The sequence below is a fragment of the Lactuca virosa genome, chromosome 2, assembly GCF_052849685.1.
Source record: "Lactuca virosa cultivar CGN04683 chromosome 2, Lactuca_virosa_CGN04683_v6, whole genome shotgun sequence".
NCBI lineage: Eukaryota > Viridiplantae > Streptophyta > Magnoliopsida > Asterales > Asteraceae > Lactuca > Lactuca virosa.
The window spans coordinates 16,655,119-16,943,476 of record NC_136427.1 but is presented as its reverse complement, the minus strand read 5'-3'; the positions used below and the strand labels follow the sequence as shown (position 1 = coordinate 16,943,476).

The 288,358-nt window shown below is 40.0% G+C and overlaps 1 protein-coding gene across 1 annotated transcript; it reads left to right on the top strand.

Annotated features, from left to right (window-relative positions):
- The first annotated feature begins 36,882 nt into the window (after positions 1–36,882).
- Positions 36,883–41,617, top strand: LOC145158931 (mechanosensitive ion channel protein 8-like). The gene is made up of 5 exons (XM_079077792.1): positions 36,883–38,570; positions 39,465–39,588; positions 39,684–39,977; positions 40,620–40,822; positions 41,077–41,617. The coding sequence occupies exons 1-5, from the start codon at positions 36,964–36,966 to the stop codon at positions 41,363–41,365; spliced, it is 2,517 nt and encodes an 838-aa protein (XP_078933918.1). The 5' UTR covers positions 36,883–36,963; the 3' UTR covers positions 41,366–41,617.
- The last annotated feature ends 246,741 nt before the right edge of the window (positions 41,618–288,358 follow it).

The window sequence follows — 288,358 nt, the reverse complement described above, 5'->3', positions numbered from 1 at the left end:
GAGCTTAGGGTTGCCACCCTCAGAGCTAAAAGGGTCCCATAAGCAGTAAAGTCTCCATCTTGAATGTCTTAATGGGTTCATGCAAGAGATCTAGCCCTTTTCATGAAAGTAGAACATCATTTTTGGAGTTTGGGCTTGTTTGGGCCAAGTAAAGTCACCAAGTCAGTGACTTTATGGATTAAGACGCGGAAAAGGACCAGGATATGTGATTGTAGCTTCTGAAGTGAAGTATTAAACACTTAATGAGAAATGGACTTAACAGGGGGTTTACGTTGAGAGTACGTGAAGGTACACCCAGCGTACGCACCACTTAGTCAGTACGCTTAGCGTATGTGGATGTACGCCCCGCGTACCCTGTCAGTTGGGCCTTGTGCTATTGGGCCACAGTTTGGGCCATGCTTTGGGTCTTTGGGCCTTAGTGGGCCATCAGAAGTCAGATAATTAAGGTAAGGCCCATTAGAGGCATTGGGCCCAATTGAGGAAATTAGGCCATTAGTGGGCCACTAGTGGGCTTGGAAAGCCTACCTAGTGTTGGGCTTTTGGTTTTGGGTTTGGGCCTAGGTTTGGATCGTATTGGGACAGGGGTATAATGGTCATTTTACCCCATGCATGGATTAAGGATTATGGTATGGGACCCAATTGCTAATTGGGTATATTGATTGATAGTGGTAGCTCAGGAAGCTGGCAGGACAACAACTAAGGAATTCATGCGGGAAGCTTCTGCAGTGCGAGGTGAGTCTCCTCACCATAACAATGGGTCTAAGGCACCAAGTCCGGCCCCCTTAATGATATGTAGTATCGTAGCTGAAATTGTATTATGTGACTTGTTAGTTGGTATGAGCTAGGAAGTATGTTAGTGGTATATGTGGTATGTTTGTATGGAAGACCATGGGGGAGCTCATGACACCTGGATGTAAGACCATGTGGAGAGCCCATGGCTTTCCTATTATAGACCATGGGAGAGCCCATGGCACTTAGGTGTAAGACCATGTGGGGAGCCTATGGCATCCTGGAGTAAGACCTTGGGGACGAGCCCACGACATTCGTATATGTTGATATGCATGGATGTGTGATTGATATGGTTTATGTAGCTTTTATAGCTAATATGGATTATGTGATTATATGGATTGTATGTGGGGTATGCTTTGGGGAACTCACTAAGCTTCGTGCTTACAGTTTTGTTTATTGTTTCAGGTATCATCAGTTTGGAAAGAAAGGGTCGGCTTGATCGCAATGCACACACCCATGTTTTCCGCAATGAATGATTTTGGGATGAACTCTGATAAATGTTTTAACTAACAATGTTTTGGAATGTTTGGAATAAATGATATCTATGTTTTGGCTATATTGAAAATGAAATTTTTACCCTTGATTTTTGGGTCGTTACAAGTTGGTATCATAGCCTTGGTTTGAGGGATTCGGGGATACCTTCGGGTGTGTCTGAACTCAAACTGAGGATCTGCAAAGTTTTCAAAAATTTTCAAAAGAAAATGCTTTAAGTAAAGAATTTCTAAGACAAGAAAGGGTGTGGTGCATGCAATCAACCGAGCTCAAGTAAGTTTCCCCAGAATACCCAGATTTGTTGTCTGAATCTGTAAATCGCATGCTAGTTAGGGCTAGGGGAGATGCATGTATATGTTGTATGAGCTGATAGACTTGCATGCTAGTGTTGAGTAGTCGGCAATAGGTTGGCCTGATATGTGGTGCTTGTAGCCATGAGGATATTGGATGTCATGCTGGAATGAGAATGATAATTGGTATTTGTAACTGCAATGTGTATGTTTTTAAAATTGTATACGGTTAGGATCTTATAGCCTTAGAATAGCTAATTTGGCCTTATTTCCTGTGGTTTTAGGGTAGAGTCTATTATTCAATAGTCTATTAGATCCTGTTCTGTGTATAATTTGCATGCATAAGGCAGCCGACAGCAAGGGTGGATGTGGACAACATGGGTTGTGGTATATGGGCCGAATGTTCTATGATAGTTTGTGGGTCAGAGATTACCCTAGGGTAAGCCCAGGATGAGATTAGTGTCATGAGTCATCTTATTGTGAATTGTATGTATAGATATAATTATGTGTTTGGAATATGTTGGTTAGCTTTCCGTTGTCCGAATGTTGCTTGCTTTGTGCTTCGTGGGACTTATGGCAATGTGAGCTAGCTACTAAGCGAATATGCTAGGTCACATGTGGAACAGGTTGGATAATCTCAGAGTGATGGATTTGGCCCTATTGCGCAACTCTCGTCTGAGTCTAATCGTTATAGGATTGAGTCTTTTACTTGAAGGATTATTTGATCTATGCTACATGTGGCTATATTCATAAGGTAGCTAGTTGACATTACTGGGAATCTTTCAGCAGCTGAGGACTAGGTGGGTTGGGAACCTAGGGGGAGCCTAGGAGGTGCTTCGGTGGATATTGTGCTGCTGTTTAGCATACATTTGGTACATCACGGGAGTAGGTGACTTAGAGGATTCGGGATGATTCCAGAGGAAAGTATGGATAGGTGTGGTGTAACATCCATAAAATTCGAGCCAATTTAAAACTTTTTCAAACATTTAAAACCATTCAATTATTACAATTTGTTTTCAAAATAGTTTAAACATCAGAGTTCCCAGAAATCATAATCATCAATCGAGGAAGTGTACGCTCACGCCTTCGCCTTCCCGCGGTCATCCGCTATACCTGAAACAATAATCGATAAATGTAAGCTCGAAGGCTTAGTGAGTTACCCCCAAAATACCAACCTCATATAACCATAATCATATCATATCAACAAATATAGAACAGCCATGCATCTCGAGTCTACAGTGTGACTGGTCCGCCCGCACCGGGCCTTCAGTCCACCTGCACCACTCTCTGAGTCTACAGTCTGACTGGACCGCCCGCGACAGGCCTTCAGTCTATCTGGCCCACTTTTCGAGCCTCGACACGTCTGGACCGCCCTCTTGGGGCCTTCATCCTATCCGGACCGCTCGTCGGGCCTTCAGCCTGACTAGGTGCCCTCCTGGGCCTGCAGTCTATCCGGTCCGCCCTGGGTATGTTGGCCTACAGCACGAAGCAGGACCCGCCTCAACCCAACCCCCATACCAATCAAACAATCATGTGCACATATAACAGATAATCACATAACAGTCAAACAAACCGATCTAATAGATCATATAGCATAACAACATCTTATATACCAGGATACCGACCTAACCAGGTCACTAAACATAGCATCATCCTATATACCAGGACACCGACCTAAATCAGGTAGCTGACATAATACCGTCCTAATTACCAGGACGCCGGTCTAGCAGATCAATAGCATAACATTTCCAACAAACCAGTATACAAACCGAGAAAGGGCTGGCCTTGGTGCCTTAGACCTTATTGATATAGTGAGGATAACCCACCTCACAATACCGGTCTGGACTGAAGTATCAACTCCCGAAGTGCTGTCTCACTGAAAACCCCGAACTATCCAAAATAACGAATGATGGGTCAACATATGGGCTATCAATCTTGACTGAGGGGTCCATATAGTCCATTTTGTCTTTTCTCTAATTTGGGCCAAGGCCCAATACCAAAACAAAGCCCAACACTAGGCAGGCTTTCCAAGCCAACTAGTGGCCCACTAATGGCCCAATTTGCTGAATTGGGCCCAATCCCCTAACGGACCTTAACCTAAGCCCAAAAATCTTCTTGGCCCACATTATCTGACTCCTGATGGCTCACTAAGGCCTAAAGAACCAAAATCCCCTTCATGGACCAAACCGAGGCCCAAAACTCGCAAGGCCCATATCTGATGAGTACGATGGGCGTACTCCTATGAACGAGGGGCGTACTAGCTAAATGGTGAGTACGCTGGGCGTATCTGCATGTACGCTCAGCGTACTCCCCTATTAAGTCACTTCCCCCATTAAGTGCTTAATACTCAAATCCAGAAGCTACAATCACAGATCCAAGTCCTTTTTAACGTCTTAATCCATAAAGTCACTGACTTGGTGACTTTGCATGACCCTACTAAGCCCAAACTCCAAAATAACATTCCATACTCATAGATATGATCTTAACTCATGCATGAATCCAATAAGACATTCAAGATGGCAACTTTCTGCCTTAGGGACTCATTTTGAACTGAGAGTGGCAATTCTAAGTCCAACAATCGGATTTACACCATAAAGTTCTATACTTGGGACCAAAATGACTTCAAAATTACACTACACTAGATCTAAGCATTCTTGAGGAAATCTATGAACTTTATACCTCCAAAGAGTCTCAAATGATGAGGTTATTCCAGATCTATAAGCTCCAATTCCAAAGTTCCTCCTTGACAACTTCTTCTTTCCTCTTCCAAGCTTAAAACCACCAAGATGAGCTTCCCAAGGTCAAGATCTCAAAAGAATGAAGGGATGAGGCGTTCTAGGGTTTCTCTAAGGTTGGGGAGGCTGATAAGGAGGCTAGGGTTTGAGCCATTATGTTCTTTATATAGTGGCTCACCCTAAAATTAGGGTTTCTGGACACTGGACGTACGCTGGGCGTACGCCTAAGGCACCCGCGACCATTTCCCTTTGTACGATGGGCGTAACCTAACCTTACGCTGGGCGTACCCAGCTAAACACACGCGTGCACTTCATACGTGCAAGGGACTGCCTTGCCAACTTTTCCATTTAGGGACCATAAATGTTAACAACTTCAAAATGCTATAACTCCTTCATCCTAAGTCCGTTTCCGACGAACTTTATATCCACGAAAAGATGGTGAGAATCCCTACGCTCCTTAAACCTTCCGCCCAAGACTTAAACCTTCCGAATAATTCCCAGGACCCTAAAAGACCGAATTACTTATACCCTGGGCCTCCGAGACCGCCACAAAGTGCTTTTTAAAACGGGGTGTTACAACTCTCCCCCACTTAAATTAGACTTCGTCCTCGAAGTCCGCTACGGCCAACTACCTCGCAACCTATCACGATGCTTTGTTACGATTGGAAATCATTAGTGCTGACAGGAAATCCTTGATGCTTTGTTACCCCAAAATATCATACATAATTAATCGACTAAATAAACACGGACACTCATGACTGGCCCAATCAGCCTCGGGCTCGAATACCAGGCATACCTACGACGGGTCCAATCATCCCTAGGATGGAATACCCTCAATTGGAATACCACTATATACATAAATCGGGTCTAAACTATAACTTGAAATCCAAGGACCTATCCTTGCATCTCATCCAAAATCCTCTGATTCGTCACAACCGAGTAATACTCATCTGAACCTTAACAATGTGCCCATTCCGAAAGCAATCCAACAGAAGAAGTGAACTACTAAGATCACTAGGCCCACAGCCTATGACTGGAATACCCCTGCAAGGTCCTCAGCATAGGTCTGTATTGCCTCTGAGCCCGCAGCACGAGTCTGGTATGCCCTAACTGGCCCTCAGCTCATGACTGGAATGCTCCTGATGAACTATCAACATTGTTCAAAAGAAAAGGCCTAACCAACGTCCTTCACAACACCAACCAACGCCACAATGCTGAAATCCTACTATGCCCGATTCACTTATAGAATAAGTTGCTATCCAAGCTAACTCCTTCAAATCATGGTCGCACATGCCCCTAGAATAAGATGATAGTCGAATTCTAGATCCAATTTGCAGACTGAAACCCAAACCTGATCAAGCACGTAATCCAAAACAACTCTATTGCCGCCTTGAATACTTACCGATACACATGGATAATCACTACCATATACATATTTGGGAATTCCTAACTCCACATTCACTCGCCACAAAGCCCATACTGGATCGAGACTGATCTGATTCTACTAATACGAAAAACTAGTCCAAGAAAACTTCCATAATTGTTCCTAAGGTTACCGAAATCCGAGTTCGATATGAATCAAAAGTCTATTCCACTATTGAGGGGAAACATACTCCAAAGACTTAGGAAATGTAAGCACACTGCACAAGGAAATTGGTGGCGCGTTCATAGCTTCTCAACTGTCGCCACTTGAATTTCTTGGAGAATTCCCGCTCCTTGAGAGATTCACCGATTAACGCATGTCCGTCCATTCTGGAAACCATAATCTGATCAACAACAAACAAAACCTTCCACGGTTGACGCTCAACCTGAGAATTCCCAATTCTCCCCTACTTAGAACACTAATCACCACCCACTGGTGTGAAATCGTAACATAAATTAGCCGGCAATCCCTGATGCGTGAATGATCCCACACTCAAATCTTAAGGGCCAAAAGATAGATGCTCTACTAATACTTCAACAATAAGCTATTTCCCTCGGCGCTCTCATACGCCAATTAATAACGATTACTAAAACCACTGAATCCTGACAATGCTGAATAACCATCCTCCGGGACCCTGTCCGCAGACCTCCCATATAATACCCTTCTTCCCAAAGTACTCCAACCAATCTCCCGCTCTCGGTTCTAGAAATCATATCATTCAGGGTCACGCACCCTGACTCACTCACCAGCTCGATCATCCACATCTGAACTGCAATAGTTGAAACAACCTCTGCCCTAAACCGGGCTACAACTACTTCCACGACATAGTCTACAATCCCAAAAGTGCAATAGATCGCACAATCAATCCTTACCACTTGATACAAGAGATCAAAGGCGATACGAACCTCACATAATACTTCTGCCATATCGACCCACCTGCGCTCACCAGCGCTGAACTACTGTCGCCAATCCCGATGACTAACTGACCCCGAGCCGGAATACAACCTGATCCTGGGGTCAGAGGCCTGCTCAATGCTTTGAGCTCGTAAACCGAAAGGGCACAATCCTTGCCCTAGAAACGACATTCCAATTCTATCTATTAACCATTCTACTTTCAGCTGCATAACTCCAGCTGAACATAATCATTACTCCTTTCGGAGTCCCCGCAACTCACCTTCCGACCTCGAGCAAAACCCCCGAAACCTCAAATCTAGAGACTCATGTGCTAGACTCTCCCGCTCAACCTGCGGAATGTAACGAGTACAGAAAAATCTCCCTGATCCCAAGTAAATGTAGCCCTCTGCTCATCAGAATATGGCCCAGTAACAAGTCCCGGTACTGGAAAGCTCGACAACTCCTTCCCCTGCCATCGTTACAGCTACTATAGCTACCGCGGCAACCGTCTCCATAATGGCTGCATAGCGCTCGCCGAAATACTCAACCATGGCCGTCTTAATAGACCCAAACATCTCCGGAAACCGTTCCCGGACAAACTCGATCACCTCCTCCCGGGTGATCTCCCTGACACGATCCTCTAACAATACTGGCCTATCCTGGCTGCCAGCTCCCGATCCTAACCTGGATCCGATCTCAAATCGTTTTGCCATCACCATATTGAACGTATACCAGGAAGATATCAGATATTCCACATAAACGATGGGAAGCTTACTCATAACATAAACCCTAGGGGTTGTGACTTCTTTGACACGCGTATGGGTCCTGTGCTTTAAGTAGTACGAGCCCATACTACCTTCCACACCTACCCATATTTGTCTCAAGGATCACCACAACGCCCTAACAATATACATGAACATAGCGAGCGCTTAATACTCACTCCTAGAGGAATGCTAAATATCTCATAATTAGCCTCTCGGCCTCTCACTACTCACCCATCCATGAAACTTCCACCAACCCTGCAGCACTAGTGTATGCTAGCCATACATAAAGCTGGACCCTATAGACTTTCGAATATTCAATCCTACCCTAAGCTCCCAATCAAACAAGAACAGAACATAAGGCCAAATCAAACATTCTCGGGCTATAAGATCTTAATTATGTATAACCGTGATGCATACACTAAACAACTACATTAATGATGTCAATCTCATATAAAGGAAACCCTAGGCTAGCAGGCATCATGTAATCAGGCAATTCTATCATGCAATTCCTGAAGATCCCTAGCCTAGCACTAGCATGCTGTTCTAACATATCACAATATCAAATAACTGTATGGTATTTTGGAGTCTACTTACTGGCTCCGGCTGATTGTACACTTCGCATCCTCTTTTACTTATTTTGAAAACCATTTAAAAAAACCATTTTGAAAATCTTTCCTTGATTTGAGACTGGATTCACACGAATGTTCCTCCAATTCACTCAAACCAAGGCTCTGATACCAACTTGTAACATCCATAAAATTCGAGCCAATTTAAAACTTTTTCAAACATTTAAAACCATTCAATTATTTTGTTTTCAAAATAGTTTAAACATCAGAGTTCCCAGAAATCATAATCATCAATCAAGGAAGTGCACGGTCACGCCTTCTCCTTCCCGCGGTCATCCGCTGTACCTGAAACAATAATCGATAAATGTAAGCTCGAAGGCTTAGTGAGTTACCCCCAAAATACCAACCTCATATAACCATAATCATATCATATCAACAAATACAGAACAACCATGCATCTCGAGTCTATAGTGTGACTGGTCCGCCCGCACCGGGCCTTCAGTCCACCTGGTCCACTCTCTGAGTCTACAGCCTGACTGGACCGCCCGCGCCGGGCCTTCAGTCTATCTGGCCCACTCTCCGAGCCTCGGCACATCTGGACCGCCCTCTCGGAGCCTTCAGCCTATCCGAACTGCTCGTCGGGCCTTCGGACTGACTAGGTGCCCTCTTGGGCCTGCAGTCTATCCGGTCCGCCCTGGGTATGTTGGCCTACAGCATGAAGCATGACCTGCCTCAACCCAACCCCCATACCAATCAAACAATCATGTGCACATATAATAGATAATCACATAACAGTCAAACAAACCGATCTAACATATCATATAGCATAACAACATCCTATATACCAGGATACCGACCTAACCAGGTCACTAAACAGAACATCATCCTATATACCAGGACACTGACCTAAACCAGGTCGCTGACATAATACCGTCCTAATTACCAGGACGCCGATCTAAGAGATCAATAACATAACATTTCCAACAAGCCAGTATACAAACCGAGAAAGGGCCGGCCTTGGTGCCTTAGACCCTGTTGATATAGTGAGGATAACTCACCTCACAATGCCGGTCTGGACTGAAGTATCAACTCCCGAAGTGCTGTCTCACTGAAAATCCAGAACTATCCAAAATAACGAATGTTGGGTCAGCATATGGGCTATCAATCTTGACTGAGGGGTCCATATAGTCCATTTTGTCTTTTCTCTAATTTGGGCCAAGGTCCAATACAAAAACAAAGCCTAACACTTGGCAGGCTTTCCAAGCCAACTAGTGGCCCACTAATGGCCCAATTTGCTGAATTGGACCCAATCCCCTAACGGTCCTTACCCTAAGCCCAAACATCTTATTAGCCCACATTATCTGACTCCTGATGGCCCACTAAGGCGTAAAGAACCAAAATCCCCTGCATGGACCAGACCGAGGCCCAAAACTCGCAAGACCCATATCTGATGAGTACGCTGGGCGTACTCCTATGAACGCGGGGCGTACTAGCTAAATGGTGAGTACGCTGGGCATACCTGCATGTATGCTCAGCGTACTCCCCTGTTAAGTCACTTCCCCCATTAAGTTCTTAATACTCAAATCCAGAAGCTACAATCACAGATCCAAGTCGTTTTCAACGTCTTAATCCATAAAGTCACTGACTTGGTGACTTTGCATGACCCTACTAAGCCCAAAATCTAAAATAACATTCCATACTCATAGATATGATCTTAACTCATGCATGAATCCAATAAGATATTCAAGATGGCAACTTTCTGCCTTAGGGACTCATTTTGAACTGAGAGTGGCAATTCTAAGTCCAACAATCGGATTTGCACCATAAAGTTGTATACTTGGGACCAAAATGACTTCAAAATTACACTACACTAGATCTAAGAATTCTTGAGGAAAGTTATGAACTTTATACCTCCAAAGAGTCTCAAATGATGAGGTTATTCCAGATCTATAAGCTCCAACTTCCAAAGTTCCTCCTTGAAAACTTCTTCTTTCCTCTTCCAAGCTTAAAACCACCAAGATGAGCTTCCCAAGGTCAAGATCTCACAAGAATGAAGGGATGAGGCATTCTAGGGTTTCTCTGAGGCTGGGGAGGCTGATAAGGAGGCTAGGGTTTGAGCCATTATGTTCTTTATATAGTGGCTCACCCTAAAATTAGGGTTTCTGGACACTGGACGTACGCTGGGCGTACGCCTAAGGCACCAGCGACCATTTCCCGTTTGTACGCTGGGCATAACCCAACCTTACATTGGGCGTACCCAGCTAAACACACGCGTTCACTTCATGCGTGCAAGGGACTGCCTTGCCAACTTTTCCATTTGGGGACCATAAATGTTAACAACTTCAAAATGCTATAACTCCTTCATCCTAAGTCCGTTTCCGACGAAATTTATATCCACGAAAAGGTGGCGAGAAGCCCTACGCTCCTGACCACACACCCAAGCCTTAAACCTTCCGAATAATTTTCGGGACCCTAAAAGACCGAATTACTTATACCTTGGACCTCCGAGACCGCCACAAAGTGCTTTTCAAAACGAGGTGTTACATGTGGAAGGTAGTATTGGGCTCGTACTACTGAAAGTACGGGATCCATACTCGAATCAGGGAAAGTCTTGGAGAATCTAAGAATCCTGGGAAGCAAAATTCTTGGTTTTGATTGGACCGTGGGGATAGCTACTATGCAAAATGTGAATGAGCACGCAAGGGGGAGGACCAGGGTTTGGTCCCGGCTCCGGTAGTGAGCCAGTTAGCAGAAGGACTGCCAAAATATTGAGTTCGCCTTGGATATCTTGTATCAGGAGGCAAGGGTTGATTGTGTGATTTATTGCGCTTTGGGATTTGAAACTATGTCTTGGGAATTGTTTATAGTCGGTTTATAGCAGAGGTTGCTCCAACTATTGTAGTTCAGCCGTTGGCGATGGAGCTGGTGAGGGTGTCACGGTGCGAGACCCTGAATCACATGGATCTCAGAGCCGAGAATGGAAGATTGATTAGGAGCACCTCCATGAGAGAGGTTCAGGTCAGGTGAATTTATTGGAAGGTCTCGGGCGGAGACCCATGAGTTTGGATCAACTTGTGAGAGGCCAGCAGGGTCGGATCCAGTGCAACGCTTGCAGAAACTACGCAATGAAGTTTCGTTCGAAGAGTTTGGATTGTTATTGGGATCAGAATGAGGTGTTACATTATGTTCTCAGGGTGGTCGAGGTATCACAGGAGGAGGTGGTCAGGATTCCTTCAGATGCTTGCGGATATGCTATCTTCGGCCATTTCCGGTTGTTATCGGGTATTTGCATCGCTTGGGAATTGTGATAAGTTGGATCTCGGGTCAGTTTTCTGCTATTTTCTGGGTTAGCAAGGGTTATCACATGCCATTCAGCAGGTCGAGGAAATCCTTGATAGATCTTCAGACGGATGTATTTTGTGGAGCGGATTCCGCATGTACCGTGATTGCTCTGAGTCGTTGTCGGGATCTGTCTAGTGATCTGGGTTGCTATGGGTGTAGCAGGTTTGGCCACGTCTTCAGGGATTGCCCATAGGGAGTGAGCCCGTTATATTTTCATTGTGTTCAGCTGCACGACAAGGAGGTCGACTGTCTGACGGTCAGGGAGGAGCAGTGAGTGCACCTGCACCAGTCATTTTCAGGGGTGGTCCAAGGGCTCGAACGAGGGAGTTATGACTAGCTTTCAATAGCCTTAGTAATGGTGTTTGGAAGAGCCATCGGGATTGCAGAGGGAAGAGAGAGTTGTCGCTGAGATTTTGGTTAGACTATCTGTTGGCTGGACTCCGAGATCTGAGTGTGATATCGCTTTTAAGCGATTGAAGTTATTGATGTAGTTGGGATGCAAGAAGTGTTAGCTGGTTTTCAGGAGGTGTATTGTTTGGACAAGGGTATTTTTGGTGTTCTAGCTTTGGTAAGCACCGGTTGTCAGCAAGGTGAGCATTGGAACGTAATGAGGATTGGGAATCCTTTAGTTTTCATGTGTCGAGCGGACTTAGTTGAATCTAAGTGGGGGAGAACCATCCAGGTATGTAGGACAGAAGCAAGGGTGGAAGTGATGTAAGACTACGGGGGAGCCATAGCATTCACTAATGGTCAGTTAGGGTATAGTGTTGTAAGACTGCGGGGGAGCCATAGCATTCACTAGCAGTAAAGAGTGTTGTAACACTTTGGGGGTGTTGTAGCGTGAACGAATTCATTCAGGTGATTTGGATTAGGTTAGGCTAGTTCGTAGGGTTATGGGGAGCCACAGATTAGTTAGGATCAAGACCAGAGGTGATTGATCGATCAGTTATCCGGGGGCGAGCCCGGACGATTATGGGAATTCAGGTCGGAACCGGTAGAGACTAGAGACAAGGGTTGGATCTTGATATACAGGATCTGTGGATGAGTAGTGCATGTCTCAGTAGGGCTACGGCTGGGTAGCCCTGATATTGGACCTCGTAAGAACTTGGTGGTTGGACTAGGTGCGAGACTGGTAGTCTCGGGGAATCAGCTAAGGGTATTTATAAATCGGTCAAGTACAGGATGACGGGGGGAGGGGGAGCGGGGGGGGGGGGGGGGATCGTGGTGCATTATGCAAATGTCGCTTTGAGGATCTCTGGATAGGAGCGGAGTAACAATTCAGATTGGGATAGGAACCCGAATCGGAATTCGTGCAGGATTTTGTTTTAGTGTAATGGGATGTGGGGCATTTATATGCCAAGGGCATCGGGGGCAAAATTCCAGGGTGATGTACGGGTCGGTTTGATGGTAGTTTAAGCCATTGTGATGTGTATCTGGTATCTATATCCGTAATAGAGCCACGACATGTGGGAATCAGGAAACGGTAGGTCGAAGGAGACCGGGTATGATGTAAGACCACAACTATTCTGGTGGTATTCCCCTTTTGCGTCGGATTCGGTGGCGACATGTTGTCATCCTATCTCGATCAGATGGATCAATGGATTGAAGGAGATAGGGCAGTTATAGTTAGGCAAGGTATCCTTCAGGGGTCGCAGGGGACTGTCGTGTGTGTTTTTGGCTCAGCAATCGGGTAGGTGTCCAATGCCCCGGACAGTTGGCAGAGAGGTTGGGACCAGGGAGGTACCCAGTTGTTCTTTAGGAAAGCAGCCATGTGGCAGCAAGAGGAGTAGGAGCAACTTCAGTTATTTGGGGTCTGTGTGTGGAATTGTTGTTATTTGGTAGTCGCAGTCGATCGATGATTTTGTTCTTTAGGAAGCTTCAAGGTATTACGAGTAGGAGTATTCTATCTAGGCAGGTCTCTGGTGGAATCAGTTCAAGGAGGATTCGATGTGGGCTGTCTGTTAGGGAGACAGACCATCTCGAGACTTTAGGTTTCAGATGGAGCGGTTGTGACCAGGTTATAAGGAAATCGTTCATCTTCCGATTCTAGAACCCTGCGAGGGTTGGTTTTGATTGTCTTGGGAAGACTGGGGTATTCTCGGGTTTGTGGCCGTGATGCCCAGGCAGCCTGGTATGTCGGGGATGGTGATGCATAACTTCGAGGACGAAGTCTAGTTTAAGTGGGGGAGAGTTGTAACACCCTGTTTGAAAGTACTCGGTTGGGGTCTCGGAAATCAAAGGGTAGGGGCGATTCGGTCTTTTATGGGTCATAGGTTTCATCCGGAAGGTTTTGGACTTGGAGGTGTCAATGGGAGCGTAGGGCTTCCCGCCACCTTTTCGTGGATATAAAGTTCGTCGGAAACGGACTTAGAATGAAGGATTTTTGACTCTTTGAAGTTATTGGCGAAAATGGCCCCTAATGTAAATACATGACAAGGAAGGACCATGTATGCAAAGTGGAAGGCGCGTGGGTACGCCCAACGTAAGCTGGGTTACGCCCAACGTATAAGAGGAAATGATCGCGGTTGTTTTTGGCATACGCCCAACGTACAGGATGTATGCCCAGCGTACGTCCAGTGTCCAGAAACCCTAATTCTAGGGCCAACCACTATATAAAGAACTTAATTGCTCAAACCCTAGCCTCCTTATCTGTCCCCTAACCTCAGAGATACCCTAGAACGCCTCATCCCCATATTCTTGTGATGTTTTAACCATAAGAAGCTCATTTTGGTGGTGTAAGCTTGGAAGAGGAAAAGAAGAAGTTGGCAAGGAAGAACTTGGGAAGTTGGAGCTCATAGATCTGGGATAGCATCATCCTTTGGGACTCTTTGGAGGTATAAAGTTCATAACTTTACCTAAGAATGATTAGATCTAGTGTAGTTTGGTTTTGGAGTCATTTTGGTCCCAAGAATGGACCTTTATGGTGGAATCTCGTTTGTGAGCTTAGGGTTGCCACCCTCAGAGCTAAAAGGGTCCCATAAGCAGTAAAGTCTCCATCTTGAATGTCTTAATGGGTTCATGCAAGAGATCTAGCCCTTTTCATGAAAGTAGAACATCATTTTTGGAGTTTGGGCTTGTTTGGGCCAAGTAAAGTCACCAAGTCAGTGACTTTATGGATTAAGACGTGGAAAAGGACCAGGATATGTGATTGTAGCTTCTGAAGTGAAGTATTAAACACTTAATGAGAAATGGACTTAACAGGGGGTTTACGTTGAGAGTACGTGAAGGTACACCCAGCGTACGCACCACTTAGTCAGTACGCTTAGCGTATGTGGATGTACGCCCCGCGTACCCTGTCAGTTGGGCCTTGTGCTATTGGGCCACAGTTTGGGCCATGCTTTGGGTCTTTGGGCCTTAGTGGGCCATCAGAAGTCAGATAATTTAGGAAAAGAATATGTTTGGGCTTATGGTAAGGCCAATTAGAGGGATTGGGCCCAATTGAGCAAATTAGGCCATTAGTGGGCCACTAGTGGGCTTGGAAAGCCTACCTAGTGTTGGGCTTTTGGTTTTGGGTTTGGGCCTAAGTTTGGATCGTACTGGGCCAGGGGTAGAATGGTCATTTTACCCCATGCATGGATTAAGGATTATGGTATGGGACCCAATTGCTAATTGGGTATATTGATTGATAGTGGCAGCTCGGTAAGATGGCAGGGCAGCAGCTAAGGAATTTATGCGGGAAGCTTCTTCAGTGCGAGGTGAGTCTCCTCACCATACCAATGGGTCTAAGGCACCAAGGCCGGCCCATTTTATGAGATGTAGTATCCTAGCTGAGATTGTATTATGTGACTTGTTAGTTAGTATGAGCTAGGAAGTATGCTAGTGGTATATGTGGTGTGTTTGTATGGAAGACCATGGGAGAGCCCATGGCACCTGGATGTAAGACCATGTGGAGAGCCCATGGCTTTCCTATTATGTAGTAGTGTTTATTGTACATTCGCTACTAATATATCTGGTATGCATGTATAGGTGGTATGCTAGTGAGTATGTGGTATGCTAGTTGTCTTTGTGATACTTGCATGGAAGACCATGGGGGACCCCATGGCACCTGGATGTAAGACCATGTGGAGAGCCCATGGCTTTCCTACTAAAGACCATGGGAGAGACCATGGCACTTAGGTGTAAGACCATGTGGGGAGCCCATGGCATCCTGGAGTAAGACCCTGGGGACGAGCCCACGACATCCGTATATGTTGATATGCATGGATGTGTGATTGATATGGTTTATGTAGCTTTTATAGCTAATATGGATTATGTAATTATGTGGATTGTGTGTGGGGTATTCTCTGGGGAACTCGCTAAGCTTCGTGCTTACAGTTTTGTTTATTGTTTTAGGTATCATCAGTTTGGAAAGAAAGGGTCGGCTTGATCGCAATGCACACACCCATGTTTTCCGCAATGAATGATTTTGAGATGAACTCTGATAAATGTTTTAACTAACGTTGTTTTAGAATGTTTGTAATAAATGATATCTATGTTTTGGCTATATTGAAAATGAAATTTTTATCCTTGATTTTTGGGTCGTTACATGTAACATCTGCAAAATTAGGCTAGACATTTAAGACATAGTAGATAACTGATATTGCCATAATTATACACATTTTTAGGCAATATTTTAGTGCATTTTGATTAATATTTTGGTTATTTGCAAACATATATGGTACTTATGAGATTAAATTATATTTTGCAGCCAAAAGGAACAATTTTGAAGAATAAGGACCAAAATTGATAATATATGGAACTTTGGGGAGTTGAAGAATTAAAAGAAGAAAATTCCCTGCGAAATGCCCAAATCACGACGTGGCCATGACTTACACGACGTGGAGTGAGTATTCTAGAAGATAAGTGCACGGGAAGTCAGAGTCCTTGCCCGATAAGGATTCATCTTACATCATGACGTGAAATCCTTGTTCACGTCATGACTTACAATAATTCCCAAAACTATATATATTCATTCACTTTCACGATGGGGGGAGGCTGAGAGGATTTTAGAGAGAATTCTGGAGGAAAAGAGTTTAGAGAAATCGAATTAAAACCATTCCTTGGAGAATATTTAATTGAAGATCGAGAGATTGAAGATTATATACATCATCCTAGTTTAGTACATTATGATTATGTCTTTTCTTATTGAAGTTGTGTTTGTTTTATCAGCCATGAGTAGCTGAATCTAGTAGCTTCCGTTTAGCTACATGAAGCTTTAATTTTATGGTTTAGTTAATTAATTTATGGATTTTAATTGTTGGTTATGAGCTTGTGTTTGATTATCTCTAACTAACATGTTAATAATTGATACTTTAATTGCTTGAAATCAGGTTCTGTGTAGCTTAGTGAAGATTGGATTACATGAACTTGTTACCTAGTAGTTTAGTAACCATTAAATTGCTAGAGTTAGGATCGACCCAATCTTAGATAAGTAATAAAGTAGCTAATTTATTTGTGATGGAGAACATAAATTGTGACCACAATTGTGTTTACTTTGATTAATCTTACATAGATGATCTACATCTTATAATTGATTCTGTGTTTGCTACTATATGACCATACATAATTTTACATGAATTAATGAAACATTAGTAAATTTGGACTTGAATTGCTAATAACATAAAATTAGATAACCAACATTAATAAATCCATAATTAAAAGCTAACCATAAAGGAGAAATGGATTTGACTAAACGAAAGTGTTTTTAGTAATTGATTACATTTTTTAGTTAAGTGATTAAGTTTGTCTGAACTTGCAAAATCAGATAAAAACCAATAAAAAATTTCCTTAATTTTAGGTTAATTTTTAGTGGTTAAATTAGTTAATTAAATCCATTCCCTGTGTTCGACCCCAACTTACTTTACTATGCTATACACTGACTAAGTACATTGCCTATAGGTGCAATAATAGATAAGTAATTAGGTTATAAATTTAAGCTAGATAAGGTGATATCTTTTGCACACATAAATAATCTTAGCTAACTATTTAGTAGTTGTAATTACTATCTCGTGGATATAAGGAGGGCTTAAATTCGACTTCGTATGAAGAAGTTATGCTACTTCGAAGTTTCGCGATTAAACCGAGACAACTATTTATGTCGTAAATAATGAATCAAAGATAGGTTTCTTATTAGCCTTAGTAATCTAAACAAAAGTATTAGTAATCATAAATGTGAGAGCATGCATGTAAAGAACGCCTAAATTTGAATTCGTATAAGAAGGTTATGATTTTTTGTTGTTTCGGCGCAGCAATGTGGACACAAAAATCGCAATTTGAATCGGCTGAGTGTTAGCCAAAACAATGTAAACGAGAATTGAAGATCTCATAAATATCAACCCATCGATATAAAGATAGTCGAGAACGAAGTTCGTATGAAAGAGTTATGGTTTTCGCACGGACTTTAGCAGTGTAATCTCAATGAAAATATGAATTTAAAATGGAGTGAGAATTAGCTACTTAGACCTTAATGAAAGTGGTAGATCTCGTCGAGAGGATTCTGGTGAAACAAATAACGTAAAAACGGAGCTCATATGCGAAAGTTAAGGTCGTTTGAAGATTTTAGGAAATTACCTATTGTGATGACATGGCATCACCAGGAGACGCCACGTGCTGACGCCGGATGACCCCTCTCTCGCAAAGACCAAGTTACGTGGTACCGTAGGAGAGTGACATGTGGCTCCAAGAACGCTTGACACGTGGTATTGTCGGGCGAATGAGTCTTCCACCGGACCGGGCGACATGGCCCAATGACAAGGCGACACGTGGCACGACCAATGCAAAGACACGTCATATAGGCATGACGTGCCTAATATAGGGTGCACGATGTGCCCTCTAATACTCCCTATGGACTAATTCTATGTGGGAGTCCATGAAGAGTTAGTCCAAAGGGCTTATCATATGGATTATTGGATTAAAGGCCCAAGGAAGTGAATTAGGGTTCACAAGTTAGACCCTAGGAATTCCAAACTATAAAAGTAACCCTAGACTCCAAAAATTGGCACTTGTGATCATAGATGAAACCCTAGCCGAATTTGGAGCTTCATAACCTCTCTCTCATTATCCTCCATTTGTTCATGGTGTTTTGTGAACCATTTGAGGCATCACACTTGCAGTGCTAAGCTCCTGAAAGGCCAAAACTCTACAAGCTACAACAAAGAGGTAATAACTTAACTTGTTTTTATGTTGCAATATTAAATTTGTATGCTAGTTATAGGTTTCATGCTTTGGAGAATTTTGTTTCATGTATAACTAGAGAAAACTTAGATCCAAAGCTGTAACGACCCGAAAAACATGGGTAAAAATTTCATTCTTAATATAGCTAAAACATTAACACCATTTATTTCAAACATTTCAAATCATCGTTAAGTAAAACATTTATCAGAGTTCATCCCAAAATCATTCATTGCGGAAATCGTAGGTGTGTGCACTGCTTTCAATCCGAGCTCTTCTTTTCCAAAACGTTGATACCTGAAACCAAAACTGTAAACCGTAAGCACAAAGCTTAGTGAGTCCCGCAGAGCATACCCCACACACAAACCACAAAACACATATCATATTATCTATAAAAGCTATCTCTACCGCATACCACACATCAATTAGCTATAAAAGCTACCTCTACCACATAATACATAACAATTAGCTACAAAGGCTACCTCTACCGCATATCACATATCCATTAGCTATAAAAGCCACCTCTACCACGTATCACATATTAATTAGCTATCGAGCTATCTCTACCATTAGCCACAAGGCTACCTCTAGCCATAGCCCCAAAGGCTATCTCTACCGTTAGCCACAAAGGCTATCTCTACCGTTAACCCCAAAGGCTATCTCTACCGTTAGCCCCAAAGGCTATCTCTACCCTTAGCCCCAAAGGTTATCTCTACCGTTAGCTGTAAAGCTATCTCTACCACATATCAATGCATAACAATGCCACACACCTCTACACAGTAAGTATACCAACTATCATAAAATGGGCCGACCTTGGTGCCTTAGACCCATTGGTATGGTGAGGAGACTCACCTCACACTGCAGAAGCTTCCCGCATGAAATCCTTAGCTGCTGTCCCGCCAACTTCCCGAGCTGTCACTACCAAACAATATACTTAATTAAGAATTGGGTCCCATACTATAATCCTTAATCCATGCATTGGGGGTAAAATGACTATTTTACCCCTAGCCCAGTATGATCCAAAACTAAGGCCGAAACCCAAAACAAAGTCCAACACTCTAATGTCCATAAGTCCTTTAATCGCCCAATTCCAAATTGGGCTCAAAACCACAATGGGCCTCCACAAATAAATATCAATCCCAAACTGATGGCCCAACAGGACCCCAAAACACAAAGTCCATTTCTTGGCCCAACCCGAGGCCCAAAACACGCCAAACCCATAACTGATGAGTACGCGGGGCGTACTCTTCTGTACGCTAAGCGTACTGGCTGAATGAACTGTACGTTGTGCGTACCTGCATGTACGCCCAACGTACTCCTCTGTTAAGACACTTTTCTATTAAGTGCTTAATACTCTACTCCAGAAGCTACAAATACAGATCCAAGTCCTCTTCAACGTCTTAAACCATAAAGTTGCTTACTTGATGGCTTTGCATGACCCACATAAGCTCAAACTCAAAAATGATAATCTACTTACATGGAAATGGTCTTAACTCATGCATGAACCCATTAAGACCTCCAAGATGGCAACTTTCTGCCTTAGGGACTCATTTAACACAGAGAGTGGCAACTCTAAGCCTAAGGATCAGATTTCAACCATAAAGTTCCATCCTTGGGACCAAAATGAACTAAAACTCACAATGGTAGATCTAAGAGATGAATGATCAAGATCAAAGCTTTATACCTTTATCAAGCTGAGAATGAGTCCCAAATGCCATATCCACAAGCTCATCCTTGATTCCCATCTTTGCAACAAGTTCCATCTTCTTGAAATGCACCAAAAACCACCCAAAATGCACCCACAAAGCTCACAACACTGTTGGATGAAGCCACCACTCGAATTTAGGGTTTAAGGCACTGAGAATGAAAGGGAGGCGCACCCCCCTCGGACTTAAAGTGCTTTAAATAGTGAGCCAACCCTAAAAATTAGGGTTTAGGGACTCTGAGCGTACGCTGGGCGTACGTCCCCATCACTCGCGACCACTTATCCCCTCTACGTTGGGCGTACCCCAGCTTACGTTGGGCGTACTCTCGAGCTGGCCAGCTTGCATGCATGGGATCTCCTTGCCACTCTTCTCTACTAAGGACCTATAATGCCAATATCTTTAAAGTACTATAACTTATTTATTCTAAGTCCGTTTCCTACGAACTTCATATCCACAAAAAGGTGATGAGAAACGCTACGCTCCCAGCTCCACACCCGAGCCCTACAACCTTCCGAATAAGACCCGAGACCCTTAAAAGACCGAATCGCCAGATTACGCTTATACCCTTGGCCTCCGAAGACACAATCGAACACTTTCAAAACCGGGTGTTACAACTCTCCCCCGCTTAAACTAGACTTCATCCTGGAAGTCATGCATCGCCATTCCCGACATACCAGACTACCTCGGTGCCATGGCCACAAACCCGAGAATACCCTCGTCTTCCCAAGGCAATCAAATCCAACCCTTGCAGGGTTCTAGAATCCGAAGATGAACGGTTTCCTTGCAACCTGATCACATCCGTTTTATCTGAAATCTGAAGTTTCGAGATGGTCTGTCTCCTTGACAGACTGCCCACATCGAATCATCATCGAACTGATTTCACAAGAAACCAACCTAGATAGAATACTTCCCACTCGTAATACCTTGAGGCTTCCTAAAGAACAAAATCACCGATAAACTACGACTACCGAATAACAAGCAATTCCACACACAGACCCCAAATCAATGAAGTCGCTCCTGCTCCTATTGCTCCCACATGGCTGCTTTCCTGAAGAACAATCGGGGACCTTCCTGGTCCCAACCTGTCTTCCAACTGAATCCAATGCAAAAATGTGAATACTACCAGCATAGCTATAGTCTTACATTGTACCCAGCCTCCTTCAACCTACCGCTTCCTGATTTCAGCATGTCGTGGCTCTATTACGGATAGAGCCACCCGTGACACACCACAATGGCTTAAGCTACCATCAACCAACCCGTGCATCACCCTGGAATCCTGCCCTCGATGTCCTTGGCATATAAATACCCTACATCCCATCATACTAAAACAAAATCCTGCACGAATTACGATTCGGGTTACTAGCCAAATCCGAATTGTGTTGGGTCAAAAATATGGTTTATACTTTGCTTTTCTAAGCATTTATTGTTTTTATTATTTGGGCCAAAAATAGTATAGGATTAACTGTAGCTTGGACCGAGCATTGGATTATTTGTATTTTGGGCTTGGCCTTAGGTCCATATATATATATATATATATATATATATATATATATATATATATATATATATATATATATATAGGGTGAGGAGTGCATGTGAAGGATGAACACTAGAGGAGCTTAAGTGTGTGCATATGAAGGTGTTCTAGAGAGAGAAACTAGAGAGAAGAACAAGTGTGTGTTAGTGTGTGTGAATCTCATGTAAATGATCATCATTCTATTCATTAATACATTGAGATTCATATTATTCTTCTTCTCCTTCTCTTCTGTTTGATCTGACATCATCCGTTTGATTGGGATTCCGCACCATCAAACGGATCTGATTGATACACAATCAGATTAGGGACTTACAATTGGTATCAGAGCTTGGATTGTATCACTCATCTTTGTCAGATCTGGAGCCGATTTGATCTTATTTTGGAAAGATTCTTGCTTTTTTGGATAGATCTCTGAAAATTAGGGGGGGTTTGTTCTTCGCGTTTTTGATAAAAACGAGTTTTTGATCGAGTTTTGGAGCAAAAAGAGGTGAAAAACGCTGTTTTTCACGTAATCTGCGAAGAGTTTACGGTCTTTGAAGGGTTTACGGTCGGCGGCGGCTGCGGCTAGAGTTTCCCGGAGTTTACGGCCGTAAACGTGTTTACGGTCGCCGGAGTTTACGGCCGTAAACGTGTTTACGGTCCGGAGTTTACGGCCGTAAACGTGTTTACGGTCGCCAGAGTTTATGGTCGGCGGCTTGCGGCTCGGAGTATACGGCTCGACGGTTTACGGCAGCGGTGTGCGGCCTCGGCTCGGCAGACAGCTTGGTGGATTCGCGGCTCGGTGAACGGCTAGGGAAGTCGGCTAAGCAGCAGCCTTCGTCTTCGCACATTAAAAAGGGTAGGCGGATTTGGGGGTGCCGGGGATCGAACCCTGGACCTCTGGTTCATACACTCAGCGCTTTACCAACTCAGCTAGCGGACTCCTTGGTTCATCACTTCCGATTTTAATTCAAATACATTGCCATTCGCACCAACTTTCAGATTTTTGTCAATTTCAGCCCAAAATTCAATTTCTTTTCATTTTAAATTCCAATTTCAACCAAAAATTTTAGATTTTAATTTTTAAGTTTTTACTTAAAATTTTGACTTTGACTTTTAAAGTTTGACCTTTGACTTTAAACTTTGACTTTCTCGTTTAACTTTTAAATTTTCAAATTTAGCTTTTCGGTTTGACTTTTAAGTTTGACTTTTCAAGTTTGACTTTTGAGTTTGACTTTTTAAATTTGACTTTTGAGGTTGACTTTTGAGTCTTTTTAGTCAAAGGGCATTTTTAAATTTAAGTTTGACTTCTAGTTGTGCTTTTAATGGTTTTTGAGGACATGAAAGAGAGTCGTCAGGATATGTTAAGACAAAATTTCAACATGTTCGATTATATCCCTGGAGAAACCCTGGAAGCCCAGTTGAAGCGATTTACTACACTTACTACTGAGATGAATATAGCTGGGATTTTCTTGATTAAATCTGAGATAAACAAAAAGCTGTTGAATTCACTTCCGAAATCATGGGATAAGAACGTGGCTATCATCAAGAAGACAAAAGATCTCAATCGTCTTAGTCTTGCTGATATAATTAAAGAAATTGACGCTTTGAAGTGTGGAAAAACAATGTGTTCCGCAAACCTTCCGGTCAATGAAGTTTCATGTTCTCAATCATGTGAAGTTTCATGTTCTCAATCATGTGAAGCTACGATTAAACTTCTTCGTGAACATAATGATTTATTAAAAAGAGAAGTTGAGGACCTAAGATATGGAGGTTATCAACTCAGGAAAGGACAGAAACCCCTAAAGGCCCAGTTAGAAACAAAAATAAAGGACTTTAGGAAGCTTCAGGAAGAATTCAGCAACAAGTGTGAAAATTATGACTATATTAAGAGACAACTTGATGCTGTAACTGAAGAACTTGACGCTTTGAAAATTAAGTGTGGAAAAACAGATGTTAGCTTCAAAAATTATACTGCGTCAAGTAAGACAGTCGAGTCCTTATTTGAAACCCAATTAAAATTCAAAGATAATCAAAACAAGGGTCTAGGGTATGATAGTGTTCCTCCACCTTTCAATCATAACTACACATCCATCCCTACGACACAGGAAGAAATTGACAGGGTGGTACATCTTCAATATGGCAAACCAGCTGGTTTTGTTTCAGGAGGTATTCAGGTTGAAAATTCTAAGGCTTCTACTTCATGTGCAGGTAAAGTAACAAAAGATGAGAACAAGGAGAACACTACTGAACAAACCAACATCTCCTTGAGATCTGAATCTGTTGCTTCGAACTCAGTTGCTTCTGATCAACCCGCTGTTGAGAAATACAGGCCACCAATTCCATTGAAACAGAGTGCATGTTGTAATTGTGCATGTGGGAACAACCAACGACAAGGCAAAGATACGCCACCAGGGGCAGGAAGAAACAACTTCACAGTGAAGAAAAAGACATGTTTTCACTGTGGAACACCTGGACACATTGCCAGAAATTGTCCTAATCGCGCATACGTTCCCTACTATACACAAGGGTGGCAGAACGCACCAAGAGGGAGATACTCCAAAAGAAACCCCTCAAGGTCACGTTCAGACAATGGCGACTGGAACGCACAGAAGGCAAAGAATCAATCCCACAAGGCCAAGAATCCGAATCCCAAGGGCAAGAAGGGAATGTCGGCCAAGAAGCCAAATCCAAGAGATGCTCCCGTGAAGCCAAAATCAAAGTCATCTCAACGGCCGACATCAAGTTCAAAATCAAGTACCGAGCCACCCATCAGATCGAAAAAGAAATGGGTTAAACCCAACTACAAATGGGTTCCAAAGGCTCACTCTCCCAAATCAACTAATGACTTTTCTTCATCTTCTGTTTGTGATAAACAGGATATGTCATGGGAGAGAGTACCGTGCAAGGATGACAAAGGCCGACCCAGTTTCAAAATGGACTAGGTTCCAAAGACCAACTGATCCCGCTCTGTGTCGGAGCAGCTATGGAGGCATATCATCAGACTTCGGTTTGTTGGTAGTGGTTGTTCCAGGCACATGATAGGGGACATCTCTCAACTATACAACACTCAGAACATTGTTTGAGAGTATGTGCCCTTTGCGGGAAGGGAAGAAAGGAAGAGATCACAAACGGGGTTAATGCTTAATGACATGAAGAATTTTCGGATCTGTTCTGAGATTACGCGTGCTGTTCTCAGACCTTCTGGATGCAAATTCAATCGGTGACTTACGGTTTGAGTTTTCCTCTCTATACTCCTGAGTTTTTCTTAAGCTGATTCGCTTTAAAGACTAATTTTTGTTTTAGGATAGTTTAAATTTGTGCATTTACTTTCGTTTCTCTCCTATGCACAAATTTAGGGGGAGAAATAAAAACAAAACAAAAATTAGAAAATTTTAAAAAATCCAAAAACATTAGAAAATCAAAAAATCGAAAAAAAATATGTTGGTTATGGAATGTGCTTGAGGGAGATGTTTAGGGAAGTGATATTATCAAGTGATAACAGGCAATCTGAGTCTGCGTAACGTACCCAAAATTGAATTGTCTATGCTCTGGGTTTGATGCGTTGGTAGGCACGAAAGATTCTAAATGGACATGACTAGGCAGAGTTGAACTTAAGGAATTCATAGACTTGACAAATCTTGACCTAGTTAGATCCGTTTAGCCTGACAATACGACGCTTGGATAGGTTGAGCAGGGAGGTATATATGGGAATCTACTGGTCACATTAAAGAACCTGTACTTGGAACCGTGGATTAACTTTTCCTCGATGTGCGGATTTTGTCCTTAATCCGGTATTGATGGGGCGACTGGTGAATTACGATAAATTAGGTCTGTAGAAGGTTATATTCTTTCTTTCTATCTGTTAGTCATATATTGCCTCCTCTGCGTGATTGAAATATCCGACCTGGAACATATGCAACTCTATTTCTCTGCATCCTCTATCTATGCAATTCTTTCTATCTGTTAACCATATACTGTCTCCTTTGCGTGACTCACAATCCGACCTGGTACACAGTATATGCACCATTCTACTTCTCAATCCCTCTAAAACTTCAGTTAGTCATATGTTTCACCCTCTGCGAGATTGGAAGAGATCCGACCTGGGTGTATAGCATATGCATTCTAAATATATCTTCTCTCTTAACAATTGTCTGCTCACCCGGTGTAAGGAGTATTCTGGAAGTCCTTGATTACCGGAGCATATCAGGAAGCGGGAAACATGTTCTAGTACAATTAAAAATTGAACACTTACAGACTGTCTGTAGATCTCGCTGCTCAATTTAGGTGGACAACAATATCTTTGGTCGTCGTCAGCTGAATGGTCCTTAAGAAATATTATCTAGGAACTTAGGATCACTTTGTCTTGTCACGTATAGTATGTCCTAATTTTGTCACAATCTCTCGTGTTTAAGTGGACCACAATACCGGCGATTGACCAGATCTATTCATGAAGGGAGAGGTACTGATAAACGGATAAAGGTTGTCTAAAAACTTTGATCCCAAATCACTCTTAAAGTTAGATATCATTTTTATTTTTGTTAAATTTGTTCATATTTTTCTTCTAATTTAAATATTAGGGAAGAATTAAAAATTTTAAAAACCAAACAAAATCCAGAAAATAAAAAATCCAAAAATAGTGTTATTTCTGTTTTATTTCTTTTTCAGAAAATATGAAAATTCCAAAATATTGTGTGCTAAAATTTTCTTTTAGTTTTGTTTTGTTTTGAAAAGTGAATTCAGGTGAAGATGAAACTCATGGAGTTTGTGTCGAAGATTTCTGAGCCAAGGCTTCATCCGTGATCATCGAAGAATTCTCATTCGAAGGATCAAGAAATGAAGAATATTCTTTCGACATTCAATCTTTCAACCCCAGAAGCAAGGTGAAGCTGAAATTGAAGATTATGTGACGGATTGCATTGAAGCCTCCTCAATCAGTCTGCCGCTGTATTTGTACCTGCTGAAGTGATTCAGAAGATTAGTTCTCTTTAATGTTCTCTCTGAAGATTCTCAAGCTGAAAGCGCTATCTTTCAAGAATCAGTACGTCAAGCCTCCTCACCCAATGTGTGTTCAATGTCAAATTCTGAAGAAAAGCCCAACTGCTCAAGATGAAGTCATTCATTGAAGATTCATCAAGTTCATCTTGAAGTTGTGAAGAATTTGAAGATTAAAGTTGAAACCAAAGCTCCCAATGAAGATTAACAAGAAAAGCCAGCTACTTTTTAGGGGGAGCTTGTTGGGTCATTTAAGAAAAGAAAAGAAAGCTATAAACCAAGGGGGAGATTGTTGGGTCAAAAATATGGTTTATACTTTGCTTTTCTAAGCATTTATTGTTTTTATTATTTGGGCCAAAAATAGTATAAGATTAATTGTAGCTTGGACCGAGCATTGGATTATTTGTATTTTGGGCTTGGCCTTAGGTCCATATATATATATAGGGTGAGGAGTGCATGTGAAGGATGAACACTAGAGGAGCTTAAGTGTGTGCATATGAAGGTGTTCTAGAGAGAGAAACTAGAGAGAAGAACAAGTGTGTGTTAGTGTGTGTGAATCTCATGTAAAGGATCATCATTCTATTCATTAATACATTGAGATTCATATTATTCTTCTTCTCCTTCTCTTCTATTTGATCTGACATCATCCGTTTGATTGGGATTCCGCACCATCAAACGGATCTGATTGATATACAAGCAGATTAGGGACTTACAATGTTACTCCGCTCCTATCCAGAGATCCTCGAATTGGCACTTGCATAATGCACCATGACTTCCCATCACCCCTTACTCGACCGATTAATAAATACCCTTAGCCGATTCCCTGAGACTTCTAGTCTCGCACCCGGTCCAACCACCAGGTTCTTATGAGATCCAATAACAGGGCTACCCAGCCGTAGCCCTACAGAAACATGCACTACTTGACCACCAGATCATGTATCACAAGGTCCAACCCTTAGCTCAGCAGTCTCTACCGGTTCCATCTTAAATTCCCATAACCATCCGGGCTCACCCCCGAATAATTGCTCAATCAATCCCCTCTGGTCCTGATCCTAACTAAGTTCTGGCTCCCCCACAACCCTGTGAACTAGCCTGCCCTAGTCCAAATCACCGGAAAGAATCTGTGAACGCTACGGCACCCCCGCAGTCTTACAGCACTCTCTACTGCTAGTGAATGTTATGGCTCCCCCGCAGTCTTACAACACTATACCCTAACTTACCATTAGTGAATGCTACGGCCTTCCCGTAGTCTTACATCACTTTCACCCTTGCTTCTGCCCTGGATACCTGGACGTTTCTCCCCCACTTAAATTCAACTAAGTCCGCTCGAAACACGAAAATTGAAGGATTCCCAATCCTCATTACGTTCCCATGCTCACGTTGCTGACGGCCGGTGCTTACCAAAGCTAGCATACCAAAAATATCCATGCCCAAACAGCACACTTCCTGAAATCCATCTAACACTTCTTGTATCCCAGCAACATCAATGACTTCAAACGCTAAAATAACGTTATCACGCTTAGATCTCGGAGTCCAACGAACGGATAGTCTAACCAAACCTCAGCAACAACTTTCTTTCTTCCCTCGGCAATCCCGATGGCTCTTCCAAACATAAAAACTAAGGCTACTGAAAACTAGACATAACTCCCTCGTCCAAGCCCTTGAACCAACCTCGAAGATGACTGGAGCAGGTGCACTCACCCGTAACAACCCAGCTCGCTGAACAGATTCCGACAACGACTTGGAGCAATCACGGTACACGCGGAATCCGCCCCGCGAGATACATCCGTCTAAAGATCTCTCAAAGATTCCTTGAAATGCAGAATGACATCTGACAACCCTTGCTAACCCAGACGATAGCAAAAAACCGACCCGAGATCCAACTTATCACAATTCCCAAGCGATACAAATACTCGATATCCACTGGCAATGTCCGAAGATAGCATATCCGCAAACATCTGAAGGAATCCTGACCACCTCCTCCTGTGATACCTCGACCACCCTGAGAACATGATGTAACACCTCATCCCGATCCCAATGACAATCCAAACCCTTGGAACGAAACTTCATTGCACAGTCCTTCCGCTAACTGGCTCACCATCGAATCTGGGACCAAACCCTGGTCCTATCCATGCGTGCTCATCCTCATTCTGCAAAGCAGCTATTCCCATGATCAAGGCATAACCAAGAATTCTCCTTCCCATAAGCTTCTCAGATTCTCCAAGACTCTCACCGATTCGAGTGTGGATCCTGTGATTTTAGTAGTACGGGCCCAATACTACCTTCCACACCTATCCATACTTTCCTCAGCAATCCTACTGAATCCTCTGAGTCACTTACTCCATAGATATACTAAATGTTTGCTAAACAGCAAAACAATCTCTACTGTAGCACCTCCTAGGTTCCCAACTTCATCGAACCGCCCCACTGAGCTCACTGGAGCATATCCTAGGCTTTCCTAGGTTCCCAACCTCACCCTGCCCTCAGCTGCTAAAAGATTCCCATTAATGTCAACTAGCTACCTCTCGAATATAGCCACATGTAACAGAGATCAGATAATCCTTCAAGTAAAAGACTCATCCCTAGAACGGTTAGACTCAGACGAGAGCTGCACAATAGGGTCAAGTCCATCACTCTGAGATTATCCAGTATGTGCTACATATGACTTAGCATATTCACTTAATAACTAACTCACATTAATAAAAGTCCTACAAAGCACAAAGCAAGCAGCATTCAGGTAATCGGTAAATCTAACCAGCATACACTAGACAAATCAGTCCATCCACACATACATCCCGCAAGCAGGTAACACCTGTCGCTAACCTCATCCTAGGCTTACCCTACGGTAATCTTCGACCCACAAACTATCATAGAACATTCAGCCCATCTACCACAACCCATGCTGTCCACATCCACCCTCGCTGCCGGCTGCCTTATGCATGCAAATTATACACAGAACAGGATCTAATAGACTGTCGAATAATAGACTCTACCCTAAGACCACAAGAAATAAGGTCAAATCAGCTATTCTAAGGCTATAAGATCCTAACCGTATACAATTGTCAAAACATACACATTGTAGTTACAAATACCAATTATCATTCTCATTCCAGCATGACATCCAATATCCTCATGGCTACGAGCACCACATAACAGCCAACCTATTGCTGACTACTCAGCACTAGCATGCAAGTCTACCAGCTCATACAACATATATAGTCATCTCCCCTAGCCCTAACTAGCATGCGATTCACAGATTCATAATCAAATCATAACAGATAACAAATGTGGGTATTCTGGGGAAACTTACTCGAGCTCGGCTGATTGCATGCACCACACCCTTTCTTGTCTTAGAAATTTTTTACTTAAAACATTTTTTTTCTTTGAAAGCTTTACAGATCCTCAGTGTGAGTTCAGACACACCTGAAAGTATGTTCGAATCCCTCAAACCAAGGCTCTGATACCAACTTATAACACCCCGAAAATCATGGGTAAAAATTTCATTTTTAATATAGCTAAAACATTAACACCATTTATTTCAAACATTTCAAATCATCGTTAAGTAAAACATTTATCAGAGTTCATCCCAAAATCATTCATTGCGGAAATCGTAGGTGTGTGCACTGCGATCAATCTAAGCTCTTCTTTTCCAAAACGTTGATACCTGAAACCAAAACTGTAAACCGTAAGTACAAAGCTTAGTGAATCCCCCAGAGCATACCCCACACACAAACCACAAAACACATATCATATTAGCTATAAAAGCTATCTCTACCGCATACCACACATCAATTAGCTATAAAAGCTACCTCTACCACATAATACAGAACAATTAGCTACAAAGGCTACCTCTACTGCATATCACATATCTATTAGCTATAAAAGCCACCTCTACCACGTATCACATATTAATTAGCTATCGAGCTATCTCTACCATTAGCCACAAGGCTACCTCAACCCTTAGCCCTAAAGGTTATCTCTACCGTTAGCAACAAAGGCTATCTCTACCGTTAGCCCCAAAGGCTATCTCTACCGTTAGCCCCAAAGGCTATCTCTACCGTTAGCTGTAAAGCTATCTCTACCACATATCAATGCATAACAATGCCACAAACCTCTACACAGTAAGTATACCAACTATCATAAAATGGGCCGGCCTTGGTGCCTTAGACCTATTGGTATGGTGAGGAGACTCACCTCGCACTGCAAAATCTTCCCGCATGAAATCCTTAGCTGCTGTCCCGCCAACTTCCCGAGCTGTTACTACCATACAATATACCCAATTAACAATTGGGTCCCATACCATAATCCTTAATCCATGCATGGGGGGTAAAATGACTATTCTACCCCTGGCCCAGTATGATCCAAAACTAAGGCCCAACCCCAAAACAAAGTCCAACACTCTAATGTCCATAAGTCCTTTAATGGCCCAATTCCAAATTGGGCTCAAAATCACAATGGGTCTCCACAAATAAATATCAATCCCAAACCTGATGGCCCAACAGGGCCCCAAAACACAAAGTCCATTGCTTGGCCCAACCCGAGGCCCAAAACACGCCAAACCCATAACTGATGAGTACGCGAGGCGTACTCTTCTGTACGCTAAGCGTACTCGCTGAATGGAGTGTATGTTGTGCGTACCTGCATGTACGCCCAACGTACTCCTCTGTTAAGACACTTTTCTATTAAGTGCTTAATACTCTACTCCAGAAGCTACAAATACAGATCTAAGTCCTCTTCAACGTCTTAAACCATAAAGTTGCTTACTTGATGGCTTTGCATGACCCACATAAGCTCAAACTCAAAAATGATAATCTACTTACATGGAAATGGTCTTAACTCATGCATGAACCCACTAAGACCTCCAAGATGGCAACTTTCTGCCTTAGGGACTCATTTAACACAGAGAGTGGCAACTCTAAGCCTAAGGATCGGATTTCAACCATAAAGTTCCATACTTGGGACCAAAAATGAACTAAAACTCAGAATGGTAGATCTAAGAGATGAATGATCAAGATCAAAGCTTTATACCTTTATCAAGCTGAGAATGAGTCCCAAATGCCAGATCCACAAGCTCCTCCTTGATTCCCATCTTTGCAACAAGTTCCATCTTCTTGAAATGTACCAAAAACCACCCAAAATGCACCCACAAAGCTCACAACACTGTTGGATGAAGCCACCACTCGAATTTAGGGTTTAAGGCACTGATAATGAAGGGTAGGCGCACCCCCCTCGGACTTAAAGTGCTTTAACTAGTGAACCAACCCTAAGAATTAGGGTTTAGCGACTCTGAGCGTACGCTGGGCGTACGTCCCCAACACCCACGACCACTTATCCCCTCTACGCTGGGCGTACTCTCGAGCTGGCCACCTTGCATGCATGGGATCTCCTTCCCACTCTTCTCTACTAAGGACCAATAATGCCAATATCTTTAAAGTACTATAACTTCTTTATTCTAAGTCTGTTTCCTACAAACTTCATATCCACAAAAAGGTGATGAGAAACGCTACGCTCCCAGCTCCGCACCCGAGCCCTACAACCTTCCGAATAAGACCCGAGACCTTTAAAAGACCGAATCGCCATATTATGCTTATACCCTTAGCCTCCGAATACACAATCGAACACTTTCAAAATCGGGTGTTACAATAGCATTAGAGTTGTATGTACACCATAGGAGTGTTATAGTACATAAAACCCAACAATAACAACATGCATACGTGAGCCTTCATCCTGACTGGACCGCTTCTTAAGTCCTGCAGCCTATCTGGACCGCCCTCAGAGCCTTCAACATGACTGGACCGCCTCATTAGGCCTACAACCTATCTGGACCACTCTCCGGGCCTTCGGCTTGACTGGACCGCATTGCAGACCTTCAGTCTATCTAGACCGCCCCGCGTGTCTTGACCTTCAGCACAAAGCTAGACCGCCTCAACCCAAAAAACCATAACATGTCGACATATACAATAACAATCAATAACCAGCAACACAGATACTCATATAGATCTACCAGTTTAACACATACTCAGTGAACTCAGGTAATCATACAGATCTATCAATCTAATGCATACTCAACATAACATCAATACAATATACCAAGATACCTAATCCAGTGGGTCGACATTAGCGCCTTCGACCTATAAGTACAGTGAGGAAAACTCACCTCACAGACTGACGAAATAGCTGAACAACACGTTGCTCTGAATACGAACCCTATCGATCACCTTAACAATAAACAATGACCAAATCGCAGTCTACAACTCAAAATACCGAAAATACCTCTAGGTCAACTTGGTCAAAATCCTGGTCAAAGTCAAAAGTCAAAGGGGGCCAACTGAGTCAACTCATCTCAATACGTCGAACGTACTCAGCTTGTACGTATAGTGTAATACGCATTTGACCAGATTACAGGGATTTGACCATGTACTTGCAACATACCATAAGGTACGCCCAACGTACGCGTCTGCTAGCTTCCCTTCTAATAAGTGCTTAATCCATTCTGACACTTCGTTCAAAACCCTAACCTAGTCCCAAATGATGTTCTTAATCATAATGTAACGCTCGATATGTCAGATAAATGTTAATTAACTACACTCGTTCATTTGGACTCTTGGACCCGAGTACGCCTGGCGTACATATGGTACGTCGGGCATACTCCAATGCATGCATGAGGCGGGGTGTCTCCCTGGTATGCTGGGCGTGCCCATGCATACGCAGGGCATACGTCAGTCAGGGGAAAACCCTAATTTTTAGGGTTCACTCTATTTAAATACATTAAGTTCCCCAATCCCTCACCTTATCAGCCTCCATTTCCTCTTTGAGCTATACCTCGAAACCCTAATCCATTTTCCAAAGAGATTGACCTTTGAGTGTGTGTTTTGGTGTGTATGGTGCATATTGAAGAAGAAGAAGACTTGTAGAGAAGCATTGGACAAGAGGGAGCTTGTAGATCCATAGACTAATCACTCTTTCCAACTTGTTGGAGGTATAAAGCTCCTACCTTGATGACTCTATGTGTTAGATTTAGTCTAGGGCTTTCTTTTATTATATTAGGGTCCTTTGAGTCATTATTGTGAGTATGAGCTACCCCAGGATCTTAGAATGTCAGATCTTATCATTTTTTATGGTGTTGATGCATAAAAATATCATCTTGATGGATCATGATGAACCATGCAAAGGTTGGTGTCCATTATTTGAGGATAAAGTGTTTAAGTTGGCTTTGGAACCTTTTGAGGCATGCAAAAGCATAAAGTTTGCAACTTTATGGCTTAATACGTTTTATTAAGCTTAGATCTGAAGTTGGACGTTAGGCCTTAATGAATTAAGACCTTAAAAGTAAGCTATGGCCAACTGGGGCGTACGTAGGTGTACCCTGAGCGTACGCACCTTGGGTCCCAACCTTGCGAAGCACTCGAGTACGCCGGGTGTACTGATAGTATGCTTAACGTACTCACCCGAGAGTTTTTTTTGGGCTTTTAGTTTCGGGTCACCTTGGGCTTAGGGATTTGGGCCCTTATTGGGCCGCAAGCCTTCCTGTGTTGGGCCTTTATGAACTTAGGGACCGTTCTGGGCATGGGATGTCTTTTGGACTTTGGGCTAATTTGGATTTGGGCCTTGGTATGTTAGGCCCAATAAGGGAAGGGTTAATCAACCTTTTACCCTTAAACCCGGAGTTTAGGATTTAGACTCTCAGGTAGGGTAAATGACCTAATTGCTAATTAGGGTTCTATTATTTTTGATTTAGTAAGAGGACTTCACGATTCGGCAGTCCGAGTGTGATTTGTTATCTTCAGACTTAGGTGAGTTTCCTTCACTGTACTCGTGGGTCGAAGGAACCAATGACATCCCACTGAATTATGTTTAGTTGATTATAGACAATGTCCTTCTATGCTTGTATGTGCTTGTTGTCTCTGTGACTCTTGTTGTTATGATTGTATGCTAGCTGTAGGGGTAAAATAGACCCGTTAACGGTTGAAAGAGACCGAAGGGGGTGAAATATACCCAGTACCGGTTGAAAGAGACCAAAGAGGGTGAAATAGACCCAATACCAGTTGAAAGAGACCGAAGGGGGTGAAATAAACGCAATTATGTTTTGACTGTTATGTATGTATGGTATGGTGTATTATGGGGGAACTCACTAAGATTTGTTCTTACGATTTTCAGTTTATGTTTCAGGTACTTCCAACTCGAAGGGGAAGGGCCTGCCTTGATCGCACTGCATCTGCGCATCTTTTTCGGATTATGTGATTTTGGGATTTGTATTATGATGTTATTTCACTATGATACACTCTTGGTTGTTTTGACATGATTATTGGATATTTTAGAATAAGCTAAAAAGAAACTTTTTATTTGAAATTTTGGGATGTTACACATAAAGTTTCCAACTTTATGATCTTGCATGGCTATTAAGTGCCCAATACCAAATCCCTAAATTAACACAAAGTCAAAACCACTAAAGAGCATGCATGGAGGGATATGGACAATCAAGATTCCATTTTTATCACTCTAGACACCCTAAAACATGCAGAAGGACAAATCATTTGCTATTGCGTAGCTCATACTCAAATGGACCAAGACTATGGGACTAGTAAGCACAAAACTCCACCTCTAACTAGATCTAAAGGAATAACCAACAAGTTCAGAGCTTTATACCTTCAAATGAAGCTTGAAGGAAAGATACTTCTAGATCCAAAGTGCTTCACTCTTCTAAGATGGATTCCTCTCCTTCTCCTTCCTCCAAGGACACCACAAAGCACACTTTCAAGCTAGAAATGCACACACAAGGAATTAGGGTTGCTTAGGACGAAAATGTGGATGGAGGCTGATGAATGGAGGGGGTCTTGGGAGTTAACTATAATCAAATAGGGTCCAAACCCTAAAAATTAGGGTTTGAGTCTTCGTCACGTATGCCCATCGTACATAGAGTACACCCCACGTAAGCAAGCAACCCACATTTTTCTCATTTAAGTGCCAAGGGACCATTTTGAAAACAATTAACATAATAAGGGTCAAATGTAAAATTACCTAAATAATGGAATGTTACACTATAAAACAGTGTGTGTGCTCTGTAGCCCAACAAAAGAGAATATGCCAGCCCACACAGCTTCTTCAATTGTCTACGTGTATCACCTCTCCCTTTTTTCTTTTCTTGTTGTGACTTTGTGTGCGCTCCGACGAAAACAAGAACCAAACAAGAAGGGTACTCCCATTCTCTTTCAAACTCGATCTCCAAGCGTCCGAACAACAAAAAGAATCGATCACATGCTCCTTCTCTTTCTTGTTCTCACTGCAATCGACACCTACCCTCTTTGATTTTGATTGCAACCTCCTCTCCCATTGTGTTGGTTCAAAGGATAATGTATCGACGAGCTTGTACATTGTGTTGCATAGTTTGTACTTTGTTGACTTTTAACCATCAGAGCAAAACGAATGGGAATCGTCTAAAGTGAAGGACTCGTCAACGAAGTTTGATTGGAGGTTGTCGGAGATAGCTTGAGACGGGATTTGGGTTTGTGGTGGTGAAGGTCTTGGTTTTAATGGTGACTTGAAGCTTGTACATTAAACGATTTTAATGGTGGCTTGGGTTGCTTGGATAAACAAACCCAGAAAACGTAACTGAGTTGTTAATAGAGAGATGAGGGAGGAGGAAGAAGGGCTTGGTGGTAGTGGTGGCTGATAAGAACGACGATCAAGAAGTGAGGTGTGTGTGTTTGTGTTTTTTATTTGAAAATCGAAATTTGGTGTGATGTGTGTGTTCTTGAGTTGTTAATCTAAAAAATCAAAACCTTACTTGTGTGTGTTACAACTTGCCGGAAAAATAATATTGGCCGGAGACTCGCCGGAGAAGATGACCGGAGTCTCGCCGGAAATACAAAAACCGCCGGAAACCGGCTAAACCCACACCAACCGGTCATAAGGGTAAGATATGGACAAACAAAATTAAGTTTAATGTAAAAATATGGACAAAAAAAATTTATGTGTACAAAACGAAAAATACATTACCCTTTTAAGTCATTATCTCAAAATAAAACTCAAGGGTTCTATCTGAAACAATGTTTTGGTGGGTGTTAAACGTGCAAACTGACATAAAGTTGAGGGGTTTTCTTTGGTTTTCCCTCGTAAAAGAAAAAAAAAAAAACCGCGTTGTTCTTTTTGAAAATCAGTAGCTGCTTCTCTTTTAATGATTCATCATCTGCTTTGGTGCACAGTGTCTGTCTTAAACTTCTTATTTAAATTCGCCAAATCCCTTTACATTTCATCTACAAATACACAAAATCTCTCGACAAATCATCAGAATACGAACCACAGATGGACCCTGAAGAAAAGAAAATCCCAGTTCACCAAAACGATTACACCATTGCTGGTACCAGCATGTTTCCATCTGCGTCGCTTCCGGATTCCGGTGAACACCGGACAGACATCCGAAAGGGTACAAACACCAATATTCCTTTCACTAAAGAAGCACAGCTGGCGTCATACAGTTTCAGCTCTGTTATAGACCAGCAATACCCCAACACAGTTTGGAGAGATTCGAGTTACGATTTCTCGAAAGATGTTGATGATTTGGTTTTCTTAACATCTGCAACGACGTCGCCGCAAGAATCTGGAGCCTTATCGAGGATAGCCGAGAGTCCAAATAACTACGGCATACTTACGCCCAAGGAAGTTAGAGTCTCGTTTCATGAAGAGGTGATTGAGCCACAACCAGCACGGCAGCGATCCAATGGTAGTGGTCGTAGTGGTGGTGGTGGAGAAGAAGTGGTGTTTTGCTCCGGGAATGCTTCATTCAAGAGAAAATCGACCTTGCTGCGGACTAGAACAAATTCTAGGTTAATCGATCAGCCGGAGATAGATCAGAGGTCCAGTACACCATCAAAATTAGGGAAAGTTGGTAGTGAAATCGATGAAGATGATCCATTTTTGGACGATGATCTGCCAGATGGGTATAAGCAAATGAGGTATAGCAAATGGACTTTACTCCAATTATTTAGCTTAATCGGGATTCTTGGTGTTTTGCTTTGTACACTCACAATTCCTTACCTAAAGCATCAGAAACTCTACGATCTTGTATTATGGAAATGGGAGGTTATGATATCGGTTTTGATATGTGGAAGATTAGTTTCTGGTTGGGTGATTAGGGTTCTTGTAATCTTGATAGAACGAAATTTCTTACTGCGTAAAAGGGTTTTGTATTTTGTATACGGTTTGAGAAAAGCTGTTCAAAATTGCATTTGGTTAGGGTTAGTTTTGATTGCTTGGGAATCTATATTCGACCAGAGAGTCGAACACATGATGAAGGGAAAAGTTTTGCCTTATGTGACCAAGATTTGGGTATGTCTCTTGGTGGGTACGATTGTTTGGCTGTTGAAAACGTTGTTAGTCAAAGTTCTTGCTTCCTCTTTCCATGTGAGCACGTTTTTTGATCGGATTCATGAATCTCTATTTAATCAATATGTAATCGAAACCCTTTCCGGTCCACCGTTGGTTGAGATTCAACAAGAAAGGGAAGAGGAAGATCGGATAATAGCGGAGGTTCAAAAGCTTCAGAACGCGGGTGCTACTTTGCCACCCGATCTTAAGGCCAATATATTCAAGAAAAGCGGAAGGTCTATTGGAACTCCAAGAACCAATACTCCCATGGCTGGTAAAAGTGGTAAATTTTCCGAAGTTAACATGCCTAAGAAGGTTGAAGACGGGATCACGATTGATCACTTACATAGGCTAAATCAGAAGAATATATCGGCTTGGAACATGAAAAGGTTGATGAATATTGTTAGAACAGGAGTGTTATCTACTTTAGATGAGCAACTGGGCTCGGCATGTGAGGATGAGTCTATGTTGCAGATCACGAATGAAAAGCAAGCTAAGGTTGCAGCCAAGAAAATATTCTGTAATGTCGCTAAGAGAGGCTCCAAGTAAGTTCTATATTCAATATTCATGTTGTGATTACCAGTTTCGTGTTCAAATTTGTCGGAAAACTTAGCAGATTTGTAGTCTGTTTTTATTTGTGGAGAACATGAACATAAATTTGGGATCGGTCGATCCATAGGTATCACATGTTAGGATCTCTGGAGATAAGTTAACCATTTCTCTTTAAGGTCCGTTTGTTGGACATGTCAGGAGAAAACATGTTGAACTATGTTTGGCATGTATTGGATTGGGAGTGGCAATGAGAACGATGTGAATATATAGGACAAAAATTGAAAGTTTTTATTACAACCAAAAAAGATAGGACGTGGACTTGCTCTCGATCTTTCGTTTGTGCAAAAGACGTGAATGCCCTCGTCTTCCATCGTAGATACTAGCCCTGGAAACTTTGTCCTCTGGTCCCATATAAAAACACAACCTAGATCAATTACCTTAAAGATTGTAGTGCCTAGAGCTCACTTGTGATTTTAAAATCCTTTTTCATTACCATGATGGCTAAATACAAAAAGTAGCAACATAGTTTCTTTTATTCATGTATTATAATATCCTACTTTCACTTATGTTACAACGTTGTACATCCAAATAATTTCCTACCATTGTATTTTGAAAAATCTACCCAATCGTAGCATTATAGTTTCAATTTTTTTTTCTTATTAGGACATTAAATTTTGAAATTTTGTCCAATAATAGTAGTGAAAATAGCGTTTTATTTGTATGACATTGCTATAACCGGGTACAACGCTGTAATAGGAACAAACGAAAGTAAGATGTTATAATAAACTAATCAAGGAAAATAAACTGCTAATTCTTGCACTTAATCATTACGTAATTTTTAGTTTACGGATTATCTTTTCACTATAACTTGTTCTTTGCCTGCACAGACGCATTTATCTGGCGGATTTAATGCGTTTTCTAAGAGGTGATGAAGCCTTGAAGGCAATCCGACTCTTTGATTGCGAAAGTGAAACCAAGGGAATCAGTAAGGCAATTCTAAAGAACTGGGTGGTACGACCATTTTTCTTCTTTATGATCAACTTTTTTTTCATACTCAACGATGATTTAGCTCAACGGAATTCTTAAAACCTCGTTTTGTTTTTTAGGTTAATGTATTTCGAGAAAGAAGAGCTCTTGCATTGTCTCTGAATGACACAAAGACAGCCGTAAATAAACTCCATCAAATGTTGAATATGGCTGTTGGGCTCATAATAATTGTGATCTGGCTTCTTATACTTAAAGTTGCAACTACACATTTTCTTATATTCCTAAGTTCTCAGTTGCTTTTGGTTGTGTTTGTGTTTGGTAACACATGCAAGACGACATTCGAAGCCATTATTTTCTTGTTTGTAATGCATCCGTTTGATGTGGGTGATCGTTGTGAAATCGACGGTGTTCAGGTAAACATAAGAAATAACAACTTAATTCCATTTATTTATCCATTTGTAGTATTCCCCATTCATTTCTTCCTATTAAAATTTTGTAATTAAGAAAATCTAATCAATTTTTATAGCATTGTACTTTCAATTATATATTTTTAGGATGTCATATTTTGAAAAATCTATCCAATAATAACAGTGAGAATCGGTTTGTGTATTAAGAACATTGCTAAAATTGGTTAGATTTTCAAAGTACAACTTTGTAACAGGAATAAATTAACGTAGGATGCTATAATATGCAAAAGTACGTTATTGAGCTAAATGCAAGAGATAATGGCATACTTTCATTTATCACTGTATGTATAGGATCTTACTTTCATTTCTTTTCTATAACAGACTTGTACCTTCCATTTTTTTTTTTCTAATAAGGACATTTTATGTTGAAAAATATCTAATTATAGTCGTGAAATTATCTACTTTATATTTTAATATCATTTCTTTAATCGGTTATAGATGTTTCAAGTACAATAATGTAATAAGAAGAAATGAAAGTAGGATGTTATACTGCCAAAATCTTTTTGGCATTTAAACCTTAAATTTTCACATTGCCATTATAGATTTTGTTTTTGTTATGGTTGTAATTTTTAACCTTATGGATTGCAGATGGTGGTCGAGGAAATGAATATATTGACAACGGTTTTCTTGAGGTACGATAACCTGAAAATTATATATCCGAACAGTGTATTGGCCACAAAGTTCATTGCCAATTACTACCGAAGTCCTGATATGGGAGATGCTGTGGAATTTTGTGTACATGTATCAACCCCTGTTGAAAAGATTTCTCTAATGAAAGAGAGGATAACAAGGTATACCTCCATACTAATCTTTTTTCTGAAGTGGTTAATGAATAAATGATGTCTATATAGAGTAAATGCCCACTATACATAATGATAGTTTCTTTTTTGGACTACATAAAGTATTTGAATGTGAGTAACTGGCCATTTTTCCTTTTAGTTTAGAAGTGATGCTGAATAACAAATGATTGTCTATTTAGATAATTTGAAATTATAAATAGCTATTTTTCTGAGAAATCTTCAATAACGGTTTGTGGTGATTGCAGCTATATTGAGAAGAAAAGTGACCATTGGTACCCTGCACCTATGATTGTCTTGAGAGATGTAGAGGACATGAATCGGTTGAAGATATCGATATGGCTTTCACACCGTATAAACTTCCAAGACATGGGTGAAAGATGGCAACGAAGAGCTCTTTTAGTTGAGGAAATGATTAAAGTCTTCCGAGACCTTGATATCGAATACCGCATGCTGCCTGTTGACGTTAATGTTCGTAACATGCCGAACGTGACCTCAAATCGGCTTCCATCTACATGGACTAATTCTGCAAACTGATCATAGCATATGTGAGATACTGGCCCTGTTTCCTGAAGAACACGTTCTCATTAGGTGATTAGGTATATGTTGGGTTGCATTCTACACTTTGATCTTATGGTTAGATTGTACGATACTTTATGCATATACAAATACCATAAAAGTTTCTTCGACGCCATTCACAGAATTTATATGTAAATATTAAAGGAAATCCTTATCTTAGTAGATAGTCATTATCTTATCAGATTAGATTGATATTTAAGTTGATGTTTATCTCGTTTATCTAGGTCCATATTTTGTTTTAGTTCCTAATTTATTTGTGATTTCCCCTGTATTTAACTTCACGTATTAAATGAAAGATTACAAGTTTACAAAACATCAAATTCTTTATGGTATTGTAAACCTGCGATAGAAACTTGCCTGAGATGGCAGGAGACAAACCGGAATCATAAACTGATGGAGAAGGAGGAGCCATCGACTCCAACTATCCTTACTACATTCACTCCACTCCTCAGAATATCCAAGACAAATGCATGTGAATGACGTCCTGACAAATGGAAACTACAACAATTTGGTACAAGAGATAAATTTTTTTTTGTTCGCAAAGAACAAAATCGGCTTCATCGATGGAACCAACAAAAAACAGAAGAAAAATCATAAAACCACATGATGTGGATGCTTTGTGATGCTATAATAAAGGGTAGCTAACCACTACAATGGAGAAGGATATTCGATCGAACGTCAAGTTTGCATATGCCAACACCGCTAGGGACATCTGGAATAATCTTGAAGAAAGGTTTGGAAAGGAAAGTGCACCCCGGTCATATGAGCTAAAACAACCGCTCACAACAACACAACATGATGGAACATTGTGTCCGGTTACTACACCAAATTGCATGCTATCGGGATGGCATTCAATCGGCATCACCCATACCTCATCCGCTTACTACACCAAATTGCATGCTATTGGAATGACATTCAATCAACATCACCCATACCTCATTGCACATGTACCAACTGCACCCGTAACATTGGGAGAAGATTAAATGAAGCCAAAGACAAGGAAAGGTTATATGAATTCCTCATGGGTTTGGACATCGAATACTCCACCATCAAAACCCAAATCCTTTCCATGAAACCAACACCCAGTTTAAAAGTTACATACCACCTCATTATTGAAGATGAACAACAAAGAGCCATCTCTACTGTTAAAAGATCAACAACTGAAGTTGTAGCCTTCCAGACCTTCATCCCAAATCGTATGGTTGTCGATCAAGAGCAAACTAATAAGAAACCAACACAAAGGGATGGTAAACATGGAGGCCATGAGGAACCTGATCAATGCAGTTTCTGTAGGAGAAAATGTCACATCAAAGATGGTTGTTTCAAGAAAATCGGGTAACCCTAGTGGTGGCCAAGCAAAGGAAAACAAGAAAGGGCAAGGCAAGGGCTTCTTACGTGAATACGGAGCCTAGTCCAATGTAACACCCCATTTATAAAATAAATAAATAAAGGTATAGAAGCCCTAAAATCAATAATAATTGAGCAAGGCGTTAGTTTTGAGGAGTTAAAAGTCATAATTATAGAAGTTGGGGGTTAAAAGGTAATTTTCGGATTAAATTGTATAGAAGTTTGAAGGTTGATGTCCGTTTGGTAATTATTAGGACGTAATATGTAAGGGATTTCGAAAGCAGGGACTAAATGGGAATTTATGGGACTTCATTTGAAGAGATTATAGGGATGGGGGGGGGGAGGCTGTTTGGTAAATTTCGTACTTAAGTTGTAATGAATTTTAATATTAAGGGTTTAAATAGTAAATATTGGATTTACTTTGAAAGAAAAAGAGAAAGGGGAGGGATGATCTTGGCATTATGGCTAAAGGTTTGAGGAGGTCGGGTATATAGCTTCTGATAAACCCTAACCCTAAGGATTCATTCAGCCGCCACCACCTTGTGACTCCCCAGCCGCCACCTCCCTTCCACTCACGTTTCCGATGCGGACCAGGTCGCCATCTGCTGCCGGTGACACCGTGAGCGACGAGGACCAAGCGAGACCGGACTTCGAGCTGTACATGATGAAGTGTGGGCTGCTAACGAACGAAATATCGCCGGAGAAACGAACTGGGGAGGAGCCCCGACCGTTGAAGAACGAAGCCACCGCCCTTCGCCATCTGTTAAGGCGTTAGTGCCACTCTGAGTCCGATAACCGCCATTCCCGCTTGCTACCTTGTCGACTTATGCCACTGTTACATCCCCGCTGCTGCTATTGACGTTGAGAACGGTCGGTTGGTCGCTGAGACTGACGGGAGGAGCCGTGAACGAGGAAGCTCCGGCCGTGAACGAATGGAAGATCCCCGGTGAGGCTAACCGTGAGCCATTTCCTCCAGACTTTCGTTCCTTTTGATTATACCGAGTCATCACCGCCGTTTGCTGTCGCCAATCTGCCACCTGCCGTCTGCTGCCATCCTCCGCCGCCACCAGCCACCGTGGAAGGTGGTTGTGTGCATGTATTACTATGTGTTTTAGGTATGTGTGGTTGTATTTCTATTAGTTATGTGTGTTTGGGTGTTTTGGTTAGCCGGAGTTCATGGAAAAACCACCACCACCACCGTGAGGCGGTGGCTGCCACCACTTACCACCACCGGCCACCACAAGGGTGGCTGTGTGTGTGCGTGTGTGCTATTATTAGTGTGTGTGTGTATTATCGAGTTGTACATTGTAATGGTGCCAAAATAATAATAGAAATCTCAAACCACCACCGTAGGGTGGTGGCTGCCGCCATCGGCCGCCGTGTCGGGTGGCGGTGTGCTTGCCTAGTTGAGTTCGATTCGTTCAGGGTGCTTGAAACCCTAATGGGCCTTGTAAGCCCTAATGGACCCTATTTGACCCAATAAAACCCTAATGGGCTTAATGATATTCTAGTGGGCCTAATAGGCCCAATAAAGCCCTAATTGACCTAAAAGCCCAACAGATTGATAAATGGGCTAGTATTTGGGTTGGAAACCCTAATTTGGGGAATTAACCGGGACACACGGAAATTATTTAATAACTTGAGATATTAAATAATAATCATTGGCAAAGATTAATCTAAGCAATATTGGACTTAATGGATTAAGTCCTTAGTGGATTAAGTCCTTAATGGGTTAAGTAGGAAACTTAACCCTAATCATCATTTTATGTGAAACCCTAATTTCACTTGGGTTTATTGTTGGCCCTTTCTATTGGGCCTTGATGATTGGATTATTAATGGACCATCCAATATCAAGCAAATGGACTAGAATAATTAATGGGCTTTGAGGTAAGGCCTATATGAGGAGTTGGGCCCAATTTGGAAAATTGGGCCATAGTTTGGGCCTTTATGATTATGTGATATTGGGCCATTAGAATGTTGAATGTTAGACTGGACTAAATGGTTGGGCCTTATGGTAAGACCTTGTAAAGGTTTGGGCCCAATTTGGAAAATTGGGCCATATGTTGGGCTTTGAGCTATAGTTGGACTTTTGGGCCTTTGGATTAGGCCTCGGGCTTGAATCAAGCCAAGTTAGGGGTAGAGTAGCCTTTTACCCCCAAGCATGGATATTGGTTATGTATTAGAACCCAATTGTGAATTGGGTGTTATTTTGGTGTGATAGTTCGGGAATCTGTTATCCAGCAGCTGGGGTTGAGTCTGCGGGACTTCAGCAGTGTGGGATTGTGTCTACGGGACTTCAAAAGTGTGAGGTGAGTTACCTTCCAGTAGAGGTGGGTCTACGGCCACAATGCCGGCCTACCAGCAGGGATTGTCGTTAGATGATTGTCTGTGTGATAATTATCTAGGTTGCTATTATTAGATGTGCTTTATGTGCCAGTATGATATGCTGTATGTGATAGCGGTAGTAGGAGGGAATAGTCCCCCACCTCGGTCGTTAGGACCGAAGGGTAGGTCAGTACTCCAGGAATGCTTGATAGTATGATTATGACAGTATGATTATGACAACAGGATTATGATAGTATGATTATGAGTTGCTAGTAGTAGGGGGGTGAAATAGTCCCCGTTGCCGGTTGAGATAGACCGGAGGGTAGGTCAGTTCCCCAAAACTGCTTGACAAGGGTTGGTCAGCATCCCAGAACTGCTTGACATGGGTAGGTCGGGCACCCCAGAATTGCCCGACAGTATGTATGTTGTGTGGTATGTGGTATGATGGGGGAACTCACTAAGCTTTGTGCTTACGGTTTACAGTTTTTGTTTCAGGTACTCGTTTTTAAAGGAAAGGAGTCGGCTTGATCGCAGCGCATCACACTATGTTTTCCGCACATGAGATCTTTGGGATTACACTCTGATATGGTTTTATGATAATATCTTTTAATTATTAACACTTTGGTTTTGACATGAGATATCAATATAAATGTTTTTATACTGATGGTTTTATATAATTACCTAATTAAAACGAAATTTTTGGTCTTGAATTTTGGGATGTGACAAGTTGGTATCAGAGCCTTGGTTTGAGGGATTCGGGCACACTCTCGGGTGTATCTGAACTCAAACTAAGGACTTGGTATGAAAATTTTCAAAAGAAAATCATTTATTAAAAGAGTTTGAAAAGAATTTGGAAGGAGAAAAGAACTTTGAAAAGAACTTTGAAAAGAACAAGGTGTGTGATGCGTGCAATCAGCCGAGCTCAAGTAAGTTTTCCCCAAGATACCCATACATGTTATCTTATGTTATTCTAGGATATGATATGATTATGAGAACTGCATGCTAGATTTGGGCTGAGGATCTAGGAAGGATGCCTTATATGCCTATTATATGTGCTTGTAGACTTGCATGCTAGTATTGATAAGTCAGTAATAGGATAGCTTGTGTAGGTTATGCCTGATTGTATGAGCCTTTGAATTGCATGTACAGATCCCTGAGTAGAGGATAGAAAGGTTTGATTGGAGTATGATGGTTAGATTTTCCGTTGTCTGAATGTTGCTTGCTTTGTGCTTTGTGGGACTCATAGTAATGTGAGCTAGCTATATTCATGAGGTAGCTAGTTGACATTACTAGGAATCTTTCAGCAGCTGAGGACTGGGTGAGTTCGGGAACCTAGGAAAGCCTAGGATACGTTTCAATGGGTTAGTAGTGAGGTTCAGTGAGACTTGGGTGTACCAGTTTGAGGAAGTGACTTGGAGGATTCGGGAGGATTGTTGAGGAAAGTATGGATAGGTGTGGAAGGTAGTATTGGGCCCGTACTACTGAAATCACATGATCCATACTCGAATCGGTGAGAGTCTTGGAGAATCTGAGAAGCTTCAGGGAAGAGTTAGTGACCCGTTTGGGGACAGAGGATGTTCCAGTGTTGCAGCTTAGCCATTGGCAAGTGAGCTAGTGAGCGTGACAGGGTGTCAAACCCGGAAGGATATGACTTCCAAGAGTTTGTGGATACGAGATCGATTTGGAGCACTTTGAGAAGAGAGGTTTGTGCTAGGTGAGTATAGTAGAGGGTCACAGGAAGAGACCCATGACTTCTGATCATCGGGTGAAGGGCCAGCAGGACCAGAGTCAATGCAGCACGTACAGGAAAGTGCACAAGAGAGTTTGTCGCTCCAAGGGTTTAGGCTACTACAGGGTAGAGGGGTTGGTCATGTCAGCAGAAGGTGATCAGTATTCCTCCAGATGTTGCGGGTATGTCATCTTCTATTGCTACTAGATGGATGTCGGGGATACGTATCACCTTGGGATTATGAGTGAGTTTGGATAAGTCAGATCTCGGGGCGGTTTTCTGCTAGTGTCTGGGTTATCAAGGATCATATATGCCATCCTACATGTCGAAAAGTCCTTGATGAACCCAAAGAGGGACGCATCTTGCAGAGTGGGTTCCGCGCGTGCCGTTATCATTCCGGATCTTTGTCGGGATCTATGCAGGAGTATTATTTAGAGGATACTCGGTCAGGTTGGAGTGATAATTCTCCAGTGGAGTCAGCGTTCAGGGGTTCTATCATTGTTCAGGTATGGTCGGTAATTGTCTATGGATGAACTTTGGAGTTCAAGGCACTACCGTTGCTCGGAAAGAGCTGGTGACATGAAGAGGGTAGTGTCAGTCGCGGATGTTAGATGCATAAGTGGTTGGTCATCGCATGTTCAAGAGGATTGTATTTTCGCATGGGCTGTGTTCGGTTAGAGTTCAGTAGTACTGCAAGATTGGAAGTGGGAACGAGGATTCGTCGGCCAGAGTGAAGATTAAGGCCTTCAGTTGACAACATGGTAGATGGACTAAGGTGTCAGACTGGACAAGATTTCAAGAGTACTCTTCACGCTTTCAAAGGATGGACGATCTTAAGGTTTGAATGGTAATTGATCGTTAGCATTGGTAAGCACAGGTTGTCATCAGTGGGATACTAGAGAGCGAGAAGGATTGGGAATCCTTCAATTCTCGCGTACAGTAAAGACTTAGTCGAATCTAAGTGGGGGAGAGACTCTTTGTAAAGTTCTCCAAATGTGAGTTCTGGTTGCGCGAGGTGCAATCTCTTGGGCACCTTGTCAACCAGAAGGGTATTCTGGTCGATCCGGCCAAGATAGATGCCTTGATGCAGTGGGAGATTCTGAGGTCTCCAACCGAGATTTGGAGTTTCCTGAGTCTATCGGGTTATTATCGGAGATTTATATGGGATTTCTCCGTGATTGCAGTCCCTTTGACCCGACTGACCAAGAAATCGGTGGCCTTTGGCTGGGGACCTGAGCAACAGGCAACCTTCGAGACTCTCAGACAGCGGTTGTGCGAGGCACCGATTCTTACCCTGCCAGAGGGTGTAGATGATTTCGTGGTTTTCTGTGACGCTTCGATCACGGGCATGGGTGCGGTACTGATACAGTGAGGTCACGTGATAGCGGGTTTCGGGAACCAGGTTAGAGCTCCAGTTAGGATTCAAGTTTAGTTGTGTGTTAGGTCGAGTGCATGTTCGACCCAGTATGGAGAGTGTTGTAAGACTACGGGGGTAGCCGTAGTATTCACTAGCAGCCAGATAGTGTTAGAGTGTTGTAAGACTACGGGGGTAGCCGTAGCATTCACTAGCAGCCAAATAGTGTTACAGTTTTGTAAGACTACGGGGGTAGCCGTAGCATTCACTAGCAGCCAGATAGTGTTAGAGTGTTGTAAGACTACGGGGGTAGCCGTAGCATTCACTAGCAGCCAGATAGTGTTAGAGTGTTGTAAGACTGCGGGTGTAGCTGTAGCATTCACTAGCAGCCAGATAGTGATAGAGTGTTGTAAGTATGCGGGTGTAGCCGTAGCATTCACTAGCAGCCAGATAGTGTTAGAGTGTTGTAAGTCTGCGGGTGTAGTCGTAGCATTCACTAGCAGCCAGATAGTGCTAGAGTGTTGTAAGACTGCGGGTGTAGCCGTAGCATTCACTAGGTTAGTAGATGGCATGAGCGTGCTGTTAGAACGCGGAAGGAAAAATAGTACTCACCAGTTCGGGTGTAGCAGTAAGGATATGGAAATCCACGGATTGGATTTCGGAATTATCTGGATGGATTAGATCTAGTTGTGCCAGTGATAAGACTGTAGGAACGCCACTGCAGTTTGAGATCGAGGAAGCAATGGATTGCTTCAGGTTGCTTGTTATATAAGGCTACAATTGGTCATGTAGCAACCGCGTTTAGCCGTGGTTTGGTAACATCAGGATTCGACTCACGGACCCGATCGGTTGGATCAGGAGGTTGTTAGAGCCTCAGTGACATGATAACTAGTGGCAACTACTTCCAGAGAAGGATTTTGTTCAGAAGTCATGTGAGGCGACTAAATAGGGAGTCCTTTGTGTCACACCCCAAAACCAGAACGGCGGAAACGTTCGGGGGTGGAGGACGTCATGTATAGTATCACAACAATGAATAGTAGTAAACAAGCAACAACATCACCCATTGCATTAATAATATAATTTAATACAAGTGTGTTCTGTGAAGTGTATAAGACACTAAAATGTAAATCAAAATAAAAGATGAGTCTTGAACGAGCTCCATCTTCTCAAAACCTGGCACCGGTACCTGTCTACTGGTGACCTGAGAATACAAGTTATTTTGAAAGAGTTTATCAGCTTTAAAGCTGGTGAGATCATAAGTATTTTAGTGTCATTGTTTGTATGAAAGTGTTTGTAAGTACTTGATGTATAAGTTTGTAAATGTTTGTGTCTCCTAGAAAACCCTATGTTTTCTACTAAAAGTAGCCTTCTACTAAGGCATCAAATGTTTGAATGAAAATGTTTGTATGTGTATCTCTTGTAAGAGTATGTATGTTCCCAATTCTGACTATCATTAACCAAAAATATAGTTTTTACATTACAGATCATTGTGAGAAGACCACAAGGTGAATGCAATGGGGAAATAAAATAGTACTGTAGTGTTGTATTAAGTAACTACTGCTGTACTAACTACCTTAAACCAATTGTTATTTAAAGTACCATGTGATATGCTTGTACCGTACTACCGACTATAACACGACGATGAAAGACGTCGGAAGAAATGACATTTGGCACCCGTAGACTTGCAAGTCCCACTGTAGCTAGCAGCAAGGTGTAGGATAGTCAATCCAGTATAGATCTATACACAAATTCAACGCTCTCCAATTAAGGAGACTCTGGATACAAAACGAGCCATGACAGGTGATGCCATGCCCCGTTAACTGTTGTAATGTTCTTGTATATGTATTGTATGTACTAGCTGTATTGTATGTTCTCTCTCTGTCTAGTATGTATGTATGTTCTCTCTGTTTCTTATAATAGTATGTTCTCTTGTATAATGTATAGTGTGTACTAGCTGTATTGTGTGTTCTCTCTCTGTCTAGTATGTATGTTTGTTTCTCATCACTACATGTTATGTTTGTTTCTCATCACTACATGTTATGTTTGTTTCTCATCACTATATGTTATGACTCATGAATGAACTGACTCATTGTATGTTTCATTGTTCTAGTAATAGTATTTGTAACTTCCTAAACTATACCTATTATAGTTTACTAGCAATGTTGTTTGTATAAATGAACATGTTTGTATACCTTTGCTACCCAAAGGAATTGAACTGAAAGAAGGAACTTTTGTATCTATATACATATACATAATATGTAACTAAGATTCAAACGACATTCGGACAAACAACCGATACCCTAAGACCACAACCAAACAAGGAACAGGAGGTAGGGTGAGTTATCAATCCTAAGTCCTTTGAATCCTACTTATATAACTATATCTACATAGATACACATTTAACAAAATATATCAGTTTAAAAGACAAAGAAGTTTTGTAAAACCTTTTGAAGAGTTTAAATAAACATTGATGACTTGTTGTCATTTCATAGAACGATTTCAAAGCAGTTTGGCATAAAGAAACAAGTTTGATAAAGAGTTTAACATGTAAAGGAGTTTGATAAGCATTTGAAGTAGTTTGTTTGATAACACTGTTTGAAAAGTAAGAAAATCCATATGTTTGATAGTCATTAATCACATGTGATTGATATAATAACTATAATAGTTCAACTTGTATTCCCCCCCATAAAAGCATTTAAAATCATTTAAAAGGTTGATTAAGGGGTATGAACTCACCTGTAGTGAGTAACTCGAATGAAAGATCGATATAGGATTGTTGGGTGTCAATTGGAGTCTTGAGCACAAACGAATCCTATTTAACATATAATTACACATATATGAATACATTTAATGTATATAACCACTAAAAGTGATAGGGACACGCCTTAGGGACATCAAAACACTTAGAATTAAGTGTTACCAACACCTATGGTTGCACATAAGGGGTGTATGGCCCTATATTTGAGTGTAAGGCCACAAAATCATCGGTTTTATGTGTGTGCGGCCAGAGTGTGCGGCCAGAGTGTGTGTGCGGCCGCACACTCACTATGAAGTGTGCCAAAACGTGTTTCCAAGCCTTAGGAATGTTGTAGGGAAGGTGTTTTGACCCTTGCTTAGCCGGAAAGGGAGTTTGATGCTATTTTGGGACCTTAAAAGGGTGTGTATGGCTACACATGGTGTGTGCAGCCGTACACATGGTGTGTGCGGCCGTACACACTTGAAGATCATATGAAATGGCGTTTTTCATGCATAAATTCAAGGGTCCTTAGCTTATAATAAGCTATTGCAAGTGTATACCCGATTTAGAGGCTTAAAAGTGTAGTTAAAAGCCCCAAAAGTAGTGTGTGTTCTTGGTGTTCTTGGAGATCTAACACCAAATAGGTGTTTTCATGGATCAAATCAAAGGGAAAGGCTAGTTAAGGTCACGTATTAGCTAATCAAAGGATGAATCACTTACTCGATTGAAGATTGAAGAGAAAAGTTGGATGATACTTGAGAGAAAAAGAGCTCTAGCCTTGAAGAAGTGGAAAAAGTGTTCAAAATGACTAAGTGTTGAATATATAGGTGGGAGTGTGCGGCTGGGATGGGTGTGTGGCTGCACACTCGGGTGTGCGGCCGCACACACCTTGTGTTGGTGTGTTTGGCTCATTTGCAAGGTGTTACACTCACAATACTCATCCCTCGACTCATACCTTGATTATACTTGGTTTTAAACACTCTAATTGACTCTAAACAGTGCTAGAAGATAGCAAAAATGAGTCTGACCTTCATTGAATTAAATAAGTGTACAAGATAAAAATTTCGGATTGTCACATCATCCCCCCGTTAGAGAGAATTTCGTCCCGAAATTAGAGTTTAAGCAATTAAGTAGTTACAAATAACTAAGCGAAGAGGCGAGGATATTTCAGTTTCATTTGATCCTCACGCTCCCAAGTGAATTCAGGTCCTCGCTTGGCAATAAAGCGAACCTTCACTATTGGGATACGGCTTTGTTTCGTTTGCTTGACCTCTCGGTCCATGATCTCTACAGGTTCTTCCACGCAGTTGAGGCTCTCGTTGATCTCGATCTCGTCGAGTGGGATAACAAGAGTCTCGTCGGACAGACACTTTTTCAAGTTCGAGACGTGGAAAGTAGAATGTACGTTACTAAGTTTGTGGGGGTAGGTTAAGTCTGTAAGCTACAAGGCCGATTCTGGAGAGAATCTCGGAAAGCCCTACGTAACTTTTCTGTCGGTCTCTAGAGGCTTTCAATCGTCCATTAATCTGAACGATCCTCTCTATCGATTCCCTCTAACTCTAGATCGTGTATTTCATAGCTGGCTTCGAGTGTCTCAAACTGACGGGAGGCTTAGGTAATGACCTTACCTCGTTGCATCGAAATGCAATTGAGCCCTGGATTTGGACGCATCGCAATAGACTACAAAGTCTTCTATTCCTTTTTGGGAGGGATAGTATTGTCGCGGTGCACAAGGCTCGTTTTAGCGTTTGGAACGCTCTTTCCTGCTTCTCTTCCCAGTCAAAGGCCACGCCCTTCTGGGTCAAAGTTGTAAGGGGCTTCGCGAATCGTGAGAAGTTCTGAAAGAACCTACTATCGTAGTCTGCGAGACCTAGAAATTTAAAAATTGTTGTAGGTGTCTTCGGATCTGACCATTCTTAATGGCCTGGATTTTGGAAGTGTCTACATGAATTCCCTCTTCACTAACAACGTGACACAGGAATTTGACCCTTCGAATCCAAACTCGCATTTAAGAGAATTTCGCGTAGAGCTTCTCTGATCGAAATGTTTCCAAGACCTGCTGAAGATGTTGACTATGATCCTCCTTACTACGAGAGTAGATAAGTATGTCATCGATGAAGACGATGACGAACTGATCCAAGTAAGGACGACACACCCTATTCATTAAATCTATGAATACTGCGGGCGCGTTTGTTAATCCGAACGACATTACTACGAATTCGTAGTGTCCATAACGAGTTCGGAAGGCTGTCTTCGGAACATCCTCCCTTAATACTTGTAGTTGGTGATACCCGGATCTTGGATCGACTTTTGAAAAGAAGTTCACCCCTTGCAGTTGATCAACTAAATCGTCTATGAGAGGCAAAGGATAACGATTTTTTTTTGACGGTTAGTTTGTTGAGCTCCCTGCAGTCGATGCACATGCGAAACGATCCGTCTTTCTTCTTAACGAACAAGACCGGAGCTCCCCAGGGTGAGAAGCTTGGTCTTATAAAGCCCTTGCTGAGCAGTTCGTTAAGTTTATTGGACAGTTCTTGCATCTATGCAGGTGCTAGACGATAGGGCGATTTGGATACTGGGGTAGCCCCTGGAACTAAGTCGATCCTGAACTCGACTTGACGTTGCGAAGGTAATCCTGGGAGTTTTCTGTTCTATCTGAATCTCTTGTCTCGATCGGTGGGAAAGGCATTTGATTGGCCCCTAAGTTTATTCGCATGGCAGTGCGATCACTCGTATTCTGGAGCAGTCTTCGTCCTGAAATTCTTTTCTGGCAGTCATATTTGCTTCATAAATCACGGCTTCACGTACACGATTCGTATATAATTAAGATCGAAAAGGCCGTCGAATAAATGTTTCTTCTCTAGCTTACATCCAAACAAGGAAAAGAAGTTAAAGCGGAACCACCAATTCTAAACTTGTAGAACCTTGATTATATACCACCCTTGCGTATACATTCCTCAGCGATGGATTAACCATATGGGTTTTCGGATGGAACTTGACGTACTGTACGAGTGGTATTCCGGGGAGGTTTCTTCGGGAAGGATACGAAACATAAGATACCCCTCGCATGAGTATCTCTGAGTTCTGGAATGATAGTTTCGCTAGAAATTAGACTATGGGGAAAAGGATTTTCGCACGAGACTGGCATTGTGAGGATCGAATTGACTCATGTTTCATGAAAATGTCGGACTACTAGAAATAAGAGGCGTTAGATTAGATTATAAAGGTGCTACAGAAACATAATGGTGCAACCTGACAGAGTTTCAGCACTTTAGCTTATCTTACAAGACTGCTGCTGCGAACAAGGTATACTACAAAAGCAAGTACACGCAGCACGAGAGTCCCTTGACTGACGGGATCTCGTAAAAGATATGACTCGAGTTGCACTAGTTTTTAACAGTTTATAAGTCTAATATAACGAGAACGCCTTAGAATTTCAACGTGGGTCCGGAGTTGTAACGCCCCGTTCCTGGTACGTATTTAATTTATTAAATGTCTTTATTGAAGAGCTACTCGGCGAGTAGTATCCCTAACTTGTCGAGTAGATGCCGGGATGGACGCGGGTTTTAAGTGATCTACTCGGCGAGTCCGCGCCTGGACTCGACGAGTAGGCCAGTCTGGAGGAAACCCTAATCCTTAGGGTTTGCACCCTATTTAAACGTCCTTATAGCACCCATCCCATCCTCCAGCACCCTTAGAGCATTCCCCCTCGAAACCCTAGCCTCCATTGGTGAGCTTGAGTGATTCTTTCTTGATTTTTGAGTGTTTGGTGTATTCTTGGAAGTGTAGAAGAGAAGGAAAAAGAGAAGGTGCAAAGGAGAAGAAGGAGATTCAGAGACTAGCCCCCATCAGCTTCATATTCTGGTAATAAAGTTATTACCTTGATTATTATCCATTAAACCCTCTTTATGCTTGTTTATGCCTCTTTTGAAGCTTTTTGCAATATAAACTCGAGATTTGAACTTTCCTTGTGATGGAGACTATAGATCTGGTTATCACTGAGCTCCAGGAGCTCAAAGTAGCTACCTTTATGCAATTTTGGCCTTGTTCCAAACTCTAAGTGCTTGCATTTGATGAGTTTGGGTATTTTAGCCTCATACCCTTGTGCATGCACGTAAAGTTGGAAACTTTACGTGTAAAACCAGTCCTAGAAGCTTAGATCTATGTTTTGGAAGCACTAAAATCGATTAGAATCGACTGTGTAGTAATAGCATGCTTGGGACTCAGCGAGTTGTTCTTAAAATCGACGAGTTGTTCTTCAGACTCGATGAGTTGTTCATACAACTCGGCGAGTCAGATGAAGTTAGACTCGATGAATGTGTCGAAGAAGAACTCATCGAGTCTTCGCCAGACTCGACGAGTAGAAGATAGTAGAGGTCTAGAACGGATGGAAGGGACTCGGCGAGTTGGCGGCCCAACTCGACGAGTCCGGTCAACTGGAAGTTGACTTTGACCAGGAAGTTGACTTTAACCAGGAAGATTGACTTTGACCAGGGGTGAAATAGTCATTTTACCCTGAGAGTAGTTATCAGTATTTGATTAAGTGTTTATGGGATTTGTAGCCGGGGAGTTCCGGAGCAGCAATCAGACAGTCTCAGGTTTAGCACCTCAGCAGCCAGTGTTACGAGGTGAGTTTCCTTCTAGTAGGAACGGGTCTACGGCCACAATGCCGGCCCGTTTAGTTAGCAGTAGTTCCGGACTTCGGTCTGATGCAGTAGTTCAGTGCCCTTGATGTCTTTGTGATTCAAGCATGCCTTTGTGTTATGTGTTCCGGACTTCGTTCCGATGCAGTATGCAGTATATGTGTTTATGCTAGTAGTTATGATTATGCTATGCTATGTTCAGTCAGTTCCGGACTTCGGTCCGATACAGAGGGCAAGGCCCTGGTTAGTTCCGGACTTCGGTCCGATGCAGAGGGCAAGGCCCTGGTTAGTTCCGGACTTCGGTCCGATGCAGTTTCCGGACTTCAGTCCGATGCAGAGGGCAAGGCCCTGGTTAGTTCCGGACTTCTGTCCGATTCAGTTTCCGGACTTCGGTCCGATGCAGAGGGCAAGGCCCTGGTTAGTTCCGAACTTCGGTCCGATGCAGTTTCCGGACTTCGGTCCGATGCAGTGGTCAAGGCCCAGTAGTTGTTTACATGTTATTGTATGGTATGTGGTAGTTTGGGGGAGCTCACTAAGCTTTGTGCTTACAGTTTCAGTTTTTGGTTTCAGGTACTTCCGCAAGTAAGGGGAAGAGCTCGGGATGATGACATGGCATACACACCACAGCTTCAGTTTTATCCTGGGAGTTTTATTCAGATATCTTGATATGATTGATACAGTATTTGTTTTGACACAGTTACTTGACTTTTGAGTTACACATCTTATGGTTTTTAGTATGTATGACATTCGATGATGTGATTTTTAGTAATATTAAAACAAAATTTTCGGATCGTGTTTTTGGGATGTTTCAAGTTGGTATCAGAGCCTTGGTTTGAGGGATTCAGGCACACCCTCGGGTGTGACTGGACTCAAACTAAGGAAATGGTAAAAAGATTTTCAAAAGAAAAATGTTTTCAAGAGGATTTTGGAAAAAGAAACTTAAAAAAAAAGTTTTGGGAAAAGGAAAAGGGTGTGGTGCATGCGATCAGCCGAGCTCAAGTAAGTACTCCCAAATTACCCATATAAGATTTATGTTATGTATATCAGTTCCAGTTTCAGTAGAACAGCATGCTAGAATAGGACTAAGGATCTAGGAGGATGCCTTATGTGCCTGCTATATGTGTTTTAACTTTATGAGAATTGCATGCTAGTATTGAGTAGACAGCAGTAGGATAGCCTGTTTAGGTTATGCCTGATAGTATGAGCTTAGCATTGTATGTTAGTACAGTTTCTTGTTATGAGTACAGAATTGCTTGAGTAGTCTCTTGTGTCTGAATGCTGCTTGCTTTGTGCTTTGTGGGACTCGGAGTGATGGGAGTTAGCCATTAGGTGAATACGTCACGTCACATGTGATCAGGGTTGAATAATCTCAGAGTGCTAGATTTAGCCCTATTGCGCAGCTCTTGTTTGAGTCTAACCGTTGTAGGGACGAGTCTTTTACTCGAAGGATTATCTGAGCCTCGCCACATGTGATGGTATTCAGGTGGTGGCTAACTGGCATTACAAGGAGGCCTTCAGCAGCTGAGGACTGGATTGGGTGGAGTCAGAGATTTCCCTAGGGCAAGCCTAGGATGAGAGTAGCAGAGATCAGTAGCAGTAGAAGTGACTTGGTGGAGTCGAGGCAGTACTTGGGGAAAGTACGGATAGATGTGGAAGGTAGTATGGGCCCGTACTACTGAAAGCAGAGGATCCGTACTTGAACCAAGGAAAGCTGAGATGAGACCAGGAAACTTGTAGTAGTGGTGATCCCTCGAGATATATCAGTGTTCCTGACGTTTATTATGATGTGTTTTCAGAATGGTGGTTTTACGCCCTAGACCAGCAGTCGGCAGTTCAGGTGCCGGAGAGGGATCAGGATCAGGCCCGGAGGCCGGGCAGTTGGACGAGCAGACTAGGGAGTTTCTCTCTTCAGAGATTACTCGCACCATACTTGAGCATAATCCTGTGATCTTCGGTTCGAACAAGGAGGGTATCTTAGAGTTGATGGACGAGAGGTTGAGCACCTTCCGTGCTGAGGTGGCGGCCATGATGGGGTCACGCACACTCACTTTCAGGGAGTTTCGGGCTTGTGGAGCTCCAGATTATCATGGGGCGCGGGACCCCATAGCGAGTACCAGATGGTTGGCTGATGTTGCCAACGCCTTCCGCATCATCAGATGTCCCGAGGGGGACAAGGTCAGACTAGCATCCTGTCTTCTGAAGGACAGGGCACGAGATTGGTGGGAGGAGGTCGGGCATGTCATCGGGGATGACGCAGCGCTTGATGCCATGACTTGGGCTGATTTTACTACCAGATTCAGAGCCGAGTTTGCACCGGTTATTGAGGTGCAGCAGTTAGCCAGGGAGTTCCAGGATATCACCCAGACTTCAGAGACAGTGGCGAAGATTACCACCAAGTTCAGGGAGAGGGATCTTCTTGTTCCTCAGTACGCAGCTGATGAGGAAATGAAGAAGGCCCGTTATCATGAGATGTTGCGGAGTGATATCCGCCAGTTTGTGAGCCGGTCCAGCTGTAAAACGCTGGATGATATAATTGCGAGGGCTCGTGAGAGAGAGATAGATCTGGAGATGGAGAAGAAGAGGAAGCCAGAGGTGGTATCTGGCACAGGGAGTTCGGGCAAAAAGCCCAAGGTATCGGATCACAGATCTAGAGGACAGCAGAGCCACAGTCGGTGTGGCAAGTGTGGGAGATTGCACGATGGGGCGTGCAAGGCAGGTAGTGCCGGTTGCTATAAGTGCGGCCGGACGGGACATATGAGTAGAGATTGTACAGCTACTACCACCACCACCACAGCAGCTGATCTGATTTGCTTCCATTGCAATTAGAGGGGACATAAAAAGTCCCAGTGCCCGAGTTTAGCAGCAGCAGGGAAGGTGGCAGCACCTGCCCCTGCTACCTTGAGGATTACAGACGGCCGTCAGGGCCGGGGAGAGACGCCGGTGGCGAAGAGTAGAGCTTTTCAGATGACAGCAGAGGAGGCGCGAGCGACTCCTGATGTGGTGACGGGTATGTATTTTCCTCTCACCTCTTTTTTGATATTGATCGTTTCTCATGGTCATATGTTTTGTATAGGGTCGTTCTTAGTGAACGACATTTCAGCTACAGTATTGTTTGACTCGGGGGCTACCCGATCATTTGTGTCTCTTGCACTTAGCAAGAGGTTTAGCAGAGCTCCAGGGGAGTTGTATTTCCCACTAGAGGTTGAGATAGCTGATGACAGGACCGTCTGGGTCGCGAGAGTTCATAGGGCGTGTTCGCTGCAGTTATTTGATGAGCAGTTTTTAGTGGACTTGGTTCCCATTCCCCTGCGAGGGAATAAGGTTATAGTGGGTATGGATTGGCTGAGCCCCAATGGGTCCGTGATTGATTGTGAGCTGCAGTTAGTGAGGGTTCGCACTCCCAGTGGGGGAGAGTTAGTGATTCAGGGCGAGAGGCCACAGCGCGAGAGCGAGGCGCTATGTTCAGCAGGGTTGCGCAGGGTACGTCGCCTATGTCATAGATGCCCGGGAAAAGGGTAAGGCGACGGTTGACGATGTGCCAGTAGTACGAGAGTACCCAGACGTATTTCCAAAGGATTTGCGTGGAATACCTCCGGAGAGACAGGTCGAGTTTCGGATTGACCTGGTTCCGGGTGCGGCTCCAATAGCCAAGACACCGTATCGGTTGGCTCCTCCAGAGATGCAGGAGTTGTCTACGCAGCTCCAGGAGCTGCTAGACAAGGGTTTCATCAGGCCGAGTAGTTCACCATGGGGAGCCCCAATCCTTTTCGTGAGGAAGAAGGATGGGTCGCACCGTATGTGCATAGATTACCGGGAGTTGAACAAGGTAACGGTGAAGAACCGTTACCCACTCCCGAGGATAAATGATTTGTTCGATCAGCTTCAGGGAGCATCTTGGTTTTCCAAGATTGATCTGCGCTCCGGTTATCACCAGATGCGGGTCAGGGATGAGGATGTGAAGAAGACCGCTTTTAGGACCCGCTATGGTCATTATGAGTTTGTGGTGATGCCGTTCGGGCTCACCAACGCCCCAGCTGCGTTCATGGACCTCATGAACCGCGTATGCAGACCGATGCTGGATCGGTCTGTGATAGTTTTCATTGATGACATCTTGGTCTATTCCAAGACTCAGGAGCAGCACGAGGAGCACCTGAGAGAGGTGCTAGAGACGCTGAGGAGGGAGAGACTTTACGCGAAGTTCTCCAAGTGCGAGTTCTGGTTGCGCGAGGTGCAGTTCCTTGGTCACCTCGTCAACCAGAAGGGTATACTAGTGGATCCGGCCAAGATAGAGGCCGTGATGCAGTGGGAGGTCCCGAGATCTCCAACTGAGATTCGGAGCTTCCTAGGATTAGCAGGGTACTACAGGAGATTAATTCAGGATTTCTCCAAGATAGCAGTTCCGCTCACCCGACTGACAAAGAAGTCGGTGGTGTTCCGCTGGGGGCCTGAGCAGCAGGTAGCATTTGAGACCCACAGACAGAGATTGTGCGAGGCGCCGATTCTTACCCTACTAGAAGGAGTAGAGGATTTTGTAGTCTACTCTGATGCTTCGATCACAGGTATGGGAGCAATGTTGATGCAACGATGGCATGTGATAGCTTACGCATCTAGACAGTTGAAACCTCACGAGGATAACTATCCGGCACATGACTTAGAGTTGGGGGCAATAGTGTTTGCCCTCAAGATTTGGAGACATTACCTCTATGGGGTCCGCTGTATCATTTACACGGATCACAAGAGTTTGAGGTACCTCATGGATCAGCCGAATCTGAACATGAGGCAGCGCCGATGGTTAGATGTGGTAAATGAATACGATTGTGAGATCCTTTATCATCCGGGCAAGCCCAACGTTGTGGCCGACGCCCTGAGCCGCAAGGCGGTAGCTGCCCCGATCAGGGATATTTGTCTGAGGATGACGGTGATTACTCTATTGTTGGAGCAGATAAGAGAGGCACAGGTTGAGGGCCTGAAGGAGGAGAGACAGAAGTGTGAGAGGATTGTGGGTCGAGTAGCTTCCTTTGACTATGACAGTCGAGGATTGTTGACCCTTCATGGGAGAGTTTGGGTACCGTACCGGGAAGGGGTATGGAAGGTACTGATGGATGAGGCCCACAAGTATCGGTTTTCCATCCACCCAGCGGCGACGAAGATGTACTGAGATCTTCGACCCGACTATTGGTGGCCCTGCATGAAGCGGGACGTAGCTTGGTATGTGGAGAGATGCCTGACCTGCAGGAAGGTTAAGGCAGAGCATCAGAGACCCCACGGCAAGTTGCAGCCGTTAGACATTCCCGTGTGGAAATGGGAGGATATTACCATGGATTTCATCACTAAGCTTCTTAGGACCACACGTAGAGTTGATTCGATTTGGGTCATAGTGGATCGGCTGACCAAGAGCGCGCATTTTATACCGATTCAGGAGAGTATATCGGCCGAGAAGCTAGCTGATATTTATGTATGTGAGGTAGTGGCACGACATGGAGTGCCTGTCTCGGTGGTGTCAGACCGAGATGTCCGTTTTACATCCAGATTTTGGAAGAGATTTCATGACGAGATGGGTACTCGTCTCCATTTCAGCATCGCTTTCCACCCTCAGACGGATGGACAGAGCGAGAGGACGATTCAGACTCTCGAGGACATGCTTCGGGCATGTGTGCTAGATTTCGGTGGCAGTTGGGATACGTATCTTCCGTTAGCGGAATTTTCATATAACAACAACTATCATGCCAGTATTGACCGCCCTCCTTTCGAGATGCTCTACGGAAGGAAGTGTAGGACCCCGATTTGTTGGGGTGAGGTCGGTCAGCGAGTCATGGGGAGTACAGATGTGGTACTAAAGACCACATAGTTGATCCAGCAGGTCCGTAGCAGACTGCAGACTGCGCAGAGTCGGCAGAAGAGTTACGCCGACAGGAGGCGTTCGGACTTGGAGTTTCAGGTGGGTGATATGGTCCTCCTGAAGGTATCACCCTGGAAGGGTGTTATCAGGTTCCGAAAGAGGGGCAAGCTGGGCCCCAGGTTCATTGGTCCTTTTAGGGTTTTGGCCCGGGTGGGTCGGGTTGCTTATCGGTTGGATCTTCCAGCAAAGCTTAGCCAGATCCACCACACTTTCCACGTTTCTCAGTTGCGAAGGTGTTTGGTGGACGAGTCAGCAGTAGTACCATTGGAGGATATTCAGGTTGATAGCAGCCTGAATTACATCGAGAGACCAGTCGCGATCCTTGATAAGAAGACGAAGACCTTGAGGAACAAGGTGGTTCAGTTGGTAAAGGTGCAGTGGCAGCACCGGAAGGGTTCAGAGTGGACGTGGGAGACCGAGGAGGAGATGAGGGAGCACTACCCGGAGTTATTTTCAGAATCAGTAGCAGCAGACTTCGAGGACGAAGTCTAAGATAAGTGGGGGAGAATTATAACGCCCCGTTCCTGGTACGTATTTAATTTATTAAATGTCTTTATTGAAGAGCTACTCCGCGAGTAGTATCCCTAACTCGTCGAGTAGATGCCGGGATGGACGCAGGTTTTAAGTGATCTACTCGACGAGTCCGCGCCTGGACTCGACGAGTAGGCCAGTCTGGAGGAAACCCTAATCCTTAGGGTTTGCACCTTATTTAAACGTCCTTATAGCCCCCATCCCAGCCTCCAGCACCCTTAGAGCATTCCTCCTCGAAACCCTAGCCTCCATTGGTGAGCTTGAGTGATTATTTCTTGATTTTTGAGTGTTTGGTGTATTCTTGGAAGTGTAGAAGAGAAGGAAAAAGAGAAGGTGCAAAGGAGAAGAAGGAGATTCAGAAACTAGCCCCCATCAGCTTCATATTCTGGTAATAAAGTTATTACCTTGATTATTATCCATTAAACCCTCTTTATGCTTGTTTATGCCTCTTTTGAAGCTTTTTGCAATATAAACTCGAGATTTGAACTTTCCTTGTGATGGAGACTATAGATCTGGTTATCACTGAGCTCCAGGAGCTCAAAGTAGCTACCTTTATGCAATTTTGGCCTTGTTCCAAACCCTAAGTGCTTGTATTAGATGAGTTTGGGTATTTTAGCCTCATACCCTTGTGCATGCACGTAAAGTTGGAAACTTTACGTGTAAAACCAGTCCTAGAAGCTCAGATCTATGTTTTGGAAGCACTGAAATCGATTAGAATCGACTGTGTAGTAATAGCATGCTTGGGACTCGACGAGTTGTTCTTAAACTCGGCGAGTTGTTCTTCAGACTCGACGAGTTGTTCATACAACTCGGCGAATCGGATGAAGTTAGACTCGATGAATGTGTCGAAGAAAGTAGAGGTCTAGAACGGATGGAAGGGACTCGGCGAGTTGGCGGCCCAACTCGGCGAGTCCGGTCAACTGGAAGTTGACTTTGACCAGGAAGTTGACTTTGACCAGGAAGATTGACTTTGACCAGGGGTGAAATAGTCATTTTACCCTGAGAGTAGTTATCAGTATTTGATTCAGTGTTTATGGGATTTGTAGCCGGGGAGTTCCGGAGCAGCAATCAGACAGTCTCAGGTTTAGCACCTCAGCAGCCAGTGTTACGAGGTGAGCTTCCTTCCAGTAGGAACGGGTCTACGGCCACAATGCCGGCCCGTTTAGTTAGCAGTAGTTCCGGACTTCGGTCTGATGCAGTAGTTCAGTGTGCTTGATGTCTTTGTGATTCAAGCATGCCTTTGTGTTATGTGTTCCGGACTTCGTTCCGATGCAGTATGCAATATATGTCTTTATGCTAGTAGTTATGATTATGCTATGCTATGTTCAGTCAGTTCCAGACTTCGGTCCGATGCAGAGGGCAAGGCCCTGGTTAGTTCCGGACTTCGGTCTGATGCTGTTTCCGGATTTCGGTCTGATGCAGAGGGCAAGGACCTGGTTAGTTCCGGACTTCGGTCCGATGCAGTTTCCGGACTTCGGTCCGATGCAGTGGGCAAGTCCTAGTAGTTGTTTACATGTTATTGTATGGTATGTGGTAGTTTGGGGGAGCTCACTAAGCTTTGTGCTTACAGTTTCAGTTTTTGGTTTCAGGTACTTCCGCAAGTAAGGGGAAAAGCTCGGGATGATGGCATGGCATACACACCACAGCTTCAGTTTTATCCTGGGAGTTTTATTCAGATATCTTGATATGATTGATACAGTATTTGTTTTGACACAGTTACTTGACTTTTGAGTTACACATCTTATGGTTTTTAGTATGTATGACATTCGATGATGTGATTTTTAGTAATATTAAAACAAAATTTTCGGGTCGTGTTTTTGGGATGTTTCAGGAGTAGTCTCTCCTTCAGCAGTGATCCTTAGTATCTTCCCGTCTGCGCCAGAGTTCTTTGTTATGGGACAATCCTTCTTGAGATGTCCTATCTTACCGCATAAATGACAAATCTGGCTTGCCCCAGCATCGGTGGTGGAAGTGAAGTGTCGAGTCGGATTTATGTGGAAACGAGCGCTTGCGTTATTCTTCTCTTTTGGACAATTCCTTTTATAGTGTCCGGTCTCACCACAACGATAACAAGCCGGGCTGACCCCGATGTTAGTGATTTGGAAGGCGGTTTGTGTCGACGCCCTGCAGACACCAATGGTGTGCCCCATTTGATTGCAATTTATACATTGCGGATCACGGAAAACTCCTGTATGATGAAAAGTACACTTTATACACTTCGGGAGTTTTCCCTCATATGGTCTGAATGGTGTTGAAGTGGTAGGGGTTGCCACTTGTTGCTGTTGCTTGGCAACTTTTTGAGATCGTTTGCGCTCCTTGTAGGCTTGACGCCTTCGTTTCTTACCCTCTGCTTTGCGGCTTTGGGTGCTCGTAACAGTTATCATTTGTTGATTTCCCGGGTGGTTACAACAATTTGAACTGTCAACACCTTTTACAGCCTTGCTTTTGTTACCAGTGTTGATGTGTGCAAGGACAGCTGTCACGGTAGCTGTTACCGCTGCTTGGAAGGTGGCAGCGTCTATATGAAGGATCGGGGTTTTGTCGTTCGGCTGATTACCTCTAGATGACGATATGATTCTGCTATTTGACAAGAAAAGGAGTTTGAGAGTGATTATGGTCGGCCCTAGATGTATTCTACTCATTCATGTAAATGTAAAGTTTTTGTTTTGTTAAACTGTTCTCGATGGTTGACCTACATCCCTATGATGTAGTACTGGAAAAGAGTTGAAGTAGGTTCGTAGAATGTTCACTAGACAATTGATATTTTGAACTAGACTATCATTGGTTGGTGGATAACATGGTCCAACCTTCGACAAGAATTGGAAGTGATCATTGAGCTAATTCACCATAGCTCAATAATTTGACGACGTGAGGTTTAGATAGGATTCTAACGATAGCAGAACGAAAGTATTTGAACAAGGATTGGCACAGAAATTAGCCGACTGTCAATATCATTGATATTTAAGATGTAATACGTTTGGGAAAAATGACCTTGGGGTAGGTCTTACATCATATCCGAAGTAGAAAAAGTTTGGACGGCATACTGGCCCTACTAGAAAGTACTTACAGTATAGGGTTAGTTACATAGAAAAGTGCTACTTGGAGCATAGATAGGAAGACTCTTCTTTCAACCAATGAAAGAAAGGTAGAATATCTCCTACTGGTGATGGTTATCCCTTGGGTGAGCCCTTAGCTCATCCAGCTGACGCTCCACAGCTAAGAGACAAGTGGACTGGATTCAACAATAATTATTCAGTAAGAGTGGTCTGTCAGGGATCCAGGCCATCTCGAGACAGTAGAATTCAGATGAGTAGATGTGATCTTGTTGCGAGGAATTAGTTCGCCTGTGGATTTTAGGGATTTGCGAAGATTGATCACAGCCAACCTGGGAAGGCTAGGGTGTCACACCCCCGAACAAGACGACGGAAACGTCCGGGGGCTTGGTGTGACTTTCAACATTGTAATATCATTACAGAGTATATAATTGAAACATAACATCATCATCATCACACATGTAATATAACAACATTCATTGTTTACATCGAGTATTGTATTTGAATATTACATGCCAAAATAGTCAGAGTATGATGAAACAAAATATAACACAATATCCATTAGTTTGTTTCGTTCATCCTGCTTCAACGGTTTCCTGAGAATACAAGTTAATTTAAAAAGGTCAACATAAAAATGTTGGTGAGTTCATAAGCATGTTTGTGAAAATGATTTGTATAACTTTGAAACCACCAGAAAATCCTATATTTTCTGAAAACTGTTTAGTATGTTTGTGTCAGATCTTGTATTAATGCATGTATGTTGTTTATTTGACTAAAAGGGTCAAGAGAATGTAGAGAGAATGTAAAGAGCATGTATAGAGAATGTTCCCATACAACCCGATGTTGTCTGTAAAAGAGAAAGCTGCCATACCAACCCCAGAGGTTGAGTACCAGTACGAGTATGTTTCCGAGTAATCCAATAGAAAAGAGAATGGTCTTCGGTAAACTTCATAACGTTAATTCCTCTAAGTGAGCCATCATAACCATACTAAATAATGACAATTTCGCCTGTCTTGGCGTTGTTGGGCGCCGGTTTTGATTATAAGGTTTTCGTCACCCTAGACTGAGTTAGTCTAACTGTAGCAAACAGCTCAGGTGTGGGGTGTCATCCCCGTATAGATCTATACACAAATCCCCGCTCTCCCTCCAAGAGACTCTGGTTATAACAACAGGCTATGATCGAACACTTAATAGGTGTCAACCGATAAAACTCACTAGATCCTTAATCGAATTTACGCGAAGAAAGGTATAATCTCATTCCAGACCCAATGAACCACGTAAGTGAACCACTAAGGCATCGCTAAACATGTAAATCATTTCAAGGCCCAATTGGAATGAGATTATATAACATGGGCCTGAAATATATATGAAAGGACAACTAAGGCCCATTTCACATGTAAGGTATTTACAGGCCCAAATAGCACACAAATAGTATCCAAGGTCCATCGCACATGTTAATGGGTCAATGAGGCCCAATAAACATATAAATAGGATACATGACCTATCACACATAAAAATGGGCACTAAGGCCCAATAAACTAGAAAATGATCAAATTAATCCGTTTGTTAGTTTATCATTGGTTTTGGTTCAAGTATTCACTAAAATAGCATAAAAGCCCACTTTTTGTAAAAATGACGTTCTTGGCCCAATAAGCCAAAAATTTACAATTAAGGCCCAATTTTTGTAAGAATAACACTTTAGTCTCCATTTTGTTCAAAACTTGTGTTGATGACTAGTTTGTGGTAAAAATAACATTTTAAACCCATTTTTGTCAAAAATATCATTTTTGGCTTGAGTTTTGTGAAAATACACATTTTTCTGGTTTATTGGCTTTTCCGACCTAGTTGTTGGAAAATTTGTAGAAAAATCATCGTAAGTCGAAATTTGGATCCGTAAATTCTGGACGTTTGGAAATTTTGTCTACCTTGTTCACAATTTTTCTCATAATTTTTAATGGCTTCTAACAAGTGTGAAATTGCTCACCTTCACAGGCTGGTCCGAAATTATTTCACATCTGATAGGCAGTTTTGTAAAATTCTCCAAAAATTGTAGAAAAAGCGTATGAAAACGTGAGCGTAGTAATTTTAAAGGTAGAAACCTGAACTTTTTTTTATGTATAACAGTTTTGAAAAATATTATCATTTAGGTGGTCAAAACAGTTCGAGATTGGACCAAAACTTTCCTGTGAATGGCTGATTTTTGAGTTTAGTTTATAGATCTTGGAACACAACACTTATATTTACTATTTTAAGTGTATAAATCCCAAATCTACTAGTTTACATGTATTATATGTGATAACACATACTTTTCTCAAGGTTTTCATGTAGATCCAAGTGATAAACTTAATATTCTTAACATACTTTTAGATTTATGAAGTAAATAACACATAACCACCAAATAAATCATGAAAAACACATATTCATGCGTGCACACATAGATCTACACAACACAACTTGTATTCTCCCCCTAAACAAAGTAAAAATCGAAAATAGGGGGTATGAACTCACCTTGGGGTGATGGATCAGTTTTTTGATGAAGAAGTGGAAGAAGATTTTTGATCCTAGCAAGCTTTCTTGAGTAGATCTTGAACTTAGATGGTTCTAAGAACATGATCCACAAAGATATGGGTGTAAGAAGAGATCTTTGAAGAGATCAAGAAGTTAAATCATAGATCTAAGCAAAAACTTACCAAAGATGATGATCTAGGTGAAGATCCTCTTGAAACTACACACCAAACTCGAAAATTTAGAGGAAGGAGGATGAGTTCTTAAGAGCTTTCCTTGGAAGAAGATTTCGAACTTAGGTGGTTCAAGAGTGTGAAGATCTTGATGAAAAACTCTTGAAAACACTCACCAAGTCACGAAATTTTTGAAGGAGAAGAGAGGAGTTCTTGAGAGGATTCTTGGAGGGCTTGAAAGTGGAATTGTATGTGTGTGTGTGTGCTCTCGGCCAAGGGAAAATAAGAGAAGAGAGAGAGATGAAGATTGGTTAATGCATGGAAGATTAAGATGTAAGTGTTTAGATATATGGGATGTAAGTAGCATGGATATCCTATGGGTAAAGGTGAGGTGTCACCTCTTATTTCCATGAAAGTTTCTCTTTTTTTTTTGGTGTGGGCCGATAATGGGCTAAAAGAATGGGAAAGAAATGGTTTTGGGCCCATTCTTGGCTTGTTCGAATTTATGAAGCCCAATTAAAAGGGCTTACGGCCCATTAGGGCAAAAGGAATCATTTATGGCCCAACAAGGCCTATTAGAGATAAAAATGGATTATTTTAGGCCCACATGACCCAAAATACCCTAATCTCATGGATATGGGTCAACTTAGAGCCCAAATAGGGTTTCTAGGCCCAAAGTTATCAAGTTGAAAGTTTATTGGTCCATTAGGCCCAATAAGAGAATCCTAGTTCATAATGAACTTGAACCGGGATGTCTAGGATTTTCAACTCATAGATGAACATATGAGATGTATTGTATTAGGTTTTGACCTTCATTCAAGAGTTTGGATTCAAATGGATGACGTTGATTGAACATAGGGTATGATATTCACTTAGAGTACAAGTTATTACACTAGGTGAATGATTGCATGAGAGTAGAATTTCCTAGCAAAAATGCTCGTTGTGACATCATCCCCCCGTTAGAGGGAATTTCGTCCCGAAATTCTTTCGAAAGGTAGGATCATGAATGAGGGAATAGGTGAGGGTACTTCTGCTTCATCTGGTCTTCGCGTTCCCATGTGAATTCCGGTCCACGCTTTACGTTCCATCGAACCTTCACAATTGGAATACGACTTTGCTTTGTACGCTTCACTTCCCTATCCATTTTCTCGACTGGTTCTTCGACGAATAGGAGATTCTAGTTGATTTCGATTTCTTCTAAAGGAATGGAAAGATTTTCATCAGATAAGCATTTATTTAATTTCGAGATGTGGGACACGGGGTGTACATTGCTGAGCTCCGAAGGTAGCTGCAGCTTATAAGCCAGTGGACCAATTCGGGCAAGAATCTCGAACGGTCCAATATATCGCGAGTTTAGTTTTCCCCCTTTTTCCCAAAACGGATCATCCCTTTCCAGGGGGAGACTTTTAGTAGCATCCGATCTCCGACTTGGAATTCCAGTGGTTTTTTTCATTTGTCAGCATAACTCTTCTGTCTGTCTCATGATGCTTGAAGTCGAGTTCTGATTTGGATTATCTCCTCTGTCGTTTTGTGAATGGTTTCTGGTCCTGTAAGTGTGCTGCTTGGTGATTGCCCTTTTTTCCAGCTGCGTGTCACCCACCTCAGCCCAGAGGCGATCTGCATTTGCGACCATATAAGGCCTCAAATGGAGCAACCTTGATACTTGTGTAATAGCTGTTATTGTATGAGAATTCGATCAAGGGTATTTGGGCATCCCATGACTTGCCGAAATCAATCACACAATTCCGGAGCATGTCTTCGAGTGTTTTGGATGGTTCGTTCGCTTTGGCCATCGGTTTGAGGGTGGTAAGCAGTGCTCATGACTAGCTGTGTTCCCCTGGCCTTCTGGAGTGACTGCCAAAGAATCATGGGGTAAATCTACTATCCCGATCTGAGATTATAGACGCTGGCACTCCCTGGAGTCTCACGGTCTCTTTGGTATAGATCCGTGTTAATCTTTCCATCTTGTACAATTCAATTATCGGCAGGAAATGAGCAGATTTGATTAACCTATCGACGATCACCCAGTTAGTACTCGATCCAACTCTTGTAATAATAAGCTTCGTCCTTTTGACTTTGAGAGTTTTATCCAATCCACACAATGCTTCTTTCGCGATATTCTCCGACTGTGATGCCTCCAAAGTCGATCGTAAGTGTTGACAGTGTTTGTTCTCGTTTCATGAGCAGACGAGTATACTATCGATGAAAATAATTAAAAGGTTGACTAGGAATGGTTGGGAAGACTCGGTTCGTGGGGTCCATGAATACCGCTGGGGCATTCGTTAGATTGAAGGGCATCACGACAAATTCGAAATGACCGTATCGAGTTCGGAAAGCAATTTTTGGAATGTCCTCTTCTTGGACTCGGAGCTGGTGATAACCGGATCTTAGATCTATTTTGGAGAAGTAACTAGCTCCTTGGAGCTGGTAAAATAGGTCGTTAATCCGAAGGAGTAGGTGTCGGTTTTGATAGTGAGCTTATTCAATTTCCTACAATCGATGCACATTCTGAAGGATCCGTCTTCTTGATGAACAAGACTGGAGCTCTCCAGGGTGAAAAGCTTGGTCTGATGAATCCTTTGCTCAACAATTTTCTTAATTGACTGGATAACTCCTAACTTCAGTGGGAGCTAACCTGTAGGGTGAATTGGCAATTGATGTGGCTCCTGTTATTAGGTCGATTCCAAATTCGACCTGTCTCTCTGGGATATTCCTGGAAGTTCTTCGGGAAATACATCCGGAAAATCGCATGCTACTGGAATACCTTGTAGGCTTACTTCTTCCTTGGTCTTGTCCATAACATGAGCGGGGAAAACGTAGTTCTTCTGGTTCAGGCACTTCTGTGCCTTGATGCACGAGATAGGATGAGGATTGGCGCCAGGTTTATCACCATGGATTATTAGAGTTTCGTGATTGGGAAGGTGAAGGCAAACGGCCTTCTCGCGACACACAGTATCAGCACGGTGGGGGCTTAACCCAACCATGCCGATTATCACATCAAAACTCCTAATATTTACTGGCATTAAATTTTTATTTGAAATGAATGGTTGTTTAGTGTTAAGGTGTACTCTACATAAATATCCTAGGTTAATTCGGTTTTTTTCCCATTAGCCATCTCTACCGTGAAGGCTTCGTTTAGCTTCTGGGGTTGTTGTCTTAGTAAGTGCTCAAATTTGTTATTAACGAAGCTTCGCTCAGCTCCACTATCGAGTAAGATGCAAGCAAAAGAGTTGTTAAGTGGGAACGTACCAGTAACAATCGTCGGGTCTTGGACTGTTTCGCCTTGACCCAAGGTCAGGACCCTTCCTGATCTTTCTGCTCCTTGATTGTTATCCTTGGGGCAATTGCCCTTGAAGTTACCGGTTCCTCCACACCCATATCAAGTGTGACTGGTCTCATCATTGGTGTTGTTGTTAAGGTTGTTGTGATTGTTGTTGTTTTTGTTTGGCTGGCGATTCTGTTGTGGATAAGTTCTACAGTATTTGGTGGTGTGATTCTTTCGGTTGCATTTCTTACAATGCAGCTCCCGGCAGGCTCCCTTATGATGGAAATTGCACTGGTTGCATTTTGGAAGGCTTCCAGCATATGGTCTCGTTGATGTTGGTGTAATAGGGGTCATGGTCGCATGAACAACAACAACATGTTTCTTCTTTGAGAACCCTTGAGTTGGCTGTCCCTTTCTCTTACTTCCAGACTTTCACTTCATGCTCTTAAGATTGGGGTTTAGTGTTCCTTGATAAGCTGTCACTTGTTGGTTTCCGTGTTCGTTCCTTCGGTTGGAGTTGTCGATACTGTTTCCACCTCTATTGGTGTTGTTTGCGTTGAGTTGTGCCATGGCAGCGGTTACTGCCGCTGTTACAGCAGCTTGGAATGTAGCAGAGTCCATCTGCAGGAGCAATGTCTCGTGGGTGTGCTTGTTATTTCTGTGGGATGACATTTTCCTACTGCATGATGATAAGCCAGATGGTAAGTAGTGATCGTTATTCCTGGTTGTACTCTATAAATTTCACGTCTTGTCGCATGATTCACAATGTTTCAATCTACATCCCTATGATGTATTTATGGTAGTAGGTAATCGTGGATTTGGCATGAATATTAAGTCTATCCTTAGAGTTCATAGATTATTTTGGTTTTGAGATCTTTGAGTATCTAGCGGTTTCAGGGCTTCGGTTGTGCATATAAGTGAATTCGTGCAATAACATGAAATAAGGAAAACACATTATTGCTTCATTAGTAAATACCATCTTAGCACGCGAAAGAGAATCATAACAAACAGTAGTGGGGGGGGGGAAGTTGATCCTAATCGTGGCGGAAAGTGTCTGGTGGTGGTTCTGATGAAGTGGATGCACCCTGAAGATGAGCTACTTGTCTCTCGGTGTCTCGTAGTCGTGCTTCCCGAACTAACTGCCTCGTTTGGGAGTCCCGATCACTTCCTCAGTTTGTCTCTCAGTTCTCTCAACAGCAGCCCGTATTTGGTCCTTTTGATTGTGGGTGTCCTGAGTTTGGTTGCCAACGTCTCGGGTGCGTCGGACCATGCCTGGTAGGGCCCGGTCAGTTGGTCCTCTATGAATAAGATCGAAGAAGCCTCGGTTCCTACCGTAGTGTGGTCATATTCCCTGCTGGTGACTCCATCTCCAAATATCGTGTGCCCATGGGGCGTGGGGCCATTGGGTCCCTTACGATAATCCAGTACGCTGGCCATGTATGGAAGATTGATGACATCAGATTCTGCATCCGAGTCATCATCATCATCGCCCTCGAGCTCTTCCTCTTCGAGGTTCACTACTGGCTCGGCGGGTTCATCTGTAAGTTCTACTTCATGTTCCTCCTCTGGTTCTTCCTTTGAGTCTTCTTCTGGGTCAAGCCACCTTGCATTCCCCTGACTAGGGAAATAGGGTTCTCCTGGCTAATGATGCCCGTCCATAGTGTATTGCACGAAGGGGTATACTTACCAGAAACAAATAGCACACCAAATACTCCTATAGTATTTAAATTTTGTTTAGGTTTGATTCTATAAGCTCTTTGGATAATTAAATAGTAAGTTCTTGATTTATTGTCCATCATAATTACTCCCGAACACATGTTGGTCGTATTTTGAATGAATGTAGTTGATCATGCTACATTCACCCCCAATACGACTACATAACTACCCGAGTTTAATAGCGATGTTCAAATCCTCCAAAGACTTTTACTGTTCTTGTTGTGTTATTACTCTAAAATGCACACATAGGTATGTATTTTAATTATTATGTTCATAGTTTTTTAGTCCCATTGTATTTATAGTTGCATATCCTGTATGATTAGATATGCTAGTTCACTATAAACAATGCTCTGATACCAATCTGTCACACCCCCGAACCAGACGGCGGAAACGTCCGGGGGCTTGGTGTGACTTTCAACATTGTAGTATCATTACAGAGTATATAATTGAAACATAACATCATCATCATCATACATGTAATATAACAACATTCATTGTTTACATCGAGTATTGTATTTGAATATTACATGCCAAAATAATCAAAGTATGATGAAACAAAATATAACACAATATCCATTAGTTTGTTTCGTTCATCCTGCTTCAACGGTTTCCTGAGAATACAAGTTAATTTAAAAAGGTCAACATAAAAATGTTGGTGAGTTCATAAGCATGTTTGTGAAAATGATTTGTATAACTTTGAAACCACCAGAAAATCCTATATTTTCTGAAAACTGTTTAGTATGTTTGTGTCAGATCTTGTATTAATGCATGTATGTTGTTTATTTGACTAAAAGGGTCAAGAGAATGTAGAGAGAATGTAAAGAGCATGTATAGAGAATGTTCCCATACAACCCGATGTTGTCTGTAAAAGAGAAAGCTGCCATACCAACCCCAGAGGTTGAGTACCAGTACGAGTATGTTTCCGAGTAATCAAATAGAAAAGAGAATGGTCTTCTGTAAACTTCATAACGTTAATTCCTCTAAGTGAGCCATCATAACCATACTAAATAATGACAATTTCGCCTGTCTTGGCGTTGTTGGACGCCGATTTTGATTATAAGGTTTTTGTCACCCTAGACTGAGGTAGTCTAACTGTAGCGAACAGCTCAGGTGTGGGGTGTCATCCCCATATAGATCTATACACAAATCCCCGCTCTCCCTCCAAGAGACTCTGGTTATAACTACAGGCTACGATCGAACACTTAATAGGTGTCAACCGATAAAACTCACTAGATCCTTAATCGAATTTACGCGAAGAAAGGTATAATCTCATTCCAGACCCAATGAACCACGTAAGTGAACCACTAAGGCATCGCTAAACATGTAAATCATTTCAAGGCCCAATTGGAATGAGATTATATAACATGGCCCCGAAATATATATGAAAGGACAACTAAGGCCCATTTCACATGTAAGGTATTTACAGGCCCAACTAGCACACAGATAGTATCCAAGGTCCGTCGCACATGTTAATGGGTCAATGAGGCCCAATAAACATATAAATAGTATATATGACCTATCACACATAAAAATGGGCCACTAAGGCCCAATAACCTTGAAAATGATCAAATTAATCCGTTTGTTAGTTTATCGTTGGTTTTGGTTCAAGTATTCACTAAAATAGCATAAAAGCCCACTTTTTTGTAAAAATGACGTTCTTTGCCCAATAAGCCAAAAATTTACAATTAAGGCCAAATTTTTGTAAGAATAACACTTTAGTCTCCATTTTGTTCAAAACTTGTGTTGATGACTAGTTTGTGGTAAAAATAACATTTTAAACCCATTTTTGTCAAAAATATCATTTTTGGCTTATTTATGTGAAAATACACATTTTTCTGGTTTTGGGCTTTTCCGACCTAGTTGTTGGAAAATTTGTAGAAAAATCATCGTAAGTCGAAATTTGGATCCGTAAATTCTGGACGTTTGGAAATTTTGTCTACTTTGTTCACAATTTTTCACATAATTTTTAATGGCTTCTAACAAGTGTGAAATTGCTCACCTTCATAGGCTCGTCCGAAATTATTTCAAATCTGATAGGCAGTTTTGTAAAATTCACCAAAAATTTTAGAAAAATCGTATGAAAACGTGAGAGTAGTCATTTTAAAGGTAGAAACCTGAACGTTTTGCATGTATAACAGTTTTGAAAAATATTATCATTTATGTGGTCAAAACAGTTCGAGATTGGACCAAAACTTTCGTGTGAAAGGCTGATTTTTTAGTTTAGTTTATAGATCTTGGAACACAACACTCATTTTTACTATTTTAAATGTATAAATCCCAGATCTACTAGTTTACATGTATTATATGTGATAACACATACTTTTCTCAAGGTTTTCATGTAGATCCAAGTGATAAACTTAATATTCTTAACATACTTTTAGATTTATGAAGTAAATAACATATAGCCAACAAATAAATCATGAAAAACACACATATTCATGCATACACACATAGATCTACACAACACAACTTGTATTCTCCCCCAAAACAAAGTCAAAATCGAAAATAGGGGGTATGAACTCACCTTGGGGTGATGGATCGGTTTTTGATGAAGAAGTGGAAGAAGATTTTTGATCCTAGCAAGCTTTCTTGAGTAGATCTTGAACTTAGATGGTTCTAAGAACATGATCCACAAAAATATGGGTGTAAGAAGAGATCTTTGAAGAGATCAAGAAGTTAAATCATAGATCTAATAAAAAACTTACCAAAGATGATGATCTAGGTGAAGATCCTCTTGAAACTACACACCAAACTCGAAAATTTAGAGGAAGGAGGATGAGTTCTTGAGAGCTTTCCTTGGAAGAAGATTTCGAACTTAGGTGGTTCAAGAGTGTGAAGATCTTGATGAAAAACTCTTGAAAACACTCACCAAGTCACGAAATTTTTGAAGGAGAAGAGAGGATTTCTTGAGAGGATTCTTGGAGGGCTTGAAAGTGGAATTGTATGTGTGTGTGTGCTCTCGGCCAAGGGAAAATAAGAGAAGAGAGAGAGAGATGAAGATTGGTTAATGCATGGAAGATTAAGATGTAAGTGTTTAGATATATGGGATGTAAGTAGCATGGATATCCTATGGGTAAAGGTGAGGTGTCACCTCTTATTTTCATGAAAGTTTCTCTTTTTTTTTGGTGTGGGCCGATAATGGGCTAAAAGAATGGGAAAGAAATGGTTTTGGGCCCATTCTTGGCTTGTTCGAATTTATGAAGCCCAATTAAAAGGGCTTACGGCCCATTAGGGCAAAAGGAATCATTTATGGCCCAACAAGGCCTATTAGAGATAAAAATGGATTATTTTAGGCCCACATGACCCAAAATACCCTAATCTCATGGATATGGGTCAACTTAGAGCCCAAATAGGGTTTCTAGGCCCAAACTGATAAAGTTGAAAGTTTATTGGTCCATTAGGCCCAATAAGAGAATCCTAGTTCATAATGAACTTGAACCGGGATATCTAGGATTTTCAACTCACAGATGAATATATTAGATGTATTGTATTAGGTTTTGACCTTCATTCAAGAGTTTGGATTCAAATGGATGATGTTGATTGAACATAGGGTATGATATTCACTTAGAGTACAAGTTATTACACTAGGTGAATGATTGCATGAGAGTAGAATTTCCTAGCAAAAATGCTAGTTGTGACATAGGGTGTGCCCAGGATAGTGACCATGTTACTAGAGTGGTTGGGTGTGTAAGGTATGGTAAGGAATGATTTCGAGGAAGAAATCTAATTTAAGTGCGGGAGAGTTGTAACACCCCGTTTATAAAATAAATAAATAAAGGTATAGAAGCCCTAAAATCAATAATAATTGAGCAAGGCGTTAGTTTTGAGGAGTTAAAAGTCATAATTATAGAAGTTGGGGGTTAAAAGGTGATTTTCGGATTAAATTGTATAGAAGTTTGAAGGTTGATGTCCGTTTGGTAATTATTAGGACGTAATATGTAAGGGATTTCGAAAGCAGGGACTAAATGGGAATTTATGGGACTTAATTTGAAGAGCTTATGGGGATTGGGGGGGGGGGCTGTTTCGTAAATTTCATACTTAAGTTGTAATGAATTTTAATATTAAGGGTTTAAATAGTAAATATTGGATTTACTTTGAAAGAAAAAGAGAAAGGGGAGGGCTGATCTTGGCATTATGGCTAAAGGTTTGAGGAGGTCAGGTATATAGATTCTGATAAACCCTAACCCTAAGGATTCATTCAGCCGCCACCACCTTGTAACTCCCCAGCCGCCACCTCCCTTCCACTCACGTTTCCGATGCGGACCAGGTCGCTATCTGCAGCCGGCGACACTGTGAGCGACGAGGACCAAGCGAGACCGGACTTTGAGCTGTACATGGAGAAGTGTGGGCTGCTAACGAACGGAATATCGCCAGAGAAACAAACTTAGGAGGAGCCCCGACCGTTGAAGAACGAAGCCACCGCCCTTCGCCATCTGTTAAGGCGTTAGTGCCACTCCGAGTCCGATAGCCGCCATTCCCGCTTGTTACCTTGTCGACTTATGCCACTATTACATCCCCGCTGCTGCTATTGACGTTGAGAACGGCCGGTTGGTCGCTGAGACTGACGGGAGGAGCCATGAATGTGGAAGCTCCGGCCGTGAACGAATGGAAGATCCCCGGTGAGGCTAACCGTGAGCCATTTCCTCCAGACTTTCGTTCCTTTTGATTATACCGAGTCATCACCGCCGTTTACTGTCGCCAATCCGCCACCTGCCGTCTGCTGCCATCCTCCGCCGCCACCAGCCACCGTGGAAGGTGGTTGTGTGCATGTATTACTATGTGTTTTATGTGTGTGTGGTTGTATTTCTATTAGTTATGTGTGTTTGGGTGTTTTGGTTAGCTGGAGTTCATGGAAAAGCCACCACCACCACCGTAAGGTGGTGGCTGCCACCACTTACCACCACCGACCACCACAAGGGTGGTTGTGTGTGTGCGTGTGCTTCCCTCGTTGAGTTCGATTCGTTCAGGGTGCGTGAAACCCTAATGGGCCTTGTAAGCCCTAATGGACCCTATTTGACCCAATAAAACCCTAATGGGCTTAATGATATTCTAGTGGGCCTAATAGGCCTATTAAAGCCCTAATTGACCTAAAAGCCCAACAGATTGATAAATGGGCTAGTATTTGGGTTGGAAACCCTAATTTGGGGAATTAACCGGGACACACGAAAATTATTTAATAACTTGAAATATTAAATAATAATCATGGGCAAAGATTAATCTAAGCAATATTGGACTTAATGGATTAAGTCCTTAGTGGATTAAGTCCTCAATGGGTTAAGTAGGAAACTGAACCCTAATCATCATTTTATGTGAAACCCTAATTTCACTTGGGTTTATTGTTGGGCCTTTCTATTGGGCCTTGATGATTGGATTATTAATGGACCATCCAAGATCAAGCAAATGGACTAGAATAATTAATGGGCTTTGAGGTAAGGCCCATATGAGGAGTTGGGCCCAATTTGGAAATTTGGGCCATATATGGGCCATAGTTTGGGCCTTTATGATTATGTGATATTGGGCCATTAGAATGTTGAATGTTGGACTGGACTAAATGGTTGGGCCTTATGGTAAGACCTTGTAAATATTTGGGCCCAATTTGGAAAATTGGGCCATATGTTGGGCTTTGAGCCGTAGTTGGACTTTTGGGCCTTTGGATTGGGCCTCGGGCTTGAATCAAGCCAAGTTAGGGGTAGAGTAGCCTTTTACCCCCAAGCATGGACTATTGGTTATGTATTGGAACCTAATTGTTAATTGGGTGTTATTTTGGTGTGACAGTTCGGGAATCTGTCATCCAGTAGCTGGGAATGAGTCTGCGGGACTTCAGCAGTGGGGGATTGTGTCTACGGGACTTCAGCAGTGTGAGGTGAGTTACCTTCCAGTAGAGGTGGGTCTACGGCCACAATGCCGGCCCACCAGCAGGGATTGTCGTTAGATGATTGTCTGTGTGATAATTATCTAGGTTGCTATTATTAGATGTGCTTTATGTGCCAGTATGATATGTTGTATGTGATAGCGGTAGTAGGAGGGAATAGTTCCCCGCCTCGGTCGTTAGGACCGAAGGGTAGGTCAGTACCCCAGGAATGCTTGATAGTATGATTATGACAACATGATTATGATAGTATGATTATGAGTTGCTAGTAGTAGGGGGTGAAATAGTCCCCGTTGCCGGTTGACATAGACCGGAGGGTAGGTCAGCACCCCAGAACTGCTTGACAAGGGTTGGTCAGCACCCCAGAACTGCTTGACATGGGTTGGTCAGCACCCCAGAACTGGTTGACATGGGTAGGTCGGGCACCCCAGAATTGGCCGGCAGTATGTATGTTGTATGGTATGTGGTATGATGGGGGAACTCACTAAGCTTTGTGCTTACGGTTTACAGTTTTGGTTTCAGGTACTCGTTTTCAAAGGAAAGGAGTCGGCTTGATTGAAACGCATCACACTATGTTTTCCGCACATGAGATCTTTGGGATTACACTCTGATATGGTTTTATGATAATATGTTTTGATTATTGACACTTTGGTTTTGACATGAGATATCAATATGAATGTTTTTATACTGATGGTTTTATATGATTACTTAATTAAAACGAAATTTTTGGTCTTGAATTTTGGCATGTTACATCCAATACCTGGACTGACAACCAAATAATACCGGAAGCAGCTCAAACACTTCTCGAAAGATGAGGAGAACAACGTTACACCAACGATCAACATGGCTGGTAAGTTCGATAATCATAATGCTTGGGTGGACGATTCTGGTGCCACTGAGAATATAACATGTAATCAATAAATTTTTGAAAATATTAGAAGAAATTCTCTTGAAGTACCTGTCACTATACCCAATGGTGATCACATACCTGTTGTTAAAGGAAAGGGTAGTTGTATTTTGCAAGATGGGATCAAGATCGACAAAGTCTTACATATACCAAGTTTTAATTGCAATTTGTTATCTGTCAGTTGATTGACTAAAGATTTGCAATGTTCCATAACTTTCCTTCCTGATCTCTCTTATATGCAATACTTACTCTCAAGGTGCATGATTGGCATGGGTGAATGCAAACAAGGACTATACCAAATGGGCATGGTGGTAGGGCAAGAAGAGTGTTGATGTCGATATCCGGCATAAAAGGTTGGGACATGCTTCCAAGTCTAAACTTAACTAAGTCAGTTTTTTAGGGAATTTTTCTAGCAAGTTAAAGAATAAAGTTTGTGATTCATGTGTAAAAGCTAAACACACTAGACTTCCGTTTCCAAAAAAAATCAATAAAAACGAATGATTGTTTGAATCATACATTGTGATGTCTAGGGGAAATATCGAACACCTACATTACATTTACAGGTGCTAGCTATTTTCTAACTTTAGTAGATGATTTCAATAGGGTTGTATGGGTCTATCTACTCAAGCATAACAGTGAAGCAGTGGTTGATTTTTTGCAACATGGTGAAAACACAATCTAATAAAAGAATCAAAAGGATAAGGCTGATAACGGTGGAGAATTCATTTCATTAACAATGAAAATTACTATTCAAAGGAAGGAATTGTCTTGGAAATGACTTGCCCGCACACCCTACAACAAAAAGGTGTGGTAGAGTACAAGCATAGACATATTCTTGAGATAGCACGTGCATTAAAATTTAAGGCAAACTTACCGGTCATGTTTTAAGGAGAGTGCATCTTGACAACGACATAAATTATCAATAGGGTCCCTTCAAAGATGATAGAGCAGAAAAAAACCTATGAAATTGTTTTTGGGAGGAAACCTTATTACAATCATATGAAAGTATTTGGATGATTAGCTTATACAAGAAATACCGAAACCAAATGAGATAAGTTTAAAGTGTGGGGGATACCAAGTATCTTTATTGGATATCCACAAGGAAAGAAACGTAACATATCTTCGATATCAAGGACAAAAAGTTTGTTGTATCTAGAGATGTGAATTTTGTTGAAAATGTATTTCCTTTCATATCGGACTACTTAGAGATTTATCTCAACTTGGTAATGTCGAGTTCCTAAAGAAGACCTTCATGGAAGATGATGACTTGGTGCAAGAGATTAATAATAAAGGAAAAACATGAACACATACAACTATGGAGGGTTCCGTACAAAACACCACTAAAGTTCATGACGAAACAATGTCGACTGAAACCATAGGGCTAGAAAACGAGGAAGTCAGGGACATCGGGGAACCTTTAGTTCTCGATAAACAACCCATAGAAAACCCAAGAGAAATATGAAATGGGACCCAACCCAAATATCTAAGTGATTTTGTGGTAAGTTGTAACGCTTGATTGAGTATGTTTCTTTTTAGCCCTTCATATTAAAACTTTTGCATTATCGGTCCTTGGAGTTAGTACGCGGGGACTACCATAGGGTACGCTTAGTGTACTAGCTGAGAAGGTAGTACGCGGGGCGTACCACATGTCTACACTAAGCGTACTAGTGGAAGTTGTTCGCGGATCTGATGCCTCGTATGCTGGGTGTACGAGGGGTATGTTGGGCATACGAAGAGGATAAGAAAACCTTATTTTGGGGTGTTGCACCCTATATAAGGTCCTTATGTCCCTAGGAATGGCTTCTTTACCAGCCTCCATTGGCCTAATACCTTAATCTCGAACCCTAATAGCATCTTTGAGTGTTCTTGAGCCTTGGTCTTGATTTTGGTGGTTTATTCTCCTTGAAATAGAAGAATAAGAAGTTGGTGGACTCATTCTTTGGAAGGAAGCTTAGAGATTCAGATTTAGCTCCATCTTTTGGTGACTTTTGAGGTATAAAGTCCCAACCTTGATCCTTGTATGATTAGATCTCTTCATATCATGGTTTTTATGCTTTTAGTTCCTTTTAGGTTAGTTTGATGAGTTAATTCGTTTGTAGGGCTTATCCTTTTAGATCTGGGCATATTATGAGTTTCTTAAGCTTAAAGGTGAAAACTCTTTGGTGTTTAAGGTCTCATGCATGCATTAAGTCATTTTGAGCTTAAGAGCTTCATTAAGCCATTCATGCATGTAAAGTTGGCAACTATACGTGGTAAACCACCTTAAGGAAGTCAGACCTATGTTTTGGAGTGCTGTCTTAATCAGTTAAGAGCTGGAAATGGAAGTTGGCTGAATGAGGGAGTACGCTGGGCGTAGAAGCAGGTACGCTTAGCGTACAAGCCCTACGGCGAGTACGCTACGTGTACGAGCTGAGTACGGCCCACGTACTCAGTAGGTTGGGCCTCAGAATCTTGGGTCTTCGGTTTGGGCCATATTTTAGGCTTTGATGATTAGGGCCTTGTTGGGCCATCAGAATTCAAGTGTTTTCGGCTAGGAATATTTTTGGACCTTGGATTAAGGCCCATGAAAGGGTTTGAGCCCAATTTGGAAAAATGGGCCATATTTGGGCCTTGGGTGTTTATTTGGAATTTGGGCCTTTGGATTGTTGGATTGGGCCTTGGCCTTGGGCCAAGTTATGGAAAGGGTAAAAACGTCTTTTACCCTAGTTTGGACACTTAGCTTGGGTCGGGATCCGATTATTGACTGGATGATTATTTTGTGATTGTTAGCGCAGGGATTTTAGCAAGTCAGCAGCCAGAGATTCTTTCTGTGAGATTTGGCAGTGGGAGGTAAGTTTCCTTACTGTGTTTAGTAGGTCGAATGCAGCAATGCCAGCCTATGGTTTGTTATGTAGGATGCTAGATGTCCGCATGACTCTTACATGTGTATGTGCTTGTATGCTTACTGGACGGGGCCCAATGGTTATTCTGTATGCTAATATCTGGTTATGCGTATATGATTTGTATGTGGGTAGGGCCCGTTATTTGAGTTTGTGTCACAATCCGGAAATTTTAGACCTAGCATGGTCTAAACCTTAACCAAGTAGTAGTGTAAACTACATGGCAATCCTTGGTGCATTGTATTTCCTATGGCCATTAGAACATGTTACAACCTAGTAACTGAGATTAGATTGAAAACTAAGGTTGAATTAAGCAAGTATAAGCTAATATATGTTGACATAAGTCAAAATATCAAAGTTTAAATCACAAAATACCCCACCATATGGTGTTCACGGCCAAAGAATGAAGCCTCAAATGTGTTTACGGTCCAAAGATCCAAAGATCTTTGTGTTTACGGCCTAAAGGTGTAAGAATCAAAGTGTTCACGGTCAAGATATATTCTAGGATGTTGTTCACGGTCTAAAGTGAATCCATAAAGGTAGTTCACGGATTCAAACCCATTCCTTAAGCATGTTCACGGTCCATAAAGCAAATCTAGAAAGGAGTTCACGACCATGGAACCTTCCTAAGGCATAGTTCACGGTTCAAGATCAATTCAAACATGTAGTTTACGGATTTAATGATAAGATCCAAGGTGTTCACGGCCAAAAGGTGACCGTGAACACAAACCAAAGCTCTTATTTGAGCGTAAACCCCCTTAAATATCTCATATTCAGTGAACATTACACCGCCTCATGAGTTTCTTACCAATTTAAGGTGTAAATGAAATTCATTTGCACATTCAGTAACAAAAACATCATCCAAACTCTCTCAATTAGCAAACCAATTTCTGTGAATCTTAAGATCAAACTGCTCCAGAAGATCGTTCTTCTTTCAAACAGATACAAGTTTAAGTAAGTATTATACATATTATTTAGTGTTTATGAAAACACTTATATTTATGTTATCATATTATTCACACGCTATTGTGTGTTTTAAAATCATTAGGATCACGACAACTTTGGCGTATTATATCCCGAAGGTCACCGCTTTCATCTCAATATTTATTCAAAACCGCACACAAGGTGAGTTCATACCCCTATAATCTAACATTTAAATGATTTTAAATGCTTTTAGGGGGGGGGGGGGGAATACAAGTCGAACATAATTAAATTGTGTTAATAATTGCATGTGATATCAATCACATAAAAGATTTCCTTATGTTTTTAAGGATTACCAAATACTTCCATAATGACTAAAAGTCATATAAACTCTTTTTAGAATACCGTTAAACACTTTTAAATGTTTTTATAAATCTTTAAGCTTATAATTGTCAAAATCATATTCATATATGTATAAGTATATAAATAAGACTTAAAGGGCTTAGGACTAATAAGTTGCCTTATTTCCTTTTCCTTGTTTGGATGTGGGCTTAAGGTGGGCTTATTTGTCCGAAGGCCGTTTCCTTCTTAATTATATAAATGATACATATGGGAATATAAAAAAAGGTTACTTCAATCGGTATCATTACCTTTGTATCACGGTGAGAAAAGGGTTACACCCATGAGAAATCATGCTAATCTGATAGAACGTATAAATTATAATGGGTATAATTTATGAAACCAACGAGAAATCTATTTTCTAGATAAGTATACGAGGTCTAAGCTACTTTGTCAAGAAAAGGGTATAATTCGATCTTTACTCAAACTAAAATGTGATGGTACTTGCTATGTTACATCCTTGTAACCAGAGTCTCCTGGAGGGAGAGCGGGCATTGTGTGTATAGATCTATACGGGACTGACAATCCCACATCTCGACTACTGGCTACAGTCCGGCAGACCAGCCATGGGGTGACAAATGTCACATATTCAGTTTCGACGCCAGTAGGTCGTCGTGTTCATTCTAGTACAACATGGTTACAACTTTATCACATTTTAACCCTATTTAACCAGTTTAATAATAGGGTAGTTATTCACCAGTAGTTTATTTTTTTTAAGAAATACTACTGTATTAATCACTCTCCACAAACTCAACTGAACGGTTTTATGGGATTTAAAATTACTTAACGGAACGGTTTTATGTGATTTAAAACAACTTCACAGAACGGTTTTATGGGATTAAAACTACTTTTTCACCAACAAAACGGAAAACATTCTTCTTATAATTTTATGGATAGTTAAAATTATGTTAAACCGTATTGTAAGTACAATAATACTTAAACAGAACGATTTAAGGGGATTAAAACTACTTATCAATTGTAAAGCAGAAAATATAGGATTTTCTGGAACGTAATCAGTCACTTTCTTAAAACTAGTATAACATAAAGGACCTTTAGTGGTTAATTCTATAATTCCTAAGTTTATACATCAGAATTATATATAATTAATATCCGATTGGCAGTGGAATGTGTGACTTCCGCCTTACTCTGGTTCCTTGTTTGGTTGTGGTCTTAGGGCAGATTCACACATTTAACTGTCCGTTCGATATTAGATTATATATAAGTAGTATAAACTAAATGATTGCAGAAGGAACTATTGTGATTATCATTTTATCACATCAGAAAATATAGGATTTTCTGGAGGAACAGAAGAACTTTTCCAAGAACTTGGAATATACCTTATATAACTAAAATACTTATGAACTCACTAGCTTAAATGTTGATCTACTCTTTCAAAATAACTTGTATTCTCAGGAATCCAGTAGACAGGTACACTCCATGAGCTTTTGAGAAGACAGCCTAGTACCGTGTTGTGTCTTTTGTTGTTTACTATATATACTTTCGATGTTCGAATATGTAATCTTTAAACACTTACGTAAAAACTTATACCTTGTTAATGCAATGGTTGTTGTACTTTGATTACTATAATACATGTGTTGTGATACTTGACATGACGTCTTCCGCCCCCGAACGTTTCTGTCGTTTTGGTTTGGGGGTGTGACAGTTTGGGCGAGGCCCATTATAATCAGTGGGCGGGGCCCAATAATTCTATGATATGCTATTATCTTTGTGATTTTCTCATGTGTTTGTATGTTTATATGATTATATGTTTTTTATATTTACTGGGTGGGGCTCGATGACTGACAGATCTGTATACCGAGCGGGGTACGATGTTGGGCGTGGCCCGATGACAGGGCGGGGCCCATTATGTGTTTATTTATGTATGTATGGTATGTGGTATTTTGGGGAACTCACTAAGCTTTGTGCTTCTCGTTTCCAGTTTATGTTTCAGGCACTACTATTTTCAAAAGGAAGAGCTCGAGATGATTGCAGGACACACACCACTCGATTCCGTATTCTGTGATTTACTCTGATAATGATGATATATTGATAAAACTTTGATTACCTTGGTTTCATGAAAATGATATGATTTAATGTTTTATTATTTTAAAATGAAAATTTTTGGGTCTTATTTTTGGGATGTTACTAGTTGGTATCAGAGCCTTGGTTTGAGGGATTCGGACATACTCTCGGGTGTGTCTGAACTCAAACGGAAGACTTGGTAAAGTTTTTCAAAAAGAAATGTAGTTTAGAAATGAGTTTTCTAAGACAAGAAATGGTGTGGTACATGCAATCAACCAAGCTCGAGTAAGTTTTCCTAAAATACCCATACATGTTATCTAATATGACTTGATTTATGAATCTGTGAATCGCATGCTAGTTATGGCTAAGGATCTTTTCAGTGGTTGCATGATAGAATGTTAGGAGAGATGCCTTGTATGCCTATTGTATGAGACTGTAGCCTTGCATGCTAGTTCTGATTAGTCAGTGATAGTTTGGCATGATATGTGATTCCTTGTAGCCTAGGAAGCATGGGATGCTAGATTAGGTATAATTTGTATGCGTAAGGCAATCGACAACGAGAGTGAAAGTTCCTAACATGAGTTAAGGTGTGTGAGATTCAATGTTCTTGATTATCCTATGGGTTTGAATGTTACTGCACGAATGCTGCTTGCTTTGTGCTTTGTGGGACTCTTATATAATGGGAGTTGGCTGCTAAGTGAATATGTTAAGTCGCATGTGAAAAAGGTTGAATAATTTCAGAGTGATGGTGTGATGCCCGGTTATTGGTAGGTATTTTAAAAAAGAATTCTCAGTTTTTGCAAAGGGACTCGACGAGTTGGAGGCCCCAACTCGTTGAGTAGAAATGGGAATAAGTTTGGACGTGGGCTGAGATACCTACTTGACGAGTTGGGGAGGACCAAATCGGCGAGTTGGAGTTGGAAAAAAGAAACCCTAATTTCGGGGTTTTGCACCCTATTTAAGCATCCTATTCTCCACTTGTTGGCCTCATTTTCTGCCTCCATCGTCATAAACGCTAGCTACGAAACCCTAATCCACCCTTGAGTGTTTTGGAGCCATTATTGTGTGTTCTTGATGATTTTGAAGCTTGAGAAGGAAGGAGAAGCTTGAGGATTGAAGAAGAAGTCAGTAGATCCAGAGTTCAAGCTACATTTCGGACTCATTTGAGGTATAAAGCTTATACCTTGACTCTCTATAACTTAGATCCTCATTTAGGATAGTATGTTGTCACTTTTGGGCCATTTTGAAGTCATTGTCGGGATTTGAGTGTATTATGGAGTTGTGACTTCAGATCTAGGCACATATGAGCTCATGAAGCTCAAAGTTGCCAAATTTATCAGTCCATGGCCTTTCTCCATGCCCTAGATCTCCTTTATAGCTTGGTTTTTGGTGTTTCTAACTCATGGCACCATGCATGGGCGTAAAGTTATCAACTTTACATGTTATGCTAGCCCTAGGGAACCAGATCTATGATTTAGAAGCATTGGACTCGATTGGAATCAACTGAATTAGTGAGGACTAAGAGAAACTCGACGAGTTGCTCATGCAACTCGGCGAGTTGGATTGTGATTCCCTACTTTTTTGACTCCGGAGCAAACCCAGTGAGTCTAAGAGATTATTCAGTGAGTGGTTAAGGTTCTCCGAGTTTTGAAGACTGATGAATTCGTCGAGTGCAAGGAAGAACTCGACGAGTTGTTCTTGTTTGACCTGATTCTGCTACAGGGAAGAACTAGAAGAGTCTGAGGAAGGACTCGACGAGTTGGATCGCGATTTCAGGATTTATGGCTTATAGGACTCGACGAGTTGATGAACCAACTCGGCGAGTTGAGTCAACCAGAATGTTGACTTTGACTTGGACCTTTTGGATTAGAAAATCATTATTGGGCTCTAGGTTGAGGCCCATACGAAGGAATGGGGCCCAATTGGAAATTGGGCCATACATTGGGCTTTTATGGATATTATGATTTTGGACCTTAACGGTTTTTGGGCTTGGGCCTTAGTTATGAGTCTTGTTAGGCCAGGGGGTAAAATGGTCATTTTACCCCAAGATTTGGATTACGGATCATGGTTTAGAACTTAGTTGCTAATTGAATTTTGTGTTGGAAATTATTAGCTTGGGAAGCCGTCAGGGTAGCAGCTAGGCAGTTTAGGCAGCGAGCTTCAACATTCGAGTTGAGTTACCTTCCAGTAGAAGTTGGTCTAAGGCCAGAATGCCGGCCCACTAGTAGGAGTTGTTAGTTAGATGATTGTCTTTGTGATAAATGTCTGCTATGCCACTATCTGTTATGTTTTATGTGCTAGTATGGTATGATGTCATGTGATAGTGGTAGTAGGGGAATAGTCCCCATATTAGGTCGAAAGGACCAAAGGGGTAGGTCGGGCACCCCGGTATGCCTGACAGTATATTTATGTTATGTTATTACGTGGTAGTGGTAGGGGGTGAAATAGTCCCCGTAACCGGTTGAGATACACCGGAGAGTAGGTCGGGCACCTATATATGCCTGACATGGGGTAAGTTAGGGACCCCGGTATGCCTAGCAGGGGTAGGTTGAGCACCCTGGTATGCTCAGCAGGGTAGGTCGGGCACCCAGATATGCCTGGCGGTATGTTTATTGTATGGTATGTGGTATAATGGGGGAACTCACTAAGCTTCGTGCTTACGGTTTTCAATTTTGGGTTCAAGTACTACGTTTTCAAAGGAAAGGAGTCGGCTCGATCGCAGTGCATCACACTATGTTTTCCGCACATGAGATCTTTGGGATTACACTCTGATATTATTTTATGATTACATGTTTTGATTATTGACACTTTGGTTTTGAATCGGGATGTTATTATGGAATTTTCTGATACTGTCAGTTTTATAATAACTTAATTTAAATGAAATTTTTGGTCTTGAATTTTGGGATGTTACACGTTGGTATCAGAGCCTTGGTTTGAGGGATTCGGACACACTCTCGGGTGTGTTGGACTCAAACTGAGGAGTTGGTATGAAAATTTTCAAAAGAAAAATCATTTTAATAAAAAGAATTTTGAAAAGAGAAAAGAGAACTTTGAAAAGAACAAGGTGTGTGATGCGTGCAATCGGCCGAGCTCAAGTAAGTTTTCCCCAAGATACCCATACATGTTATGTTATGGTATGAGTTAAGAATATGTGAACTGCATGCTAGGTTAGGGCTAAGGATCTAGGAAGGATGCCTTATATGCCTATTGTATGTGCTTGTAGACCTGGATGCTAGTACTGATCAGTCAGTGATACGATGGCTGTTTAGGTTATACCTGATTGTATGAGCTATAGAATCTCATGCCAGTACAGATTTCTGATTAGAGGATAGAATGGTTTGATTGGAGTATGTTGGTTAGATTTTCCATTGTCTGAATGCTGCTTGCTTTGTGCTTTGTGGGACTCCTAGTGATGCGAGTTAGCTACTAAGTGAATATGCTAAGTCACATGTAGTACATGTTGGATAATCTCAGAGTGATAAACTTGACCCTATTGCGCAACTCTTGTATGAGTCCAACCGTTCTAGGGATGAGTCTTTTAGTTGAAGGATTATCTGATATCTGCTACATGTAGCTATATTTATAAGGTAGCTAGTTGATATTGTTAGGAATCTCTCAACATCTGAGGACTGGGTGGGTTCGGGAACCTAGGAGAGCTAAGGATATGTATCAGTGGTTAGTAGTGAGGTTTTGTGAGACTTGGGTGCATCAGTTTGGGGAAGTGACTTGGAGGATTCAAGAGGATTGCTGAGGAAATTATCCATAGGTGTGGAAGGTAGTATTGGGCACGTACTACTAAAAGTACATGATCCATACTCGAATCGGTGAGAGTCTTGGAGAATCTGAGAAGCTTCGGGGAGGGGAATCCTTGAGTACGTCTTGACCAGTGGTTATGATGGTTTTTCAAATTGGAGATGAGCACTCAAGGAGATGGTTCTGGTTCAGGATTAGGTCTCGGCTCAGGTGGTGAGCCAATCGAGGGAAGGAATGGCAAGATTTTGAGTTCGCGTTGGATTGAGGAGATCGAAGGTGTCTTCCGCACTAGTCCCTACCCCCATACGAGCCAAGGTTCGGTTCGCCTTAAATCTCCTGTATCGGATGGCAAGGAGCTGTTGGGAATTGATTGCACGATCTGTTGTGCTTTCTGAATTGGAGACTATGTTTTGGGAGGATTTTACGACCCGGTTTGGGGTAGAGGATGTCCCAGATGTTTCAGTTCAGCCGTTGGCAAGTGAGATAATGAGCGAGATAGGGTGTCAGACCCTAAAGGATATGAGTTCTAAAGTTCGAGGGTGCGAGATCGGTTTGGAGCACATTGGGAAGAGAGGGCCATGCCAGGTGCGTATAGTAGAGGGTCCTGGGAAGAGATCCAAGACTTCTGAACATCGGATGAAAGGCCAGCAGGGCCGTCAGTAAAGGACGTGCGGGAAAGTGCACAAGGGAGTTTGTCGCTCCAAAGGTTTAGGCTGCTACAAGTGTGGCATGGCTGATCACGTCAGCATGGACTGTTCTCAGGGGACAAGCCAATTATGTTTTCACTATGATCAGGTGGGCCACAAGAAGGCCGACTGTCCGAGGAGGAGGGGAGGAGCAGCCAAGGCGCCTGCTTTGGTTATTTTGCAAATCTCTGATGGTCGAGAGGGCGGGGTAGGAGCCCCAGCAGATAGGATTCAGGCCCTGCAGTATCAGATAGGAGAAGTCAGAACTCCAACAGGCGATGTTGCGGGTATGTAACCTTGCCTTCTTTAAGTTTTATCAGCACATCGTTGTGAGAAATTTGCTTTAGTTTTGATCATTGTAGTGGGTTGGGTAATTGTATCCCTGGTTTATTTCTTTGCTCCTGTTGGGTTAGATCATCAAATATCGTCATATGCTAATTGCATACCGTGAATTACCGAGTAGTTCGTAAAAGGTCGTTCCCTTTTTGTTGGATTGGGGTGTTTAGTGTTCGCTCGGTTCGTAGTGAAGATCGGTCAGGTGTACTATGGGGAAGGCCTGTGGTTAGTTTCATCAATCTAGTCCACCCGTATCGATGGGATATAATGGTTTTATCATATGTCTGGGTGAGAACGACATTTTCCTAAGATAGAACTTTGGAATTCATGGCACTACAGTTGCTAGGGAAGGACTGGTAGCATGAAGATGGCGGTGTCAGTTGTGGGTGTTAGATGCATAAGTGTTTGGTCATGGATGTTCAAGAGAATTGTGTTTTTGCATGGGTTGTGTTAGGTTAGAGCTCAGTAGAGCTGCAAGATTGGAAGTGGGAACGAGGATTCGTCAGCTAGGGTAAAGATTAAGGCCTCCAGTTGCCAACATGGGTGGTTGATTGAGGTGTCGGGTTGGACCATATTTCCAGAGTACTCTTCAAGATTTCAGAGGATGGGCGATCTTAGGGTTTGATTGGTAATTGATCATTAGCATTGGTAAGCACAGGTTGTCAACAATGGATTATTAAGAAGCAAGAAGGATTGGGAATCCATCAATTCTCACGTGTCGTGAACACTTAGTCGAATCTATGTGGGGGAGAATCGATCAGGTATCCAGGAGCAGAAATAGGTGTGAAACTGGGATGAGTTTCTCATCCCCAATAGGGAGAAAGACGGTCGAGTGGCCGTGTAGCTTGAGGATTGTGAGAGTTGGGAGTGCGGAAAACGTTCCAACATTTGGTCCACGTTTTCCCTTGTCATCGGATAGCAGGCCTTGAGAAACAGGTCAGGGATTTCAGTCAGGACATGAGTTCAGCTTTGAATATTAGATCGTGTATATATATGCTCGACTTTGGGTGTGTTCGGATTAGTAATCAGCGGAAAGACCATTTCCAGCGGTTGAGTTAGCATAAAAAGTGTTATAAGACTGCATGATAGTCGTAGCATTCACTAGCAGTCAGTCAGCGTGGAAAGTGCTATAAGACTGCGGGATAGACGTAGCATTCACTAGCAGTCAGTCAGCGTGGAAAGTGTTATAAGGCTGCGGGATAGCCGTAGCATTCACTAGCAGTCAGTCAGCGTGGAAAGTGTTGTAAGACTGTGGGATAGCGGTAGCATTCACAAGGTTGTCAGATAGTGATAGAAGTGTTGTAAGTCTGCGGGTGTAGCCGTAGCATTCACAAGGTTGTCAGATAGTGATAGAAGTGTTGTAAGTATGCGGGTGTAGTCGTAGCATTCACAAGGTTGTCAGATAGTGATAGAAGTGTTGTAAGTCTGCGGGTGTAGCCGTAGCATTCACAAGGTTGTCAGATAGTGATAGAAGTGTTGTAAGTCTGCGGGTGTAGCCGTAGCATTCACAAGGTTGTCAGATAGCGTTAGAGTGTTATAAGTCTGCGGGGGTATCCGTAGCTATTAGTAGGTTAGTAGATAGTATGGGAGTGATGATAGATCACAGGATGAACCGTAGCACCCACCAGTTCGGGTACAGCAGTGAGGGCATGGCCAATCCACGAACTAGTTTACAGTTTTTCCCAGATGAATTAGACCTGGTTGAGCCAGTGGCTAGACCGTAAGGACACCATTGCAGTCATGGGGGCAAGGAAGAGTTGGACCGTATAAAGTCGTTTATGATATAAGTCTATCTTTGGTCATGTAGCATTCACTTTTAGCTTGGATTTGGTGACGTCAGGATTCGACGTATGGACCCGATCGGTTAGATTAGGAGGTCATTAGAGCCACAACGACAAGTAACTAGTGGCAAATATTGTCAGGTGAGGATTTCGTTCAGAAGTCGCGAGAGGCGACATTGTGGGAGCCTTTGGCTCAGTAACCAGGTAGGAACCTGATATTTCAGATGACTGGAAGACGAACTGAGACCAAGAAGGTCTCGGTGGATTTTGAAAAGCAGCCAGGAGGCAGCATACCATTTCAGGCAGTTCAGTGTTACAGGCAGTTCAGTGTTACATGCAGTTCAATGTTTCAGGCAGTTCAGTGTTTCAGGCAGAGCAACGTTTCGAGTAGTATTGGTGCTTTTAGGATTCAATGTATGGACAGAGTAACTGAGTGATTGGGAAGCGATAAGTCATTCGCAGTGGGATTAAATAATCTTAGAGTAGTTGATTTGACTCTGTTGCGCAGCTCTCGTATGAGTCTAACCGTTGCAGGTATGAATCTTCTGATGGGTTTTGAGCCCTATAACAATCCTATGGTGCACATACAACCCTAAATGCTTTGGATCTAAGTTTTCTCAAATTATACATGCAATTTCATTTTATCCAAAGCATAAACCCTAGCTATCATACAATTGGAGATTTACAACATAAAAACTAATTAGATGAATACCTATTTGTTGTAGCTTGTAGTTCTTGGACTTTCAAAAGTTTAGTACCTCAAATGTGATACCTCTAGTAAGTCACAAATACCTAAAGCAAAAGGAGGCTTATGAGAGAGAGGTTAGGAAGCACCAAAATCGACTAGGATTTCTCCTTGGAAATGATTGGCCGATTTTAGGAAAGCTAGGGGTTCAATTTATAGTGTGAAATCCTTAGGGTTTCTTACATAAAACCCTAATTTACTTAAGACTTTAAGTATTCCAATAATCCATATGATAGGCCCTTTGGACTAAATCTGCATGGACTCCCACATAGATTTAGTCCATCCCTAATCAACATGGATCATTAGCCCAAACTATAAGTATTACCGATTTACCTAATCAGTCCCTATATATTTAATCAGTCTCTTTTGATCACTAAATTAATTCCAAATTAAATCTTTATCAATACCAATTAAATAATATGATTTCTCAATTAATATATTATTCTTATAATATATTAATATATCACAAATAACCTCTTTCTCAAAAATCCATCCTATCAAATTGCTCCGGTGAAGGCAACCCAAAAGGACCATGCTACTATCGGGTCAAGTACATACCAATTATAGTTATGGGATTAGACACCAAATCCAATAGTCTCCCACTTGGATAAGTCTAATAACTATAACTGCCAATGCAACTTCAAAATCCGATTAGCAATCATAGCTCTCAAAAGCCGCTGTCAAACTCTGACCTAGTCAATGACACGTCCTTTAGATAAGGGATAATATAATCCTCTGTTCTACAAGATATCGTGTGGACAAAGAACTTAATTGAACACATCAATTGAGTCCTGACCGGGCCCGACACATAAGTCAAAAAAAAATCATCGAGGGGCCCAAGATATTGCTTTTAATCCTCTTAGAATAAAAGGAACAAATAAACTTCGACTTATATGCTTGTACTAATTACTTGTTAAATTATACAAAACAACATGTTTTATAACATCAAGTTACTGATGTGTTTACGTACTATCAATGAAAAACCAACTCGTAATCAACAACTTATATCATGGTTTGAAGACTATACGATATTATCGTCTCACAATCACTTGTGATAAATTCCATGAAGTGATTCATGTGAGCGTGGGTTTAATCCAATACTCAAATCGTATTTCAGGAGTACTCATGAACGTTGTAGCAAACGTTTGCTATGTCTAAACACTTTAGACGGCCAATTCATGACAGTCTAACTTCATAACCTACTTCCAAAGTATGATCGAATGTGGATAGTTCGAATAATCATATTATTCTGGAGTTCAAAACATGCAAAAAGTGAAACATAAAATAAACAATTGACAGAAGACAGTAAACTTTACTTATAAATAAAACCCTTATTATTTAATCATCAAATGTCAATTACAAGTTTCTAATTATCTATCTAATCACTAAAAATAATATCTTCCCTTAGGCCAATGCTCTTAGCATGCTGCAAATGCTTAACCCTACTCAGTCCCTTCGTAAGGGGATCTGTTGGGTTATCCTCTGACGATACCCTCTTCACTACGAGAAGTCCCTCTTCTACTCGATGTATTATGAAGTGATATTTTCTGTCGATGTGCCTGGATCTGCCATGATCCCTTGGTTCCTTGGGTAAGGCGACGACACCCTCGTTGTCACAGAAAATCTCCATAGGCTCCTTTACATCTGGTACAACTCCAAGGTCTCCGATGAAGTTCTTTAGCCATATTGCCTCCTTAGAAGTTTCGCTTGCTGCTATGTACTCTGATTCGCACGTTGAATCAACTACAGTCTCCTGTTTGGAACTTTTCCATGTTACTGCTCCTCCATTTAGGGTAAATACCCAGCCCAACTGAGAGAGGAAATTATCCCTGTCCGTCTGAAAGCTGGCATCAGTATACCCTGTCACTCTCAAGTCATCACTCCCACTGAGGGTAAGGACCCAGTCCTTAGTCCTCCGCAGGTACTTAAGAATGTTCTTTACTGCTATCCAGTGACTTCTATCAGGATTCCCTTGATATCGACTAACCATGCACAAATAAAAAGACACATCAGGGCGAGTACATGTCATAGCATACATGATCGAGCCAACAACAGAAGCATATGGTACTCGACTCATTTATGTTATTTCGGCATCGGTACTCGTACTATGAGTCTTACTCAATTTGTTATTGCTCTGGATAGGCAATTCTTCTTTCTTGGAATTCTCAATGTTGAAACGTTTCAACACCTTGTCCAAGTAGGTACTTTGACTAAGTCCTATTAGTCTTTTACTCCTATTTCTCAATATCCTTATCCCTAGAATGTAAGCTGCTTCCCCGAGGTCCTTCATAGCGAAACACTTCCCAAGCCAGGACTTAACTTCCTGCAATGTTGGAACATCGTTTCCTATGAGTAGTATGTCATCCACATACAATACCAGAAAGTTAACTATACTCCCACTAGCCTTGACATATATGCATGACTCATCCTCGCTTCTCGAAAATCCGAACTCTTTGACTTTCTCATCGAAACAAAGATTCCATCTGCGAGATGCTTGCTTTAGTCCATAAATGGATTTCTCAAGCTTACACACTCTATTAGGGTACTTCGTATCTACAAAACCCTCTGGCTGACACATGTAAACATCCTCAACCAACTTCCCATTAAGGAAAGCAGTTTTGACATCCATCTGCCATATTTCATAATCATGAAACGCAGCTATGGCTAGCATAACCCTTATAGATTTGATCTTCGCTACTGGTGAGAAGGTCTCGTCATAGTCAACTCCAGGAGTTTGAGTAAAGCCCTTCGCAACCAATCGCACCTTATATGTGTGTACTTTCCCATCCATGTCAATCTTCTTCTTGAAGATCCACTTGCACCCGACCGTCTTACGACCTGATACATTGTCAACCAAGTTCCAAACTTGATTGTCATACATGGATTGAATCTCGCTGTCCATTGCCTCTTTCCACTCTGTAGATTCTTGGCCTGCCATGGCTTCCTTGTATTTGTTAGGTTCATCCAAATTTATTAGTGTGCTATCACTGATAAACGTATCACCTTCACTTGTTATATGAAAACCTTACAACACACGTGGAATACTAACTCCACTGGAACGTCCCAGAGGTAAGGACTGTTCAACTGGTTCAACAGGAGTCTCATCCTCAGGTTAAGTGCTAGTGTTAGAGGTTCCTTCATCGCTTAACTCTTGAAGCTCTTCAAGGTCAATTTGCCTCCCACTATCCTCTTGGCATATGAGTTCTCTTTCACGAAAGACACCCCTTCGTGCTACGAAGGCCACGTTCTCACTAGGTCTATAGAGCAAATATACAAAGGATTTCTATGGGTAGCCGATGAAAATACAATGCTCACTACGAGGTTCGAGCTTGTCGTGAGTCTCTCATCTTACGAAAGCCTCGTAACTCCAAACCTTGATATGCGCGAACGAGGGAACCTTCCCTGTCCACATTTCGTGAGGTGTTTTGGCAACCTTCTTCGTTAGGACTAGATTAAGGATATGGGTGGCAGTCTCTAAGGCATACCCCTAGAATGAGATAGGTAACGAAGCTCGACTCATCATGGAACGAACCATGTCCAACAAGGTTTGATTGCGCCTCTCAGCCACATCATTAAGTTGCGGTGTCCTAGGTGGCATCAATTGTGAAACAATTCCACATTCTTTAAGATAGTCGTGGAACTCAACACTAAGATACTCACCACCTCGATCGGATCGGAGCATCTTTATCTTCCTGCTCAATTGATTCTCCACTTCTTGCTTAAACTCTTTGAACTTTTCAAAGGTTTTCGAATTGTGCTTGATTAAGTAGATATATCCATATCTGCTATAATCGTCGGTAAAGGTTACATAGAAGCGGTTAGCATCCCTTGTAGCGGATCTGAAGGGTCCACACACATCGGTGTGTATGAGATCCAACAAACCCTCACCTCTTTCACAAGTGCCAGTGAAGGGTGATTTGGTCATCTTTCCAAGCAAACAAGATTCTCATGTGTCATCCGACTTTAAGTCAAATGACTCCAACACTCCATCCTTTTCGAGTTGGGCTATGCGCTTCTTGTTGACATGTCCAAGACGATAGTGCCACAAGCATGCCTTGTCCAAACAATTGGACGAATCAATATGCAATACATTATTTCCTAAGTTGTCTACAACCATCACAGTTTCATATATACCATTACAAGGCAATTCTTCAAAATAAAATTTAACATTATAAAAAGCATTAATAGAACCAATTTCATTGTTAAATGAAAATCTAAAACCTTGTTTATACAAACCATGAAAAGAAATAATGTTTCTCGCCATTTCTGACGAGTAGCAACAATCATTCAAATCTAACCCTAACCCATTACTAAGCAATAAAGAATAAACTCCAATCTTGGTGACATACGATGCTTTCCTATTCCCCATGATCAAGTTCATCTTCCCGTGCTCCACATCCCTACTTTTTCTTAGACCCTACAATTCAGAACAAATGTGAATACCACATCCTGTATCAAGGACCCAAGAAGTAGTGTGTGATGAGATTTTAGATTGAATAGTGTAAATACCTGCGAAGGTGGGCTTGATCTTCCCATCCTTAATGTCCTGCAAGTATTTAGGGCAGCTTCATTTCCAAGCCCCTTTTCATGACAATAGAAGTACTCTGCTTCCTGTGGATTGGATGAGGGAGTAGCAGAACCACCTTTGGAACCACTTGAAGAGGATCCATCATGAGACTTTCCCTTGTGAATCTTTGAAGGAACTTTCCTTTTCTTCCCTTTCCCATGTCCAATTGCCAGGACTGGGGTAGCCGCAGTAGTAGTGGGTACAAAAGACTTGCCTTTTAAACTACTTTCAGCAGTTCTCAGTAGGCCTTGAAGCTTGCTTAGAGTGACTTCCTCCTTGTTCATATGATAAGTCATTCTGAACTTATCATAACAAGGATGCAAAGAGTGTAGGATTATGTTGATAGCCAACTCTTCGTGAAAATTGACATTCAACTTTAGCAAGCGGTACACATATCTTTGCATCTTTTGTAAGTGGGCCGTGAGGGACTCTCCATCCTTCATTTTTGTTGTTATCATGGAGGCAATGATTTCATACCTTTATTGTCGAGCAATCTGATGGTACCTTTCCATCAAGTCTTCGTGCATCTCGAAAGGCCAAAAGTCCTCGTAGGAATTCTGAAGCTCAGAAGTCATAGTGGTTAGCATGATGCACGACACCTTTGTCGCGTCCTTCTCATGAGCCCTATACTCGGCCAGTTGCTCAGGAGTAGCAGTTTCTTCATCAATCTCCTTTAGCTCTTTGTCGAGGACATATTCCTTTTCCTCGTATCGAATGGCCATGAAAATGTTTCGAATCCAGTCGTTGAAATTCGACCCATCGAAAATGACCCTCCTACATAAGTTCATGAGGGAGAAAGAGTCGGAAGAGTTTGAGTTTGAAGCGTTGTTTGATGTAGACATCTGAAGAAGAAAGACAAGTTTCATTAGATAGAAAGTCCTTAATATAACACCCAAATGAAATATTAAGGCTAGGACCAAAACACAATAATTCACAATTTAGAAAAGAGATGCCGTAATCTAATTGCAAATTATTTGAAGGGAGGTAAATGACGATTTACCAATTTCACCACCCAAAACCAAAATTTAAAAGAATTAAGTTTTATGATATTCCTAGTTCTTTGAGATTCATTGATCCTTTTCAATGACATGTTTAATCTCGATTATGCCCTTCAAGTTTGTGACTGGGATACCGAGGATCACAAACAAGGTGTGGATAACCATGAAAATATGCGTGGTACTCTCGATGTCATTTATCACCTAATCAATGTGCTGGTGAACCACACACGCTGCATTGATCTATGACAAATATCAAGCTACCCTTTGCCACCCTTGTTAGTCCAAATTAGTGTGCCGGTAAACCACACACGCTCCACTAACGACTTGGCAAGGTGCAAAGTGCAATTTCATGGAATAACACCATTTTTACATTTTTCCTAAAGTAACTAATATTGGGAATTTATGAAAAACATTTAGTTACTTTTATAATTATCATTATACTTTTTAATGAGAATTAATGTCCTATCCTACCCGTTTCGCTAACGACCCTCCACTAGTCAAGGAAGCGGTGGGTGAGAGTGGACACCCATTCAATCACCATTTTATAGGCAATTTCCTTATACCCCCCTTATAGACCAACTTTGTGAATGAGACCTACTAATGGTAAGCCTAACTGTCTTATACATATATATAAGTATTAAGTTATTAATATTATAATAGTATAAGGGTTGAATTTTAAACTTTTAAAACTCTAAGGTTTAGAATTTAAATATTTCAAAATCAAAACTTTTTAATCAAATTTTAAATTCCGAAACTTGAGGGCAAGTTTTGAAACTTTTCAAAAATCTTGGATCAATTTGAAAACAATTAAATTAATCATATAATTAATTATATCACAAAATTGACCTAATCTAATTTCATATAGCAAGATGATTCAAATTAAATTTTACAAATAATTAATTTTTCACAAAATTAAGTAATTATCTTAAAATTTGACAATCATCATTCAATTAGATGAGGATAATCATTACCTTATCAGAAAAAAACGAATTTTTCCAGTCAAAACAGTTTGTGGTAATGATCTTAATCCAAATCTGGCCAAAAACTCGAAAAATCTGCTAACAGATGATCCAACTCGTCGAGTTGGACCAACTCGTCGAGTTTTCTCATGGGACTTGTCGAGTCCACCAGTCAGAGGCCAAAATTGAAATTTTTTCCAGCTTTGAAAACAATACAATTGCATCAATATAATAGAAAACACCATAGGCTCTGATACCACTGATGGGTTTTGAGCAATATAAGAATCCTATCGTACACATACAACCCTAAATGCTTTGGATCTAAATTTTCTCAAGTTATACATGCAATTTCATTTTATCCAAATGATCGATGTCATTGTATCAATCAAAAATAAACCAACTAACCTACGTAGATAGGGTAATTCGGGTCGAATCCACAAGGAGTTCGTGGTCAAACTATGTGTCAAAATAGTCAATGGAAAATAGATTACTTGTAATCGTGACAAAAAGGTTTAAAAAAAGATTAACAAAAAAAATACTTGAAACTTTATTAGTTAAAACAAACTTTAAATGAGAAAAGTAAGGTACTCCCGGTTCAGTGCCGGATGATTAAGACTCACATGTTTATCTTCCCTTAAATTCCAAATTAATTATGAAAACATAACTAAGGTCGATTAACATGCAATAAATAACTTTGGGCACACAATATGTTATCCCAACTAGTTGTCTTACTCCCTATGTCTAAATGGATTAGGAACAATGAGTGGCTTGACAATATTGTGTCTTATGATTACCAATTACAGTGTTTAGCATTTAAAATCACAATTTTGGAATAGTATATGTTGATTCAATCGATCGTCTTAGTTCCTAAGCTATATGAATTAGGCACGATTAGTGAATTGACAATAAACTATCTTAATTGTAAAATTAAACACATGAACAAAACCCAACTGCAATTATCATTGATAGAAATCATAAATTTACGAACATATAATAACCAAAGTTGATTGTAATAGAAGTAATAATCAAAACACATTCATCAAATCATCCTAAACATTCCCGGAAGTAACCTAGGTGGTTTAGCCTTCCATAGAATTCACAAAACACAAAACTTAAATAAAAACAATGTAATTCATAATAAAATTCATAAACCAACTTGAAATCATAAAACTAATAAAATCTAATGATCAATCAATCATGGAACGATGAAACCTTGGAGGAGAAGTAACCAAATATGGAGTTTGATGAAGATCCATCGGTTGAACGACTTCAATTGTTGAATGATGATGAACTTTGTGATTTGTAGCCTCAGATTCGGAAATTGATGATCAGAAACGCGTTTGGAGAAGGTTTGAATGTGTTTGGAACCCTCCAAAACTATGTAAAATCGCAGGGGAGAAGTCCCATTTCGATTAGGGTTAAATCTCCTTTAAATAGGTGCTGAAAAACTGATTTTCAGAGCTGTTTTCAACGTCGACGTCATAGCGGGCGTCTTAGACGTTGTGTAGGACGTCCGGGCACTTCGGGACGTTTTACATGTCTTCTGCCATCCTTGATTTGCACTTGAAAATGGCCTAAAAAGGGTCGGCGTCCTAGGGGACGTCTTAGACGCGTTCTAGGACGTCGTTTATCTTTGGTGCCCCTTTTTGGTGATGAAAACGGTAGAATCAGTAAAAATGCAAAACATGAAAGTTGTAGGAAATTTTGTCTAGTTTCCAGAACTTCTTCAGTCATGTCAATCGGAGCTCTAGATATTGAGATATGATCAAAACATTGAAGAGTGGTCAAATTTCTCAGCACCATTTTTCTTTATTCTTTTACCAATTCGTCTCCCATGCTCGTTAGCTTCCTTTTGCTCGTTTTTCTTACGGTTTCCTCCCACCTTTAGTATGATATATTGACCTACATATGAAGTTCAACAACTAATCAAAGTAGTGCCATTCTTGGACAATTATACATCAATTCAACATATTTATGACAATTTAGTATATTCATAAAATAGACTTATCACCAAAGCATAAACCCTAGCTAGCATAGAATTGGAGATTTACAATATAAAAACTAGTTAGTTGAATACCTATTTGTTGTAGCTTGTAGTTCTTGGACTTTCAAAAGCTTAGTACCTCAAATGTGATACCTCTAATAAGTCACAAACACCTAAAGCAAAAGGAGGCTTATGAGAGAGAGGTTGGGAAGCATCAAAATCGGCTAGGGTTTCTCCTTGGAAATGATTGGCCAATTTTAGGAAGGCTAGGGGTTCAATTTATAGTGTGGAATCCTTAGGGTTTCTTACATAAAACCCTAATTTACTTAAGCTTTTAAGTATTCCAATAATCCATATGATAGGGCCTTTGGACTAAATCTTCATGGACTCTCACATAGATTTAGCCCATCCCTAATCAACATTGATCATTAGCCCAAACTATAAGTATTACTGATTTACCTAATCAGTCCCTGTAAATTTAATCAGTTTCTTTTGATCACTAAATTAATTCCAAATTCATTCTTGATTAATACCAATTAAATAATGTGATTTCTCAATCAATATATTATTCTTATAATAAATTAATAAATCACAAATAACCTCTTTCTCAAAAATCCATCCTATGATCAAATTGCTCCGGTGAAGGCAACCCAAAAGGACCATGCTACTATCGGGTCAAGTACATACCAATTATAATTATGGGCTTAGACACCCAATCCAACATCTTTTACTCGAATGATTATCTGATCCTTCTGTCAGGTGTATATGTTCTGTAGCCGTTTATGGACACTGACTTGTTTCCTTTCTAGCAGCAGCGTGAGGGGTGACAGTTCGGTCTGAGAGGTCTGACATGGAGCCAGACCACTGAGACCTTAGGGTTCGGACTCCAGGGAAAGTAGGATTGGTTTTACTTAAGAGATCGAGGAGTCATTCTCCACCGAGTTTGAAGAATAACTCTAAGAATGGTTTTAGTAGTTAAGAATAGGCTGATATATGAACAGAGTTGGAAGGGTTGTGATTGTTTCGCAAGTAGTTTGGGCAATTGACATGAGAGTTGTTTGAAGTCGTTCCAGCACGGGCAAGCCATCGGTAAGTCATGTTACGATAAGTTTCAGGTCTCAGAAGGTAGGAGTAGCCTTCAAGGATTGAAGGTTCGGGTGATATATCTTGGATAGAAGTTTCGATGGCCTTGGGAAGGCCATTAAACGCGCGGGGTGATGGGTGTACCCTCAGGATGGCAAGTGTCAGTGCTCGTATGAAACGTCAGTTGGTTCATGACATATCTAGGGAGTCGCGGGCTTATAGCGTGAGTCATTTTTGGGGATAGGTGACTGCGGTAGACTTCGAGGACGAAGTCCAAGATAAGTGGGGGAGAGTTGTAACGCCTGATTCCTTGTATGTATTTTAAAGAAGAATTCTCATTTTTTGCAAAGGGACTCGACGAGTTGGAGGCCCCAAACTCGTCGAGTAGAAATGGGAATAAGTTTGGATGCGGGTTGAGAAACCTACTTGACGAGTTGGGGAGGACCAACTTGGCAAGTTGCAGCTAGAAAAAAGAAACCCTAATTTCAGGGTTTTGCATCCTATTTAAGCATCCTATTCTCCACTTGTTGGCCTCATTTGCTGCCTCCATCGTCATAAACCCTAGCTACGAAACCCTAATCCACCCTTGAGTGTTTTGGAGCCATTATTGTGTGTTCATGGTGATTTTGAAGCTTGAGAAGGAAGGAGAAGCTTGAGGATTCATGAGGAAGTCAGTAGATCCAGAGTTCAAGCTACATTTCGGACTCATTTGTGGTATAAAGCTTATACCTTGGCTTTCTGTCACTTAGATCCCCATTTAAGATAGTATGTTGTCACCTTTGGGCCATTTTGAAGTCATTGTCAGGATTTGAGTGTATTATGGAGTTGTGACTTTAGATCTAGGCACATATGAGCTCATGAAGCTCAAAGTTGCCAGCTTTATTAGTCCATGGCCTTTCTCCATGCCCTAGATCTCCTTTATAGCTTGGTTTTTGGTGTTTCTAGCTCATGGCACCATGCATGGGCGTAAAGTTATCAACTTTACATGTTATGCTAGCCCTAAGGAACCAGATCTATGATTTTGAAGCGTTGGACTCGATTGGAAGCAACTGAATGAGTGAGGACTAAGAGAAACTCGACGAGTTGCTCATGTAACTTGACAAGTTGGATCGTGAATCCCTACTTTTCTGACTCCGGATCAAACATTGTGAGTCTAGGAGATGACTCAGTGAGTGGTTAAGGTTCTCCGAGTTTTGAAGACTGAGGAACTCGTCGAGTGCATGGAAGAACTCGACGAGTTGTTCTAGTTTGTCCCGATTCTGCTACAGGGAAGAACTCGACGAGTCTGAGGAAGGAATCGACGAGTTGGATCACGATTTCAAGATTTATGGCTTCTAGGATTCGACGAGTTGATGGGCCAACTCGGCGGGTTGAGTCAACCAGAATGTTGACTTTGACTTGGACCTTTTGGGTTAGAAAAACATTATTGGGCTCTAGGTTGAGGCCCATGCGAAGGAATGGGACCCAATTGGAAATTAGGCCATACATTAGGCTTTTATGGATATTATCATTTTGGACCTTAACGGTTTTTGGGCTTGGGCCTTAGTTATGAGTCTTGTTGGGCCAGGGGTAAAATGGTCATTTTACCCCAAGATTTGGATTACGGATCATGGTTTAGAACTTAGTTGCTAATTGGATTTTGTGTTGGAAATTGTTAGCTTGGGAAGCCGTCAGTGCAGCAGCTAGGGAGTTCGGGCAACGAGCTTCAACATTCGAGGTGAGTTGCCTTCCAGTAGAAGTGGGTCGAAGGCCACAATACCGACCCACTAGTAGGAGTTGTTTGTTAGATGATTGTCTTTGTGACAATTGTCTGGTATGCCACTACCTGTTATGTTTTATGTGCTAGTATGGTATGATGTCATGTGATAGTGGTAGTAGGGGAATAGTCCCCGTATCAGGTCGAAAGGACCAAAGGGGTGGGTCGGGCACCCCGGTATGCCTTACAGTATGTTTATGTTATGTTATTACGTGGTAGTGGTAGGGGTGAAATAGTCCCCGTAACCGGTTGAGATACACCGGAGGGTAGGTCGGGCACCCAGATATGCCTGACATGGAGTAGGTTAGGCACCCCGGTATGCCTAGCAGGGGTAGATTAAGCACCCCGGTATGCTCAGCATAGTAGGTCCGACACCCAGATATGCCTGGCGGTATGTTTATTGTATGGTATGTGGTATGATGGTGGAACTCACTAAGCTTCATGCTTATGGTTTTCAGTTTTGGTTTCAGGTACTAAGCTTTCAAAGAAAAGGAGCCGGCTCGATCGCAACACATCACACTATGTTTTCCGCACATGAGATCTTTGGGATTACACTCTGATATTATTTTATGATAACATGTTTTGATTATTGACACTTTGGTTTTGACTCGGAATGTTATTATGGATGTTTCTTATACTGTCGGTTTTATAAAAACTTAATTTAAATGAAATTTTTGGTCTTGAATTTTGGGATGTTACAGATGGATTTGACCCTGTTACGCAACTCTCGATTGAGTCTAACCGTTGTATGGATGAGTCCATTACTCGAAGGATTATCTAAGATTTGTTGCATGTGATTGTATTCATAAGGTGGGTAACTGAAATTATGGGGAGTTCTTCAGCAGCTGATGGCAGGGTGAGGTCAGGAACCTAGGAAGTCTAGGTAGTGCTTCAGTGGGTTTGGTCGCGCTGTGTAGCGAGTATTTAGGTATCGGTTTGACAAGGTGACTTAGAGGATTTCGGATGATTCTTGAGGCAAGTATGGATATGTGTGGAAGGTAGTATTAGGCCCGAAATACTGAAAGCACAAGATCCATACTCGAATCGGGGAAAGTTTCGAAGAATCTATGGAGCCTGAGGGATGAGGATTCTTGGTTATGTTCTGATCTTTATCCCATTTCTTTTTCAGTATGGTGATGAGCACTCGAGAAGGAGGTTCAGGTTCAGATTTAGGCTCAGGTACAGGTGTTGAGCCGATCGATGAGCGCGTGCGGGAGTTCATCTCATCGGAGATTACCCGCGGTATTTTGGAATGGACTCCTGTGATCTTTGGTTCAGTCAAGGAAAGGATTTTGGAGCTCATGGATGTTCATCTCGGGGCCTTTTGGTCCGAGATTGTAGTGGGGAAGTTGGGGGCTCATCTATAGCCCAAAGCTTGTGGATCCCTAGAATCCTTTCGGAAGGAGGATCCTATTGTTAGCTCTTCTTATTTGGGATCGGAGGTGGGTTATGCACCATGCTTTCAGGAGGGTCGATCGTACGATTGCATTACCATGGAGGTTTTGCAAGCCTTACGTGAGGAGTTACCTGACATCATTGGGTGTGTCACTGATAGAGTGGTCACCAGGTTCGAGGGTCGGACCTCGGCTGTTCAGGCGGTTGATGGGATGGTCGGGGTAACCCAGGAGTAGGAGATTGGTTCAGATAGGCAACTGGGGACGAGGAAGCAGACTCATGGTCTGGCTCAATGATCGGAGCATTTGAACGTTTCCATGGCAAGTGTTAGAGACCCGAGGGGCCGTGGTGGTTGTACGAAGGATGAAGGGGAACATGAGTAGGTGAGCAGCATGTCCAAATGCGGCAGGTGCGGACGGAAGGGCGATTTATGCAAAGAGTGCACATTGGAGGCAGAATTCTGCCATCGTTGTTATCAGCCGGGTCATATCATGGAAAATTGCCCACACTTAGTGGTTGGGGTAGCTCAGTTTCCATCGCAGGTACCTCGGCAGGAAGAGGAGGTCAGGATTCCAGTAGGTGCTTTTGCGGGTTTGTTATGTTTTGCTTTCTTCTGGTTTATTGTTAGAATTTATATTGCTTGGGAATTTTGTATTGGTTTGGCTAAGCATTATCTTTGGTTTGGTTCTCTGCTATTTTCTGGGTTATATCATCAAGAAGTTTTATATGCCATTTTGCATGCCAAGAGTCATTAGTGAGTTGTATCTTGTTGAGCGGGTTTCAGTTTGTTCGATTGATGTTACGATTCGTTGGTGGGATCAACTCAGGGGTATCGTTTGGGAGGTTTATGATCGGCGGTTGTCCATGGAAGAACCTTTGGATTCAATCACTACCGTTGCTAGGGAAGGAGCGGTAGCAAGAAGATGGGGTGATAGTTGCAGGAGTAGTTAGTCATTAGAAGTGCTAGGGGAATTTTATTATCGCAAGGATTATCAAATGGTTAGAATTCAAAAATTCTTTTGAGGATGGGAGTTGGGGTGAAGATTCTCCATTTCCGAGCAAGGGTTATGGTCTTTAGTCACCGACATAAAGGACTTTAGGGTTTGGTGTTGTATCATGGGAATCGTTTGGGGTTATCGGGTAGTTGGGATATCGGGGAGTATCTATCTAGATTCTAGGAGTTGGGCGATCATCAAGATCGGCTAGTAATGGAACGCTAGTATTGGTAAGCTCAGATCATAGTAGGTTCATGTTATAAGAAAATAAGATGGGTTGGGGATCCATCAAATTTTGTGGGAGGGGAGAGCTTTGACGAATCCAAGTGGGGGAGAACCGATCAAAATTTCTGGGAGTTGGATAGGGTACAGAACTAGGGCAAGTTTCACATCCCAGTTAGGAGGAGAGACGACCCAAGTGGTCGTATGGATCGAAGTTGTGTAAGTTGGGAGTTCGGGAAATTTCCAACAGCTGGTCGACGTCTTCTTCATGATGTATAACAGGCTTGTGGATGCATCCAGGTTGAGGGTTGTGTTAGAGCCTCGTTGCATGTTCTTGTTTGGTGAAGGCTTTGGGGCTCGAATCATTACCCAAACACCTGATTGGAATTCAGTTGGACGTGGGTTCGACTCAGGATAATTGGGGTAGTGATGTTTGGGTGTGGTAAGACCATGGGTGGTAACCATGGTTCGTTAGAAGTGTTGTAATACTGAGATGGGATCGTATTATTCACCGCTTTGAGGTAACCAATCGTTGAGGTGGTCATGAGTATAAAGGAGGATCAGTTCGTGCCTTCGCAAGACGGACAGGAGTGTCAGAGTGCATTTTTTTGTTTTAGGATGAGGACCATTGGGGTCCGAGGTGGGGTCAGGCATGTGTAGCTCTAGATGGGTGGGACCCATGGGCGTGTCCCGCTCTGTGGTATAGTTTGGGTGGGACCCAAGGATGAGGCCCGTGTGTTTATGACAATGCAGTTGGAACCTGATAGAGACCGATGGTCGAGGTATTAGATTTTGGTTTGTAGGATTGAGTATGTGGTCAGTGAGTGGCGCAGAGGGACGCTTAGGCTAGGATAGCCTTGTCATTTGGACTCTTGGGAACCTGGTGGCTGGACCAGGTGCGAGTCTGGTAGATTTAACAATGGTTTGGGAATCTTTATATCCCGGTTTAGTGAGGGGTTTCCTTGAATCAGAAGATTTTGGATGAATTGCAGGTGTAGGTCCTTGGATCTCTGGTTGCGAATTATATATCGAGTTGGTTTTTGGTGGGAAATCACGTTGGGAATCGCAACTGTTTATGTGCAAGGTCTTCATTTCAGTAGCATATGAAATAGGGTATCTGTATGCCAAGGGCATTAGTTGAAGGGTTCAGGGTTAAAGGATGGTTTCAGTTTTGATGGTAGATCAGGCTCTTGTGATTGTGTTTTAGATTGGTTCTATCTTTGTGGGGGTCAGGTAAGTATGGGATTTCAGGATTTTAGTAACGGTGTGTTGGTTCAGCAGTTAAAAGAAGTAGTGTTTTGTTCAACACTAGAAGGTTTATCTCCCACTTTGTCTCACATTTTTCATTATATTCATGGAATTGTTAACATCAGGATGAGCCTTTCCTCGAAGAAATATCTAATCCCTTTGGTCAAGTGAAAGGTTGTCGACAGCAGCGTATGGTATGTGATTCTGTTTTCTAGTGGGAATCTCAGGTAATCAGAAGTTGAGTAGTCAGTTTGGGAGATAAGTGGAATGGAATTATCAATGCTTCAGTATGGGCAGCCTGTCGGGGGGCCAGACCAATTCGAGACTTCATATTTTAGGTTGAGTAGATGTCGTTATTCTGCATGGTATTGTTTTAGGCTGAGAAAGGATTCACTCACCTTCGGGTTTGGAGAGCCCTTCTAGGGTTGGTTTTGGTTGACTTTGGGAAGGCTGTGGTATGCTTGGGGTAGCGGCCGTGTTGCTCAGGATTTCTGGCATGCCTGGGATGGTAAGGGATGATTTCAAGGACGAAATCTAATATAAGTGGGGGAGAGTTGTAATGCTTGATTGAGTATGTTTCTTTTTGGCCCTTCATATTAAAATTTTTACATTATTGGTCCTTGAAGTTAGTACGCGGGGCGTACCATAGGGTACACTTAGCATACTAGCTGAGAAGCTAGTACGTGGGGCGTACCACATGTGTATGCTTAGCGTACTAGTGGAAGTTGGTCGCGTATCCGAGGCCTCGTACATTGGGAGTACGAAGGGTATGCTAGGCGTACGAGGAGGATAAGAAAACCATATTTTGGGGTGTTCCACCCAATATAAGGTCCTTAAGTCCCTAGGTCTGGCCTTTTTACCAGCCTCGATTGCCCTAAAACCCTAATATCGAACCCTAATAGCATCCTTGAGTGTTCTTGAGCCTTGGTCTTGACTTTGGTGGTTTATGCTCCTTGAAGTGGAAGAAGAAGAAGTTGGTGGAATCATTCTTTGGAAGGAAGCATAGAGATCCAGATTTAGCTCCATCTTTTGGTGACTTTTGAGGTATAAAGTCCCAACCTTGATCCTTGTATTATCAGATCTCTTCATGTCATGGTGTCACACCCCCGAAACCAGACGGCGGAAACGTCCGGGGGCTCGCGTGACTTAAATTGAATATCATCACAATGAATATACATGAATCATAACATTAACATCACCATGCATCAATACATTACAACTGACATCGTTTACATCCAGTACATTGTTTTAAATATTACACATTCATAACATAAATTGTTTAAGAGTTTTCAAAACGTATCATCCTAACATACTTGATATTACCCTTCCGCTTACCTGTTACCTGAGAATACAAGTTATTTTGAAAAACATCAACATATGAAATGTTGGTGAGTTCATAAGCAGGGTTGTGATAAAATGATTTGTGTAGTTTGTAAAACCGAGAAAATCCGATATTTTCTGATAAGACAATAGTTTATCAAAGTGTGAAGATCCATAAGTTGATGCATGAATGATTTCAAAACGTGTATAAAAAGGGAGTTTTGTATTACAATTATTTAGATTACAAGCGAGTGTTGTTGAATTCCCCGAAAAACCCGATGTTTTCCGATGACGAAAGATATACTTGATTACTAATTGCTATACCGCCACAACGAATGATTTTTGATTACTCTTCCTTGATTACTCGGGTGGTGTCGGATATTATCAAATCTAGTGAATTGTTATAACTATGCCTGATAATGACTGGTTATAACTACCAACTACAAACGACCCATAGAGGTGCCGTCCGTTATTACTCACTTAATCCAAACCACCTTGATTACTATTGATTATCGACATGAGTCTGTTTACTTTGATTACTCACAAGCCTTAGCAAACAAAGAGAAGAGGAGTACGAAGTCCTACCACTTTCGTGAGTTACTTTAGGCTGTCGGGGATGCGAAAGACACGTTGGCCCATCTCGTATTTGATTACTTTGACCTTACTAGCATTACTAATGGACCACTAAGGCCCAATAGCACTTAAAAGCCATTGAAGGTCCCTTTATATGGAATTGGGTCATAGAAGGCCCAATAACATATAATCATTATCCCTTGGGCCCTAAAGATCATGTTCATGGATTTGCAAGATCCAACAAGCATGATTTGAAACTTTCAAGCCCAAGTGTCGAATGTTTACTTGTCTTGAGTATCGCATAACTACTAGAGGGTTCGATTGAACGATTATTGTTTTTGTATTGACTCGAGACCGGTGGATTTGTTTACAACGATATTTGGAATTATGCGTGTATTCATCTTACAATTTTTCGTAAGTTGTAGTTTAGTGTTTTTGACTCAATATTCTATAAATAAAATAATTTGCTTAATATAGTGGTTTGACCTTTTCAACCCCTTTCTTTTTATAAAAATAACAATTTTAGTCCTTTATATAAAAGAAAAGACATATTAAGCCCTTAAAACATTTTCTTGACACTTTTGTATCATAGACTTGTTTAAATGATATTTTTGACTCAAGACTTATACTTTGGCAGTTTCAGCCCTTCGATAATAGTATTTTTCGGTTAAAGCCCAACTTTTTGCAATTTTTACAATTTTAGCCCAAAATCCAAAAACTTTACATTTTTGATCCTTTTTGGAAATGAAACGCATTTTTAACCATTGAAATAGTTTTGTTACACTTTTTATCCCCTGTTTTGAAGAATTTACCATTTCAGCCCCTTTAAAGGTCATATTTTCGCAATTTTGGGCTTATTGGGCCGAAAAGCCCAAAATTTAGCCCATTAAGCTAATATTTACATTTTAAGTCCTTTGAAGATCATAATGTTCATAAAAACAATTATTGTAACTGTTTTGACTCTTTTGACCTTTAAGAAAACGTGATTTGGCAACTTTTAACCCAACTTTTGTATATTTGACAATTTAAGCCCAAAAATGAGTTTTATGTTGCAATATTTTTATAATAATCCTAGAGATTAATATTTTTGACTTGTTTAGTGTAATATAACTTGGATCATGTTTGTTTTCCTTCTTGTAGCATAGATCTCGAGTTTTCTTCCCTTTTTGGTTACATATTCTCCACAAAAACACATAAAATCACACATACATGCATAAAATCATACATAGCATACACATACACATAGATCTACACATTTTACTTGTATTCTCCCCTATAAAACTTATGAAAACCGAAAAGAGAGGGGTTTGAAGCTCACATTTTCTTGTTGTTTTCGGTTTGGAAGGAAGAAATGACGAAGATTCGATCCTAGCAAGCCTTCTTGGAGGATCTCGAACATAGAGGCTTCTAAGATGGTGATCATGAGTTTGAATAGATTAGGAGGAGATTTATGATGAAATGAAGTAGTTAGATCATGGATTTAAACATGAACTTACCTTAGATGATGATTTTTGTGGAATACTCTCCTTGAAAAGCTCCTAAATCTCGAAAATTTGATGAAGAATGAAGAGAGTTCTTATGTGTTTGAGAGAGATTTTTGAGAGTGTGTGTGTTTTCCTTTGTGGTTCTCGGCCGAAGATAGAAAGGAGAGAAGAAGAGAAGTAAGTGATATGATGGTTGCTTGGAGATTTGAGTTATTGCATGGAGAAGCAAAATGTAATAAGGAGGTGGCAATGGAAAGTCAACTCCTCCCTCCTTTGTGTAGTTGGGTCGAGAAGAGGAGAAAGGAGAAAAGAAATTTGGGCTTTTTGTTCTTAAGTCCATCTTATGGCCCAATTAGGTGATTTTTGGCCCAAATTAATTCAAGGAATGATTTTTATGATCCATTAAGGCTATATAAATTTGTTGTGGCCCAATAAGGCCCATTAAAGATAACCTAGTTAATTTTAGGCTTATAAGGCCCAAAATATTAAGTTTCATGTATATGGGTCCAATTAGGGCCCATTTGAGAGTTCTATGATCAAGATAGTTAAATTGTAAGCTTATTGGTCCATTAGGCCCAATAAGAAGATCCTTATCCAAAATGGACTTAATTCGGGATTTCTAGGGCTTCCAATTCTTTGTTGACTAATTGCAGTGCTTGTATGAGGTGTTTGATGGAAGTTTTGTTAGCATTGAATAAGCATCATACATGCTTTCACATTGTTGGTTCACAATTGGTATAATTGTTGTAGTTACAAAGCATCAAAATTCCTAGTTGTGACATCATCCCCCCGTTAGAGGGAATTTCGTCCCGAAATTCTTTTGAAAGCTAGATTTGAGAATGCGAGAATAGGTGAGGGTACTTCTGCTTCATTTGATCTTCGCGTTGCTACGTGAATTCTGGTCCGCGTCTCGCGTTCCATCGAACCTTCACAATCGGAATGCGGCTCTGCTTAGTACGCTTCACCTCTCTGTCCATGATTTCGACTGGTTCCTCGATGAACAGGAGATTCTCGTTGATTTCGATTTCTTCTAATGGAATGACGAGAGTCACGTCGGATAAGCACTTTTTCAAATTGGAAACGTGGAACACGGGGTGTACGCTGCTGAGCTCAGCGGGTAGCTGCAGTCTATACGCCACTGGACCGATTCGGGCAAGAATCTCGAAGGGTCCAATGTATCGAGGGTTCAGTTTTCCCCGCTTTCCAAAACGGATCACCCCTTTCCAAGGAGAGACTTTTAATAACACCCTATCCCCGATTCTAAATTCCAAGGGCTTTCATCGTTTATCGGCGTGGCTCTTTTGTCTGTCTCGTGATGATTGCAGTCGGGCCCTGATCTGAATTATCTTCTCGGTCGTCTCTCGTATGATTTCCGGTCCTGTTAATGCATTGTCTGGCATTTGCCCTCTTGCTAGCTGGGTGTCTCCTACCTCAGCCCAACACAATGGTGATCTACATTTACGCCCGTATAATGCCTCGAAAGGGGCGACTTTGATGCTTGAATGGTAACTGTTATTGTACGAGAATTCGATCAAAGGAAAATGGATATCCCACGACCTTCCAAAGTCTATCACACATGCGCGAAGCACATCTTCTAGCGTTTGAATGGTTTGCTCGCTTTGACCATCCGTTTGTGGGTGGTAGGCAGTGCTCATGTCAAGTTGTGTTCCCATAGCTTTCTGAAGCGATTGCCAAAAGCGTGAAGTAAACCTACTATCTCTATCTGAGATGATAGATATGGGCACTCCGTGGAGTCTCACGATTTCTTTGATGTAGATTCTTGTCCTGCGCTCCATCTTGTATGATTCTTTTATTGGTAGGAAATGAGCGGATTTTGTTAATCTATCAACTATTACCCATATGGTATCCAAACCATCCGTCGACTTGGGTAGTTTGGTCACAAAATCCATGGTAATCCTTTCCCATTTCCACTCGGGAATTACTGGTTGCTGTAGTAATCCGGAGGGCTTCTGATATTCCACCTTTACTTTAGCATATGTGAGGCACTTGCTAACGTAAGTGGCAATCTCTGCCTTCATGTTAGGCCACCAATAATGTTGCTTAACATCCAAGTACATTTTGTCTGAACCCGAATGGATGGAGTATCGCGTCTTGTGGGCTTCGTTCATGACTACTTCTCTGAATCCCCCAAGTTTAGGGACCCAAATGCGGTTCATGAAGTAATTTGTTCCGTCTTCCTTCACCTCAAAGTTCTTCTCAATTCCACGCAACGCTTTGCTTGTTTTGTTTTCTGCCTTCATGGCATCGAACTGGGCTGCCCTGATTTGAGAGGTTAGGTGGGATCGAATGGTTATGGAGAGAGTCTTCAAACGACGGTTCGAGTATTCTTTCCGACTCAAGGCATCAGCTACCACATTAGCCTTGCATGGGTGGTACTTGATTTCACACTCATAGTCGTTCAGCAGCTCAATCCATCTTCGTTGCCTCATGTTCAACTCCTTTTGGTTCAAAATGTGCTGGAGACTCTTGTGGTCGGTGAAGATGGTGCACTTAGTACCATAAAGGTAGTGCCTCCAAATCTTCAGGGCGAAGACCACTGCTCCCAGTTCCAGATCATGAGTGGTGTAATTCACCTCATGCGTCTTTAACTGCCGGGACGCGTAAGCTATCACCTTCCACGCTGCATGAGTACAAAGCCTAAACCCTAATTTGACGCATCACAGTAAACTATAAAGTCTTCTGTTCCTTCTGGTAGTGATAGCACCGGCGCGCTGCAGAGTGCTTGTTTCAGAGTTCGGAATGCAGCTTCTTGCTTGTCCGTCCATTCTAAGGGTACAGCCCTTTTGTGTAAGCGAGGTAAGTGGCTTTGCTGTTTTGGAGAAGTTTTGAATGAATCTCTTGTAGTAGCCTGCGAGGCCTAAAAATTGGCGAATTTTTGTGGGTGTTGTTGGAATCGCCCATCGTTCGATGGCTTGGACTTTAGAAGGATCCACGTGTATTCCTTCCTGACTAACAACATGTCCCAAAAAGTTCATACTACGGAGCCAAAACTCGCACTTAGAGAGTTTTGCGTATAACTTTTTGGTTCGCAGGGTTTCCAGGATTTGTCGGAGACGTCGGCCGTGTTCTTCCTCGTTTCGAGAATAGACGAGGATGTCGTCGATGAAAACGATGACAAGGTTACCGAGGAATGGTCGGCATATTCGATTCATTAGGTCCATGAATGCGGCAGGAGCATTCGTTAGACCGAAGGGCATTACGACAAATTCATAATGTCCATAACGAGTTCGGAAGGCGGTTTTAGGAATATCCTCCTCCCGGACTTTGAGTTGGTGGTATCCAGATCGCAGATCTATCTTTGAGAAGTAACTAGCTCCTTGGAGCTGGTCAAATAGATCATCGATTCGCGGAGTGGATAGTGGTTTTTGATGGTAAGCTTATTAAGTTCCCTGTAGTCGATACACATTCTGAAGGTATCGTCTTTCTTCTTGACAAAGAGAACCGGAGCTCCCCAAGGTAAGAAGCTGGGTCGAATGAATCCTTTGTCCAAAAGCTCGCTGAGTTGACTGGACAACTCTTGCATCTCCGCAGGAGCCAACCTGTAGGGCGATTTAGCGATGGGAGTAGCTCCTGGCACTAGATCAATTCGGAACTCGACTTGTCTTTCTGGGGGTATTCCCGGAAGATCCTCCGGAAAAATATCCGGAAAATCACAAGCCACAGAGATGTTTCGAATATTGATCTCTTCTTTGGACTTATCCACTATATGGGTTAGAAACGTCAAGTCCTTCTTTCGTAGGTACTTTTGTGCCTTAATGCACGAGATGAGGCGAAGGTTCGTGCTGGGCTTGTCTCCGTAAATAACTAGGGTTTCGTGATTTGGGAGATGAAGGCGAACGGCCTTCTCGTGACACATAATTTCAGCATGGTGGGGGCTTAAGCAGTCCATGCCGATAATCACATCAAAACTCCTAATGGAAACAAGCATTAAGTTTATTTGAAAGACGTGGTGATTTAAGGCCAGGGTACATCCGATGTAGATTTCCCCAGTGGATTCTGTTTTCCCATTAGCCATTTCCACCGTAAAGGTTTCATTAAGCTTCTGGGGTTGTTGTTTTAACAAATGCTTGAAGTTATTACTCACGAAACATCGTTCTGCCCCGGTATCAAATAGGATGCATGCATAAGTGTGGTTTAGGAGAAACGTACCGGTAACAATAGCGGGATCATGAACCGCTTCTCCCTGACCCATAGCTAGCACCCTTCCTGTTCCTCCGTTCCCAGGGTTGTTGGTGTTGGGGCAGTTTCGACGGATATGCCCAGTCTTTCCACATCCATAACAGGTGGGGCTTGATCCTGTGTTATTGCCGCTATTGTTGGTGTTGTTGTTGTTGTTGTTGCGGTTATTGTTGTTGTTGTTTCCTTGCTGTTGGTTCTGGGGAGGATAGGTCCTACAATACCTTGCCGTGTGACCCTTCCGATTGCAACCGGTGCATTGCATTTCCTTGCATTCGCCATTATGATGGAGACTGCACTTGTTGCACTTTGGGAGATTTCCAGAATACTGCCTAGGAGTGCTTAGATTAGCTGAGGCTGGAGCATGTGGTGTGGAGGGTACTTGGGTGGTTGCAGCGTTGACTGTCACTGTTTGTTGCTTCTTTTTCGACTCCGAGCCTTGTCGCCCTTTTCTCTTGTTGTTCTTTCCTTTCTTGTTGTCACTCTCCTTCCTGCCTTCACTTTCCGCTGGCTTCTCGCCCTTTTTGTTGTTGTGGTCGTATAGTTTCTTGGCCAACCTCTTGGCATTGTCGAAGGTTTCAGGATTTGCAGCGATTACATTTCCTTGAATTGGGGAGGTCAATCCCCAGATGAATCGTTCGATTTTCTTTCCTTCTGACGTAATCATGCCAGGGCACAACAATGACAGCTCGCTAAACCTTGATATGTATGCATCTATATCAGAGTTTCGGACGGTGAGATTCCACAGCTCTTGCCCCATTTTCTGATTTTCGCCACGAGGGCAGTACTCAGCCATCAACATTTCTTTCAGCTCCTTCCATGGCATAGCGTTGGCTACGGGGAGAGTCATGGCCTCTATATGTCCATTCCACCAAGTGAGAGCTTGGTCAACAAATGTGCATGCGACAAACTTCACTTTCACCTCCTCGGGCCATTCACATATTTCAAATACTGATTCCACCTTTTCCACCCATCTCTTTAGGGTTATCATTCCACCCGTGCCATTAAAGGTTCGTGGCTTGGCGTTGGTGAAGTCCTTGTAGGAACATGTTTTAGTAGGTCCGCGATTTGTTCCGTTGTTCGAACTCCCAGTCCCTTGTCCATTGACTTCACCATTGTTCCCTTGCTGGATTTGCACCATGGCTGCAGTAACTGCAGCAGATACAGCTGCTTGGAATGCAGCTGAGTTGACTTCGGGTGGGGTTGGTCCAGGGTTTCCACGAGTTGGTCGTTGAGGCATCTTTCTGTCATGGAACGAAAAGATGTTGAGTGACTATGGTTTTTGTGAGATTTTGGTCCTACCAACTAGGTGGTTTGCATGAACTTAAGTGGTTTCACAAATTAGCATACAATCATGTATATATAACACATAGCAGATCACAACATCACAATAGAACACATAAAATTTTTCATTAATATTATCCGCATTTTTGATTCATGAAAATTTTGCTCAGAAGAGCATACATAAATGGTGCAAGTTCGGCAGCGTAACGGCTCTATGAGTAGTGTAATCACTTAAACATAGAGTCGATGGTGTATAGCATAGATCACCTAAGCATAATACTAAAGATATATATGACTAGTCCTAGTCATGGTGGGATGCACCAGGGGGTGGTGCTGAAGAAGTGGACGCTCCCTGAAGGTGAGCCACCTGTCGTTCCGCATCTCGGAGGCGAGTCTCCCATCTCACCTGCCTCATGTGGAACTCTCGGATAACCTCTCGTGTCTCCTGTTCTGTACGCTCAACTCTAGTCTGCATCTGGTGCATTTGATCAGCGATGCTCTACGCCAGGTCGCCAGTGTTCCGCAGTCGTCTCACCATGACCGGAAGTGCGCGATCAGCTGGTCCTCCCTCCCTCAAGTCGTAGAACTCGCGTGACATGCCGAATGGAGGTCGCTGTCCCTACTGTCTGCTCCATCTCCAAACATCGATACCCCAGGGGGGTGTAGGGCCGGTCGGACCCATCCGGTGAGCGGGCACCCTAGTCAGGTAAGGGGGTTGATGTCTTCGGACTCTGTGTCCGAATCATCATCATCGCTAGGTTCTTCCTCGAAGTCCTCTCCGACTTCTTCTTCTTCTAGGACCTCCACTGGCTCGGCAGGTTCGTCCTCGACTTCCCCCTCAGTTTCCTCTTCAGACCCTTCCTCGGGGTCTTCTTCAGGTTCCTCCTCCATGTCGACTGAGAGGAGATATATAAATAAACTATTATTACTCCTAATATGATTTAGTTATTAAGTAGTTTGAATTTATGTTCTCTTCTTGGTAACAAGGGGTACGTTTTTAGGTTTACTGACCATCGAGGCTTTCCCGGAGCATGTGATAGTTGCACTTCGGAGGAAATGTAGTTGATCAGGCTACACTCACCCCTTACTACAACCGTGAACAATCCCGACTTAACCGAGATGTCAGTGTTATCTTCTTTGATTTGGTATCATGTTCTTTTTCATATATCACATAAGTAAAGATGTTTTATCGTTGCGTATTATTTGTTTTGTTCAGAGTTGTGTTAGTCCCTCTTTGGTTTATAGTTGCATATCAATGTGTGGTTAGATATGCCAGTTCACTATAAACAGAGCTCTGATACCAACCTGTCACACCCCCGAAACCAGACGGCGGAAACGTCCGGGGGCTCGCAGGACTTAAATTGAATATCATCACAATGAATATACATGAATCATAACATAAACATCACCATGCATCAATACATTACAACTGACATCGTTTACATCCAGTACATTGTTTTAAATATTACACATTCATAACATTAACTGTTTAAGAGTTTTCAAAACGTAACATCCTAACATACTTGGTATTACCCTTCCGCTTACCTGTTACCTGAGAATACAAGTTATTTTGAAAAAAGTCAACATATGAAATGTTGGTGAGTTCATAAGCAGGGTTGTGATAAAATGATTTGTGTAGTTTGTAAAACCCAGAAAATCTTATATTTTCTGATTAGACAATAGTTTATCAAAGTGTGAAGATCCATAAGTTGATGCATGAATGATTTCAAAACGTGTATAAAAAGGGAGTTTTTGTATTACAATTATTTAGATTACAAGCGAGTGTTGTTGAATTCCCCTAAAAACCCGATGTTTTCCGATGACGAAAGATATACTTGATTACTAATTGCTATACCGCCACAACGAATGATTTTTGATTACTCTTCCACGATTACTCGGGTGGTGTTGGATATTATCAAATCTAGTGAGCCGTTATAACTATGCCTGATAATGACTGGTTATAACTACCAACTATAAACGACCCATAGAGGTGCTGTCCGTTATTACTCACTTAATCCAAACCACCTTGATTACTGTTGATTATCGACCTGAGTCTGTTTACTTTGATTACTCACAAGCCTTAGCAAACGAAGAGAAGAGGAGTACGAAGTCCTACCACTTTCGTGAGTTACTTTAGGCTGTCGGGGATGCGAAAGACACGTTGGCCCATCTCGCATTTGATTACTTTGACCTTACTAGCATTACTAATGGACCACTAAGGCCCAATAGCACTTAAAAGCCATTGAAGGTCCCTTTATATGGAATTGGGTCATAGAAGGCCCAATAACATATAATCATTATCCCTTGGGCCCCAAAGATCATGTTAATGGATTTGCAAGATCCAACAAGCATGATTTGAAACTTTCAAGCCCAAGTGTCGAATGTTTACTTGTCTGGAGTATCGCATAACTACTGGAGGCTTCGATTGAACGATTGTTGTTTTTGTATTGACTCGAGGCCGGTGGATTTGTTTACAACGATATTTGGAATTATGCATGTATTCATCTTACAATTTTTCGTAAGTCGTAGTTTAGTGTTTTTGAGTCAAAATTCTATAAATAAAATAATTTGCTTAATATAGTGGTTTTACCTTTTCAACCCCTTTCTTTTTATAAAAATAACAATTTTAGTCCTTTATATAAAAGAAAAGACATATTAAGCTCTTAAAACATTTTCCTGACACTTTTGTATCATATACTTGTTTAAATGATATTTTTGACTCAAGACTTATACTTTGGCAGTTTCAGCCCTTCCAGAATAGTATTTTTCGGTTAAAGCCCAACTTTTTGCAATTTTTACAATTTTAGCCCAAAATCCAAAAACTTTACATTTTTGATCCTTTTTGGAAATGAAACGCATTTTCAACCCTTGAAATAGTTTTGTTTCACTTTTTTTCCCCTGTTTTGAAGAATTTACCATTTCAGCCCCTTTAAATGTCATATTTTCGCAATTTTGGGCTTATTGGGCCGAAAAGCCCAAAATTTAGCCCATTAAGCTAATATTTACATTTTAAGTCCTTTGAAGATCATAATGTTCATAAAAACAATTATTGTAACTGTTTTGACTCTTTTGACCTTTAAGAAAACGTGATTTGGCAACTTTTAACCCAACTTTTGTATATTTGACAATTTAAGCCCAAAAATGAGTTTTATGTTGCAATATTTTTATAATAATCCTAGAGATTAATATTTTTGACTTGTTTAGTGTAATATAACTTGGATCATGTTTGTTTTCCTTCTTGTAGCATAGATCTCGAGTTTTCTTCCCTTTTTGGTTAATATTCTCCACAAAAACACATAAAATCACACATACATGCATAAAATCATACATAACATACACATACACATAGATCTACACATTTTACTTGTATTCTCCCCCATAAAACTTATGAAAACCAAAAAGAGAGGGGTATGAAGCTCACCTTTGCTTGTTGATCCATTAAGGCTATATAAATTTGTTGTGGCCCAATAAGGCCCATTAAAGATAACCTATTTCATTTTAGGCTTATAAGGCCCAAAATATTAAGTTTCATGTATATGGGTCCAATTAGGGCCTATTTGAGAGTTCTATGATCAAGATAGTTAAATTGTAAGCTTATTGGTCCATTAGGCCCAATAAGAAGATCCTTATCCAAAATGGACTTAAACCGGGATTTCTAGGGCTTCCAATTCTTTGTTGACTAATTGCAGTGCTTGTATGAGGTGTTTGATGGAAGTTTTGTTGCTATTGAATAAGCATCATACATGCTTTCACATTGTTGGTTCACAATTGGTATAATTATTGTAGTTACAAAGCATCAAAATTCCTAGTTGTGACACATGGTTTTTATGCTTTTGGTTCCTTTAGGGTTAGATTGATGAGTTAAGTCGTTTGTGGGGCTTATCCTTTTAGATCTGGGCATATTATGAGTTTCTTAAGCTCAAAGGTGCAAACTTTGTGGTGTTTAAGGTCTCATGCATGCATTAAGTCATTTATTAAGTCCTTTCGAGCTTAAGAGCTTCATTAAGCCATGAATGCACGTAAATTTGGCAACTTTACGTGGTAAACCACCTCAAGGAAATCAGATCTAAGTTTTGGAGTAGTGTCTTAATCGGTTAAGAGCTGGAAATGGAAGTTGGCTGAATGAGGGAGTACGCTGGGCATACAAGAAGGTGTGCTTAGCGTACAAGCCCTAAGGTGAGTACGCTGCGCGTATGAGCTGAGTATGCCCCGCGTAGTTAACTGGTCGGGCCTCGGAATCTTGGGTCTTCGGTTTGGGATTTTTTGCGTTAGATGAGTAGGGACTTGTTGGGACATCAAAATTCAAGTGTTTTGGGCTAGGAATATTTTTGGACCTTGGATTAAGGCCCATGAAAGGGTTTGGACCCAATTTGGAAAATTAGGCCATATTTGGGCCTTGGGTGTTTATTTGGAATTTAGGCCTTTGGATTTTTGGATTGGGGCTTGTCCTTAGACCAAGTTATGGGAAGAGTAAAAAGGTCTTTTACCCTTAGTTTCGACACTTAGTGTGGGTCGGGATCCAATTATTGTTGGATGGTTATTTTGTGTTTGTTAGCACGGGGATTTTAGCGGGCCACCAACTAGAGATTCTTTCTGTGAGATTCGGCATTGCGAGGTGAGTTTCCTCATTATGTTTAGCGGGGCGAAGGCACCAATGCTGAACCATGGTTTGTTATGTGGGATGCAAGATTTCTGTATGACTCTTGCATGTGTATGTGCTTGTATGCTTATTGGGCGGGGCGCAATGGTTATTCTGTATGTTAGTATCTGGTTATACGTATATGATTTATAGGTGGGCGGGGCCCATTATGCGAGTTTGGGTGGAGCCTGTTATACTCGGTGGGCGGGGCCCGATGATTGTACGGTGTGCTATTATCTTTATGATTTTCGCATGTGTTTGTATATTTATATGTTTATATGTTTTATATGTTTACTGGGGGCACGATAATTGACAGATTTGTATACCGAGCGGGGCTCGATGCTGGGTGGGGCCCAGTGACTAACAATTCTGTATTCCTAGCGGGGCTCGATGCCGGGCGGGGCCCGATGACAGGACGGGGCCCATTATGTGTTTATTTTTTTATGTATGGTATGTGTTATTTTGGGTAACTCTCTAAACTTTGTGCATATGGTTTCCAGTTTATGTTTCAGGTACTTCTATTTTCAAAAGGAAGAGATCGGGATGATTGTGGGACACACACCACTCGATTCCGCATTTTATGATTTACTCTGATAATAATGATGTATTGATAAAACTTTGATTACCTTGGTTTTATGAAAATGATATGATTTAATGGTTTACTAATTTTAAAATGAAAATTTTCAGGTCTTATTTTTGGGACGTTACATATATTTGCCCCTATCGGTAGACCATACATCACCAACGTCTGGTCAATAGTCCTCGACGATACATACTCTTGATAACTATGTTTCTTATAAATAATTTGCTGATTCACATAAAGCCTTCTTAGCAGCTATTAACTCTAATGTAGAGCCCACAAATTTACTACAACATTGTTAAGCATCAGATTTAAGCGGTCCCATGCTGACCACTCACTTTTTATTTGCAAACAAAAGGGAACCTATGTGGCTACACTTATTTATGTTGATGATGTGGTGATTGTTGGAGATAATGCAACAAAAATTGTGACAACCCCGAACTGTCATCTTGTATACCTAGTCAACTCAACCAATGTTAAACCCATATCCGTTGTTTTCTAACACTGTTTAAGGGTTCATTTAAGCGTTCTAAGCTTGAGTACAGCCGAGATTGAGGTTAGGAATTAGTCAACAAGTCGTATAGTGACAAAACCGGGCCATACACACCTTTAGGAGGAGTGTACGGCCGTACACATGGGTGTGCGCCCGCACACCCCCCTTATGGCAGCACACCCACCCTTATATAAAGGGTAGACCCCTTTCCTTTCATTCCTTTCACTCCTTGGCAGCACACCCCACCATTTCTCTCAAGTTTCATCAACCACAAACCCTCCCAAGGCCTAAAAAACGTGAGTTTTCCATCACTTAGCTTGTTATACTTGAAGGACCCATTGATCTAAGCCTTGAATCATCATGTTCTTCACCCTTGAATGAGTACGGCCGCACACCTTCATAAGGTTGGTCGTACACCCCTTAAAGGCTCTCCAAAGTGAGAGTTTGACCCCTATTCTCTAGTTGGACATAGCCCTAGCCTTGATACACCTTAAAGTAGGCATTTTGGACACAGACATGAAGGGTGTACGGCCGCACACCCCTATGTACGGCCATACACACACCCTAGGGCCGCAAACCCACTTCCATGGCCCTTATTGACCTCAAACTTGCACCACAACTAAGCATGGACCTAGAACACTTCATGGATGCAAGTATGAACCTTGAAAACACCTCAAAGACACCTTCCATCATGAGTGTATGTCCGCACACCTCATGGGCTGCACACCCATGGCCGCACACACCTTTAAGGTGGCCATACACCCTCCTTACTTAATCCTATAAGGTTCTAACACTTAGTGCAAGTAGTTCCAAGTCCCTAGAGTGGTTCCCCATCATATCTAGTAGCGAAATACCTTCATTTGACTCCTTTATGTTTCATTACATGTTAATTAGGATCATATCGTGTTCAAGGTTTCACTTAACACTCAGCCTCCGTGTCGATCCTTCAATCAAACCACTTGTTCGAGGTGAGTTCACACCCCTACGCTTTTCCGAGTTTTTCATGTTTTCAGGGGGGGAATACAAGCAAAAGCATAAGGAATCTTGTGCTCAAAATATATTATTTTGTTTAAGATAATTGTATTTTCAATATACTTTGAACATGGAAAACAGTTTTACCAAATGGGTTAAGAAATCAACTCGTAGAAACAGTTTTGAAAACTAAGGCAATAAACTTATGAATCATGAAGTAAAAGATATCATTTTATAAAGGATTCATGTTAATTACAAAAATGGTTTTCAGCATTATTACTTGTAAATTTGTTAGTCTAAGTTGGAGACACGTCCTTGGTAACACTCACCACCGAAACAGAGTGTAGGACTAGCACTTGTGATAAGAATCTCTTATAGGGAGAGCGTGACTGTTGTGCATAGATCTATACGGGACTGACTATCTCGCACTTTGCTGCTAGCTACAGTAGGACCGGTAGGTCTACGGGTGACAAAGTCATAAAAGATACTGGTGCCCGATTCGCGCCATATCAAGTCAAAGTATGGTCATGACACTCACAATGTAGATAACAGCGATTTACTTGCGTAATAATAGAACAAAAAAAATAACTTCAGGGTTAATAACCAAGTGATTACGGGAGGGTATTAGCAATACCTTCAGGATTTAGATCACCATGTTTTTAATTAGTTTTATTTATGTAATAAGACTAATATACCTTACTGGGAGTAACCAGGGGTTTTCAAAGGAAACTACGTTTAACGATAAGAGTATGGTAGAAACTTGTACACGTCATTTTAGAGCGGATAATCAACAACCTACTTTTAGGGAAAATATAGGATTTTCCCAGGATAACACGGTATTTTCATAAATGGATGGTTTAACATTGAAATAATATATATTCATATTCATTCTGTGACTCCTTGAAATGTACATACCTGTATGAATGTGGAAGTCATGAAAGGAATGGGTTTCAAACATGCTTTACTTAAGAAAATATAGGATTTTTCAGGGTAAACATCAGTATTTTATAAACAGACGGTTTATTATTCAACTAAAGAATATTCATTTTAATTCCATGACTCCTTAGTTTATGCATTCGGATTACGTATGAAGAATACCCGATAGACTGTGAAGTGTGTGGTTTCCGCCTCATTCCCTGTTCCTTGTTTGGTTGTGGGTTTAGGGCAGATCCACACAATTGACTGTCTATTCGATATTGGTTTATGCGTAACTAGTATGAATTAAGAAGTCATAGAAGGAATTGGGTTTAATCATGCTTTTCATAAGAAAATAATGGATTTTCTTGAGGAACACTTTTCGAAAGAACAAAGAATAGTTTTCCAAAACAAAACGCTTATGAACTCACCAGCTTTATGCTGATACTCTTTCAAAACTGCTTGTATTCTCAGGGAATTAGTAGACAGGTACTTTCAGGAGATTGGAGAAGTCGGAGCATTAGAGTCATGTCTTTCTATTTTACTTTTGATAGGAACAAAACTATGTATTAAGACAATGTAAACCTTTTTCATATATGTATTCAATTTCTGGTTATGTTTACTATGCTTGCTATGATACAATTGTTGTGATACTACGGATGACGTCCTCCGCCTCAGAACGATTCCGTCGTTCCGGTTTTGGGGTGTGACAAAAATACAAGACACTAAAAAATATCTTAATGACAATTCAATATTAAAGATCTTGGCCCCCTAAAGTATTTTCTAGGCATCAAAGTGAAAGATCTAGTATGCTGAAGAATCATATTAAAGTGATATTGCTAATTAACATATGATACTAATAAGTCACACTAAAAACAACTTGATACAATTGATTATTTATTAGAAATTGATTTTAATAAATATTCAATAAAATCTTCTAATTAAATTGGAAATTATTTATTTATAGGAAATAATAATTTTCATAAGCAAATAACATTATATGATTCATATGGTATGAATTAATAAGTCATGCACACCATTTTGGAATAGATAAATTATTTTGTCCTTTACCAAAAAGTTAAAGTTTATATTTTATAAACTTGGTTTATAAAATATAAAACTTTTTGACTTATTTTGCCTTCTTATTTTCGAAATAATGAATGAAAAAGGTAAGTCATGTCATTTTCAATAGTTTATTTAGAAAGAAAGGCATGACTTGAGGCATGGTGAGCACTTAGGCTTTAGGTGCATGGGTTCTTAAAGTGTTAAGGAATTATGATCCAAAGATGAGCTTTATGTAATAAGGCTTTCACTCTTTTATTCCTAGACATGAAAATCCGAAACCATGCAAGCTCTCTCCATTCTGTCACACCCCAAAACCTAAGAACGACGGAAACGTTCTGGGGTGGAGGACGTCATGTAATGTATCACAACAATGTAAAGTAGTAAACAAGCAACAACATCATCCATTGCATTAATAGTATAATTTTACTTACCTATAATAGCTTACTAGAAATATATGAACGTATACCTTTGCTACCCAAAGGTACTGAACTGACTGATTATAACTATTATGTCTATATATGTATACATAATATATAACTAATATTTACACGACCTTCGGACGGATAACCGATACCCTAAAGCCACATCCAAACAAGGAAAAGGAAATGAGGCGAGCTAGCCTTCCTAACTCCTTTAAACATTACTTATATAACTATACATATATAGGCATGCTTTTAACAAAGTATCCATGTAAAAGTATCCATGTAAAAGTATCCATGTAAAAGTATCTATGTAATCGTATAGACTCATGAATGAACTGACTCTTGTGTGATTCCATGTACTAGGAATGGCAAGTAATATCTCCTAACTATACCTATTATAGTTACTAGTAATGTACGTGTATTATCGAAAGTATACCTTTGCTACCCAAAGGTACTGAATTGACCGATAGAACTTTTATGACTATATATGTATACATGATATATAACTAATATTTAGACGACCTTCGGACGGATAACCGATACCCTAAAGCCACATCCAAACAAGGAAAAGGAAATAAGGTGAGCTAACCTTCCTAAGTCCTTTAAACATTACTTATATAACTATACATATATAGGCATGCATTTGACAATATAAAAGTATAAAAGAAGTTTTGTAAAACCTTTGAAAAGTTTAATAACTAAGAAAAGATGACTTGATGTCAGTTTATAAAACAATTTGAAAGTAGTTAGACAAGGCAGTTTGATAAAGGGTTTTAAACAAGTAAAAACGTTTTGGAAAATCATTTGAAGTATTAAGATGTGTGGTAAACAACTAAAAGCGTAGAAAAATCCATTTGTGTACTAGTTATTAATCACATGTGATTGATATAATAACTAGTATCATTCAACTTGTATTCCCCCCCCCATAAAAGCATTTAAAAATATTTAAAAGGTTAATTAAGGGGTATGAACTCACCTGTAGTGAGTGGATCGGATGGAAGTGTCGGACAAGCTGCTTGGTGTCAAGTGAAGACTTGAACACACACAAAAAGCTCCTAATAACATATAAAGACATATGTATGTAAACAATTAGTGATTATAACACTAATTGGACAAGTATAAACATTCTAAGGCGTGGAAAACACTTTAGTCAAAGTGTTAGGAGGCCATTGGGTTGCATCTAAAGGTTGTATGGCATGACATTCGAGTTTATGGCCCAAGGACCACTCCTTATGGAGTTTACGCCTAAGGTCATTTCCCCCATGAGTTTACGGCCGTAAACTCATGGTACTAAGTGTCATTTGGTGATTTAAGGTCTTATAAGTCTAGATTGAACATCCAATGATCAAGTCCAAGCCTTAGGAAAGCATTAAGGGCACAATAACACTACCTAGTAGAGTTTACGGCCTAAGGACCACTTCCTTAGGTGTTTACGGCCGTAAACTATTATGGGGACTTGTTTTGATTGTTTTTTAAGGTCTTAAACACTTCTAGGAAGGATAAAGGTTGGTATCCAAGGCTTAGGAAGGAACTAGGGTCCACTTAGCCACCTTAAGAGGGGTTTACGGCCCAAGAACATCCTTGGCCGTAAACTCCTTTGTTCTTATGATTATTGATGATTTTCAAGTGTTATTAAGATCATACTAAGCACACAAGAAGCTAGGGCAAGTGTACTTACAAGATAGAAGCTCGATTGGGTGTTTAAGGTCCAAGAACACTAGTGTGTTTTCTTGGTGTTTTGAAGATCTAGGTGAAAATCAATAATGAATGGATGAAATGATGTATAAACACTAGGTGATAGGGTATAACTACAAATCAAGTCAAGAAAAACTTACGTTTTCGGAAGATCGGGTGAAGAACGGGATGATAGTTGAGAGAGAACGGGGAGTAAACTTGAGGGTGGAAGTGAGAAATGAGGAGTTTGGGGAGTAAACTCATGCCTAAGGCATGAGTTCACGGCCACACAAGAGTTTACGGCCCAAACTCTAAAAGTTTGGCCGTGAACTCTTTATTAGGGTGCATTGGGTGGGTTTGCTACTTCAAGACCCGAGTCGGTACTTCCTTTCCTTCGTTCGTTTTATGAATAATAAATAAAACTACTCAAACGGACTTTAAACTGGCTAACAATTAGCATAAAAGTATTTAACTTTTGATTGAAGTTCTGGACTGTACAGTAAAAGAAAATTTCGGGTTGTCACATCATACCCCCGTTAGATGGAATTTCATCCCGAAATTAGTTTTCTTAGCATTAGTACTGGGGTTGCACTCTTCTGATTGGCAGAATACCCACTCGTAGACTTGGCAACTTTGCCCTTCCATTCATGATAGGATTCGTACTTGGTCCATCTATCATTACCTCGTGTATACGAGTCGTATATAATTAGGGTTAGTAAGACGGTCGGATGTGCGACTCTGCCCCAGGTCCACAACCAAACAAGGAACAGGAGATAGGGCGGAAACACACATACTATATCTGAGTAATCATAGTCATGTACCACCCTCGCGTATACACTGAATAGTAATAGGTGGGCTGTATTCGTCCTTAGCCTCTGTGCTCGAACTTGGTTTGCTGGACGAGCGGTATTTCGTGACGGTCTGCGGATATCTGACGATAAGGCTTTGGAGGACAAAGTACTCTTCGCATGAGTACTTCGGGTTTTTGGGACGACGGCTTCGCTAGAGTGTCGATTACAAGAAAAGGATTTTCGCTTAAAACTGGCATTGTGAGGATCAAATCGACTCAAGTCAAATGACGACGTCGAACTACTCGAAATTACAGGCGTTAGACTGGATTAAAAGGTGTTACAAAACAATACGGTGCAATCTATGAAAGAGTTTTCAGCACTTTAGTTTCAGCTATGCTATTACAGCAGCGAGCAAAGTATACTGCAAAAAGCCATTACAGGCAGCACGAGAGTCCCTAACACTGATGGGATCTCGCAAAAGACAAGACTCTAGTTGCACTAGTTTTTAAAAGTTTAGGAGTCTAACATAAACGCTACTGAACGTAATAGATTTTTAACGTGGGTCCGGAGTAGTCTCCCTTGCGGCGGTGATCGTTAGCATCCTTCCGTCTGTGCCGACTTTCACTGTCCCCGGGCAGTTTCTTTTGTAGCGACCCACCTCGCCACAACCGTAGCAAGCCTGGCTCACACCAGCATTGGGTACTTGGTTGATCGGTCTTGCTGGATTCTTGTAGTAACGGATGGTGTGTCCCTTTTTGTTGCAGTTTAAGCACTGCATTTCCTGACAAGGTCCATGATGGTGATAGTTGCATTTGTTGCACTTTTCGAGATTACCAGCATAAGGCTTTGCTGGTAATGGGTTAGCAGAGGCTATTGTAGGTACTGTAGCAGCATTGACTGTAACTAGCTGTTGTTTCCTTGAGGATTCTTGTGAGGACTCGTCTTTCCTCTTGTTCCAACCTTGCTTCCTGTTGTTGTTTCCTTTTTGTTGATCTTGTACAACAATTAATGAGTTCTGATAGTTTCCGTGGTCAATAATAGATTGTGCTAGTTCTTTGGCACTATCGAGAGTATTAGGCCTTGATGCTAACACACTTGACTGAATTTGGGGAGACAGTCCGCAAATGTACCTCTCTATTTTCTTGCTCTCAGGAGCAACCATATCCGGGCACAGAATTGCCAGATCACAGAATCTACTCGTATAGGCTGATATATCAGTACCAACCATTCTAAGATTCCAGAGTTTCTGCTCGAGTTTTTGAATTTCTCCTCGTGGACAGTACTCTCTCATCAGCATGATTTTTAAGCTCTCCCAACTTATCGAATTTGCCACTATTAGAGTCAGTGCCTTAACGTGGCCATTCCACCATGTTAAAGCTCTTTCTGAAAAGGTACAAGTAGCAAACTTGACCTTGTTGTTCTCTAGGCAGGCGCAGATCTCAAAGACTGTTTCTGTCTTTTCTATCCATTGTCTTAAAATCATAACCCCTCTAGTTCCATTAAAATTTAGGGGTTTGGCGTTCGTAAAATCTTTATAGGTGCACTCTCGTGGGTGCCCATGACTCTCGCCATGGTTCGAAGGAAATACCCTAATTCCCGAACCAGTAGCGCCAAAAGTATTGATATGTGTCATGGCAGCCGCTACAGCTGTCGTGACGGCTGCTTGGAACATAGCAGCATCGAACTGAGGAGGTAGCGGTGGGGGTGGTATCGGTGTTTCGTTATTATTGTTACACCTTGGATTTCTGCGAGGAGGCATCTTTTAACTATAAGTTTAGAAAGATGAAGATATTGATAAGAATTTAATAGGAAAGTTGATGAAAATGACTCATGGACTAACTCTTCATAGCCCAACAGCACGATTGAATGTAGATCTAGAACTAACAGATGATAGCATTTGGATAATAATTCCCATGAGATTAGGTACCTGTCAATATTACTGGAATTACAGATGTAACAAGTTCGGGAAAAATGACCAACCTAGGGAGGCCTTACATCAACCAAGATGGGAAAATTTTGACAGGACTACGACCTAACCAAGACCTAACAGGTCTAAGATTTACAAAGATAGGGAATTAGACCAGAGTTTTAACTAACTAGGTTATCCAAAAGAGAATTCGATGAGCTTTTATCGGCGACGAGAACTACTAGAGTGAGTTCTTGATTCCGACAGAAGGCGTTCTATGTCCCTCACACGCCTGTCAGATCTTACTTGCGGAGCTCCAAGTTCTCTGACTTCATCCATTCATGTTTGTGGCCCACAGGGGTGTGGGTCCCTGAAATGCTGGGCGAGGGTTCAGGTTTGGGTTTTTAGCAGCTGGGGGGTAGGTTGTTGACTTCTGGTTCTGAGTCTGAACTATCAGAAAAGCCTTCAGCTTCGTGATCATCCAAAGGAATCGGGTGATCATTCTCTGGCTCTTCTCCGAGCCATCCTGCATTGTCGTGGTTAGGGTATTACGGGTCGCCGTGGGGATGGAATACAGCCATGATATCTATGCGAGAAAAGTGATATAAGAAATAACTAAATAGACGTACTAATTAGATTATTATTAGATGATCTTTATCAGTTACTCCAATACTTGTTTAGTGCATACTAGTTACATGTATTCAGGACATGATAGAACTTCGAATAAGTGACCCTAACTCTAAGCCCCCAACCAAACAAGGAGAGGACATAAAGCAAAGATTCACAGATTCTAAGTCTATGACATCCTAGATACATATAATTTTAGTGTATCCACTAAACAACTATTGGCATACTAATAAAGACCTTTAATTCTCATATAAGTAATTATAATAACACCAAATACCCCTATGGTATTTCATTGTGGTAGTGTTGGTAAGTTTTTTAGACTTGTTGATACATCACAACCATTCTTGGGCATGTGCTAATCACTCCTCGGACCAGCATAGTTGATCAGGCTATGCCACTCCCAGGACTGACCATACATCCCCGAGCTTACTTGTGATATTCAACAATCGTAATACTTTTGTTCTTGTCATTGTGACACTGATTTTAGTATGAATGCAGGCATGTATACTTAGTTATATATTTTATTATTTAAAAGTATAAACTCTTGGTCAGAGTATTTTAATCCCAATGTATTTATAGTCTGTATATCTTTTATGGGTTGATATACTCAATTCACTATAAACAAAGCTCTGATACCAATCTGTCACACCCCAAAACCTAAGAACGGCGGAAACGTTCTGGGGTGGAGGACGTCATGTAATGTATCACAACAATGTAAAGTAGTAAACAAGCAATAACATCATCCATTGCATTAATAGTATAATTTTACTTACAAGTGTGTTCTTTCATAGTATAAAACAACATAATGAATACTCAAAATAAAAGACGAGTCTTGACTGCTCCATCTTCTCTAAACCTTGCATCGGTACCTGTCTATTTGTGACCTGAGAATACAAGTTATTTTGAAAGCGAGTATCAGCAATAAAGCTGGTGAATTCATAAGTATTTTAATGTCATTGATTTGTAAAGCTGTTATGAAAGACTCGTAAAAGTTAAATGAAACATTTTTATATAAGTATGAAACCCTAGAAAATGCCATATTTCCTACTAGTATAAAAAGAAGTCTTTTACCAAGACCCGACTGTTTTGAAAGTATGAACCTCTACATAAGTAAAAATCCACATTTATTTTACGTAATCATATATATATATATATATATATACATATATATATATATATATATATATATATATATATATATATATATATATATATATATATATATATCCAAAACTATACCTATAATAGCTTACTAGAAATATATGAACGTATACCTTTGCTACCTAAAGGTACTGAACTGACTGATTATAACTATTATGTCTATATATGTATACATAATATATAACTAATATTTAGACGACCTTCGGACGGATAACCGATACCCTAAAGCCACATCCAAACAAGGAAAAGAAAATGAGGCGAGCTAGCCTTCCTAAGTCCTTTAAACATTACTTATATAACTATACATATATAGGCATGCTTTTAACAAAGTATCCATGTAAAAGTATCTATGTAATCGTATAGACTCATGAATGAACTGACTCTTGTGTGATTCCATGTACTAGGAATGGCAAGTAATATCTCCTAACTATACCTATTGTAGTTACTAGTAATGTACGTGTATTATCGAAAGTATACCTTTGCTACCCAAAGGTACTGAATTGACCGATAGAACTTTTATGACTATATATGTATACATGATATATAACTAATATTTAGACGACCTTCAGACGGATAACCGATACCCTAAAGCCACATCCAAACAAGGAAAAGGAAATAAGGCGAGCTAACCTTCCTAAGTCCTTTAATCATTACTTATATAACTATACATATATAGGCATGCATTTGACAATATAAAAGTATAAAAGAAGTTTTGTAAAACCTTTGAAAAGTTTAATAACTAAGAAAAGATGACTTGATGTCAGTTTATAAAACAATTTGAAAGTAGTTAGACAAGGCAATTTGATAAAGGGTTTTAGACAAGTAAAAACATTTTGGAAAATCATTTGAAGTATTAAGATGTTTGGTAAACAACTAAAAGCATAGAAAAATCCATTTGTGTACTAGTTATTAATCACATGTGATTGATATAATAACTAGTATGATTCAACTTGTATTCCCCCCATAAAAGCATTTAAAAATATTTAAAAGGTTAATTAAGGGGTATGAACTCACCTGTAGTGAGTGGATCGGATGGAAGTGTCGGACAAGCTGCTTGGTGTCAAGTGAAGACTTGAACACACACAAAGATCCTAATAACATATAAAGACATATGTATGTAGACAATTAGTGATTATAACACTAATTAGACAAGTATAAACATTCTAAGGCGTGGAAAACACTTTAGTCAAAGTGTTAGGAGGCCATTGGGTTGCATCTAAAGGTTGTATGGCATGGCATTCGAGTTTATGGCCCAAGGACCACTCCTTATGGAGTTTACGGCCTAAGGTCATTTCCCCCATGAGTTTACGGCCGTAAACTCATGGTACTAAGTGTCATTTGGTGATTTAAGGTCTTATAAGTCTAGATTGAACATCAAATGATAAAGTCCAAGCCTTAGGAAAGCATTAGGAGCACAATAACACTACCTAGTAGAGTTTACGACCTAAGGACCACTTCCTTAGGTGTTTACGGCCGTAAACTCTTATGGGGACTTTTTTTGATTGTTGTTTAAGGTCTTAATCACTTCTAGGAAGGATCAAGGTTGGCATCCAAGGCTTAGGAAGGAACTAGGGTCCATTTAGCCACCTTAAGAGGGGTTTACGGCCCAAGAACATCCTTGGCCGTAAACTCCTTTGTTCTTATGATTCTTGATGATTTTCAAGTGTTATTAAGATCATACTAAGCACACAAGAAGCTAGGGCAAGTGTACTTACAAGATAGAAGCTCGATTGGATGTTTAAGGTCCAAGAACACTAGTGTGTGTTCTTGGTGTTTTGAAGATCTAGGTGAAAATCAATAATGAATGGATGAAATGATGTATAAACACTAGCTGATAGGGCATAACTAGAAATCAAGTCAAGAAAAATTACGTTTTCGGAAGATCGGGTGAAGAACGGGATGATAGTTGAGAGAGAACGGGGAGTAAACTTGAGGGTGGAAGTGAGAAATGAGGAGTTTGGGGAGTAAACTCATGCCTAAGGCATGAATTCACGGCCACACAAGAGTTTACGGCCTAAACTCTAAAAGTTTGGCCGTGAACTCTTTATTAGGGTGCATTGGGTGGGTTTGCTACTTCAAGACCCGAGAAGGTACTTCCTTTCCTTCGTTCGTTTTATGAATAATAAATAAAACTACTCAAACGGACTTTAAACTGGCTAAAAATTAGTAGAAAAGTATTTAACTTTTAATTGAAGTTCTGGACTGTACAGGAAAGAAAATTTCGGGTTGTCACACATTCTCTTTAGTTTTTGGGTTTAAACTTGAAGAATACTTGCTTATCTCATGCTCTCTTGAAGTTCATATTGGTTATGAAATTAAATCTTTAGAGATTAAGAGTTTTATACAAAAGAACTAGAATTCTACATCAATTTGAGTCATTGTTGGTGTCTCTTAAGTTCATCATTCTTCATCAACTTCCTAGCCTCCCAAGAGGATCCAAAGAAATACAAAGGATGTTATTTCTTCATTTTCTTCTTCGATTGATGTTTTTTTCTTTCCAAACTTTGCAAGATGATCCTTGGTGGGTTTAACTTCTTTATGTTATTAAAAAATGATCAAGTCTTCTGTTGCCAAATTTTATTTTTTGAAACTAGTTTTTTAATAAAAACCCAACAATTGGTATCAGAGCCACCTTGCAAGTTTGGTTAGACTTTTTTTGGCTTCTGGAAATCTTAGTTATTAGAGAATATGGATAGCCTGGTTTTGTATAAAAGCAAGTTCATACATATTTTCTATGACTACTTTATAATTGTTATTTTATGTGACAAAAGTTTTCATGCATCTTTTTTCATTTAAAGTTGTCTTAGAAAAACAAAGGTTGTTTAATGTGTATGTTGATATGTATGATGTGCATAAACTAGCCAAGGAACATTGTGTTGTGTTGTTGTTTTGGTTGTTTTATAAAAATGGTTGTAATAAATTATTTATTTATATGGTATGTAATAAATTACATAGATTAGTTTTTTTGGTTTATTTTTGTAAATAATAGATTAGTTGTTAGAAATAATTTATTTGTATAAAATGTAAGAAGAAATGAAGTTGGATCTATTTTTTGAAGACAAGAAGGTAATTTTCGAGGTTTTGAGGAGTGTAGGGACAAAGACAACCTTTTCAACAATCTGTTGCAAAAGGTGTTGTTGTTGGTAACTTCCCTTGGAGCTGTTGGATCTAATGCAACCTTTTCTGCAGCCTTTTCAGAAAAATGTTGCATATTGCTGAAATATTGCTTTAAAAAAGTTTTTCCAATATTTTACAAGCAAATGATGTTTACTCAAGTGGGAGCTTCTACAACAACATTACTATAATATTTTTTGGTCCCTTAAATGTCCCTTTAGGAATGGACTTGACATTTTTGTGTTGGTACACAAAAATATCATTAGTTGGTTATTTTTATGCACATATAACTTTATGCATGTTTGTGTTGTTTATTTTATGCGATTATTATGTATGGTTGATAAATTAGTTTTTCACATGCTAAAATAATTTTAGACAAAATAAACATCACATGGAGTTTGGTTCAAAATTTATAATGTGGACATAAGATGTAACAAGTTATTGGTTTAAAATAAAATCTACTTTTATAAAACATTAATAACATCAAATTTTGAAATACTCAAATATAAGTTTTAAATGTTGATTTTTATAGCTTATACAAACTCCAAATATATAAGTAATAAAATGAAGTTTTTATTAAAGATATAAAATGTTCAAATGCACTCAAACTTAATACTGGTTATTAAAATTGAATCGCGTTAAAATTATATAAAAACTAGCTTTTTATATAGAACTTTTAAAAGTGATTTTCTTTTGAAAATTGGTACCATGGTTTATTATATGCATGTAATAACCATGATATCATATGTTTTTAAAACTAGAATTATAAAACATATAAAAGACCCTTTTATAAACCTCAAATCTATGCAATCTTTTTTGAAGAGCACTCACACATCTATTATATGCACTAGTTGGATAAAGGATACCTAACCGCTTAGTGTTATCTTTTGATGCCCGGGTGTCTTCGCGATTTCAATAACCAAGTTATAGGCCGATTACACAAGTTTTTCAAATTGGATGATTTGATCAGAAATCTTTTGTGATAAAGGATACCTAAGAAAGAGAGTTATGAGGCATAAATGGGATCAAACATGTCTAAATAAATTTGTTATTAGCGATCCCATAAATCTCGGAATTATATAGTATGATATAATTGATAATCGATATCTTCCGGGTTGAATTCAAATGGATGGTATAAAGGATACCTAACCATTTATTTGTTTTGCAACTTGGATCCTACACTTTGATAATTAGTGTTTCTGGAAACTAAAAGTGTGTTAATTATTAAAGAATTTAAATATTGAAAATACTAAATGATTTTTGTTAAAATTTTGTAGTTAAATAGTCCATTCTCATTACCATGAAATTGTCATTTTCTTTAATGACTTAATGAAATAATAACATTCACTAAATACAGCTTCAATGAATGGGTTCATGTGATCTTAAGATACAATCTCATGAGAGATATGAAATTGTATACACTTAAAGGTCCAAGTCCTAAACTATTTGCTTTGACCAATAATCCTGAACATGATACCTAGTAAAGGCATCACTGTGATGCTAAAGATGTTTCTAACTTCAAACTAGGAATAGTTCAAGGCCCAAAAGAGTCACCTTGTGTGATCTAGGAGACCCAGGTTTTATGGACCGAACACCTTTAATCCCAATAAATCCAATAGGCCCATATAGATGGATCTTGTTTCTTTTGTGGAGAAACTAGACACTGAAAGAGGATCTGCTCCTCTTATCTGGAAAGAAAGTCTGGAAGAGACTAGTACTTCAGGTATCTACTAGATAGAACTCATACTTTTCATATAACACTTAGGTACTTGGTAATTAAATGATAATCTAATATTTGTAAATGACTTGCAGATATTTACAGAAGAGTAACTAGCTGAGCACAATCAAGTTGAAACAATACTCTCGGAGTATAGTTTATTAATTATGCTAGGAACATAATGTACTTGTAATATAAAACAATGTTTGTTTTGGAACAATGTATGTTTTAATTTAGCTTGTATAAATATATGTCTCAGTTTAATTTATGAATGATTGACTGTGACAACCCGAAAATCCTTGTCTTGTAAAGTTCAGCTATTCAACTCAGCCGAGTGTCAGCCTTCGTTTTGCTATCTTTTAACGAAATTGTGGGTCTATATGAGTGTTATAGTCTTGGTATAATCTAGATATGAGCCTTAAGAAGGGTGGGAAAGTGTGTAGCATCACAAAATCGGGCCAAACACAACAAAGGAGGTGTGTGCGGCCGCACACCCGCGTGTGCGGCCAGCCAGTCGCACACCCAGCCGCACACACCCTCCAACCTCACACCCGACCCTATATATTGGAGGAGACCCCTTCATTCACTCTTTTCCCTTTTTGGCTGCACTCTACTTTCTCTCGCTACTTTCTCTCTCTAAAAACTTCATCCAAGAACACTCTAAGGGCCTCAAAAACGTGAAGTACTCCATCATTCAGCTTGTTATATTGGTAAGACACCTGAATCTAAGCCTAAAACTCATAGTATTCTTCGTGTTCTTCATCCTTTGAAGGTGTACGGCCGCACACCTTCATAAGGTGGCCGCACACACCTTAAAGCTCTCCAAAGTGAAGAGTTTGGCCTTCATTCACTAGTAGGACTTGGTATTAGCACTAGAACATCTAAAAATCGACATTTCGGGCACAAATGAGGAGTGTACGGCCGCACACCCCCTGTGTACGACGCACACGCCTGTGTGCAACCACACACACATGTTGGCCGCACACCCTGGCTGTACACCTGGCCGCACACTCATAAAAATCGAGTTTGGTGGCCTTACACTCAAATCTAAAGCCCTACACTCATTTAAGGACCTCAATAGGTGTTTGTAACACTTAATTCTAAGTGTTTCCATGTCCCTAAGGTGTGTCCATGTGTCTATTTGTGGTTATATACCCTAAGTGTATTCATATATGTGTTGTTACATGTTAAGCTAGGATCCGTTTGTGCTCACGACGTCATTCGGCACCCGATGATCCTATATCAATCTTCCTTTCGATTTACTCACTTCAGGTGAGTTCATACCCCTTAATCAATCTTTGAAATGAATTTAAATGGTTTTAAGGGGGGGAATACAAGTTGAACTATTAAGTTATTATATCAATCTCATGTGATTAATAACTGTCAATCAAATAGATTTTTGCATGTTAAACTGTTTTATTCAGCTAAAGGTTTTCAAATATCGTTTTCAAATCTCTTTTTAAATTTGCTAAACTTTTATGAAAGTCTTTTAAACTTATATTCTTGATAGATTCATGTCTATACAGATATAGTTATATAAGTAGGGTTTTAAGGACTTAGGACTGATAGCCAGCTTTATTTCCTGTTCCTTGTTTGGTTGTGGACTTAGAGCATCCGGTTATTTGTCCGAGTGTCGTTGAAGTCCTAGTTATATATTATATATATCTGGATAGATAATAAAACTCTTACACCAGTTCAAAACCTTTGGGTAGCAAAGGTACCTGGATAACCTCTCACATAAACTATAGTAGGTATAGTTTAGAAACCATTATGAAGAGAAACTAGCTATATCAATATTCTAAAACATGTACTTTTAGTAAAAAGAAATATATATATAGCAAAATCAGAGCATGAGATACATCCTCATGACGCGGATTTCACCGTTGTCGAGTTGTAACCATAGTCTCCTGGAGGGAGAGCGGTCATTGTGTGTATAGATCTATACGGGATAGACCATCCCACATCCTGACTGCTAGCTACAGTCCCGGCCGACCAAGCCAAGGGGTGACAAATGTCACATCTATTTTTCGACGCCAGCAGGTCATCGTGTTTACATCTGTCAATCAGTATGGTTACGAGTATCTTTACAATTACCTTATAATTCATGGCTTTAAGGTAATTAGCACTACGGTAGTTTCTATATATAAAAAGTTAACATTATATCTTCCTAATTAAATACTGGTTCCCAGTTGAACCTTTAAATTAACCAAATTAGGACTAAATACTACTTTAGACTCCTTGAGGCGTATTGTTCATTCGATACCACCTGGAGACTACACTTCATTCTTTTAGACTTTTCGAGGCGTATCGTTCATTCAATACCACCTGGAGTCTATGTTTTATTCACTTTATAAACATCAATGTCACTGCTGAAGTAAAGCATTATCTTCCCTATTACATTTAATTGTGATCTTCTCACACACTCATTAATGTAAAACCATATTTTGATAAATGATAGTAACGTTTGGGGAAAAATGCTCTTTAAACTCAAAACAGTCGGGTCTTGGTAGAAGACTACTTTTGTTAGAAAATATAAGATTTTCTGGAAAGAACTCAAATACTTTATAAACCCTTATCACCATTATCTAATAAGATTATTTTGAGGAACAACATGTTTTTAGATCAATGCCATTAAAATACTTATGAACTCACCAACATTAAAATGCTGATACTCTCTTTCAAAATAACTTGTATTCTCAGGTCGTCAGTAGACAGATACACTCCGGAAGCTCTTGTGAAGACAGCCTTGTACCGAGCTGCATCTTATGTTATTTTCTATATCTACTTTGATGTTGGTTCTAAATGTAACCTATGTAAAACTTATACTATTAATGCAATGGTTGTTGTACTTTGATTACTATACTGCATGTGTTGTGATACTTGACATGACGTCCTCCACCCCAGAACGTTTCCACCGTTCCGGTTTTGGGGTGTGACAGATTGGTATCAGAGCATTGTTTATAGTGAACTCAGTATATCAAATCATAAAAGATATACAACCTATAAATACAATGGGATAAAAACACTCTGACCAAGAGTTATACTTTAAAATATAACCATATTTTACAAAAGTATAAGTACATCCAGAATATATATACCAGAACAAGTATCACAAGAAGAACAAGAATAAAAGTCTTTGGATGTTGAGCATTACCGTCAAACCTAGGCAGTTATGTAATCGTAGCTGGAATAAATATAGCCTGATCAACTATATTTATTCGAGATGCGACTAACGTGTGTTTGGGAGTGATGGTGGTGTTCCAATGAATCTGAAACTTACCATGTAGGAATGCTAGAGCCAAACATAAAGTTTAAAATACTATAGGAGTATTTTATTATACTAAAAGACTAACAATAAACCTAAAAGCATGTTCATAAATTCTAGAATCAAACAGGTAATTAAAATACAATAGGAGTATTTTAGGAACCATAAATAACCTTGCGTGAAAACTAAGAAGACCCTTATTGATAGGTCTATGATTACAGAGTATATGCTCTCAAGGTTATATATAGTGAGGATCTCATAGACTAAGAATGTGTGGTTTCACTCTACTTCCTTTTCCTTGTTTAGATGTGGATATAGAGTAGTATCACATATTCGAAGGTCTATTAGATCTAAGTTATATATGATTTGTGTACACTATGTAATTGTAGAAGGACCCGATAAGGATCACACAGTAAAGTGTTTTAATAATCTCTTAAGATTCTTTAGACATTCCCATTATCGCATAAACCCCTTTAGAAAACGTTATCCACTTCAGTGATCGGCAGAGGAGTCGACAAAGACCCAGAAGAGGTTCATTGAGAAGATTTCCACTTAGGAAATAAATGAACATTGATGGGACTATTGAAATCACCATGTGCCTATACCCTTTTAGGGACATCGGTGGGAAATTCGCCTGAACTTCCGAGATTCCAGTCACCCATTATGAAGTGACGACGATCAGATTCGGAATCAGAGGTAAGACGGAGCAGGAATTCGATATGTCTACAGGAGAAGAGAACCCCATAAAAATACCCGGAGAAAACCAAAGTTCATTTCAGCCAAGAATAAGCGGTGAACAGAGGGAGCCAATGCATGAAACCCGAGAAGTGTTTCTACCTCTTTAACGTCACACTAATAACCCATAAAATAATACAACTTAGTGAGCTAGTGATTACACTACTCACACTATGTGTTAGGCAAATCGTCTTTCCTGTCGCGATTAGTATAAATAGATCGGATCACAAAGTCTCAATTGAGACTGATGAACCCTTAGCATTCATGAATCTTTTCTTGTGCAATATTCGTTCCGAAGTTCTTTCAAATCTTTTCAAAGCCGGAGAGTGAACCTCTCCAATATAAAGATAACTTAGTTGGAACGACATCCGATTTATGGATTTCCGATACATTTACTTCTACCCTGTTACCAGGACTGCATCATAGGGATGTAGGTCGACCCCTAGAGAACCATAGCTCAAGGCGCGAGAAACATTTATGCCTATTATAGTAAAGAAAGATACGTCTAGGGATAACCATAGTTTCTCATCAACTTGTGTTCCTCATGGTGTAGCAAAAACCATGCCTCCGAAGAAACGTAACCAACCCGCTAGCAAGACACCGACTCTTCAGATCGATGAAGCCACGTTCCAAGCTACAGTTTCAGCAGCCGTAGCAGCTGTCATGGCTCACCTGAATGCTAACAACGCAAATGTTAGCAGGAGCACTATCGGGAATCCCGATCATAGCAATGGACAGCAGCAACCAACATCGGTATGTAAAGCCACCCAAGAACTCCAACCTAATCCCCTGAAAAGAAAGTTTGGGAACGAGGAGGGGAGTACCTCGACTCAAGGACCTTCCAAAGGGTAGTAAGCTGAGGTAGTCAATACCCCTGTTAACCCGCCTGTCTCGACACCAAGAAGACCATACCCAGGAAACTTCCCCCACTGCAGCAAGTGTGACTACCTTCATTATGGAGTCTGTCGAGAACCCTTTTGCATTAGGTGCAACATGAAGGGCCATACCGCTCAGAACTGCAGAACTCCGGTTGAGTTCATTACATCAACCACCAATGTTGGGACCAGTCCAATATGCCAGCTATGTGGTGAAATTGGGCATTTCAAGAGGGACTGCCCAACTGAAAGAAATGAAAAAGACGCAGGAGGAGTTTAACCCTAATACCTAGAGGAACATCAAGGAACCCGGTAGAATTTTGATACGCTTCTCAACCCTAAGTAGCTAATCGAAAACTTTAAATAATCAATTCTAATTGTAATTACTCCCTCGTTAAGGCAAAAGTCGCATCACTGTTGTAAAACTTAAAAACCCATCAGGTAAAACTATGATGGCTTAGTATATACGTTAAGGCCATCTATAATTAGGATTGATAGACCTCGAGTGAGTGATGCGGCCTTATCTCCTGTTCCTTGTTTGGTTGTGGATTTAGGGCGTAGTCGCTCAGTCAACAATCCTTTTAATCTTAATTATACATTACTAGTGTATACTAGGCGGTTATAGAAAGGCCTCGTGAGAAATCAGTTCATGAAAAGTACATTATTCCAAAACATCAGGACCCCTAGAGTTCAACGTCAATCATGTCGGTCCAAGTATCCACGATAGTAATACCATGGACGAAACCTGAGACGCTAAGAACTTGTGTGCCCTGTTCAACACATGGTCCTATCAATCTCCATTCTATATCGTGTCGATGTTTATTAATTTCGACACTACCGTCAGTCATGGTTCGACTTGGTTCGACCATGTGAGAATTCCTAGTGCTGTGTAAAAAGAACTTTCACCTTATCCTAAGCGTCAAATAAAATCATTTCGAACCTAATAGAAAACCTCATGCGAGCAATCTGTCGTCTCTCTCATCCAACCTTCAGAAGTACCCAGGAGAGGGATACCGCGCGTTGTTAACCAACCCCATTAGACATTAAAACTCAAAGTGAAAGGCACTGCATATATTCCGAAAGACAATCACCGCCCGAGGCCTACTCAATAGATCCTCTAGAAAGACCATTTGCACCGCACGATCAAGTTCGTGAATCAAGAGAAAGAACTCATGGGATTAACTTACTACTACTGAGTATATGCATTAGAATGGTATATAATTCAGATCAATAAGATTTAAGATGTGTGCTTCCTCCCTACTCCCTATTCCTTGTTTGGTTGTGGGTTTGGGGTGGGGCCACACATCTGAACATCCTGTCAATCTCAATTATATACGACTTACATACATTGAGTAATAGTGATTGAGTCGAGTATGAGGTCTACCACGAACCTTAAAATAAAACCCTTCATCATATACCCATAGGAAAGGAGCTGAAGTCAAGAGAACAATTGTGGGTTAAGCTACTAAAATGACTACAAACTCGAAATTTGTTGTCATCCCGGTTAAGCCAACATAGTAGCTGACACCCTCGGTTAGGAAAAGTAAGTCAAGTCGTAAGAGTCAAAAACATTGACTACGACCATCCATTCACGCCTGATCCCACAAATTAAGCATCTCAGTAGTGAGCCAAGATACCTGGAAAGCTGTGACAGGTTAAAAACTCTGAGAAGAATGGATGAGGAAATTAGAGGTTCTGAGTGGCAGAGTCTTATGCCATCTAGATTTGATCTAGATAGAGAAACTCGGTAACATCGGAAGAGTAGTTGCAAGGGACGCTCGCACTACTCAAGCACTTTGTTCATCCGGATACGGACAAGAAGTGCCTAGGTCGGAAAGAGTTGTGATAGTGCCTCATCATGCGAGAAAAGTGACCGTCGCCCTATAGATGATAGTCTGCATTCACCAAAGTTAATACTAGGATGCTAAGAACCACATGATTACCTCCGCGACCAGGAATACTTGAGTAAAGTAGACAGCAAGTTGCGTTAAGCTTTATAACCCATGTCATAAAGAGATTGTGGACTCGACATCAGTCTAGGTGTTAGTCGACGGGTTATACAAGATCATGCGCTTCCTACAAACTAGAGGAAACATACACAATGGAGAATGGAACATGTCTTAGAGATTTGTTAGACTACTAGGTGTTCCAAGGAACATTATCTCTAAGAGATTGTAGAACCACCTCCCGAGATAGTCAGTCACTTTAGAAAATATCGAAGGGCGAAGCTGGCACTGATCAGAGACTGCTATCCATGCAACAATGAACCAAATGAGAGAACGATTCATCTGATTAAGGATCATGCTAAGAAAGCATCTATTAGACCATGATGAAAATTGGAGTTATCGAAGCATCATCTGGTAAAACCCTCTATCATCCTGACGTTGAGATATTCCATTAGAAACACCTCATGAGTCGAAAGTGCAGGTTCTGTCTGCACTGGGCTGAGATAGATGCCACGCAACCAATAGATGCCAGCATATATAGTCGGCACCTTCATTGATCCAGAAAACCTTCGAAAGCCAACCAGTAGGAAATACGAATCCGAAGACGACCTGAGACTCCGAGGAACCAATCGTGAGGACTACACCTCCAGTAAGGGAAAACTTTTGGAACCTCAGAATGGTGATCACGCCAAGTGATGATCTCACCATGGAAGTACATTATGTTCTAGGTACTGAAACGTTCTATTTTCCCAAGAACTTAGGATCATCAGAGATTCTTGATAAGAATTGGTCCAGCATCCGTCAGACCTCAACTACTTTAGGGATTCCATAAATTCCACCCTAATCCATCCACGTTTCAGCGAATGAACCAGTAGTACCCGACGAAATTCTCATTATTTTCTCGACTAGGTCCATAAAAACTAGAGTCACGTTCGTTAAGGGAAACAAGAGAAATCTAGCTCGACAAAGGAAAACTGATGAAACCTTATCCCATGTAGCCTAGAGATCGGAGGAGAAGCCATACCTCGTAGTGAATGTTTGTTAGGGCTCAATATAGATCTGATTCCCCAAGGGAATGGGCGGATCGGATAGAGCAGGAAGTATCCGCATCTTTCGCATCTATCCTTGAGTATTCGTTAAGATTCTAATTTCGGGATGAAATTCCCTCTAACGGGGGGATGATGTGACAACCCGAAAATCCTTTTCTTGTAAAGTTCAGCTATTCAACTCAGCCGAGTGTCAGCCTTCGTTTTGCTATATTTTAACGAAATTGTGGGTCTATATGAGTGTTCTAGTCTTGGTATAATCTAGATATGAGCCTTAAGAAGGGTGGGAAAGTGTGTATCATCACAAAATCGGGCCAAACACACCAAAGGAGGTGTGTGTGGCCGCACACCCGCGTGTGCGGCCAGCCAGCCGCACACCCAGCCGCACACACCCTCCAGTCTCACACCCGACCCTATATATTGGAGGAGACCCCTTCATTCACTCTTTTCCCATTTTGGCTGCACTCTACTTTCTCTCTCTACTCTCTCTCTCTAAAAACTTCATCCAAGAACACTCTAAGGGCCTCAAAAACGTGAAGTACTCCATCATTCAGCTTGTTATATTGGTAACACACCTGAATCTAAGCCTAAAACTCATAGTGTTCTTCGTGTTCTTCATCCTTTGAAGGTGTACGGCTGCACACCTTCATAAGGTGGCCGCACACACCTTAAACCTCTCCAAAGTGAAGAGTTTGGCCTTCATTCACTAGTAGGACTTGGTATTAGCACTAGAACATCTAAAAATCGATATTTCGGGCACAAATGAGGAGTGTACGACCGCACACCGCTGTGTACGGCCGCACACCCCCTGTGTACGGCCGCACACACATGCTGGCCGTACACCCTGGCCGTACACCTGGCCGCACACTCATAAAAGTCGAGTTTGGTGGCCTTACACTCAAATCTAAAGCCCTACACTCATTTAGGGACCTCAATAGGTGTTTGTAACACTTAATTCTAAGTGTTTCCATGTCCCTAAGGTGTGTCCATGTGTCTATTAGTGGTTATATACCCTAAGTGTATTCATATATGTGTTGTTACATGTTAAGCTAGGATCCGTTTATGCTCACGACTTCATTCGGCACCCGGTGATCCTATATCAATCTTCCTTTCGATTTACTCACTTCAGGTGAGTTCATACCCCTTAATCAATCTTTAAAATGATTTTAAATGCTTTTAAGGGGGGGGGGAATACAAGTTGAACTATTAAGTTATTATATCAATCTCATGTGATTAATGACTGTCAATCAAATAGATTTTTGCATGTTAAACTGTTTTATTCAGCTAAAAGTTTTCAAATATTGTTTTCAAATCTCTTTTTAAATTTGCTAAACTTTTATCATAGTCTTTTAAACTTATATTCTTGATAGATTCATGTCTATACAGATATAGTTATATAAGTAGGGTGTGAAGGACTTAGGACTGATAGCCCGCTTTATTTCCTGTTCCTTATTTGGTTGTGGACTTAGAGCATCCGGTTATTTGTCCGAGTGTCGTTGAAGTCCTAGTTATATATTATATATATCTGGATAGATAATAAAACTCTTACACCAGTTCAAAGCCTTTGGGTGGCAAAGGTACCTAGATAACCTCTCACGTCAACTATAGTAGGTATAGTTTAGAAACCATTATGAAGAGAAACTAGCTATATCAATATTCTAAAACATGTACTTTTAGTAAAAAGAAATATATATATATATATATATATATATATATATATATATATATATATATATATATATATATATATATATATATATATATATATAGCAAAATCAGAGCATGAGATACATCCTCATGACGTGGATTTCACCGTTGTCGAGTGGTAACCAGAGTCTCCTGGAGGGAGAGCGGGAATTGTGTGTATAGATCTATACGGGATAGACCATCCCACATCCTAACTGCTAGCTACAGTCCCGGCCGACCAAGCCAAAGGGTGACAAATGTCACATCTATTTTTCGACGCCATCAGGTCGTCGTGTTTACATCCGTCAATTGGTATGGTTACGAGTATCTTTACAATTACCTTATAATTCATGGCTTTAAGGTAATTAGCACTACGATAGTTTCTATATATAAAAAGTTAACATTATATCTTCCTAATTAAATACTGGTTCCCAGTTGAACCTTTAAATTAACCAAATTAGGACTAAATACTACTTTAGACTCCCCGAGGCGTATTGTTCATTCGATACCACCTGGAGACTACACTTCATTCTTTTAGACTTTTCGAGGCGTATCGTTCATTCAATACCACCTGGAGTCTATGTTTTATTCACTTTATAAACAGCAATGTCACTACTGAAGTAAAGCATTATCTTCCCTATTACATTTAATTGTGATCTTCTCACACACTCATTAATGTAAAACTATATTTTGATAAATGATAGTAACGTTTGGGGAAAAATGCTCTTTAAACTCAAAACAGTCGGGTCTTGGTAGAAGACTACTTTTGTTAGAAAATATAAGATTTTCTGGAAAGAACTCAAATACTTTATACACCCTTATCACCATTATCTAATAAGATTATTTTGAGGAAAAAATATGTTTTTACATCAATGTCATTAAAATACTTATGAACTCACCAGCATTAAAATGCTGATACTCTCTTTCAAAATAACTTGTATTCTCAGGTCGTCAGTAGACAGGTACACTCCAGAAACTCTTGTGAAGACAGCCTTGTACCGAGCTGCATCTTACGTTATTTTCTATATCTACTTTGATGTTGTTGCTAAATTTAACCTATGTAAAACTTATACTATTAATGCAATGGTTGTTGTACTTTGATTACTATACTGCATGTGTTGTGATACTTGACATGACGTCCTCCACCCCAGAACGTTTCCTCCGTTCCTGTTTTGGGGTGTGACATTGACTATTTACTTAAATCGTTTTTTCATAACGATCACCTTCATATTCAGAAATGATTAAAATTCTATTTATGAGACTAGATCTCTTAACCAATATTATAAAGTAAATATCAGTGTTTTATAAATAACAAGTTACAGATGAAAAATACTTTTGACTTAAACTTGTTTTAAATCAAACTCATCTTTGACATTGTTATCTTTATTATATAAATGACATTAACATATTCCAACTTCAAGAAAGGGATCTTTGAAGGCAAATAATGTAGTTTGTTTGACATATGTAAATCTTATTTATATATAAAAGATTCCTAATGATATTTTCACTAAGTAGTAGAGAACATAATTATTAAGGAACTATACACTATGGCGTATGACTTCCTTTCTAATGAATGTCTAAGATTTAAGACAAGATACCAAATCAACTTTATCAACATCTATAGTAGTTATAAATTATATTTTACATGTTAAAACATAATTGTGAAATCTTTGTTAAAGGTTTCAAATATCAAGTTGAAATACAAACCGATAAGAACTATCTAAGGCCTCAATGATAATAAAGGATGAATTAAATCTTACTTGGTATGATTTTCTTTCTAATCGGTAGAAATGTCCTCCTTTTATTTCCTTGGGATAACACCTAGAGCACTATCAATTGTACCTTGAGTGCAAACACCAACTAACTAGTAGATATAATATTTGTTTTCATAAGATTTTACGTGGAAAGGCTCTATCCCTATCTTATTAAATGTTTTGTGGATTTGAAGCCTATGTTGGACTAAAAATTCTAAACCTAAAATCTACTAAATACATATTTGTAAATGTGGCTTAGATTATTATATGCAAACCCACCAATAATAAGTTCTCTTATTCCCCTGACAACTAAGTTAGTACAAAACAAGCTTATAATGACAAAGCAAGTGGGATATACATTGAACTTGAAGCAACTCAAGAACCATAACCTGATGTAGTAAAAGTTGGCACTAGATTTAACAAGGATTGTTAAACTTGAATAATAGCTATTCACAAACACAAATTGTTCGCATTCGTGATATGAATCATCTATGATTTTACAAATATGGAATCTCTCATTCATGGGTTTTTCTTGATGATTTCTTGGAAATCCATCAAATACCAAGATGTTATGTCAAGATCTCGAATCTGATTAATGACTTAGAGTCATGAACATGAGATGTAATCCATGTATGATAATAAAGTATGGTCTTGATTGAACATCATATCTATAGCAAGGCTAGAAGGAGTAAGTTATTCTTCTAGAAAGAATACATTACATGGATAATCATACACATTTAAAGCAAGACTTGTTGTAAAAGGATTTTATCATACTCATGTCATTGAGTATGACCCTTATCATACTCATGAAATTGACTATGATCAAACCTTTTTCACAAGTAGCTATGATTAAATCAATAAGGATATTTTTTACTATAAGTTCATATTCTCAATATGAAATATACCAAATAGATTTCAAGAAACACTGCTTTTCTTAATAGATATCTACTAGAATATATCTATATAGATTAGCCTGGAGGTTTTCTTAATCCATGTTATCTTAACCAAATGTGTAAAGTTTGAGATGTACTTGTGGATATAGACCAAGCATCTCAATGTTGCAATCATCATTTTAATATGAAACCAGAATGCATGCTTTTATACCAAAAGGAATAGAACATGTGTGTTTACTAAGAAATAGTGGGAGAATAGTGACATTCCTAATCTTGTATGAATGAGACATACTCTATCATAAGAAATTATATTCTTACCATGCCAGGCCTTTTCACCTTGACTCGGAATGTGTTTCTAAAATGAAAGAGTTAGGAAGAATAATATATATTCTTGGAATGTAAAATTTATAGAGATAGATAAGATGAATGTTCAAAGTTTTATATCCTTTTGCATATATTCACAATATCCTGAAAGAGATCAAGATAGAAGATTCCTTTTTTAGCCAAACTCGAAAAGGACCAAGCTAATAGGTTTGAACTAGTTGAAATGATTTATATTTGATTTGCTTGGAAAATGAATCAATCATTTATTCCATATTATACATAAGACCTGGTATATGATCATGTTATGATTATATCATAATATACCAATTGAATACATGGTTAAGTCACCAAATGATTATAGAAACATTTTGAGAGTACTTTGGAAGAACTAGAAGAATATATATGTGACATATAGTTTAGAATAAAATCTTCATGTAAAAAGCTACATAAGATTTTGATTCTAAACAAATCTATATAATTATGAATTATAATTTAATTATAACTTCATTAAGGGATAAAGAGTATGTTTAGTTGGAATGAGGTCCAAGAAAAACAAAATGACACAATATACTATAAAATAAGAGTACACTACTCTAGAAGTTTAAATCTAATATGATTGGATGAATGAGTACATTGAAAAACTATGTTGATCTCTGCCATTCAAAGGCTACATAGAAATATTTGTGACTTCGACTTTATACTTAATCGAGTTAAGAGACTATATGCCACAAAATAACACCAATCATATACTCCATGATATTTAACTATAGCTAGAGTAAAGTTAAATATGGAGATGATAGTATTCACGAAATTCACACAAATTAGTTTTAGTTGAACCCATTAATAAAGTCCTTATTCAGAGCTAAGTATGAATGGTTACACTTCAACTATAAGACTTTATTGGTCTAGAAATGGGATTTTGATTTGGATTTAGTATTTGGATATTGGAACATTATGACAACAACTATTTATAATGTTTTGATATATTGGGATATGTGTTGGATAAGGTGTCTAAGTCCATAACTATATTTAGTATACACTTGACCCGGCTTAGCATGGTCCATTTGGGTTGCATCTTCATCTCAACTGTTGGATAGACAAAATGAGAAAAAAGGACACTTACTATTTGTTAATATATTATAAGTTCTAATATATTAATATGAAATCATATTATTTAATTAGTATTGATCAAGAATTAATTTGGAATTAATTTTCTGATCAAAAAGAGACTAATTAAATATATGGGGATTGATTTGTAAATTATTCATTCTTATATAATGGGCTTATGGTTCATGATTCACTAGATTGGCCTAGGACCCATTGGGTGTTCCATGGATGCTCCATGGAGGTTATGACCCATGGATCATGGAATAAATGAAAAGCCATACACATTAGGGTTTACACGGTGTAACCCTACTTGTGACACACTATATATATAAAGAACCTCATATGGAGTAAAATCGGCCACTATTCCAAGACAAGGAGGGCTAGCCGATTTTGTGATCAAAGTGTTCTTCTCTCAAGTTATTCCATTGTGGGTGGTGTGTGAAACATTTGAGGCATCACATTTGGGGTGCTAGGCTCACAAAGTCTTAAGGAATCCAAGCAACTACAAAGATATGTCATTCTGCTAGTTTTATATTACAAGTACCCCATGCCATGCTAGTTAGGATGTAAACCTTGGAAAAATCTTATTTGCATGAATATTAGAGAAAACATAGATCCAAGGTTTCTAGGGTTACATGTACACCATATGAGTGTTAGAATGCTCAAAACCCATCAGTGGTATCAGAGCCTAGGCTTGTTTTCTTTGTATTTGATGCAAACTGCTTAAAAAGTCGATTTTTCTGCTCACTGAACAGTGAACTCGCCGAGTCCATGGGGGGACTCGACGAGTCCAAGTGTAAATGCATCCTACTCATCGAGTAGGTTCTTGCATCGATGAGTAGAAGCCCCTGTGTGCAGAATTTCGAGTTGTGCTGTTGGAAATGGACTAGAATCATTACCCTAAACTGTTTTGGACTTGTAAAACTTGTTTTTTATGTGGTAATGATTATGCTAATCCATTTACAATGGTTATTATCAAAATTTCAAGTTTTATATGTGTTTATATGATTCTTGAAATTGTTGATATGAATGTTCATACTTATGAGTTTTCATAGATCATAGGAATTATTTGCAAATAGTTTGGTAGTGTAATTCTTGATCTTAATGCCTATTGATGGAGTCCATAATTTGTCCTCAAGTTATGGATTACCAAAAGTCACTTCTTTAAATTGTCACTAAAGAGCCATAGGTTACATAAAATGAAGAGTCTTCATTTTAATAAACCATTAAAACCATAAGTTATGAGTATGAAATGTTTTGAATAGTTTCAAAACTTGCCCTCATGTTTTGGAATTTATAAAGTCACATTTGCAAATTTTAATTCCAAACCCTAGAGTTTTAATAGTTAAAATTCAACCCTTATACTTAATAGTATTATAAGTTAATAATATGTATATATATGTATAAGAGCAAGTCAGTCTTACCGTTAGTATGTCTCATTCACGAAGCCGGTCTATAAGGGGGTATAAGGTTGTTGCCTATAAAATTGAAACTTAATGGGTGTCTACTCTCACCCACCACTTCCTTGACTGGTGGAGGGTTGTTAGCCGAACGGGTAGGACAAGGACTATAATTCTCATTAAAAGTATAATGAAAAAAATATAAAGTAACTAAACTTTTTATAAATTCCCAATCTTAGTTACTTTAGGAAAATATGAAATAGGTGCTATCCCATGAAATTTTTGGATATAGTGTCTAAGTCCATAACTTTATTTGGTATGTACTTGACCCGACCCGGCATGGTCCATTTGGGTTGCATGGCATTGCAATACTTGGATAGACTAGATGAGAGAATAAGGCACTTATGATTATTAATATATTATAAGTTCTAATATATTAATAATAGTATTATTTAATTAGTATTGATCAAGTATTAATCTAGTATTAATTTGGTGATCAAAGTGAGACTAATTAAATATATAGGGTTGATTATGACAATCATCAATTCTTTTATGGTAGATTAATGATCCATGGTTTATGGGTTTGGTTATAACCATATGGAGCTCCATGGATAGTCCATGGGAGTTACAAACCCATAGGTCATGAAAATCAAGAGTCATGACAATTAAGGGCATTCATGTGTAAACCCTAATTGTGACAACACTATAAAAGGAACCCTATGGCTAGCAAAATCGTGACCTAGTGTTACTAGAGAGGGCATAACCGATTTTGAGTGCTAGAAGTATTCTCTCAAGTTATTCCAAGTCTTATGGTGTTGTGTGAAGCATTTGAGGCACAACATTTGGGGTGCTAGGCTCACAAAGTCTTGAAGGAATCCAAGCAACAACAAGGTATGTATTTCTACTAGTTTTATGTTATATGTAATCCCCATGCCATGCTAGTTAGGAAATAACCTTGAAAAAGAAATTTGCATGTATATAGAGAAAACATAGATTCAAGGTTATTAGGGTTGCATGTACACTTAGGAAGTGTTAGAATGCTCAAAAACCCATCAGTGGTATCAGAGCATAGGATTGTTTTCTGTATACTTGTTGCAAAACTGCTTAAAAATCGAAAATTCTGCACTCTGACGACTGGACTCGCCGAGTCCATGGGGAGGACTCGCCGAGTCCATGGGGAGGACTCGCCGAGTCCATGAACAAATTCATCCTACTCGACGAGTAGAATAATGCACTCGGCGAGTAGGAGCGTGTTGGGCAGTTTTTTTCGAGATTTGTTGCTGGAAATGGATTAAGATCATTATCCCAATCTGTTTTGGACTTTTAAAATCTGTTTTTCAAAATGATAATGATTATGTTAACCCATTTTACATGACTTTTATCAATTTTCAAGTATTGTATATGTTTATATGATTTTCTTGAAATTGCTTGACATGAATTTGTGTTCATATGAGTTTAGAAGATCATAGGAATTATGTGTAACCTCCATGTGTGTTTAATTCATGATCTTAATGGCTATGATGGTGTCCATAACTTGTCCTCAAGTTATGGATAACCAAAAGTCACTTCTTTTAATTATGATTAAAGAACTAAAGAGGTTTCATAAAATGAAGACTCTTCTTTTTATGAACCATTAAAACTCATAAGTTACAAATTGAAGAGATTGAAGAAACTTGGAATAGTTTCAAATCTTGCCCTCAAGTTTTGGAATTTGAAAAGTCTTACACTTTAATACTTTAATTCCAAATTAAAACTTAGATTTTTAAAAAGTTTAAAAATCAACACTTATAATATTATTATAATTTTATTATATAGATATGTATAAGAATATGTCATTCTTACCGTTAGTAGGCCTCATTCACGAAGCCGGTCTATAAGGGGGGTATAAGGTTGTTGCCTATAAAATGGTGACATAATGGGTGTCCACTCTCACCCACCGCTTCCTTGATCGGTGGAGGGTCGTTAGCCGAACGGGTAGGATACGACTTTAAATACTCGTTAAAAGTATAATGAATTATAAAGTAACTATACATTATAAATTCCCAATCTTAGTTACTTTAGGAAAATCTGAAATTGGTGCTAGCCCATAAAATTACACTTTGTACCTTACCAAGTCGTTAGTGGAGCGTGTGTGGTTAACCGGCACACTAACTTGGACTAGTAAGAGTGGCAAAGCGTAACTTGACCTTATTATAGATCGGTGGAGCATGTGTGGTTAACCGGCACATCGATTAGGTAATATTGTTGAGGGTACCAAGTCAATTTGTATGGTTATTCACACCTTGTTTGTCATCCTCGGCATCCCAGTCACAAATTTGAGAGGGCACAATCGAGATTCAAACATGCCATTGAAAAGTTCAATGTATCTCAAAAGATCTAGGAGTTTCAAAACCAATAAAACCTAATAATAAAATATTTCGTTCTTATGGTGGAAATTGGTAAATCGTCATTTACCTACCTTCAAATATTTTATAGTATGGATTACGACAACCCTCTTCCAACTATAAATAGTTTGTTGGATCCTAGCCTTAATATTTCATTTGGGTGAATTATTAAGGATTCCTAATCTAATGAAACTTGTCTTTCTTTCCTTTCAGATGTCTTCCAACAATGCTTCTGGCTCAAACCCAACATGCTCCTTTTCCCTTATGAACTTGTTGTTGGATATAGTGTCTAAGTCCATAACTTTATTTGGTATGTACTTGACCCGACCCGGCATGGTCCATTTGGGTTGCATGGCATTGCAATACTTGGATAGACTAAATGAGAGAATAAGGCACTTAGGATTATAAAATATATTATAAGTTCTAATATATTAATAATAGTATTATTTAATTAGTATTGATCAAGTATTAATCTAGGATTAATTTGGTGATCAAAGTGAGACTAATTAAATATATAGGGTTGATTATGACAATCATCAATTCTTTTATGGTGGATTAATGATCCAGGGTTTATGGGTTATGGATGTAACCATATGGAGCTCCATGGATAGTCCATGGGAGTTACAAATCCATGGGTCATGGGAAATCAAGAGTCATGACAATTAAGGGCATTAATGTGTAAACCCTAATTGTGACAACACTATAAAAGGAACCCTATGGCTAGCAAAATGGTGATCTAGATTACCTAGTGTTACTAGAGAGGGCATAACCAATTTTGAGGCTAAGTGACATTCTCTCAAGTTATTCCAAGTCTTGTGGTGTTGTGTGAAGCATTTGAGGCACAACATTTGGGGTGCTAGGCTCACAAAGTCTTGAAGGAATCCAAGCAACAACAAGGTATGTATTTCTACTAGTTTTATGTTTTATGTAATCCCCATGCCATGCTAGTTAGGAAATAACCTTGAAAAAGAAATTTGCATGTATATAGAGAAAACATAGATTCAAGGTTATTAGGGTTGCATGTACACTTAGGAAGTGTTAGAATGCTCAAAAACCCATCAGTGGTATCAGAGCCTAGGATTGTTTTCTGTATACTTGATGCAAAACTGCTTAAAAAACGAAAATTCTGCACTCTGACGACTGTACTCGCCGAGTCCATGAACAAATTCATTCTACTCGCCGAGTAGAATAGTGCACTCGGCGAGTAGGAGCGTGCTGGGCAGTTTTTTCGAGTTTTGTTGCTGGAAATGGATTAAGATCATTATCCCAATCTGTTTTGGACTTGTAAAATCTGTTTTTCAAAATGATAATGATTATGTTAACCCATTTTACATGACTTTTATCAATTTTCAAGTATTGTATATGTTTATATGATTTCTTGAAATTGCTTGACATGAATTTGTGTTCTTATGAGTTTTTAGAAGATCATAGGAATTATGTGTAACCACCATGTGTGTTTAATTCATGATCTTAATGGCTATGATGGTGACCATAACTTGTCCTCAAGTTATGGATAACCAAAAGTCACTTCTTTTAATTGTGATTAAAGAACTAAAGAGGTTTCATAAAATGAAGAGTCTTCATTTTTATGAACCATTAAAACTCATAAGTTACAAATTGAAGAGACTTGGAATAGTTTCAAATCTTGCCCTCAAGTTTTGGAATTTGAAAAGTCTTATACTTTAATACTTTAATTCCAAATTAAACCTTAGATTTTTAAAAAGTTTAAAAATCAACACTTATACTATTATTATAATTTTATTATATAGATATGTATAAGAATATGTCATTCTTACCGTTAGTAGGCCTCATTCACGAAGCCGGTCTATAAGGGGGGTATAAGGTTGTTGCCTATAAAATGGTGACTTAATGGGTGTCCACTCTCACCCACCGCTTCCTTGATCGGTGGAGGGTCGTTAGCCGAACGGGTAGGATACGACTTTAAATACTCGTTAAAAGTATAATGAATTATAAAGTAACTATACATTATAAATTCCCAATCTTAGTTACTTTAGGAAAATGTGAAATTGGTGCTAGCCCATAAAATTACACTTTGTACCTTACCAAGTCGTTAGTGGAGCGTGTGTGGTTAACCGGCACACTAACTTGGACTAGTAAGAGTGGCAAAGGGTAACTTGACTTTATTATAGATCGGTGGAGCGTGTGTGGTTAACCGGCACATCGATTAGGTAATATTGTTAAGGGCACCAAGTCAATTTGTATGGTTATTCACACCTTGTTTGTGATCCTCGGCATCCCAGTCACAAACTTGAGAAGGCACAATCGAGATTCAAACATGCCATTGAAAAGTTCAATGTATCTCAAAAGATCTAGGAGTTTCAAAACCAATAAAACCTAATAATAAAATATTTCGTTCTTATGGTGGAAATTGGTAAATCGTCATTTACCTACCTTCAAATATTTTATAGTATGGATTACGGCATCCCTCTTCCAACTATAAATAGTTTGTTGGATCCTAGCCTTAATATTTCATTTGGGTGAATTATTAAGGATTCCTAATCTAATGAAACTTGTCTTTCTTTCCTTTTAGATGTCTTCCAACAATGCTTCTGGCTCAAACCCAACAGGCTCCTTTTCCCTTATGAACTTGTGTGGTAAAGTCATCTTTGATGGATCCAATTTCAATGAGTGGATCTGAAACATCAGAATGATTACCCGCTATGAGGACAAAGAATATGTCCTCGATAGGGAGCTTAAGGTTGTGAATGAAGCCACTGCTACTCCTAAAGAGTTTGCGGAGTTTGTTGCACATGAAAAGGATGCTACTAAAGTAGCATGCATCATGATGGCCACCATGACTCCTGAACTTCAAAAATCCTATGAAGATTTCTAGCCCTATGAGATGTACCTGGATCTGATGGAAAGGTACCATCAGAGCGAGCGTCAGGAGAGGTATGAAATCATCTCCTCCATGATAACCGCAAGGATGAAGGATGGTGAACCCATCACCGGTCACTTGCAGAAAATACAAAGGTTCGTTGACCGGTTGCTGAAGCTAAATGTTGACTTTCCTGAGGAAATGGCGATTGACATCATTCTCCATTCCTTACCTCCAAGTTATGATCAGTTTCGTATGACTTATCATATGAACAAGGAGGAAGTCACACTTAGCAAACTTCAAGGACTCTTAAGGACAGCTGAAAATGGCCTTAAGGGTAAAGCGGTTGCTACTTCTACTCCTTCAACAGCCCCTGTTCTGGCTATTGGGCAGGGAAAGGGTAAGAAGAGGAAAAACCCTTCGAAGGGTACCAAGGGTAAGACTCTTGATGGTTCCTCTTCAAGTGGGACAAAGAAAGGTCCCATTACTCCTTCTTCAAACCCAAAGGAAGCATAGTGCTTCTATTGCCAGGATAAGGGACACTTCAAGCGAAGCTGCCCTAAATATCTGCAAGATGTAAAGGATGGGAAGGTTAAACCCACCCATGCAGGTATTTACACAATATTGTCTAACAACTCCTCTAATGCTAATTCTTGGGTGCTTGATACTGGGTGTGGTATTCACATTTGTACTGATTTGCAGGCACTAAGAAGAAGTGAGCAAGTGGAGCACGAGAAGATAAACTTAGTCATGGGCAACAGGAAAGCATCACCTGTTACCAAGATAGGAATTTATTCTTTATTGCTTAATAATGGGTTAATGTTAGATTTGAATAAGTGTTGTTACTCGCCCGAAATGGCGAGAAATATTATTTCCTTTCATGGCTTGTACAAACAAGGTTTTACATTTTCATTTGATAATAAAAATGGTGCTATTAATGTTTATTACAATGATGTATTTTACTTTAAAGCATTACCTTGTGATGGTGTATATGAAGCCGTGAATGTTGTAGACAATCTAGGAAATAATGTGTTGTATATTGATTCTTCAGATAGCTTGGATAAAGCATCCTTGTGGCATTGTCGTCTTGGACATGTTAACAAGAAGCGCATAGGCCAGCTCCAAAAGGCTGGAGTCTTGGAATCATTTGACATCAAGTCAGATGATAGTTGCGAGTCTTGTTTACTTGGAAAAATGACAAAGTCACCCTTCACAGGTACTTGTGATAGGGGTGAAGGTTTGTTGGACCTTGTACACACGGATGTGTGTGGGCCCTTCAGAGTTGCTACAAGGGATGCTAATCGCTATTATGTGACTTTTACTGATGATTACAGTAGATATGGATATATTTACTTAATCAAGCATAAGTCAGAAACCTTTGAAAAGTTCAAAGAGTTTAAGCAGGAAGTTGAGAATCAATTGGGCAGGAACATCAAGATGCTCTGATCCGATCGAGGAGGAGAGTATCTTAGCATTGAGTTCCTTGACTATCTTAAGGAATGTGGGATTGTCTCACAATTGACACCTCCCAGAACACCACAGTTGAATGGTGTAGCTGAGAGGCGCAATCGAACCTTGTTGGATATGGTTCGTTCCATGATGAGTCGAGCTTCGTTACCAATCTCTTTCTAGGGGTATGCCTTAGAGACTGCCGCCCATATCCTTAATCTAGTCCCTACTAAAAAGGTTGCCAAAACACCTCACGAGATGTGGACTGGGAAAGTTCCCAATTTGGACCACATCAAGATTTGGGGTTGTGAAGCTTTCGTGAGGCGTGAAACTCATGATAAGCTTGAACCTCGAAGTGAGAGGTGTATTTTCATCGGCTACCCACAGAGATCCTTTGGTTACCTCTTCTACAGACCCAGTGATAATGTGGTCTTTGTAGCAAGAAGAGGAGTCTTTCGTGAGAGAGAATTCATAAGCCAAGGGGACAGTGGGAGGCAAATTGACCTTGAAGAGCTTCAAGAGTCAAGTGGTGAAGGAACCTCAAATGCTATCGACCAACCTGAGGAGGAAACTCCTGTTGATCCGATAGATGAGTCTGTACCTGCAAGACGTTCCACTAGGGTGAGGAACACACCTGATTTTTATTATGGTTATCACATCACCACTGAAGGTGATACATTTATTAGTGACAGTACACTAATAGATTTGGATGAACCTAATAATTACAGGGAAGCCATGGCAGGCCCTGAGTCTGCTAAATGGAAGGAGGCTATGGACAGCGAGATTCAGTCCATGTATGACAATCAAGTTTGGAACTTGGTTGACAATGTACCAGGTCGTAAGACAATTGGGTGCAAATGGATCTTCAAGAAGAAGACCGACATAGATGGGAAGGTACATACTTACAAAGCGCGACTGGTTGCGAAGGGCTTTACTCAAACTCCGGTAGTTGACTATGATGAGACCTTCTCACCAGTAGCTAAGATTAAGTCTATTAGAGTATTGTTAGCCATAGCTGCATTTCATAATTATGAAATATGGCAAATGGATGTCAAAATGAAGACTCTTCTTTTTATGAACCATTAAAACTCATAAGTTACAAATTGAAGAGATTGAAGAAACTTGGAATAGTTTCAAATCTTGCCCTCAAGTTTTGGACTTTGAAAAGTCTTACACTTTAATACTTTAATTCCAAATTAAACCTTAGATTTTTAAAAAGTTTAAAAATCAACACTTATACTATTATTATAATTTTATTATATAGATATGTATAAGAATATGTCATTCTTACCGTTAGTAGGCCTCATTCACGAAGCCGGTCTATAAGGGGGGTATAAGGTTGTTGCCTATAAAATGGTGACTTAATGGGTGTCCACTCTCACCCACCGCTTCCTTGATCGGTGGAGGGTCGTTAGCCGAACGGGTAGGATACGACTTTAAATACTCGTTAAAAGTATAATGAATTATAAAGTAACTATACATTATAAATTCCCAATCTTAGTTACTTTAGGAAAATGTGAAATTGGTGCTAGCCCATAAAATTACACTTTGTACCTTACCAAGTCGTTAGTGGAGCGTGTGTGGTTAACCGGCACACTAACTTGGACTAGTAAGAGTGGCAAAGCGTAACTTGACCTTATTATAGATCGGTGGAGCGTGTGTGGTTAACCGGCACATCGATTAGGTAATATTGTTGAGGGTACCAAGTCAATTTGTATGGTTATTCACACCTTGTTTGTGATCCTCGGCATCCCAGTCACAAACTTGAGAGGGCACAATCGAGATTCAAACATGCCATTGAAAAGTTCAATGTATCTCAAAAGATCTAGGAGTTTCAAAACCAATAAAACCTAATAATAAAATATTTCGTTCTTATGGTGGAAATTGGTAAATCGTCATTTACCTACCTTCAAATATTTTATAGTATGGATTACGACATCCCTCTTCCAACTATAAATAGTTTGTTGGATCCTAGCCTTAATATTTCATTTGGGTGAATTATTAAGGATTCCTAATCTAATGAAACTTGTCTTTCTTTCCTTTCAGATGTCTTCCAACAATGCTTCTGGCTCAAACCCAACAGGCTCCTTTTCCCTTATGAACTTGTTGTTGGATATAGTGTCTAAGTCCATAACTTTATTTGGTATGTACTTGACCCGACCCGGCATGGTCCATTTGGGTTGCATGGCATTGCAATACTTGGATAGACTAAATGAGAGAATAAGGCACTTAGGATTATAAAATATATTATAAGTTCTAATATATTAATAATAGTATTATTTAATTAGTATTGATCAAGTATTAATCTAGGATTAATTTGGTGATCAAAGTGAGACTAATTAAATATATAGGGTTGATTATGACAATCATCAATTCTTTTATGGTGGATTAATGATCCATGGTTTATGGGTTATGGATGTAACCATATGGAGCTCCATGGATAGTCCATGGGAGTTACAAATCCATGGGTCATGGGAAATCAAGAGTCATGACAATTAAGGGCATTCATGTGTAAACCCTAATTGTGACAACACTATAAAAGGAACCCTATGGCTAGCAAAATGGTGATCTAGATGACCTAGTGTTACTAGAGAGGGCATAACCAATTTTGAGGCTAAGTGACATTCTCTCAAGTTATTCCAAGTCTTGTGGTGTTGTGTGAAGCATTTGAGGCACAACATTTGGGGTGCTAGGCTCACAAAGTCTTGAAGGAATCCAAGCAACAACAAGGTATGTATTTCTACTAGTTTTATGTTTTATGTAATCCCCATGCCATGCTAGTTAGGAAATAACCTTGAAAAAGAAATTTGCATGTATATAGAGAAAACATAGATTCAAGGTTATTAGGGTTGCATGTACACTTAGGAAGTGTTAGAATGCTCAAAAACCCATCAGTGGTATCAGAGCCTAGGATTGTTTTCTGTATACTTGATGCAAAACTGCTTAAAAATCGAAAATTCTGCACTCTGACGACTGTACTCGCCGAGTCCATGAACAAATTCATTCTACTCGCCGAGTAGAATAGTGCACTCGGCGAGTAGGAGCGTGCTGGGCAGTTTTTTCGAGTTTTGTTGCTGGAAATGGATTAAGATCATTATCCCAATCTGTTTTGGACTTGTAAAATCTGTTTTTCAAAATGATAATGATTATGTTAACCCATTTTACATGACTTTTATCAATTTTCAAGTATTGTATATGTTTATATGATTTCTTGAAATTGCTTGACATGAATTTGTGTTCTTATGAGTTTTTAGAAGATCATAGGAATTATGTGTAACCACCATGTGTGTTTAATTCATGATCTTAATGGCTATGATGGTGACCATAACTTGTCCTCAAGTTATGGATAACCAAAAGTCACTTCTTTTAATTGTGATTAAAGAACTAAAGAGGTTTCATAAAATGAAGAGTCTTCATTTTTATGAACCATTAAAACTCATAAGTTACAAATTGAAGAGACTTGGAATAGTTTCAAATCTTGCCCTCAAGTTTTGGAATTTGAAAAGTCTTATACTTTAATACTTTAATTCCAAATTAAACCTTAGATTTTTAAAAAGTTTAAAAATCAACACTTATACTATTATTATAATTTTATTATATAGATATGTATAAGAATATGTCATTCTTACCGTTAGTAGGCCTCATTCACGAAGCCGGTCTATAAGGGGGGTATAAGGTTGTTGCCTATAAAATGGTGACTTAATGGGTGTCCACTCTCACCCACCGCTTCCTTGATCGGTGGAGGGTCGTTAGCCGAACGGGTAGGATACGACTTTAAATACTCGTTAAAAGTATAATGAATTATAAAGTAACTATACATTATAAATTCCCAATCTTAGTTACTTTAGGAAAATGTGAAATTGGTGCTAGCCCATAAAATTACACTTTGTACCTTACCAAGTCGTTAGTGGAGCGTGTGTGGTTAACCGGCACACTAACTTGGACTAGTAAGAGTGGCAAAGGGTAACTTGACTTTATTATAGATCGGTGGAGCGTGTGTGGTTAACCGGCACATCGATTAGGTAATATTGTTAAGGGCACCAAGTCAATTTGTATGGTTATTCACACCTTGTTTGTGATCCTCGGCATCCCAGTCACAAACTTGAGAGGGCACAATCAAGATTCAAACATGCCATTGAAAAGTTCAATGTATCTCAAAAGATCTAGGAGTTTCAAAACCAATAAAACCTAATAATAAAATATTTCGTTCTTATGGTGGAAATTGGTAAATCGTCATTTACCTACCTTCAAATATTTTATAGTATGGATTACGGCATCCCTCTTCCAACTATAAATAGTTTGTTGGATCCTAGCCTTAATATTTCATTTGGGTGAATTATTAAGGATTCCTAATCTAATGAAACTTGTCTTTCTTTCCTTTCAGATGTCTTCCAACAATGCTTCTGGCTCAAACCCAACAGGCTCCTTTTCCCTTATGAACTTGTGTGGTAAAGTCATCTTTGATGGATCCAATTTCAATGAGTGGATCAGAAACATCAGAATGATTACCCGCTATGAGGACAAAGAATATGTCCTCGATAGGGAGCTTAAGGTTGTGAATGAAGCCACTGCTACTCCTAAAGAGTTTGCGGAGTTTGTTGCACATGAAAAGGATGCTACTAAAGTAGCATGCATCATGATGGCCACCATGACTCCTGAACTTCAAAAATCCTATGAAGATTTCTAGCCCTATGAGATGTACCTGGATCTGATGGAAAGGTACCATCAGAGCGCGCGTCAGGAGAGGTATGAAATCATCTCCTCCATGATAACCGCAAGGATGAAGGATGGTGAACCCATCACCGGTCACTTGCAAAAAATACAAAGGTTCGTTGACCGGTTGCTGAAGCTAAATGTTGACTTTCCTGAGGAAATGGCGATTGACATCATTCTCCATTCCTTACCTCCAAGTTATGATCAGTTTCGTATGACTTATCATATGAACAAGGAGGAAGTCACACTTAGCAAACTTCAAGGACTCTTAAGGACAGCTGAAAATGGCCTTAAGGGTAAAGCGGTTGCTACTTCTACTCCTTCAACAGCCCCTGTTCTGGCTATTGGGCAGGGAAAGGGTAAGAAGAGGAAAAACCCTTCGAAGGGTACCAAGGGTAAGACTCTTGATGGTTCCTCTTCAAGTGGGACAAAGAAAGGTCCCATTACTCCTTCTTCAAACCCAAAGGAAGCATAGTGCTTCTATTGCCAGGATAAGGGACACTTCAAGCGAAGCTGCCCTAAATATCTGCAAGATGTAAAGGATGGGAAGGTTAAACCCACCCATGCAGGTATTTACACAATATTGTCTAACAACTCCTCTAATGCTAATTCTTGGGTGCTTGATACTGGGTGTGGTATTCACATTTGTACTGATTTCAGGCACTAAGAAGAAGTGAGCAAGTGGAGCACGAGAAGATAAACTTAGTCATGGGCAACAGGAAAGCATCACCTGTTACCAAGATAGGAATTTATTCTTTATTGCTTAATAATGGGTTAATGTTAGATTTGAATAAGTGTTGTTACTCGCCCGAAATGGCGAGAAATATTATTTCCTTTCATGGCTTGTACAAACAAGGTTTTACATTTTCATTTGATAATAAAAATGGTGCTATTAATGTTTATTACAATGATGTATTTTACTTTAAAGCATTACCTTGTGATGGTGTATATGAAGCCGTGAATGTTGTAGACAATCTAGGAAATAATGTGTTGTATATTGATTCTTCAGATAGCTTGGATAAAGCATCCTTGTGGCATTGTCGTCTTGGACATGTTAACAAGAAGCGCATAGGCCAGCTCCAAAAGGCTGGAGTCTTGGAATCATTTGACCTCAAGTCAGATGATAGTTGCGAGTCTTGTTTACTTGGAAAAATGACAAAGTCACCCTTCACAGGTACTTGTGATAGGGGTGAAGGTTTGTTGGACCTTGTACACACGGATGTGTGTGGGCCCTTCAGAGTTGCTACAAGGGATGCTAATCGCTATTATGTGACTTTTACTGATGATTACAGTAGATATGGATATATTTACTTAATCAAGCATAAGTCAGAAACCTTTGAAAAGTTCAAAGAGTTTAAGCAGGAAGTTGAGAATCAATTGGGCAGGAACATCAAGATGCTCTGATCCGATCGAGGAGGAGAGTATCTTAGCATTGAGTTTTTTGACTATCTTAAGGAATGTGGGATTGTCTCACAATTGACACCTCCCAGAACACCACAGTTGAATGGTGTAGCTGAGAGGCGCAATCGAACCTTGTTAGATATGGTTCGTTCCATGATGAGTCGAGCTTCGTTACCAATCTCTTTCTAGGGGTATGCCTTAGAGACTGCCGCCCATATCCTTAATCTAGTCCCTACTAAAAAGGTTGCCAAAACACCTCACGAGATGTGGACTGGGAAAGTTCCCAATTTGGACCACATCAAGATTTGGGGTTGTGAAGCTTTCGTGAGGCGTGAAACTCATGATAAGCTTGAACCTCGAAGTGAGAGGTGTATTTTCATCGGCTACCCACAGAGATCCTTTGGTTACCTCTTCTACAGACCCAGTGATAATGTGGTCTTTGTAGCAAGAAGAGGAGTCTTTCGTGAGAGAGAATTCATAAGCCAAGGGGACAGTGGGAGGCAAATTGACCTTGAAGAGCTTCAAGAGTCAAGTGGTGAAGGAACCTCAAATGCTATCGACCAACCTGAGGAGGAAACTCCTGTTGATCCGATAGATGAGTCTGTACCTGCAAGACGTTCCACTAGGGTGAGGAACACACCTGATTTTTATTATGGTTATCACATCACCACTGAAGGTGATACATTTATTAGTGACAGTACACTAATAGATTTGGATGAACCTAATAATTACAGGGAAGCCATGGCAGGCCCTGAGTCTGCTAAATGGAAGGAGGCTATGGACAGCGAGATTCAGTCCATGTATGACAATCAAGTTTGGAACTTGGTTGACAATGTACCAGGTCGTAAGACAATTGGGTGCAAATGGATCTTCAAGAAGAAGACCGACATAGATGGGAAGGTACATACTTACAAAGCGCGACTGGTTGCGAAGGGCTTTACTCAAACTCCGGTAGTTGACTATGATGAGACCTTCTCACCAGTAGCTAAGATTAAGTCTATTAGAGTATTGTTAGCCATAGCTGCATTTCATAATTATGAAATATGGCAAATGGATGTCAAAATGAAGACTCTTCTTTTTATGAACCATTAAAACTCATAAGTTACAAATTGAAGAGATTGAAGAAACTTGGAATAGTTTCAAATCTTGCCCTCAAGTTTTGGACTTTGAAAAGTCTTACACTTTAATACTTTAATTCCAAATTAAACCTTAGATTTTTAAAAAGTTTAAAAATCAACACTTATACTATTATTATAATTTTATTATATAGATATGTATAAGAATATGTCATTCTTACCGTTAGTAGGCCTCATTCACGAAGCCGGTCTATAAGGGGGGTATAAGGTTGTTGCCTATAAAATGGTGACTTAATGGGTGTCCACTCTCACCCACCGCTTCCTTGATCGGTGGAGGGTCGTTAGCCGAACGGGTAGGATACGACTTTAAATACTCGTTAAAAGTATAATGAATTATAAAGTAACTATACATTATAAATTCCCAATCTTAGTTACTTTAGGAAAATGTGAAATTGGTGCTAGCCCATAAAATTACACTTTGTACCTTACCAAGTCGTTAGTGGAGCGTGTGTGGTTAACCGGCACACTAACTTGGACTAGTAAGAGTGGCAAAGCGTAACTTGACCTTATTATAGATCGGTGGAGCGTGTGTGGTTAACCGGCACATCGATTAGGTAATATTGTTGAGGGTACCAAGTCAATTTGTATGGTTATTCACACCTTGTTTGTGATCCTCGGCATCCCAGTCACAAACTTGAGAGGGCACAATCGAGATTCAAACATGCCATTGAAAAGTTCAATGTATCTCAAAAGATCTAGGAGTTTCAAAACCAATAAAACCTAATAATAAAATATTTCGTTCTTATGGTGGAAATTGGTAAATCGTCATTTACCTACCTTCAAATATTTTATAGTATGGATTACGACATCCCTCTTCCAACTATAAATAGTTTGTTGGATCCTAGCCTTAATATTTCATTTGGGTGAATTATTAAGGATTCCTAATCTAATGAAACTTGTCTTTCTTTCCTTTCAGATGTCTTCCAACAATGCTTCTGGCTCAAACCCAACAGGCTCCTTTTCCCTTATGAACTTGTTGTTGGATATAGTGTCTAAGTCCATAACTTTATTTGGTATGTACTTGACCCGACCCGGCATGGTCCATTTGGGTTGCATGGCATTGCAATACTTGGATAGACTAAATGAGAGAATAAGGCACTTAGGATTATAAAATATATTATAAGTTCTAATATATTAATAATAGTATTATTTAATTAGTATTGATCAAGTATTAATCTAGGATTAATTTGGTGATCAAAGTGAGACTAATTAAATATATAGGGTTGATTATGACAATCATCAATTCTTTTATGGTGGATTAATGATCCATGGTTTATGGGTTATGGATGTAACCATATGGAGCTCCATGGATAGTCCATGGGAGTTACAAATCCATAGGTCATGGGAAATCAAGAGTCATGACAATTAAGGGCATTCATGTGTAAACCCTAATTGTGACAACATTATAAAAGGAACCCTATGGCTAGCAAAATGGTGATCTAGATGACCTAGTGTTACTAGAGAGGGCATAACCAATTTTGAGGCTAAGTGACATTCTCTCAAGTTATTCCAAGTCTTGTGGTGTTGTGTGAAGCATTTGAGGCACAACATTTGGGGTGCTAGGCTCACAAAGTCTTGAAGGAATCCAAGCAACAACAAGGTATGTATTTCTACTAGTTTTATGTTTTATGTAATCCCCATGCCATGCTAGTTAGGAAATAACCTTGAAAAAGAAATTTGCATGTATATAGAGAAAACATAGATTCAAGGTTACTAGGGTTGCATGTACACTTAGGAAGTGTTAGAATGCTCAAAAACCCATCACTTGTGTGGTAAGGTCATCTTTGATGGATCCAATTTCAATGAGTGGATCAGAAACATCAGAATGATTACCCGCTGTGAGGACAAAGAATATGTCCTCGATAGGGAGCTTAAGGTTGTGAGTGAAGCCACTGCTACTCCTGAAGAGTTTGCGGAGTTTGTTGCACATGAAAAGGATGCTACTAAAGTAGCATGCATCATGATGGCCACCATGACTCCTGAACTTCAAAAATCCTATGAAGATTTCTACCCCTATGAGATGCACCTGGATCTGATGGAAAGGTACCATCAGAGCGCGCGTCAGAAGAGGTATGAAATCATCTCCTCCATGATAACCGCAAGGATGAAGGATGGTGAACCCATCACCGGTCACTTGCAGAAGATGCAAAGGTTCGTTGACCGGTTGCTGAAGCTAAATGTTGACTTTCCTGAGGAAATGGCGATTGACATCATTCTCCATTCCTTACCTCCAAGTTATGATCAGTTTCGTATGACTTATCATATGAACAAGGAGGAAGTCACACTTAACAAACTTCAAGGACTCTTAAGGACAGCTGAAAATGGCCTTAAGGGTAAAGCGGTTGCTACTTCTACTCCTTCAACAACCCCTGTTCTGGCTATTGGGCAGGGAAAGGGTAAGAAGAGGAAAAACCCTTCGAAGGGTACCAAGGGTAAGACTCTTGATGGTTCCTCTTCAAGTGGGACAAAGAAAGGTCCCATTACTCCTTCTTCAAACCCAAAGGAAGCACAATGCTTCTATTGCCAGGATAAGGGACACTTCAAGCGAAGCTGCCCTAAATATCTGCAAGATGTAAAGGATGGGAAGGTTAAACCCACCCATGCAGGTATTTAGATAATATTGTCTAATAACTCATCTAATGCTAATTCTTGGGTGCTTGATACAGGTTGTGGTATTCACATCTGTACTGATTTGCAGGCACTAAGAAGAAGTGAGCAAGTGGAGCACGGGAAGATAAACTTAGTCATGGGCAACAGGAAAGCATCACCTGTTACCAAGATAGGAGTTTATTCTTTATTGCTTAATCATGGGTTAATGTTAGATTTGAATAAGTGTTGTTACTCGCCCGAAATGGCGAGAAATATTATTTCTTTTCATGGCTTGTACAAACAAGGTTTTTCATTTTCATTTGATAATAAAAATGGTGCTGTTAATGTTTATTACAATGATGTATTTTACTTTAAAGCATTACCTTGTGATGGTGTATATGAAGCCGTGAATGTTGTAGACAATCTAGGAAATAATGTGTTGTATATTGATTCTTCAGATAGCTTGGATAAAGCATCCTTGTGGCATTGTCGTCTTGGACATGTTAACAAGAAGCGCATAGGCCAACTCCAAAAGGATGGAGTCTTGGAATCATTTGACCTCAAGTCAGATGATAGTTGCGATTCTTGTTTACTTGGAAAAATGACAAAGTCACCTTTCACAGGTACTTGTGATAGGGGTGAAGGTTTCTTGGACCTTGTACACACGGATGTGTGTGGGCCCTTTAGAGTTGCTAAAAGGGATGCTAATCGCTATTATGTGACTTTTACTGATGATTACAATAGATATGGATGTATTTACTTAATCCAGCATAAGTCAGAAACCTTTGAAAAGTTCAAAGAGTTTAAGCAGGAAGTGGAGAATCAATTGGGCAGGAACATCAAGATGCTCCGATCCGATCGAGGAGGAGAGTATCTTAGCATTGAGTTCCTTGACTATCTTAAAGAATGTGGGATTGTCTCACAATTGACACCTCCCAGAACACCACAGTTGAATGGTGTAGCTGAGAGGCGCAATCGAACCTTGTTGGATATGGTTCGTTCCATGATGAGTCGAGCTTCGTTACCAATCTCTTTCTGGGGGTATGCCTTAGAGACTGCCGCCCATATCCTTAATCTCGTCCCTACTAAAAAGGTTGCCAAAACACTTCACGAGATGTGGACTGGGAAAGTTCCCAATTTGGACCACATCAAGATTTGGGGTTGTGAAGCTTTCGTGAGGCGTGAGACTCATGATAAGCTTGAACCTCGAAGTGAGAGGTATATTTTCATCGGCTACCCACAGAGATCCTTTGGTTACCTCTTCTACAGACCCAATGATAATGTGGTTTTTATAGCTAGAAGAGGAGTCTTTCGTGAGAGAGAATTCATTAGCCAAGGGGACAGTGGGAGGCAAATTGACCTTGAAGAGCTTCAAGAGTCAAGTGGTGAAGGAACCTCAAATGCTATCGACCAACCTGAGGAGGAAACTCCTATTGATCCGATAGATGAGTCTGTACCTCCAAGACGTTCCACTAGGGTGAGGAACACACCTGATTTTTATTATGGTTATCACATCACCACTGAAGGTGATATATTTATTAGTGATAGTACACTAATAGATTTGGATGAACCTAATAACTACAGGGAAGCCATGGCAGGCCCTGAGTCTGCTAAATGGAAGGAGGCTATGGACAGCGAGATTCAGTCCATGTATGACAATCAAGTTTGGAACTTGGTTGACAATGTGCCAGGTCGTAAGACAGTTGGGTGCAAATGTATCTTCAAGAAGAAGACCGACATGGATGGGAAGGTACATACTTACAAAACGCGACTGGTTGCAAAGGGCTTTACTCAAACTCCGGGAGTTGACTATGATGAGACCTTCTCACCAGTAGCTAAGATTAAGTCTATTAGAGTATTGTTAGCCATAGCTGCATTTCATGATTATGAAATATGGCAAATGGATGTCAAAACCGCTTTCCTTAATGGAAAGTTGGCTGTGGATATTTACATGGCTCAACCAGAGGGTTTTGTCGATACAAGATACCCTAATAGAGTGTGTAAGCTTGATAAATCCATTTATGGATTGACACAAGCATCTCGCAGATGGAATCTTTGCTTTGATGAGAAAGTCAAAGAGTTTGGCTTTTCTAGGAGTGAGGATGAGTCTTGTGTGTATGTCAGGGCTAGTGGGAGCATAGTTAGCTTCTTGGTGTTGTATGTGGAGGACATACTTCTCATAGGAAACGACGTCCCAACCTTGCAGGAGGTTAAGTCCTGGCCTGGGAAGTGTTTCACTATGAAGGACCTTGGGGAAGCTGCCTATATCCTAGGGATAAGGATATTGAGAGATAGGAGTAAGAGACTAATTGGACTTAGTCAAAGTACTTACTTGGATAAGGTGCTGAAGAGGTTCAACATGCAAGAATCCAAGAAAGGGGAATTACCCGTCCAGAGTAATGCCAAGCTGAGTAAGACTCAGAGTCCGAGTACAGAGGCTGAGATAGCTGAGATGAGTCATATACCATATGCTTTCGCTGTGGGCTCGATCATGTATGCTATGACTTATACTCGCCCTGATGTGGCTTTTGCTTTGAGCATGGTCAGTAGATATCAGGGGAACCCTGGCAAAGCACACTGGACAGCGGTAAAGAACATTCTCAAGTATCTGCGGAGGACTAAAGATTGGGTCATTACCCTCGGAGGCAGTGATGACTTGAGAGTGGAAGGATATAGCGATGCTAGCTTCCAGACTGATAGGGATAATTTACGCTCTCAGTCAGGCTGGGTCTTTATCCTAAATGGAGGGGCAATTACTTGGAAAAGTTCCAAGCAGGAGACAGTAGCTGATTCTACTTGTGAATCAGAGTACATAGCAGCAAGTGAAGCAGCTAAGGAGGCGATATGGCTAAAGAACTTCATCGGAGACCTTGGAGTTGTACCAGCTATAAAGGAGCCAATGGAAATTTTCTGTGACAGCGAAAGTGCGGTTGCTTTGGCTAAGGAACCGAGAGATCACGGGAGATCTAGACACATTGACAGAAAATACCATTTCATCAGACATCGAATAGAAGAAGGACTCCTCGTGGCTAAGAGGGTATCATCAGATGAGAACCCGGCAGATCCCCTCACGAAGGGACTGAGCAGGGTTAAGCATTTACAGCATGCGAGGCGCATTGGGCTGAAGGATGATATTAGTTTGAATAATTAGATTCCTGAAACTTGTAAAATGTAATTGACATTTGATGATAAATAAAAGTTGTTATTTATTTATGAGTAAGGTGTTACTATCTTGTGTTGATTGTTTACTATGTTTCAATTTTGCGTGTTTTTACTTCCAGAATAATTATGTTATTATTCAAACCATCCACAGTCAGTCAAACTTTGGAAGTAAGTATTGATTTAAGACTGTCATGAATTTGGCTTGTATGATTTGTCTGAAAGTGCTTTGGACAATGCAATGGTTGCTACAACATTGATGAGTACTCATAAGGGATGAGTATTGGATCCAACCCACGCTCACTTGCATCACTTCATGGAATTTATCTCGAGTGATCGTGAGACGGTAATATCATATTAATCTTCAAACCTAGAGATATGAGTTGTTGACTATGAGTTGGTTATTCATTGATTGCACGAAAACGCATTGGTAACTCGATGTCATAAAACGTGCCTTTGTGAATAATTCAACAAGTAGTTAGTACAAACATATCAGTCGAAGTTTATCTGTTCCTTCTAGAAATAGAAGCGATATCTGGGCCCCTCGATGACTTGGTTTTGACCTATGTACCGGGCCCGGTCAGAACCTAATTGATGTGTTCAATTTAGTTCTATGTCGAAACAAATCAGAGATCAAGAAACAAATGCTGGACAATAAGTAAGACCATGTTCCATGTGTTTGTCCGGCTGATATCATGAGAACAGAGGATTATATGATCACTTATCTTAAATGGCGTATCATCATCATCTCAGTTCCGAGAGACTTTGAAAGAGCTACGATTGCTAGTCGGATTTTGAAGTCATATTTGCAAATATAGTTATTAGACTTATCCAAGTGGGAGACTGTTGGATATAGTGTCTAAGTCCATAACTTTATTTGGTATGTACTTGACCCGACCCGGCATGGTCCATTTGGGTTGCATGGCATTGCAATACTTGGATAGACTAGATGAGAGAATAAGGCACTTATGATTATTAATATATTATAAGTTCTAATATATTAATAATAGTATTATTTAATTAGTATTGATGAAGTATTAATCTAGTATTAATTTGGTGATCAAAGTGACTCTAATTAAATATATAGGGTTGATTATGACAATCATCAATTCTTTTATGGTGGATTAATGATCCATGGTTTATGGGTTTGGTTATAACCATATGGAGCTCCATGGATAGTCCATGGGAGTTACAAACCCATGGGTCATGAGAAATCAAGAGTCATGACAATTAAGGGCATTCATGTGTAAACCCTAATTGTGACAACACTATAAAAGGAACCCTATGGCTAGCAAAATCGTGACCTAGTGTTACTAGAGAGGGCATAACCGATTTTGAGTGCTAGAAGTATTCTCTCAAGTTATTCCAAGTCTTGTGGTGTTGTGTGAAGCATTTGAGGCACAACATTTGGGGTGCTAGGCTCACAAAGTCTTGATGGAATCCAAGCAACAACAAGGTATGTATTTCTACTAGTTTTATGTTCTATGTAATCCCCATGCCATGCTAGTTAGGAAATAACCTTGAAAAAGAAATTTGCATGTATATAGAGAAAACATAGATTCAAGGTTATTAGGGTTGCATGTACACTTAGGAAGTGTTAGAATGCTCAAAAACCCATCAGAAATAACACTTTGTACCCTACCAAGTCGTTGGTGGAGCGTGTGTGGGTAACCGACACACCAACATGGACTAGTAAGAGTGGAAAAGGATGACTTAGTATTTATCATAGATCGGTGGAGCGCGTGTGGGTAACCGGCACATCGATTAGGTGATAAAGATTAAGGGTGCCAAGTAAATTTGCATGGTTATTGACACCTTGTTTGTGATCCTCGGCATCCCAGTCACAAACTTGAGAGGGCACAATTGAGATTTAAACATGACATTGAAAAATTCAATGAATCTCAAAAGAATCTAGGAGTTTCAATCCAATTAAAACCTAATAAGTCATTTCGTTTTTCATGGTGGAAATTGGTGAATCGTCATTCACCTACCTTCAAATATTTCATAGATTGGATTACGACATCCCTCTTCCAAGTTATGAAGTATTGTGTTGGGTCCTAGTGTAACATCCTGTTTAATTAATAAATAAATAGTTAAAATTGATGAACGGATAGTCGCCCTAAATCCGTATTATTTAATGGGGAGTGGGTTTTAGGAAGCCAAATGTTATACATCAGATCATTCGGGGGTTAAAAAGTAAGTTTGGAATTTATTTTGAAAAGATTTTGGAGGCCAAGGGGCTATTTGGTAAGTTTTCGACTTAAATTGTAAAGGATTTTAGGAGGCTGGGTTAAAAAGGTAAATTTCAGACTTAAAATGAAAGAAATTGGGGGAGGGGGGGTATAAAGAGTAAATTTTGGGCCTTTGTTGCAAAAGTGTTTATGGGGAGGGACCAGTTCTGCCATTATGGAAAAATTCTAATATGGAGCGGGCATTTAAGGGTTCTAAACCCTAACCCTAAGTGAAGGAATCAGCCGCCACCCCACCTTATCTCTCCCGTTTGCAGCCAAACACCTCACGAACCCTTCCATCACCGATCATCGTTCCTTGCCTGTTGAAGTCGGAGGACCACCGAGACGCCCCCGCTGTGGTTGCTGCCGCCGGTAAAGCTGAGAATGCCAATAGGAAGACCGTGGAAACCCTTCAGCCGCCGCCATCTGCCTAACCGCCATCTCTCTCTCTTCCCTGTCGTTTCTCTCGGTGTTGGACGTTACGAACATCGTTGCTGCTGCCGGAGGTTATTGTGCTGCCGTGGTTGTTGCCTCGGTGATGGATTGCCACCGTTTCCTGGCCGTAAACACCTCTCTACCTCCGTTTGCGGTCATGACTGCCGTAAAAATGAAACAAAATAGATACAATGAGGCAAATCGATCAAAAATGAAAAATGCAAAATATGAATCGAAATCATGGATGTTTCGGAATCCATTTGAGAATTTGTGATACCTTTTTGACGAATCGAGATCATTTTGCAACGAACGAATCATTCCTTCAAACGAATCACAAGAACACAAAATATTATCGGTTTGAACTCCAATCGAGAAAAAAGCTTTTTCATCATGAAAATCAACTTGAATCTTCTTATCATGAACTTCAAGAACATCAACAACATCACATTGAACTCCATTGTCTTGAACTTTAACAAACTTAAGAGCACGAAGATCATTTGGGTCTTCAATAAGAGAAACATATTTCTTATTGAACAAATATTTTTCTTCTCCATTCTTTTTATCAGAACTACGTGTTGATATGGACCAGGTAATTTCAACCAACCATTTAATCTCACAAAGTGGGTGAAATATCAAGCTTACATGATCATCCTTCAGTCCTCCATAAGAAACCATAGTTCCCCATGTAATCAACTTGTTTAAAACCAACCCATAATATTGATTTTTATTGACTTTGTATTTGACATCTTCAACGATCACAATCCAAGAATTATACGGCAAATTCACCATGATCACAAAAACTTGAAGATTTCTAGAGAGAGAGTGATTTTGAATGGGTTTTTTTTAGAAAGAGAAAGCAAAAATCACTTGAATTCTAGTGAAGAAAATCGAATTAAGAATAGAAACAATGATGAATTCAATTTCTAGAATCCAAAAACTCTCTAAATCACAAAGATCAAAACACAATGAAGAATCACCAAATCAAGATTGCCACCATGGATCCATTCTTGATCAAATCAAGAACACCCGCTCTGATACCAAATGTAGTTGTGATTAATCGAGTATATGAATCAAATCAGAGTAAAATATGAACACGAGAAGTAAATAAATCTATGTAAGCTCATATTAGATCTAGAAAGGATATACAAATGAGTTTGTACAAATTTCTCTCTCTAGTCTAACACTCCAAAATGATCATCTCTAAATATGAGTGTCACTCACTTCCTATTTATAGGAAAGACAACTCATTTACACATAAATAAATGTAAGCCACATCCAAGCGTGACTTTGCACCCTAACATTCTCCCCCTCAAAGTTAGGATTGGATGTCCAGGCTTCAGTCTCCAACGAGCTAGCGCGATCAAGACCAAACTCCCCCTCGAAGTAACACCGGTCTTCAAATCCGCAAATGAATATCCGATAAATCCGCTTCGAAAACCCATCATTTCGTTCAGAAGTCGTGTGAGGCGACTAAGTATGGAGTCCTTTGGCTCCACATCCGGGCCGAAACCGGTATTTCAGATGATTGGTGAACCAATTGAGACCAGGGAAGTCTCGATAGATTTTGGCAAGCAGCCATGTGGCAGCATACTGCTTCAGGCAATTCAATGTTCGGACAGTTTCAGCGTTTGGGCAGTGTTAGTAATTGTGTTTTACGTTGCACATATGCACGAAAGGTCTAGATGATTTGGGGAGTGACAGGTCAGTCACAGTGGGAGTATCTGAGCCTTGGGCAAGTAAGAGGGATCTACAAGGATGATTGGGTCTATGACCATGTTTTATAGTGAGAACCTCGAGTTATCAGAAATTGAGTAGACAGTTGAGGGGTAAATAGACTGGATTCAATGATAATGATTCGGTATGAGTTGTTTGTCATGGAATCAGACTATCTCAGGACAGCAGATTTCAGATGGAGTAGATGTGATCTTGTTGTAGGGAATTCGTTCATCTTCAGGTTTTTGAACCCTGCTAGAGTGGGTTATGGTTGCCTTGAAAAGCCTGGTCACGGTTACACTGGGAAGGCTAGGGCGTGCCCAGGATTGTAACCATGTCGCCCAAGTTGTCGGGCGCGTAAGGGATGGTATGGGATTCAAGCATTGTAAGTGTATTTAGCAAAATATTAATGAAAAGAAACCCATAACCACCACCGTGAGGTGATGGCTGCCACCTCCTGCCGCCACCGGCCGCCGTGTCGGGTACCGGTGTGCTTGCATGAGTGTGTTTTATTCGTTTGGATGCTGAAACCCTAATGGGCTTAAGGATTTGGCTTTGGGCCTATTGGGTTAAGATGGGTTGGAAACCCTAATTAGGGTTTGGAAAACCCTAATCTCATGAAACCCTAATTTGGGACTTATCGGGACCGCATCGAGATTATTTAATGAATTTAAAATATTAATTAATAATCATTGGTAAATGAACTTAAGCCAATAATGGACTTAATGGATTAAGTCCTTAATGGGTTAAGTAGGAACACTTAAACCTAATCGATATTTTATGTGAGAAACACTAAATTGGATTTGGGTTCTTATTGGGCCAATTGGGAACATGTTATGGACTAAAGAAATCATTGGGCCTTAGGATAGGACCCATTAGAGAGGTTTAGGCCCAATTTGGAAAGTTGGGCCATAAGTGGCCCATAACTGGGGCTTGAGGACTATCAGCTATTGGACCATCAGAATTCCAATCATTTGGACTGGAATAAGTGGTTGGGCCTTAAGATAAGGCTATATAGAGTTTTGGGCCCAATTTGGAAAATTGGGCCATGTGTTGGGCTTTAGTCCATGGTTTAGCTTTTGGGCTTTGAATTGGGCCTTGAATAGAATAAAGTTGAGTTAGGGTAACGTATTCTTTTACCCCATGTATAGAGTTGTGGTTATGTGTTGGAACCCAATTATTAATTGGGTATTGTTTGATGTTGACAGTTCAAGAATCTGTCAACCAGCAAGGGGAGTTTTATTTGCGGGGCTTCAGCAGTTTCAGGTGAGTCTTCTCACCATACCAATGGGTCTGAGGCAGCATGGCTGACCCATTTTATGATAGTTGGTATACTTGCTATGTAGAGGTGTGTGATATGTATGTATGCGTGATATGCGGTAGAGATAGCTTTTGTGGCTAATGGTATAGACAGCCTTTATGGCTGATGGTAGAGATAGCCTTGTGGCTAATGGTAGAGACACCCTTTATGGCTGATGGTAGAGATAGCCTTGTTGCGAATGGTACAGATAGCCTTTGTGGCTAACGGTAGAGATAGCTTGTATAGCTAATTCATATGTGCCAACGGTAGAGATAGCTTTTATAGTTATTTGATATGTGATATGTGGTAGAAGTAGCTTTTATAGCTAATTGATATGTGCTAATGGTAGAGAGAGCTTTTATAGCTATTTGATATGTGATATGTGGTAGAGTAGCTTTTATAGCTGATTGATATGTGATAACGGTAGAGATAGCTTTTTACAGCTAATACGATATGTGTTATGTGAATTGTGTGTGGGGTATGCTCTGGGGGACTCACTAAGCTTTGTGCTTACGGTTTATAGTTGTGGTTTCAGGTTGCATCGATTTGGAAATGAAGGGCTCGGATTGATCGCACTGCACACACCTATGATTTCCGCAATGAATGGTTTTGGGACGAACTCTGATAATTTTTTTACTTAATGATGATTTGGAATGTTTGAATAAATGGTATCAATGTTTTAGCTATATTAAAAATGAAATTTTTACCTCTGATTTTTGGGTCGTTACACCTAGCCTTAATATTACATTTGGGTGTTTTATTAAGGATTCTATATCTAATCTAAACTTGTCTTTCTTCTTTTCAGATGTCTTCCAACAATGATTTTTCTGGCTCAAACCCTACAGGCTCCTTCTCTCTCATGAACCTTTGTGGGAGAGTCATCTTTGATGGTTGCAACTTTAATGATTGGATGAGAAACATCAGGATGGTCACTCGTTACGAGGACAAGGAATATTTCCTCGACAAGGAGCTGAAGGAAATTGATGAGTCTACTGCTACTCCAGAGGAGATCATTGACTTTAGGGCACATGAGAGAGATGTTACCAAGGTGGCATGTATCATGTTGGCCATAATGAAAGCTGAACTCCAGAAGTCCTATGAGGACTTTTACCCTTTTGAGATGCACATGGACTTGATGGACCGCTACCATCAAAGTTCTTGTCAAGAGAGGTATGAAATCATCTCTTCCATGATAACAATCCGAATGAAGGATGGTGAACCCATCACGGGCCACATGCAGAAAATGCAAAGGTATGTGGACCGTTTGCTCAAGTTAAATGTGAACTTCCCCGAGGAGTTGGCTATTGATATCATACTGCACTCCTTACCTACTTGTTATGATTAATTCCGAATGACATATCACATAAACAAGGAGGAGGTCACACTTAGCAAACTTCAAAGGCTCTTGAAGACCGCTGAAACTGGTCTTAAGGGCAAATCGGTTGTTACTACTCCTACTCCCACCCCCGCCCCTGTTCTGGAAATCGGGCAAAGTAGAGGGAAGATGAGGAAGACCCCTTCGAAGGGTACCAAGGGGAAGTATCTTTATTGCTCCTCTTCAAATGGAACCAAAAGTGGTTCTATCACTCCTTCTTCTAACCCAAAAGAAGCTCAATGCTTTTATTGTCAGGAAAAGGGGCACTGGAAATGAAACTGCCCCAAGTACCTGCAAGACATTAAGGATGGGAAGGTCAAACCTACCCATGCAGATATTTACACTATATTGTCTAATAACTCATCACATTCTACTTCTTGGGTTCTTGATACTGGTTGCGGTATTCATATATGTTCTGATTTGCAGGGCCTAAGAAGAAGTGAGGATGTGGAGCACGGAAAGATAAATTTGATCATGGGTAATACGAAAGTTACACCTGTCACCAAGATTGGAGTTTATTCTTTGTTTCTAAGTAGTGGGTTAGTGTTAGATTTGAATAAGTGTTATTTCCTTTCATGGTTTGTACAAACAAGGATTTAATTTTTCATTTGATAATGAAGTTGGTGGTATTAATGCATTTTATAATAATGTTCTTTATTTTAAAGCATTACCTTGTGATGGTGTATATGAAACTGTGTCGGTTGTAGACAACTTAGAAAATAATCTATTACATATCGATTCTTCCACTAGTTTGGGTAAAGTATCCTTGTGGCATTGTTGTCTTGGACATGTTAACAAGAAGCGTATAGGCCAACTCCAGAAGGCTGGAGTCTTGGAGTCATTTGACTTAAAGTCAGATGATAGTTGCGAGTCTTGTTTGCTTGGAAAAATGACAAAGTCACCTTTCACTCGTACTTGTCCTAGGGGTGAAGGTTTGTTGGTCCTCATACACACAGATGTGTGTGGACCCTTCAGAACCGCCACAAGGGATGCTAACCGCTTCTATGTGACTTTTACTGATGATTACAGTAGATATGGTTATGTCTACTTAATCAAGCATAAGTCATAAACCTTTGAAAATTTCAAAGAGCTTAGACAGGAAGTGGAGAATCAGTTGGGCAGGAACATTAAGATGTTCCGATCCGATCGAGGAGGAGAGTATCTTAGTACAGAGTTCCTTGACTATCTTAAGGAATGTGGAATTGTTTCACAATTGACACCTCCTAGAACACCACAGCTTAATGGTGTGGCTGAGTGGCGTAATCGAACCTTGTTGGACATGGTTCGTTCCATGATGAGTCGAGCTTCGTTACCAATCTCATTATGGGGGTATTCCTTGGAGACTACCGCCCATATCCTTAATCTAGTCCCTACCAAGAAGGTTGCAAAAACACCTCACGAGATGTGGACTGGGAAAGTTCCTAATTTAGACCACATCAAGATTTGGGGTTGCAAGGCTTTCGTGAGATGTGAGACTCAGGATAAGCTCGAACCTCGAAGTGATCGATGTATTTTCATCGGCTACCCACAAAATTCTTTTGGTTATCTCTTCTACAAACCCAGTGAGAATGTGGTCTTTGTAGCAAGGAGAGGGGTCTTTCGTGAGAGAGAATTCATAAGCCAAGGAAACAGTGGGAGGCAAATTGATCTTGAATAAATTCAAGAGTCAAGCGGTGAAGGAACCTCAAACCCTAGCAATCAACCTGAGGAGGAAACTCATGTTGACGAATCCGTACCTCTGAGGCGTTCCACAAGAGTTAGGAATCCGCCTGAGCATTACTATTGTTTTCATATTACTGCGGAAGGTGATGAATTTATCATTGATAGGATACTGGTAAATCTGGATGAACCTAACAGCTTTAAGGAAGCCATGGCAGGCCCTGAATCTGCCAAATGGAAAGAGGCCATGGATAGTGAGATTCAGTCCATGTATGACAATCAAGTTTGGAACTTGGTTGACAATGTACCGGGTCGTAAGACGGTCGGGTGCAAATGGATCTTCAAGAAGAAGACTCACATGGATGGAAATGTTGTTGGATAAGGTGTCTAAGTCCATAACTATTTCTGGTATGTACTTGACCCGACCCGGCATGGTCCATTTGGGTTGCATGGCACCATGCAATTGGATAAACTAAAATGAGAGAAATAACACTTATGGTTTATTAATATATTATAAGTTCTAATATATTAATAATATTATTTAATTAGTTTGATCAAGAATTAATTTAGAATTAATTAAGTGATCAAAAGATAACTAATTAAATATATGGGTAGATTATTTAAATCTTCCATATCTTATATAGTGGGCTAAGAGGCTCCATGGATTATCAAGTTGGGTTCCACCCATAGGATGCTCCATGGGAGTTACAAACCCATGGGTCATGGAAATGAAGAGTCATGACGCATTAGGGTTTACATGGTGTAACCCTAGATGTGTCAACACTATATAAGAAACCCATTCTCCACCAAAATCGGCGAAAAAATAAGAAACAAGAGGGCTAGGCCGATTTTAGAAGTGTGTATTCTCTCTAAAGTCATTCCAATTGCATTTGGTGTTGTGTGAAGCATTTGGGGCATCACACTTGGGGTGCTAGGCTCACAAGGTTTCAAGGATCATAAGCAACAACAAGGTAAGTTATTCTATCTTTCATGCAAGTTAAAACTTGTTCCCCATGTATGCTAGATAGGAATATAACCTTGGAATTCAACTTTGCATGATAATTAGACACACATAGATCCAAGGTTATTAGGGTTGCATGTACATTTAGGAAGTGTTAGAATGCTCAAAACCCATCAGTGGTATCAGAGCCTAGGTTTGTTTGTTGTTGTTTTTTTTTTGTGTGCAAACAGCTTGAAAAAAAATCGCTTTTCTGTTTTCTGCTCGTATGAAAGTTTGCACATTTGTTGCTGGAAATGGACTAGAAACATTACCCTAAACTGTTTTGATGTTTTAAAGCTTGTTTTAGATGGTGTAATGTTTATGCTAATCCATTTACAATGGAAATTATTAAAAATTTTAAGTGTAATTTTTGATTCTTGAAAGTGTTCATATTCATGTTCTTGAACTTATGAAGATTAGATGATCATAGGAACTGTTTGTAACCTTCATGGTAGTTTAATTCATGATCATAATGTGTTTTAATGGATTCCATAACTTGTCCTCAAGTTATGGAAAACCAAAAGTCTCACTTTTATTAAAGCCATTAAAAGAACACAAGAGTTATAAAAATGAAGAGTCTTCATTTTTATTACTCAATTAATTCATAAGTTATAAGAAATGAAAAGTTTTGGAAGTTTACAAAACTTGCCCTCAAGTTTTGGAACATGTAAAGTCTTGATTAAAACTTTAGTTCCAACCCTTAGAATTTTAAAAGTTAAAATTCAACCCTTATACTTTATAATATTATAAGTTACTAATATATATATGTATAACAACAAGTCGTCTTACCGCTAGTACGCCTCATTCACGAAGCCGGTCTATAAGGGGGGTATAAGGTTGTTGCCTATAAAATGGCAACTTAATGGGTGTCCACTCTCACCCACAGCTTCCTTGATCGGTGGAGGGTCGTTAGCCGAACGGGTAGGACAAGGACTTATAAATTCTCATTAAAAGTATGATGAATAATATAAAGTAACTAAATGCTTTTATTAAATTCCCAATCTTAGTTACTTTAGGAAAATGTGAATAAGGTGCTAATCAATGAAATTACACTTTACACTTTGTTTAAGTCGTTAGTGGAGCTCGTGTGGTTAACCGGCACACTAACTTGGACTTAACAAGTTAGGTAAAGGGTGACTTAAAGTTTATTATAGGTCGGTGGAGCTCGTGTGGTTAACCGGCACATCGATTGAGTAATAAACATTGAGTGTACCAAGTGATTTGCATGGTTACATCACACCTCGTTTTGTGATCTTCGGTATCCCAGTCACAAAACCTGGAGGGCACACTCGAGATTGAAACATGCCTTTGAAAAGTTCATTGAATCTCAAAAGAATCTAGGAATTTCTAAGAACCAATTAAAAACCTAATATTTATATTTTGTTTTTCATGGTGGAAATTGGTGAATCGTCATTCACCTACCTTTCAAATATGTTATAGCTTGGATTACGGCATACCTCTTCTAAGTTATAATATATTGTGATTGGATCCTAGCCTTAATATTACATTTGGGTGTTTTATTAAGGACTCTCTTAATATCTAAACTAATCTTGTTCTCTTCTTTCAGATGTCTTCAAACAATGCTGCTTCTGGCTCTAATCCTAATGGCTCCTTTACCCTTATGAACTTGTGTGGGAAAGTCACTTTTGATGGATCCAACTTCTATGAATGGATCAGAAACATCAAGATGATTACCCGCTACGAGGACAAAGAATATGTCCTTGATAAGGAGCTTAAGGAGATTGATGAGACCACTGCAACTCCCCAGGAGATCGCTGACTTCCGGGCACATGAAAGGGATGCTACAAAAGTGGCATGCATCATGTTGGCCACCATGACAGCGGAACTCCAAAAGTCCTATGAGGACTTCTATCCTTTTGAAATGCACCAAGATCTGATGGAAATATACCATCAAAGTGCACGACAAGAGAGGTATGAAATCATATGCTCTATCATAACAACCATGATGAAGGACGGGGAATCCGTCACGAGCCACATGCAGAAAATGCAAAGGTATGTGGATCGGTTGCTGAAGCTTAATGTGAACTTCCCTGAGGAGCTTGCAATAGATATCATTTTGCACTCCTTACCATCGTGCTATGATCAATTCCGCATGACATATCACATGAATAAGGAAGAGGTCACACTCAGCAAACTTCAGGGACTCCTCAAGACCGTAGAAACAGGTCTTAAGGGTAAGTCGTTTGTTAACACTCCTACTCCAAACTCCGCCCCGGTTTTGGCAATCGGGATAGGTAGAGGGAAGAAGAGGAAGAGCTCTTCGAAGGGTACCAAGGCTAGGACCCTTGATGGCTCTTCTTCAAGTGGAACCAAGAAAGGTTTTGTCACTCCTTCTTCTGACCCTAAAGAGGCTGAATGCTTCTATTGCCATGAAAAGTCACATTAGAAGCGGAACTGCCCAAAGTACCAACAAGATGTGAGGGATGGGAAAGTTAAACCCAACCAATCAGGTATTTACACTATCTTATCTAATAACTCACCCCATTCTAACTCTTGGGTCCTTGATACCGGTTGTGGTATTCATATCTGTTCTGATTTGCAGGGACTAAGAAGAAGTGAGAATGTGGAGCATGGAAGAATAAACTTAATCATGGGGAATAGGAAAGCTTTACCTGTCACCAAGATTGGAGTTTATACTTTATCGCTAAGTAGTGGGTTTAGTTTAGATTTGAATAAATGTTGTTATTCGCCATAAATGGCAAGAAATATTATTTCCTTTCATGCATTGTATAAACAAGATTTCACCTTTTCATTTGATAATGAAGTTGGTTCGATTAATGATTTCTTTAATAATGTTCTTTATTTTAAAGCATTACCTTGTGATGGTGTGTATGAAACTGTATCTGTGGTTGATAACTTAGGAAATAATGTATTGTGTATTGATTCTGTTAATGATAATAACTTGGATAAAGCATCATTATGGCATTGTCGTCTTGGACATATAAGCAAGAAACGCATAGGCCAACTCCAAAAGGATGGAGTATTGGAGTCATTTGACCTAAAGTCAGATGATAGTTGCGAATCATGCTTACTTGGAAAAATGACAAAGTCACCCTTCACAGGTTCTTGTGAGAGGGGTGAAGGTTTGTTGGATCTTATACACACGGATGTGTGTGGGCCCTTCATGTTGGATTAATGTCTAAGTCCATAACTATAATTGGTAAGACTTGACCCGACCCGGCATGGTCCATTTGGGTTGCATGGCATCATGCATTTGGATAGACTACAATGAGAGAAATAACACTTAAGGTTGGCTAATATATTATAAGTTCTAATATATTAATAAGGTTATTTAATTAGTATTGATCAAGAATTAATTTGGAATTAATTAAGTGATCAAAAGGAGACTAATTAAATATATGGGTTGAATGTGTAAATCATTCATTCTTATATATGTGGGCTTGTGATCCAAGATTCCTTATGTTGGACTAAGTCCATGGGGTGACCCATGGATACTCCATGGAGGTTAAATCCATGGAGCATAAGGAATGGGTAAAGTTATGAGTTACATGGTGTAACCCTAATAGTCACCATATAAAAGAATCCCATGGCTCAAGAAATCGTGCACTAATGTGTGAGTGTGAGGGCTAGACGATTTCAAGGAGTGTTCAAGTTTCTCTCAAGTTATTCCAAGTGTATTTGGTGTTGTGTGAACCATTTGAGGTGTCACACTTGGGGCACTAGACACTCCAGCTTAATTAAGACATTCTACATCAAAGAGGTATGTATTCTATCTTGTTATATTTATTATTTTGTATGCTAGATTTGGATAATACCTTGGATGTTCATAATTGTATGTATAATAGAGAAAACATAGATCCAAGGTATTTAGGGTTGCATGTACACTTAGGAGTGTTAGAATGCTCATAACCCAACAGTGGTGTCAGAGCCTAGGCTTGTTTTCTTGTTATACTTGCAAAAGTAGCTGAAAAATCGAGTTGGATGCATATATTCGATTGTTTTGGCTGCAATTGGACTAGGAAGATTACCCTAAGATGTTTTTGGACTTATAAACTTGTTTTTGATGTGGTAATGTTCATGCTAATCCTATTTCTAAGATAATTGTTATAATTTCAAGATTTGTATTAGTTTGTATGTTCATGCTAATTTCTTGAAGATTGATGATTTGAATTATCTTGTTCTTATGAGGTTCTTAGATTAATAGAAAAGTTGTGTGAAATAGTTGTTTTCAATCCATTTTAATCTAAGAGTTGATTCCAAAGTGTGTTTTTGTAACTTGTCCTCAAGTTATATGAAAAGTCACATTTAAGAATCATAAAACTCCTAAAAGTTGGCAAAGGTTACAAAATGAAGAGTCTAGTTCTAATTAAATGGTTTTATGACTCCATAACTTGTCCTCAAGTTATGGAGGTTCAAGAGTCTCTTCATTAAATTAAAAAAAAAGTGTAACCTTAATTAGTTCCATAAGTTACAATAAAAAAAAGTTATTTTTTTATTAATTAGTTTAAAGTCTTCCATAACTAGTCCTCAAGTTAGGGAACTTGAAGAGTTTTTTTTTTTTTTTTTTTTTTTTTTTTTTTTTTTTTTAATTAAAACTACTTTAAACTCATAAGTTATGGAATTAATTAGTTTTGAATAGTTTCAAAACTTACCCTCACGTTCTAGAATTTGAAAAGTTTTCACTTATGAATACTTTAATTCCAAGTTAGCCCTTAGAATTTTAAAAGTTAAAATTCAACCCTTATACTTTAAAAGTTAGTCTTACCGTTAGTAGGCCTCATTCACGAAGGCGGTCTATAAGGGGGGTATAAGGTTACTGCCTATAAAATGGCAGTTTAATGGGTGTCCACTCTCACCCACCGCTTTCTTGACTGGTGGAGGGTCGTTAGCCGAACGGGTAGGACAAGGACTATAATTCTACTTTCATTAAAAGTATTAATGATAAATACTAAGTAACTAAACTCTTATTAATACCCAATCTTAGTTACTTAGGAAAATGTGAATTTGGTGCTAACCCATGAAATTACACTTTGCACTTTGCTTAAGTCGTTAGTGGAGCGTGTGTGGTTAACCGGCACACTAACTTGGACTTAACAAGGTAGGCAAAGGGTAACTTAATATTTATCATAGTATCGGTGGAGCGTGTGTGGTTAACCGGCACACTGATTAAGGGGTAAATATTAAGGGTACCAAGTATATTTGCATGGTTATTCACACCTTGTTTTGTGATCCTCGGCATCCCAGTCACAAAACCTGAAGGGCACACTCGAGATTGAAACATGCCTTTGAACAGTTCAATGAATCTCAAAGATCTAGGACTTTCAAATCCAATTAAAACCTAATAAATTATTTCGTTTTTCATGGTGGAAATTGGTGAATCGTCATTCACCTACCTTCAAATATTTTATAGCTTGGATTACGGCATCCCTCTTCTAAGTTATAAAATAGTTTGTTGGGTCCTCGCCTTAATATTTCATATTGGGTGTCATATTAAGGACTTTAAATCAACTATCTTGAATATCTCCCAAAAAGATGTCTGGTCTAGACATTTATGATCTTCCCAAATCTCTTGAAACAAGCTTTCCTAAATGAAGATGATGTACCATGGATATCATACTTCTTTCACCTCCTCCAATTATTCTCCCTAACCCACAAGTTCCTAAAAGTTTAAAGTCACTCAAGCCGTATTGGCAAGGCAAGGTCTAGGTGTGATCACATCTTGGAGATGTAGTCACATATTGACAAGCCGGGAGAGTTGGGTGTCAAAGTCTTGAGAAAGTTGGTGGCTCAACTACTTTCTAAGTCACATAGTGAGTTCTTTTGGGAATCCTATGAAACAGACTAAGACAAGACCCTTAATGATCTTATCTATTTGCTAAGATCAACTTCCTAAAACGCTATGGACATTGACAATGATGACATTGGATATGCAGTAAAGCTCTCTCTTCCCAATGCTCGGTTGACCCAATGGTAAAGAGAGAGGCGAAGTCTGAGATAGTCCCATTATCAAGGGTCCATAGGTAACTATTGCCAAAGGAAGGGGCATTGCTTACGAAGCTGCCAAATTTACCTAAGGATGTTAAAGTCAATAAGTTTGGCTCTACTTCAGGTAAAGTCCATTGTCTAACTCTATTAAGTACATGTTGATTCTGATTGCTAAGATGGATTTCAATCGCATGGTTCGGTGATCAGAATTTTGGGCTATTACTTAAGAGTTATGATATTTATATTGCTTAGGAATAGATAACAACAAGGTTTTCATATGGATTGTAAGGATAAGTTTTTTCGCAAAGTTTTAAAATAAAAGAAAAAGGTTTTGATTTTATTTATTTTAAGTATCCTTACAATGGCATTTGTGAAAAGTTGTTGCTTATAAGATTCCATTGATAGCAATATTGGAAAAATGGATTTGATTCTTTCGGTTGTGGTAGTGTCTAATATTACCAAATAAGGAAAGATTCTCATCACCCAAGGTTCAATTGGACTGAAACTTGGAATCATGCAAGTTGTATAGTATGATGAATGAGAACTTTCAGCTTGGAAAATTAAGACTAATTCCTTATGTGAATAAGGAAAGGACTAAGGGATCGAGTACACATTCTTGTGCACTGGTCAAGTCCACCACAAAAGATCAAGAAGACTATTCGTCATGATTTACTTAAGTTCAGTAAATATGGTTATACTTATAAGTTTAAGTATAAGTCTGTAGCATTGGAGAAGTTTCAATGTGAGACAGAACAAATAAGAAGAATCAAAGTATGGCAGAAAGATAAAAGTTTCTCAAATCTGAAAAGATGGGAGAGTACCTTAGTATCATGTTTATGATCATCTTAATGATTAAGATACCATATCACAATTGGTCCTCTAAAGTCATCTCTTATGACTAAGAAGAGGAGTCATGAATTGTTGAAATGGTTAAATCAAAAAGATGAGTCATACTTCGTTCCAAAACAATTCTTAGAGTCATACTCCAAGATTGTAACTTGAGTGATATATCTTAAAGAGGGTTTGTTAACACTAGTCAAATGTAAGAGTAAAAGGTTATCTACTCTTGTACATTTGAAATTGGTAAGTTGTGATGTTTTGGATAAAACAGAGACCAACTTAGGCCAATTGTGTAAAGTGTTAGTCTTGATAAAGAATCCGCACTATCTCTTGAATATTTGACAAGGGAGTCTTATATGTCAAGAGGACAGTGGGAGTCTTAAAGCTCTTGAAAGTTTGAAGACTTAATCAAGAATAAAACCTAAAGTCCTTCACTAGCACACGACTTGAGGTTTATAACCTATCGTGTTGAAATTTTTGTGCCTATTCAAGTTGGCTTTGCATAGGAGTTCTGAGAGTTCTCAATTGGTTGCACAACTACTTGGAAGCAATGGCAGGCACCTGAGCTGCCAAATGGCAAGAATTTAAGATTGCACAAGTTTAATCAATATGAGTTTGGATTTGTCACTAACCTTGTCATGTGATTATGGTTTTGACAAATTCACATGGATAAGAACACATACACTATTAAATCTAAGTGTCATAAGGTTTCTCTCCGATTCATGAAAATGATGGTGAGGAAACACTTTCACTAAGTAGATTTTAGCTAGATAGCAATTCTGATATTTGCATTCTCAAAGTCATTAGTGGAGCGTGTGTGGTTTACCGGCACACTAACATGGACTTGTGAGAAGTGGCAAAGGTCTAAAGAATTTAGACTATGATTACGACATCCCTTTTCATAGTTCTAAAATTGTTTAGACACACATGTGAGCTATCTAAGAGAGGTGTATGATTTTGATAAAGTTTTATCAAAACAATCTAGTATCAGAAATCTGAACTTTGGTAAGAAAGTCAGCTGATTTCTGAGTACATGTCAAAGCTAGTGGGAGCATAAGTGTTATACTAATAATCATCATGTTAGTGGGAGCATGATAATTATGACAAAGGTTACAAGTTAGCAATGTTAATTATAGAAAACAAAAGTTTCAATTCGTGAGGTTGCAGGGGTTGAAAAAGTTGTTTTGCTATAATTAAGGGAGAGGAAATTATACTTCATTTCAATTCTAAAAGCTTAGATTGAGATTTTAATCGTATTTAATCAAGGATATATATATATGAATTTCATGTTGGAATGGCTCAACATAAGGAAATTCTATATATATGGGTCCATTATTTGCGTTCTAAAATTCGATTATGATTACGGCATCCCTTTTCATAATCTGAATTTTGAGAACTTGGCAAATTGAAATGGAAATATTATAGCAAAAGACTGGTTTAGTCTTTATGTGAGACATCATGAATCGTGTCCCATATGATTCGGATATAGGATCGATTACATGTGCTATATTCATCCTTTCTAAAATTTTCCAAATGCCTGGGGCATTTTGAAGGGAAAAGGTCTAGAATTGGATATGACTAAAATGATTAAGCAATTGTCGAGGACAATTTAAGGTTTACCAAAGATTTGTTGCTCAAGGACAGTTGGAAGTATAATGTTAATTCTGGAAGGACCATATTGACATAATCTATAAGGAGGCAACTCTTGTTCAGAAGTGATAGTCAAAATAGAATATGGAAATGTTTCAAAGTTAGAAATTATTCAATCTGTGTAAGATTAGGAAACTTAATGAAAGAAGGATGTTTCCAAGGAGCTGATCTCCTTTGGAATGCTCTGTAATGATTGTTGTCAAGTCTTTCTGACTTCCTGCATAATCATTAAGAGGATCAATGCATATAAGTTTAGAATCTAACAGATTTCAGTAAATGGCATGAATTTGGAATTCTTGCATTTGCAGTAAGGATTTGGGACTGTGAAAAGAGGATCATTGGAGTGATGTTCGATTGATCTATTTTACAAAGTAAAGATCATAGACAAACATAGTATGCATACTTGGTGTATGGCATGACTAGTGTTTAGAAAACATAATGTACATGCTTGGAGCATGGGACAACTATTGTTTTAAATTCAAGTATAAAGTTGATAAAACCGAAACAATGAATAATGAGTAATCAATATGGTGATAAATAAAAGTGTTTATTTATATTGATAGGGTTTGATACCATATTTGATTCATTTATTCTTGTGTTTCACTTTGCATGTTTTGACTTCCAGAATAACTAAGTCGCTCTTCTTAAATGATTAAGTTATTCAAACCATCCACAGTCGATTATATGTTGGAAGTAGATATGAATCAAGACTGTCATGGGTTGGTTTGTAGAGGTCCAAGTTGGTGGACAAAGTGGTGCTACAACACTCATGAGTGCTCATAAGGTCTGAGTATTGGATTCAACCCGCGCTCATTTGAATCACTTCATGGGTTTTATTACGAGTGATCATGAGACGATAATATCTTATATTCTTCAAACCTAGAGATATGAGTTGTTACTATGAGTTGGTTGTACATTGATTGCACGAAAACGCATTCGGTAACTCGATGTTATAAAACGTGCCTTTGTGTATGATTCAACAAGTAGTAGAACAAGCCATACGAGTCGAAGTTTATCCATTCCTTTTACCTTCGGGATAAAAGCGATATCTGTGGGCCCCTCGATGATTTAAAGATGATACATGTGAGTGCTTGGCCAAGACAGGACTGATTTGATTTGTTCAATCAGTTAGTCATCATGAATCGGAAATCGGGAAACAACAAATAGACAGAGAGAATGATTGATAATCCTGAAGGGTTTTGAGCACTCTAACACTCCTAAGTGTACATGCAACCCTAAATACCTTGGATCTATGTTTTCTTTATTATACATGCAATTATGAACTTTCCAAGGTATTACCCTATCTAGCATACAATACTTGATACTTGGGTAATCAAATGGATAGAATACATACCTTTGTTTGACGTAGCTTGTCTCCATGAAGCTTGAGTGCCTAGTGCCCCAAGTGTGACACCTCAAATGGTTCACACAACACCAAATGCACATGGAATGACTTGAGAGAAATGGAACACTCCTTGAAATCGTCTAGCCCTCATATTCACACATTAGTCCATGATTTCTTGAGCCATGGGATTCTTTTATATGGTGGCTATTAGGGTTACACCATGTAACTCATAACTTTACCCATTCCTTATGCTCCATGGATTTTAACCTCCATGGAGTATCCATAGGTCACCCCATGGACTTAGTCCAACATAAGGAATCTTGGATCACAAGCCCACATATATAAGAATGAATGATTTACACAATCAACCCATATATTTAATTAGTCTCCTTTTGATCACTTAATTAATTCCAAATTAATTCTTGATCAATACTAGTTAAATAACCTTATTAATATATTAGAACTTATAATATATTAACCAACCTTAAGTGTTATTTCTCTCATTATAGTCTATCCAAATGCATGATGCCATGCAACCCAAATGGACCATGCCGGGTCGGGTCAAGTCTTACCAATTATAGTTATGGACTTAGACATTAATCCAACAGTCTCCCACTTGAATAAGTCTAAAACTATTATTGCGTATGACTTCAGGAACCGATCAGCAATCGTAGCTCTCAAAAGCTTCTGTCGAACTCTGACCTTGTCGATGAACTCTGACCTTTGTCAATGACTTGTCCATTAGATAAGGGATCATATATTCCTCCATTCTAGATATCATATGGACTAAGACATGGATTATCAATCATTCTCTCTGTCCATTTGTTGTTTCCCGATTTCCGATTCATGATGACTGACTGATTGAACAAATCAAATCAGTCCTGGCTTGGCCAAGCACTCACATGTATCATCTTTAAATCATCGAGGGGCCCACATATATCGCTTTTATCCCGAAGGTAAAAGGAATGGATAAACTTCGACTCATATGGCTTGTTCTACTACTTGTTGAATCATACACAAAGGCACGTTTTATAACATCGAGTTACCAATGCGTTTTCGTGCAATCAATGTATAACCAACTCATAGTAACAACTCATATCTCTAGGTTCGAAGAATATAAGATATTATCGTCTCATGATCACTCGTGATAAAATCCATGAAGTGATTCAAATGAGCGTGGGTTGAATCCAATACTCAGAACTTATGAGCACTCATGAGTGTTGTAGCACCACTTTGTCCACCAACTTGGACCTCTACAAACCAACCCATGACAGTCTTGATTCATATCTACTTCCAACATATGACCGACTGTGGATGGTTTGAATAACTTAATCATTCAGGAAGAGCGACTTCGTTATTCTGGAAGTCAAAACATGCAAATTGAAACACAAGAATAAATGAATCAAATATGGTATCAAACCCTATGAATATAAATAAACACTTTTATTTATCACCATACTGATTACTCATTATTCATTGTTTCGGTTTTATCAACTTTATACTTGAATTAAAAACACTAGTTGTCCCATCCTCCAAGCATGTACACTATGTTTTTCTTAAACAATATCTTTGCCATACACCAAGTATGCACTCTATGTTTGTCTATGATCCTTACTTTGTGAAATAAACCAATTGAACATAATTTCAATGATTCTAATTTCACACTCCCAAATCCTTATCGAAAAATGTGAGAATTTCAAATTCCTATCATTTATCGAAATCTGTTTAGATTTTAAACTTATATGCACTGACCCTCCTGTAATGAATATGTACAAAGTCACAAAGACTTGTCAACAGTCATTATAAGTTATTCCAATGGAGATCAACTCCATGGAAACTAAGTCTCATATTGAAAGTACATTGCTTTGGACATGCTTCTTGCATTAAGTTTTCTAATCTTACATAGATAACTTCCACCTATGGAGACAACTCCATATTCTCATTTTGACTATCACTTCTGAATAAGAGATGCCTCTTTTCAGAATATGTCAATATGGTCCTTCCAAAATTAGCACTATACTTCCAACTGTCCCTGAGCAACCAATCTTTGGTAAACCTTAGATTGTCCTCGACAATTGCTTAATCATTTTAGTCATATCCAATTCTAGACCTTTTACCTTCTTAATGCCTCTTGGCATTTGGAAAAATTTAGAAATGACAAATATTATAGCACATGCAATCGATCCTGTACCCAAAGCAAATGGTACACGATTCATGATGTCTCACATAAAGACATGATTCTAGACCAGTCTTTTGCTACAATATTTTTATTTGCCAGGTTTTCAAAATTTGACTATGAAGAGGGATGCTGTAATCATAATCGAATTTTGAGAACGCAATATATAGAATTTTCTTAAGTTGAACCAATCCAACATGAAATTCATATATATATTCTTGACTAAAGATGATTAAGGTCTCAATCTAAGCCTTTAGAACTGAAATGAAGTATATCCTCTCCCTTAATTATAGCAAAACAACTTTTTCAATCCCTGCAGCCTCTCGAATTGAAACTTTTGTTTTCTATAATTAACATTGCTAACTTGCAACACTAACAATAATTATCATGCTCCCACTAACATGATGATTATTAGCATAACACTTATGCTCCCACTAGCTTTGACATGTACTCAGAAATCAGCTGGACTTCTAGAAATCAATACTTTATTGACTTCCTTACCAAAGTTCAGATTTCTGATACGAGATGCTTTGATAAAACTTTATCAAAATCATACACCTTTCCTTAGATAGCATGCATGTGTGTCTAAACAATTTCAGAACTATGAAAAGGGATGTCGTAATCATAGTCTCAATTGTTTAGACCTTTTGCCATCTGCTTCAAATCTACTTGGTGGAAGTGTTTCCTCACCATCATTTTCATGAATCAGAGAGAAACCTTATGACCCTTAGATTTTATGGTGTATGTGTTCTTATCCATGTGAATCGTCAAAACCATAGTCACAAGACAAGGATAATGACAAATCCAAACTCATATGGACTGAACTTATGCAATCTTAACATCTTGCCACCTGGCAGTACAGGGCCTGCCATTGCTTCCAAGTTGTTTTGCAACCAATTGAGAACTTTCAGAACTCCTATGCAAAGCCAACTTTAACTGGAATGGGCACAGAATATGTCAACAGGATAGGTTATAAACCTCAAGTCGTGTGCTAGTGAAGAACCTCAGGTTTTATTCTTGATTAGTTCTTGAAATTCTTTTTAGGATCTTTAAGACTCCCACTATCCTCTTGACATATAAGACTATCTTGCCAAATATTCAAGAGATAGTGCGGATTCTTTATCAAGACAAACACTTCACACAATTGGCCTTAGTTAGTCTTTGTTTTATCCAAAACATCACAACTTACCAATTTCAAATGTACAAGAGTAGGACACTTTTACTCTTACATTTGACAAGTGTTTTAAACCTTTCTTTAAGATATGTCACTCAAGTTACAATCTTGGAGTATGACTCTAAGAATTGTTTTGGAACGAAGTATGACTCATCTTCCTGATCTAACCATTTCAACAATTCATGACTCCTCTTCTTAGTCATAAGAATGCACTAAGATGACCTTTAGAGGACTAATTGTGATATGATTTCTAAATCATTAAGACGATCACAAACATGATACTAAAGTACTCTCCCATCTTTTCGGATTTGAGAAACTTTTATCTTTCTACCTAATTTGATTCTTCCCATTCGTTCTGCCATACATTGAGACTTTTCCAATGTTTCAGAATTATACTTAAACTTGTAAGTATAACCATATTTACTAAAATTTAGTAAATCATGACGAATAGTCTTAACGAGCTTTGTGGTGGACTTGACCAGTGCACAAGAATGTGTACTCGATCCCTTTAGTCCTTAACTTGACTCACACATCCATGTGAACAAGTCTTAATTTTCCAATGCTTGAAAGTTCTCATTCATCATACTATTCAACTTGCATGATTCCAAGTTTCTATCCAACTGAAGCCTTGGGAATGAGAATCTTTCCTTATTTGGTAAATTATGACACTACTGATGGGTTTTTGAGCATTCTAACACTTCCTAAGTGTACATGCAACCTTAATAACCTTGAATCTATGTTTTCTCTATATACATGCAAATTTCTTTTCAAGGTTATTTACTAACTAGCATGGCATGGGGATTACATAGAACATAAAACTAGTAGAAATACATACCTTGTTGTTGCTTGGATTCCTTCAAGACTTTGTGAGCCTAGCACCCCAAATGTTGTGCCTCAAATGCTTCACACAACACCACAAGACTTGGAATAACTTGAGAGAATACTTCTAGCACTCAAAATCGGTTATGCCCTCTCTAGTAACACTAGGTCACGATTTTGCTAGCCATAAGGTTCCTTTTATAGTGTTGTCACAATTAGGGTTTACACATGAATGCCCTTAATTGTCATGACTCTTGATTTCTCATGACTCATGGGTTTGTAACTCCCATGGACTATCCATGGAGCTCCATATGGTTATAACCAAACCCAAAAACCATGGATCATTAATCCACCATAAAAGAATTGATGATTGTCTTAATCAACCCTATATATTTAATTAGTCTCACTTTGATCACCAAATTAATACTAGATTAATACTTGATCAATACTAATTAAATAATACTATTATTAATATATTAGAACTTATAATATATTAATAATCATAAGTGCCTTATTCTCTCATCTAGTCTATCCAAGTATTGCAATGCCATGCAACCCAAATGGACCATGTCGGGTCGGGTCAAGTACATACCAAATAAAGTTGTGGACTTAGACACTATATCCAACAGTCTCCCACTTGGATAAGTCTAATAACTATATTTGCAAATATGACTTCAAAATCCGACTAGCAATCGTAGCTCTTTCAAAGTCTCTCGGAACTGAGATGATGATGATACGCCATTTAAGATAAGTGATCATATAATCCTCTGTTCTCATGATATCAGCCGGACAAACACATGGAACATGGTCTTACTTATTGTCCAACATTTGTTTCTCGATTTCTGATTTGTTTCGACATAGAACTAAATTGAATACATCAATTAGGTTCTGACCGGGCCCGGTACATAAGTTAAAACCAAATCATCGAGGGGCCCAGATATCGCTTCTATTTCTAGAAGGAACAGATAAACTTCGACTGATATGCTTGTACTAACTACTTGTTGAATTATTCACAAAGGCACGTTTTATGACATCGAGTTACCAATGCGTTTTCGTGCAATCAATGAATAACCAACTCATAGTCAACAACTCATATCTCTAGGTTTGAAGATTTATATGATATTACCGTCTCACGATCACTCGAGATAAATTCCATGAAGTGATGCAAGTGAGCGTGGGTTGGATCCAATACTCAGCCCTTATGAGTACTCATGAATGTTGTAGCAACCATTGCATTGTCCAAAGCACTTTTAGACAAATCATACAAGCCAAATTCATGACAGTCTTAAATCAATACTTACTTCCAAAGTTTGACTGACTGTGGATGGTTTGAATAATAACATAATTATTCTGGAAGTAAAAACATGCAAAATTGAAACATAGTAAACAATCAACACTAGATAGTAACACCTTACTCATAAATAAATAACAACTTTTATTTATCATCAAATGTCAATTACATTTTACAAGTTTCAGGAATCTAATTATTGAAACTAATATCATCCTTCAGCCCAATGCGCCTCGCATGCTGTAAATGCCTAACCCTGCTCAGTCCCTTCGTGAGGGGATCTGCCGGGTTCTCATCTGATGATACCCTCTTAGCCACGAGGAGTCCTTCTTCTATTCGATGTCTGATGAAATGGTATTTTCTGTCAATGTGCCTAGATCTCCCGTGATCTCTCGGTTCCTTAGCCAAAGCAACCACACTTTCGCTGTCACAGAAAATTTCCATTGGCTTCTTTATAGCTGGTACAACTCCAAGGTCTCCGATGAAGTTCTTTAGCCATATCGCCTCCTTAGCTGCTTCACTTGCTGCTATGTACTCTGATTCACAAGTAGAATCAGCTACTGTCTCCTACTTGAAACTTTTCCAAGTAATTTCCCCTCCATTTCGGATAAAGACCCAGCCTGACTGAGAGCGGAAATTATCCCTATCAGTCTGGAAGCTAGCATCGCTATATCCTTCCACTCTCAAGTCATCACTGCCTCCGAGGGTAAGGACCCAATCCTTAGTCCTCCGCAGATACTTGAGAATGTTCTTTACCGCTGGCCAGTGTGCCTTGCCAGGGTTCCGTTGATATCTACTGACCATGCTCAAAGCAAAGGCCACATCAGGGCGAGTACAAGTCATAGCATACATGATCGAGCCCACAGCGGAAGCATATGGTATATGACTCATCTCAGCTATCTCAGCCTCTGTACTCGGACTCTGAGTCTTACTTAGCTTGGCATTACCCTGGATGGGTAATTCCCCTTTCTTGGATTCTTGCATGCTGAACCTCTTCAGCACCTTATCCAAGTAAGTACTTTGACTAAGTCCAATTAGTCTCTTACTCCTATCTCTCAATATCCTTATCCCTAGGATATAGGCAGCTTCCCCAAGGTCCTTCATAGCGAAACACTTCCCAAGCCAGGACTTAACCTCCTGCAAGGTTGGGACGTCGTTTCCTATGAGAAGTATGTCATCCACAAACAACACCAAGAAGCTAACTATGCTCCCACTAGCCCTGACATACACACAAGACTCATCCTCACTCCTAGAAAAGCCAAACTCTTTGACTTTCTCATCAAAGTAAAGATTCCATCTGCGAGATGCTTGTTTCAATCCATAAATGGATTTATCAAGCTTACACACTCTATTAGGGTATCTTGTATCGACAAACCCCTCTGGTTGAGCCATGTAAACATCCTCAGCCAACTTTCCATTAAGGAAAGCGGTTTTGACATCCATTTGCCATATTTCATAATCATGAAATGCAGCTATGGCTAACAATACTCTAATAGACTTAATCTTAGCTACTGGTGAGAAGGTCTCATCATAGTCAACTCCCGGAGTTTGAGTAAAGCCCTTCGCAACCAGTCGCGCTTTGTAAGTATGTACCTTCCCATCCATGTCGGTCTTCTTCTTGAAGATCCATTTGCACCCAACTGTCTTACGACCAGGTACATTGTCAACCAAGTTCCAAACTTGATTGTCATACATGGACTGAATCTCGCTGTCCATGGCCTCCTTCCATTTAGCAGACTCAGGGCCTGCCATCGCTTCCCTATAATTATTAGGTTCATCCAAATCTACTAGTGTACTATCACTAATAAATGTATCACCTTCAGTGGTGATGTGATAACCATAATAAAAATCAGGTGTGTTCCTCACCCTAGTGGAACGTCTTGGAGGTACAGACTCATCTATCGGATCTACAGGAGTTTCCTCTTCAGGTTGGTCGATAGCATTTGAGGTTCCTTCACCACTTGACTCTTGCAGCTCTTCAAGGTCAATTTGCCTCCCACTGTCCCCTTGGCCTATGAATTCTCTCTCACGAAAGACTCCTCTTCTTGCTACAAAAACCACATTATCACTGGGTCTGTAGAAGAGGTAACCAAAGGATCTCTGTGGGTAGCCGATGAAAATACACCTCTCACTTCGAGGTTCAAGCTTTTCATGAGTCTCACGCCTCACGAAAACTTCACAACCCCAAATCTTGATGTGGTCCAAATTGGGAACTTTCCCAGTCCAAATCTCGTGAGGTGTTTTGGCAACCTTTATAGTAGGGACTAGATTAAGGATATGGGCGGCAGTCTCTAAGGCATACCCCCAGAAAGAGATTGGTAACGAAGCTCGACTCATCATGGAACAAACCATATCCAACAAGGTTCGATTGCGCCTCTCAGCTACACCATTCAACTGTGGTGTTCTGGGAGGTGTCAATTGTGAGACAATCCCACATTCCTTAAGATAGTCAAGGAACTCAATGCTAAGATACTCTCCTCCCCGATTGGATCGGAGCATCTTGATGTTCCTGCCTAATTGATTCTCCACTTCCTGCTTAAACTCTTTGAACTTTTCAAAGGTTTCTGACTTATGCTTGATTAAGTAAATACATCCATATCTACTGTAATCATCGGTAAAAGTCACATAATAGCGATTAGCATCCCTTGTAGCAACTCTGAAGGGCCCACACACATCCGTGTGTACAAGGTCCAACAAACCTTCACCCATATCACAAGTACCTGTGAAGGGTGACTTTGTCATTTTTCCAAGTAAACAAGACTCGCAACTATCATCTGACTTGAGGTCAAATGATTCCAAGACTCCAGCCTTTTGGAGTTGGCCTATGCGCTTCTTGTTAACATGTCCAAGACGACAATACCACAAGGATGCTTTATCCAAGCTATCTGAAGAATCAATATACAACACATTATTTCCTAGATTGTCTACAACATTCACGGCTTCATATACACCATCACAAGGTAATGCTTTAAAGTAAAATACATCATTGTAATAAACACTAATAGCACCATTTTTATTATCAAATGAAAATGAAAAACCTTGTTTGTACAAGCCATGAAAAGAAATAATATTTCTCGCCATTTCGGGCGAGTAACAACACTTATTCAAATCTAACATTAACCCATTATTAAGCAATAAAGAATAAACTCCTATCTTGGTAACAGGTGATGCTTTCCTGTTGCCCATGACTAAGTTTATCTTCTCGTGCTCCACTTGCTCACTTCTTCTTAGTGCCTGCAAATCAGTACAAATGTGAATACCACAACCTGTATCAAGCACCCAAAAATTAGCATTAGATGAGTTATTAGACAATATTGTGTAAATACCTGCATGGGTGGGTTTAACCTTCCCATCCATTACATCTTGCAAATATTTAGGGCAGCTTCGCTTGAAGTGTCCCTTATCCTGGCAATAGAAGCACTGTGCTTCCTTTGGGTTTGAAGAAGGAGTAATGGGACCTTTCTTTGTCCCACTTGAAGAGGAACCATCAAGAGTCTTACCCTTGGTACCCTTCGAAGGGCTTTTCCTCTTTTTACCCTTTCCCTGCCCAATAGCCAGAACAGGGGCTGTTGAAGGAGTAGAAGTAGCAACCGCTTTACCCTTAAGGCCATTTTCAGCTGTCCTTAAGAGTCCTTGGAGTTTGCTAAGTGTGTCTTCCTCCTTGTTCATATGATAAGTCATACGAAACTGATCGTAACTTGGAGGTAAGGAATGGAGAATGATGTCAATCGCCATTTCCTCAGGAAAGTCAACATTTAGCTTCAGCAACCGGTCAACGAACCTTTGCATCTTCTGCAAGTGACCGGTGATGGGTTCACCATCCTTCATCCTTGCGGTTATCATGGAGGAGATGATTTCATACCTCTCCTGACGTGCGCTCTGATGGTACCTTTCATCAGATCTAGGTACATCTCATAGGGGTAGAAATCTTCATAGGATTTTTGAAGTTCAGGAGTCATGGTGGCCATCATGATGCATGCTACTTTAGTAGCATCCTTTTCATGTGCAACAAACTCCGCAAACTCTTCAGGAGTAGCAGTGGCTTCACTCACAACCTTAAGCTCCCTATCGAGGACATATTCTTTGTCCTCATAGCGGGTAATCATTCTGATGTTTCTGATCCACTCATTGAAATTGGATCCATCAAAGATGACCTTACCACACAAGTTCATAAGGGAAAAGGAGCCTGTTGGGTTTGAGCCAGAAGCATTGTTGGAAGACATCTGAAAGGAAAGAAAGACAAGTTTCATTAGATTAGGAATCCTTAATAATTCACCCAAAGGAAATATTAAGGCTAGGATCCCACAAACTATTTATAGTTGGAAGAGGGATGCCGTAATCCATACTATAAAATATTTGAAGGTAGGTAAATGACGATTTACCAATTTCCACCATAAGAACGAAATATCTTATTATTAGGTTTTTATTGGTTTTGAAACTCCTAGATCTTTTGAGATACATTGAACTTTTCAATGGCATGTTTGAATCTCGACTGTGCCCTCTCAAGTTTGTGACTGGGATGCCGAGGATCACAAACAAGGTGTGAATAACCATACAAATTGACTTGGTACCCTCAACAATATTACCTAATCGATGTGCCGGTTAACCACACACGCTCCACCGATCTATAATAAGGTCAAGTTACCCTTTGCCACTCTTACTAGTCCATGTTAGTGTGCCGGTTAACCACACACGCTCCACTAACGACTTGGTAAGGTACAAAGTGTAATTTTATGGGCTAGCACCAATTTCACATTTTCCTAAAGTAACTAAGATTGGGAATTTATAATGTATAGTTACTTTATAATTCATTATACTTTTAACTAGTATTTAAGGTCGTATCCTACCCGTTCGGCTAACGACCCTCCACCAATCAAGGAAGCGGTGGGTGAGAGTGGACACCCATTAAGTCACCATTTTATAGGCAACAACCTTATACCCCCCTTATAGACCGGCTTCGTGAATGACGCCTACTAATGGTAAGAATGACATATTCTTATACATATCTATATAATAAAATTATAATAATAGTATAAGTGTTGGTTTTTAAACTTTTTAAAAATCTAAGGTTTAATTTGGAATTAAAGTATTAAAGTGTAAGACTTTTCAAATTCCAAAACTTGAGGGCAAGATTTGAAACTATTCCAAGTCTCTTCAATTTGTAACTTATGAGTTTTAATGGTTCATAAAAATGAAGACTCTTCATTTTATGAAACCTCTTTAGTTCTTTAATCATAATTAATAGAAGTGACTTTTGGTTATCCATAACTTGAGGACAAGTTATGGACACCATCATAGCCATTAAGATCATGAATTAAACACACATGGAGGTTACACATAATTCCTATGATCTTCTAAACTCATATGAACACAAATTCATGTCAAGCAATTTCAAGAAAATCATATAAACATATACAATACTTGAAAATTGACAAAAGTCACGTAAAATGGGTTAACATAATCATTATCATTTTGAAAAACAGATTTTACAAGTCCAAAACAGATTGGGATAATGATCTTAATCCATTTCCAGCAACAAAACTCGAAAAAACTGCCCAGCACGCTCCTACTCGCCGAGTGCATTATTCTACTCGTCGAGTAGGATGAATTTGTTCATGGACTCGGCGAGTCCTCCCCATGGACTCGGCGAGTCCAGTCGTCAGAGTGCAGAATTTTCGATTTTTAAGCAGTTTTGCAACAAGTATACAGAAAACAATCCTAGTCTCTGATACCATTGATGGGTTTTTGAGCATTCTAACACTTCCTAAGTGTACATGCAACCCTAATAACCTTGAATCTATGTTTTCTCTATATACATGCAAATTTATTTTCAAGGTTATTTCCTAACTAGCATGGCATGGGGATTACATAGAACATAAAACTAGTAGAAATACATACCTTGTTGTTGCTTGGATTCCTTCAAGACTTTGTGAGCCTAGCACCCCAAATGTTGTGCCTCAAATGCTTCACACAACACCACAAGACTTGGAATAACTTGAGAGAATACTTCTAGCACTCAAAATCGGTTATGCCCTCTCTAGTAACACTAGGTCAGGATTTTGCTAGCCATAGGGTTCCTTTTATAATGTTGTTACAATTAGGGTTTACACATGAATGCCCTTAATTGTCATGACTCTTGATTTCTCATGACCCATGGGTTTGTAACTCCCATTGACTATCCATGGAGCTCCATATGGTTATAACCAAACCCAAAAACCATGGATCATTAATCCACCATAAAAGAATTGATGATTGTCATAATCAACCCTATATATTTAATTAGTCTCACTTTGATCACCAAATTAATACTAGATTAATACTTGATCAATACTAATTAAATAATACTATTATTAATATATTAGAACTTATAATATATTAATAATCATAAGTGCCTTATTCTCTCATCTAGTCTATCCAAATATTGCAATGCCATGCAACCCAAATGGACCATGCCGGGTCGGGTCAAGTACATACCAAATAAAGTTGTGGACTTAGACACTATATCCAACAACTACCACAAACGAAAGAATCAAGTCCATTTTTTTTTCAAATATTGCTATCAATGGAATCATATAAACAACCATTTTTCACAAATGCCACTTGTAAGGATATTTAAAATAAATATAAAATTAAAAACTTTTATTTTATTTCAAAACTTTGCGGAAAAAACTTATCCTTATAGTGCAAATGCATACAGAAAAACTTGTTGTTATCTATTCCTAAGCAATATATCATAACTCCTAAGTAACAACTTCAAAATTCTGATGCGATCGAAATCCACCTACGCGATCAGAATCAGCATATACTTCCTTTAAGCTTTCTCTCTATTCTTTTATTCTTAAAACATCAACATGTGACCCAGTCACATCATGTAATGAGGATCTTAGAATAGAAACTTAACAAAGTTAGATAATGGGCTCTACCTGAAGTAGAGTCAGACTTATTGACTTTAACATCCTTAGGTAAACTTGGCAGCTTTGCAATCAACACCCCTTCCTTTGGCAAAATAAACATATGGACCCTTTGGTAATGGGACTATCTCAGACTTAGCCTTTCTCCTTACCATTTGGTCAACCAGGTTGACTATGGCCAATCCCTTTCCATTCGGAAGAGAATGCTTTTTCTGGATTTCCAGTGTCACCATTGTCACTGTCCATAATTTTTTTTGGAAGTTGATCTTCTAATCAAATTTGCTTTACTATCGTTCCAAATCATTGCTGATTCAGCAGCACCAAGCAAATAGATATGATCATTAAGGTTTATGTCATAGTCTGTTTCATACTAGTCCCAAAGGAACTCACTATGTGACTTAGAAAGTGATTGAACATCCAACTTTCTCAAGACTTTGACACCCAACTCTCCCGGCTTGTCAATATGTGACTTCATCTCTAAGATGTGATGACACATAGACCTTGCTTGCCATTAGGGCTTGAGTGACCTTGAACTTGTGGGCTAGGGAGAATAATTGGAGGAGGTGGAGGAAGAGAAGTATGACTTCCATGAGCCAAACTCGGGAAGTCATATTGATTAGGAAAGCTTGGTTTGGGAAGATAATTGTTGTCTAAACCAGACATCAACAATGGGAGAAATTCACGTAAAGTTGATTTAAGTCCTTAATATAACACCCAATATGATATATTAAGGATAGGACCCAACAAACTATTTTATAACTTGGAAGAGGGATGTCGTAATCCAAGCTATAAAATATTTGAAGGTAGGTGAATGACGATTCACCAATTTCCACCAAGATAAACGAAATGTATTATTAGGTTTTAATTGGTTTTGAAACTCCTAGATTCTTTTGAGATTCATTGAACTTTTCAATGGCATGTTTCAATCTCGAGTGTGCCCTTCAGGTTTTGTGACTGGGATGCCGAGGATCACAAAACAAGGTGTGAAGTAACCATGCAAATATACTTGGTACCCTTAATATTTACCCCTCAATCGATGTGCCGGTTAACCACACGAGCTCCACCGATACTATGATAAATATTAAGTTACCCTTTGCCTACTTTGTTAAATCCAGGTTAGTGTGCCGGTTAACCACACACGCTCCACTAACGGTTTAAACAAAGTGCAAAGTGTAATTTCATGGATTAGCACCTTATTCACATTTTCCTAAGTAACTAAGATTGGGAATTTATAAGTGTTTAGTTACTTAGTATTTATCATTAATACTTTTAATGAAGGGAGAATTATAGTCCTTGTCCTACCCGTTCGGCTAACGACCCTCCACCAGTTAAGGAAGCGGTGGGTGAGAGTGGACACCCATTAAACTGCCATTTTATAGGCAGTAACCTTATACCCCCCTTATAGACCGGCTTCGTGAATGAGGCCTACTAACGGTAAGACTGACTTGCTCTTATACATATATTTATTATTAACTTATAATACTATAAAGTATAAGGGTTGAATTTTAACTTTTAAAATTCTAAGGGCTAACTTGGAATTAAAGTATTCATGGGGAAAAATTTACAAATTCCAAAACTTGAGGGCAAGTTTTGAAAATATTCAAAACTAATTAATTCCATAACTTATGTGTTTAAAGTAGTTTTAATTAAAAAAAACTCTTCAAGTTCCATAACTTGAGGACAAGTTATGAAAGACTTTAAACTAATAAAAGAATGTAACTTTTCTTTATTTTTGTAACTTATGGAACTAATTAAGGTTACACATTTTATCATTTAATGAAGTGACTCTTGAACCTCCATAACTTGAGGAGAAGTTATGGAGTCATAAAACCATTTAATGAGGACAATACTCTTCATTTTTGTAACCATTGTCAACTTTTTATGAGTTTTATGAAACTTAAATGTGACTTTTCATATAACTTGAGGACAAGTTACAAAAACACATTTTAGAATCAACTCTTAGATTAAAATGGATTGAAAACACATAATCAATTAACTTTTCTATTAATCTAATAAACTCATATGAACAAAGATAATTCACATCAAATTTTTTTCAAGTAATTAGCATAACTTTTAAACTAATACAATTCGATTTTTCAGCTAATTTTGCAAGTATAACAAGAAAACAAGCCTTGGCTCTGATACCACTGAAGGGTTTTGAGCACTCTAACACTCCTAAGTGTACATGCAACCCTAAATACCTTGGATCTATGTTTTCTCTATTATACATGCAATTACGAACTTTCCAAGGTATTACCCTATCTAGCATACAATACTTGATACTTGGGTAATCAAATTGATAGAATACATACCTTTGTTTGATGTAGCTTGTCTCCATGAAGCTTGAGTGCCTAGTGCCCCAAGTGTGACACCTCAAATGGTTCACACAACACCAAATGCACATGAAATGACTTGAGAGAAATGGAACACTCCTTGAAATCGTCTAGCCCTCATATTCACACATTAGTCCACGATTTCTTGAGCCATGGGATTCTTTTATATGGTGGCTATTAGGGTTACACCATGTAACTCATAACTTTACCCATTCCTTATGCTCCATGGATTTTAACCTCCATGGAGTATCCATGGGTCACCCCATGGACTTAGTCCAACATAAGGAATCTTGGATTACAAGCCCACATATATAAGAATGAATGATTTACTCAATCAACCCATATATTTAATTAGTCTCCTTTTGATCACTTAATTAATTCCAAATTAATTCTTGATCAATACTAATTAAATAACCTATTTAATATATTAGAACTTATCATATATTAACCAACCTTCAGTGTTATTTCTCTCATTATAGTCTATCCAAATGCATGATGCCATGCAACCCAAATGGACCATGTCGGGTCGGGTCAAGTCTTACCAATTATAGTTATAGACTTAGACATTAATCCAACAAATCCATGTCTCAGTCCATATGATATCTACAATGGAGGAATATATGATCCCTTATCTAATGGACAAGTCATTGACAAAGGTCAGAGTTCATCGACAAGGTCAGAGTTCGACAGAAGCTTTTGAGAGCTACGATTGCTGATCGGTTCCTGAAGTCATACACAATAATAGTTTTAGACTTATCCAAGTGGGAGACTGTTGGATTAAGGTCTAACTCCATAACTATAATTGGTAAGACTGGACCCGACCCGGCATGGTCCATTTGGGTTGCATGGCATCATGCATTTGGATAGACTATAATGAGAGAAATAACACTTAAGGTTGGTTAATATATTATAAGTTCTAATATATTAATAAGGTTATTTAATTAGTATTGATCAAGAATTAATTTGGAATTAATTAAGTGATCAAAAGGAGACTAATTAAATATATGGGTTGATTGTGTAAATCATTCATTCTTATATATGTGGGCTTGTGATCCAAGATTCCTTATGTTGGACTAAGTCCATGGGGTGACCCATGGATACTCCATGGAGGTTAAAATCCATGGAGCATAAGGAATGGGTAAAGTTATGAGTTACATGGTGTAACCCTAATAGCCACCATATAAAAGAATCCCATGGCTCAAGAAATCGTGCACTAATGTGTGAGTGTGAGGGCTAGACGATTTCAAGGAGTGTTCAAGTTTCTCTCAAGTTATTCCAAGTGTATTTGGTGTTGTGCGAACCATTTGAGGTGTCACACTTGGGGCACTAGGCACTCAAGCTTAATTAAGACATTCTACATCAAAGAGGTATGTATTCTATCTTGTTATATTTATTATTTTGTATGCTAGATTAGGATAATACCTTGGATGTTCATAATTGTATGTATAATAGAGAAAACATAGATCCAAGGTATTTAGGGTTGCATGTACACTTAGGAGTGTTAGAATGCTCAAAACCCAACACTTCAAACATGCCACAAGGGATGCTAATCGTTATTATTTGATTTTTACTGATGATTACAGTAGATATGGATATGTCTACTTAATCAAGCATAAGTCAGAGACTTTTGAGAGGTTTAAAGAGTTTAAACAAGAAGTCGAGAATCATTTGGGCAGGAACATTAAGATGCTTCGATCCGATCGAGGTGGTGAGTATCTTAGTTCAGAGTTCCTCGACTATCTTAGGGAATGTGGGATTGTCTCACAATTGACACCTCCTAGGACACCGCAGTTGAATGGTGTAGCTGAGAGGCGTAATCGAACCTTGTTGGATATGGTTCGTTCCATGATGAGTCGAGCTTCGCTACCAATCTCATTTTGGGGGTATGCCTTAGAGACTGCCGCCCATATCCTTAATCTAGTTCCCACAAAGAAAGTTGCCAAAACTCCTCATGAGATGTGGACTGGTAAAGTACCCAAACTAGACCACATTAAGATTTGGGGTTTCGAGGCTTTCGTGAGACGCGAGACTCATGATAAGCTCGAACCTCGAAGTGAGAGGTGTATTTTCATCGGCTACCCACAGAAATCCTTTGGTTACCTCTTCTACAGACCTAGTGAGAATGTGGTCTTTGTAGCTAGGAGGGCTTTCTTTCGAGAGAGAGAGAGTTCATAAGCCAAGGAGACAGTGGGAGGCAAGTTGACCTTGAAGAAATTCAAGAGTCAAGTGGTGAAGGAACTTCAAACCCTAGCACTCAACTTGAGGAGGAAACTCCTGTTGAGCCAATTGACAAGTCTGTACCTCTGAGGCGTTCCACAAGGGTTAGGAATGCACTTGAGCATTACTATGGATTCCATATTACTGCGGAAGGTGATACACTTATCAGTGATGAGACACTGATAGGTCTGGATGAACCTAACAGTTACGCGGAAGCCATGGCAGGCCCTGAGTCAGCCAAGTGGAAAGAGGCAATGGACATCGAGATACAGTCCATGTATGACAATTAAGTTTGGAACTTGGTTGAGAATGTACCAGGTCGTAAGACTGTAGGGTGCAAATGGATCTTCAAGAAGAAGACCGACATGGATGGTAATGTACACACTTATAAGGCACGACTGGTTGCAAAGGGTTTCTCACAAACTCCGGGAGTTGATTATGATGAGACCTTTTCTCCAGTGGCCAAGATTAAGTCTATTAGGGTTCTGTTAGCCATAGCTGCATTTCATGACTATGAAATATGGCAAATGGATGTCAAAACCGCTTTCCTTAATGGAAAGTTGGCTGAGGATGTTTACATGAGTCAGCCAGAGGGTTTTGTCAATACAGAGTACCCTAATAGAGTGTGTAAGCTTGAGAAATCCATTTATGGGTTAAAGCAAGCACCTCGTAGATGGAATCTTTGCTTTGATGAGAAAGTCAAATAATTTGGCTTTTCTAGGAGTGAAGATGAATCTTGTGTATATGTCAAGGCTAGTGGGAGTATAGTCAGCTTTTTGGTATTGTATGTGGATGACATACTACTCATAGGAAATGACATCCCAACTCTGCAGGAAGTTAAGTCCTGGCTTGGGAAGTGTTTCTCTATGAAGGACCTAGGAGAAGCTGCCTATATTCTAGGGATAAGGATCTTGAGAGACCGGAGTAAAAGACTAATTGGACTTAGTCAGAGTACCTACTTGGATAAGGTGCTGAAGAGATTCGGCATGCAGGACTCCAAGAAAGGAGAGTTACCCATCCAGAGTAACGCCAGATTGAGTAAGACACAAAGCCCTAGTACTGAGGCTGAGATAGCAGAAATGAGTCGAATACCTTATGCTTCGGCTGTAGGATCGATCATGTATGCTATGACGTGTACTCGACCTGATGTAGCCTTTTCTTTGAGCATGGTTAGCAGGTATCAGGGGAACCCTGGCAAGGCACACTGGACTGCGGTAAAGAATATCCTCAAGTACCTACGGAGGACTAAGGACTGGGTCCTTACCCTCGGTGGGAGTGAAGACTTGAGAGTTGTAGGGTATAGTGATGCTAGCTTTCAGACTGATAGGGATAATTTCCGCTCTCAGTCAGGCTGGGTCTTTATGTTAAACGGAGGAGCAATTTCTTGGAAGAGTTCCAAGCAAGAGACAGTGGCTGATTCAACTTGCGAATCAGAGTATATAGCAGCTAGCGAGGCAGCAAAGGAGGCGATATGGCTGAAGAACTTCATTGGAGACCTTGGAGTTGTACTAGCTATTAAAGAGTCAATGGAAATTTTCTTTGATAGTGAAAGTGCAGTTGCCTTAGCCAAGGAACCAAGGGATCACGGGAGATCCAGACACATCGATAGAAAATACCATTTCATCAGACATCGAATAGAAGAAGGACTCCTCGTGGCAAAGAGGGTATCATCGGATGAGAATCCAGCAGATCCCCTCACAAAGTGACTGACTCGGGTTAAGCATCTCCAGCATGCTCGGAGCATAGGGCTGAAGGATGATATTAGATTTAGTAGTTAGATAACCTTGAAATTTGTAAAGTGTATCTTGACATTAGATGATGAATAAAAGGTGTTTTATTTATGAGTAAAGTGTTGCTATCTCTTGTCGATCGTTTACTATATTTCTTTTGCATGTTTTAACTTCCAGAATAATCATGTTTGGTATATCATATTATTCGAACCTCCATAGTCGGTCATATGTCGGAAGTAGGTATGAATCAAGACTGTCATGATTGGTTGCAGAGGTCTAAGTTGTTGGACATGGCTACAACACTCATGAGTGCTCATAAGTCCTGAGCATTGGACTCAACCCACGCTCACTGGAATCACTTCATGGAATTTATCTCGAGTGATCGTGAGACGGTAATATCATATAAGTCTTCAAACCTAGAGATATGATTTGTTACTTATGAGTTGGTTATGCATTGATTGTACGTTAACGCATTGGTAACTCGATGTTATAAAACGTGCTTTTGTGTATAATTCAATGAGTGGTAGAACAAACATATGAGTCGAAGTTTATCTGTTCCTTCTTGGATTAGAAGATGATATTTGGGCCCCTCGATGATTTTGTTTTGACCTATGTACCGGGCCCGGTCAGAACTAAGTTGATGTGTTCAATTAAGTTCTTTGTCAAACAAATCGGAAATCGGAAAACAAACTGCTGGACAATAATTAAGACATTGTTCCATGTATTTGTCCGGCTGATATCTATAACAGAGGATTATATGATCACTTATCTAAAATGGCGTATCATCATCTTCTCAGTTTCGAGAGACCTTGAAAGAGCTACGATTGCCGATCGGTTCCTGAAGTATTGCAGTTATAGTTATTAGACTTATCCAAGTGGGAGACTGTTGGATAAGGTGTCTAAGTCCATAACTGTTTCTGGTATGTACTTGACCCGACCCGACATGGTCCATTTGGGTTGCATGGCACCATGCAATTGGATAAACTAAAATGAGAGAAATAACACTTATGGTTTACTAATATATTATAAGTTCTAATATATTAATAATATTATTTAATTAGTTTGATCAAGAATTAATTTAGAATTAATTAAGTGATCAAAAGATAACTAATTAAATATATGGGTAGATTATGTAAATCTTCCATATCTTATATAGTGGGCTAAGAGGCTCCATGGATTATCAAGTTGGGTTCCACCCATAGGATGCTCCATGGGAGTTACAAACCCATGGGTCATGGAAATGAAGAGTCATGACACATTAGGGTTTACATGGTGTAACCCTAGATGTGTCAACACTATATAAGAAACCCATTCTCCACCAAAATCGGCGAAAAAATAAGAAACAAGAGGGCTAGGCCGATTTTAGAAGTGTGTATTCTCTCTAAAGTCATTCCAATTGCATTTGGTGTTGTGTGAAGCATTTGAGGCATCACACTTGGGGTGCTAGGCTCACAAGGTTTCAAGGATCATAAGCAACAACAAGGTAAGTTATTCAATCTTTCATGCAAGTTAAAATTTGTTCCCCATGTATGCTAGATAGGAATATACCCTTGGAATTCAACTTTGCATGATAATTAGACAAACATAGATCCAAGGTTATTAGGGTTGCATGTACACTTAGGAAGTCTTAGAATGCTCAAAACCCATCAAATGTACACACTTATAAAGCGCGGCTGGTTGCGAAGGGCTTTACTCAAACTCCAGGAGTTGACTATGATGAGACCTTCTCACTAGTAGCGAAGATTAAGTCTATTAGGGTTTTGCTAGCCATAGCTGCTTTCATGATTATGAAATATGGCAAATGGATGTCAAAACCGCTTTCCTTAATAGAAAGTTGGCTGAGGATGTTTACATGAGACAGCCAGAGGGTTTTGTCGATGCAAAGCACCCTAATAGAGTGTGTAAGCTTGAGAAATCCATCTATGGATTGAAACAAGCATCTCGCAGATGGAATCTTTGTTTCGATGAGAAAGTCAAAGAGTTTGGTTTTTCGAGGAGCGAAGATGAGTCCTGCGTATATGTTAAGGCTAATGGGAGTATAGTTAGCCTTTTGGTATGTATGTGGATGACATACTACTCATAGGACATGACATCCCAACCTTGCAGAAAGTTAAGTCCTGGCTTGGGAAGTGTTTCGCTATGAAGGACCTTGGAGAAGCTGCCTATATCCTAGGGATAAGAATATTGAGAGAAAGGACTAAGAGACTAATTGGACTTAGTCAAAGTACCTACTTGGATAAGGTGCTGAAAAGGTTTAGCATGCAGGATTCCAAGAAAGGTGACTTACCAATCCAGAGCAATTCCAAATTGAGTAAAACTCAAATCCCGAGTACAGAGGCTGAGATAGTCGAGATGAGTCATGTACGATATGCTTCCGCTGTGGTCTCAATCATGTATGCTATGACTTGTACTCGCCTTGATGTGGCCTTTGCTTTGAGCATGGTAAGCAGATATCAAGGGAATCCGGGCAAGGCTCACTGGACTGCGGTGAAGAATATTCTCAAGTACCTACGAAGGACTAGGGACTGGGTCCTTACCCTTAGTGGGAGTGATGACTTGAGAGTAGTAGGGTATAGTTATGCTGGATTCCAGACTGATTTGGATAATTTCCGCTCCCAGTCAGGCTGGGTCTTTACCCTAAATGGAGGAGCAACTACTTGGAAAAGTTCCAAGCAGGAAACAGTGGCTGATTCAACTTGCGAATCAGAGTACATAGCAGCAAGCGAGGCGGAAAAGGAGGCTATATGGCTAAAGAACTTCATTGGAGACCTTGGAGTTGTACCAGCTGTTAAGGAGCCTATGGAGATTTTCTGTGACAACGAGGGTGCGGTTGCCTTAGCTAAGGAACCTAGGGATCACGGGAGATGCAGGCACATCGACAGAAGATACCATTTCATTAGACATCAGATAGAAGAAGGAATCCTCGTGATAAATAGGGTATCATCGGATGAGAACCCAGCAGATCCCCTCACGAAGGGACTGCGTAGGGTTAAGCATTTGCAGCATGCGATGCGCATCGGGTTGAAGGATGATATTAGTTTTATAGATTAGATAGTTATTTCTGAAACATGTAAAATGTAAATTGACATTTGATCATTAAACAAAATTCGTTGTTTATTTATAAGTAAAGTGTTGCTATCTTATGTTAATTATTTACTATTGTTTCAATTTTGCATGTTTTGACTTCCAGAATAATTTCTTTATTCATACTCTCCACAGTCCGTCATATGTTGGAAGCAGATATGAATCAAGACTGTCATGAATTGAGTTTGTAGATGTCTAAGGTGCTAGACATAGTGTAACGCCCGTAGATCCGGGCTAGTCAATTTAGAGACGACAAGCATCAAAAGTGACTTTTGATAAAAGATTATTTAGAATGAATAATCATAACTAAGTTGTAGTGGTCGTGACAAGGATTCTGGAAATATAAAGAATGCCGAAATCTGATTTATAACGAAGAAGTTATGACCTGTCGAAGTTTCATGATAGAACCAGCACGACACAGCGTGACGTAAATAGTGAATTTACGGTAGAGCGATATGTGGCTTTAGCGATCTAAACGAAAGTTATATAATACGCTAAACCGAGAGCGTGCATAAAAAGAACGTTTAAATCTGACTTCGTATGAGGAAGTTATGATTTTTCTAAGTTTCAGCTTAGCAGTATGCAGACCAAAGTTCGAATATGAGATCAAGTGATTTCCAGCTGAAATAATCTATACGAGAATCGAAGATCTCGTCGATAGTAGTGCAACGGTAAAAAGACAGACGAAAACGGACGTTGGATGAAAAAGTTATGAGTTTATAACGGAGTTTTCTTGTCCTGGCCTACTAAAAATAAATATAATAAAAATTAAACTCAAAATTAGCCTACGGGGTCTAAACGAGAGTTGTAGAACACAATCTTACCTACGTGTGGATATAAAGAATGTCGAAAATGGAGCTCGTATGCGAAAGTTATGAATTTCTGAAGTGCGGGGAGCGAACCCCAATACTGTGTCAGAGTTCACGACATGAAAAAGGGGTTCACGAAGTGAAGTCAGTATTGACGTCTTCTGGAACCTGACGGACTGAACATCGCGACTACGCACCTGATGACATCCAAGGTCACGACGTGAACAAGTGGTTCACGACGTGAAATCTGAAATTTCAGCTCTATAAATAGAAAACCGAAGGCAGCCGGGTTTGGTTGCTAATTTCTCAACCTCTCTCCTACTCTACTCATCTTTAAGCCTTCTTTTAACCCCTCGAAGCCCCGGTATCATCCCCGATACCCGAAGCGAGTCCCGACGCACCGAAGATCCCGAGAAGAAAAGAGTTTCAAGCCGAAGCTCTGCCCGCGAGAAGCCCGGTGTGTGAAGATACCCCAGTTTCATCGAAGAATACTACTTTACAAGCCGTAGTGCTGTCCGAGCATCGTCTAATCAAGTGAGTGTATAGTCACTTTCATCTTACACATAGATATGAAGTATCTTATAAAATACATACTATGTGTATATATATTGTTTGTTTATTAAAATGGATTAGACATCCCGATTCGGGAATATAGATTAGGTAAGGAGGTAAGTTTTAGAGCCGGGAGTACGAATTACGTATTTTTGAACTATGTGTTCATCCGATAATGTATCATGTGCATAGTCCCTTTCATGAACATGATTCTAATACAAGTATTGATTAAAGTATTAAATATATATTTGATGATATACAACGTGCGAACCAGTTATGGTTCAATATGTGTTAAGATGTGTATACATGATATTATTACTTAAAACTCTGTGTTAAGTATACACTAGTTAGCGTTGCCTAAACAGGGATAGTATCGAAAATTGATTATAAGCTTTGTTGGTTTGCCTAGTGATGGGTTAAGACTTAAAAATGGATGTTTAGTTCAATTACGTTTGGACATTGGGCAGCCTCTTATTAAGAGTACGTGTGTGGTGAGATCGATGATCGGTGGAGTACGTCCTACGTACAGAAGTACATTTTACGTACGAAGTCCTTTTCAAAGCCCTGTGTCTTGGGTGCTGCTTGCGCCTAGGTATTATTATGTTCTCGGGTACGAGTCCTACGCATACCATAGTACAATAATGTGCCAGAAGTACTTTCATGTACAAAGTCTTTATGACACTATTGTGTGTCGGTTACGGGAGCGTATGGGAGTACTCTATTAGTATTTCCTCATACTTTTTATTTTAAAAGAGCTTCGGAGTCATCGTTTCTTTTATAAAGTGATCGGACGAGCTTCATATGTCAGCGTTTCTTTTCATGAAGTAATTGAGGGAACTTCGTAGACTGCCTAATAAAGTGTGTCAGTAATAGACCACTAATAGGTATGTCTGGTGTTATATTGCTGGATAGGGTGAGTCTGGGGGTAAAATACCTCGCGATATTCAGACCACTGCTAGGCAAAGTTCGATGCTGGATAGGGTGAGTCTAGGGGTAAAATACCTCACGATATTCGGACCACGGCTAGGCATTTTTATCTAGATAACTGCCCCTGACTTAATTGTCTTGTGGTTGTTTTTACGAACGGAGGTTCGTGGTGAAACTTATTCCATTCCCCACATTTGATGTCTTTATTGAACCTCGTTTGCTGCCAGGGAATTTCCGAAGCAGCTTCGTCAGTTCGTTGTTCATATCGATTCCTTAGACTAGATATCGTAAGACCATTGTGTAGGGTCAGTATGTGGGGATCGACGGGATGGGATAACTTGTTTTAGAAATATGATATATATGTGTTAATTAATAATAGTGGTCTTGCCGGATTTAGGTATACATTATTATCACATTGTTTCAACTAGGTATATTTGAACTAAGTGTTCACTAGATGTTTTGAACTTATGTGTTCATTAGGTATATTTGAACTAAGTGTTCATTAGATATTTTGAACTTATGTGTTAATCAGGTATATTTGAACTAAGTGTTCATTAGATGTTTTGAACTTATATGTTCATCAGGTATATTTGAACTAAGTGTTCATTAGATGTTTTGAACTTATGTGTTCATCAGGTATTTTCGAACTGAGTGTTTAATAGATGTTTTGAACTAGGTGTTTTTGAACTATGTGTTCATTAGAGGATTGGGTTCATTAAGTATTTTTGAACTAGATGTGTTCACTTGGTGTTGTTGAACTGAGTGTGTTCACTAAGTGTTTTAGAACTAAGTATTCACCAGATATTTTGAATTAAGTGTTCACTAGGAGTGTTAGAAGTAGGTGTTCACTAAGTATGTTGAACTAAGTGTTTACCGGTTGTAATTTGAGGATCTGGGAAGTGGTGGACTTTGTGTCAATTCCTTAGGTCAATCCTTAGGAATAAATGAATAAGGGATAGTTGATTCTTAGGGTAAATCCTTAAGAAATAAAGGAGATAATGGGGATGGGCAATTTAGATTGATTGATTGATTTATCGATTGTTGATTGAATATAATAATTATATTATTATGGGTTGAAAACCCTATATGCTCACCAGGCTCCCAAGCCTGACCCACTCAGTTTTCTTTGCATTACAGGTAATGGCACAAGAGTATAAGTTTGTTGACTTGACGAGAGATTTTGAATTTTAGACCAGTAGTTGTAAATAACTGCTGTAAGGTTAAATTGTATTGTTTATGCTTTTTGGTCTGTATCGGAACATGACATACCGATGTTTTATTATTTAATGAAAAGTAAATTCTCTTTGAGAAATGTTTTGATAAAATCTTATCATATTTTGTTTGGGAACAAATTCTGCAACTGTTTTCTTTAAAATATTACTCTGATTTTAAAACAAAGCATAAACAAATCGGTCTTTTCTGGCCGTGAAATTGGGGATGTCACAGTTGGTATCAGAGCATTAGTTTAAGCGAACAAGGAATTTGTAGGATTTCTAGACTTAAACTTAGAATGCTAAGTGGAGATTGTGAGGTGAGTGTTTGTTATATTTTAGACACGAGCACTAGTTTATTTTAGGAAAGATGCCTAAAATGCCTTTATGTGCTAAATGTTATATGTTGCCATATATGATATTATTTGTTCAGATCTACGGTTTGTTGCCAACCGGATCTGGAAACCTTATGTGTTCAGGATTCTAAGCGTACGACTACGATATTAGAACTAGCATGTAAACGTTTCAGAGTGATAAGGAGATTTATACGTCTATCGTAAATAAAGTTTTCCTATCTTAAAATTCTCGCCTAAGTACATCGAACGTCTGCTTGGGTGTACAAAACGTTATGGTGAAGACTCGTAGAGAATTGAGTAAATGGAGGAAATGAAAGGTTTATGATAGTGAATGACACCTATCGGAAGATATCTTAAGAGTGGTATCTTGCCTTTAGATTATGTCTGATAAAATAACGAAACGTTTAGAGGAGTACGGTACGTCTGAACTACACCTTCGATTGGCATGATGATGGAACAATTGGTGCAATTCTTGAAGTTGTCCCATCGTCTGGAATTTCCATCACCAACCGAGTTGAAGTAGAATTGATGATTGAAAATACGCATGGAAGAAGTCCTAGTAGAGTCTTGGAAAATTTCTATGATTATTTGGACACATTCGTATGTGTTAAATTGTTTTGTGATTTTAGGACTTGGGGACTGCGACACAATACTTGGGACGAGTATGAGTAGGTGTGAATAGTAGTAGAGATCTATACTACTGGAAGCACAAGACTCACGCTTGGATCAGGGAAAGTCACAAGGTTACCAAGAAGCTAGTGATTGGTCTCGTTTTATTCAAGTATGTCATTGCCATTGTTTCGGTAATGACTAATGAGATGATTGATATTCTGACCCTAGTGGTCATATCAAATTGAGTCCGACTACGATGAGTTTGTTATGTGGTTCAGAGAACCAAGTTTGATGTAACATCTGACTTAAGTCAGAAGATTGAAATAAATGTGATCACTAGCATCGCGCTCGTTGTTAATAAAGCTTGTAGCTAGAAATGCTATATGCTAAAATGTGATTATATCACATTAGAATATGAAGGAAGGTATATTCCATTCTGGAATTTGACTCTAAGAGACTTGAGTCTAAGCGTTGCATCATACGATGAGAGGTCATTAGAACATGACCCATCAGTCTGTTACAATAGATAAGGGGAAGTACTTATCCTAAGAAGAAGAATGAGTCCTCAATAAGGATTTATTTTGTAACTTGTTGGTTACGATTGAAAGTCCAACATAGTACGAAGAGTAGGTGCAAGATTTAGCATCACGGTTATTACTTAGGATGGAAAGATAACGTATGGAATCCTCATACAAGCCCTATTTTCGTTGATGATTCCGGGACGTAATCATCCTAAGGGGGAGATAATTGTAACGCCCGTAGATCCGGGCTAGTCAATTTAGAGACGATAAGCATCAAAAGTGACTTTTGATAAAAGATTATTTAGAATGAATAATCCTAACTAAGTTGTAGTGCTCGTGACAAGGATTCCGGAAATATAAAGAATGCCGGAATCCGAGTTATGAGGAAGAAGTTATGACCTGTCAAAGTTTCACGATAAAACCAGCACGACACATCGCGACCTAAATAGTGAATTTACGCTAGAGCAATATTTGGCCTTAGCGATCTAAACGAAAGTCATAGAATACACTAAACCGAGAGCGTGCATAAAAATAAGGTTCAAATCTGACTTCGTATGAGGAAGTTATGATTTTTCTAAGTTTCAACTTAGTAGTATGCAGCCCAAAGTTCGAATATGAGATCGAGTGATTTCCAGCCGAAACAATCTATACGAGAATCGAAGATCTCGTTGATAGTAGTGCAACGGTAAAAAGACAGACGAAAACGAACGTCAGATGAAGAAGTTATGAGTTTATAACGGAGTTTTCCTGTCCCGGCCTACTAAAAATAAATATAATAAAAATTAAAGTCAAAATTAGCCAACGGAGTCTAAACGAGAGTTGTAGAGCATAATCTCACCTACGCGTGGATATAAAGAACATCGACAACAGAGCTCGTATGCGAAAGTTATGAATTTCTGAAGTTCAGGGAGCGAACCCCAATACTGTGTCAGAGTTCACGACGTGAAAAAGGGGTTCACGATGTGAACTCAGTGCTGACGTCTTCTGGAGCCTGACAGACTGAACATCGTAACTATGCACCTGATGACGTCGAAGGTCACGACGCGAAATCTGAAATTTCAGCCCTATGAATAGAAACCAAAGGCAGCCGGGTTTGGTTGCTAATTTCTCAACCTCTCTCCTACTCTACTCATCTTTAAGCCTTCTTTTAACCCCTCGAAGCCCCGGTATCATCCCCGATACCCGAAGCGAGTCCCGACGCACCGAAGATCCTGAGAAGAAAAGAGTTTCAAGCCGAAGCTCTGCCCGCGAGAAGCCCGGTGTGTGAAGATACCCCGGTTTCATTGAAGAATACTACTTTACAAGCCGTAGTGCTGTCTGAGCGTCGTCTAGTCAAGTGAGTGTATTGTCACTTTCATCTTACACATAGATATTCAAGTATCTTATAAAATACGTACTATGTGTATATATATTGTTTGTTTATCAAGATGGATTAGACATACCCGATCCGGGAATATGGATTTGGTAAGGAGGTAAGTTTTAGATCCGGGAGTAAGGATTACGTATTTTTGAACTATGTGTTTATCCGATAAGGTATCATGTGCATAGTCCATTTCATGAACATGATTCTAATACAATTATTGATTAAAGTATTAAATATATATTTGATGATATACAACGTGCGAACCAGTTATGGTTCAATATGTGTTAAGATGTGTATACATGATATTATTACTTAAAACTCTGTGTAAAGTATACACTAGTTAGCGTTGCCTAAACGGGGATAGTATCGAAAGTTGATTATAAGCTTTGTTGGTTTTCCTAGTGATGGGTTAAGACTTAAAAAGGGATGTTTAGTTCAATTAAGTATGGACATTGGGTAGACTCTTATTAAGAGTACGTGTGTGGTGAGATCGATGATCGATGGAGTACGTCCTACGTATTGAAGTACATTTTATGTACGAAGTCCTTTTCAAAGCCCTGTGGCTTAGGTGCTGCTTGCGCCTGTGTATTATTATGTTCTCGGGTACGAACCCTACGCATACCAGAGTACAATAATGTGCCAGAAGTAATTTCATGTACAAAGTCTTTTTGACACTATTGTGTGTCGGTTACGGGAGCGTACGAGAGTACTCTATTAGTTTTTCCTCATACTTTTTATTTTAAAAGAGCTTTGGGGTCATCGTTTCTTTTATGAAGTGGTCGGACGAGCTTCATATGTCAGCGTTTCTTTTCATGAAGTAATTGAGGGAACTGTTGGGTTTTGAGCATTCTAACACTCCTATGGTGTACATGCAACCCTATAAACCTTGGATCTATGTTTTCTCTATTATACATGCAAATATTAACTATTCCAAGGTTTCATCCTAACTAGCATATTATGAAGCACCTATACTACAAAGTTCTAGTTAGATGACATACCTTTTGATGTAGCTTGATGTCTTCAAGCTTTAAGAGCTTAGCCCCAATAGTGTGGAAGCCTCAAATGGAATCACAAATCACCAAAACACCTTGGAAGAACTTGAGAGAATATATATGCACACTAAAATCGGCCCACTCTTATTTTCACACACTTGTCCCAATTTTGTGAGCCAAGGACCCCTTTATATATTATGGAGGATTAGGGTTACATCCATGTAAACCCTAATACCCATGACCTTTCATTTACATAGGATCCATGGGTTAAAAGCTCCATTGACCATCCATGAAAGCTTAGCCCAACCTAAATGAACTTGGCCCATTCCATGTATATAAGAGTCCATATTTAATTAGTTCTTTTTTATCACTTAATTAATTCTAAATTAATCCTTGATCAATACTAATTAAATAATATGATTCCATATTAATATATTAGAACTTATAATATATTAATATAAATCATAAATATACTATTCTCAAAAGACTATCCATATAAATTGTGCCGGTGAAGTGCAACCCAAATGGACCATGCCGGGTCGGGTCAAGTACATACCAAATATAGTTATGGACTTAGACATTAATCCAACAGTCTCCCACTTGGATAAGTCTAAAACTATTATTGAGTATGACTTCAAAAACCAACTGGCAATCGTAGCTCTTAAAGCCGCTGTCGAACTCTGACCTTGTCAATGACTTGTCCATTAGATAAGGGATCATATATTCCTCCATTCTAGATATCATATGGACTGAGACATGGATTATAATCATTCTCTCTGTCCATTTGTTGTTTCCCGATTTTCGATTTATGATGACTGACTGATTGAACAAATCAAATCAGTCCTGGCTTGGCCAACCACTCACAAGTGTCATCGCTAAATCATCGAGGGGCCCACATATATCCCTTTTATCCCGAAGGTAAAAGGAATGGATAAACTTCGACTCATATGGCTTGTTCTACTACTTGTTGAATCATACACAAAGGCACGTTTTATAACATCGAGTTACCAAATGCGTTTTCGTGCAATCAATGTATAACCAACTCATAGTAACAACTCATATCTCTAGGTTTGAAGAATATAAGATATTATCGTCTCATGATCACTCGTGATAAAATCCATGAAGTGATTCAAATGAGCGCGGGTTGAATCCAATACTCAGAACTTATGAGCACTCATGAGTGTTGTAGCACCACTTTGTCCACCAACTTGGACCTCTACAAACCAACCCATGACAGTCTTGATTCATATCTACTTCCAACATATGACCGACTGTGGATGGTTTGAATAACTTAATCATTCAGGAAGAGCGACTTAGTTATTCTGGAAGTCAAAACATGCAAAGTGAAACACAAGAATAAATGAATCAAATATGGTATCAAACCCTATGAATATAAATAAACACTTTTATTTATCACCATACTGATTACTCATTATTCATTGTTTCGGTTTTATCAACTTTATACTTGAATTAAAAACACTAGTTGTCCCATGCTCCAAGCATGTACACTATGTTTTTCTTAAACAATAGTTTTGCCATACACCAAGTATGCACTCTATGTTTGTCTATGATCCTTACTTTGTGAAATAAACCAATTGAACATAATTTCAATGATTCTAATTTCACACTCCCAAATCCTTATCGAAAAATGTGAGAATTTCAAATTCCTATCATTTATCGAAATCTGTTTAGATTTTAAACTTATATGCACTGACCCTCCTGTAATGAATATGTACAAAGTCACAAAGACTTGTCAACAGTCATTATAAGGTATTCCAATGGAGATCAACTCCATGGAAACTAAGTCTCATATTCAAAGTACATTGCTTTGGACATGCTTCTTGCATTAAGTTTTCTAATCTTACACAGATAACTTCCACCTATGGAGACAACTCCATATTCTCATTTGTACTATCACTTCTGAATAAGAGATGCCTCTTTTCAGAATATGTCAATATGGTCCTTCTAAAATTAGCACTATACTTCCAACTGTCCCTGAGCAACCAATCTTTGGTAAACCTCAGATTGTCCTCGACAATTGCTTAATCATTTTAGTCATATCCAATTCTAGACCTTTTCCCTTCTTAATGCCTCTGGGCATTTGGAAAAATTTAGAAATGACAAATATTATAGCACATGCAATCGATCCTGTACCCAAAGCAAATGGTACACGATTCATGATGTCTTACATAACGACATGATTCTAGACCAGTCTTTTGCTACAATATTTTTATTTGCCATGTTTTCAAATTTTGACTGTGAAGAGGGATGCCGTAATCATAATCGAATTTTGAGAACGCAATATGAAATTCATATATATATTCTTGACTAAAGATGATTAAGGTCTCAATCTAAGCCTTTAGAACTGAAATGAAGTATATCCTCTCCCTTAATTATAGCAAAACAACTTTTTCAATCCCTACAGCCTCACGAATTGAAACTTTTGTTTTCTATAATTAACATTGCTAACTTGCAACACTAACAATAATTATCATGCTCCCACTAACATGATTATTATTAGTGAAACAACCAATTTTTCAAAACAATTTTTCATTTCAAAACATACTTTCCACCACATAAAAATCACAAAATAATAATAAATCTCTGTATCATCACAAAACAACTGTAAGCATAAAAGCTTAGTGAGTTCCCCAATATACCACATACAACACATACGCCACTCGAGGCTACAATACGACCCTCCGGTCCGATGTGTCTCAGCGGGACCCTCCAGTCCCGTAGCTCGTTGGACCCTCTGGTCCTGTCATAGCTCGTTGGACCCTTCGGTCCGGTCTGTATCGTTGGACCCTTCGGTCCGGTCTGTATCGTTGGACCCTGCGGTCCGGTCTGTATCGTTGGACCCTTCGGTCCGGTCTGTATCGTTGGACCCTTCGGTCCGGTCTATACAATGCACATAATCTCATACATACACATAGCATAAAAGACCCTCTGGTCTACACATAAATACCACTCTAGGTAATGTATAGTGAGAAGACTCACCTCGGATGTCTCGGATAATATCCCGCCTGTGTATATACTGATCTAGCCTCTGCCTATACACATAACATAATCATCTCCATCAATCACGGCTCTCTAGGCTAGACTAGACTCTCACATGTCCTCTAAGAAGGCTAAAAGGCTATTTTACCCTTCAAACAGTCCAAAAGTTCCATTTTTGACCAAACCCTAAAAGTCAACAAAAGTCAACGGTCAATTCTTGACCAGACTCGCTGAGTGCACAAATGTGACTCGGCGAGTTCAGTCGTGAACTCGAGTCCTCTATTCCCCCTCTGACTCACTGAGTCATTCCCCCAACTCGGCAAGTCACTCACTGAGTGATTCACGGGAAACCCTAACCCTACTCGCCGAGTCTGACCTTGGACTCGGCGAGTTCATGTCATGCACAAACTCAAATGACCTCCTGAGGTCAGATCTGTTCCTTAGAACCATAGATCTGACCTTCCCAAGCCTGATAATCACGTAAAGCTTGGATCTTGACTCTCATGTGACGTCTAGGAGGCTTTACTTGGTGATTTAGCCCCAAACACAACAACCTAAGCTCATTGCCTCCATAGTTCAACATAAAGCAAGCTGGAATAAGCTCTTTAGACCACTATGGGTCCAGATCCGAAGTCTCAAAATGAATAGGGGCCATATTCTCACAACTCCTTCCAATAAAAGACATAAAAACTCTACATCTATGGGTTCCTTCAACAAAACAGATAAAGGGGCGACATAATACCTCAAAGATGAAGTCTTTTGCTCGAAATCCCCAGATGCACAACCTCCTTGGTCTCCTCCAAGCTGAAATCACCTCCTTCTTGCAAGAATCAATCACAAAGATCAAGAAATGGATCTTTTCCTCTCACAAACGCTCTAGCTCTTTTAGGGTTTCTCTCTGGGGTTTGGTAGCCGCAAGTGACGGCCTTAAGGGCCTTTAAATAGGTCCCAAACCCAAGAAATTAGGGTTTCATTAAACAGCATGGACTCGCTGAGTCCACGTATGGACTCGCCGAGTCCAGTCATTAATCCAGTCTAACAATGTGCGGCTCTACTCGGCGAGTCTAAGCGCCTACTCGCCGAGTCCCTCTCCAAAACTCAAAAATAATTAGATAAATACAGTACTTGGAAATCCGGATGTTACAATTCTCCCCTACTAGAATCAGACTTCGCCCTCGAAGTCTCTCTCAGCAAATAACTCTGGGCACTGTTCACGCATCTCTAACTCCGGCTCCCAAGTCAGCTCGGACCCCTTCCGATGTTGCCACTGGACCTGAACCAATGACACCTCCTTGTTTCTCAAAACCTTGATCCTCCTATCCCGAATCGCGATTGGCCTCTCAATATAGTTCAGGCTCGCATCCACCTGAATGTTCTCAAGGGGAACCACTGCCTACTCATCGGCGATACACTTCCTCAACTGAGATACGTGGAAGGTATCATGAATCTGACTCAACTCCGCAGGTAGTTCCAAACGATATGCTACTCTGCTCACCCTGGCGATCACCCTGAAAGGACCAATATACCGAGGCCCCAACTTGCCTCTCTTCCTGAATCGGATCACTCCTTTCCAAGGAGATACCTTCAGGAGGACGAAGTCACCAACCTGAAATTCGAGCTCGGACCGGCGCCTGTCCGCATAACTCTTCTAGCGACTCTGAGCGGTCAACAACCTCTGTCTGACCTGCTGTATCTGCTCTGTCGTCTGAAGCACTATCTCTGTACTACCCATCACACGCTGCCTGACCTCACCCCAACAAATGGGAGTCCGACACCTCCTCCCATACAACAACTCAAAAGGTGGCATACCAATGCTCGAATGATGGCTGTTGTTGTAGGAAAACTCAGCCAAGGGCAAGTACGTGTCCCAACTTCCTCCGAAGTCGAGTACGCATGCCCGGAGCATGTCCTCGAGCGTCTGAATCGTTCGCTCGCTCTGCCCGTCTGTCTGGGGTGGTATGCGGTACTAAAATGCAGCCTCGTACCCAACTCCTCATGAAACTTCTTCCAGAATCTGGAAGTGAAACGCACATCTCGATCTGAGACGATCGAGATCGGTACTCCATGCCGTGATACCACCTCCCTCACGTACAGCTCTGCCAACCTCTCAGCGGAAGGGCTCTCACTGATAGAAAGGAAGTGAGCGCTCTTCGTCAACCTGTCCACAATCACCCAAATTGCATCGACGCCCCTAGTAGTCCTCGACAATTTGGTGATAAACTCCATGGTAATTTGTTCCCATTTCCATTCGGGAACCTCCAATGGCTGCAATTTACCATGCGGTCTCTGGTGCTCTGCCTTCACTCTGCGACAGGTCAAGCACCTCTCTACGAACCATGCAACATCCCTCTTCATACAGGGCCACAAATACTCTCTCTTCAGGTCCAAATACATCTTAGTGGCCCCGGGATGGATCGAGAACCTCGATCTATGCGCCTCCTCCATCAAGATGGTACGCGTTCCACCCACGAACGGCACCCAAATCCGACCCTGAAAGGTCATAAGTCCTCGACCATCGGTAACGAACTCCGATACCTGTCCGATAACCCGCTCTCTCTTCCGGTTCTCCGACCTAATGGCCTCAGCCTGCGCCCCTCAAATGGTGTCCAACACCGGAGTCATCACTGTCAATCTCATACAAACATCTCGTATCGGGGCACTCTCTGCCCTGCGACTCAGGGCATCAGCTACAACATTAGCTTTGCCCGGGTGGTACAGGATCTCGCAATCATAGTCCTTCACCACATCTAACCATCTCCTCTGACGCATGTTCAGGTTGGGCTGATCCATCAAATACTTCAAGCTCTTATGGTCCGTATATATGGTACACCGAACCCCGTACAGGTAGTGACGCCAGATCTTGAGGGCGAACACTACTGCCCCCAGCTCCAGATCGTGGGTGGGATACCTCGTCTCGTGAGGCTTCAGCTGCCTTGATGCGTATGCTATCACATGCCCTCTCTGCATCAGCACCGCTCCCAGCCCCGATATCGATGCGTCACAATACACCACAAAGTCCTCCATTCCCTCCGGAAGGGCTAACACCGGGGCTTCGCATAGTGTCTGGCGAAGTGTCTCGAAGGAGGCCTGCTGCTTTGGGCCCCATGAAAAAGCAACACCCTTCCGGGTCAATCTGGTGAGTGGTACGACGATCTTGGAGAAATCCCTGATAAATCTCCTATAATAGCCGGCCAACCCGAGGAAACTCCTGATCTCGGTGGGGGATCTCGGCACCTCCCAACTCATCACTGCCTCAATCTTGGCCGGATCGACCAAAATCCCATTCTGGTTAACGAGGTGCCCTAGGAACAGGACCTCTCGTAACCAGATATCACACTTGGAGAATTTGGCATAAAGCCTCTCCGTTCTCAAAACTCCAAGTAACTCTCTCAAATGCTCCTCATGCTACTCTCTGGATCTCGAATACACCAATATGTCATCGATGAACACGATCACCGAACGATCCAACATCGGTCTGCATACTCTGTTCATGAGATCCATGAATGCCGCCGGTGCATTGGTGAGCCCGAAAGGCATCACCACGAACTCGTAATGCCCGTAACGAGTCCTGAATGTTGTCTTCTGGATATCCTCATCTCGTACTCTCATCTGATGATATCCAGATCTCAAGTCGATCTTGGAAAACCAAGACGCTCCCTGCAACTGATCGAATAAATTGTCGATCCTCGGTAAGGGGTAACGGTTCTTGACCGTCAGTTTGTTCAGCTCCCGGTAATCAATGCACATCCGGTGTGAACCATCCTTTTTATTGACAAAAAGGATCGGCGCTCCCCACGGCGAGCTACTCGGCCGTATAAACCCCTTCCCCAGCAGCTCCTGAAGCTGCGAGGATAACTCCTGCATCTCTGGTGGCGCAAGGCGATAGGGCGCCTTGGCGATAGGCGTTGACCCCAGAACCAATTCAATACGGAACTCTACCTGCCTCTCGGGAGGTACTCCCGGCAACTCCTCGGGGAAAACATCCGGGAACTCACGCACTATCGGGACCTCATCGACCGACCTCGGTCTCTCTGCATCTACTCTCGTATCCACCACATAAGCCACAAACCAACTACAGCCCTGCTGTAGACTCTGCCTCGCTCTAGCGGCCGAACAAAATGCTGAGCCAGAACGGGTACCCTCGCCGTACACCGTAAGTACTCCCCCACTGGGATCTCGTATCGTCACCAACTGTCGCTCGCAGTCTATCACAGCCCCACATCGGCTCAACCAATCCATGCCTACTATGACACATACGTCCCCCATAGCAATCGGGACCAGATCTATCGGGAACTCGACACCGAAGATCTCGAGTACACATCCTCGAATCACATCAGTAGAATACACTGTTCGCTCGTCGGCTATAGAAACTCGTAGAGGTCGACTCAACGCCTCTCGTTGAACACTGATGTGTCGACTAAACGCTATCGACACAATTGACCGACTCGCACCCGAGTCAAACAACAGCAAAGCAGGTACAGAACACACAAGAAATGTACCTATGCATACCTCAGAATAAGAATAATATCACAAACTCAATATAAACAGAGGAAAGAATACATACCAGCTACCACATCGGGTGCTGCGTGGACCTCCTCCGCTGTCAACTGGAAGGATCTCCCGCGAGCCTTCGGCGCCTCGGCCATCTCTGACCGACTCTCTGTAGCTCGAACAACAGGCGCAAATCCCTACGCTGATCTCTGCAGTAGCTGTGGGCACTCGGCCTTCCGATGGCCGGTCTGGTTGCAATGAAAGCAAACCGTGAATCCCTTGGGGCAGTCCCTCGCATAATGCCCCTCCTTCCCACACTTATAACACACCACAGCTCTACATGTCCCCTCGTGGCTCTTGCCGCACTTTCCACAAATGCGGCCCTTCGGACCCCCAGATCTCGAATCAGCGGGCTTTGCCCGCTTGGCTGCCGGCTGAGACTATGCCGGTCGCCGATCCACCCTCTGAGACTCGGCCTCCTCCCTGGCCTGCGTTTCCAGCTCAATCTCCCTCTTCCGGGCATTTTTTGGAGCTCAACAAATGTCCGATAAGTCGAGTTCGACACGAACTCCAGTATATCCCTCCTCAAAACACCCAAGTACCGGCTCATACGTGCCTGCTTAGTAGACACCTGCTCAGGGCAGAACATCGCCCTCTCATGAAACTTCCGGGTAACCACAGTAACCGAATCAGTACCCTGTTTGAGGGTCAAGAACTCCTGAGCCAATCGCTCAGAATAAGCATAATATCACAAACTCAATATAAACAGAGGAAAGAATACATACCAGCTACCACATCGGATGCTGCGTGGACCTCCTCCGCTGTCAACTGGAAGGATCTCCCGCGAGCCTTCGGCGCCTCGGCCTTCTCCGACCGACTCTCTGTAGCTCGAACAACAGGCGCAGATCCCTATGCTGATCTCTGCAGTAGCTGTGGGCACTCGGCCTTCCGATGGCCGGTTTGGTTGCAATGAAAGCAAACCGTGAATCCCTTGGGGCAGTCCCTCGCATAATGCCCCTCCTTCCCATACTTATAACACACCACAACTCTGCATGTCCCCTCGTGGCTCTTGCCGCACTTTCCACAAATGCGGCCCTTCGGACCCCCAGATCTCAAATCAGCGGGCTTTGCCCGCTTGGCTGCCGGCTGAGACTGTGCCGGTCGCCGATCCACCCTCTGAGACTCGGCCTCCTCCCTGGCCTGCGTTTCCAGCTCAATCTTCTTCTTCCGGGCATTTTCTGGAGCTCAACAAATGTCCGATAAGTCGAGTTCGACACGAACTCCAGTATATCCCTCCTCAAAACACCCAAGTACCAGCTCATACGTGCCTGCTTAGTAGACACCTGCTCAGGGCAGAACATCGCCCTCTCATGAAACTTCCGGGTAACCACAGTAACCGAATCAGTACCTTGTTTGAGGGTCAAGAACTCCTGAGCCAATCGCTCCCTCTCCACCGGAGGAACATACTCATCTCGAAACATCGTGGTGAACCTCTCCCAGGTCACCGCAGTCAACTCTGCAGTAGTGAAGTCTGCCGTCACAAACTTCCACCAGTCCTTCGCTCCCAAGCGAAGCTGGTTCAGCGCAAACCGAACCCTCAAATGCTCTAGACACGAGCAGGTATAGAAACAACCCTCAACATTGGTAATCCATCTCATAGCAGCAATCGGATCCTGCGTCCCATCAAACTCTGGTGGCTTCGTGTTGCTGAACTCTCTGTACAGCAACGAGTCACCCCCTGCGGCCTGGCAGCAGCAACGGCTGCGGTGGCCGCAACAACAGTTGCATCAGGAAGAGCGGCGTACCACTCATCAAAAGCCTCCATCATCGTGGTGTTAATAGACCCGAACATCTCTGGAATCTCAGCGCGGATGGCAGCAGCCACCTCATCATGAATCATCTGGCGGAGCTCCTCATCGCTCACAACCCCCTCGCTAGTCCCTGGCCGGTGGCGCGTCCCAACCATGATGTCTCTCTGAAATACAACACAAGATATCAGAGACTCGCTCGAGTATACTCGCACTCGATAACTCAACCCTACTTGCTCCTTAGTACCCAATGGATTCTTACTTAGGGTGCGCGCTGCTCCGGTGTCTTCAGTAGTACGGGCCATATACTACCATCCACACCAAATCAGCATTCACTCTAAGTCCTCCTCCTTGGATCCCAGATCACAAGTATACAATATCTCACTGGCATAGGCTACCCTTCGGTAGGCCTCTCAACAGCTCCTCACTGCTACCTATTCGCTCTCAAGCATCACATAGCAGCAAAATCATTTCTAGGCTAAGGCATCACAAATCAGGCCACTCTAGTCCTAATATGATTACCTAGCCTACTCTAGCACGCATAATATCTCATAATATCTCATAACACATAAGGTAAGGGTATTTTGGGAAATCACCGTTCGGACGCTGGCTGATCGTACACACTGCTCTACTCTGCTCTTTCAAAACATTCTACTCTTTAATAAAATTTTGTGGATTTTATTTTGAAATCCTCTCAAATCCTCAGTTTGAGTTCAGATACGCCCGAAGGTGCACCCGAATCCCTCAAACCAAGGCTCTGATACCAACTTGAAACACCCAATTTTTCAAAACAATTTTTCATTTCAAAACATACTTTCCACCACATAAAAATCACAAAATCATAATAAATCTCTGTATCATCACAAAACATGTCCCAAGATCTCATATAAATAAATCCTCTCTCGTGTGTACGAGTCATGTCGGCGCCTTCCCGCGATCCTCACTAGTACCTGAAACACATCACACAACAACTGTAAGCATAAAAGCTTAGTGAGTTCCCCAATATACCACATACAACACATACGCCACTCGAGGCTACAATACGACCCCCCGGTCCGATGTGTCTCAGCGGGACCCTCCAGTCCCGTAGCTCGTTGGACCCTCTGGTCCGGTCATAGCTCGTTGGACCCTTCGGTCCGGTCTGTATCGTTGGACCCTTCGGTCCGGTCTATATTGTTGGACCCTTCGGTCCGGTCTATACAATGCACATAATCTCATACATACACATAGCATACAAGACCCTCTGGTCTACACATAAATACCACTCTAGGTAATGTATAGTGAGAAGTCTCACCTCGGATGTCTCGGATCATATCCCGCCTGTGTATATACTGATCTAGCCTCTGCCTATACACATAACATAATCATCTCCATCAATCACGACTCTCTAGGCTAGACTAGACTCTCACATGTCCTCTAAGAAGGCTAAAAGGCTATTTTACCCTTCAAACAGTCCACAAGTTCCATTGTTGACCAAACCCTAAAAGTCAACAAAAGTCAACGGTCAACTCTTAACCAGACTCGCCGAGTGCACAAATGTGGCTCGGCGAGTTCAGTCGTGAACTCGAGTCCTCTATTCCCCCTCTGACTCACTGAGTCATTCCCCCAACTCGGCAAGTCACTCACTGAGTGATTCACGGGAAACCCTAACCCTACTCGCCGAGTCTGACCTTGGACTCGGCGAGTTCATGTCATGCACAAACTCAAATGACCTCCTGAGGTCAGATCTATTCCTTAGAACCATAGATCTGACCTTCCCAAGCCTGATAATCATGTAAAGCTTGGATCTTGACTCTCATGTGACGTCTAGGAGGCTTTACTTGGTGATTTAGCCCCAAACACAACAACCTAAGCTCATTGCCTCCATAGTTCAACATAAAGCAAGCTGGAATAAGCTCTTTAGACCACTATGGGTCCAGATCCGAAGTCTCAAAATGAATAAGGGCCATATTCTCACAACTCCTTCCAATAAAAGACATAAAAACTCTACATCTATGGGTTCCTTCAACAAAACAGATAAAGGGGCGACATAATACCTCAAAGATGAAGTCTTTCGCTCGAAATCCCCAGATGCACAACCTCCTTGGTCTCCTCCAACCTGAAATCACCTCCTTCTTGCAAGAATCAATCACAAAGATCAAGAAATGGCTCCTTTCCTCTCACAAACGCTCTAGCTCTTTTAGGGTTTCTCTCTGGGGTTTGGTAGCCGCAAGTCACGGCCCTAAGGGCCTTTAAATAGGTCCCAAACCCAAGAAATTAGGGTTTCATTAAACAGCATGGACTCGCCGAGTCCACGTATGGACTCGCCAAGTCCAGTCATTAATCCAGTCTAACAATGCGCGGCTCTACTCGGCGAGTCTAAGCGCCTACTCGCCGAGTCCCTCTCCAAAACTCAAAAATAATTAGATAAATACAGTACCTGGAAATCCGGATGTTACAATTAGCATAACACTTATGCTCCCACTAGCTTTGACATGTACTCAGAAATTAGCTGGACTTCTAGAAATCAATACTTTATTGACTTTCTTACCAAAGTTCAGATTTCTGATACGAGATGCTTTGATAAAACTTTATCAAAATCATACACCTTTCCTTAGATAGCATGCAGGTGTGTCTAAACAATTTTAGAACTATGAAAAGGGATGTCGTAATCATAGTCTCAATTGTTTAGACCTTTTGCCATCTGCTTCAAATCTACTTGGTGGAAGTGTTTCCTCACCATCATTTTCATGAATCGGAGAGAAACCTTATGACCCTTAGATTTTATGGTGTATGTGTTCTTATCCATGTGAATCGTCAAAACCATAGTCACAAGACAAGGATAATGACAAATCCAAACTCATATGGACTGAACTTATGCAATCTTAACTTCTTGCCACCTGGCAGTACAGGGCCTGCCATTGCTTCCAAATTGTTATGCAACCAATTGAGAACTTTCAGAACTCCTATGCAAAGCCAACTTTAACTGGAATGGGCACAGAATATGTCAACACGATAGGTTATAAACCTCAAGTCGTGTGCTAGTGAAGAACCTCAGGTTTTATTCTTGATTAGTTCTTGAAATTCTTTTTAGGATCTTTAAGACTCCCACTATCCTCTTGACATATAAGACTATCTTGCCAAATATTCAAGAGATAGTGCGGATTCTTTATCAAGACAAACACTTCACACAATTGGCCTTAGTTGGTCTTTGTTTTATCCAAAACATCACAACTTACCAATTTCAAATGTACAAGAGTAGGACACTTTTACTCTTACATTTGACAAGTGTTTTAAACCTTTCTTTAAGATATGTCACTCAAGTTACAATCTTGGAGTATGACTCTAAGAATTGTTTTGGAACGAAGTATGACTCATCTTCCTGATCTAACCATTTCAACAATTCATGACTCCTCTTCTTAGTCATAAGAATGCACTAAGAAGACCTTTAGAGGACTAATTGTGATATGATTTCTAAATCATTAAGATGATCACAAACATGATACTAAAGTACTCTCCCATCTTTTCAGATTTGAGAAACTTTTATCTTTCTGCCAAATTTGATTCTTCCCATTCGTTCTGCCATACATTGAGACTTTTCCAATGTTTCAGAATTATACTTAAACTTGTAAGTATAACCATATTTACTAAACTTTAGTAAATCAAATAGTCTTAACGAGCTTTGTGGTGGACATGACCAGTGCACAAGAATGTGTACTTGATCCCTTTAGTCCTTCACTTGACTCACACATCCATGTGAACAAGTAATTAGTCTTGATTTTCTAATGCTTGAAAGTTCTCATTCATCATACTATTCAACTTGCATGATTCTAAGTTTCGGTCCAATTGAAACTTGGGTGATGAGGAACTTTCCTGATTTGGTAAATTTAGACACTACCACAAATGAAAGAATCAAATCCATTTTCCAATATTGCTGTCAGTGGAATCATATAAGCAACAATTTTCCACAAATGCCATTGTAAGGATACTTCAAATAAACAAAATTAAACAATTTTCTTTTATTTTAAAACTTTGCGGAAAAACTTATCCTTACAATCCACATGGAAAATTGTTGTTATCTATTCCTTAGCAATATATCATAACTTCTTAAGCAACTGCTCAAAATTCTGATGCGATCGAAATCCACCTTCGCGATCAGAATCAGCATATACTTCCTTTAAGATTTCTCTCTATTCTTTGATTCTTAAAACATCAACATGTGACCCAGTCACATCATGTAATGAGGATCTCAGAATAGAACTTAACAGAGTTAGATAATGGGCTCTACCTGATGTAGAGTCAAACTTATTGACTTTAACATCCTTAGGTAATTTTGGCAGCTTTGCAATCAACGCCCCTTCCTTTGGCAAAATAAACATATGGCCCCTTTGGTAATGGGGCTATCTCAGACTTAGCCTTTCTCTTTACCATTTGGTCAACCGGGTTGACTATGGCCAATCCCTTTCCATTGGGAAGAGAATGCTTTTTCTGGATTTCCAGTGTCACCATTGTCACTGTCCATAAAGTTTTTGGGAAGTTGATCTTCTAATCAAATTTGCTTTACTATCGTTACAAATAATTGCTGATTCAGCAGCACCAAGCAAATAGATATGATCATTAAGGTTCATGTCATAGTCTGTTTCATAGTAGTCCCAAAGGAACTCACTATGTGACTTAGAAAGTGATTGAACATCCAACTTTCTCAAGACCTTGACACCCAACTCTCCTGGCTTGTCAATATGTGACTTCATCTCTAAGATGTGATCACACATAGACCTTGCTTGCCATTAGGGCTTGAGTGACCTTGAACTTGTGGGTTAGGGAGAATAATTGGAGGAGGTGGAGGAAGAGAAGTATGACTTCCATGAGCCAAACTCGGGAAGTCATATTCATTAGGAAAGCTTGGTTTGGGAAGATCATTGTTGTCTAAACCAGACATCAACAATGGCAGAAATTCACATAAAGTTTATTTAAGTCCTTAATATAACACCCAATATGATATATTAAGGCTAGGACCCAACAAACTATTTTATAACTGGAAGAGGGATGCCGTAATCCGAGTTATAAAATAGTTGAAGGTAGGTAAATGATGATTTACCAATTTCCACCATGAAAAACGAAATAATTTAATTAGGTTTTTTACTTGGATTTGAAACTCCTAGATCTTTTGAGATTCATTGAACTTTTCAATGGCATGTTTCAATCTCGAGTGTGCCCTTCAGGTTTTGTGACTGGGATGCCGAGGATCACAAAACAAGGTGTGAAGTAACCATGCAAATATACTTGGTACCCTTAATATTTACCCCTCAATCGATGTGCCGGTTAACCACACACGCTCCAACGATACTATGATAAACATTAAGTTACCCTTTGCCTACCTTGTTAAGTCCAGGTTAGTGTGCCGGTTAACCACACACGCTCCACTAACAACTTAAACAAAGTGCAAAGTGTAATTTCATGGATTAGCACCTTATTCACATTTTCCTAAGTAACTACGATTGGGAATTTATAAGTGTTTAGTTACTTAGTATTTATCATTATACTTATAATGAAGGGAGAATTATAGTCTTTGTCCTACCGGTTCGGCTAACGACCCTCCACCGGTCAAGGAAGCGGTGAGTGAGAGTGGACACCCATTAAACTGCCATTTTATAGGCAGTAACCTTATACCCCCTTATAGACCGGCTTCGTGAATGAGGCCTACTAATGGTAAGACGACTTGCTCTTATACATATAATATATTAAACTTTTAATATTATAATAGTATAAGGGTGTATTTTAGACATTTAAAATACTTGGTGGTTTAATCTATTAATTAAACTATACTCTTAATTTAATTAACTTTAAACCATGTCATTATGAAATTACTAATTCTCTTTTAATTAAACACTTTAATTATCTATTAATAAGGTCCATAAGAGTTAATTGAATTATTCAATAAAAACATCATAATTCCAATTATTAAATTCAAAATTAAAACCATTTAATTAATTGTTTAAGTTATGAACCCAAGAGTTTTAGAATTCAATTCTTTTTTTTTTATCATAAAAAAACTTTTTCCAAATTCCAAAACTTGAGGGCAAGTTTTGTAACTCTTGAAAACTTTTGGATTCCATAACTTATGGAGTTAAATACTTGTTTTATGATGAAACTTTTCATGTTCCATAACTTAAGAACAAGTTATGGAATTCTTTAAAACATTAAGACCAAGTTTTGTAACTCCATAAAAAACTTTGAATCAATTTTTTTAAAAACCTTTTCATATCCATAACTTATGGAGGTTTCAAAAAACTCTTTAGATCAAACTTTTAAAACTAATAAAATAATCATATCATTTTATCTTTTACTAAATTTGACCTAAATCAACTCATATAGCAAATGATTCAAATTTTACAAATAATTAGTTTTTCACAAAAACAAGTAATTGTCTTAAAATTTGACAAACATCATGTTTTTTTTTTCCTTTTTTTTTCAACTTGAAAATAAAACATTTGCATCAATATAACAGAAAACAACCCATGCTCTGATACCACTGTTGGGTTTTGAGCATTCTAACACTCCTATGGTGTACATGCAACCCTATAAACCTTGGATCTATGTTTTCTCTATTATACATGCAAATATTAACTATTCCAAGGTTTCATCCTAACTAGCATATTATGAAGCACCTATACTACAAAGTTCTAGTTAGATGACATACCTTTTGATGTAGCTTGATGTCTTCAAGCTTTAAGAGCTTAGCCCCAATAGTGTGGAAGCCTCAAATGGAATCACAAATCACCAAAACACCTTGGAAGAACTTGAGAGAATATATATGCACACTAAAATCGGCCCACTCTTATTTTCACACACTTGTCCCAAATTTGTGAGCCAAGGACCCCTTTATATATTATGGAGGATTAGGGTTACATCCATGTAAACCCTAATACCCATGACCTTTCATTTACATAGGATCCATGGGTTAAAAGCTCCATGGACCATCCATGAAAGCATAGCCCAATGTAAATGAACTTGGCCCATTCCATATATATAAGAGTCCATATTTAATTAGTTCTTTTTGATCACTTAATTAATTCTAAATTAATCATTGATCAATACTAATTAAATAATATGATTCCATATTAATATATTAGAACTTATAATATATTAATATAAATCATAAATATACTATTCTCAAAATACTATCCATATAAATTGTGCCGGTGAAGTGCAACCCAAATGGACCACGCCGGGTCGGGTCAAGTACATACCAAATATAGTTATGGACTTAGACATTAATCCAACAGGAACTTCGTAGACTGGCTAATAAAGTGAGTCGGTAATAGACCACTAATAGGTATGTCTGGTGTTATATTGCTGGATAGGGTGAGTCTGGGGGTAAAATACCTCGCGATATTCAGACCACTGCTAGGCAAATTTCGATGATGGATAGGGTGAGTCTGGGGGTAAAATACCTCACGATATTCGGACCACGGCTAGGCATTTTTATCTAGATAACTACCCCTGACTTAATTGTCTTGTGGTTCTTTTTACGAACGGAGGTTCGTGGTGAACTAAGTGTTAGAACTAGGTGTTCACTAAGTATGTTGAACTAAGTGTTTACCGGTTGTAATTTGAGGATCTGGGCAGTGGTGGACTTTGTGTCAATTCCTTAGGTCAATCCTTAGGAATAAATGAATAAGGGATAGTTGATTCTTAGGGTAAATCCTTAAGAAATAAAGGAGATAATGGGGATGGGTAATTTGGATTGATTGACTGATTTATTGATTGATGATTGAATATAATAATTATATTATTGTGGGTTGAAAACCCTATATGCTCACCAGGCTCCCAAGCCTGACCCACTCAGTTTTCTTTGTATTACAGGTAATGGCACAAGAGTATTAGTTGGTTGACTTGACGAGAGATTTTGGATTTTAGACTAGTAGTTGTAAATAACTGCTGTAAGGTTAAATTGTACTGTTTATGCTTTTTGTTCTGTATCGGAACATGACATCCCGAGGTTTTATTATTTAATGAAAAGTACATTCTCTTTGAGAAATGTTTTGATAAAATCTTATCATATTTTGTTTGGGAACAAATTCGGCAACTGTTTTCTTTAAAAGATTACTCTGATTTTAAAACAAAGCATAAACAAATCGGTCTTTTCTGGCCGTGAAATTGGGGATGTCACAAATAGCAAATGGTTGCTACAACATTCATGAGTGCTCATAAGTTCTGAGTCTTTGATTCAACCCACGCTCACTTGTATCACTTCATGGAATTTATCTCGAGTGATCATTTGACGGTAATATCATATAAGTCTTCAAACCTAGAGATATGAGTTGTTGATTACGAGTTGGTTGTGCATTAATTGTACGAAAATGCATTGGTAACTCGATGTTATAAAACGTGCCTTTGTGTATGATTTAACAAGTAGTAGAAAAAGCATATGAGTCGAAGTTTATCTGTTCCTTTTAATCCTTGGAGGATTAAAAGTGATATCTGGGACCCTCGATGATTTTGTTTTGACCCATGTACCAGGCCCGGTCAGAACCAAATTGATGTGTTCAGTTTAGTTCTATGTCAAACAAATCGGAAATCAGGAAACAAACTGCTAGACAATAAGTACGACATTGTTCCATGTATTTGTCTGGCTGATATCTAGAAAAGAGGACTATATGATCACTTATCTTAAATGGCACATCATCATCTCAGTTCCGCGAGACTTTGAAAGAGCTACGATTGCTGGTCAGTTCCTGAAGTCATACCTGTAACTATAGTTATTAGACTTATCCAAGTGGGAGACTGTTGGATAAGGTGTCTAAGTCCATAACTATATTTAGTATACACTTGACCCGACTTAGCATGGTCGATTTGGGTTGCATCTTCATCTCAACTGTTGGATAGACAAAATGAGAAAAAAGGACACTTACGATTTGTTAATATATTATAAGTTCTAATATATTAATATGAAATCATATTATTTAATTAGTATTGATCAGGAATTAATTTGGAATTAATTTTGTGATAAAAAACAGACTAATTAAATATATGGGGATTGATTTGTAAATCATTCATTCTTATATAGTGAGCTTATGGTTCATGATTCACTAGATTGGCCTAGGACCCATTGGGTGCTCCATGGATGCTCCATGGAGGTTATGACAAATGGATCATGGAAGAAATGAAAATCCATGCACATTAGGGTTTACATGGTGTAACCCTACATGTGACACACTATATAAAGAACCTCGTATGGAGTAAAATCGGCCACTATTACAAGAAAAGGAGGGCTAGCCGATTTTGTTATAAAAGTTTTCTTATTTCAAGTTATTCCAAGAGTTGTGGGTGTTGTGTGAAACATTTGAGGCATCACATTTGGGGTGCTAGGCTCACAAAGTCTTAAGGAATCCAAGCAACTACAAAGGTATGTCATTCTACTAGTTTTATATTACAAGTACCCCATGCCATGCTAGTTATGATGTAAACCTTGGAAAAATCTTATTTGCATGAATATTAGAGAAAACATAGATCCAACGTTTCTAGGGTTGCATGTACACCATATGAGTGTTAGAATGCTCAAAACCCATTAATATGATCATAACAGCAATACTTGTTGTGTTCTATATTAACATGTTTAATCCATGAATCATCTTATTATTCTAAAAGTTCATAGTCAGTTATAGTTGTGGGAGCAATTATGAAGTAAAACTAATATGAATTGGATTAGTTAAATTTCACTAGATGAGGGTAGGCAATGGGTTGTAACCAAGTTTCATAGGTACTTGTCAGAGAACTAGTATTGAACTGACCCGCATCAAGATCTTCTCATGGATCACTATCATGAATGATACTTGATTAAAATGTTCTATCTTTGTATCCTTAACACTTGAGATACATAGTGGGACTTAAGTGTAGGGAGTACCGTGCTTAGATATGGTCAAACGCTGGTCCTTACCGAGCAGTTATAAAATCCATTTTCAGGTATGGTATGAACTATGCAAGAGGCTTATGTAGTCAAGATATGAATTGTTCCTCTTATATGTTAAGAGTTAGACATCTAAGGCAGCTTACTAAAATTTGACAACCATATGAGATTGATTGCAATCCGTATCTCATGTTTAACATGATGTACGTGAAAAAGGGATAACTGATAAACTTACCTTATACACTAATTGTAGCTTCGAGCTTTTAGGGAATTGGGCATTGATAGAATGGCACAAAGTAATATGTTGATGGAGGTAGTGAAATATCGCTAGACGTTCACCACTGTCTATATTTGTTGACACAAGAAAGTGACCCTTGGCAGCTAAAATGAACCCGAAGACCCAAATGCTCGTGTGAACCAGAGAGGTGGATACTGATGACTGTTTGCCATCTTTTGGAACACGAAGAAGAGAATAATACCCGAAGACATCTGAGAACATGAAGACTGATACAAGTTATCTTACTGACTATGCATGTAAACTTAGTATTATCCAGTGTAGCCTTCAGTGTCACCGAAGTCAGTCACTTTTGTAATTGTTTATTATTTCCTGTAACTTTTGGACCTCTATAAATAAAGGGTTCCACTTCATGTTTATGTACCAATTATGAACTTATCAATATAAGATCTATTCATCTTTATACTATCTAAAGTTATCCGATTGATACTTTACCTAATTTCCACTTCACATATGTTGTTCATCATTTACTAACTTGTGTTTGCATGCAAAGCATGTTATGATTCAACTAAGTGTCTACTTGTGTAATGCTTATTGATATAACTTGCTGCTATTTACATTCCTTACCTTTCCGCAATCTAACTATTATTATTGAGCTAACCAAGATCCATTGAGATTAACTTATTATTCCACAATATATTATCTCATTACTAGCTTTTATTAAGTTCTTCTCTCAACAATATCATTCCAATATGAATCTTGTGCAAATGGGAGATTGAAAGATTTAGTATGCTCAAGAATCATATTAAAGTGATATTGCTAATTCACATATTATACTAATGGGTCACATTAACAACAAGATGATACAATTGATTATTTATGTAACATCCCAAAAATTCATGACCAAAAATTTCCTTTTAAACCATTAAAAAAACCATAGTTATTAAAATCATTCTATCAAAAACATAAGTCATAGTATCCAAATATCAAATCAGAGTATCATATCAAAACAGCAGAGTAAACATCCCAGACTAAACCTCGTAGTGTATGCAATGCAGTATTCCTGAGCTCTTCCCTTTGCTACCAGAAGTACATGAAACCAAAATTGAAAACTGTAAGCACGAAGTAGTGAGTTCCCCATACTACCACATACCATACACATAATCACATAAACTGGGTCCTTGCCCCTTCATCGGGCCCCGCACGACATCAAGCCCCGCTCAGTATACAAATCTGTTTATCCTAGGCCCCACCTATCACTGGGCCCCGCCCGATATACACATACAATCAATACCATATAATAATGCTAACACATAAAGAAAACATACGCAGTACCATGTGTTCCAGTCTTGAGGCCTCGCCTATCATGGGCACCGCCCCTACTCTGCTAATGATGAGATATGGAACCCCATCTATAATCAGCTAGTGGTGAGATATGGGACCCCGCCCACACTCACTTCCCTAACCAAGCACATACAAGTATCACACAGACAACAAGTATAACTAAATATGCACATAGTCATCGGGTACCACCCGAAATCGAACCGTATTCCGGAAACATACATATAAACATTCCTCGGGCCCGGCTCAGCATCGGACTGTAATTCGGAAAGCATGCAAATATTCCTCGGGCATCGCCCGACATCGGACCGTAACCCGGAAACATACAAATACATACACATGCAAGGATTACGACATCGGATCGTAATCCGGAAACATATAAAAATAAATATGGGCCGGCATTGGTGCCTTCGACCTGTTCAAATAGGAGGAAACTCACCTCGCAAAGCTGAATCTCACAGATAATCCTCTAGCTGCTAGCTGGCAGATCCCCGAACTGCTGATCTCTCGACTCCCCAAGCTGCTAAACATCATATAAACTAGTTAAGTTTGGGATTCTCATAACTTAACTGCAAGTCTTCACTGGGGTAAAAGACCATTCTAACCCTCACATACTCTTGTCCCAAAATGCAATCTACTCAACCCTTGGCCCAAAAAGATAAACACTCCAACAAGGCCCAATATATGGCCCAATTTGCAATTGGGCCCAATCTGTTCACATGGGCCTCAACCTAAGGAACAATAACGCTTCTCTAGTCAAAAGGTTCAATTCTAGATGGCCCACTAAGGCCCAAGATACCGGCCATGGAAATGGCCCAAACAACGCAAAGCCCAAATCCAATGAATATGCAGGGAGTACTCCTCTGTACGCTAAGCGTACATGCTGTATGGCTTGTACGCTGCGCGTACATGCTTGTACACCCAACATACTGCTCTGCTAAGTCACTTATACCAAGTCCTCTTCAACTTCTTAATCCATAAAGTCACTGACATGGTGCATTTACATGAACCAAATGAACCCAAACTCAAAGTATAACAATCTACTTCGACGAAAATGGCCATAACTAAAGCATGGAAGGATTTTAATCCAAAAGCTGACAAATTTATGATTCAATGACCCAAATAACACTAAGAATGGCAATTCTAAGCTTCATGAACTATAAGGACTCGTGACACTTCATCAATGGAACCAAAAGGGTCCATAAACCCATACTTCAAGAGATCTAAGCAAGTAAACACCAAGTTCAAAGCTTTATATCTTATTTGAATGCCAAATGTTGATAAGGTTCTTGATCTATAAGCCTTTGCTCCTTTGATGATGCTTCAACAATGGCCACCTTCCTTCAAAACACTAAGATGCACTCCAAAATGGTCTTCTAAGCTCAAAGATCACTCAAGTATGGATTAGGGTTTTGAAGTAGCTGCTTTAGGGTGATAGGGAGGCTAGTATTTGAGGCATAATGTTCCTTATATAGTGCCCACTTCTACAAAAAGACCCTTTTACGACGCGCAAACTGTCACACCCCGAAACCAGAATGGCGGAATCGTTTTTGGGGTGGAGGACGTCATGTTTAGCATCACAACCAATGAATAAAAGGAAACATAGCAACACAACCAATACAGTGGATACATATATAAGTAAAATGTTTACATCAGTTTGAAAACTTGTTTTAGGTACATCAAAAGTATGTAAATTATAAAGAACATGACTCTTATTGCTTCGACTTCTCTGAATCCAAGAAGCACATGTCTACTAATTTCCTGAGAATACAAGCAGTTTGAAAGAATATCAGCATAAAGCTGGTGAGTTCATAAGCATTAAGTTTTGGTGGAAGAGATTCTTTGATTCTTTTGAAAAGTGTTCCTCAAGAAAATCCCATATTTTCTTATGAAAAGTAGTATTGAAAGAGTATCTATTAGTAGAAGATAAATCATCAGTTTTAGAAATGCCAGTGTTATTCTGGGAAAATCCCATATTTTCCCTAAAAACAAGTTATCCGTCCTAGAGGTAGAGATGTAAGTTTAGAAATCCCTGATTACTATCACTGTTTATATGAAGGTTGTTTTATTACTAAAAATAAAACTAATGAATAGTAGAGTTCGTGAACCAAAGTTAGTTTATACTTATTTGCGAGTCGTATAACCATACGTGATATGACCTAGAGACCTTTATAACGTTCTTCAGGCGTTAAGCTAAATGACATTTGTTCACCCCAGGCGTGCCCGTCTAACTGTAGCTAGCAGTTCAGGTGTGAGATTGTCAGTCCCGAATAGATCTATTTACAAATCTCACGCTCTCCCTCCAGGAGACTCTGGTTATACTAAAAGGATTTATCCCTGTACACCTAAGGGTACAGTATTGAAGTAGAGCCTCACAATTCTGTATAATCTTGTTTACAAGCTAGAAACAGTATAAAACAGTAATTATCCTTGAATAAATGTACTTTATACTTTTGAGAAAACATATAACATAAACTAAATCTGCCATAGTTTATATATATTCATCCATGAAATCTGATTTGGTAGAAACTGCCTAGAGGGTTATCCCAAACTATACCCATTATAGTTTATTAGTGTTGTTATGGAAAATGCTTTGTAAAACCTTTCTGAAAGCTATGAAGTTATATTTCCAAAATAACAGTTTCCCTTATGCTCAACTTATTACAAAAGGGATAAAATATCCGAGTATGTTATTAAACATGGAAATCGTTAGACTGTATTAATAAGTTTAAAACTTAATAAAATACGTTGAGTTTGGCTTGTATTCCCCCCCCCCTGAAAAACATTAAAACAAGGAAAATGTAGGGGTATGAACTCACTGTGGTTGTGCGAAAACGTCCACTGGAAACGAAGATCCTCGGGTTGTTGTACATGGCACTTAACGGAATCCTAATATCAATGAATACGTATATGTATCTAAATTAGCGATTTTGTTAGATAAAGTGTTAGAAAAACACTTTCTTTCGGTTAAGGAATGTTACCGGAACCTGCTTGAATCGAGAAAACGAACTTTCACCACTTAGGAAGAGTTTGCGGCGGTGAAGAGTGGTTTACGGCCGTGAAGAGTTTACGGCCGTGAACTGGGTTTACGGTCTTTGAAGATGGGTCGTAAACGGGTTTACGTTCTTTGAAGATGGGCGGTAAACTCAAGAACAAGGGTGCTAATTTCGAAGAGAAATGTGTTCCAGATGCCTCGAAATAACTCTAAACGGTGTTTCTCGATGTTTTCTCGAAGATTGAAGGCCTTCTAGGTGTTTACGGTCAAGAGTTTTAGAGAGAGAAAGAGAGAGTTTCCGTTCAAAGGTGTTCAAATGAGGGTGGGAGTCTCATATTTATAGGGGTTTTGTGGTCGGTGGGTGGGGTCCACCCGATGCTGGCCGCAAAGGAGTTTACGGCCGTAAACAGGTTTATGGTTGTGAACTCCAGTCAGGCCGTGAACATGATGTTTTTCGAGGATAATTTGAGTTTCGCGCAGTTTTGGTTCCGACTTGCATATATAAGTTTAATTATATAATACCAAATGATTTTCTAAATCAAAGGTTTGACGGAAGATTAATAAAATTCAAATTTTATTAACGGAAATTGTATAATGGAAACGGAAAAAGTTTCGGGTTGTCACATCATCCCCCCGTTAGAGGGAATTTCGTCCCGAAATTCAAGAATAGAGATACAAATTATGGACTTGGAAAAAGATGAGGGTACTTCTGTTTCATTGAATCCTCACTCTCCCAAGTGAATTCAGGTCCCCGCTTGGCATTCCAGCGAACCTTCACTATCGGGATGCGACTTTGTTTCGTTCGTTTGACTTCCCGGTCCATGATTTCAACTGGTTCCTCTACGAAGTGTAGACTTCCGTCTAGCTCGATCTCATCGAGGGAAATGACAAGTGTCTCATCGGACAGACACTTCTTTAGGTTCGAGACGTGAAAGACAGGATGTACGTTGCTAAGTCCTTGAGGTAACTGGAGTCGGTATGCTACTGGACCGATTCTAGCAAGGATCTCAAATGGCCCAAAGTACCTTGGGTTTAGCTTTCCACGTTTTCCGAAACTTATCATGCCTTTCCATGGTGAGACCTTCAAAAGGACACGGTCACCAACCTGTAACTCCAAGGGTTTTCATCTCTTATCGGCGTAGCTCATTTGTCTATCTCGTGAGGCTTTCAGTCGTTCTCGGATTTGTACGATCTTTTCAGTCGTCTCTCGGATTATCTCAGGACCAGTGAGAGTGCTGTCAGGGACTTAACCCTGGGCTAGTTGCGTGTCACCCACTTCAGCCCAGCACATAGGGGATCTGCACTTACGGCCATAGAGGGCTTCAAATGGCGAAACCTTGATGCTGGTATGGTAGTTGTTGTTGTAGGAAAATTCGACCAAGGGTAAATGAATGTCCCATGACATGCCAAAATCTATGACACAGGCTCTCAACATATCTTCCAATGTTTGAATTGTTCTCTCACTCTGGTCATCTGTCTGTGGATGATAAGTCGTGCTTATATCCAGCTTAGTTCCAAGAGCCTTCTGTAGCGATTGCTAAAATCTCGAGGTGAACCTGCTATCTCGGTCGGAGATAATGGACGCAGGTACCCCATGAAGGCGAACTATTTCTCGAATGTAGATCCGCATAAGTCTCTCCATCTTGAAATTTTCTTTGATTGGCAGGAAGTGGGCGGATTTAGTCAACCGATCGACAATTACCCAGATGGCGTCGTGCCCACTCGGAGATCTGGGTAACTCGGTGATAAAATCCATGGTGATCATTTCCCACTTCCACTCAGGTATTTCTGGCTGCTGAAGCAAACCTGAGGGCCTTTGATATTCTACTTTTACCTTGGCATAAGTCAGGCACTTGCCCACGAAGGTAGCAATTTCTGCTTTCATGTTCGGCCACCAATAGAGTCGTTTGAGATCCAGATACATTTAACTGAACCTGGGTGAATGGAGTATCTCGTCCTGTGAGCTTCGTTCATGACAACTTCTCTGTAACCACCATACTTCGGGGTCCAGATACGGTCCATGAAATAGTAAACTTCGTCTCCTTTGACCTCTAAGTTCTTTTCCATTCCTCTCAAGGCTTCATCCGACATGTTCTCTGGTTTTAAGGCTTCCAGCTGAGCCTCTCGGATTTGTGTGGGTAATCGGGAATGGATGGTCATAGTCAATGACTTCACTCTACGACCTGAATACTCCTTGCGGCTGAGGGCATCTGCCACCACATTGGCCTTGTCGGGATGGTAGCAGATTTTGCACTCGTAGTCACTGAGTAGCTCTACCCATCGCCGTTGTCTCATGTTTGACTCCTTCTGATCAAAGATATGTTGCAAGCTTTTATGGTCGGTGAAAATGGTGCACTTGGTTCCGTAGAAGTAGTGTCTCTAGATCTTTAACGCGAAGACCACTGCTCCCAATTCTAGATCATGAGTTGTGTAATTGACTTCGTGTGTTTTCAAGTGCCTCTAGGCATAGGCGATAACCTTTCCTCGCTGCATGAGCACACAGCCTAGGCCCTGATTGGATGCATCACAGTAGACAACGAAGTCTTCCGTCCCTTCGGGCAGGGAAAAGATAAGTGCGCTGCATAAGGCCTGCTTCAATGTTTGAAACGCAGTGTCTTGCTTGACTCCCCAACTAAAGGTTACACCTTTCTGTGTCAGGGTAGTTAAAGGCTTAGCGATTTTGGCGAAATTTTGGATAAATCTGTGATAATGGCCAGCGAGACCCAAAAATTGGCGAATTTCTGTGGGTGTCTTTGGTGTTGACCAATTCTCAATCGCTTTGATCTTGGAAGGGTCCACGTGTATGCCTTCCTTGCTAACCACATGCCCAAGGAAATTTACCTTCCTGATCCAAAACTCACACTCTGAGAATTTTGCATATAGTTTCTCCGCCCTTAGTGTTGCTAGCACTAGTCTCAAGTGCTATCTATGATCATCCTTGCTCCATGAATAGACAAGTATGTCGTCAATAAACACGATCACGAACTTGTCTAGAAAAGGGCGGCACACCCGATTCATCAGGTCCATGAATACTGCCGGTGCGTTGGTTAGACCGAAGGGCATTACTACGAACTCATAGTGTTTGTAACGAGTTCAGAATGCTGTCTTGGGAACATCATTCTCATGAACTCGTAACTGATGGTACCCTGATCTTAGGTCTATCTTGGAGAAATAACTGGCTCCCTAAAGTTGATCGAAGAGGTCGTCGATTCTGGGTAGGGGATATCGGTTCTTGATGGTAAACTTGTTGAGCTCTCGGTAGTCGATGCACATCCGGAAGGATCCGTCTTTCTTTTTCACGAATAAGATTGGAGCTCCCCAGTGTGAGGAACTCGGTCTTATGAATCCTTTGCTAATCATCTCATTAAGCTGGCTGGATAATTCTTGCATTTCCGCTGGCGCTAAACGATAAGGAGATTTAGCTACGGGAGTAGCTCCGGGGATTAAATCGATACGAAACTCGACTTGACGCTCGGGAGGAATTCCTGGGAGATCATCGGGGAAGACATCAGGAAAGTTGTAGACTTCGGGGACGCTCTCGAGGTCTTTAACTTTTTGCGTCTCGTTGACAACATGAGCTAGGAATGTATGGCACTCCTTCCGCAGATACTTCTGGGCCTTGATGCATGAAATGATACGAAGGCTCGAACTGAGTTTATCACCGAAAATAGTGAGGGCTTTTCCAGAGGGAAGATTGAGACGGATAGCCTTCTCGTAGCAAAGGATATCATCACGATTGGGGCTTAACAAATCCATGCCGATAATGACATCGAAACTCTTAATGGATACAGGCATAAGGTCGATGGGAAAGGAATGACCGTCTAGGGTAAGAGTACAGCCTAAGAATATATCGTTAGTGCTCTCCTTCTTTCCGTTAGCCATCTCGACGGTAAATGTTTCGGTTAGAGGTTGGGATTTACATTTGATTATATGTTTGAATGCATGACTAACAAAACTCCTTTCCGCACCAGAATCGAAAAGAATGCATGCATAAGAGTTGTCAAGGAGGAACGTACCTGTAACAACGGTAGGATCAGCGACTGCTTCCTCCTGGCCCATCGCCAGTACTCTTCCTGTATTGCCGCCCGTTCTCGCTTTGGGGCAGTTTCTTTTGAAATGCCCAACTTCTCCACATCCATAGTAGGCTTGGCTGGCACCCGCTCCAGGAGTCGGATTGATTGGTTGGGCTGGTGCTCTGCAGTATCGGGTCGTGTGTCCCTTCCTTCCACAGTTGTTGCAATTCAAATCACGGCAAGGTCCGTGATGATGAAAGGTACACTTGTTGCACAGAGGTAGTTTCCCTGAATAACCACCGGTAGGAGCTTGGGTGGTTGGAACAGCAGTGGGAGCAGCAGTAGAAGTAGTAGCAGCGTGGACTGCCACTGTTTGTTGCTTCTTGGAGGGCTCCTGAGAAGATTGGCCCTTGAGTTTGTTCCAAAATTTCTTGCTCTTCTCACCACTCTCCTTTTGTGGCTCGGCGATCACCGATGCCTCATCCAGATCGATCCCATGATCGATCAGAGTCTGTGCCAGATCCTTGGCGCTCTCAAACGTGGCCGATCTAGCAACCAAGACATTTCCTTTGGTTGGTTGTGTCAGTCCCCAGATGTACCTCTCGATTTTCTTGCTTTCCAGGGTGACCATTCCCGGACAGAGGAGAGCCAGATCACAGAATCTAGCGGTGTAGGCAGCGATGTCGGAACCCTTCATCTTCAAGTTCCAGAGTTTGTGCTCCAACTTTTTCACTTCGCCCCTCGGGCAGTATTCCGCAATCATGAGTTCCTTCAGTCTTTTCCAACCCATGGCATTAGCCACTGGTAGGGTTAGGGTTTTGACTCGACCATTCCACCAGGTCAAGTCTCTGTCGGTGAAGGTGTAGGCGGCGAACTTCACCTTGTTGGCTTCGGAACAGGCGCAAATTTCTAAGATGGATTCAATCTTCTCGAACCATCGAGTTAGAGCGATAACACATCCATTTCCGTCGAAGGGCTTGGGTTTTGCGGTCATAAAGTCCTTGTAGGAACACTCTTTTTGATGTCCCTGACTTCCGTCTTGCCGTTGGGGGTCGGTTCCACCTCCAGCCCCACCAGAGTTCACTTGTGCCATTGTTGCGGTTACGGCGGCGGTAACTGCTGCCTGGAACATGACGGGGTCGAACTGAGGGGGTGGTGGTGGTGGTGGAGTGTCGTCGTTTCTTCTGATGGGTCTTGGTCGGGGATGCATCTTGTTCTAGAAACAACCAGGAAGAAGAGGATGGTAAGTCCTCGAGATATATGAAACAAGATATATCTTATCCTGATAATAAAGTGTTCTACCAAGCGATAAGCAATGAAAGGTTACTAATGCAAGTAAATTATCGCTGAGAAACAAATAGGTAGCAACACTAGGAATGAATCTCTTTACTGAATTTGGCTCTAGCAAAATACTCCTATAGTATTTTATGGTGAATGTTTTTGTTCTAGGTAAGTTTTAGGCCTGTTGTAACACCACCGTCATTCCCAAGCACATGTTGGTCATGTCTTCACTGAATATAGTTGATTAGGCTATATTTACCCTAAACATGATTACATAACCACCCAGGTTTAACCGCAGTGTCCCAACATCAAAATACTTTTTGTTTTATTCTACTCATGACACAGATTCTGTTATGTATGCATACTAGTATACTTGTTACAAAATACTTTATATTTCGAAAATATACTTAGTTCGGTATACTTAGTTCGCTATAAACAAGGGCTCTGATACCAATCTGTCACACCCTGAAACCAGAATGGCGGAATCGTTCCGGGGTGGAGGACGTCATGTTTAGCATCACAACCAATCAATAATAGGAAACATAGCAACACAACCAATACAGTGGATACATATATAAGTAAATTGTTTACATCATTTTGAAAACTTGTGTTAGGTACATCAAAAGTATGTAAATTATAAAGAACATGACTCTTATTGCTTCGGCTTCTCTGAATCCAAGAAGTACCTGTCTACTGAAAAGTGTTCCTCAAGAAAATCCCATATTTTCTTATGAAAAGTAGTATTGAAAGAGTATCTATTAGTAGAACATAAATCATCAGTTTTAGAAATGCCAGTGTTATTCTGGGAAAATCCCATATTTTCCCTAAAAACAAGTTATTCGTCCTAGAGGTAGAGATGTAAGTTTAGAAATCCCTGATTACTATCAGTGTATATATGAAGGTTGTTTTATTACTAAAAATAAAACTAATGAATAGTAGAGTTCGTGACCCAAAGTTAGTTTATACTTATTTGCGAGTCGTATAACCATACTTGATATGACCTAGAGACCTTTATAACGTTCTTCAGGCGTTAAGCTAAATGACATTTGTTCACCCCAGGCGTGCCCGCCTAACTGTAGCTAGCAGTTCAGGTGTGGGATTGTCAGTCCCGAATAGATCTATTCACAAATCTCACGCTCTCCCTCCAGGAGACTCTGGTTATACTAAAAGGATTTATCCCTGTACACCTAAGGGTACAATATTGAAGTAGAGCCTCACAATTCTGTATAATCTTGTTTACAAGCTAGAAACAGTATAAAACAATAATTATCCTTGAATAAATGTACTTTATACTTCTGAGAAAACATATAACATAAACTAAATCTGCCATATTTTATATATATTCATCCATGAAATCTGATTTCGTAGAAACTGCCTAGAGGGTTATCCCAAACTATATCCATTATAGTTTATTAGTGTTGTTATGGAAAATGCTTTGTAAAACCTTTCTGAAAGCTATGAAGTTAGATTTCCAAAATAACAGTTTCCCTTATGCTCAAGTTATTACAAAAGGGATAAAATATCCGAGTATGTTATTAAACATGGAAATCGTTGGACTGTATTAATAAGTTTAAAACATAATAAAATACTTTGAGCTTGGCTTGTATCCCCCCCCCCCCTTGAAAAACATTAAAACACAGAAAATGTAGGGGTATGAATTCAAAATGGTTGTGCGAAAACGTCCACTGGAAACGAAGATCCTCGGGTTGTTGTACGTGGCACTTAACGGAATCCTAATATCAATAAATACGTATATGTATCTAAATTAGCGATTTCGTTAGATAAAGTGTTAGAAAAACACTTGCTTTTGGTTAAGGAATGTTACCGGAACCTGCTTGAATCGAGAAAACGAGCTTTCACCACTTAGGAAGAGTTTGCGGTCGTGAAGAGTGGTTTACGGCCGTGAAGAGTTTACGGCCGTGAACTGGGTTTACGGTCTTTGAAGATGGGCCGTAAACGGGTTTACGGTCTTTGAAGATGGGCCGTAAACTCAAGAACAAGGGTGCTGATTTCGAAGAGAAATGTGTTCCAGATGCCTCGAAATAACTCTAAACGGTGTTTCTCGATATTTTCTCGGAGATTGAAGGCCTTCTAGGTGTTTACGGTCAAGAGTTTTAGAGAGAGAAAGAGAGAGTTTCCGGTCAAAGGTGTTCAAATGAGGGTGGGGGTCTCATATTTATTGGGGTTTTGTGGTCGGTGGGTGGGGTCCACCCGACGCTGGCCGCAAACGAGTTTACGGCCGTAAATAGGTTTATAGCCGTGAACTCTGGTCAGACCGTGAACATGATGTTTTTCGAGGATAATTCGAGTTTCGCGCGGTTTTGGTTCCGACTTGCGTATATAAGTTTAATTATATAATACCAGATGATTTTGTAAATCAAAGGTTCGACGGAAGATTAATAAAATTCAAATTTTATTAACGGAAATTGTATAATGGAAACGGAAAAAGTTTCGGGTTGTCACACAAACCACGACACTCATTAATTTATGTTACGCAAAAGAGAGTGACCTTAAAATGGTGTCATCTCTTCAAAAAATTGAAGTATTTAGGTCACGCATTATTGTGTGCCCTTAAATTGGTGTCTCAAAGAAAAAAAATAAAAACACGGAGGGCGCTTTATAATAAATGTGCGTCCTCTATAACCATCGCCTTTTAATTTTAATGAAACACGCTTGTTACAAAGATCGAGGTACGTACTGCTAAAATATCCTAGGGCTTTTCAAACAAAAATCAAAACACTCACTGAATCACTCACTACACTCTCTACAATCGATCGTCGAGTCTCGCTTCGCCTTGCAGACAACGTCTCCTCTGACGACGTTAGGTTACTTCTCGTCCGGCTGACTTCGCCTCGCCGACAACCTCGCAGAAGAAAGTCGACACAAGGGGAAGAAACGCCTGGTAGCCTTGAATCTGATGATAAATTGAACACATTAAAGGGTTTCTCACCTTCTAAAGCTTCTCAAGTTGAACACAAGGTAACATTTCAAGAAAACCGATGCTCTTAGTTGGGTTTCTCACCTTCTGATGCTTCTCAAGTTGAACACGAGGTAAAATTTCAAGAAAATCGCAATTCTAGGGTTTTTTTTTCATACATCTGGTTCGAGATCAGTTTCTCCATTTCCCTCTCTCTATATCTCTCTCTCTCCCTCCCTCTCTCTCTCTCTCTCTCTCTCAAAACATCAAACAATTTCTCAATTTCTCCTAGGTTTCCATCTTTCATCTTGTTTTCATCTGTGACTCCTTGATCGCCTCCTTCTCTCCTCAGCGTTTCATCTGCCACCATCTGGGAAATTTGTACTTTTCTTGTTCCCTTCAATTTTAGTTTTAGCTTAAGTGATGTACAATTCGTTAACTTGTGCTATTTCATGCATCTTGATATGCTACAAGAAGATAATGACAATGACCTTGAGAAGGTGGGTTCTAATTATGGTATTCTTTGTTTATATATATCTGGTCTTCATTGTTGAATTTATATTGTGCAGCTCAGGTTTGCTGAAGAAAGTTGTCAGGATGCAGAGATGAGGGTTAAGGAGCTTGAGAAGCAGGTGCTCACCCATATTCTTCTTATTTTGTGTCTGTCATATATTGGGATCTAAAAGGTTACATACTTTCTATTCCCACTGAAATACTAAATATGCTCTAATCTAATCATTTCACTATTTTGAACTTAAGAGTTATGACACTCATATCCCAATTTGTTATTTAAATTTGAGCCCCTTCTTTTATTCACTTCACTAGCTATTAGTTTTTTCTTGAGTTAATATGGTCTTGGTAGTTGTGTCTCGCCACTTGCCATCATTCTTAATCTTTCAACGTATCATTTAGGTGGCTGCTCTAGGTGAAGGAATATATTTGGAAGAGAAATTGTTAAGCAGGTTAATAATATCCTATCAAATGCATTAGTGCCATTGTATTTTCTTTATTGTTGCCTTCTCCACAACGCTGATCTATGCAATTTCAATGTGTTTTTAGGAAGGAAGCTGCATTGAGCCAAAGAGAGGTAGTTATATCTTTTAAATGATTTATTTTTTCGCTTATCTTATGTTCTTGAAGTTACCGGCCTTCAGACAGTTGATAATATATATTTACTTCTTACCATTGATTTACTTGTACATTGACAGGATGCACTGAAAGAGGCCAAAAAAGCTAAATATGGAGTAAACGAAAAAATAGAGTTTCTAATGCATCGGGTGTTAGGAATACAAAAGAGGTGAAAACCAGAGATAACAAGTTAAAGGATGCAATTGAAGCAGCATTGCTTAAGAAGCTCGGATTAGTTAGAAAGAGTAGAGTTTCTAATCTATCTGATGAATCATCTGCAGAGGTGTTGACTGATTGTCAAGGTCAACTTTCACGAAGTTCCATTGTTGACCATTCTAAACAGTCAAACGGTAACAATTTAAAGAATTTTGACGGAAAGCATTCAATAATGGAGCTATCTAGCTATGATCATGTGTGAAAGTATTCTTCAATTTTGAAAGTTCCAGTTATTCCTGATCACGGATACATCTGGCAGTATGGTTTCTTTTGTATTGAGTACTTTTATTCTTCATCTGTAATCTGTTTTTAGTTGATAAACATCGTTCATGTTATTTGTAGGGGAAGTTTTTAGATTAATAGAAGGGGTAAAACAACTGAATTTTGGGATGGGTTACAAGCTCATTTGTCAACCTGTGCATCGCCTTAGAGAGAAACACGATGAGTTCCACTATCTTGATCGTTATTTCATTACTCGAAGGTACCTACCTGCACTCAATGAAGTTGGTCTGACTTGTTTTCGTGAATCGGTTAGTAAGGGTAAAGCTAAAGATGATGTTTTTGCACTTGTAAGTTGTTTTATATGCTCATGCACCAATTTTTGTTGGTGATGTAGAGTTGAAGTTAGCATTGCTTGTGATCCAGATTGTTCAAGAATGTGAAGGAGAGCAGATTGATAGAGCATTATTGAAAAATGTCCTTGGTATATATGTTGAAATCGGAATGGGACAGATGGATTTCTATGAAAAAGACTTTGAAACTGACATGCTTGTTGATTCTGCTGGTTAGTATTCTCGGAAAGCATCAAACTAGATATATTGTAGAAGTTTCATGTTCTGATTACATGTTGAAGGTACATTCCATTATTGCCACTCCTCTTGGTTATAATTATTGTTGTTGGTATAGGGGATGTTCCTTTTTTCCATTAAGAACTGTATTTCCATGATGGTTATTAATTACAATAAAAACTTTTATATACATAAATTGTCGAAGTTTTTAAAGGATGTTAAAAGGGTTTAAAAGACCATCCTGTCCCTATACATTAATCAATTTTTTTTTCTTTTTTGTAGGTTGTTTGACTTCAACATGTGGTTATATGTTCTAACTCGGGTAAAAACCTTTATGAATTAGTTTAATTGCATTTATTATCAGAGAACTTTTGATTTCCTTTAAAAAAATCAACTAGTCATAAACCACATAGGTTACCAGTTTTTTGTTAGTGTTGAGTAACTAACTTGAAGGAGAAATATTGACAGCAACGAAGAGACTTCAAGGGATGGGTGTCTCATTCTTCTTTCGTGATCTTAGAGATAATCTTGGTGGATTGGTGCAGGTAAACTTGCATAAATCTAATGAATTTTTGTTTGTAAATCATCTGCTTGTATTGTTATTTCTTTTAGGAGTGTTCATTGTTCGGTTTGAAACCGTGAAACCGGTCAAACCGGACATCGGTTTGGTTTCACGGTTTATATTTCTATTTACGGTTTGGCTCGCGGTTTCAAACTTTCGAAACCGTAATGAACGGTTTGGCTTGCGGTTTCAAAAGTTTTAAACCGTATAAAAACCTGACCGCACCGTATATATATATATATATATATATATATATATATATATATATATATATATATATATATATATATATATATATATATAATTTTTCTTATATGTTTTTGTATATAGTTTTATTATATATAAAAATAATAAAATTCAAAAACCCACATATCTTATGATTCATGACTTGAGAATAAGAGCAATTAAGCGCTGTGTTATTTTTAATGTTAAAAATATGGTATATACATAGAAGTGTGTTAGTTTGTATGTAAAAACAAACTAAGAATGTGTCTGCATGCAAAGAGATATATAGAAGGCGTCTTTGGCTTTCATTTAACATCTCATGTCAGTCGTAAGAGGGAATCAAATAGTATAACCTCCACTATATAAAGAGAAGGCATCTTTGGGATTTAATCAACAGTAGCCTTCGACAGGTTTCTTGTGTACTAAAAGGAAGTTTATTGCTTAAATAAGCCAACCAATTTTTTAAAGATGTACCAAGTAGAGTAAAAATAATATCTTTTTAAAATCCGGTTATAGTGGTTTTTCAGAACCGTTTTTTTTCCTGATTTTGACAAAATCATTGAGTTTTGATATTGTCTGAGTTGCACTTAGTCGGTCCGAGTTTGGCTTACTTATCGACGCATATTCAAGTTCCCAAACCGTGAAACCAAATCGGAACCAAACCGTTACGGTTCGATTTGGTTCGGTTTCATTTTTCATGGTTCGGCTTTGGTTTTCGATTGACAAAAAACCGTTACCGACGGTTTGGCTACGGTTTGACCTAAAAACGGAAAAAACCGGACCGTGAACACCCCTAATTTCTTTCAGGAGGGGATTGAAATTGCTAAACTGTTTTTAAATGAAAGGGAGACTGTAATATATACTGCTGGAATGGAAAGTCAGAATGTAAAAAGTATAGTAGCTGAAACAGTGCCTCTTATTACAGCTCCTGTCATTGTAAGTTTTACCTTCTTTAATTACATTATTTATAAATTTGGAGCTATGGGTAACTAGTTCTTGATTTATGTTCTTTTATGGCTGGTTTTGGTGAACAAAACTACTGCTAGTGCAAGTGAAATAGTGAGCCCTAATATTACCATATTATGTGTTCAATTTTTTTTCATTAAAGTAGTGATAAGGGTCTAATTGGTGATAGTTTGAATAGGTTGCTACTGCACTACATGACAACTGTAGAGCCATTGTTGTTGGTGAAAAGACCTATGGAAAGATTTGTATAACATTGTTATCAATTAAAAAAATGAAATGTTATTGTGGGTTTTTTTATTCATTAATTAATCTGGATAATTTTCTTGATTATTACTGTAGGGTTTGATTCAGTCTGTATTTGAACTTCATGATGGATCGGGGGTGGTGGTGATTGTTTGGAAATATGGCACACCAAATCATTTGGACATAAATGGAAATGGAATTGATCCTGATTATAAACAAGCAAATATCACTATTCCTGAAAATCGACTTTGGTTTTGCTAAAGCCATGGGATTGGTATGTATGGAATTACCAAATTACCCCTGTGAAGTAAACTAAGTCCATGTCAATTTCTTTTCAGGTTGCAGCATCCCACTTGGATACTGTGTTAGACAAACTTAAAGACATTCTTGACAACATTGGAAAAAGTGTTCTCCAGAGGTATATATTTATATTATATAATTTTTATTTATTGTTTATGCTTATTTTATGTTTAGTCTTCTTGACAACAAAAGACTGTTTGAAATGCAGATTTCTATCCTTCTTCTCAGATAAAACTAAGATTAAAGATTCCGATGACATTCATGTTGCATTAGCTCTCATGTATGGATATGCTGCAAGATATGCTCCTTCAACTGTAATTGAAGCGAGAAGATGGAAGAAGTCGTGCAGAGCAACTGTTTCATATCTTGAAACAAATCGATCACATTGTTTCTACACAAGTAACAAAGATCCATATTTCCAAAATAGTTTGTGTTTTATGTTTGTTGTTATTCGGATTAGGAAGATTTGTTTTTCTACTTTGACTCATGTTAATAAAATAACAATTAAATGTGATTTATTTTGAATATTAGTACAATTATTTCATGAAATGGATTGTTTTGTTGTATAAGTATTTTATTTTGCGTTATGAGACTTTTAAATGTTTTATTTAATTTGAAATTTAGTAAATCTATCAAACATATATATATTTTTAAAACCTTTAAAATTATGACACGCAAAAATGTGTGTCATCTTTCTTTATGACACGGTCTTTAATGATACACAGTGCGAGTCGTAAAATTCGTAAGGTTACGACACGCAAATGCGTGTCGTGTTCTTTATGACACGAACTTCCTTGACACGCATTGCGTGTCGTAAGCGTGCGTCGTAAATGCACGTCGTAAATAGACGACGCGCAAAAGTGTGTCGTCTTCCTTTATGATATGGCCTTCCTTGACACGCATTTGCGCGTCGTCTGAGCGTTTTACGACACGTATTACGCGTCGTAAAAGGCTGTTTTTCTAGTAGTGGCTATACCCTAAAATTTAGGGTTTTAGTCAGAAGGGAGTACGCCCTGCATACCTCCTAGTATGCCCGACGTACTCACAAACCACCCACGACCATGCAGCCTTATACGCCCCTTGTACACATGGAACCTCTAAACCCTAAACTTAGTTTGGCTATAACTTCTTCGTTCTAAGTCCGTTTCCGATGAACTTTATATCCATGGAAAGGTGACGGGAAGCCCTACACTTCTAACAACTCATCATTACCTAAAAACTTTATGAACAAGAACCTAAAATCCCTAGAAGACCGAGATGTAAAATTAAGATTATAGCCTTGGCCTCCGAAGACACTATTGAATACTTGAATCAATTATACCCTAACACCCACATCCGAAATGGGCCAAATCCTTCCTTTCCCGAGGCACTAACCCTAATGACAACTGATGATTGGGCCGCAGCCCTTAGCAACGAAGCACTTTCAAAACCAGGTGTTGCAACTCTCCCCCACTTAAGTTAGATTTCGTCCTCGAAATCTCTCCTTAATAACACCCATATCCGAACAATGATTTGAGGAACGCAACCGATGATTCTACGTATAAAAAATCTTTTCAAGATAACTGAAACCCCAAAACCGAACTTCCATCTCGAAGAAAGCCAATCCTAAACCTCCGAAAGAAACCACTTTTACCTCTCTAAAACCGAAAATCCACATTGGTATGACTTCCTGACAGACCACCCACGCTAAGCTTTACCATGCTTAGTCCTCCTCGAATGACCGACCAAATGCCCACTTCCAACCTTGATTATCTCGATGCTACCATCATAAAAAAAATAACTGGCCATAATCAATTGTAGAACACTTATACTTGATAGAAGGCTCAGATAATCTTTTGAGTAGGAGATTCATCCCTCCAACGGTTAGACTCAGACAAGAGTTGTGCAACAGGGTCAAATCAATTACTCTGAGATTATTTAACCCAACTATAAGTGACTTAACACCTTCGATCAGCAAGCTACTCCACACACAAGAATCCTCACATCACTACTTCTGCCCGAACATCATGCTGCCTCTTATCCACTTTCTGAATGAACCGAGACCTCCCAGGTCCCAACTTATCTGTCAACTATCTGGAATACCGGATTCCCACCCGGTTGCTGAGCTTATGAACACGCTTTTAGTCGCTCCCGCGACTACCAAAGAAAACTTCGGCTATCGAAACTACCCTATCCACATTGCCACTCTTGGCTCTATAAATCATGGGATCCTTGATCCCATACCTTGACCCAACGGTCTTTTCCAGGTCCCACCTGCATTGCTATAAGCACATGTGCCTCGCCTACGAGTCTCACCCAAACCATATCACGGAGCGGCCTTGCCCACAGGTCTCACCTATCTAGGGTTGCACGGGTCCAACTCCACCTTAAATCCCATTGGGCTATCCTTTCCTGATTCCGATCCTGTTGTGGCCTTTCCACGATCCTACGAACTGACCCACCCAGCCCTAACCTATATGAAAGAATATGTAAATGATATGGCTCATTCCGCAGTCTAACAACACTTTCCCACACTGTCTCGCTGTTGGTGAATGCTACGGCTATCCTGCAGTCCTACGACGCTTTCCATGCTGTCTCAACAACTGATTACCAAACCGGACATATCCAACGTTACACACACACGACCTAACATCCCGACTGAACTTGCGTCCTGACGGTGATTCCCAAACCTAGTTTCCCAATGCCATCCATCAAACACCAAGAAGACGCGAACCTAAAGTTGGAAAGTTTCCCAAACTCCCAACTCACACACTCATCAATCCAGTCAGCTATGGGGGCTGCCTTCCTCTCCAGCGGGAATGCGAAGCTTGTCCTGTTTCCCCACCTACTTCTGATCCCAAATACATAAACAATTCTCCCCCACTTTGATTCAACTAAAATCTTACAGCACAAAAGATTGGAAGGATACCCAGTCCTTCTTACCATCCAATGATCAATCCGCTGGCAACCAACACTTATCACTGGTAGTGTTCAAAAACCAACCAATACTAAAGCAATACAACTCTTGAAGACTAACGGAACAATTCCCGAGTTCCAATCACACTTGTTACAACTACCGCAAACCTGGGAACCCTCTATATAAAGATACGACCTCACACTACTACTCTAAGATTCATCGTATGCAGATGGCATATAATCCAAGCATAAGCAGAAAATATAACTCCAAGATACACTTACTCATACCGATGCAAGACAATAGCAATAAAATCATAAATAAAAACACACCAGCAACATCGGAAGCCGCTCGAGCTTCCTGTGTAGTCAGCTGGAAAGCCCTGCTCCTCTCCGCATGTGCCTCTGCCCGGCCCTGACGGCCGTCAGTGATCCTCAATGTCACAGGGGAAGGTGCCATCACCTGTCCCACTATAGCCAAACTCGAACATTGGGCCTTCTTGTGGCCCCGCTGACTGTAATGAAAGCAGATCAGGTCTGATCCCTGGGTGGTGGTAGCAGTACAATCCCTGCCATAATGACCGATCCGGCCGCACTTGATGCAGCCAGAATCACCACCACTGCCACTCCTACACGTACCCTCGTGTGTCCTGTCGTACTTGCCACAGCGGCTACGGTCTTGATGACCCCTCAATCAAGAATCTGATACCTTGGGCCTCTTGCGCGATCCCGTGGATGTTTGAACCCCATCTGGGTTTCTCTTCCTTTCCGCCTCCAAGTCGATCTCCTTCTCCATGGCTTGAGTGATCATATCCTCATGCGTCTTACAGTTGGACCTGCTCACAAACTTCCTGATGTTGCTCCTCAGCATCTCGTGGTATGGGGCCTTTTTCATCTCCTCGTCTGCCACATACTGCGGAACAAGAAGGGCCCTCTCCCTGAACTTGGTGGTGATCTCAGTCACTGTCTCAGTCGTCTACTGGAGGTCCTGGAACTCACGTGCTAGCTGTTGCACCTCAATCACTGGTGCAAACTCGGCCCTGAACCTGGCCGAGAAGTCACTCCACGTCATCGCACCAATAGCGGCATCATCTCCAATAGCATGCCCAATATCCTCCCACCAATCACGTGGTCTGTCCTTCAGTAGGAAAGAAGCAATTCGGACCTTGTCCCCCTCGGGAAAACGTATGGTACGAAAAGCATTGGCGACATCTATCAACCACCAAGTGCTAGAAATGGGGTCCTTAGCCCCATGATAGTTTGGAATTTCCAGCCTCTCATCAAGAATCTCCAAGATACCCTCCATGACTGTACCGAAGATCACATGAGTCTGGTCAATGATATTGCACGTAATGTCAGCTGAAATAAACTCTCTCATCTGATCATCAAGCAGCCCGGCTCCAGAGCCCGAGCCTGATCCCTCGCCCGACACCCCAACTGCTAACTGGTCAAGTACGTAGTGCCACCATGCTGCAACATATCATAACAACCATCAGAATACTCATCACTATCGAGGGATCACACACACTACAAGTTTCTTGGTTTTATCTCAGCCCTCCTTGACTCGAGTATGGATCCTCTGCTTTCAGTAGTACGGGCCCATACTACCTTCCACATCTATCCGTACTTTCCTCAAGAATTGCCTTGAATCCACCAAGTCCCTTTCACTAATACCGCTCCCAGCACTAATATCATCCTAGGCTTTCCGTAGGGTAATCCCTGAACCACTCTCCGTCATCTGTTGCATAAGAAGTCTTTACTATCTCCCGCTAACTAGCTCGTGAATACCATTACATATTACTAAGACCAGATAAATCTTCGAATGAGAGGTCTCTCCCTATAACGGTTGGACTCAAACAAGAGTTGCAAAATAGGGCTAAACCTAACCTTCTAAAATTATTTAGTCCTCGTAATATGTAACTTAACGTATTCGTTTACTAGTTAGTTAAAGATAACCAGAACTCCTAAAAGCACAAAGCAAGCAACATTCGAGCATTGAGTAACCCAAACCAAGCATCTCCTATTCAGGCCATCATATCACTAACTAATCAGTACTAGCATGCAGTTCAATAAGAGCATACAATAGGCATACAAGGCATCATTCCTAGATCCTTAGACCTAATATAGCATGTCGTTCTCATACACATAAAACAGGCATACAAGGCATCCTTCCTAGATCCTTAGCCTTAATCTAGCATGCAGTTCTCATAATCATATCATATCATAACAAACATTTACGGGTAATTTGGGAGAGCTTACTTGAGCTCGACTGATTGCATGCACCACACCCTTTTTCTCTTTTACAAATCCTTTTATAAAAATGATTTCCTTTTGAAAATTTTCATAAAAAGTGCTCAGTTTGAGTTCAGACACACCCGAGAGTGTGTCTGAATCCCTCAAACCAAGGTTCTGATACCAACTTGTAACATCCTAAAAATTCATGACCAAAAATTTCGTTTTAAACCATTAAAAAAACATTGTTATTAAAATCATTCTATCAAAAACATAAGTCTTAGTATCCAAAAACCAAATCAGAGTATCATATAAAAATATCAGAGTAAACATCCCAGGCTAAACATCATGGTGTGTGCAATGCAGTCATCCCGAGCTCTTCGCTTTGCTACCAGAAGTACCTGAAACCAAAACTAAAAACCGTAAGCACGGAGCTTAGTGAGTTCCCCATACTACCACATACCATACACATAATCACATAAACTGGGCCCTCCCTTTCATCGAGCCCCACCCGGCATCAGGCTCTGCCTGGCATCGAGCCCCGCTCGGTATACAGATATGTTTATCCTAGGCCCCATTGGTCACTGGGCCCCGCCCGCTATACACATACAATGAATACAATATAATAATGCTAACACATAAAGAAAACATACGTAGTACCATGTGTTTCAGTCCTGAGGCCTCGCCTATCATGTGCCCCGACCCTACTCTACTAATGATGAGATATAGAACCCCGTCCATACACAGCTAGTGGTGAGATACGGGACCCCGCCCACAATCAGTTCCCTAACCAGACACATACAAGTATCACACAGACAACAAGTATAAGTAAACATGTACATAGTCATCGGGTACCACCCAGCATCGAACCTTAGTCCGGAAACATACATATAAACATTCCTCAGTCCCCGCCCGACATCAGACCGTAACCTGGAAACATACAAATACAGACAAATGCAAGGATAGCAAAGACATCAAGCATATCAACATTCCTTGGGCACCGCCCGACATCGGATTGTAATCCGGAAACATATAAACATAAATACGGGCCGACATTGGTGCCTTCGACCCATTCAAACAGGAGGAAACTCACCTCGCAAAGCTGATCCCCCGAACTGCTGATCTCTCGACTCCCTGAGCTACGAATCATCATATAAACTAGGTAAGTTCGGTATTCTCATAACTTAACCATAAGTCCTCACTGGGGTAAAAGACCATTCTACCCCTCACATACACTTGTCCCAAAATGAACTCTACTCAACCCTTGGCCCAAAAAGATAAACACTCCTACAAGGCCCAATATATGGCCCAAATTACAATTGGGCCCAATCCCTTCACATGGGCGTCAACCTAAGGCCTAATAATGCTTCTCTAGTGTAAAGTTTCAATTCTAGATGGCCGACTAAGGCCCAAGATACCAGCCCATGGAAATGGCCCAAACCGAGGCCCAAACAACGCAAAGCCCAAATCTAATGAGTACGCAGGGCGTACTCCTCTATACGCTAAGCATACAGGCTCTGTGGCTTGCATGCTGCGCGTACATGCTTGTACGCCCAACGTACTGCTCTGCTAAGCCACTTATACCCTTAAGAATTTAATACTTTATTCCAGAGGCCAAAATCACAGATCCAAGTCCTCTTAAACGTCATAATTCGTAAAGTCACTGACTTGGTGATTTTAGATTACCCAAATGAACCCAAACTCAAAGTATAGCAATCTACTTCCATGAAAATTGCCATAACTAAAGCATGGAAGGATTTTAATCCCAAACATGACAACTTTATGATTCAATGACCCAAATAACACTGAGAATGTAAATTCTAAGCTTCATGAACTATAAGGACTCGTGACACTTCATCAATGGAACCAAAAGGGTCCATAAACCCATACTTCAAGAGATCTAAGCAATTAAACACCAAGTTCAAAGCTTTATACCTTATATAAATGCCAAACGCTTATAAGGTTCTAGATCTATAAGCCTTTGCTCCTTTGATGATGCTTCAACAATGGCCACCTTCCTTCAAAACACTAAGATGCACTTCGAAATGGTCTTTTAAGCTCAAAGATCGCTCAAGTATGGATTACAGTTTTGTAGTAGCTACATTAGGGTGATAGGGAGGCTGGTCTTTGAGGCATAATGTTCCTTATATAGTGCCATACCCTAAAATTTAGGGTTTTAGTCTGAAGGGAGTACGCCCCGCGTATCTCCTAGTACGCCCGACGTACTCACACACCACTCGTGACCATGCAGCCTTCTACGCCCCGCGTTCTCAATAAGTACGCCCCGCGTACTCATGGAACCTCTAAACCCTAAACTTAGTTTGGCTATAACTTCTTCGTTCTAAGTCCATTTCCGATGAACTTTATATCCATGGAAAGGTGAAGGGAAGCCCTACGCTTCTAACAACTCATCATTACCTAAAAACTTTCCAAACAGGAACCCAAAATCCCTAGAAGACTGAGATGTCAAATTATGATTATACCCTTGGCCTCCGAAGACAATATCAAATACTTGAATCACTTATACCCTAACACCCACATCCGAAATAGGCCAAATCCTTCCTTTCTCGAGGCCCTAACCCTAATGACAACTGATGATTGGGCCGCAACCCCTAGCAACAAAGCACTTTCAAAACAAGGTGTTACAATTTATTAGAAATTGATTTTAATAAATATTCAATGAATTCTTATAATTAAATTGGAAATTATTTATTTCTAGGAAATAATAATTTTCATAAGCAAGTAACATTATATGATTCATATGGTATGAATTAATAAGTCCTGCACAACATTTTAGAATATATATATTTTTTTTGTCTTTTACCAAAAAGTTAAAGTTATATTTTATAAACTTGGTTTATAAAATGTAAAACTTTTGTCTTATTTTGCCTTCTTATTTTTGAATAATGAATGAAAAAGTAAGGTATGTCATTTTGACTAGTTTATTTAGAAACAAAGGCATGCTTTGAAGCATGGGGAACACTTAGGCTTTAGGTGCATGGGTTCTTAAAGTGTTAAGGACTTATGATCCAAAGATGAGCTTTATGTAATAAGGCTTTCACACTTTTATTCCTAGACATGAAAATCCGAAACCATGCGAGCTCTCTCCATTCTCTCTAGTTTTTGGGTTTAAACTTGAAGAACACTTGCTTATATTATGCTCTGTTGAAGTTCATATTGGTTATGAACTTCAAGCTTAAGAAATTAATACTTTTATACAAGGGAACTTGCATTCTACATCAAGTTGAGTCATTGTTGGTGTCTCTTAAGTTCATCATTCTTCATCAACTTCCTAGCCTCCCAAGAGGATCCAAAGAACTACAAAGGTTGTTATTTATTCATCTTCTTCTTTGATTGGTGTTCTTTTCTTTCCAAACTTTGCAAGATGATCCTTGGTGGGTTTAACTTGTTTATATTATTAAAAAATGATCAAGTCTTCTGTTGCAAAATTTGATGTTTTTGAAACTAGTTTTTGAATAAAAACCTAATACAAAGTTGCTCGAACATCTAATGGTCTTGTTTCGAGTCAACGGAAATATGATGGGTTTTATAGAAAACAAAATTGTACAATGTGGAAAACAATTAACAATTAATAGGGTACATGCATCCTATAAAATATCTATGTCATACATTTGATAGAAGCATATAATGAATAACTAAACCTATCATAACCCTAGTTTAATTTGAAACTACCAAGTATAAAGTTACATACCTTTTGATTTGTTGTAGTAAAAAAATCACTTCAATCTACTTGTAGTGTAGGCCTTAGAAAGCTTAGCACCAAAAGGATGGTGCCTTTAATGGCTCACACCCAAACCCTAGAACTTGAAGACAATAGGAGATAGGAGAGATGAGATTTTCGTCCACAGAATCCTTCGAGGAAGAGTATGAACGAAATTTAATGGAATTTGGGTACTATTTATAGTTTAGGTAACTTAGAGACAAACAAAGATTTGAATGATTAAATAATAGATTTAATCCAAATTCAATCCCTTTCCTTATTTACTACCAGGAGGCTTCTAGAAACCCTAAAAAGGTTCCCAAAACCATCAACCTTGATGGTAGATTCTAGAATTCTCTTTCCATGCTCAGCTATAAACAATTACAATTCACCCCTTGCACCTTTAACTAATTCCAATTAATCCCGAATTAATTCCAGATTAATTATGATTAATAATTAGTTAATTAGAATTCATTTCACATTAATTTATTAATTATATAAATTAACAAACCAATTTTCTATTTTCAATTAATATATTAATCATATAATATATTAACAAATTATTTTCTCATAATTTCCGATTAGTTTATCAGTCATATAATAATCTAATAAATCATCCTCTATCTATAAAGGTCATCGTAACCAAGTTTTAGTTATGAGGGCAACCCAAAAAGGATTTTGCTTCTATTTAAAAGAATATACAAATTTAGTAATTGGATTAAACACCTTAATTCAACAGTCTCCCACATAGATAAGTTTGTAACTACAATTGCAAGTATAGACCTTGAACTAAACAAGAAAGAGTGCTTTCCAAACCCACTATCGAACTCTGATTCGAATCAAACGTTGGCCCTAGGATAAGTGATAAGCTATTCCTTCGTTCTACAAGATATCGTATGAACGTGTGACATGGATTAGAATCAATCTCATAGTCCAAGATTTTGTATCTTGATTTCCTGATGTATGAGGACTGACTTCAGACTAGTAATTGAAAATATCAATTTAGTCTAGGCATGGCCAAGCACTTTAGATGTCTGAAACAAATCATTCAGGGACCCAAAGATATCGCTTTTCCTATTAAGCCAAAAGGAACAAATTACTTTAACTATATAGTCATACAGTTTACTAACCAAATCATGCATGGAATTACTCTTTATAACACCCAATTAAAAGATGTGCTTGGGTAAACCAAAGCACAACTGGTTTGTAAACTACGAACTATTTATCACCGCTTAAGAATAGTAGATATTATCGTCTTAGAATTACTCGTGTTAAAATCCATGAAGTAATCTCTAAGCGTGGGCTTATCCAATACTTAAAATTCCTATTTTCAAAGTACTCATGAATATTGTAGAAATTCCAATTTCAATTTCTTAACCTCAATTGGCAATCTACAATCAACTCATGACAGTCTTAATACACTACTTACTTCCAAAAGTGTGAGCGACTGTGGAATTTTGAATAATATTAAAATTACTCAGGGAAGCAAACATGCAAATTGAAACCCAATAATAGATTAATTAACTATGGTTTCAAACTTACTGAATATAAATAATTCATATTATTTAATCACCATAACAGTTACAACTTTATTCATTGTATAATGTTTAGAGTAATCAACTAACCACTTGAATTAGACAACATCAGTCATGCCTATGTTATGAACATGCACATTATGCCTCTTTATGGTCCATCCTTTGTGAACAGATCCATTGGACACTATTCTAATGATGCACTTTTCACAATTCCAAATTCTTATCATTATTTAAGATATAGTGCAATTTCATCTTTACATGTATTGTCTTTATGTGATGTCGAGGCTTTAAAGTTACAAAGATCGACCCGTCGATATTAATGAATGTTCCATTGGAACTTGTTACTTGATGTAACATCTTGTTCTCCCGCGTATTTACATTCCCCCTTAGTATATGATTGTTTTCAAATTGGACATAATCGGCGTTTTTTGTATTTTTGGGGGCAACATGGGTACACTGCACGTACACGTTGGTACACTGGGCGTACATGGTCTCGTGTGCGTACGCTGAGTGTACGTTTGTACGTAGGGCATACACGGTTTCAACCAGACCCTAATATTTAGGGTTTGTGCACTATATAAACACCATTATAGCCTCAAAACCCTCCCTCTTATCAGAATCCATCCCTAATAACGACCCGCTTGCAAACCCTAACCTAGTTTGAACATTTTTAGCTTTTGAGTGAGTTGTCGGCATTCTTTTTTGTGAAGGATGATCATCAAAGAAATGGTTTTGCTCTCACGAGCCTGGATCCAATATTTTCTCTTCATTGTGTAGCTTTTGGAGGTATAATGTGCCGACCTTGATGCATGTTTCTCTAGATCTTAGTTAAGCTTAGAATTTTACCCTTTTTCTCCCAAAACCTAGTTCTTGTGAGTATGATGTACTCCAAAGCCTTTAAGTTGTCCTTTCAGACATTTTGGGGTATTTTAAGTCAAACATATGCAAGCTTGGATCGTGGTATGTTCCCATGGAAGAGATGTGGTGAATAAGTTAGGTTTTTAGTGTTAGGCTCCTTGTAGCCATGCAAAGGCATAAAGTTTGCAACTTTATGGCATTAGAGGTTTTAATAAGCTCAGATATGAAGTTTGGACGTAAGGTATTAAGACATTAAGACCTTAATGAGAATTTTGACCTTAGGTGCGTATGTCGTGCACAAAGATATGTACGCTGCGCGTACTGCCCCTCGACCCTGATTCCCTCTCGCACCAGTCCCTTGTACGTGAGGCGTACAAATTGGTACACGAGGCATACAACTCTATTCCAGCTTTTGGGCCATTCTTTTGGTCCTTGGACCATTAGATGTTGGGTTTTTAGGTTGGGCCGAATGGGATGGGTAAACTGACCTTTTTGCCCCTAGTTAGGATAATGGAATTATTTGACCATTTATTATGGGATAAAACCCAGATTATTGATAAGGGTTATTTTTGGGATGTAATTAGTTTGAGGAAACGTGTTAGCAGTAGCTCGAGTGTATGGCTCGCTTATCTTCTTTTGGAGGTGAGTTTTGCTCAATATGTCTATGGGTCAAAGGCACCAATGTCGACCCATTACCTTGTTATGTAGAATGCTAGTTGTCTCTGTGATAATTGTATGAAAGACTGGGATATGGCCCCTGGTAATTGTATGAAAGCCCAGGATCTGGCCTTCGGCATCGCGAGGAAAGACCATGATTTGGCCCATGGCAGAAAGTGACTGTAAGACTATGATTCGACCCATAGAATTCATTATATTGTGTGTGGCATGTGGTTTTCGGGGAACTCACTAAGCTTTGTGCTTATAGTTTTGTTTATGGTTTCAGGTACTTCTGGTCTGAATGGGAAGGGCCCGACATGATGGAACAACTTCCTCCCCTCATGATATCCGCATTCTGAATAATTGTACTCTGATGTTTTGAATATTACAATTGGGTGTTTGCTTTTGAACAACTTATGAATGAATTGATAACCTTCCACATGAAATTTTTTATCACTATTTTTGGGTCGTTACAAGTTGATATTAGAGCCTTGGTTTGAGGGATTCGGGCACACTTTCGGGTGTGTCGGAACACAAATTGAGGAAATCATAATCTTTTTAAAGATAAAAGAAATTAAACTTATAAGAATATTTTTATTGAGAAAAGGGGGTGTGATGTGTGCAATCAGCCGAGCTCAAGTAACTGGTTCCCAAGAATACTCATACCTATGTATTATGAGTAATATGCTTGATATGACAATTGCATGCTAGATCAAGGCTAAGGATACCTCGAGGAATCATATGATAGAATTGTCTGATTTGTGTGATGCCTTATAGCCTAGGAGGAATGGATGTTATGTATTACTTGGAATTGATAGCGGCTTAGTTAATTGCTAAGTGTATGCTTTCAAAGCTGTATACGATTAGGATTATATAGCCCTAGAATGATCGATTTGGCCTCATTTCATGTTCCTTGTTTTGTTGTGGACTTAGGGTAGAATCATCATTTGACAGTCTATGTGATCCTATTTTGTGTATAACTTGCATGCATAAGGCAACCATCAGTGTTGATTGAGGTTCTTGGTACTGCGAGGTGTGGGAGTTGAGACTACCTAAGAGAGTCTAGGATCTATATATTGTTTAGCATCGGATTGGTATATGGTTTTAGTGTGGTGACTCAGAGGGATTAGGACTACCCTTGAGGAAGGTACATGTAGGTGTGAAAAGTAGTATTGGGCCCATACTACTAGAAGAACAGGACCTGCACTTGAGACAAGAGTAGATCTTGAAACTCCAATGAGGCCTGTATAGTGAGACTTTCCTCGAACTGTATTTTGATTATCTTTATGTTGTGTATCAGTTTGAGTATGGTGATGACTACACGAGGAGGTTCTGGCTCTCTTTTTGGTTCAGGTTCGGGCTCAGGTGCGAAAGCATTTGATGAGAGGTTGCACGAGTTCATTGCAACTGAGGTTACTTGGGGTTTCTTAGATGCTACTCCTATGATGTTCGGTACCATCATGGAGGGGATTATGGAGCTAATGGACGAGAGGCTCAGGTCGTTTCGAGTCGAGCTTGCTGCGGGTCAGATAGGAGCTCGAACTCCATTATTCCAGGAGTTCTTGGCCTATGGAGCTCCTGATTTATTTGGGGTTATGGACCCTATTGTTAGCCGACAAAGGATCGTTGACATGGAGAATGCCCAGTCGATGAGTTTTTTCCTAGAGGGGGCAAAGGTGGGATTTGCATCCTGCCTGCTGAGGGAATGAGAACGAGACTAGTGGGAGTAGGTTAACCGCGCTGTAGGGTTAGCGGCAGTGGAAATGATGACCTGGGAAGATTTTGTTCAGAGGTTCCAGAGGGAGTTTGCACCAGCTATTGAGATGCAGCAGCTGGCGAGGGAGTTCCAAGACCTTCGCTAGACTACTAAGACTGTAGCGGAGATTACCATCAATATCATGGAGATGGCTCTGTTGGTCCTACAGTACATTGTGGATGAGGAGATGAGGAAGCCCAGATACCATGACATTTTAAGAGAGGATATCAGGGTTTTCGTGAGCTTTTTGGGGTGCAATACCTTGAATGATATGATCGATATGGTCCGTGAGCTGGAGATTGAGTTGGAGCTCCGGACGAAGCGGAAGCTGGAGGATTACTAATGACCACCAGGATAAGGCGTTGGCACCTGTGATGAAGAGCAGTGCATTTCAGCTGACCACCAATGAGGCCCGTGCATCGCCAGATGTGGTTACTGGTATGTGATTATCTCTATCTTTTATTACTTTCCTTAATTATGCTTATGATTATTTTGATCTTATATATGGACCTATTTGGTCAATGGTATGATCGCTCATGTTCTGTTTGATTCGGATGCTACCTGATCCTTTGTATCTCGTGTACTTAGAAATATGTTTTGTGATGCTCCCGAGATTTTAGATTTCCTGCTATAGGTTGAGATTGCGGATGACCATACTATGAGTGCCGATTCCCCTGCGTATATCAAAGGTTATTATCGGGATGGATTGGTTAGGTCCTAATTAGGTCATGATTGACTGTGAGCGGTAGTTAGTGAGGGCTCGAACTGATTATTCTAGGAGAGGGAGCCTCGCATGGATCGATACTCTATTCAGCTTCGAGGGCCATGAGATATCTTCAGCAGGGTTGTTCTGGATTCCTAGCTTATATTGCAGACACCCAGGTTGAAGGAAATATGGAGTTGAGTGGAGTGCCCATTGTTTGGGATTTTCCTGATGTATTTATTGAGGATCTACCAGGCGTGTCTCCTGAGAGGCAGTTTGAGTTTCGGATTGATCTGGTTCTCGGTGCCCCGATAGCCAAGGCACCATATCCTTTGGCACCGCCAGAGATGCAGGAGTTGTCTACAGAGCTTCAGGAGCTTCTAGGCAAGGGTTTTATACTTCCGAGCAGTTATCTGTGGGGAGCACCGATTCTATTTGTGAAGAAGAAGGATGATTCACACAGAATGTGCATTGATTACTAGGAATTGAACAAGGTAACGGTGAACAACCCTTACCCACTTCCAAGGATTGACGATTTGTTTGACCAGCTTCAAGGTGCATCTTGGTTTTCCAAGATTGATTTACGGTCGGAGTACCATTAGATGAGGTTCAAGGATGATGATATGTAGAAAACATCCTTCAGGACTGGTTATGGTCATTATGAGTTCGTGGTGATCCATTCGGGCTCACCAATGCACCAACAACGTTCATGGATCTTATAAACCACGTCTACATGTCGATGTTGGATCGGTCTGTGATAGTATTCATTGATGATAATCTGGTCTACTCCAAGACCAAGGAGTGGCATGAAGAACATTTGTCATAGGTGTTGGAGACCCTGAGGAGGGAAAGGTTTTATGCCAAATTCTCCAAATGTGAGTTCTGGTTATGCGAGGGGTAGTTTCTGAGGCACATCGTCATTCAAAAGGGTATCTTGGTCGACCCGGCTAAGATTGAGGCCATGATGCGATGGGAGGTTCCGAGGACTCCATCTGAGATTCGAAATTTCCTAGGTCTCGCAGAGTATTATCAGAGATTTATCTAGGATTTCTCCAAGATTGCAGTGCCTTGACCCACTTGACAAAGAAGAATTTGGTGTTTCGATGGGGCCCGATCAACAGTTGGCTTTTGAGACTCTGAGGCAGAGATTGTGTGAGGCCCCGATTCTCACGCTTCTCGAGGGTTTGGATGATTTTTTGGGTTTATTGTGACGCTTCTATATCAGGTTTGGGAGCTATTCTTATGCAGATGGGTCATGTGATTACTTACGCTTCGAGGCAGCGAAAGCCTCATGAGGCAAACTACCCTACGTATAAGATGGAGTTGGGGGATGTGGTTTTTGTGCTCAAGATTTTGAGACATTATTTGTATGGGGTTAGGTGTATTATCTACACTGACCATAAGAATTTGAGGTAGCTGATGGATCGGCCGAATCTAAATATGCGACAACGGAGATGGATGGATGTGGTAAAGGACTACAATTGTGAGATCTTGTACCACCCTGGGAAGGCCAATGTGGTGGCTGATTCCTTGAGCTGCAAGGAATCGAGCAAACCTATCGGAGATGTATGCCTGAGGATGGTTGTTATTTCTCCTTTGTTGGAATTAGTCAAGAAGGCTCAGGTGGAAGGTTTGAAAAAATGAGAACTGGAAGGCGGAGCGAATCAGGGGTCAAGTTCTTTTGTTTTTCAGAGATAGTCGGGGATTGTTAACTCAGTGTAGTAGAGTTTAGGTACCGATTACTGGTGGGGTAAGATAGACCATTCTGTAAGAGGCTCATAAGTCAAATTTTTTGATTCATCCAGGGGCCACAAAGATGTATCGGGATTTGAAGCTAAGTTATTGGTGGCCCTATATGAAGAGGGAGATAGCATGGTTTGTTGAGCGATGCCTGACTTGTAGGAAAGTCAAGGCCGAACATCAGCGACTCGATGGCAAGATGCAACCCCTACCCATTCCCATGTGGAAGTGGGAAGAGATTACCATGGATTTCATCACAAAGCTGTCAAGGAAGACACGAGGAGTTGATCCTATCTAGGTCATTATTGATAGATTGACCAAGAGTGCGCATTTCATACCGATTGTCGAGAGCAAAACTGCTGAGAAGTTAACTGACATTTACGTTCGGGAGGTGGTAGTTCGGCACGGAGTGCCAGTTTCGGATCGGGATGTTTGTTTCACCTCCAGGTTTTGGATAAAGTTTCATGAGGAATTGGGAACTCAGCTGCATTTTAGTACATCATACCACTCCTAGACTAACGACCAACGTGAGCGGATGATTCAGACGCTCAAGCATATGCTCCGGGCTTATGTACTATATTTTGGAGGGAGTTTGGATTCTTACCTTCCACTGGTCGAGTTCTCCTACAACAATAGTTATCATGCCAGTATTGACTAACCATAGCTTGAGATGTTTTATGGATGGAGGTGCAGGACCCTAGTTTGTTGGGGGAGATCAGGCATCGGGTCATGGGAAGTATTGAGGTTGTACTCAAGACCACTAAGTTAATTCAACAGGTGAGCGACAGGTTGAGAGTAACGCAGAGCTGACAGAAGAGTTATACAGATCGGCGACATTCAGACCTCGAGTTTCAGGTAGGAGATTTGATACTTCTGAAGGTGTCACCTTGGAAAGGTGTCATCCAATTTCGGAAGCGGGGAAAGTTGGGCCCCAGATTAATTGGTCCTTTCAAGATATTCGCCCGGGTGGGTCCCAGATTCATTTTCCTGATGAGCTCAGCCAGATCCACAATACTTTCCATGTTTCTCATGTAACATCCCAAAAATATAGACCACAAATTTATTTTTTAAAACCATTTATGAAAGCCATATCCCAACCATATCATAATAAAACCATAAGTCATGTATCTCAAAACATCATCAAATCAGTCAATGTATCAAAATCATAGATCATAAATCAGAGTGAATTCTCCGAGGCTAAAAACAATGGTGTGTGCCATGCAGTCATCCCAAGCTCTTCCCCTTGCTAGCGGAAGTACCTGAAACCAAAACTGAAAACTATAAGCACGAAGCTTAGTGAGTATCCCCAACTACCACATACCATACACATATCACATAACATATCTTGGGCCCCGCCCCTGCTACATCGAGTCAGGCTCGGCATCGACTTTCCCGAAATCAGGCCCCGCCCGACATCGAACCCTATTCAGCATCGGGCGAAGCCCGACATCGAGCCTCGCCCGGCATCGAGCAAATATCGGAATACATAAGAGCATAATCAGCAATACACATGAACCTAAGCACACAACGTTAACAATTAAACATTCCTCGGGCCTCACCCGACATCGGACCATAATCCAGTATCATACTAACATTCCTCGGGACCGCCCCGACATCGAACCGAAGTCCGGAAACATACAATACAAACACATGCAAGAATCATAAAGACATCAAGCATACAAGCATTCCTCAGGACTGCCCCGACGATCGGATCAAAATCTGGAAAAGTATATAAACCTACATCGGGCCCCGCTCGACATCAGACTATATTCCGGAACTACTACTAACTAAACGGGCCGGCCTTGGTGCCTTAGACCCGTTCCTACTGGAGGAAACTCACCTCGAATGCTAGCTGTGAAATCTCGTGTGGGAATCTCTGGCGGCTGTTCCAACGACACCCCGGCTATCAATTTCACAATAACACTTTATCAAAAACCTGATAACTCCTCTTAAGGTAAAATGACCATTTTACCCCTGGTCAAATTCAACGTCCTGGTCAAAGTCAAAGTCAAGGTCAACTCCCAGTCAACCCAACTCGTTGAGTTATCTCCCAAATCGGTGAGTTCTTATACTACTCAGACTCATGGTCAACCGAGTCACCTCATCGAGTCCCTTCCCTGACTCGTCGAGTTCTATCCGGCATACAATCGGGACAACCCGACTTCAACTCGTCGAGCCCCTTACTGGACTCGCCGAGTTCCCCTGCCTGTTTGGGCTATCTTAATGGATTCAGCCCCTATACTCCAGATTCAGACTTCATACTTCACATAAACTCAGGAAATACCCTTTTAAGGGTAAAGTTCTTGACTTTACCCATTAATACCACTTCATAAAGGGTTTATCTCAAACCCTAATTCCTTGGGACCTAGAACTTGGTCCTTAACCCACCATACACCAAACTAAGGCTTACAACTTCAGATCTAATCCCTTAACACTTCTTGGACACGTAAAGTTCCCACTTTTTCCCACATGCATGGCCTTTTGGGCTAATAAAGTTTGCACCTTTATGTCATAACAACCCCTCTAGGTCCTAGAATTGGAAGATTATCCACTTGGTGTTGGGTCAAAATTATGGTTTATACTTTGCTTTTCTGGGCAATTGTATTTTTATGTAGTATTTTATGAGTTTACGGTCAGGTTTATGGCCAGGTGGGTGTTTATGGCCGTAAACAAGTTTACGGCCGTAAACCCATTTACGGCCCATGTTTCTCATGTATATATATAGGGTGAGGGGTGTGAGGAATATAGAGAGAGAGAAAGAGAGAGAGATACCACGGAGCTTAAGTGTGTGAAATCCAAGGTGTATTAGAGAGAGAAACTAGAGAGAAGAAGAGAGTATTTTGAGTGTAGGAATCTTGTAAGGAACTTCATTCTAATCAAATCATACAAGATTCATATTATTCTTATTCTCCTTCTCTTCTATTTTGATCTGGCATCATCCGTTTGATTGGGATTCCGCACCATCAAATGGATCTGATTGATACACAAGCAGATTGGGGACTTACAACTGGTATCAGAGCTTGGATTGTACCAGTCAATTTTGTCAGATCTGGAGCTTATTTGATCTTATTTTGAAGGATTTATGCATTTTTGGATAGATCTTGTCAAAATAAGGGGGGTTTGTTCTTCGTGTTTTTCATAAAAAAACGAGTTTTTGATCGAGTTTAGGAGCAAAAAGGGGCAAAAATCGTTGTTTTTGGTCGTAACCAGCGAGGGGGTGGCGGCGTGTACGGCCAACAGCTAGGGTTTCCGAGGAATTTACGGCCGGAGCTTGCGGTACGAGATTACGGCCCTCGGAGTTTACGGCTCGCACGTGTACGGTCAGCGTTTACGGCTCGCACGTGTACGGCCGGAGCTTACAGTCCTCGGTGGTTTGTGGTCCAACATCGTTTATGGTTCGCACCTCGTCTCGTTCTCAGCCTCGCATCGGATCGCCTCGTCCTCGCCTCGCATCTCAACAGCAGAAGTCATCGCAGCTTGCTTCCATTAAAAAATGGTAAGCGAAGTTGGGGGTGCCGGGGATCGAACCGAGTCCCTTGATTCATCAGCCTCACGCCTTAACCAACTCATCTAGGCTGGGAGATGATATCCTCCTTCCGTTTTTAATTCTTAAAGATTCGTTTTCTCGGTTCCTCTTTCACAAATTGAACACTTTTAACCCCAAAATTCAATTTCTTTCAATTTTAATTTCTATTTTCTTCTAAAAATTTTAGCTTTTAATTTTTTAAATTTCTAAATTGAATTTTGACTTAAAATTTTGACTTTGACTTTCAAGTTTGACCTTTGACTTTAGACTTTGACTTTCTCGTTCGACCTTCAACTTTTCAAATTTAGCTTTTCGGTTTGACTTTTAAGTTTGAGTTTTCAAGTTTGACTTTTGAGTTTGATTTTTTAAATTTGACTTTTAAGGTTGACTTGTGAGGTTTGTAGTCAAAGGGTTTGACTTTTAAGTTTGATTTTGGCTTCTAGCTGTGTTTTTAATGGTTTTTATGGTCTACGAGGGAATTGAAGACGTGAAAGAGAGTCACCAGGACATGTTAAGACAAAATTTCAACATGTTCAATTATATCCCTGGAGAAACCCTGGAAGCTCAGTTGCAGCGATTTACTACACTTACTACTGAGATGAATATAGTTGGGATCTTCTTGACTAAATCTGAGATAAACAAAAAGCTGCTGAATGCACTTCCGAAGTCATGTGATATGAACGTGGCTGTCATCAAGAAGACAAAAGATCTGAATCGTCTTAGTCTTGCTGCTGTAATTGAAGAACTTGACGCTTTGAAGTGTGGAAAAACAATGAGTTCCGCAAACATCCCGGTCAATGAAGTTTCATGCTCTTAATCATGTGAAGCTACGATTAAACTTCTACAGGAACAAATTGATTTATTAAAAAGAGAAGTTGAGGACCTGAGATATGAAGGATACCAACTCAGGAAAGGACAGAAACCCCTAAAGGCCTAGTTAGAAACAAAAATAAAGGACTTTAGTAGACTTCAGGAAGACTACAGTAACAAATGTGAAAATTATGATTATATCAAGAGACAGAATGCTGAGTTAATTACTGAGCTTGATACATTAAAAGGGCAATTTGAAACTAAAAATTTTGATTTTAAAAGGTTTGATGTATCAAGCGAGGTAGTTGCCAACATGATTGACCATTCCCTGCAGTTCAAATGAAACCAGCAAAAAGGTCTAGGGTATGATAGTGTTCCTCCACCTTTCAATCATAACTACACATCCATCCCTATGACACAGGAAGAAATTGACAGGGAGGCGCATCTTCAATATGGCACACCAGCTTTATTTGTGTCAGGAGGTATTCAGGTTGAAAATACTAATGCTTCTACTTCCTATGCAGATCAACCACTAAGCCAATCCAAGCAAGTAGCTAAAGAGAGTGTGTCTGATAGTAAAGTAGCAGAAGATGAGAACAAGGAGAAAACCATTGAACAAACCAACATCTCCTTGAGCTCTGAATCTGTTGCTTCGAACTCAGCTGCTTCTGATCAACCTGCTGTTGAGAAATACAGGCCACCAATTCCAGTGAAACAGAGTGCTTGTTGTAATTGTGCTTGTGGGAAAAATAAGAGACAAGGAAAGGATACGCCACCAGGGGCAGGAAGAAACAACTTCACAGTGAAGAAAAAGACATGTTTTCACTGTGGAACACCTGGACACATTGCCAGAAATTGTCCAAATCGCGCATACGTTCCCTACTACGCACAAGGCTGGCAAAATGCGCCAAGAGGGAGATTTTCCAAAAGAAATCCCTCAAGGTCACGATCAGACATTAGCGACTGGAATGCCAAGAAGGCCAAGAATCCAACTCCCAAGAACAAGAAGGGATTGCCAACCAATAAGTCCAATCCAAGAGATGCTCCATCGAAACCAAGACCGGCTAGGTCAAAGTCATCTTGGCGATCGGCTTCGAGTTCAAAATCAAGTGTCGAGGCACCCATCCGATCCAACAAGAAATGGGTTAAACCCAACTACAAATGGGTTCCGAAAGCTCAATCTCCCAAATCAACTAATGACTCTAATATTTCTACATCTTCTTTTTGTGATAAACAGGACATGTCGTGGGAGAATGTATCTTGTGTAGATGACAAAGGTCGACCCAGTTTCAAAATGGACTGGGTTCCAAAGACCAACTAATCCCGCTCTGTGTCGGAACAGCTATGGAGGCATATCATCAGACTTCGGTTTTTTGGTACTGGCTGTTCCAGGCACATGATAGGGGACATCTCTCAACTGTACAACATTCAGATCCTTGTTTGAGAGTATGTGTCCTTTTGCGAGAAAGGAAGAAAGGAAGGGATCACAAATGGGGTTAGTGCTTAATGACATGAAGAATTTTCGGATCTGTTTCTGAGATTACGCATGCTGTTCTTAGACCTTCTGGATGCAAATTCAATCGTGACTTACGGTTTGAGTTTTCTTCTCTATACTCCTGAGTTTTTCTTAAGCTGATTCGCTTTAAAAACTAAATTTTGTTTTAGGATAGTTTGAATTTGCGCATTTACTTTCGTTTCTCTCCTATGCACAAATTTAGGGGGAGAAATAAAAACAAAACAAAAATTTTAAAATTTTAAAAAAAATCCAAAAAAACATTAGAAAATCAGAAAATACAAAAATATGGTGTTAATGAAATGTGCTTGAGGGAGATGTTTTGGGAAGTGATATAATCATGTGATAACAGACAATCTGAATCTGTGTAAGGGACTGAATCTGAATTGGCTAGGCTCTGTGTTCGATGCGCTGGTAGACACGAGAGATTAAAATGGACTTGACTAGGCATTAATGAACTTAAGGAATCTAGAGACTTGAAAAATCTTGACCTAGATAGATCCATTTAGCCAGACAATACGACGCCCAGATAGGTTGAGCAGGGAGATATACATGATAATCCACCGGTCACACTAAAACAATCTGTATCTAGAACCGTGGTTTAACTCTTCCTCGATGTACGGACTTTGTCCTTAATTCCGGTATTGATGGGGCGACTGGGGAATTCCGATAAAGTAGGTCTGTAGGAAATTATTTTTTTGCTTTCTTTCTGTTAGTCATATGTTGCCTCCTCTGCGTGATTGAAATACATCCGACCTGGACTGCAACATATGCAATTCTATTTCTCTGCATCTTCTATCTATGCAATTCTTCCTGTCTGTTAGTCATATGATGTCTCCTTTGCGTGATTGAAATACATCCGACCTGGTACACAACATATGCACCTTTCTACTTCTCAATCCCTCTAAATCTGGTTAGTCATATGTTTCACCCTCTGCGAGATTGGAAGAGATCTGACCTGGGTGTATAGCATATGCACTCTAAATCTGACTTCTCTCATAATAATTGTCTGCTCACCTAAAGTAAGGAGTACTTTGGAAGTTCCTGATTATTGGGGTATGTCAGGAAGCGGGAAACATGTTCTACTACATTTAAAATTGAACAATCAGTAGGTTGTCTGTAGATCTCGCTGCTCAATTTAGGTGGACAACAATATCTTTGGTCGTCGTCAGCTGAATGGTCCTTAAGGAATATTATCTAGAAACTTAGGATCACATTGTCTTGTCACTTATAGTATGTCCTAATTTTGTCACAATCTCTCGTGTTTAAGTGGACCACAATATCGGCGATTGACCATATCTATTCATGAAGGGAGAGGTACTAATAAACGGATAAAGGTTGTCTAAAAACTTTGATCCCCAATCACTCTTAAAGTTAGATATCATTTTTATTTTTGTAAAATTTGTTCATAGTTTTCTTCTAATTTAAATATCAGGGGAGAATTAAAAAAATTCAAAAAAAAAAAAAAAAAACAAACAAAAATCAGAAAAATTCAAAAAAAAAAATAGTATTATATTCTGTTTTATTTCTTGTTCAAGAAAATCAAAAATCCAAAAATATTTTTGTTTCTGTTTTATTTTTTTCAGAAAATATGAAAAACCCAAAAATATTGTGTGCTAAATTTTCTTTTAGTTTTGTTTTGTCTTGAAAAGTGAATTCAGGTGAAGATGAAACTCATGGAGTTTGTGTCGAAGATTTCTGAGCCAAGGCTTCATCCGTGATCATCGAAGAATTCTCATTCGAAGGAGCAAGAAATGAAGATTATTCTTTCGACATTCAATATTTCAACCCCAGAAACAAGGTGAAGCTGCACTTGAAGATTAGGTGACGGATTGCATTGAAGCCTCCTCAATCAATCTGCTGCTATCTTGAACCTGCTGAAGTGATCCAGAAGATTTGTTCTCTCTGATGTTCTCTCTAAACATTCTCAAGCTGAAGGCGCTATCTTTCAGAATCAGTACAAGAAGCCTCCTCACCTAATGTGCGTTCAATGTCAAATTCTGAAGAAATGCCCAACCGCTCAAGATGAAGTCATTCATTGAAGATTCATCAAGTTTATCTTGAAGTTGTGAAGAATTTGAAGATTAATGCTGAAGCCAAGCTCTCGATGAAGATTGATAACAAAAGCCAGCTACTTTTTAGGGGGAGCTTGTTGGGTCAATTAAGAAAAGAAAGCTATAAACCAAGGGGGAGATTGTTGGGTTAAAATTATGGTTTATACTCTGCTTTTCTGGGCAATTGTATTTTTATGTAATATTTTATGAGTTTACGGTCAGGTTTACGGCCAGGTGGGTGTTTACGGCCGTAAACCCATTTACGGCCTATGTTTCTCATGTATATATATATATATATATATATATATATATATATATATATATATAGGGTGAGGGGTGTGAGGAATATAGAGAGAGAGAGACCAAGGAGCATAAGTGTGTGAAATCCAATGTGTATTAGAGAGAGAAACTAGAGAGAAGAAGAGAGTATTTTGAGTGTAGGAATCTTGTAAGGAAATTCATTCTAATCAAATCATACAAGATTCATATTATTCTTCTTCTCCTTCTCTTCTATTTTGATCTGGCATCATCCGTTTGATTAGGATTCCGTACCATCAAACGGATCTGATTGATACACAAGCAGATTGGGGACTTACACTTGGGTCGTCCATTCTCCAAAGGTTATCATTCTTGGGCCAAATCCTTCATAAAAGGGGAAGGAAGAGATCTAATGAACTAGAGGTCAAGAGAGAAACTTGATTACCAGAAAATGTAGCCAAATAAGTGTAGTTTCTGGATCTACTCTCTTACTCTTGAGCCTTCTAACTCCTTCTTCTTCTCCAAGATTCAAGAACACAAAAGATTGCTTACAAATGGCTCACACACTCACAAGATGCTCTAGGGTTTCGTGGATTAGGGTTTAGGACAAGGAGGCTGTAAATGAGGCCAATGGGTGGGGATTAAGATGCTTAAATAGGGTGAAAAACCCCAAAATTAGGGTTTCATTCTGGTCGATCTACTCGCCGAGTCGAGGGCTCTTGACTCGTCGAGTAAATAGCTTAAACCCCGTGCATAATCTGCCTTCTACTCGACGAGTTAGGGTCACCAACTCGTCGAGTCCCTCTCTTAAAATGAATAAATAAATAAGTTAAATGCATACCAGGAACCAGGCGTTACAATTCTCCCCCACTTGTCTTAGACTTCATCCTCGAAATCCGTTGCATTTAAAAACAACTCTGGGTAGTGCTCCCTTATCTCCTCCTCGGGCTCCCATGTCTACTATGAACCCTTACGGTGCTGCCACTGCACCTTCACTAACTGAACCACCTTGTTCCTCAAGGTTTTCGTCTTGCGATCCAGGATCACCACCAGTTTCTCAATGTAGTTCAGGCTGTCTTCAACCTGAACATCATCCAAGGGTACAATCACTGAATCATCCACTAAGCACTTCTGCAACTGGGAGACATGGAAGGTGTTGTGGATCTGACTGAGCTCCTCCGGTAGATCAAACCGATAAGCCACCCTACCCACCTAGGCCATAACCCTGAAAGGACCAATGAACCTTGGGCCCAACTTGCCCCATTTCTGAAACCAGATGACACCTTTCCAAGGTGACACCTTCAGGAGGACCATATCGTCCACCTGAAACTCCAAATCTGAATGTCGCTTGTCGGCGTAGCTCTTCTGCCGAATCTGAACAGTCTGGAGCCTGCTCCGAACCTGCTGGATCAGCTCTGTAGTCTTGAGTACTACCTCAGTACTCCCCATGACTCTCTCACCGACCTCACCCCAACAGATTGGGATCCTACACTTCCTCCCGTAGAGCATCTCGAAGGGAGGTCGTTCTATGCTAGCGTGGTAACCGTTGTTATATGAAAATTCTGCTAATGGAAGATACGTATCCCAACTGCCACCGAAATCCAAAACACATGCGCGCAGCATGTCCTCTATCATCCTCTCGCTTGGTCCTTCTGTCTGAGGGTGGAAAGCGGTGCTGAAGTGGAAACGAGTACCCATCTCCTCGTGAAACCGCTTCCAAAATATGGAAGTGAAACACACATCTCAGTCTGACACCACCGATACAGGCACTCCATGTCGTGCCACTATCTCACGCACGTATATCTCGGCCAGCTTCACGGCTGATATGTTCCCCTGGATCGGGATAAAATGAGCGCTCTTGGTCAACCGATCGACGATGACCCATATCGAATCTACTCCACGTGCGGTCCTGGGAAGCTTGGTAATGAAATCCATGGTGATATCGGCCCATTTCCACACGGGAATGTCTAGCGGCTGCATCTTGTCGTTTGGTCTCTGGTGCTCAGCCTTGACCTTCCTGCAGTTCAAGCACCGCTCCACGTACCAAGCAACGTCCTGCTTCATGCAGGGCCACCGGTAATCAGGGCGAAGATCCCGGTACATCTTCATCGCCCCAGGATGGATGGAGAACCTCGACTAATGGGCCTCATCCATCAGAACCTGCGGTACTTCGCCCCAGTACGAAACCCGAACCCTCCAATGTAGGGTCAACAACCCTCGGCTGTCATAATCAAACGAGGCCACCCGGCCTATAATCCGCTCGCACTTCTGGCGCTCTTCTTTCAGGCCCTCAACCTGTGCCTCTCTAATCCACTACATCAATGGAGTAATCACTGTCATCCTCAAACATATATCTCTAATCGGAGCCGCCACCGCCTTGCGGCTCAGGGCGTCGGCCACTACATTGGCCTTACCCGGGTGGTAAAGGATCTCACAGTCATAATCCTGTTGGATTAGATGTCTAAGCCCATAACTACTATTGGTATGTACTTGAGCCGAGAGTAGCATGGTCCATTTGGGTTGCATATCATGAGGACAATTTGTTAGGATGGACTCTTGACAGAAGGTTATAAATAATTTATTAATATATTATAAGTTATAATATATTAATATGAAATCATATGTTTTAATTAGTATTGATCAAGAACTAATTTAGTGATCAAAAGATACTAATTAAATCTATGGGGACTAATTATGGTAATTAGTTATATTTATATGTGTTGGGATTATGATCCATGGTGGACTAAGTTTATGTATAGATACATAAAGAGTTGGGCCACATGAACCATGGATCATAAAACCCATGGGTATGGATTTGGGTTATACCCATGACCCTTGGAATCCTACATATAAATATGTGCTCTATAGCTAAAAAAACGCCTACATGCATGTTCTTGGAGTTCATGGGTGTTTTTGGGTGCATGGAATTCTCTCTCAAGTTCCACCTTTGTCCATGATGTGTTGTGATTCCATTTGAGGCTTACACATTATTGGGGCTAAGCTTTTAAAGGCCAAATACTACAAGTTACACAAAGAGGTAAACTCATAACTAATATTTTATGTTGTTTATGTTATTTTTATGCTAGTTGTAGGCTTAAAGCTTTGGAAACAATATTGCATGTATAATTAGAGAAAACATAGATCCAAAGCTTTTAGGGTTGTATGTGCACCATAGGATGTTGTATTATACTAAAACCCAGCAGTGGTATCAGAGCCTAGGGTTGGTTTCTATTATACTTGATGCTTATTGTTTTTAAAGCAAGAAAAAAATGGTATTTTTTGGATCTGCCTGTCCACCACGAGGTGGTAAAATTTACCACGAGGTGGTGACTGTTCAGCGAAAAAAAATTCGAGTTTTTTGGCCATGTTAGATTAGGATCATTACCAGAAGATGTTTTTGTTCATAAAATTTGATTTTAATGCTATGGTAATGATTATCCTCATCCAAAAACAAGATAATTGTCAAAGTTTCAAGACTTGTATTAGTTTATATGATTAGACTATTTTCTTAAAATTTGTTTGATATGAATTATCTTAATTTATGAGTTTGTTTTTGATCAATAGAAAGTTGTTTGATGATAGTTATTGTTCAAAGTTTGATCTAAAATATTCTTGATATGAGTTTTATAACTTGTCCTCAAGTTACATGAAAAGTCTCATTCTAGAATTTGAAAACTCATAAAGTTCCATAGGTTATGAAAATGAAGAGTCTTATTTTCTTAAATGATTGAAGTCTTTCGTAACTTGTCCTCAAGTTATGGAACTTGAAGAGTTTTTTTTCATTAAACCACTTTAAAGTCATAAATTATGGATTTGAAAAGTTTTGACAAGTTTTAAAACTTGCCCTCAAGTTTTGGAATTTGTAAAGTCTCTCTCATGATTACTTTAATTCCAAACCCTAGAATTTTAAAATTCAAACCTTATGGATTTTACTAAATTAATTAAAGTGTCTAATTAAAAGAAAGTTAATAACTCCATAATGACATAGTTTAAGTTTAATTAAATTAAGAGTATAGTTTAATTAATAGATTAAACCCCCAAGTATTTTAAATTTGTAAAATACACCCTTATACTATTATAATATTAAAAGTTAATACTTATATATATAAGACAAGTCAGTCTTACCGCCTCATTCCCAAAGTCGGTCTATAAGGGGGGTATAAGGTTACTGCCTATAAAATGGCAGTTTAATGGGTGTCCACTCTCACCCACCGCTTCCTTGACTGGTGGAGGGTCGTTAGCCGAACGGGTTTGACAGGACATTTAAATTTTCATGAAAAGTATAATGAAATACTAAGTAACTAAACACTTATAAATTCCAAATCTTAGTTACTTAGGAAAATGTGAATATGGTGCTAACCCATGAAATTGCACTTTGCACCTTGTTAAGTCGTTAGTGGAGCGTGTGTCGTTAACCGGCACACTAATTTGGGACCTACAATGTGTGGCAAAGGGTAGCTTGATGTTAATCATAGATCAATGGAGCGTGTTTGGTTAACCGACACATTGATTAGGTGGTTGTAACATTAAGTGTACCAAGTTAATTTGCATGGTTATTCACTCCTTGTTTGTGATCCTCGGCATCCCAGTCACAAACTTGAAGGGCACAATCAAGATTTAAACATGCCATTGAATAGTTCAATGAATCTTAAAAGATCTAGGAGTTTCAATTCATTTAAAACCTAAAGTTAAATTTCATTTTTCATGGTGGAAATTGGTAAATCGTCATTTACCTACCTTCAAATATTTTGTAGCTTGGATTACGGAATCCCTCTTCCAAGTTATAAAATATTGTGTTGGGTCCTAGCCTTAATATTTCATATTGGGTGTTATATTAAGGACTTAAATCAACTAAAATTGAATTTCTCCCTCATAGATGTCTATTTATGACAACTATGGTCTTCATTATCCTTTTGGATAAAGCTATCCTAATGAAGATGATATCCAAGTTTCATCACCCAAGATTTTCATCACCCAAGTTTCAGTTGGATAGAAACTTGGAATCATGCAACTTGTATTGTATGATGAATGAAAGTTTTCATCTTTGGGAAATTAAGACTAATTCCTTGTTCACATGTATATATGAGTCAGGTGAAGGACTAGGAGATCGGGTGCACTTGGTTGTGCGCTGATCAGGTCCACCACAAAGAACGATAAGGCTATTCGTCATGATTTAATAAAGTTTAGGAAATATGGTTGTGCTTACAAGTTTAAGTATAATTCTGAAACATTGGAAAAGTTTCAATGTGTGGCAAGACGAATAAGAAGAATCAAATTAGGCAGAAAGATAAAAGTTTCTCCAATCTGAAAAGATGGGAGAGTACTTCAGTATCATGTTTTATGATCATCTTAATGATTATGAAAAACCATATCACAATTGATCGTCTAAGGACATCTTAGTGCATTTGTTTGGCTAAGAAGAGGAATCGTGAATTGTTGAAATGGTTAAATCAAGAAGATGAGTCATAAAACACTTATCAAATGTAGATTAAAATGTTTTGTACTCTTGTACATTTGAAATTGGTGAGTTGTGATGTTTTGGATAAAACAAAGACCAACTAAGGCCATTTGTGTGAAGTGTTTGTCTTGATAAGAATCATCACTAACTCTTGAATATTTGTTTTTTCAAGGAATGGTTCTTGACATGAGAAACACATATGTCAAGAGGTCAGTGTGAGTTTCAAAGATCTTGAAAAATTTCAAGAACTAATCAAGAATAAAACCCGTTGTTTATTACTAGCACGTGTCTTGAGGTTTGTAACCTATCATGTTGACATATTCTTGTTTCTGTGCCCATTCCATTTGAAAGTTGACTATGCATGTGAGTTCTATGAGTTCTCAATTGTTTGCATAACAACCTGCAAGCAATGGTAGGCCCTTGTGCTGCCGGGGGCAAGAAAACTAAGATTAAACAAGTTCAGTCCGTATAGTTTGGATTTGTCACTAACCTTGTCTTGTGATTATGGTTATGACAAATTTACATGGATAGGAACACATACACAATAAAATCTAGGTTTCATAAGGTTCTCTCCAATTCATGAAAATGATGGTGAGGAAACGCTTTCACCAAGTCGATTTTAAGTAGATAGCAATTGTGATATTTGCATTCTCAAAGTCGTTAGTGGAGCGTGTGTGGTTAACCGACACACTAACATGGACTAGTGAGAACGACAAAAGCTCTAAACATTATGATTACGGCATACCTATTCGTAATTGTTTAGACACACATGTAAGCTATCTAAGGAAAGGTGTATAAAATCGGGAAGCTTAGATAAAGTTTTATCAAAGCATCTTGTATCAAAAATCTGAACTTTGGTATGAAAGTCAATAAGTATTGATTTCTTGAAGTCCAGTTGATTTCTGGATACATGTCAAAGCTAGTGGGAGCATAAGTGTTATGCTAATAATTATCATGTTAGTGGGGGCATGATTATTATGTTAGGTGTTGCAAGTTAGCAATGTTAATTATAGAAAACAAAAGTGTCAATTTGCAAAGTTGCAGGGTTTGGAAAGTGGTTTTGATATAATTAAGGGAGAGGAAATTATACTTCATTCCAATTCTAAAAGCTTAGATTGTGAGTATTTAATCAAATTTAGTCATGATTACATTATTTGCGTTCTAAAATTCGATTATATTTACGGCATCCCTTTTCATATTTCGAATTATGAGAACATGGCAAATAGAAATAGAAATATTATAGCAAAAGTATGGTCTAGTATCATGTCTTTATGTGAGACATCATGAATCGTGTCCCATATGCTTTGGATATAGGATCGATTACATGTGCTATAATATTCATCCATTCTAAATTTTCAAAATGCCTAGGGCTAAGAGGGAAAAGGACTAGAACTGGATATGACTAAAATGATTAAGCAATTGTCGAGGACAATCTGAGGTTTACCAAAGATTGGTTGCTCATGGACGGTTGGAAGTATAGTGTTAATTTTTGGAAAGACCGTATTGACATATTCTGAAAAGAGGTAACTCTTGTTCAGAAGTGATAGTCAAAAATGGGAATATGGAAATGTTTCCATAGGTGGCAGTTGTTCTTCAAATCTATGAAAGAAAACTTAATGCAAGAAGAATGTTCAAAGGAATGTACTTTGAATGTGAGACTTCGTTTCCATGGAATTTCTCTCCATTGGAATACTTTGTAATGTCTGTTGCCAAGTATTTATGACTTTTGTGCATAGTCATTACAAAAATGATCATTGCATATAAGTTTAGAATCTAATAGATTTTAATAAATGGCAAAGAATCTTGCATTCTTACATATATCATAAGGATTTG

What these genes read in the sequence shown, in the direction of transcription:
- LOC145158931 (XM_079077792.1), top strand. Translation starts at nt 36,964, where the DNA reads ATGGACCCTGAAGAAAAGAAAATCCCAGTTCACCAAAACGATTACACC. An exon ending in GTCGCTAAGAGAGGCTCCAA is followed by an intron (nt 38,571 to 39,464) that starts GTAAGTTCTATA and finishes TTGCCTGCACAG; the next exon opens with ACGCATTTATCTGGCGGATT. An exon ending in CAATTCTAAAGAACTGGGTG is followed by an intron (nt 39,589 to 39,683) that starts GTACGACCATTT and finishes TTTGTTTTTTAG; the next exon opens with GTTAATGTATTTCGAGAAAG.